Source organism: Diadema antillarum, unplaced genomic scaffold (genome assembly GCF_040938485.1).
Source record: "Diadema antillarum isolate AM-2024a unplaced genomic scaffold, OU_Dant_1.0 seq00001630_RagTag, whole genome shotgun sequence".
Lineage (NCBI taxonomy): Eukaryota > Metazoa > Echinodermata > Echinoidea > Diadematoida > Diadematidae > Diadema > Diadema antillarum.
In genome coordinates, this window is record NW_027272339.1 from 1 (window position 1) to 255,000 (window position 255,000).

The following is a 255,000-nucleotide window of genomic DNA, read 5'->3' on the forward strand; positions in this document are numbered from 1 at the left end:
AGAATATTATTCAGATAGATACATAGAAATTGCTCGTCAATTGCTTATCTTCTGATGTGCATTTTGCACTTGATAGAAATCATGCCATGTACACGTACATTTCAAAAAGACAACATCATATGTTAGAACGCCAGTTGCAATTCGCGAAAATTTCATGCCACGAAAAGGCTGTCGGCTCCAATTCGCGAAAATTTCATGCCGCGAATATCATGTTTTACAGTATATCTCACTTCCCTCTGTATCTGTCTATCCATTAGCATAGCTCTCCTTCTCTCTCTCTCTCCTCGCTAGCTGGCACGAATCTTTGTTTGACAGTTATGAATAATGAAGTTGTTTGCACCTCACTTTCCTGTTGGATCTCCACCCCCCCCCCCCTTCTCACTTTCATTCTCTATCTAACTATCTAATTCACTCTGTCTGAGCAGTCATGGATGACACATGTAATTTTGACAACCTAATTAATAAGCGAGAATGCTGCAAGCCGTGCTTCTTTGATTTCTTTTTGGCTTGATTGCTGAAACAGTACTGACTGGATGCTACCATTTTTTTCCTTTTTTTTCCCATGACAATGATTGACAGTAATTCATTTCATAATGAGCAATTTTTACTAAAAGGGAACTTACAAATCAGCAAAAGGAATTGATGGATGAGAAGGAATATCGGAGAGTGAAAATTATAGCTACTTTGATAGATTATATTGTCTTACATGATATCTGAAGTACATATTGAAATGGTGTCTAGCCATTTGTGGTTTGTTAGAGAGTCTTTAAATTATAGAAAAAAGTAGTACATTCATTACTGTAAAACACAATATTTTCACGGCATGACATTTTCGTGAATTGAAGCCAATGGCCTTTTTTTGCGGCGTGAATTTTTTGCGAGTTGCCTGTAACATTTAATGCGTATAGTGCAGACAAGAACTTTCATGTGCGTTTTAATTTCGCGAATCTTGGCTCTCGCAAAATTCATGAAATTAAAATGCACGCAAACATTCCTCGTTTTACAGTATTTCACTCAAAACAGTATGCATGTACTTATTCATCAGCAATATGTAGATGATGACGTAGGAGAGTGAACCTGCATACTGTACATGTCGAATGTTCCATCTGGATCGGGCTTGAAGTGTTATTGAAAGGGATTTTCATGTAGCGGGACTTAGCTGGGCAGTGTATTTTCACTCGATATATCATTTTAAAACCTTTATGTTAGAATATTTTGTATATTCTTCCTACAGCAAAAGTCACTATCCAGTTTATCACACGCAAGTTTGTAGTCATTGTTCTACATTGTATGAGAACACAATATCCCTTTTATACTTTCCCTGTATACATGGCATACAGTATATGTTGTATATTTCACAAATATACATGTAGTATATATTGCAAATATGGATTTGGAAGAGAGTAACAAAGTGAGATTTAGTAGTATTTTTGTGTTCAGTGAGGGATTGGGCAATATTTTCATGTGCAGGGTCAATGTTTCAAGCCACAGTGTGTCACTGTGCATATTTTAACACCAGAGAAGGTAGACATCTCGGGAATGTGATATTTGCCAGACTTGATGGGGATCTAGCTGAGATGTCATATCCCCAAACTGCCATGATGTGACGTCATACTGTAAAATTTTACAGTGCTGTTAGTTTCAGCGGAATAGTTCGGAGATGGTTCTGCCACATGCAGTCTGACATGTTGCTCTGGGTTAACTGTAAGTCATTAGGACAAGAAAGAATAATGGCTTATTGGGCACAGATTATTCTATGATGAAAAAAAAAGAACAAGCCCTTTGTTCTCCTGAGGGATAACACAAATTTCCTATCAAAAATCATCAGCAAAGAAGACATGCATGAGTATGTTTTATGTTGACATGAATTTGAGTTAAAATTTTACCCTCCATTACAGTGTCCCCTCTCCATGCAGGAGTGACAACCATTCAGCATAGCATTTTGTGATATATGAACACTTCTCTTGATTCTTTTGTTTCCCATAGTCCCTTTGAGCGTGTCTTGGTGGAAAACAAGCTCCATGGCCTGTCACCTAGCCTGTCAGATGCTATTGGGAGCATCCCGCGATGGCAGCTGATCCAAGCGGCCCTGCCCCACCTCATGCACTGCTGCGCGGCTCTTCTCAACAACAGGGCCAAGCTGGTCATGCTGACAAGTTGGGCGTGGCAGAGACCAAGCTGCTGTACACCCTTCATTGGGTACTCCTCGATGCCCCCGATGAATGTGCCCAGGAGAACAGCTCAGATGATTCCCAGAGTGACACTTCTAGCCACATGGTCCTGGAACACCCACTGACCACGCTCCAACTCTTTGTCTACCTGTTTGCTCCGCTGGTCTACAGTGTCAAGGAGTCTGATCTGACGTTTAGGTTGGAGAGTGGCCTAAAGTTATGGCGTGCCTTGTGGGATCACAAACAGCCGGACATACCGAGTATGTCAGGTTTGGTCAAACCAAGACGTATCATTCGTGTTGGGAGGCGGCATCACCAGATGAAAACGAGTCCAGTCATGAACAAGGTGGCGCCAAAGATAGAAAATAAGATAGATGAGGTGGAGGAGAAGAAAGAAGAGGAGCCCGAGCCGAAGGAAGAGAAGAAAGACCAGGAGAAGGAGCCCGAGAAAGAGGAAGATGAAAAGGAGGAGCACCGACCTATTGTACCCCTGGCGGACATATCAGAGGTCAGTAGGTTGAGCACTCCTGCAGATGTTCCTTCAGTGAGCCTGGAAATCATTTGTGAGATGTGCAACACTCCTGTCACAGGCAACCAAGCCTGCAGCTGTGGGAACCTGAAGGTGTCTTCAGGATTCAACTATGCCCAACTCCAGGATGGCCTGAAGGCAGTCCAGAAGCGGAAAGATTCCGACCCTAATGCGTCGAAGATGGCCCCTCGATCAGCACCTGTGGACTTTTCCCCTCCTCCCATTCGGAAAGTGCGTCCTCAAACATTGGAATTGTCGGGAGAGGGCAGCAACAGCAAAGATGATGTCGGAAATCATGATGACCATTCAAATACGACGTTTACTCCGCCATCTTCTCCTCCTCCTGAGATACCGGTCAGGCGATTACCTCAGCGACTGAACGATGTCTGCTCTGCAACACTGTTTGATGTGTCGGTCTTGCGTTGCCTGTTTAGCCCACACTGGGCTGAGGATGGTGTCTACTGGGCTCTGACATACATCTTAACTCGTCTCAGACAGATATCAGATGAGACCATTGCGGCAGAGCGGGTGAGGCAGAGAAGCAACTCCTCGCCCATCCCACAAATCACTGTATCACTCTTCAATCCGGCTCCTGGCCCGCCACCAAAGAAATTTTCAGTTCCGACTTCATACATGGGAACATCGCTGGACAGTGCCTTTCGCATGGCCGAGGTTCGGCAGAGAGAGGCACAGGCATTCACGGGCTCACCTAAAAAGATTAAACTGGATCAATCTCCATCCAGTTTTGCTCCACCCAAGAAGGTCCATCTGGTGGAGAGAAAGGGCTCAATTGAAAGGAGGAACAGCATTGAGCGCAAAGGCGGACCAGATGCTGTGCGCACTGCCAAGTTTCCTAGGAAGACAGGGCGAGTTTCTGGCAGAGCAAAGGTGGGAAGCTCCCTGGTACCAAAGCTCATACAGGAGGAAATTGAGGAAACCAAAGGAGTGAATTCCAGCATAGACTGCAAGCTTGATGAGCACACAGCAGACACAAATCCACTCATTCCGTCCCAAGAGGAAGCGAAGAACCCAGGCTTCGCCATTCCTAAACTAGAGCCATTCAAGTTTAAGATTGATGTGATTCAGTTGAAAACCCTACCCTCCTTGATCAAAGCTGGTGAGCAGAACCAGGATAATTCTCCTCATTGTGATGTGAATGAACATGAGCTGACACACTCCCTTATTGAACCTCACCAGTCAAACATTGCACTGACAGCCTCTGCTGCCTCACTCGACATCACCAGGCCCTTAGAGCTTCCAGCAAGGCAGACGCTGACCATCTCACCCACCAGATTGACAGCTGGTAGTGAAAAGCAGTATCCCACTCCTCTCCCTCAACTGGCTACTGCAAACAAGTTCCTCCATCCCGCTCCACAGGTGTTTTCTGCAGCAGAGTGTGTCACTGTCTCAAAGATTGTGAACAATTCGATTTCATCCGCAGCCTCTGTATCTTCCACGCCAGTGTATAAATCGTTGCCAAAGCCAGCCCTCAAGTCATCCGTGCACTTGTCTACGCCGAGGTCCATCGCAACAAAGCTGCCGTGTTCACCACCTCCGAGATTTGTAACCACAGTCACTCCAGGATCTCCATCCTCGTCACCTGTGCCACCCACCCCTGCCGGACATGGTGCTGCTCCTGCAGTTCATTCTAAGAGCATCCAGGAGAGGAAGACCATTCCCATCCACCGGGCCAAAGCCCAAGTCTTGCAGGTGCCAGAATGGAATAACAGTGACCTGGAAGCGCCAATGGCGACCATCATAGAGCCACCCAAGAGACTTTCAAACGGTACTATGGTCCAGTCGGAGGTGGAGGTCAAGACCCTGCCAAAGCTGACAATTCCTCCACTTCCACTGTCCCCCAGCGCCAAGCCACCACCCCTGCCGCTGACAGGCCCGCCTCCCATCACTCCTCCTCCTGTCACCTCTCCACCAAAGCTCTCGCCACCGAAAAGGGAGCAGCCCAGGCTTGTCAAGGCGGCAGTGATTCAGGAGGAGGAGGTCCATGATTGGCAGATGATGTCTCCACAGGAAAATCATCCCACAAACAGTGACCATCTGCCTACCTATGAGGATGATCATGAGATAGAGGAGCCTACTGAAACTTGCGCTCTCCTCGTTCCACCACCGAGGGACACCACCAAGAACCCTTTCAATCCAGCTGAGAACTGTCCGACACCGGGAAACGATTGCGTGGGTCAGAGGACTACCTTGAATATTCCTGCTTCCCTGCTGCCGAGAAGTGCGTCAGATACATTTGTCAATTACACAACACAGGAAGAGCAAGAAGTGGCAGAAGCACCTGGTTCAACATACTACATTCAGGTATGTGTGCAAGTTGAAATGTAATTTCAAGGACAATATAAAACTGTTTTTTGTATTAAAGCTAACATGGGTTTCTGTTAATTCAACAGTGTATGATATATAATTGATGTACACATATTGAAAAGTTCTCACATGATTGACATCACATGCAAAGCTTTGATCAGTCATGTTCCCCATTTCAATCAGAACTGTCTCTATTAAGCATTTCCTGTATAGCCGTAGCTTATCTTGCAAACAAACTTGATGACAGGGGATATGATGTTTGGACCATCAAATCCCATTTATAAAGCTGCATGGTACCAAGAAATGTTTGTTATTGAGGATAGAAAGTTCCTTTTGATACCATCTCACAAAAGGCAAAATTGCGAAAGCAGTTAGCCGTTCTCCATATCCGATGTTTGCTTTGGCACTGTTTCACTTGTTGGAGACTTAACGAAATCGGATGAGAGGTGCAGTTTTGTGCGAATTTGGAACTTTCCCTTTGCCGCAATGCACCTTTTCATTTGCATGCAGACAGATACTAGTCGTAGGTGACATTACCTTTGTGTGAAAAGTATGTGCTCTCTACTGGAGATTGGCAACAAAAGATAGAAAATATCTTGAATGGACATATGTCTGTGCATTCTCTCAATGCACCATACAGGAGAACGGACACCTCAACTTCTCGGTTATCGTCAAGGCCCTCCACACGATCGTCACCAAGGAGACCAGTGCCCGGGTGTGCGACGTGGCCCTCAACATCATCGACACCCTCCTCGAGTTCAGCGTCATCAAGAAAGGTGAAAGGTCGAGCCCGCAGTCCAAGATTCCCGTGATCAAGGTAGAAGGAGAGAAGGTATTACGTCGGAGGATTCACACGCATTCTGTATCATGCATGACCCAAGTGGAGCCAGAAATCACCACCCCTTTCTCCTTTGAAAAAAGAGGAAATGTGTGTATTTATATGTATAAATGTACATATATATATGTGTATATATGTATTTCATACATATATTTTCATATATATACATATATACACACACACAGAGAACAAATGACCTTCTTTCAAAGACACAATATCACCCAGGAAACCTGTATTAACTGCAATTTTAGATTTTATAATATATTTATACCTATTTTTGTGCTTTGTCACCCGTCACTCTTGTCTTGCTTTCATGCCAGATAGTCCTGCACTTTTTTCTTGTTTATATATGTTTATTTTTTTTCCTAGATTATATATTGTCAAAAGATGTCCCCAATGCTATTCCTATGTGGCCCCCTGGTGACCTTTTGGACAGATGAAGCCCCTTGAAAAGTTCTCATTTTTATTTCTTTTTTTCATATTTTTTTTCCCCCTTGGATAAGTTCCCCTGTTGAGTATCCAAAATGTATAAACAGATTTTGTCGTACCAGATATCCCTCCTGAATTGTTTGAAACATTGATTTTGTGAGACATTGTACTAATATCTGTTCCCTGCTCCTTATGTTTTTTGTTTTTGTTTTGGGGGGGGGGGATTGCACCTAATGTCCACTGTTACGTCAATTAGGCACAAAATATGTATTACACACATGTAGAATGTAGTGATGTCTTAACGATGATGTGAATATGTCCCTTACGGTGTTCACATTATCCCCACAAAAATCTTATCAATTGATCACACTTGGATATTCCCGTCATATGTCCAAATTTATATATATATTTTTTTTTTTCAAAGCCATGTCGTAACTATGAGAAGGGTTTGATGTGCAGGAATGGCTTGTGTTTGGCATCATGATTCTAAATCAGTGCATTTATAATTTTTAAACAAAAGTATATTTCTCTTCTTTTCTGTTTTTTTATTTCCTTGACTAATATCTGCTATGAAACTGCATAATGTATACAGTATATATATACTCTAAATTTTGAATTTCCTTGATGGCAGAACTATGCTTTTCTGATCAGTGCATTTTGCAGCACATATGAGGCCCCGTCTAATAAAGTTTCTTGCCACTGATAAAGACAAATCACATGCTCTTTTATTCTGCATGCCTGTCATGCGTCTCCTTAGCTTGGTGCAAGCGTAACTACAAAATGCGTGCGGATTGTTCCGTCCTCTCAATATCGGTGAAGTGTTTAATCCCACTCATGCCAAGCCAAACCAAATACTGCTCATTAGTGCAAAGACAACCAATGAACTTCGTCTCTCAATATATTGCTGTAATTGTTGATAGACCCGTTTCTTTGTCGTTGTTTTCAGACGATGTTGCCAAAATTTCGAAATGAAATTAGCTTTGGGCTTGAATTCATAGGCATAAAGTGTTCAGATACTTTTTGTGGCCCATGTTTGACAGTGGTTGAAAAGAGATTTCTGCCTGTAGGTTTTTTGGAATGGCTATATAGTGAGATTAAACGCCCAACCACAACCTGTCAAATACTGTTGAAGACCTTTATGTAAATTGTTTCCCGAATGTCTTTTCTATCCCTCGTTTTAAAAAGTTCCTTCAGTAGTCTCCTACTCATAGGCATATACCGATGTATGGCTTCTGTTTTTATGCACCGACAACCTCTACTTGTGCTAAAGAGTAGAATTTTTTGTTTTTCCTCCTCCGTCTCTGTAGTATGTAGGTGTTCGCACACCAAAACTGCTTCACCTTCTGTATAGATCTTCCTGTTTCACCACTAGAGTGTTATTACTGTATGGCACCGGCGTCTCTTTGCTGGGGGCCCCTTGAAAAAAAAAAAGAGAGAGCAAAATGTCTCCACTATTCGTTTGGATCAGAGATGCAACAAGGGGTAAGGTATGGCGTCACAAACGAATGCAGCCGTGCAGATGGGGAGAGGGTTCGTGCAGTAGCTGTTCGAGCAAAATGTGTGTAGTGTGTGTGTGTGTGTGTGTACCTCAACCCTTACAGGGAGACTGTCTGTGTTTGTATACAAGGGATATACTCACATGCATGCAGGGCAAAATGTAGTGGGGACGGCTTGAAATGCTCATGTATCATACTCTTCAGTATTTTGAAGAAACTTTGGAAATGTAGGCATAACAAGAATGCATTGGTTCCCTTTCAAAAATCAAATGAAATTTCGATAGTTAATGGCAAACTCTGTACACTGCAAATGAGTTGACTGTTATGAAATGCAAAATACTCAATATAATTTGTTCTGTGAGCACTCACATTCATCTTATTTTCAAACACATGTAATGAGGACTCAATAATATGTAACCGTATTCATCCAGTATCTAATAGGGATTCAAGTGTTTCAAACTTTTTTTCCCCTTGTTTCTCAAATATTACTGCAGTTCTCCAGTTGCATTATCTATGGTAGCATGGGGAAAAATCCAGAAATAATGTTGATGGAAAATTACTCTGTAATTGACAAAAAAAAAAGGATTTAAAGAAAGCTGAAATTAGTTCCTGCCAAACAACAGGATATCAAGGAATCACTAACAATCTTTGTATGACTCAAGCCATACAAGTTGCACCTATGATAATCCCCGTGCACACTTCCTTAAACTGCTATAATAAGATGATAACGTCTGTATCTAACGAGGTGGCAATTCTAAGACACAGTCGAAAGAAAAGTAATGAACGAAGCCACTATGCTGCTCTAGCTAATCATTCTCGTGCCTTGCTCAAGGTGCTAACATTTGATTAGATGTGAGTAACACAATTTAACCAGGTGGCATTTAAGCTTAATGGAGATTAACTGAATGCGATTTGATATTAATCAACTCTAATAAGTTTTGAATAGATTAACTGGACTAAATTTGATGAAAGTCAACTTGTTCTTGCTTTGATATAGAATACCAACTGCTGTGTGAAACTTTTGCAGTGTTGTAAATACATGGTTTTGCATTACAAGGAACTAACTCAACAATCCTTGCAACTAGCCTTCAAACTATCTCTATATATCACTTAATAGAATATATACACTGAAAGTAGTACTGTACTAGAATTCATCAATAAAGGAATGGAGTTGTCAGTGTAGAACGGTGAAGGAAGGTAAAATGAGGAAATGCAAATGGCTGGCCTTCAATTTTGCTTGTCTAGTCAAAAGCAAATTGTCAGAGAATTCAAGACATGATGAATTTCATTTTTTTGTTTTTTGTTAAGCAACGTGAAAAGAATAATGGTGCTCATATTTCTGTGTTTACGGTAGCTGCATTTTGTCTTTTTCTTAATATATCTCTGCTGCATATCTTCTTTCTTATGATTCTCTGACTTCTGGTATTTACTGCATCTTGAGGATTACATACGTCATTTCTGAGAAGGATTCATCACATGCAACTTTATGTATATTTGAATTAGATTAAATTAGATTAGATAAAGATTCAATTCAATTCAATTCAATTCAATTCAATTAATATTCTGCTTCCAATATCACATTTTTTTTTCTGATACAGTGAACATACAGGTACTTTAAATGGAGCTTTTTGTTTACGATCATTGAACTTACTGAACTTATTGAACTTACTGAAGTGCCGCACATCCATCTTGGTAGTGTACCATGTAGAATGTAGTGCGGCAAGGGTGAGGGGCCTATTTGCCCTTAGTAACCCAGAAAATAAATTGAACCTGCAAAAATGAAAAAAAAAAAATCTCCAGTTATGATGGATTTTGAATAGATAGAGATAAAGAAAGAGACAGAAAAAAAAAATGCTTGTTCTGCCATGTCGACTCTCGTAGGTTAAGACAGGTCAGAAGGACGCGGACACGGACACAGCCACGAAGAGCATGGAGGACATGACGGTCCACAACCTGGTCATGCAGACGCTGATCCAAGTCTTCAGGGCCTTCGGCTGCCAGCACGGCTGTGGAGAAGGGGTCAGGGGTCAGCAAGGTGAGAGAGAAGTACTATGTGACTTGATTTTTATTTCATTTCATTGTTTGTGGAGGCTCACTGGTTTAAAGTCTACAGACTCCTCAGTCCTGATTGTGAGGTCCCTGGTTCAAGTCCTGGCTAATACAATCAGGGTTGTTTGCCTTCTGTCTCTATGAGGGATAATCTGATATGATATATGAAATAATGTATTTAGCACATCTTGAAGACACACACACACACACACACACTCACACACACACACACACTTGAACTTATGTATGTATGTATGTATGTATGTATATATATATATATATATATATATATATATATATTATATAAAAACATGTATATATATACACACACACACACATGAAGAATTTGATTGCATGATGGATTTGGCGCAATTTTCAAACATTTTAAAGTTAATCCATCATAGAGTGAAAAAGTAAAGCTTTTCTCGTAATGCCTCACTTGTTAACGAGGAATAGTCTTGAAGTTATGATTAAAAAATCACACATTTTCTTACTATTTTATTTGTATGTTAGCAACTTAAATCACAAAAAGCTCAAATTAGCAAGAATGGAGTTAACTCATTTTGCAGTCGAACTCTTCATATACTTGTACATAAATATTGTCAGTAATCTTCACACTACCTAAACAGAACAGAAGAAGAAGACGCAAGAAATATTTTTGTTTCATTAAGAAAGAAATTTATCAATTTGGTTTGCATCTTGGCTTTGATTGTCTTGCTGATATGTTTTATAGTAGTCTGTTTTAAGTCTATTCTATCAAATTTTCATTCAGTTCAGGCAATGTCAATTCTGTCGTGATTAAGAGGAGTGTAAGTGTCCTCATCATTGCCTTTTTAGGAATAATTTGAATGTCATTATTACCATTTATAGTGATTTCTATTAATTCAATCTGTCACTCCATGCAGTGGTAGGAGTGTTAAATGATATATCCTTGTGTTAAGAGAAAATTAAATGCAGACAGATGATTAGTTCCCTGCATGATACTCATACTTGTACATCAATCAGTGGGGGTAAAAAGAAAGAAGAACTGAATCAGCATAGCGGGAAATTTTCTGAGCGTTTGACTGCATGGCATCAATCAATTTGCAACTGGGCAATTCCGTCCAAAGAAAAGGAAATGAGTTCAGATTTTGTTCCAATAACAGTAGATCAATTGTCTAAATTTTCTATCTCTTGCTGAGTACCTCATTTGTTAGGTGCTGTTTTAAAGTGAGACTTAATGATGTGATCTAATTAACAAAATCAGGAAAGCTTACTCATTTAAGCTTTGTGTAGGGTCATTAATACGTGCATTTGCAGGTGCATGTAGAAGCCATCTAAAGCAGTATCTGAATTAAAAGGCAATACCCAGTAAATTATAGTTTCACTGCAAAATCTCCCCCGTGAAGAGATGCATCAGACATGCATAGTTTGTTTGTTTGTTTTTGGTTAGAAATGGAAGTTTCTTGTGTGTTTCCTTGTTCAAATCTATTCATGAACAGGTGTTTGATATATTTGTAAACATTTTGATATTTTGTTCTGAGGTGCATGTTATCATTATCAGCCAGAAGCAACATATATTCCAGTGAAAGATTAGTGAATATGTTACCCTTCACACGCAAAAAAGGGGGGGGGGGGAGCAACTGAATAGCAGAACAGAAGAAAACATCTATCTGCGAGTAAAAAACAAATTTTGTGCCATAAACCCTATGATGATGATAAAAGGGGGATTACTTAAACACCCCTAATCAGTTTTGCGATTTGCGTCGATGAGTTTCCGGTCTGGCAGGGCGACAAAATCAGATCCCATTGTTGTCTCCGCACACGGCGTTACACGCGATGCTGTGTCCATTAGGCGGCACAGTGCACAACGAGTCATTATTTATTGCATGCATGGACGACATCATATGCACACACATACACACTCACAGAGACTCACGCGCTCACAGATTTCCTTCAGCCTCAATTACTGGTTTCAGCCGCTGATGATTTGGATCCACACATGTTGACCGTCGAGTTAGTCGAGCAGCAAACGCGGCTTGCAAATTCTGCGGTTTTCCCATCAGGCACGTATTACCCATTAGGATGGTTTTTAGTAGATCTACTTGTAGGTCTGGAATTAATTTTGGGCATCACAGCACAGCAGATTGTTGTTAGATATTTCACAAATTTATTTGGAATATTATCTGCTATGCCCAAATGTGCACTGATTTAAAGGCAATGTTATCATAAAGCAGTAATCTATGGAAGTTCTTGAACTCCAACATGGCAAATTCTTGCTTAATTTTATCTCAAGTCACTTCATAGCTTCTTTGGATTCAGCATAGAATTACAGAAGTGGAATCATCTACAGCACACTGGGGGAAAATCTTGAGTTTGTGTACAATTCATACCCATTCTTCACACCCAGAATGTTAATCTAGTTTCATTGTACAGCACACACCAGTGTAGACACGAGGTTTATGAAGTGATATTTCAGTAATTTTCTTTCCCACTTTACAACCATCAAAGAGGTCTCCTCATGCTCACATTTGATAATGGCCTGTGCAAAGTACTTAATTTTGTCATGTCATTTCATATCTCCTTTAGATGTAACAGAGTATGGAAACTGACTTGTCTTTACATCAGAGGAAAATTCTTGCAATCTCATTTTTTAACAAATTTAATGCTCAAAATATCTATCTAGTTGTCTCATGCGCAACACATACTATAAGTATGAGGCTAATTTTCAATTACTGTAGTGGTTCCTTTTCTAATCCAAGACATCCCTCATGTTCATGTGTAATAATGACCTGTACTAAAATGCCTGACATATCCTTCTGTGTTTCTGCAATTATGTAGAGCAATTTAGTAGAGATGCAACTTGTTCATTATATCAGTACCATTGAATGAAGATGTTGATGATGAGTGTTTAATAATTTTCACACACTAAGCACATACAGTGTGTCTACTGTATGCTGTTAAGATTTCCATATCATTTCTAATTGTGATATTTTCATAAATAGAACTGTAACCCTTAATTGTGTCATAACATGAACCTTGACTGTTCATGATGATATCTTTCAATCTATTCCATTAGATTTAAGTGGTCAACTTTTAAACATGTGTATGATTAATGTACTCTGCCTGTGGGGTGAGGGGAAGGAGTAATTTTGAACATGGTATAGATAATTTAGTGGTTGGAGTGTTTTCACTTGATATGCACTTCATCTATATGAATGTCAAATCACACTGATTAAAATTCCATTGTGGTAACAACTTAATATTTCATTGACCTACTTCTAAGCTGTTGAATGAAAATTTAATGGTTATTAATTAAAACTGAACTGTCAACTTCACCCTTGATAAAAAGTAGGTATGCTGTCATCTCGATGGTAGACAACAAAGCAAAACAAAACAAAACAAATCAAACCATCAAACATTCCAGGCATACACTTGTAATCTGCAGTCGAAATTAAACATTCACACATTTCAAGTTTTCAGCATGTGGATCGTAGGAATGGCTTACTGTGAAAACATCATGTAAGTCAACAATTTTCATTCCCAAAGATGTACGGGCATAATAATGAGGCACCGATAGATTTATTCGGATCATAAATGCCTGAAACGGGCTCTAGAGGCAAGAGGGTTATACGGGCACCATTTTATGGGAGTTTCATCTCATGGCAGCTGACTTTAAGAACACATCCTCCGCATCTCTTGACATGTAAATTCAGGCAAAACCTCGAGTCTGGAGGCCGGGGCATGGAGTGGAGACAGGAAAAAAGGAGATGAGGAAGAAAGTGTGTGTGTGTGTGTGTGTGTGTGTGTGTGTGTTAATGTATGTGGATATGTATGTGTGTGTGTGTGTCTGTACATGTGTGAAACACCAGTCCCTCCGTACACACAGAGACTGCATGCCTAGTGATCCTGTGTGCGAGTGTGTGTGTGTGTCTGTACTTGTGTGTGTCTGTGCATGTGTGAAACTGTCATTCCTTGCAGACAGACTACACGCCTAGTGTGTGTGTGTGTGTGTGTGTGTGTGTGCTCACAGAGTGCTGAATCTTCGCTGTCTGGTTTTCTTCTGAGATATTTGGGGGGGGGGGGGCAGGACCAGGGAAGGAAAGAATGAGAACCAAAGCAGGGCAAATGGATGGATGGATGGATGGATGGGGGAGATACCAGTATTGCATATTGCCTGGCTTCAGCAAATAGCAGCGTGGGGCATCCCGTATTGCACTGGCATTCTCTGGATAAATTAACATACAAATTGGTTGCGGGGCTGTTAGAAGGCAGGAAGAAAATCAGCAGACAGCAAAGAAGCCAAGCGTTGCTCAAGAAGCAGAATATTGGGGGTGGGGTGGGGGTGGGGGTGGGGTAGGGGGTTTGTTTGCTGGCAGTGTGTCACAAAGAGCTGTTTTCCAAGCGGCTTTATGCACCAGTGTTCAGATTTACAGCGCTCAAGTTTAGGTGATGTAATAGAGGTCACTTTAAAGTTGAATATGTTTACCCTTCTCCCTAGCTTCTCTCTCTCCTCTCCTGTTGGTATTAAAGGAGACCTCCGGACGATTTTCAGAGTTTTACATTTGAACAACTATAAATTAGTTATACTGATGACAGAGTTTCAGAATTTGTGATAATTGGGATGAAGAATAAGAATATTTTCAAAATCTAGAACAAATTGCAATGAACAAGGGTGATGACATGGCAGAGTCACCATAAGAATGCATGAGTTGGGGCTCAAGGAAGCTGAACAAAAGAAGAAGGCATGCATAGATTATACACAGGTGAACTCACCAGCAAGCGGTATTGTAATGAAATTACACTGCTACATTTCTGAAATATGTGACCTTCTATGTCATCATCCTTGTTCAGTGTAATTTGTTTGAGGTTTTTCAAAGTATTGTTTCTCTGCTCAAGAACCACAAGAAATGCCACAAATATATAGGGCCTACATGGAGTTGTTGATTTATGTAATACATGATGTGAAATTATAAAAATCGTCTGGAATGTCCCTTTAAATTCCTAACATTTTTGTTTTCATTTGTTTGCTCCGCCTTGGTACGGTGTCCGACCATAACCCCTTCTGTGCCAGGGACTTTGGACAGTGTATACAATGCTATGGGGTTTTCTGTGCCACTTGATTCTCAAAGCACGCAAAGGGTTAAACTATTAGTCTGCCAACAATGAGTTCACATAGGCTGTGTGTCTTGGACAGTTTAAAAAAAAAATGCTTCAAATAACAACAACAAAAAGTAATTCATGTAACTTAGTTTACTGTTCATTATGTGTTGTACATAGGCAACAAAATTGAATACCGGTAGAAGATAAAGTACTAATTGTCCCGTCAATAACGTGTTCTAATATAGAATGATATTGCAGAAGGGTCCTATTTGCATTATCACATGTGCTCATGAGGATTACTAAGTAATCTCTAACTTCTCGTTAATTGCTTCCTTATCTACTGCAATTTTCCCTCATTCTGCTGCAGTTGCAAAAAATAAAAATGAAATAAAAAAATCTCAATTCTAGGGAGCATTTAGCCAATTATACAGTGAGTACAATGCCCCACATTTGTCTCTGTTAATTTTGCCACAAATTCTATGACATGGCATATCCACATGCTTTGACTGCCCTGCAAATCATATAGGCTGATTTTTTACCAGTGGTTTGTGAGATACATAACAAAAGTAACCTGTAACCATTTTGCTCTGGCAAAGTTAAAGGCATTTTTTACCATTTGTAGATGAAACAAAAACCCAGCTTTAGTGCTTCAAAATAGTTCTAAAATGTGAGTTAAGGATAGAAACAACCAATGTAAAAATGTCAATCAGTATAATCAATGTTAAGTATTGTTAAATATACAAAATGTGAACAATAGTTGTAATAAAATTGTTTCTAGAATAAACTGTCTACAGTTATGGTTTATTGAGAAAAATATTGATATTTCCTTATATCCTAGGCATTATTGCAAAAATTTTTATATGGTAGGATGTTTTGTGATACAACTAACCTAAGCATATGCATCAAACATGATAACTTGAACATTTTCTAAATCTCTGCCCCAATGGTAAACAGTACCTTTAATACATATTGCTGTTGGGATGACAAAACCTCATATCTCAGATATGTCAAGTGTTCAGGAGAGCAAATAAACATGCCAGCCAAAGCATTATAACAAATGGGATAGCCTTTCCTTTGACATGCTGTGGTGGCTTCATCTTTGGGGTAACACAGCTAGGATTTGGACAGGATGTCACTGAACTGATTTTCTGACAATTTATCCAAAAAATCAATTTCACTGAAATTTGACATACAAAGTCTTGTCACCTCAGCAACAAATTAAGTAAATGTTCTCCCCCTCCAAAAAAAAAAAGCAAAATTACGTGCTTAGGTTGGAAAAAAGCCCCATATTTTGTATCTGTTCTAAAAAAAGTCAAAAGTTGAATGTATCAAACACCTACTGGCTGAATTTCAAAATCTTGGAACGTTTCCAAGATATAAAAATTGGAAGCTTTTTAATCTGGCATGGTATGGAAAATTATGGGGTACAAGACAGAGGATGTCTCTGTGTGGCTATTTCTTGCTGTGTCCCAAATTCACATAGGAAATCTGAATCAAATCCATGGTTTAGATTTTGTCCATGGACTATTCTAAACAAGTGCGAAACAGGTACACGAGTGTACAATGTATGCATTGCACGTGCATGTGTCAACATCGATGCATAATATTGGATGGCCATTACGTAGTTGTCATACATTTACGCAGTAAAATTTGTAAAACCATGAACTAGATGTAGACTGCCTTAGAGAATTCTGGCCTGTGAGGATCACAATGAAAATTATGCAGGAAAAGGGAATTGCTGTTGACATTTATGAAATATCAAAAGTCATATGACTAATAAGGGCTAGCCATTGTGGTCATTATTATTCAATTCCTTGTGGTTTTGTGTGGGTTGTTTTCTTGGGCTCATTACACCCACCCATTTTATCAAAAGATGCAAGCAAGCAAATGAGCAAACGTGGAACAGTCTTCAATTATTCAAGAAGAACAATTGAAAACAGCCATGCAGAAGGTGGTAATTTACATGTCAGTGCTGCACGAATGGCTATTGTTGATGTTGCTGAAAAGAATGCACATTCACCCGTACATTCCAATCTGCACCTGGTTCATAAAGGAATGTTTATAACACAGTTTTCATGAAGCCCTATCCAGGTTTTCAATACCTCAGTTGTGGATCAATAATTTCAAGAGAAGAGCTGTGTTCAGGGGGGTGTTTCATCAACGCTTGTCAGCGCCGACAACTGTCGCCGTGCAGTATCTACATTACAAGCCATACAAACACAGCTCAGGTTAAACCAGACTCAATAACATAAAATGGCTCTGCCTTTCAGTGTAGACTGTGTTCCTACCCCCTCCCCTCCCCCCCACCCATCTTCATATTTCCCCTTCTCAATGATGCAAGTAACATAGCAATTAATCTATCGCCTCCTTCATGGCAAGCCCGCGGCATTGCATCTGCGGCTTGTGTCACAGCTATAGGTTTGCCCGGTAAAGACAGGAGAATATCCCGAGTATGTTTCCATGGCAACAGGATGTGGTGAGGCAGGGTGTATTGTGAAGACGATTCATATTCATCGGCAGAGAGAGCCAAGATGGTTTTTGACAGGAAAAAAAAATAAGAGGGATAAAAAAAGGGGGCGAAGATGAAGGGTATACTATTGCAGTAGCAGGTCCCGTCCACAAAAGATGTCCACCGGAATATGGGCAGGTGCATTATTAACTGCACAGCTGCATTACACAAGTGAATCTGTTATTGCTATATTTCATTTTCATCTATACTGCAGTTTAGATAGTATTTAGATGACCATCTATATTCAAGTGTAACATTTACTGCAACGTATTTACATTTTGAACTGGATTATACTCTCTGGTATTTGAAGTTTGACACAAGTCTTTTTAGAAAGCATTTCTTTTTTAAAATGAAAACTTGATTTCTAAAATGATTCATTTTTTGGAACAGACTTTTTTTTTATTTTGTCTTTCAGAGAATTGCTTTATTTGTAGTTTACATTTTGTTTTGGGATGAAAAGAATTCTATTTTCTCTGGATATGTGAGAACGCTACATAAAGTTTGAAATCAGCTTTTACACAGAGCTCTACATCTTTAACTGATGTACTTCTTTTCAATACCTGTGATAATAGTCCACTGCAAGCCAGTGGTTGAGAGAGAGACTGAATACTGCACTTGATTATTCGTGATTAGATTTACGCATAGATATATGCAGTATATTTGTACTCTGACTTTATAAATACCTTGCTGTATTGGTGAATTTCATGTGAGGTCACATTTATCAAACCAAGACCAGAAATGATGACAGTTGTGGGGCCGTTTTTGAAGATGCTCAAATGTGAAAAATGCTTCAAAAGTATATATGCGACCCTGCATCACAAAACGCACAGAAAGTCGCCAGACATGAAATTTTAGTTAAGAGAATAATCTACAAGAGCAGACTTTAAGCTTTAAAATGATGTATAACTCAAATCAAATGGACTCTCCTAACCTATCTAAATATTGGAAAGAAAACACACACTCAGGAAAAGTGTGAACTAAGAAAAGAGACTCTGAAGTGCAGTGTCTATTCTCTTTTAATAAGATGCATCACATTCACCATGACATTTATGCAATTTAATAGAAAAGACAGAAGTAAATGAGAGCAAAGCAAAGTATTTTTACTCAGTAATGGAGATGTGTTTACTTTTGTGACATGGATTTGTTGCACCAAGGCGTCTGTGCTATTTTTTGGATCAATTGTTAAGTGGAGAAAGATATCCATTAGCATACAGTACAATGTACATGCCTTTCGATGCATGCAGTGCAGAAAGTAGTACACTGTATACATGTAATTACTTCTAATGTGCATGACATTGAACAAGATTTATTCCATATCCAGACACACTGTATCAGGTAACAATAGTAGAGAAAACATGAATAGAATAGAAAGTGACTGGGAGTGCAAATGCAAATGCAGTACATGTTTATAGTGTCTATTGGTGTAACATGTATGATAATTCTTATATGCAGTGTGTCTTTGTATGTTGGTCCAACATGAAAATGTATGATTTTTATGCATGTTTGTGTATGTGTGTTTGTCTGTGGATTTGTACATGTATGTGCATGTGTGCGAGTGACATCTCAGCATGCTTCGATGTGGATGGGTTAATCATTTCCTTGTGTGTGTGAGTGTGTGTGTATTCCTATGAAAATATGTACCTCAGTACCTGTAGTCTAAGAATCAAAAACTGTCTGATGATCAGGAAAGTGGATTCAGACTCTCTCTCATCTTCCTACTATGATAGGATTGGATTGGATAGGATAGGAGCAATTACAGTATTCACAAATTGCTCTGTTATTCATGAATTTACTTCCAATTTTAGTGAAGCAATACTATCTACAATAAGTAATCTTTCATAATAGTGAACATCATTACTTTTCTCAAAGTACAGCCACAATTTGTAGTTTATTATACATGTAACTTCGGCCATTACTCTGCATAATATCATTTGACACATTGTAGAGAACATTGTCAATATCATTTTGTTCTTGGCAGTTTTTGTGCCCTTCACAAATGTCTGCAATTAAATCAAATTGTTTACAAATATCAATAAATCTTTGGAACGTGTGAAATTCACAGGTCATGTGTACGTCAAGTTTGGATCAGGTAGAAGATTGCATTCATTATCAGGGATGCCAAGTTCAAAAAATCTTTATGAGTGAGATTTTCATGACTCGGCATCGTTCGACATCTCGGCGCGCGAATGTGCGTGCAGGCGAGGGTGTAGGAGGGGTTTTTCCCCCTGTGGCCTCCCACGGTAGGGAGCTTTTTCAGTTTTCAGTGCGATCAGGTGCATACTAAAGTAACCATTTTTTACTTATTTTGAAAGACGTAAGGGAAATATACCTTCAATTGCAACTATCACTTTAATCTTTTGAGCTATGCTCCTTATTATAGGCCCAAGTTGCAGACTACTTGCCCAATGCGTGAGAAAAATGGGTGCCATGCGTGAGATCGTGAGACAGACCCTAAATGCTTGAGTCTCACGCAGAATGCGTGAGACTTGGTAGCTCTGCATTATAAATAGTTATTTTTTTGGTGTGTGTTTGTCTGTGTGTGTGTGTGTGTGTGTGTGTGTGTTTGTTTTACTCTGTCAGCTCCAGATGTTATTGATGTATATACCAGTGAAATATCACAGCTCACTGATACAAAGTGGCAACTTGGGCTTGTTTAACAAATGTACAATTGTACTTGCCCAAGAGCAGACAAAGAGTCAAAGACAATGAGCCCTGATTGCTAATTGAGCCACTTTTCCAAATTCTAAGAACTATACATTTTACAGATATTTACAGATTTGTAAGCTCCTTTCAGATGCGTTGGATAGCAGCTTGATTTGGGTTTGTTTGTTGTTGTTGTTTTTGTTCAAATAGATAAGACAAGGGAACATTATGGTGTAACTGCTAAATCTGGTTGATGTAGTGATATGTGCATTAAAACTTGGGTTTTTTTTTCAGTGAAAATGCACAAAAAAGTGTGAATATTGATACTGACGGCAAAGAACAGACGCCCTAAATGCCTCGAGCCTTAATTGGTAGTGCGGTGCATTCGGGCTGGCATCTATCCCGGGAGAACATCGTTGATCAGCTCCAAATGTAAGGTGGCGACCTTGAGTCTGCCGGTGGCGAAATGGCTAATGATGATTCATATTAGATAATAGCTTGATTATTTTGTCTCATTTATTGAAATCCCCTACTGATTAGGGGGCCTGGCACGTGTACAGTACAACTCCTTTGCACTTCACATACAGAGCGTGTCATTGCCGTTCAGAAATGCACACTGTATAGATGGCTGTGTGTTGAATGTGCCATAGATGGCTCTGTGTAGTATGCGTACATATATTTGTAGCAAACACATACCTGGTAATGGTATTTGCCATCTTGTGGTGTTCTTTCCCCAATAGCCAACTTGCCAGTATTATAGATGTAATATTATTAAAGTGTTCTTATGTGATAACGATGCTGAATGACAATACATTTTTTTTTTTTTAACAACTCGGGTTAACTAAAAAAGAAATGAAAAACAAACAGAAAAAAAACCTGCCATATAAGACTTAGTGTGAACTTTGGCAAGTCTGTGGAAATTTGAGTTCACCCTCGGAATTTTAGCCCTGAATTTCACAAGCACTTGTAATTGAGTGCATTTTGAAACCATCTCTGACAAAAAAAAAGAGGAAAATCCTTTTTAAACACAGAGGGCTGTTCATGAATTTTATGTGAAACCTAATGTCTGAAATGGAAGATTAACTTAAGTTTCTGCAGTAGAATTCCTTTAGATTAGGATTAACTAAGCCAATGCAGCAGACACATTTTCATCAACCTCAAAAATGAAATCACATCGATAGTCAACGTATTATTCTTTTGACCTTTGCAAATATTGAAGTAGATCAATAGAGTGAGCAGTCTGGCACATTGACTAAGTTTGCATACCGATGATGTGCATGTTTGCTTACATAATCTCTAGTGTATACATTACATCGCTTCTGCACTGAGGACATCAGAGATAAGTTTATCTTGCTAACCAATCCAAATATTTATAATGATCCTAATGCTGTTCATCTTCTCAGAGACAATGAAAACAGAGCGCGGTTTTGATTTTGATATGGCATCAGAGAAGAGTAATCTCACAATATAACAAATTACATTCACTAACCAAGGCTCCATGGCCACTGGTTATCCCAAGGAACATTAAAGGCATGATTTACCATTTGCAGATGAAACAAAAACCCAGCTTTAGTGCTTTTGAATAGTTCTAAAATATGAGTTAGGGATAGAAACAACCACTGTAAAAATTTGAATCTGTATAATCAGTGTGAAGTATTGTTAAATACACAAAATGTGTACAATAGTTATAATAGGAATGTTTTCAGACTAAACCGTCTACAGTTTAATATGGTTTATTGAGAAAAATACAGATATCTCCTTAAATATTTTAGGTTTTATTGCAAAAATTTTATATGGAAGGATGTTTTGTGATACAACAGATCTACACATATGCATCAAATGTGATATCTTGAACATTTTTAAATCACTGCTCCCAAAGGTAAGCAGGACCTTTAATCTGTAAAAGGATGCTCATTGTGAGTATTGCTGGAGGTGAGAGTGGGGTGGAAGGGTTATTTGTTTTATGTCTGAATCTCTCATGGCAGTGGGGGATGGGTGGGGAGGGGTAGAGGGAGGGAAGACCTGAGATATTTGTTGATTGTAACAACAGTTTGACTGATTGTGATGAGTGTCAACAGAAGATAAAAACTTGGGCCAGCTTGGACTGTGGGGGGGGGGGGAGGGGGGGACTTCCGCACCAAGTCAATAAAACGATAGTCAGGGCACTCGAGGGAACTCCCAGTGCATGGCTTACTTTACCGTACATCCTGTCACTGCCAGGGAGAATGTCACTAGGAGCTCTGTGTGTAGATGGCATCCCTGTAGCTTTTATACCCCCATAAACCCTGACAGTGTAACCATAGTGAAATCGCACACTCTGTGCACTAAACAGTAGACTGCATGTCATCATGTATGTTTTCAGAAACATGCAGATTAATATTTGATAAATGTATCCGTACACACTCCCAGTGAAGCAAATGGTGAAAAGCACATTGGAAATTTCTAGCTGCAGTCGTGCGTTTAGAATTGGCAAGCAACATAGAATGCAACTGTGTCAGTGATTAGTTTTATATGACTGGTGTCTATTCCAGGATTTTATTGCTGATGGATATTCTTGTGTAAGGCTGCAGTTTGAATCAAAATAGAGTACTGTATACGCTATAATTTTCGCGTACATCAATTTTCGCGAATTGCCGCTGTCACACATTTTCGCGAGTGGTTAAATTCGCGATTGGGGGACCAGAGAAAATATGAAGTGGCAAAGAAAGTGTGAATTTTCAACCTACTAGCAAATAAGAATGATACTAGTTATACACTGCATGAAAAATACTTTACCAAACTCTGCGAACTAGTAAGTTAGAAGTCAACATTTTTGAAGTGGTTAAGTCCATCGTGCTAGATTTCTGACGAGTGGTCCCCTTGCGATAATGGATTGGCTCTCTACAGTATTCGTAAGTAGACGTGGACGTGCTATATGTACGTAAACAAGCTTAGCCAGCATGGTCTGTTCGGTAAGCCATGACATGGTATACTAGTACTGAAATGTTTGTATCATCAAGGCAAGTAATTCATTTTGGAAGGTAATATTTTCGCGTGTTGTTAATTTCGCGAATAGCTCCCGACTCGCGAAATTCGCGAAAATAAAACCCCCGCGAAATATATAGCGTATACAGTACATGATAAAGGTATCTATTTGTACATATGTACTGTATGATTACCATTATCTGTGTTTTTTATGATGAGTTGTTTTCATGTTTTACAGCAAAGAACTGTCTGCTTTAGTTAATTATAGCTAATTATAACTCTTTGGATTGACAAGCAAATAATATTTCAGCACATTCCTCATTGATTTCAAGTTTAAAAAGAATGAACCCTCCCCCCCCCCCAAAAAAAAAAGAGAAGAGGAAGAAGAAATTGACGCAAGTAGCGGTCTCCTTGTATGGCTATTAAGTTAGAAAGGCATAAAATCTGATCACCTGGGTGGTGGGTATAAGCGCATATGTGCAAACATACCTAAACTCGTGTTTGCCCACAGCTTCCATTTCTAAATCAACACGCCTCCGCTCACAAGAGTGCAAGGGCGGAATATGGTATTAACAGGAGGCGCTCTGATGTTACCTATCACCACACCATAACGCGAAAGAAACCAGAGTTGCTTGCAAGAAATCGTCTCTTTTCAGTAATTTTTTGTGCGTCCGCGTGTTATGCATTATGGAAAATTCTGTATTTGACTCGGCTCTAGGGTGCCGAGTCACGTACCGCTCGAAAGAGACCTCATTGTGATATGCTAAAGAGATTATCTCGTCCTGGTTGTCCAAACGGATTCTAATGAAATCAGACGGAGATAACCAAGTTCAGATGTGCATAATTGTCCCCGCCGAACGAGTTCGAGCAGGGGACTATGAAACGGGCTCCGTACGTGTGTGTGTCCGTCCGTGTGTCCGTGTGTCCGTCCGTGTGTCCGTCCGTGTGTGCGTCCGTGTGTGATCAAAATGTTCAAAATGCTACTCCTTCGCCATTTCTAACCCGATTTTGATTCTGTTTGCTTTATATGATAGCACTACATGGGAGCTTTGAAACTTCTATACAGAATTTCAGTTGTGACCTTTGACCTTGACCTTTGACCTATATTGTACATTTTGCTTCAAAATGCTACTCCTTCGCCATTTCTAACCCGATTTTGATTCCGTTTGCTTTATATGATGGCACTAGGTGAGGGCTTCAAAAATTCTACACAGAATTTTGACCTTTGACTTCTTTGTCCTTTGACCTTGATTTTTGACCTATATTGTACATTTTGCTACAAAATGCTACTCCTTCGCCATTTGTAACCCGATTTCAATTCCGTTTGCTTTAAGTGATGGCACTAGGTGAGGGCTTCAAAACTTCTACACAGAATTTTGACCTTTGACTTCTTTGACCTTTGACCTTGATTTTTTACCTGTATTGTACATTTTGCTACCAAATGCTACTCCTTCGCCATTTCTAACCCGATTTCGATTTCGTTTGCTTTATGTGATGGCACTAGGTGAGGGCTTCAAAACTTCTACACAGAATTTTGACCTTTGACTTCTTTGACCTTTGACCTTGATTTTTTTACCTATATTGTACATTGGCTACAAAATGCTACTCCTTCGCCATTTCTAACCCGATTTCGATTCCGTTTGCTTTATGTGATGGCACTAGGTGAGGGCTTCAAAACTTCTACATAGAATTTTGACCTTTGACTTCTCTGACCTTTGACCTTCATCTTTTTACCAATATTGTACATTTTGTTACTAAATGCTACTTCCGGCGGGGACATATATTACGCACCGCGTAATTTCTACTTTTCCTTGTTTCAACTAAGACCTTTTCCAAATTCTTCACAGATGTATTGTGTCTACTGGCATAAGGAATGATACATAGGCATGCTAAAGTGCAACGATAGTTCTAATTACATATAAAAAGACTTTTTTTCAGTGTCAGTAGCCCCTTTTTTGATTGCCTTTCCTAGCTCTACATCACTTTGGCAGAGCTTTAATGTATGTCAATCATTTTGATAAATTTCAATTTTATTTGATTTTTGTATAAAAAACATAGATTGATGAATGTAAATACATTTTGGATATAAAAACCCCCCAAATGTACAATTGTAGTCCTATATCTATCTCATATTGAATTTGAAGTAAGGGACAAAGGAATTTTTTCTGTCAGTTTTTATAACAATTAGAAGTGGATTCTGAAGACATTGAATAAAACTGAATTCTTTGTATCCCCCACCCCCGATAATACTACTTCTCTGGTGTCGGACTGTTTTTCCTGCGGTAGAGGCAGTTGTTCATTGTGTGTCCAGACGAGGCTCATGAAGTCAGCAATGTATGCGTCCCTGTTGGGTCATTAACGAGGCAGATTTTAGGCATGTCCTGGAGTGAGTCTACTGTGGACGGAGATGTGGTCTCTCATTGGTTTGACCGATCACACCACTCAAGACAATGGTATGCACAGCTAGCAGTCTTAATGATGATGATGATGACCATTGCTTGTCAAGCACATGTCGCTGCAGTGAAGGAAAGCCCTGTGCTCTTGATAAATGGTAAAAGTACCGGTACTGTATAGAGTCTGATCTACGTGATGCATTCAGCAAGTCTTATTTTTCTTTGCAAATCGTGACTTCCCGAAGATTTTGAGTGGTTGAATTTCTTATTGCGGTGTACAGCAATGAACATACAAATTTGTAGGGACCAATTTTGAAAATGTAACTGTCATGAAATGAGAATGAATTCATGTCCATGAAAAATAGGTAACACAAGAATGCTTGCCCGTGTCTGTAGACATACAATGTAGATGGGGAAAGTGCATGCATCCATTTACACAGTAGGTGCACAGAAATTTTGGCCTACTACACTGTATATCATGCACCTGCTCATGTCCTGTGTACTGCTTACCATTACATGTACATGTACATGTGCATGTAGCATTCATACTAGGATCAGAGTTGATACATGTATACTGATTTAAGAAATTTTGGAGAATGAATCTCCTGCGAAATACACATGTATGGCATATACAGTAACAAGGGAATCGGAAACGGTCATAAGTCATCATATGTGACACATATAGCATATTTTTTTTTGCAGTTACATATGTACATTTGTAGGATGCCAAGTGATATTATTGCACGTAGACATAATGTCCGTCTGTGTGTGAGAGAGGATTTGTTTCTATTGTGTTCATCATTAGTGTGCATATTATAGTTCAGTGTATTAAAGTGAAACAAACCCCTAAAACAAACTTCCATGATGCTGTCTTAATAAGACAAAGGAACCAAAGAATCCCATGGAACCATATTTGTACTGAGAAAGTTCAAAAGTTGACTTGTCAAAGGAAATGATATTCTGATATGATATTTTGTAAAGTACAATATTCAAATCGATATTTCAATTAAGTGTCAGATTATTGGTCTGATGCTGGATTCTTACAAGTATGTTGTTTGTTACATCAAAATTGTATGTATGATAAATATTGTGTAATATGTTATTTTATTTTTGTTCATACTGTTTTATGTGTTTATGTGTAAGACTTGAAACATAAGGAATTTCCAGATGGCCAATAAGGACTGAAATTGAAGGTGACATTGATGATTATGCTATTTTGTATATAAAGATAGAACCATAGGTAACAAGTGTACAATTTTGAAGATTGTTGCCACCAAAATGATGAATCATACTCAGTCATTTACATGTACCTTCTCCTGAAATGTACAAAGGCTCCCTTGTAACAAAAGGGTCTGAAAACTATCATCTTAAAGGAGCCACATTTACCCGTTATGTCTCTAGAGCAGTGTGTACATGCTTACAGCTGGGTAGCTACCCAATTTGTACATGTACTAAATGTTTGTACAGACACTCATCAGTGGTAGATGTGAACGCATTTCCATCCCTGCACACATTAGTGCGCGGGTATTAAGCCTTTGCTCATCAAAGGTGCACATTATGCAGTTGTCGCAGCACTCCAACGCATTCCCCAGAAGTTTGTCTGGCATGTCGGGAGTTAAGTCATGCCAGTGACAGGTGCAAACTGGCTTTGGTCATCTAATTTTGTATGACACCCTGTGCTGTGAGATCAGAGGGCATACAGTGTATCAGGAGTAGATATGAACTCATTATGAGGTTAATTACAACACTAGAGTAGCTGGAGCATTGCGTAGCTTACAACAGCCTTCGTGAAGATGCCAATTATATGATCTGCAGACCCCAAAGTCCTCTTTGTTTTTTTTCTGATATATATATATATATATATATATATATGTATATATATACATTTTACCTTGCTTGATTTTTTTCCCTCTGGCTGAGTGTAGGAGAGAAAAATATTTTCTTTAGAGAGGTGTTGACTTCATGTTAAAAGGTAGCTTTCAACTGAGGGGTGTGATTACCTACAATTTCTGGTCATTGTAATAAGTGAACCAGCCAATGGCAATATCATATTTAGAACATGTGCACATTTAAATCCTCATGAGGTATTTGTATGTACACTACTTAGTGTTAAACATGCTTCATCTGAGCTTATCAAATCCTCCATGGCTATGATGACTTTCATGGTATAGCTCACTATACCATGAATGGTGTCATGGAATAGCACATATTTCTGTATGAACATTTGGTTTTCAACATCAACATCATCATCAACATCAACATCAACATCAACATCATTGCAATATTATCTTTAGATCTATAATACTGTGTAGACCAATCACTATACAGGATTTCATTAATAAAGGATATAATGATTCATATACATACACATGAAGACATTTATTTCTGTTTTATTGGTATTTGTCTGCATTGTATATAACCTGCTTTTTTTTTAAGATGAAAAAAAAAATCCTCGTATAGACACTTATCACGACCACCCGGTATTTTTCAATCACCTCATATTCTAAGTGTACAGGTAGTATGCTCTTACAGCTCTTATTCTAGTATCTGATATGTAAGATGAATTTGAATAGTGAATTTTGTGAATTTAGGCTCTATTTTATGATGGTGTTTCAATTAGACTTTCCTACTTTTTTTTAATCCAAATGTATGGTTCTTGTTGCCCTGACTCCAGGGGACCGACTCCGCAACTTGGGCCAGCACTGCCTAAACCGCATGTACAAGATCGACTCGTCCCAGTTCCGGCGCTACCTGCGGTACGTCATCTCCGCCCACCCACTAGAGGGCATCCTGGACTTTCTGCACGCCCTTCTCGGGTTCTGCGAGGACCCCTCGCGGCCAACGAGCATCAGACTTGGGGAGCGTGAGTCCATTTTCCCCGATTTCGCATCCATCCTCTTCTCTCCTCCTCCAAATATTTCTTGGCCCTTTCCTTTTTCCTTATTTTCCCCCAAGCACTTGTGTCTTTTGAATACGCCAGTTCTTAATTAGCTCATGTACACATTGGTACAAATGACCTTTCTTTTTTCTCAGTTGGTTAGGCACTTCACTCGTTCTCAAAGCAATATAATGCATAAGCTTGCCCGATGTAACAATTTATGGAATTCATATTGAAACAAAGAACGAACTTGCGTTTAGACCAAATGACCCGAATGGCCAATTGACATTTCAGGAGGCATCCATTTCTTTGTTTTGTAGTGAATGCATAAACAACATTTTCTTTTGATATTGCCAAATACCATGCAGACTTGCTGTCAGGTAGATGTGCTGGCAAGCACCATCTTGTCTATATCAATATAAGGATATATGAAAAATCATCACATCACAGATGCTTATCTCAGTGAATTAACAAACCAAAGTGCCTGTTGTCACAAATGACCTTTTTCTGCTCATGCACAAAGTGGAACTACGAACTGGTCTGTTGTGTTTGTATTTAAAGGATGTTCAGATGTATTAATTTGGAGTGCATTCAACATGCATCAACTTTGAAATGACTTGCTGATGTTCAAAGTTCCAGCTGTCAGTATGTCACCACACCTCAAATCATGTCATATCTTGGATTTGGCTCTCTGAATATCCTCCAAATTCCCTCCTCCACCCCCACTCCAATGCAACTGAAGAGTAAACTTTTGGAGCAGGAGAACTTGTACAAATGCACTATACATCTAATGTCATTCCCTTGAGACATTTCCAAGAATCGAGCCAACATAAAAATCCTGGTATAGTCTGAATCAATCCAATGTATAGCATGTAAAGCATGTGTGTCTATCCATGTATAGAGAGGGTATAGCATGTGTGCTGAGATGGAAACATGGTTCACATAACAGTCAGATTCAGTATATCTTTCTTAAGATGAAGCAAAGAATGACGTCATACAGAGACCCCAACCCCAAGCACCTTCTGATCTGGAGATTCTCCCGCCCGAAACCCCTAGCAAACGGGAGACTCCAAGTTGATGTGTGCGAAGCACAAAGTTCATAGGGTTCTAGATGCTCTCTGGTGCTATCTAAAGCTTATTTTTATGCCTCCGCAACGAAGTTGCCGGAGGCATTATGTTTTCGGGTCGTCCGTCCGTCCGTCCGTACGTCCGTCCGTCCGTACGTCCGTCCGTCCCGTTTTGTTTTTGTCAATATCTCAAGAACCGTGTGGTGGTTTTACATCAAACTTGGTATGAGGGTATATCCTTGGGGGATGATACTTTGTGTGGATTTTAGGGTCACAGGGTCAAAGGTCAAAGGTCACAGGTTATTTTGTGAAAAAAAATTGAAATTTCATGTTTTTCTCCATATCTCGCAAATGGTTCAAGGTATCTTCATGGAACTTAGTATATATGCTTGTACCGATGGGCAGTGATTATCTAGGGAAGTTGGGGGTCATGGGTCAAAGGTCAGGGGGGTCAAAGGTCAAGGTCAACTCCTCAAAATATCACTACTTTCCTTAAAATGCAATATGCCTGAAGGTTTTTTTTTTTTTTAAACTTGATGTATGGCATGTATTACCCAATGTATATTTTTGGGGAAGTTTCTTGCCAAAAGGTCAAAGGTCAAAAGGTCAAAGGTCAAGTGAAAGTGCTAAATTGCACTTTTTCCTCCATATCTCGAAAGTAACTCGAGGTATCATCATGAAACTTACATATTCATGCATGTTCAACCTAACAGTGATTCTCTTTGGAACTGTGAGGTCAAAGGTGAAAGGCCAGGTTTAGATAATGCTATTTTCCTATTTGATACTGAAATTATACTTTTTCTCAATACCTTGAAAATTACTCAATGCATAAACTTATAAAAGGGTCAAAAGTCAAGTAAAAATCATCAGTTCCCCAAATACCTGCACTCTGACATTTTAATCATTCATCCAATTGAACCTAGTTCTAGGAAAGTGAACATTCAGCACATTTGTGTCAAACCTGTCATTTTAATATTTTGCCAATTGTGTAAAACTGTCATCACACATTGTCAAGACATTGTACTATAGACCAGAACCATGCATTATGGCGGAGGCATATCAGTAGCCGTAGCGATTTATCTAGTTTCAACATACGATAGCAATAAGTAAGAAATCCTTTCCACCGGGAGACGCAGAGCCAGGGCGGGAGAAATCAAATCTCAAGCGGGAGAACGGGAGATTTTGCAAAAATGGGTTTTCGGCGGGAGATCTCCCGTCGAAAACGGGAGAGTTGGAGTCTCTGCGTCATAGCACATCATAGGGAGAGAAAGTTGGTCCTCCTGTCTGCGCGGCAGACCCAGTTTGGTACATACTTCAAATATTTTCGAGTGGCGGCATTGAACATCTAGCAAACGAAATAAAATGATTTGTGACTCCATTCTCTTAAACCTCCTTGGTAATCCCCATCAAATATTACAAGTAGTCCAGGCTGTCTCAAAATCTACACCTCATATTTGGACACAATGGCAATGTTTGCTCTCATCTTGTTTGAGCTCAGACATAGGCCTACCAATTGTAGCAGCTTAACGATAATGGAGGGAGCTTTAATTTCTTGTGTAAATATCACATGGTATGGCAAGCTATGATGCATTGTCTGTGTTTACGCAAGTACTGTCTTTTTGAATGACAATTGATGGAACAATCATGTGTTTGCCATTGGTAGTCCTGATTGATCAACTTTGTGTGTACGTCAGTGGTCGGACAGCGGAAGTAGATAACTTATGTGTGTGTGTACCGATTCCTAAACACGCAATTCAATGTGATTGACTGCAAAATGTATACCAACTTACATGTACATCATGGTGTCAGTTAATGCAGCCTTAATTGTCCTTGTAAAATATTACATTATGATTGTGAAAGAGTCCATTTTTATGCCTCGGCCGACGAAGTGGCCGGAGGCATTATGTTTTCGGGTCGTCCGTCCGTCCGTACGTCCGTCCCGTTTTGTTTTTGTCGATATCTCAAGAACCGTGTGGTGGTTTTACATCAAACTTGGTATGAGGGTATATCCTGGGGGGATGGTACTTTGTTTGGATTTTAGGGTCATGGGGCAAAGGTCAAAGGTCACAGGTTATTTTGTGAAAAAAAAGGTTGAAAATTCATGTTTTTCTCCATATCTCGCAAATGGTTCAAGGTATCTTCATGGAACTTAGCATATATGCTTGTTCCAATAGGCAGTGATTATCTAGGGAAGTTGGGGGTCATGGTTCAAAGGTCAGGGGTCAAAGGTCAAGGTCAACTCCTCAAAATATCACTACTTTCCTTATATTTATGCAATGCCTGAAGGTTTTTTTTTTAACTTGATGTATGCTTGTATTACGCGATATATATTCTGTGGGAAGTTTCTTGCCAAAAGGTCAAAGGTCAAAAGGTCAAAGGTCAAGTGAAAGTGTTGAATTGCACTTTTTCCTCCATATCTCAAAAGTAACTCAAGGTATCATCATGAAACTTACATATTTATGCATGTTCTACCTAACAGTGATTCTCTTTGGAACTGTGAGGTCAAAGGTCTAAGGCCAGGTTTAGATAATGCTATTTTCCCATTTGACACTGAAATTATACGTTTTCTCAATACCTTGAAAATTACTCAATGCATAAACTTATAAAAGGGTCAAAAGTCAAGTAAAAATCATCAGTTTCCCAAATACCTGCACTCTGACATTTTAATCATTCATCCAATTGAACCTAGTTCTAGGAAAGTGAACATTCAGCACATTTGTGGCAAACCTGTCATTTCAATATTTTGCCAATTGTGTGAAACTGTCATCACACATTGTCAAGCATTGTACTATAGACCTATTAGGAGAACCATGCATTATGGCGGAGGCATATCAGTCGCCGTAGCGATATATCTAGTTTTTTATACATATGTTCTGGGGTTACAGTTTTTACCAATGAAGGAATCTTCATGCTGCTAGTAGAAGTGATCAGGACTCTCAGGCAGTGGAATAATGCTGCTTTCATTGATTTATTTGGCCTATATATAGATCAAATATGAATCTGATTTATCCTATTTTTTGGCCGACATCGTGGCCCACCTGCTTGAGAAGCAGGGCACTAGACAACAGAGCTTTTGCCTGACAGCCAGTGCTGGTTCTAATCCTTAATAGGATGTTGTTGATTTGTCATACAGTGATTTAAAGTGTACCAATACCATGAGTATTATGTTTGCTATATTTGTAGGATGATATACAGTACGAGAGACATGCCCTCTGCAAAATATTAGAAATTTTTGTTATTCCAACTTTTATTTATTGGGGTTTACATGTACAAATTTTAAAAAGCATACTAAAACAAAAGTGACTTGAAATAGACTAGTCGATCACCCGATTCTTTCAATGGAACAATCATGCTATCGGTTTTTTCCCCAAATATGTCTTGAACGATCGACATGGACTCTCATTATAATGCGTAAAAAGTTACGCATATAGCCAGAACGTGCACACATCTGTGCCGGTGCTTACAGATCAGAACTTAAATGCACGGAGCACAAGGACCAAATTGTTATACAGATATGATCTGATTAATCAAAATGTGTATACTTTGATGGGCTATCACAGGTGAATTAAGGCCGTTTTTTGTGTATTCTAGATGTATATAAATTTGATTTCCAGGGGGTATTGGTCAAAACGCTTTGATTTTTGCAAGTGAAAAAATGGAACATGCTGAAACTGAAGCTGAAACGTTATGTATTTTGTGGAGCAGGAGGCTCTTCTTCCAGTAATCCAGAGGGGATGACTAGAGGAGGGTTCGCCACCAACTTTGGGAGCGGCGTGGCGGGGACCGGTATCCGGGGCGTGGAGGGGACCATCGTGGGTTGCATCTTCAAGGCTCTCATCTCGCGGCTGGCGTCCTGCAAGGAAGAGCTCGTCACGCCTGAGAACGAGGTACAGTACACAAACCGACCTCTCGGTGTCAGGCCATGTTGAGACCAATGCCCGTCCGGATAAGAGACTTGGCTGGATGTGGGAGAAACAATGTTTATTAATATACTGTACATGTACATGTGGTTGCTGACCCAGTGGTAGCTATAAAGTTCGTGGACATTGTAGGTAGCGCACACTGTCACAGTGGTGTAATCTATGCTAGCCTACTTAAAAGTATAGTCTGTTTTTTATGGAATTCACGATATTTTATTGAAAATTTATAACATGTTTCTGTTGGGAATATTGTAGGTAAATTTGTAGAAATTTTGTAGGAATTTTAATTGAGTTTGAAATCACTTTTTTCTTTCGTCTTCACTGCATGAGCACATCCATATGATAGAGAAGTCCTTATTAGAGATGGCCGGATAATAGAGGTCGGACTGTACTTTCACTCTCCACCCCCTCTTCTGCCCCAACAAATTTGATCCCCATTGGGCTTGTCTGAACTTTCACCTTAGTGGGCTGAGATGTGTGCCCAGACCAGAAACCTTTTAGAGAATGTCATTGGGGTTTTGAACACAGGTGGACCCTTTTATTGCTACACCTCATGTTATTAACCTTTTGCATCATTCATCCAATCATAATTTGTAATCATGTTAATGACTAAACAAGAAATTATCAAAAAGTCACAGAACACCTGCACTATTATGCTGTGAAAAGGTTTGGGGTTCACATCGTGAATGTATTTGCTGTATGTGTATGAGGGTGTGTGTGTGTGTGTGTGTGTGTGTGTGTGTGTGTTTCTGTGTGTGTTTGTGTCTGCGTTGGTGTGTGTGTATGTTGGTGTGTAGAGAAAATTTCAATGCATGTGTACAGTGTGTCATCATTAATACAAGCTGAACGCCCTGCTGTGCATCAGCCGCCGCCGCTCCCTGCATGCTGGAACGTCAACGATGTAACTTACACATGTCAATCTTTGTGGCAAAGAATTGCGGGGAAAAGTGGGGGGGGGGGGAGCGGGAGAGGGGCACCAGAAATGTGACAGCTGCACATTGATGTTGCTGTAATGGCGGACCTCCCAGCAAATATTGCATGCCAATTCCTACAGCTGTGGAATCTGTGTGGTGAGAGGAACAGCTGTATTGAATTGTTAGCAGATAGATTGATAGGTGGATGGCTAGAGAGGGAGACAGAGTAGATGAATAGTAAAGATGAGGGGACAGACTGAACAAGAGAAGAGAATGGAGAAGGAGATATAGAGTTTGAAAGAAGGAAAGAGATAAGAGACATATATAGATATAGAGAGAAGAGGACAGAGCAAACATATCGCATTTTGTCTAGAGTGATAGAGAAAGAGAGAGAGAGAGAGAGATTGGGATTGAAGGAGAGGCAAAAAGAATTGGGGCAGAATGTTATAAGATAGCTAGAGAGAGAAAGAAGAACAAGAGGACAAGATAAGAGGAGGATGAAAGGAAAGTTGTATCGAAGTGTTACTGTAATTAAAGGACAAGTTCACCGTCATAGACATGTGGGTTGAGTGAATGCAGCAATATTAGTAGAACACATCAATGAGAGTTTGAGGAAAATCGGACCATCCTTTCAAAAGTTATACATTCTTGAAGTTTCTGCTCAGTCACGGCAGGATGAAAAGACTACTATAGCTTGTGATGTCACATGTGTACAACGATATAAAGAAAGAATAAAGAAAATTCAACATATTTCCATTTTTCTCGCATAACAAAAGAACACTCGACTTCTCTCTTTCAGAAGGCGGGGGGAATAATATTACCCTTAACATATGTCAGTAACAAGTTGAAGAAAAGTGCACTTCATTAAAAAAGTAAAGTTTTTGTGAAATTCTCTTTTTATTTTCCTTATATCGTTGTACGCATGTGACATCATACACTGTAGTAGTCTTCTCATCCGGCAGTGACTACGCAGATGCTTAAAAAAGTCCTAACTTTTGAACGGATTGTCCAATTATCCTCAAACTTTCAGTGATATGTTCTGTTATATTCCACATACTAAGAATGTTGCAATAGGATTGGTCCAGAGCTGATCACGTGATGAAGCGTAGTTTTGCCCATCACATCACCTGAGAAGAAAAGTTCGTTACACTCTATGTTGATAGTCCCTTTTGTTTCGCTGATCTCCACACAGTCCAAACAGTCCTAATGCAAGATGAGTACGCGCGAAATAAAAGTGCGTTGCACTGTGGACTATCATATGACCTAGGTCACTTGATAGTACACAGTGCAACGCACTTTCACTTCGGTGCCGCGCGGTGCGCGCAGGAAATTCATTGTTTTGTCATCTACGCGCACAGGTAGCCTAAGCCCTAAGGATACCTAAAGACAGCTAAAACGGTTTCAGATGTGGAATAAAATGGGAATTTCTAGGACCCTAGATGTGGAATATAAAGCAAATAATCAACTTTTAGTTTCAGACAATGAGACAAACTATCACTTCCTCGGCGATCTGAATGTGTACGCTATCTTTCCGCAGCTGTGCTTCGGAAAGATAGCTACATCCAGATCGCCTCGGAAGTGATAGTTTGTCCCATCACCTTCACCAACGTTGATTATTTGCTTACTAATATTGCTGCATTCTCTCAATCCTTACGTATATGAAGGTGGACTTGTCCTTTAAAACGAGTGAGGGAAAGAGACTGCAGGCAAAGAAGAGATGGATAGGAGAAAGGGAAGGAAAGGTATATCAAATTGTGACTAATGAGATAGTTGATTAGATGAAAAGAAAAAGAGAGATAGAATGTAAAAGAGGAGAAAGCTATTATATTAGATCTTTATATTGTAGAGAAAGAAATAGATGAAGAGGGAACAGAGGGCTATAGACTGTGATAGCAAATATTGTATACTCCATGTATTTAGCAAGTTGGGTTTTTTTTCACATTTTTTTTTAATGAATCAAGACTTTTAGACAATTTCTCAAGTGGAAACATGAGCAAAGAAAATGGGATTCCATAGGGAATCGAATTTGAGACCTCCGGATTGCTAGCCCGGTGCTTTTGTGATCGGGAGTACAATAATGAATGGAAAAATATACAATGTGTGCAAGTGGCAGTCATGTTTGTGATCAGAGTTCATATTTTTTTTATGTGTGTTGTTGAATTTGCGAATAGCACCCGACTTGCTAAATTTGCGAAAATAAAAAAGTCTGGAAATATATGGCGTATACAGTAGACTGACGCAGAAAGAGAGAGAGATAAGAAGAGAGATAAGAGGTTAGTGGATAGAGAGGAAGACCCAGAATACCACATGTAGGTGTGATTCATGGCATTGATATTTGCCATGCAGTAACCCAAAAGGTTCTAAATAAAAATGAAAGTGCTGTGCAAGTGCTTTTGCACAGCATGTGGCTGTGTAGTGAGGAATGTAAAACTGTGTCTTTTCATGTGGTGTGTCCTACTACTTGTATGTACATCGCATGCAAATGACTTCAGTATCAGTGAACACAAATCACCATTACCAGTGAGTTATGGCTGACTTAGTACTTTCATGCTCGGTGAGGTACTTGTGTGTGAGTGTGTGTTTGTGTGTGTATTGTATATGGAGTTTGTTTTCAAGTGTAAACTGCCCCATTGCAAGTACCTGCCCCCTTTTGCACCTGCAGAACCTGTACAGCGATGTCCGGCAGCTGCTGCACTATGTGCGTGAGGCTCATGGAGGCGTTTTTCGACGCGTCGCCCTGAGCGGCCTGATCGACTCGGCGGGCAAGGGGCAGAAGGACTTCTGTGAGAAGAGCAAGCTGCCAAAAACAGACAGGTTTGTGTTGCTGCCTTATGCACTTGCACCTTGAAAATGTGCCCCACCCCCTTCCCCCAAAAACAAAACAAACCCGAAACAATCCACTAATCTTATCCTTCTTCACATTGCCATGCAGTTTTATGATCTGGATACATCTATATCCAGTGCTTACGAGGAAAGATCATTAAAACATTGTAATCCTTATAATGTCCATAGTCTTTATTGTCTTGATCATTTCAGAATTTAAAAATATTTATATATTTTTCTTAAATGAGAAGACAGAAATTTAAAAGAACATGCCTTATATGGCGTGGTATTATGACTCATATACTGGAGAACCATATTCTATATACATGTACTAAAAGTCAACATCGTGTTTTTCAGGAACCCATATTAAATTGTACATTTTAGTAACTCTGGGAGAAAATGGATTGTTTCAGCACTTTGCAGTAGCTTGCTGTTGTTATTTTTGCTGTTTCAGCTGATATACAGCCATTAGCTGCATAACAGTGATTTAGTATCATTTTTTAAATTTTATTTATTTTTTTTTGGTGGTGGTGGCTTCACATGGAAGACATACTCCATAGGCCGATCCTGTCGACAGCTGATAAGCTAGTGTCATAGCGCCACAGCTATTGCTTGTGACGATAAGATTAATGGTGCAGTTATCCATAGGCGGTTGACATTGCATCTTTTTAGAATTAATTGCCTTGTTTACAGACGGGGATTTACTGTTTTGGAGGTCATAGGTACGGTCACGTGGTACACTGCAGCTGCATGCATGGCGGTGACTGTTTGACTTTTAAAACGAAATCACTGCACACCAGCACCGTGTAATACCCAGACAGTGTACAAATATTCCTGCCTATTTTGCTCCAACATTCCATTCTGATCCCTCCCAAATTAGTTTTCACTATTTTAAATTTAACATTCATTGGAACTGTGGGTCATTCCCCCCCCCCCCCCCCCCCCCAACATTGCACTTCAATTTTTATACTAATATTAGTCCATGGGCCAGGCCAGATATTGGTACCATCTGAGGTGGCAAAACCTTTTTGGTGTCATTTTGTTTGTCGGGCATAGATATGCTTATCAAGCTATGATAGCATTTCCAAATGAGTAGCTTAGTCATAGTAAATGAATTTTTAACCAATTTGGTCTCGTTGTTATATCCCTATACTTCTGAATCGAAACTAACCGCCATACAAAGAAGAGCACTGTCTTCTGTATGTTCCATAGAGCTGTAAAATGCAGCTCTATGGTATGTTCACAGGTGTTCTGTTGTAAACGCGGTGCGCTTAGTCTTTATTCAAGGCAGCGAAGGGAATATCCAAAGGTTATGATGTCCACAGCGCTTAGTCTTTATTCTAAGACGGCGAAGGGAATATCCAAAGCGTATGATACAGTGTATGTCCTTTTATCTAAAAACAACAACAACAACAAAAGCAATTCCTAGTGAATTTTACCATATTTTTCAATCATTTATAATTTTCCGGTGAAAACGCTACGGTGAAAACGCTGATACCACGCCCATGTCACTTTATTTCCCTCCAACAATAAAAGATAATGCAAAAACGATGTACCGGTACACTACGATACATTATAATGAATGATATTGTAAATGAACAGAGTGATTTTTGTTTAAAACTGATGTATTTGTTGATAGGGTTGTATAAAAACAGTATGGATAATCCCTTTTATGAGGAACTTTAGATATGATAACGGTACATTGGTCTAGATAAAGAACTAAGCGCACCGCGTGACAGCTGTGGATATCATAACCCTTTGGATATTCCCTTCGCTGCCTTGAATAAAGACTAAGCGCACCGCGTTTACAACAGAACACCTGTGGACATACAGAAGGCAGTGCTCTTCTTTGTATAGCGGTTTAGTTTCGATTCAGAAGTATAGGGATATAAATACGAGACCAAATTGGTTAAAAATTCATTTATTATGACTAAGCTACTCATTTGGAAATGCTATCATAGCTTGATAAGCATATCTATGCCCGACAAACAAAATGACACCAAAAAGGTTGTGCCACCTCAGATGGTACCAACAACCCATTTTTCGGGTCTTGGCCCATGGACTATATCAGAGGTACTGGTATAGCATGGAAGACTATGTATCTCTCTCTCTCTCTCTCTCTCTCTCCCCCTTTAAAACTAGAAATATTGTTAAACAGTTGCCATTTATAGGTCATGTCATTTTCTATCTTTCTTTCTTTTTTTTTTTGGGGGGGGGGCGGTATTTTGTCAGTAAAAGATATATATCAGCTATTTGTGTCCTACAATGTACTTTTTATGTCAGTGGTAAAAAAGGACTATATAGAAGTCAATGATGAAATTTGAAACAAGTAGAAATAGAACTCGGCTTTTATGTAGGGATGATGTTCAGGTAGGCCTATAGCCTGTAGAGTTGCACGTATATTAATTAGGAATGGTTAACCATGCTGAAAACCTTGCTAGATGTCGCAGTCTATACCAATTTGCGTCCTTCTTGCACACAGCGAGGGTAACATCTGCAAGCCTGACATGGACAAGGTCCACCCCGCGTCCATGATCGGCAAGGACAGCGGCATGGAGTCTGGGAACGTCAGTCCCGGCACCCGCCTCAGGCGCTCCCTGTTCCGCAAGAAGTTCCCGCACTCGGAGTCGACGCTGGAGGACGATCTGGGCGACGGGACCGGGAAGCGCCGGTTCAGCGTCTTCCAGTTTGGTGAGTTCCTCCTGTCCTCCCAGCTATCCTTTCTCATTTATGATAAAGCAGAATGTGGTTTGATGTCAACAGAGAGAGAGATGTAGTGGCCTAGTGGATAAAATCATGAACTCTCATTCTTGAGGTCCTTGGTTCTAGTCCCGTGGCAGCAGCAGTTGTGCCCCTGTGCAAGGCACTTGGTCCCCATTGCTTGTGAGTCCTTCATAGGAGAATTAAAGCTGTCGGCCCTGTGGTAGGTTGCTCATAAAGCGTGTACTGAAGTAGATTCTGCAGTGGTCTTGTAAGATAAGTCCAATCATAAACACAAACACAGAAATGATATGATAATGATGATAATGTAGTAATACACATATGTTCATATTTTATTTTGTATTCGCAACCAGGGTAGTCTGTTCAGTGCTAGCACACTGTTCTGGAAAATGTTTTTGTAGAAAAGCCAGGTATGCATTTATATACATAGATCAAGATGGACATTGTGGATGAAACATTTCGTCTGAGGATGTGCTGTTTTCTCCACCAAGGAGGTTATGTTTTTGCAGGCATTGGTTCATTTGTCTGTCTGTCTGTCTGTCTGTCTGTTTGCAAAATATCTATAAAAAAAGAAGAAGAAGAAGCTGTGAACGGATTTGGATGAAATTTGCAGGAAAAGTTGATGTTATGACACAAGTTACAGATGATTCAAATTTGGTAGCGATCTGGATGAACGTCTAGATCCAGGAGCTTATTTTTTTTTTGGAATTTTTTAAAGGATTCTTTATCATCGGTTGGATCCATTATGAACGATAGATGGCATGCTTGCTTTTGTGACCCTCACAGCCATTAATTGCACTGATGGCCAGAAAGTGCAGTGGAAGCAGTGATTAGCTGGGCCCCGTCTTATAAAGCCTTCAAATCAATCACAAGTCCCCAAATCAATCGCAACTTGCATTGCAGCTCTCAAAAAACTTGTGATTAATTTCTATCACAAGTCTTTATAAGACAGGCCCCTGGTCTGCAGTGAGGGTATGTTTTGATAGTCAAGGAATCAGATAATGCAGATGAAATGAATGCAGAACTTGTGATGTAGGGTGGAAATTATACAGTGGACTCCCGTTATAACGAAGTCATTTGGACCTTCAGTTTTCTTTCGCTATATCGAAATTTCGTTATAACCGGACAAATAAACAATAAAAAAACCATAGAGCGGATAATGGTGTGGCCTGAATTTTTACTTTGTTGTAACTGGTATTTTGTTATAACCGTGTTCGTTATGACAGGGGTGCACTGTAATATGATGGTAATTAGGAGCTAGGTGGAGGTCTGCGCTCTCCGAGTGCTTTTCTTGTCTCTTGTGGAAAAAAGAATGGGACTTAATTGAAGATAATTTTACCTGGCCAATGCTGATCTCAAAGCAAATGGTATCATAAACAATCATACAATATTATCATTTAAATCTATGCTAATAGAATGTCTCCACAAGGGAGCTTCTAATATTTATTGTCTAAATAGGGGAGCACATATGGGTGGCGTGACATTGTCCCAAAATTGACACAGTGTGGCAATATGAATATGGAATTTTCAACAGCCAATCAACAGCCAAAGCAAATATGATGCCTGTAGAACATTTACACGATGGCACTCAAACCACACACCAAAGCTGCACAGAGATGCAAACCTTTATTAAAGATAATATAAAGTTTTGGTACCTCAAAAGTTTCCCTGAGTTTCCTTGTCTTAGTTTGTGTTTCAGGTTAAAGTACCTCTCATATAACTAACACTGTGAGACTTACTCGCCCCAAAGTGCTCTCATGTCTTAGTAATCATGCAATAATGGTTTCGTACAATATGTGTATATTGATTGTCTTGGTACTGCGTCAAGTCAAACTAAGGGCTTGTTCGAATTTTTCAGAGCCCGCTCTGCTCTGGTACAAAACCATTATTGCATGATTACTAAGACATGAGAGCACTTTGGGGCGAGTAAGTCTCACAGTGTTAGTTATATGAGAGGTACTTTAACCTGAAACACAAACTAAGACAAGGAAACTCAGGGAAACTTTTGAGGTACCAAAACTTTATATTATCTTTAAGAAGTTTACATAGGAAGGAAACACAATAGCTACATGAAGATTTTGGCACCACTCATGAAGTTGCTTCTTGAGCCTGAGAAACTCCACCAGTGGTCATACGATGACTGAGGTTATGTAACACAGAGTAATAAGTGCAGCGCCATCTTTTTTTTTCATAATTTCTCCTTTTTTTGACAATTTGATGGTGTAGAGACATAACTATTACATCTATCGCACTTTCAAGATGGACTACAAAATATCACAGGAATTAATAGAACACACATATTTTGCCATTTTGGCAGATGTACTACTGTTTTGGAAAACCTGTGCGTGAATAGTTATTTGCACACATGGGAAGATTAAACCAGGAAATGCAAATAACGTAATAAAACAAAACAGTCCCCTCATACCTTCTGTCATACAGGGAAATAACAGTATCATTACAACATCCTCAAATGTCAATATAGAATCAAAATTGTGTTTACCACATAGGACAGCGCATACCTGTGTATACCCACGATCTAGACAGAGAATTATGACCTCATACACATTCCATTCTGTTAGAGAATGGCTTTCATATGCTTCTTATTGTTATTTCAGAATACAGCTTTGCTTGTATATATGTCTGTCCTTATTTGACAACAAAATGCAAACTGGAATTTTTGTTTGCTTGTTTTATTTTCATAAATTCTTTTTGTACCCCTGCATACACAAAGTGTATAAGGGGGTATATAGGAATCATTTTTTTTTTTTTTTTTTTTGTCAAAGGATAACACTTTTGTCTGTTAATATGTGTTTTCTTCTTTAGTGCAACAACCCCATCCAGTATTGAACCGACCTGCCTGTCTTGGTTCTGTACTACACACTACCGATTGTTTGTACTGTGTAGTCCCACCAAATGTCGTAGCTTCTGTGATACGTGCTTACATTTATTTTTTCCCCCCTCCTACAGCTGTGATGCCAGTTGAAAATGGATCTTGTGTCTATTTTAGATGTACGTTGTTGGTTCATGTCTAGCAAACCCGCTTCTTTGGTTAAAATCTTTTTAAACTTTACAGTATGTATGTGGTACTTTTTTTTGGTTCAGTTGTCAGGCATGTACTTATTGGTCAAGGTGAACCAACCTACTTTGTACGTTAATGATACATGTATGTCAAGTTCAATGTCATGTTCTAGATAAGTTGTGAATAAATTACAGTATTTTTCTCTCTTTAAATAAGATACTGGTAATTTGCTTTCTCTGTATTAATTTGCATTATTATGATGTTTTCTTTGGCTGATTTTCTCAATTGTCGAAATATGGAAGACAGGCAAAATTTATTTTGCTTAAAAATCTACAGTCATATTATGCAGTTTCCATACAATTAAATTGTATACTGTCAAGGAAATCAGTATGTTTAAGTACAACACCACCAACAACAAATATTTATTTCTTTAACCTATTGATTAACTGAACAGATATGTGCTATACCCCATCCTCGGACTAAATAAACAACATCTACTAAGGCTTCAATCTGAGCAATAGACATCTTTGTGTTTGCTGATCGAAAAATCTTTTAACTGCAAGTTGGGCTAAGAACGAATGACAGAAAAGGAGGACCAGCAGTGGTTTGAAGATGTTTTGATCAAACTCCTCTAAAGCGGCTTGATCCAATCTTCATTTTGAAGATCCTTTTGGGCTTTTGTCTAGGAGCAAGAGGAAAATTACGGTTAGAAAAAACAAATAATACTTGGAGCTTATAGTTGAAAAATGAAAGAACTATTTGAATTGGGAGCTGAAAAGAGATATAGAAGTCTCAGAGTGTGGTGATTTTGGTGTACTGAATTTGTTTTATGGCCCTTTGCAGCCCAACCTTCTGTCAAGTTCTTGCATTGATGATTCTGTTTTTGCATTCCCCCGTATGATTTCACGTATATCCAAAAGGTCAACCCATGGGTGTAAGAGCACGACCATTACCCAAAGGTAACGTTTGAACTTTGCACTTTCAGCTTTGAACTTTGACCTGAGCCAGCCAAGTTTCCTTTTCGTTTTCCACTCTGTGGGACTGTAGCCACTTCTGATAATTATTCTAATCACTCTAAAATACTCTTAATCTTTTTGTTTTTGGTTGACTTATTAACTTGCCCCCTTTTTCTTTATGAGGTAGACTATCTTTAATCAATACTGACAACCTACCCTTTTGAGAATACACCACTTTGACACATTTTTGGTTCACGTAACAAAATGTAGCATGGTTTTCGTACTGAATCCTTCTTTAATCTTAGTGACTCTCCCATCCTTAATCAGTTAAATACCCAAAGGTTCCTTTTTTATGATTAATCATAGTTCTTTTGAAGTTCCTGAATACTTGTTCTTGTTACCATTCCATTCTGACATCACCATCATGATCCATCCTTTCCTTTGATAATGATAATCGGTCTCGATCACTAAAAAGGCTTCATTAGACCATTCTGTGTCAAATCATCCATTACCCATTCTGCATGTATTTTTGATGGGCTCGTAATGGGGGGAGGGGAGGGGCTGGGGAGATTTTGGTTGATGGATAAGAGAGATCATCCAAGAGATTGGGATAATCCCTCAGATTTAATCTCTCTGCACCGACATTTCATTAAATAGCGGAAGCAGCTGGCTCGTTCATTTTTCCAGCATCCCTGTGGGGGTCATTTTCCCCAGAGAGCTGGTCATGAATAGAGTAAACGCCTTTTCATGCTAGCAGCTGCCTTCAAAGCCTGCAGATGCTGTATCTACACTTCATTTGCATGCTTTCTTGTGTTTCATATTTGATTTCGCAGCAAGTGCTTTTTCTGTTCATTTCTTTCTTTGTTTTGTTTTTATTTCACCATTTGCTTGGCCAACATTTATCACACATTTTCAGCAGATTGACTGCTTGTACATTTGATATCAGTTAATTTTGTGTCTCTCGCCTTCACCCAAGCTCTCGCAAGGAGATTGTTTCAAAATTTCATTATGTTAGCATTTCCTTTTTTTTTTGGGGGGGGGGGGGGATGGGGGGTCAGTAAGTCTTCAAATTTGTCATATTTTCATGCCGTGGTTCATCATTAATTGAAGCACATTTCATCCCAGGATACATTTTCCTTCAGATTCGATGGCCATTCCATCATAGCGCAAAAGAGGGGAGAACATAATTGCGCTTCAAAAGCATGGAGTGTCCTACAAATTATTTCAGCATGAGCTTATGCTGCATATGATTGTGGTTCATGAAATGTCCAATGTGCATGGCTGGGCTGTTCTCTGCCGAAGTGTGGGCAGAGAGTCACAGGTCCCTTGAATCACATTGACTCGTTGAGAGGACGACTTCTCTCGTTACCTTCATATACATGTGGACTGGGTGAACGCAGCAATATAAGTAGAACACATCAGTGAGAGTTTGGGTAAAATCGGACAATCCGTTCAAAAGTTATGAATTTTTTAAGTATTTGCACACTCACTGCTGGATGAGAAGACTACTACAGTGTATGATGTCACATGCGTACAACGATATAAGGAAAATATTAAGAGAATTTCACAAAATTTCACTTTTTGAAGAAAATGCACATTTCCTCAACTGGTCATTGACGTATTATGGGTAATATTATTCCCCCTGCCTTCTCAAAGAGCCAAGTCAAGTATTCTTTTATTATGCAAGAAAAGTGAAAATATCTTGAATTTTCTTTATATCGTACACATATGACATCACAAGCTGTAGTAGTCTTCTCATCCAGCAGTGACTAAGCAGAAACTTAAAAAATTCTTAACTTTTGAACGGATGATCTGATTTTCCTCAAACTCTCATTAATGTGTTCTACTAATATTGCTGCATTCACTCAACCCACATGTCTATGAAGGTGAACTTGTCCTTTAAATTCAGGGAGCAGTCTTACCTCAATATTAACACACAAGACTGATATCAACTCACAACAAAAAATTAAGATGAAATGATTGGAAAACGAAATATACAACATTAGCAATGAGACAGCAACATAGTTATGTGCAAGGAAACAAGAAAACAAAAAGCAAAAATACTGTTTGATACAAATTTTGTATATTAAGTAATATCAAGCTTTCAGACAAATGCACAGTTTTTACTTCTCTTGCCATTTTTTTTTTCTCTGTGAACAGAGAGTCATTTCTATAAGAGACTGGTTATCTTTCAAATTCTCTTCAATCCAACTTGGATGCTACCAACAAGTAACAGGGCGAAAAAAGATGGATTCTTTTTTAGTTTTTGCTCCTCATCTACTGGTATCTCATTATTTCTGGTACCTTCAGTTATCAAAAGCATAACTTACCTATACCTCCACGCATATACATTTTATGAGAAACCAAGCAAACCAACCAAAGTTCAGATGTTTTGAATGCTTGTGAACAGTGATCTTTCAGATATCAAAGTACCAGTATGTGAAATGTGCCATACGCAATACATTACCCCTCTTCATCTGCTATTTATACACTCATTAATGTATGGCTATATGTTCTCAAATCATCAACTGCATATGCAGCCAAAATGCTATGTTGATTATTTCTTTGCGGCATGAAGTATCGCTTCCTAGGAGCTTTGCATGGTTGATATACATTTCCTTATTGTATTTTTCTTTCGAATACTTTTGTTGCGCTTGTCAGCTTTCATTTCGTATGAAGTTTCATCAAATCTTTTAACCCGTTGAGGACGAGTCCCGAGTATACTTGGGCAGGGGTCTATGGGAAATGCGTGTTGTAGCAAAATCAGTCCGTCCTCAACGGGTTAAATGAATTTTAGAAGTTTTGTTGACATAGTCGTCAGCTTTTGATTTTTGTCTTTGTTTTGTAGCAGCAGAAGTAGATGCTGTTCAATTAGTCATGAAATGACAAAAGCAAAGATATGCATTGCGACCGCAAAGCTAATGAAAGATCTCTGTATTGTTGTGTACTGCAGTGCCAAGATTGATTCGCTGCTTTAGGGTGACATATCTGCTCATTTCCCTCTTAACCCATATATCACTAGAATCTGGTGGGGCCCTGTGCATAGCCTGGGGGATTTCTGATTCATGGATATGGAACAGGTTAATTCAACATAATGAATGAAGGGTATTCAGATTTCTATCGCCTGTTCTACAACATCCTTTCTTTATCTTGTAGTGGCAAATTATTATTATTATTATTTTTATTTTAAGACTGCCAAGGATGGCAAATATCTGTTTCTGGAGTTATGAGCATTGCACTTTTGTGTGATTGGATGTTCTTTAGCTTGGATTGAATGAAATTAAAGTCAATAGACTCTATTTCAAGCAGCTTAAGAGATTATAGTCTTAGCTTGCATAGAAACTTTGCAATTTGACTTTCCTATGACATAAACTGCACTTTAATTGCCTTCTTCCATTATAGAGTCTGGTATTTATAAGCAGAATAGGGAACTGTTGTGGCTCAATTTTAAACTCGCTATTCTTTAACAAGCAGGAAATTTCATGTGGACGAGCCGCTAATACATTGTATATTCGAAATTTGAGTTAACAGTCTCTTTATTACAAGTATGAAAAAGTTTGCCATGCATGCCTTGTACAACTTTACATCTACATCATTAGTGTGCAATTCCATTCCACATTAATATTCTTATTGACTTTTTGATAATTTGGTAGTATCACTCGAGCAGAATCATGAAAGTTGCAGCAAAATTGGGTGCAATAAACTGTGAATTCCAAACTTAGGTGATTGCATGGGACTCCTGTCAGTGTTTTGTGAAAATACCTGAAGCTTAAAGATTCTATAACTTTGGCAGATTTCAATGGAACGGCTACTAACTCTGTTTGAATGTACTCTGTTTATGAAGCCAGCTGTGATATGAAATGGAATTGCACCATACATTGTATGCAGTTATCATTCATCTTTATTCATACTTGCAAGTCAGCTATTGAAACGAGATTCACCTTCACCCGGAGTATGTGGAACCAAGTACTGTATACGCCAAATATTTCGAGAGGTTTTTATTCTCGCGAATTTCGCAAGTCAGGTGCTATTCACAAAATTAAAGACATGCAAAAAATATTGACTCTGATCAAGCTATGAATGTGACTTACGCATATACATTTCTCCATTCGGTACAGGACTCCATGATCGCGAATTTAATCACTCGCGAAATCGTTGGGCAGTTCCGATTCGTGAAAATTTAGACCCCCTAAATATATGGCGTATACAGTATTATTGGATCATCTGCCGTTTGTTCAAGGAATGGAAAATCACACCATCACTAACATAAATACATTCATATCATCATAATAATCTAATTCTTTTTTATGATTTTAGACATCACCATCATCACAAAGAATATTTAATCAGGATCATATATTTGCCTTTGATTTTTCTTTAGTGTTCTTTAGCAGTTTATTTTCTCTTTGTTTTATGGGTGTTCCTTCTACTAAGTATCTAATACATGTTCAGAATTATGTGTTAAACAAACCAGTCATTAGAACCATGTAATTGTTCATTTATATTTAGCGTTTGAACGGATTCTGACCCTGTTCTTCTTTCAGAGAATGTATCCATAACTTATTTTCTCTCTCTATAGACGAATTGAAGTGACTTTAAACTGTAATCATGTCTTGTACATGTGTAAAAAAGGTGTTGCTATCGTGTTTTTGGCCTATCAGTGTGCCAGCTATGTGCAGTATGTGTGCCACAATATACAGTGCACACAGTTGTAAGAAGTTGACCTTATACCAGTGACAATCTACACAATTATGTGAATGTTCTAGTGTTTTAATAGCGAATGTATATATGTATGTGTTTTGGTAATATCCAGTTTACATTTTATCCCTTTGTTAGGATAACACTTCTTTGCCATATGTGAAGTCCAGATTTTGTTTTGTTTTTCTTTCTGTTGATGCAACTGGTTATTGCTAAAGTGAACTATTACCTTAATCATATATCTGGCTGTGTATGCTGTATCATTTACCGGTATAACTAACCATTCTAAGACTGATGTCCTAGTACATAGAAATTTTATGTAGACAGTTATGATTTTGAATAACTGCACTGTTAAACTCCTCATAAATGTCAACATTTAAAGCATTAGTGCAGGTTTCCTGAGCAGTTGGTAAGTGCTGCATAACAATAAACATTGTAATATATTTGTGTGGTAATCATCTGAAGGCTTTGCAGATATGAAACTTGCAGTATACTCTCACTATGTCTTCTTATGTCTTCACAAAGACATGAAATTGTGTCTTGGAATGCAGATCCGTTTCTTTTCTTTTTTGCCATTAATGATGTGGGAGAATTTAGGAGAAAATATGCTGTACATGATAATATAATAATTAGTTTCTTCCTCTTGTTTTGAATGACACATATCATAAGCAATATGTGTCTCAAGCTGTTCTTTTTTTAATGAGGTTTAAATTGATGATATACTTTTGGGCTGAGATGGAACTTCAGTTTTCCAACTTTTGTTGTGTGTGAGATAATGAGAAACTTTGCTTGTGAAATAATGAGAAACTTTTTATGAAATATAAAAAAGAATACAAGTCTAAGAGGAATTCAAAGTTTAGTTGATGAAAATTGGTTTTGAAATGGCCGATATATCCAGAAACATAGACATAGTAATATATAAAGGTGGGACCCACCTTTTACGAGAACCACTTTGTTTCACTTTGTTTTTGATGTCTCGACCATTTAAAACCAATTTGCGTCAAATAAACTTGGATACCTCTGAGAATTGTATGCTCTTTGATATTTCATATCTGTGGTTTCTAATTATCTCACAGAAAAGTTAAAATCTAAATCCCCCATCTCAACCAAAACTATACCATTCGTTTTAATATAAAGTGTGTTTTGGTGCACCCAACTGTATCACAACATCGTTTATTTAGTGCAAAAAGGAAGGGTTCCCATTTCTCAGGCATGCCTAAGATTACATACACAAATCTTTGTCAGAGAGAGAGAGAGAGAGAGAGAGAAGGAGAGAGAGAGGTTAATTTTTCTCTATCTGTGCATGTAAACTGTACAGTGTATGTGTGTGTACAAAGGTGTATGTGCATGTTTATGTGTGTATGTACACAATGTGTGTGTGGGGGGGGGGTGGCTAGCATGTAGTGAGTAAGCAGTTCTGGTGAGAAATTGAAATTTTAAGAGCAGAGTATAAGGTATTTCAGGGTCAAAGTAATTCTTCATATTCATTATACATGTATGTGGGATGCAAAGCTGCAAAATGTATCAACTGGTATTTCATGTTATTTTATGATATATGATACATTTTTTCCTTCTTCAAAAAGAAGTGAATATATCTTGGTTTTTGTGTTGTTTTCTTTGTTTGTTTGTTTGTTTGTTATTTTTTACTGCAAATCCATTTTTTTTTTTTGCATCTGCGAAGGTTGTTAGCTCTTGGGATGTGGCGGAAGTTAAAGGACACATATTTTGATATTCACATCAAACAAGAAAGTGCTGAATTTGTTTCGGTGTCACGTCATGCGTACGCATTTCCATAAATTGCTCACAATCCCATTTGATGCATTCACATTCCAAGGAAAGGCAACAGTGATGTTGTTCAAAAGATCATTTTGGGCGGCAACTAAAAAAAAAACAAAAAACTGTAAAGGTGAGAAAATTGAGCAGTGAATAAAAAAAAAAAAATCTCAAATTTGTGAGTATCATGAAAAACAAGCAAGTTGGATGTGATTTTTTTGAGGAGCTATCCAAAATGCCACAAATTGTGATCATGGCCTTTAATTTCCATGCCATTGTTCATATGGTCCTGCTTTGCAAATGGGATACTAGTACAGAGATGAAGTGCGCAGTTGATGAAATGTGCATAGTTTTGCGAAAGCAAAATATATATCTTGCTTTAGAGAATGTGGAGGTCTTTTATACAAACTTTTTAATAAAATTATGAAGAAGACTTAAGAGATTTCGGTATTAATTTGTTTCGAATATGAACTTTGAGAAGCAGCATGAAAATGATGATAATGATAAATATGTTATAGATTATTTCAATATTAGTGATAACAATTATGATGATAGTAATTGTGGTTTTTAATCATTCAGTAGTTTATTTATAGTTTATTTATTTCAATCAAAGAAGAAAAAGAAAACATGATTCAAAGTGGTACAAGTTGTCAATTAGACTACAATTCATCTGATAAGGACAGTTCGTCGAATACAATATAAAGTGTATGCTCGAATGATATCTTTAAAAATCACACAATTATGACAGTGATAATATTGGTAATCATGAACATTTAGGAACTGCTCTATACTTGTCTTTGAGAGTAGAGCATTCTTACGATTTCTATGTCAATACAGATTTAGAAAATTTATGAAAATCAGGCAGGTAACTGAAGTCATACATTCCAACAAATTACATGTTAGAGACATGTATCCAAAACATAGTTGAAAAAAATTAGTTCAAAAGTGTACTTCCAGACATCTATGGTGTTATCTCACATGCGTAAACTACACAATTTAATAGTGCTAAGAGTCAGTCCTGCTGGTATGCTTTATTAGCTTTATCTGGTAATTTCTATGCAATTTGCAAGCACTTAATGACATTGTTTTCTTGTTTTCTTTTTTTTTTACTGAATGACATCTTTTCTTTTTCTCTGCTATTATGCCATTTCAAATGATACACTGTTTAGAGGCAATTCACCCCATATATGAAATAGAATAAGCTGAAGATGTTCTGCATGTCTCTGTTGCTAGGCTTAAGATCCTCACTTTGTTCTTTCCAGAAGTAACACACCATAGAACTGATCAAAAAGAAAGTTTAGCTCTTCAAGCAGTGTGAAAAAATGTGATATCTGATGTTTCCAGACTCGACGCGGCTCTCTCTTCAGAAACTGTGTAGAAACGCAAAGCATGCATGCATTCTTGTCCGCTCGGTAGTGCGATTTGTGAATCATTTGCTGAATTTGTGCATTTGCGTGCCAAGGGTACGCTTGTAAGTAGTCTTCATAATTGCGAGAGAAGCAGGTACGTCACATGAATTGGACTCAGACTTACGACCAGAGGCAAACTCCAGCGAGATGGCCTTGTTTGGAGACCCATCCAAATTTCTTCATGCGCACCTTTGAATTAACCAAATTTTGCTAGAGGGGTTGACATGCTCGAGTTTTCACTCACTTCTCTTGCAATTGTCAGTGCTAATAACAGCTTGAGGGTCTTTCAAAAAGACTAATACACATCTTTACAAATGTATTGGAGATCATTATTTCATTTCCTTGTTTAATTCCACAAATCAAACTGAAAGAGAAAGAGAAGACGACTTTTTAATTCTATGTAAATAAGCTTTAAACGCAAAGAAAGATAAATGACAGTTGTCGTGTATTTGAATTTAACATGGAATAGCGTTTAGTGGTAAAGTGTTCTTTGAATTAGATTTGATGTTACCTATCTAAACTTGATATATCTTCAAGATATAAACCCTCTAGCACAAGGCATTTGTGTCTATCAGTAGGGCATAAGACTTTTCATTATGATGAAATAAAAGTGGTTACTGATCACTTTAAATACCATGACAACTCTTGAAGTCTTCAACTCTTGAAATGAGTGTACGTTGCCACGACATGAAACATTTTTAAAGGTTAAAACAGCTATGATTAATGTCAAACTGACATTATGTAGCTATCCCACTGCTTTGTAAAATATCGTATCAGATGATAGTCTCATTTGAAGTAGAGTGGCACCAGAAATTGTCCTAAAATTCAAAAGATAGTTTTGACAGAAGTGGAACGATTACTTCAAATTGTGCGTGGAGACATTGCAATGCTAGAAGGTGCCATCATAAATGGTGAAAAGGAAGTACAAGCTTCTACATTTTTTTGTGTGTGTCACCCCTTTTGAAGCAAAGTGTATCTGTGATAATATCGGTACAGCATTTGACATTGTGCACCAAACAACTTGCGTTGAAAATGCACATGTTTGTCTGTGTGTGTGAGATGTGTGTGTGTGTATGAATCCCATGCGCTGTCTGTCCATTGTTGGTGCTGCCCACTAATCAGTATCACCACCGGGGTCATACGTTTTTTGTTCCGTTTGTTTTTCTTTTCTCTGAATGTGCACTCTCGCCTCCAACAGCCCAAGCCGTTACAACGTGGAGGAACAGAGCAATTCGATCTAGCATCATCCCAGACGACAGCTCGCCCGACTTGTCCACCCCGCAGCCGCAAGACACGCCCGGCAGGAACAAAAAGGTACAAATTCAAGCACCAGAAATAGTTGAGGGCGTGCTTCAGATGCTGCGTATAAAAATTACAGTTGTTGGTAATTTGTGGCATGAGTATTATTATTACTGCTAAGCCAGAAATTTTTGTGTGCATGAAACTCTTGTGACTTTTGCAAGGAGCCAATAAGATTTGCAAAAATGAAATGCGTGTGATAGTTTTGTCTTCTCAATGCACTGAATGGCAGTTGCCAATTTGCAAAAATTTCATGCCGCAAATGTTTTTGTTTGTTTAGTATATGTTATGTTAGTTTATGCTGTATGATCCCTTTACAAATACTCATTTTGTGTTGGACATCCACGTGAAGTATCCAAACAACGCATCAAGCGCAGTTGTTTCTGAGAGGTGCTTGTACATGTAATTGGGATTAAAGCAGTGTTGTTTATATACAGCATGTACTGATCTAATTCTAAAAAAGGAAGTAGAGATGCATGTATAGAGACCACTTGCCAACAATTCACTTGTATTGCATGGCTGAAACATAGTGCACTCCCATTATAATGAGCACGGTTATAAAAAATTCTCATTACAAAGAAATAAAAATTCAGGTCCCAAAATTAGCATCTATATGTAACACACTATACCATTCATTATGACAAAATTTCGATATAATGAAAGAAAACTGCCAGTCCTGAGGACTTCGTTATAATGGTACTACACTGTATAGTAAAAAAATTGTAAATTGTGTTGACAATTATTGACCTTTGACCTGTTCTTGCTACACTTTGTCCTACCAAGGAGACCCATGCCAGCATCCACATGGGGGGACGCAAAAAGATGGAGGACCATCTTTTCTTCATCAAGTTCCGCAAGAAGACCAGGCGAGATGCAGCACCCGAGGACAAAGATGGTGAGATGCTCATGTAGTCCATTGCTTCCCATCACTCAAGCACTGTTTTGAATAAACATTACTAGGATTATGAATATTCATGAGGTACGCGCATAGGAGGAGAGACTGCCTTGTAGATGTATGCATGGTAGTAAAATTTGTGGGAGGGTTGACTAATTGGGTAGAATTAAAAAAAAAAAAAATTGCTGCTCCATTATGCATTGAATGTGACGGATTTGTCTACTGTAAAAGTGGAAATTTTTGTGTGAGTAATTTTTCTTGCTCAGTTAGGTAAAAAGAATTTTGCGTGTTTTTAGTTCCTTGCAATCAAAGAGAAGAAATATTATGTGCTTCAAAAAAATAATTGCACGCTTTCATTTTTGTGCCAGTTTCTTGTCAAGTGAAATGCACAAAAATATACACTTTTACCGTACAAAGTGTATATTATGTAGGGAAATACAATCACATACCCATTTTTGTGTTCTCATGTGCAATCCTTGCTCTTCTTCGCAAGTTTTCTTTTTCTGCTTTTCTTTTGCCTCTTTTTCTGCTTTCAAATACATGTATATGTTCATATACTTTATATTACATTGATTTTTTTCTTAATGTATATTTGAAATTTGCAATATTAGAAATTAAAAATTGAATTCAATTGAATTGAAAAAGTGTCTTCCAATGTGTGGATCACCTGAATGACTGACATCTTTGCTTTTGTTTCTTCCCTGCTCACTCCCACCCCCCCCCCCCACTCCAGAATGTGAAACGCCAAAGTCCATCGAAGAGGAAGAGGATGCCTCGGACTCGGTGGACCTGACCGGGGAGCGGGAGAAGCGGCCGGTCAACAAGGCGGCCGTGGCGTCCGGCATGAAGCGGCTGACCTTCTTGATGGACTGCTGCAACCCGGGCAGCGTGCCTGACGCTGAGTTCCTGGCGGCGGCCCTAGACCTAGTGAGACTGCTTGACTCTTCCCTCTCCATAACCCCAACTCCCAAGAAGGAAAAAAAAAAGAAGGCAAACATGCTTAAATGTTGCCATTATCTTAAAAATAGAGCTGATTTTGGAAGAAACTGGTTATAGAGATGGATATTTTGTTCAAAATCTAACTTAGTAGGAATGAAACTTCAGTAAAGCTCAAATGGTTGAAAAATTATCCTCACCAGAAATTATGCCACTGTGACAGTTATAGTATCCATCATGACTTGTTTGCTATGTGTTATATGTTCCTTCCCAGCATGCTCCTGTGGTTGCGCGGGCAGCTCTCTTCCTGGAGTGCTGCCACTTCGTGCACCGCTGCAACTACGGCGACTGGCCGGACTGGATGCGCTTCAACGTGCGCGGGGCAAATAGGGGGCGGGGCCTGAGCAACGTGTTTGGCGCGAGGGCGACTTCGTCGTGCTATCGGAAACACGCCTCCCTGCAGCGGGCAGCCGCCAAGATGTTCTACATGTGGGCCGAAGTGAGTGGACGGTGTGCTTATACAGCAGCTGCCGTCTGTAGAGGCTGAATGAATGTCAGTGAATGCTATGATATTGAGACACTTTGAATTGTTGGTATATTGCTACTAATTAAAGGACAAGTTCACTCAAATATATGTGTGATTTGAGTGAATGTAGCAGTATTACTTATAGTTTGAACACATCAATGAAGTTTGAGGAAAATCAGGCTATCCGTTCAAAAGTTATGAATTTTTAAAGTTTCAGTGCCTTTTTGGCTGGATGAGAAGACTACAGCTGATTGTGACATCACTGCAAGAAAATGATACAAAGGAAATATAGAGAGAATTCCACCAAATTCAATTTTTTTAATGAGAAGTACATGTACTCTTTCCCTTGGCTTGTCACTGACATATATTAAAGGGTAATAAAGTGTCCCTGCATTTTGAAAGAAATAAGTCAAGTGCTCTTGCTGTTTGCTAGGAATATAAGAATATGATGAAATGTGTTTATATCTTTTTAATATTGTCCTGCAGTGATGTCACAAACTGTTGTAGTCTTCTCATCCAGTGATGATAGCACTGAAACTACAAAAATTCATAACTTTCGAACAAATTGTCTGATTTTCCTCAAACTTTCACTGATGTGTTTAACTAATATTGCTGCATTCACTCAATCCACACTTACTTATATTTGGGTGAATTGAAATTGTCATTCAAACTCAAAGTAGTGTAGAATGCTGAACACTAATTCTCAATGTTGCAACATCAAGCTTGACAATTAGATGGGGTGGTATGTCTTCGCATACAGAATATATGTTCTAGGATACGCTCAAATATCAACATTACTCAAGAAAATGATATTTATTTTGTCCAAACTCGAACATGTAAAACAAAAATATTAGAAAAATATATTTTTGCAATATTTTTGTAGCCCCAAATCATAAAGGCATTAAAAATAGCTAGAAAACTTGTTTTTACAGTATTTTTTTGCTGTAGCAGCACGACGTGACAAAAAACATTCAAAAATTATATTTTTAATATACAGTATTCGGCGTTCCAAAACTGTACGAAAAAGATATATTTTCAAAAATATATTTTTGAGGTATTCTTCTTATATTTTTAGTGTATTTTTAAATACAAAAATATCATATTAAAGATATATTTTTTGGGTGATTTTTGAGATATTTTTATGATATTTTTGTGATATTGTTTTTTCGAGCAGGGATATGGCGCTATTGTGATTTTACTCTTTTTATTGATATTTTTACCCCTCCCCTCCTTGCCATCAGGCCATAGGGACAAGACTGGAAGAGATAGAGAAGCAGGAATCGCAGGGCGTTATCTTCGTCGTGGGGAAAGTGAGGGACGAAGGGCTCAAGAGACGACTCCGGAGGGAAGACGATGAAGAGGATTTCCTTGATGAAGGTAGGGCCATCTCTGTCAGCTTCTCACTAACCATCAGCATTTTGTCCTTTCAAGAAGTTTTCCACTATTCCTTGGTTAACCCAAGTAGAAAATATTGCATTCCTTTGTCACCAAGTTAGTACAAACTTATCTTAACCCGTTGAGGACGGGCTGATTTTGCGACAACATGCATTTCCCATAGACAATTGCCCGCGAGTATACTCGGGACTCGTCCTCAACAGGTTAAGTGTATACACAGGTGTAAAAGAATGAAGAGAATGTTCAGAAGCAGAAGATGTGGTGTTTTACTGTTGGTAGTTGTTCTGTATAAACAACCACAAACCAAGATGCATCAAAGTTCTTACAATATACGTAACATCATAAAAGAGCATAATGATACAAGTAAAGCTTACTTGATGCACATTCTGTCTTGTACATTGTATATATTTTGTTCATCATCTTTTTTTTGTTGTGTGTGTGTGGTGTGTTTCTGTGTTTCCATAGCGACGGTGAACCCAGGAGGCACAGCTTGTCCCCATGCCCTCAAGATGGTGGCTTGCCAGTTGCTGCTGGAGATCACATCCTTCCTCCGAGAGACCCTCCAGAGCCTGCCGAAGCCACGCAAGATGGACCGGGGCGGGGGACTTAGCGGCATGAACCGCGGTGCCCGGGACAGTGAGTTCCTGGAGATACCGACGGTTACCATGGCACCCGCATCCCCCCAGCCCCTGACGAGGAACGCCAGCGGCGGTTCCAGCACCACCTCCAGTCCACCTCACCCTAGGCACAGCATCTGCATCAACCCGAGTGTAGAGAGTCCATTAGGTACAATGCGTGTATGTGTCTGTGCATTTCAGTCACTATGTATTTCTCCTTTAAAGTCTTTAAGGAGGGGGAGGGCCGGGGTTGGTGGAGGATTTGGAAGCAACTGTCCTGTGTCCCAGTATAATTATAATTATGTCAAAATTGAACAGGTCGGAGTTTGTTCGTATCATCAGTACTGTAGTCTTTTTAATGGACAGATTAGTTAATGAAGACAATCAACATGCAATATAAATAATTTTATTTACTCTCTATCATGACATGCCATGTGAGAACATCCCTGATATCACTGAATTGTAGTGTGTCAATTCAATAAATTGAAAGAAGAACAACATGTAGGAAACCATTCACAATGCTGTGGCATGGAAATGACTGTATCCATTGTGTCAACAGATTTTGCATAAAATCCTTTTTCCACAAGAAGTGGAACTATCCATGGGGAATGTCAAATCTTTTCCTGAGAAATTGGCTTATCTGTCATAAAGACTCCTTGTTAATTTGGATAGTTTTGTGCTGATATCTATACAAATTTCTTTACATGCCATCTTGTAACTCTTGTTTGCTCTACACGCTGCATTTCTCAACTGTATAATCATACTGATGCATTCGTTGCTAATCCGCTCAACAGCCTGGGGAAGTGAGCGGAAGATTAGCTTCGCCCTCGGCGGGATCGAGAAGATCGGGGAGAAAGAGAAGGAGAGGGGCGGAGGGGACGACGACTCCCAGCACAGCAGCAACACGGAACTCAACAACGTAGAGCAGGAGGAGCGCAGAAGTAAGATTCAATGATAGATGGCAGTCTATGGGTATAGATCTTACGCAAACATCCGCATGTGGATGTTTCCTTTTAACCTGTTGAGTCCCATCAGAAGCTACATTTTTGTGGTTGGTGCTAGTATCTCAGTATTACCATTTTAAATACAGTATATTCATTTCAATTGAGATCAAGGAGTAGATCAAGGATGAGAAGAAAAGGAAAAAAGAGAGACCGATTAGAAAGAATTAGAAGATTTAGGTCATCAGGTTGATAATAATAATAATAGTGGATATTTTTAGAGCACCTTTTCCACTGGATACAAAGCACTATGAGATATCATCCCTGGTCGCCATAGGAGATAAAATATATGAAATATATAAAATCTGTAAAATATATAAAATTTGTAAAATATATAAAACATAAAATATATAAATATGATAATAGTTTCTTTTTTTGTTTCACATAACTTTACACTTTGATTCTTTTCCAATTTTTGTCGGAACTGATTCTTTCTCAACATTCATATGAAGAACAAAACTTTCTGAGAAAGCACAGCTTCAGACACTTTAAGATCTGTTCACTCAGCTTACCTGCATTTGGTGGTAACAAGAGAAATGAGAGCATTCAGGAGAAAGCAAAAGATGGTGTACCGAGGGTCGTTCTTGGATTATATACATTGTAGATGTCCGGAACAGCTATAGACGAGGTTCCTTGACGTCAAATGACGCATGTTGCCAGAGAAGCAGAAACAATTCATGTGTGTATTAAGTGCGTAGCTCTAGCGCATAGTACATGTACGGGCCACATATCAGCCTGCCTGACTGGCTCAATAAAATTGCACTAGCTACATGTAGGTGATGGGACTTGGGATATAATGCTTACCCATGATGCATATTGGGGCCCCCATACACAGTTTTTGCCCATCAGTATGGCTTGGCGACGTCATTGGAGAGCCTGGTCTATATACTAGTAGCCATTCCTCATCTTTTCTCCCTGATCTCCCCTCCCAGTTGGCATGCAGCCAAGGAAGCAGAGCAGGGGCGGGCTTCTCCGTCGCCACGGCGTCACCACGTCCCCAATGGGCAGGGATGCCACGGCCAGACCACTGACCGGAAGGCACCGCAGCAGCAGCCGACCAGACACACTTCATGGTAAGGAAGGGCTCCCTCTCTTTCTCAAACCTGCACGTTGGGACATTTTGACATTGTTCATATTCAGAAAATGTGTATAGCTGTGCACTTTGTGCAATCTTCAATTAGTCATGTCTTTTCAAACAGTATTTATCTTTACGCTATCGTTCAATAATTCATTTTTAAAGCTAAAACATAGTTCTCGGAAGGGCTCAAAATTCATCTTCCACCCATTTGGAATTTGCTTGCGATATGTCAGAAGGATCCACCAAGAAACTTGTCTGGCTGCAATGACATGATTTGCCAGAATAATGAGTTACATACATTTTGGAGTATTTTGAGATCAAACGTGTAGAGTAGTAAAATTCCGTGTACCTGAATTTTATGGCTGAAGCACCCTGCCCATTCAGTAGTGGGTAGGTAGAATGCTACTAGTACATGATGATTAAAACATGCTCTTGCAGTAGTGTTGCAGTGCATACAGCTAAGAAGCTGTAAATGCCATTCACTCCGTGGATGGGTGCTGCTATGGCCTGATATATTATACATCTATGTACTGGTAATCAATTATAAAAAGCACATAGTAACAACAATTACGAATGCTCTTGAGATTGCAATACTTCAGTCATACTTTTTGGGGTAATATTTTGCTTTTCCATAGTTACCCAACTGAAATTATGTTATCACAGCGTTATTTCACACATTTCTTGATACATATTGACTCCATTTTAGAGCAAAAATCAACAGTTTCTGTAGTTGCATGAAAGCTATGTTTTTATTACCTTTAACAACTACCATTCCGAGTCTGATATGGCTGATAAAGATAAACAAATACCCTCTAGTAACTTCATATTTCATCCTAATCCCTGTCAGGCCTGGCGCGGTCTGGGTCCATCAAGGGGCGCAAGGTGTCTTCCATCTCCATTGACGAGGACTCGACGGGGGAGACGAGCAGCGTCTTCAGCGACCAGGTCAGCCCCCAGGAGCAGGATCTCTCCGAGGTGGTGTCCACGCCGGACGGGGGCGGGCTGGAGGATGTTGACCTCACCAAGAACATGCCCTGGATACCAGTGAGTGCAATGTCTGACTCCTTTTTTACCTCCGGCCAATTCTTTTTTTACATAATAATAATAAATCTCTTAAAATTCTCTCAGTAGCTACAGTCTCACTGACAAAACATTGCAAAGTTTATGTTCGCAAAGTTTAAATTCTCAAAGTTTTGCCATTGTGATCACAGCTTGTTTTCAGTCTTTAGACAGAAGCATTTTGTTGTCTGTTTTGGACAGAAGTACTTTCTCCAAAATGACAGAAGATATCAAAAGTGTTCACAAATTAGCTGATTGGATGAATTACATCAAATTGTGAGGAGCATGCCTGTCATCATAAAAGCACATTACACACCCTTTTTTATTTTTAGGTGTAAGTTGTTAAAAGTGGGTCTGTAATTTTATTGTTGTCGTTGCATGTTAAATGTTCCTTATTTTGGACACTGGTTCAAGTATTCAAGTCCATGCTTCTACCTTGTTCTCCTTCAACCAAATATGTTCATATAGTGTTTGCCAATGCAGGTGTTAAAGATGTCAGACTGAGAAGGATAATATGATTGAGCTGTTGCCTCTGGTGGGTGACTATGCAAACGCCACGTCAAGAAACTGTGATATCCGGGCTAGTCAAATGCCATTGGGCCATTGGATAAATGTCATCATGTGATAGCAGATTGCGTCATTATTCAAATTCATGAAATTCTTCCGTTGAGAAAGCACACCTATGATTTTTATTATGGCTACTACTAAGACACTGATCAATTCAGTGCTCATTTACGTCGATGTAGGGCAAGTTGTCAATCAGTTGCAATGATAGCAGACTGGTATGTAATATTTTCCCATGGCCAGAACATCCTTTGGGACTCTTACCCCATGGATAACATTTCTTTCTTAAAAGCAAAAGAATTAAGGCATGCAATTGGTTTATGAGGCACAAAGAGGATGACGCTGGGTATATATACAGGGTTCCCACAGTCATGGAAAATCCTGGAAAATCCTGGAAAAATTTGTGGTCATGGAAAGTCAGGGAAAAGTCAGGGAATTTGGAAAATTTGTGAAAAGTCATGGAAAAGTCATGGAATTGCATTTACCTCTTGGCTATGGCAGCTTTCCAGTTTGTCGTGTCTCGCAGCTCTCATACTCTGTGATCATACTCTGCTATTATAATTGGTGTTCATGATTTCCATTTTTCCCAGTTTTGTGACATCCCAAATTCTGCATAACTCCCGGGACATATACTAATGATAATAGATGTACATGTCATGAGTAAGATAGTGGGTGGAACGGATGGCTGTGAGGGGAGGTGGAGGCCGTCATTTTATAACGTGTCTCACTTTGGAAACTGTGCCTGAAAGGAAGTCATGGAAAGCAGCAATTTAGTCATGGAAAAGTCATGGAAAAGTCATGGAATTCTGTTTTCAAATTTCTGTGGGAACCCTGTATATAGTTGAATTTACGTGCAAGAAATCGAAGGGGTTTACAAAAAAATTTGTCTAGCTGATGTGATATGGCGTGGAAGTGAGATGTTTTGGGAGTGTTTTCAGATCAAAAAGTGCATCTCCCCGCTGATTTTTGGCGTGTTCAAAGGTCGTTGTCGAGATCGCCAGCAAGAGCAACTTTATCTGCCAGCACCAGCGCAGCTGCCACCCCAACTGCCTGGAGCGCCAGAAGAGGAACTGCTACCGGCTGATGAAGGCTGTGAGGGCGGTCTACGGCGAGGAAGTCTTCCCAAAGGCAAGGGATGAGGAGCTGGAGGAGAAGGTCCGACGATTCGAGGCCAAGACCAAGAGGAAGGTACGTCTGCGAGGATGACATTTTGACATCGCAAGTTATCATTTTTCCAATCCAAAATGAACTTTTTCAGTGCCTGACTAAAGGCTTGTAGGTGTTTTTTAACGCACCTGAGATCTACAACCTTTGCATCAACACACAATTACAAAGTTGTAACTGCATATATGCATGTCACATGGAATTCCTCTACATTATTTGCAAAGTTCTTGAAATAACCATCCTTCTGGAAAAGGTCTGCCTTGGAAAATCCTTCTATAACTTTGAGTCATCTGGTTGTTATGTATTCCACCTTTCTTCTTCCACTTACTTTATTCTCCCTTTCTCATTTCCCCTTCCTTGTTCCCCTTCCCCTCTTCACCTTGTCATCCACTCCAAAACCTCTACCCCTCTATGCCCCTCCTGTACCTTCTTCCCTAACCCATTCCCTTCCTCCTTATCACCCTCTTCCCCCTTTCCCCTTATTACCCCTTCCCAACCCTTTCCCTTCCCCCTCATGGCCCACTCCATCCCCTTCCTCTGTGACCACTTCCTTCCCCAACCTACTCCCCCTTCCCTCATCATTGCCCATTCCCCAAACCCATCCCCTCTTCCCCTCCCTCTTCCCCCTCCACTCTTCCCCATGACCCATCATCACTCCAGGAGAGTACCCAGGGTCACTCCACCCTCCGCAGCTTCCGGGAGCTGCGACGCGAGAGCACCTCGTCAACCCTTGACCGGCAGGTCAGCATGTTCCGCCACAACGCCACCAGCCGCACCAACTCGGCCGTGGCCAACTCGGCCATGACCCTGCCCTTTGACCTGGAGCGACCCCAGGTGGAGGACACGCCCATCATGAAGTACCTCAAGATGCAGGTGAGTTGGAGCCTGGTATATCTCTTCTATGTTCTCTATATCTCTTTTGGTATATCTCTTCTCTCCCCCCAGTAGCATATGGGAATTAATGGAGTGGGAAGGCAGACCCGGCTTGAATACATTCGAGAATCCCTGCTGCAAATTGTGTTCAGCATTATCACTGATCTCTCTATTAAAGTACACACACAACCAAAGAATCTCAAGTGGAATCAAATGTTACTGATGAGCGTACGCCTCTATGTCAATATTCACTGATGGGCGCTATTTTTCGGTTTTCAAATGTGGGCAGTGAATGAAGATTGATGTAATCAGACCACCCATGTTTCCCCATGCTGCTGGGTCTTTAAATTCTCCGGAGGATGAAGGATGCAAAGATGATATTGACTAAACCTCTTGCATGAGGCAAGCCTAATTTCATAGGCAATTTGAAACTGGTTCTATTCAATAACCTCCCTTGATTCAATCTTACCATGTACTACCTCAATAGCCAAAACATCGAGGCTCTTAACACTTTATTGGACTTGTTCACAGACACTTAACTCTGCTGACCTTATTATACATATAAATTTCTTTTCATCTACTATGCTCAAATTATAATCGTAACTTACAAAAAAAAAAATGCTATTTTCAGTGGTAGTTTCAGCTCAAGGATCTTTTGTCATTTTCTTTGTTTTCTTTCTGCCTCAATTTGTTATGACCATCCAGGCCATGGATTTGTACCATTCACCCCTGTCACTCCTGGCCAAGGCAGCTCCCATCCTGAGCGAGGACGTCTATGATAACATTCTCCCACTAGCCTGGGAACTCCTGCTGGACAGCAGCCAGCAACTGGCGGGGTCTGCAGGTGAGAACTAGCAACACATCCTAATCTATCTATTATATCTTACATCTGTATGTGTCCCTCCCCCATATCTTATTTGAAGCTATTTACAAAAATACTGAAAAACCAGAAACATTTGCAGCATAAAACTTTTGCAAATGTCTGTCATTCGGTGCCTCGTGTAGAAAAACACTGTCTTGTGCATTTTACTTTCGCAAATCTTGGCTCCTTTGTGAAATTTGAAAAAGTTTCACGCAGATCAGACAAGATCAAACTGCTCCCACCGAAAGCAAATCTAATGTCATGGCCCTATAAGTGAGTGACACAAAATTTGAACCAAATGTCTTCTGCTCAATCGATGTTATTTTTAGTGGGAGTTTCTGCTCTCATTATATTTTTTTTGCTGAGTTACTGCTTCTAGCTCTGCTACCAAATGTTATTTGCATGCAAATGCAAACATAACATAGGATGTATCTCCTATGTGTTTGCTTTCTTTCTCTTTCTTCCTCATTTCTGTCTCCTGTATTTCTTCTTTTTTTTTTCATCCTGGTCTGTCTTTTTCTCTACCTCATCTCTCATCCATTGTGTGTCTGGTTATGATGCTCTTACCTCCTTCTAAATCAATGTGTCATTGCACATTCCCCTCTTTGTCTGTGTGTATTTTTTTTTTTTTTTAATTTCTCACTGCCTGATGTTTCTCTTTGTCTTTCTTTGTGTGTACGTCTGCCAACTGAATGAGGCTTAAATATTTCTGTCTCTCTCTCTCTCTGTTTCAGCTGCAATCGTGTTGATCTGTGCTGTCAAGATCCCGGACACAGTGAACCGGCTGATAGCCGGCGAGATGCACCACAACGATGCGGGCCAGAGGGTGGAGGCGGTGCAGCGGTTTGGGGTGCTCTGGCGGTTCCGCCACCAGGTTTGGCCCCGCATGGAAGACAAGGCCTCCATGCTCTTCAAGGTCAGTTTGCCCCGCCCACTGGACTGCAGACCATGCCCACTGGACTGCAAACCTGGCCCCGTGAAATGCTGTAAACACTATAATTGAATGAAACCTTTAGTAACAACACAAACACAGCTTATCGGAAAATTTCAACCTACAGTGCCGACCGCGGGAAACGTCACGAAAACCCCTAGGGCAAATGCGGGAAGCCCTTTCGTCCGGGCGTACTAGGTAATACGCGGGCGTTTGGACGCGTACAGACGAGGGAAGTCGCCCGCACTTTCACGCTCGTCTAAACACCCGCATTTGCCCGAGCGCTCCAGCGCGGAATTAATGATATGAAAATCAAACTCTCCCGTCAACCATCGGCTACATGAAGGAAATTAGCTGAAATCGATCCGCGAAAATCTTTTGAAAAGTATCAGTAATTTGCCGGATGTTTGCTTTTACGTTCGAAAGTAAAATAATAACCATAACATTCAGCTCCCGAATATGCTAAAGCAAATGTCGAATGATCCCTTTGACGTTTGGAAATGAATAACAATAATACTCCGTACGATGATTAAATAAATGTCGGATGTTTGCTTTTACTTTCGGAAGTAAATAGCAATAACATTCATCTCCGGAAGATGCTAAAATAAATGTCGGATCTTTGCTTTGACGTTCGGAAATGAATAACAATAATATTCAACTCTGTACGATGATAAAAATAAATGCCGGATGTTTGCTTTTACGTTCAAAAGTAAATAACAATAACATTCAGCTCCGGAAGATGCTAAAATAAATGTCGGATCTTTGCTTTGACGTTCGGAAATGAATAACAATAATATTCAACTCTGTACGATGATAAAAATAAATGCCGGATGTTTGCTTTTACGTTCAAAAGTAAATAACAATAACATTCAGCTCCGGAAGATGCTAAAATAAATGTCGGATCTTTGCTTTGACGTTCGGAAATGAATAACAATAATATTCAACTCTGTACGATGATAAAAATAAATGCCGGATGTTTGCTTTTACGTTCAAAAGTAAATAACAATAACATTCAGCTCCGGAAGATGCTAAAATAAATGTCGAATGATCCCTTTGATGTTCGGAAATTAATAACACTAATATTCAACTCCGTATGATGATTAAACAGATGTCGGGTGTTTGCTTTTACTTTCGAAAGTAAATAGCAATAACATTTGGCTCCGGAAGATGCCCAGAAAATGGCAGATGATTGCTTTTTACGTTTGGAGGTGAATAGCAGTAACAGTCTGCTCCATATAATAAAATAAATGTCGGATATTTGCTATTACATTTCGAAATGAAGAACAGTAACATTCAGCTGCGTTTGATGGTAAAGTAAATGTCTGATGTCTGCCTTGACGTTCAAAATGAAAAAACAGTAACATTCGGCTCCGTACGATGCTAAAATGATTGTCGGATGTTTGCTTTTAAATTTGGAAATGAATAACGGTAATGTTCTGCTCCGAACGATGCTAAAATAAATAACAGATTGTTGCTTTTACATTTGGAACTGATTAACGGTATCAATCGGCTCAGTTAGATGCTAAAATAAATAGCGGATGTTTGCTTTCACGTTTGGAAATGAAAAAGGATAACATTCAGCTCCGTAAGATGCTAAAATGAATGTCGGTTGTTTGCTTTAACATTTGAAAATGATTAACGGTAACATTCGGCTCCGTAAGGTGTCAAAATACTAGTAAATGTTGGATGATTGCTTTTGCGATCAGAAATGAATAACGGTAACTTTAGCCTCTTTACAATGCTAAAACAAATGTCGGATAAATCAGATAATTTTGCTTAACATTCGACGTCGTGCGATACCAAGTTGATTGCATAAACCTTCGACACTTCGTTGCTGCTCAATTTTATTTGATCTCGACATTATGGACGCTATACCTATTTGATTTAATTGTCCTTATTTTATCAACTTTCGACATCAGCCGCTACTTTATAGTTTTCTCGATCACTAACGTCGGACGGTATGACCTAATCAACTTTGGACATTGGTCGCTATTTAATAATTTCATCAACCTTACACATCGGTAGCTATTATTCCGATGTTCGTTATTCCGAAGGCTCTCTAGTCCGAAGATTCGTTATTCAGAAGGTATATTGTTCCGTTAATTTCATTTTCGGATTCATGAATCTTCAGAATAACGAACCTTCGGAATAACGCCACAAACGTTCGAATTAACGAACCTGTAGGTTTAGGGAATTTGTGTGTTTCGAATTTAACGACCCTTCGGAATTACGAACCTTCGGAATATTACGAACAGCACCCATCCGATTATCAACCTTCGACATCGATCGCTGCTTACTGATTTTATCAACCTTCGACGTCGACCGTAAATAACGTATTTGATTGACACTTTCGACGTCGATCGCTGCACATTAGATTGGCAAACCGTCGAAGTGTCGATCGCTGCCTATTTATTTACTGGTTCCCCAATTTCTGACTTAGTTACTGATTTAATCTACCTTCAACATCGGTCGGTCATTATATTGTAAGTGGCCACTTATTGTCTCGAGCTTGATATTTCCCAATGGCGTCCACGTCTACACACACACACATAAAAAGAAAGAAAAAGATCTGAGTCTTAAAGGTCTAACGAGGCGTGAAAGTCCTTGTGTGATGCTTTTAATTGTGTCATTCACAATAGTGTCACGGTCCCTAAGATGGATGAAAGAGGCGCAGATCTTAAGAAGCCACTTGAGTTGAAGTTTAACACCGTCTGTCTATTCTTAAAGTACACGATTTGTAGGGGGAAAAAAAAGACAAAGAGAGGGAGAAAACAAAGAAAACGTAGGAGAGAGAGAAGGGTATGGCGAAACCACCAGAGTGGCATTATGTAATCAACAAAGCTGCGTTTAACTTCACTCGAGTCCCCGAGAAGTGGTACTACACGTGCATGCATAATGTTTATCTTGGATACATGTACTGTAGGTACCCTTCTCTCCTTTCATGATAAATTGTTTATACGTATCACATAACTATGTCAATGCATGTTTACGTCGCAATTTGTCCAATCGGGGTTTTCCCTCTTTAAGGAGTGCTTGCTTTCCAAGAAAAAAAAAGAAGGATGAAATTAATGATTATGAGCAAAACTGAATGCATTTAAGCAGCGGAATCGCGCTACATCAATAGCACTCCAAAATCTTCGAGTGATCCCGGAGGTCACTCCGAGTGAAAATGAACATTTTCACTCAAAATTCACTCCAATTTCACTCTACATTGACTCCGTTTTAAATGTATCCACCCCTTCAAGTGTGAATGTTTTCATTTTTTTTTTTTTTTTGAGAAAGAGAGAGAGAGAGAGAGAGAGAGAGTAGGCCTACTGTGCATTGGAATACGAATCTCTGCTGTGCAGCGATATTATGATCGCTATAAAAACGATCAGTTCGATGAGCAAAGCACGTGCTTGCCCTGCCAGCAGTGAGTGCGCCATGTGGTTCCAACATACTCATCTTGTGTGCCCAGCGTGTTTTTATCACAGAACTCTTGTGTGTAGAGTTCTGTCGTTTTTACGTTATGGTCAATTCATGACGTGTGAGTGCTTCGACTTGACGCCTGTGAGATTGACAGGTGCCGTTTACGAGAATAAAAACTGTCAGTAGTGACTATCAATCCCAAAATCAGTTGCTATATAATAATCAGACTAATTACTTAAATGTAGAGTTACATGTAGTTACATGTATTTCGAATGACAATGCGCACATCCCCTTTATCATCACACTTTTGATACGGCGGACAGAAGGCCGTTAAATTTCATTTCAATGATTCGATACAATCATAGCTTTTAAAAGGTCCAATTAAACAAATTGGATATGAAATCACGGTTACAGCTCGTTATTCCGAAGGTTCGTTAGTAAGGTTCTTTAGTCCGAAGGTTTGTTAATCCGAAAATGAAATAAGGTTCGTTATTCCGAAGGTTCGTTAATCCGAAAATGAAACAAAGCTCGACTTACTTCGAAGGTTCGTTACGGACCCTATATCATTTCGGATCAACGAACCTTCGAGATAACGAACCCTATTTCATTTTCGGATTAACGAACCTTCGGAATGACGAACCCTATGTCATTTTTGGATTAACGAACCTTCGAAATAACGCCGCAAATGTTCGAATTAACGAACCTTTTTTCGTTTTCGGATTAACGAACCTCTATGGTTTAGGGAATTTATGTGTTTCGGATAAACGAACCTTCGGAATAACGAACCTTCGGAATAACGAACAGCACCCGAAATCACAACGTCTTTATCTTGTTAAGATATAAGACAAAAAAAAAAAGGTCCCTCAGTTCATGAACTTGCAATGTTTCTTTATTGCGTGTGTTTCTAGCTTGTATTTGGCACTCACGGAATGAATGCGCGTACAGTATATGGTAGGCTACATACTCGTGCTCTTGTTGTTGCTGAACATTTCCCCTTCACAGTGATTGTGTGGCATGATCGTTCAGTATGTTCAGATGGTGTTAGTGCGTTGATTAAAAGGTTACCACAATAGATGCACGTGTGCTATAACAACGATCTGAGGTCTTTGCTACGCGCTGCTTTCTTGTTTACAAACATTGAATCTTGGTGAACTTAATTCACTATCGTCCCCATGCTAACATGCAAAAGAAGAAAACGCTTTTGTTCTTGTTTATGTGTACCATGCAGTGAACAGAAGGTAGACCTGTAAACTGTGCCGCTAGGCCCTAGCTGTAGTTTGCACTTTGACGGATTGTCACTGCTCGTCTACTATTCGAAGCGAAATGAAAATCAAACTAGAGATCTCGTGCTGTATACTTTCTCGTACTGTGTACTATATACCATATTTAAAATGCAATTTGTGGTAGTACTTGTCAGCGCTGTGTTTTTGGCTCAAACTTTTCTCTCTCAAACTTACTTGGTTACGCAGGGGCGGATCCAGGGAGGACCGCAACCGGCGCCCGCCCCCCCCCCCTTTATTTTTATTTTTTTTTTGAAACAAAAGAAATGTTAAAAAAAAAATGGGGGAGGGGTGCGTGCGCCCCCCTTTAATTTTGTAAACGCGCCCCCACTTTACGGAATTCCTGGATCCGCCCCTGTTACGGGATAATACCTATCAGAATTGTGATTTTGGTGCAAGCTGCATGGCAGTATTGATTTTGAGACACTTCTATGGTCCGTCAGCACCTGATTCTCTTAATGTGACGATGTGCACGTGAAAAGCATTCAAACTTTCCCATGTTTTTGCTCTTGCGTTAAAGGCGTATTAATTCACCACGTACATGAAACAAAACCCCCATAGTTCTGAAATGTGAGTTATAGGGATAGAAACAACCGCTGGAAAAAAAAAAAAAAATTGAATCCGTATGATCGAAAATACAGTACACTATGTGAACGGTTACAGTTTGCTATTCCGAAGGTTCGTTAATCCGAAAATATGAGGTTTGTAACTTGTTATTCCAAAGGTTCATTTATCAAAAAATGAAATAAGGTTCGTTATGCCGAAGGTTCGTTAATCCGAAAATGAAACAAAGGTCCTAATTCCGAAGGTTCTTTACAATCTATAAGAGAAATACTGATATCTCCTTATATTCTAGGCTTTATTACAAAAAATTATGTAGGATGCTTTGCACAACGGACCTATTATGCATCACATGTGATATCTAAAACATCTTTTAAATCACTGCTCCCAAAGGTAAACATATGACCTTGGGGGGGGGGAATAGTTTCCTCCTTCTTCTTCTTTTTTGTTAGAGTTTATCTTAGTTGATCTTGATACAGTGTACCTCTTTCGGTGCGCCCTTTCTCTTGTTATGTCACTTCATCTGTTTCTACATTTTGAAGCAAAGTAATTTGTTCAAGCATTGTGTATGTCCTCGTAACCGTAATGTGTCATTTTGCTGCGATGAGTTGGTTCTAGTAGGCCCTATTATCGCTGTGAGATGTAATTTTTGTAATAACGTGTTGAGAATAACAGATTTTTGTTTCTGAACGAAAGGAAAATGACGGAATTGTTTTGATAACCAATGTGGATGACGTGTTGAGAATTCTGATTCCTGTTTCTGAACGAAAGGAAAATGACGGAATTATTATTTTGATAACCAATGTGGATGACTACCTTCTATAAGTGATTTTGGTGTGAAAAGAGAGTTTGCTCAAAGAAACGCTTCTCATGAATGGTCAACGAAACAAAATACATCATACAATGCAACGTGACTCGCGTGCATTTAGCAAACGAAATGTCTAGACCTTTAAGTTCAAGTAAAATGCATAAAACACAGAATAAGAAAGCAGACAAACTAACAAATATGGAATTAATGACCGCAGACGTAACGTAGGAAAACCTGACACCTATGCTTGAAGAAATTCCCACAAAAGCAGAGGCGCAAGATAAAAGAATACATGTGCGTAGTCCATACAGGTCGTGATGCGCTCGGTCGAAATGCGTATGTCGCAGTAAACGAAATTTTAGGCATGTCTACACATGTATATATAAATACTTGAATTCTACATACATTGTATAGTTTTATCTTTACAATAATATATAAAACAACACCTTTCCGCATCCCTAGAAGTCATAAAAGAAAAAAAAAAAGAAAATCGCCCTTAAAGTTCAGGTTATGTTCAAGCTCACAACCCGTTCCCCCCCCCCCCTCCCCCCCCCCCATGATGCAACAGTCCTGCTTAGCGACGGCGTTAACGCTTCATCGCACACACATAAATGGCGACAGCTTGGGTGTGTGTGAGAAAATTCATTCTTAAATGGATGCACCCCCATGGCACTCAGGATTATCACTGACCCTCCTATGCCTTTTGTCTATCCACCCTCCTGCTTTAATCCCCCTCCCTTCACCTGTTGGCCTCCTTGCCCATGACCTCCCATCCTCTCCTTTTGTTTTCTTTGTTCCGTGTCCCTAGCCTGTCCCTGACTGTTCGTGTTGTGTGAACTTCTTTATAATGTGATTGCTTTCCCTGCCTGATTATCATTTTGCCTCTGACGAAGATTCTTCTGGAATCAAAAGCTCAGGCCCCTTTAGAGTATAGACTCCATTTTACTCCTTTGGCACGCCACTGATATTCGATAAGCAGTTTTCAGCATTTTTGTGATTGTTTGTTTTGTTTTTGTTTTGTTTTGTTTTGTTTTTGCTACAGATAATTAGCCAATCACAAGACAGATATAATTCGATTCTAACCAATACCAAAATACGGTTGCCTGAATGTAAACTTTGGTGTGTTTGTGTTGTGTGTCGGCTGCAGTGTAGTTTGAAACAACAGAAACAGAAAAAAAGAAAGAGGCACGCAATGTGTGCTATATACGAAAAGCCTCATTTACCGAGAAAGTTGATCGCTTCCATTCTCCTCCCATGGCATGTTGTTGTCAATGGAAGCTAAAGAGAATGCTTTTAGCAAGTATACCAGTATATACCTAAAGAGGACCTGAGGAACCCGTTGTTTTGAATGCTGTGCTCGGTACGAGTTCAAAACGCAGTCGAAGTTATCAGAATGCCATTATAATAGAACTGATAGCTCTATAGAAAACTTGTTTAGGTCAGTAAAGGTTGCTGTAATGCAATCTTTGTGGAATTGACTCATTACATCTGAGCATTTTGAAAAACGTGTAGAGTACTTTCGTTTTGCATATAAATGTTAAGAAATAGTTTGAACTATGAAAATAAAAAAGTATGGTTACTTTAACGATGTTGAATAGTTCGATTAGCCGTAAACGATGAAAACTTGGTACATGTTGTATGCTATTATAATTATTATAAAATCCTGTAGCCAGAACTGATTTTACGATCATCTTTAACCTTTCAGAAAGTTCCAGTTTTCAACTTAAATAGTAGCGATAGCTTGTAAGAGTAAATTAGCATCCCTCTGACTATTTTTGGTCAATATGCATACTCTTAACCCTATTCTAACTGGGTGGGGGGGGGGGGGGGGGTCAAATGGGGTCAAATTGACCCCCCCCCCACGTTTCGCGTCACGATTCTGCAACGCGCAAAGATTTTGCCGCGTCGTTTCACAACTTTTTTCATTGAAGTCTTCCGCATATTTGAGACCAAATTTGCGACGTCTGAGTACACCGTTCTGAAGTTACGTAATGTTATGCAAATGCATGTCAACCGGAAAACAGCTCAAATTCATGATATCGTGTGCAAATTGAATGTAAATTGTGTTTTTGGGGTTAAATTGATATAAATTATAGTATTTCATCTTTGAACCATTGAAATTAATCAATTCTATATAGTGTAGATAAGCCTGAAAAAGTGCCTGCAACAAATTTTGAAAAACAACAGAAAACACAAGGTCGAACAATCAATAAAATACATAAGAAATTAACAAAACAATAAAAAACAAAAGAAATTGGTTTTGACTGTGCTTTATTTTTAAATGAAAATTGGTTTATATGTCTTGAGGAATTTTGACACAAAAATTTAGCAATACTTCAGTCTTTTTTATGGAGTTATAGGTGAAAATATGATTTCATGCACAACTTTGCATAATCAATTTATTAAAAATAGAAAGGCAATATTTTTCTATTGTATGACCATGTAATCTTGTAGTTGACATCCAGCTCTATCTTCAGGAAAAATTTCGCAGCGATCGCGCGATCGGTGGCCGAGATCTGAAGGGGGGGGGGGGGGGGGTCACCCCCAGTAAAAACTCCTCCCAGTTAGAATAGGGTTAAGCCAGCTGGACAGAGCGATCAATGGGCGCGATTATCACCACGCGTGGTTAACCTAAACAATGCTCGGCCGGCTTGTTCGGTTTCAGTGTTGTTTATTTCCCCCTTTTAAAAACGAAGGTTCCTTAGTCCAGCCATTGTTTTCGCTTCCTGCTCAAGACATTGAACAGTTCAGCAAAGCTGAAGTTTAGATCACTAAACGGCGACATGAACTCATGATGATAATAGGACTTAGATCACAGCCGAAAGTGCGCTCCTTCATTACTCTAGAATGAGAAAGAATACCCTGTCTGTGTTCAAAGTTGGGTTACGGACGATGAAAAAAAAAAAGGTTTGAATCATGAATTGTCGGATGACGTCGGCAGATTGATGATATAAATATTAGCGTATCATGGGAAAGATTAAGTAATGATGAGCCCAATGATATCGCAGGGCTCCAAACTAATTTTTATTTTTGACCACCAAAATCATTGATTTCTATTTTTTTTTTTTTTTGGTGGCCAAAAAAATCAAGAAAAACATAGGAAAAACTAAATCGGTCCTACTAAAAACAATTATTAAGCATTACTGACGTGACAGGTACCCATGTCTAAAATAAATGAATACAAAAGTAGATCATCTCAATCACCATTATTCTGAATTCTAAGATTTAGCAAATAGGCTTATAGATAATTATAAAAGTTGATGCCTATGCTATTAGGTGGTCATAGCTTACTTTTGGGATGAGAAAGTGGGAGCATTTCCAGATTGTTTGTTTTAGCATTGTAAAGAGCCGAAAGTTACCGCTATTCATTTCTGATTGTAAAAGCAATCATCCAACATTTACTATAGTATGTTAGAACCTTACGGAGCCGAATATTACCGTTAATCTTTTCAAATACACTGTATAAAAGCAAACAACCGACATTCATTTTAGCATCTTATGGAGCTGAATGTTACCCTTATTGATTTCCGAATGTGAAGCAAACATCCTCTATTTATTTAAGCATCATACTGAGCCTATGTATACCGTTAATCATTTTCAAATGTGAAAGCAATAATCTGTTATTTATGTTAGCATTGTACCAGAGCTGCCAACCGTTCCGAAAAATTCGTATACGAAAAATCGAAGGGAATACGACAATATGAAAACGTCCTTAGAAAGTACGAATTCACAGTGGGGCAAAATAATGGGTAAAAATATAGCAAACGCACGTCGCATGTGCCATGTTATCTGTATTCAGCTGGGATATCGATGCAACGCGTACGCACCGTATGTGGAAAGCGCTGAATAGAAAAATGTGCGCACACGCATATCGCTGCTTGCGTACTGTGTACACCGAACAGAACTTCGCGCGCGTGAATCCCTGTCGCCTACGGACCCTGGATGTTTACATGGATCGCCGTGGTATCCCAATTAGCCAGCTGCCACTACAGTACCGTATGAGGCGGGGTGAAAGCGTCCCGTTGTGCAATGTCTGCTTCTTTTTCTCTTCTTTTCATCCTCTTGTCCCTTGCCTCCCAAGTACGAAATGATTTTTAGAGTGTTGTCTGTTTTTTTTTATAACGCTATTGCATCATTTTCTGCGAGGAAGTTGTAGAGGTGAGTTTCTGTTCGTGTATTGATGACTGATGTGCACTGCCCTCTGCAGTATATGTGCAGGTGAAAAGCGTTCGAACTTTCTTTCCAGAGTATCGTGGAAACTCGATTATTTCTAGGCCTATTAAAGGAGATCTCATATAACAGAATACTTATAACAAACTATTTTCCCGTCAAAATGAATCAATTTCCTTTGTTTTGTATCGTTTATTTATAGGATCTCGTCGCAATACCGAGTTTTATATGTGTGTTTATTTTCGCGTAGCTTTCGGTGCTGCAAAACTTTAGCTAGGGCCTAAGCTTACTACTAAACCTCGTTTTATTTCCGTCGTTTCTCACACCTCGTTTAGTACGATTTCTTACATTTTATATCACTTTATCTGTTCCCTTTATACTTTGAAGTATTTAAACGTAATTCTCTTAGTGTCTCGCACTGTTATTTTCGTAACGGCGATTTCTCCGCTTCGCTGCAATCGAAGCGACGGAGTTTGATCCCAGTCGCTTCGATGTGCTATTTGCTGTCTTTTCTAAATGTTTGTGTTGTTGGGAGGTGTTGATACTTTGTATTTATTATTGAGTTTCCTAGGTATTTATCTCGAGGGATTATGCGTGTTTCTTAATGTTGATCATAGGAAAAGGCTAAAATGATCTTGAGTGATGTCTGATAGTGATGATAACTATGCTGGTGACTGGTGTAAAAAGACGGCTTCCTGTGAATGCTCAGCGTACGTGACGTTTGTTTTATTTCCCTTTCCCTCTAGTCTTCTTTCCCCCTTACTCTTCTTTCCCCTCTCAAGAATGATTAAAAAAAAAGAAATTACGTACACCTCACAACAAAACGAACCATGTGCTATAGCAACTTTCGTAAAGTTAAATCTAAATGTTCAATATCAGCAAAGAATAAAGCGAAAACACGAATGACAATAAATAAAAGCGAAGAGATTGTGTATGCAGTCTCTTCGGCTCGAAGAAACTTGACACCCCACCCCTCTCCCTTGTGGAAATTTCCACAAAAGCAGGTGCCACACCCAGGTGCGTGCCAGACGAAAGAATGCGCGCATTGGAATAAACAGCGTGTAAGTATCCTGGAAATATCGATCGAAGAACCAGCTCATTAGTTGAATTAAAGGAAAAATTCCAAAGATATCATGGTTCTATGTCTATAGCCTTTCTTTTGGCGCATAGTAGGGAACATCGAAGAGTCGATTATAGTGTACTTGATCGAATATCTAATGTTCCCTGAACAATAACAAAAGGATTGATTATTTAGTCAATTAAAAATGCAATCACAGAAATACATGAAAGGTCTCGTATGCCCAGACAAATTCACTACGAGAAGGTCCAATGAGATGCAGTCATCACCTGGTTAGACAGCAAAATACAACGTGTAATGACAATTAATTTCAGTTCACGCGCATCAAAACTGCTTATTACTTTTCAAAGTTTTGGCTATCAACATTCGTTCGTGGGTGTATTTTGTTTGTTTGTTTGTTTGTTTTGTGTGTTTTTCCCTCGTGAAAGACGTAATGATTTCTTCATATCGAACGTAAATTGCATGTTTACCGTAAACAAGCCATTCAGCTCAGCTCAGCTATGGCGCATTCGATCCATCGAACTTGCAGTAACCTCTTATAGGCAGGAGCACATGGCGCATTCATTTAAACTTGAAAATGAAGCCACGTGTTTGCACCACATCGGCGCTTCCACACACAGCGCGGCATTTTGCGATCATCGTTATAGCAGACTTTCCGATTCCAGTCAGGGGAAAAGGAATTGGAATACTTCGAAAAATACTGATGTTTAAAATCCAATAAAATGAAAAAAGCCTGAAAACAACGCATGATTATGTTTTGATAGTACATAATTGGAAACACAGAACAGAGTTTTGCATCCGCTCACACAGAAGCTCTCTTGAGAAGATCAAGCATTCCCCGTCCCCTGCTAGAAAATGGAAGCTTCCATAATCAGCCCAGAAAGATTTTGGAGGTACAAACTTGCACTTGTACACATTGCGAGAAAGCAATCAATCAACGCTGAACATTGCGTAGTTTAGAATCTTTATCGTGCTGGTGACCAGCTGGATGCTTCGGCATGTGTCATAACGTTATGTTTAGAGCCTGTAGGCCTCATAGCAAAAAGAGGGAGATTGAAAAAAATACGAATTCTGGTGGAAAATACGAATTTTGGAGCTGCTGAGTACTAATTTGTGCTTCGAAAGGTTGGCAGCTCTGTCGTATACGGAGCAGAATTTAACAGTTAGTCATTTCCAAATATAAAAGCAAACATCCGACATCTATTTTATCATCGTACGGAGCCGAATGTCACTGTTGTCCACTTGCGAAAGTGAAATGAGTCATCTGACAATTATTTCATCATATCGTACGGGGCCGAATTTTGAACGTCAAGGCAGACATCAGACAGTTTTGTGTGTGTGTGTGTGTTTTGTTTTGTTTTTGTTTTGTTTTTTACCATCAAACGCAGCCAAATGTTACTATTCATTTCGAAATGTAATACACATGTAGCAAATATCCGACATTTATTTTAGCATAGTACGGAACAGAATGTAACTGCTATTCACTTCCAAACGTAAAAGCAATCATGTGACATTAATCATTTTGGCATCTTCCGGAGCCGAATGTTATTGCTATTTATTTGCGAAAGTACATAGCAATTATAAGCAAGCATCCGACATTTATTTAAACATCGTACGGAGTTGAATATTATTATCATTCATTTCCGAAAGTCGAATGGAGCTGATTGTTATTGTTATATTTCGAACGTAAAACCGAATATCAGACATTTATTTTATCATCGTATATACGGAGTTATTTTGGTTATTCATTTCCGAACGTCACAACAAACATGCGTTATTTATTTTAGCATCTTCCGGAGCTGAATGTTATTGCTATTTACTCTTGAACATAAAAGCAAACATCAGACATTTATGTTATCATATACACGGAGTTGAATATCATTGTGTTCATTTCCGAACCATCGAACGCAGCTGAATGTATACTGTTATTCATTTCGAAATTTAAAAGCGAACATCCGACAGTTATTTTAGCATCGTATGGAGCAGAACATTACTGCTATTCACTTCCGAACGCAAAATCGTATATACGGAGTTGAATATTTTTGTTATTAATTTCCGAACGTCACAGCAAACATTCGACATTTATTTTAGCATCTTCCGGAGCTGAATGTTATTGCCATTTACTCTTGAACATAAAGGCAAACATCAGACATTTATGTTATCATCGTATACACGGAGTTGAATATTATTGTGTTCATTTCCGAACCATCGAACGCAGGTGAATGTTACTGTTATTCATTTCGAAATTTAAAAGCGAACATCCGACAGTTATTTTAGCATCGTATGGAGCAGAATATTACTGCTATTCACTTCCGAACGTAAAAGCAATCATCTGACATCTATTTTGTCATCTTCCGGAGCCGAATGCTATTGCTATTTACTTTCGAAAGTACAGGCAATCATCCGTCATTCATTTTATTATCGTAAGAAGTTGAATATTTTTGTTATTTATTTCCGAACGTCAAAGGGATCATTCGACATTTACTTTAGCATCTTCGGGAGCTGAATGTTATTGCTATTTACTTCCGAACGTAAAAGCAAACATCAGATATACATTGTATATTTTATAAACGTGTATACGGAGTTGAATGTCATTGTTATTCATTTCCGAACATCAAAGCAATCATTGAACATTAATTTTACCACCGAACGCACCTGAATGTTACTGTTATTCATTTCGAAATCTAAAAGCAAACATCCAACAGTTATTTTAGCATCGTATGGAGCAGAATATTACTGCTATTCACTTCCGAACGTAAAAGCAATCATCTGACATTGATATGTTAGCATTTTCCGAAGCCGAATGTTATTGCTATTTATTTTCGAAAGTAAAAGCAAATATCCGTCTTTTATTTTATCATCGTACGGAGTTGAATATTTTTGTTATTCATTTCCGAACGTCAAAGGGATCATTCGACATATAGCCTACTCAAGCATCTTCCGGAGCTGAATGTTATTGCTATTTACTTTCGAACGTAAGAGCAAACATCCGGCATTTATCTTATCGTCTTACGGAGTTGAATATTATCATTCACTTCCGAACGCCAAAGCAAACATTCGGTATTTATTCCAGTATCATACGGAGTCAAATGTCACCGTGATTCATTTCTAAAATCAAAAGTAAACATGCGACATTCATTTTTGCGTCTTACGGAGCCGACTGTTACCGCTGTTCATTTTCAAAAGTAAAGGCAAACATCCGACTTTTTTTGTAGCCCGATTGGGCCACCGAATTTTCAGCAATGAAATTTTGGTGGCGCAGGTCGTTAAAAGTCGTGAATAGCGAGATGATCGTAACCGATGTCGATATGTTCTAATAATTATTGATACTTGAGTGATGAACGCATGTGCACAACTTCCGCAGGTGTACTTCTTTAGAAAGTAGCGAACAATCAAGGCAGTGGACATCAGAGTGTGATTAAATCGAAAAGAAGCCCCTGAAATCGGAATTTGATGAAAATGGGCAAAGTCGGAACTCCATGAAATGTATTTTGATTGAGCGGTCAAAATAAAGCTTAACGGGAATGTGCCCTTGAATACCCTCGTCCACCCTCGTCCACCCTCGTCCAACCCGCGTCAATCGAGACGCAAATTCCCGAGGATGGATTATCCGTGCGGGCGGATGGACTCGTCCACTGAACGCGTATACCCGCGGGTACCCGCGGGGATACGCGTCAGTGGCCTCGTCCAGATCTCGGAAAAGCGTGACGTTTCCCGCGGTCGGCACTGTAATACATGGCAAAACAGGAGCGAATCCAGGAATTCCATAAGGGGGGGGGGGGCGTCTTTACAAAATTAAAGGGGGCGCACATGCCCCCTCCATTTTTTCTTTTTATTTCTTCTGTTTAAACAAAAATAAAGGGGGGGGGGGCACACCCGGTGCACCTCCGCGTGGATCCGCCACTGTAAAAGAGATTGTGCATGTTCAACAGTAAGACCAGAATCGAACAGTGCATGCCATTGACTATGCCACATGATTTCATATAAAAAGAAATCTGTACCCCTTCACCAAGTCCAGACTCTCTCTGAATAGTTTAATGCCTTCCATGATTGAGAACAGGTACAGTGTCTTTGAATAACTGTACAGTCAAGAACCAAACTATATCCATCAACAACAGAATAAGGTGACGAGGAACACAAACCCTTTCGGAAAAATGCAAATCTTTCACAGCAGAAAGGAAAGATCTAGGATACCCACTCTACAATATCACACTTTCAAAAAGTAATGAGAAGCACAATGAATACAAGAATCAAGCATCCCAACATGATAAAAGAAGAAAAACCCACCAGAAATCAAGCCAATATTGTTCCATTAAGAACCAACGATGTACATGTACAGTTAACAAGCAAGCACTGACTTTCCTCAAACTGTTGTACCTTTTTTGATGTGGATTCTGTTCAAAAGAAAAATTAGCATGAATTGTTCAAGTTGAAGTTCATTTTTTTATTTTTCTCCAATGCAACATAATCAATAACATATATGCACAGTTTATGTGAAAGTAAAGAATTTCAACATACGTAATCAATAAAAAGGGGTACATTGTACTTCAGAAGGGGATCATACAAACAGACATTATAGTGATAAATTAATCACAGGATGGAGATGGGGGACCCACTGAAAAGCGCAGGTTGTACAGAACTCTCCATCCCCACCCCCCCTCCCCCCGAAAAAAAGAGAGAAAAATATAGTCTAACCTCATGATCTAAAACTATGTCTACTTCAGACCTGCTCATCTACCACATTCTCTTATCACTGTCACAGGTTCCTCCTCCCAGCATAGACTTTACCGTGCCCTCCCCGACCATCGGGGTGGCCAACGTCCCTGTTCTGGACCCGCCCTGGATGCCAGTGGTCCACTCGGAGCTGGAGGAGAAGGTCTCCACTGAAGAGGAGAGTGTGAGTAGCAGGGCAAACTCTCTCTATCCAGCTGTCGATTCATCTCTCTTTCTCTCTATTTCTGTCTGTCTGTCTATCTTTCTATCTATCTATCTATCTATCTATCTATCTATCTATCTATCTATCTATCTAACTATAATCTATCTATTTATTTATCCATCTATCTATCTACATGTATCTATCTACAATCTATCTATCCATCTGTCTATCTTTTTGTCTATCTATATATCTATTCATTTATTTATCTATTTATTCATTCATTTACCTATCTATTTATTCATTTATCTATCTATCTATCTATCAATTTATCCATCCATGTATCTATTCTTGTGTCTTATCTACGTGTATTTTTCTTAGTATTCATCAGTATTTATCTGTGTACTAATGTACAGGTATGTATATATAATGTAAAGTATAATTGAATTGAAATTGGAAAAAAAGTCTGCTTTGGTATCTACGTATCTCTCTATCTACATGTATGTTCATATGTGTCTACAGAGCATCTATCTACCTACAGATATAACTCTCAGCATTTATCATAATCTTTGAAAAAGTGTATGTATATGTCTGCCTCTTGTATCTATCTATCTGTCTGTCTGTCTGTCTATCTATCTATTTATCTATCTCTATATATTTATCAATATATCTATCTGTCCATCTATCTATCCATCTACTTTTGGTCCATCTAAATAATCTATCCATCTATCTACAGTGTATCTATCCATCTACAGGCGTATCTCATAGTATTTGTCAGTATTTATCTGTCTACCAATGTATGTATATGTGACCCTGCACCTCAAAACAAACAAAAAGTCGCCAGACATGAATTTTTAGTTAAGACCATATTTTGAAAGAGCAGACTTTAAGCTTTAAAATGATGCATAACTCAAATCAAATGGACTCTCCTAACCTATCTAAATATTGGAAAGAAAGAACCAACCTCAGGAAAAGTGTGAACTGAGAAAAGAGGCTCTGAAGTACAGTGTCTATTCAAGCGCTTAATCTTTACCAAACCGTGCTGGCTGTGCGATGAATGGGACAAAAAACAGGAAGTAAACCACCAGAGTAACAACAATAAAGGGATTATCAAATTAAACTGAAATTAAGCATGCCTCATTAACACATTCTGTCCATAATTAATGCCAACTTTCAAAGCAGAAGCACTATCCTTTCAAAAGTTATTAGAGTTGAAAGTGAAGAGTGTGGACAAGGTTTTTCAGAAATGAAAAAGGGATTCTAAAGACACACCTAATCACACTATTCTACCAAAAATGTTTGAGATAAACTGCTAAAAAAACACACTTTCCTGCCCGTTTTATGATACCAAATTTTAGCATAATGTAAAAGAAGACCTGCTCTTTCAGAAAATATGAAAAAGTCAAGTTCGGCTAGGTTGACCCATTTCACTTATTTTCAGTCCTCACGCAAAATCAGTGTGTGCGACTTTATGTTCGTTTTGAGGTGCACGGTCACATATGTCTGCTTCTGTATCTATCTGTTCATCTATCTCTTTATCTAAATTTCTCTGTGTGATAATTAATCTCTTTTTATCTCCCTCCCCCTTTCCCTCTATTACTCTTGAAATTAATTTCGCCTGCTATTTAGTTGATGAGAGTGGAAGATTTCACAGCAAAAGTTTTCACCTTTGATAATGATAGGCCTCATTCTAACATGCAGTATACAGCTTGCATTACTTTGGCACCTACATGCATCCACCTTGCTATGTCTATCTATTGTACCTGTCGTTTTACACCCTTAACCTTCAATCATCAACTTTACTTGATGAAGAGATACTTTTGTATTTTAATTGCTTATCTGGCTTTGGATCTCTTGAAGAAATATTGTAATGAACTCCACCTTGTGTTTGTTATATACAACATTTGTATCTCAAATAAGGAAAACAAAGTTCAAAGTTCCAAATTTCAAAATGTAATGCATATTCCTATAATTCAACAGCGTGATTGCTTATCTTGCTGCCGATCTCTTTACAAGAAAATGTAACGAATATTCCTGTATTCCAACAGCGTTCGTTTGCAGCCGTGGCGGTCTCGCGCACCATCCAGCACCGCGAGCACGTGCGCAAGACCCTGCTGCGAGAGCAGGAGAAGAAGCGCAAGGCCCGCGAGACGTTCCACCTCATCAACGTGCCGGTGGTCCAGCAGGCCGCGTACGAGCCCTCGCACCACGTCACGTCGGACGACGAAGGTGGGTGATTCCTCCTTTTCGTCGTCTTCCTCTCTCTCCTCTGCAGTTCAGCACATATATGTACCGTACATGTTATATACGTAGCTTTTTCTGTGTAGAGCTCTCTTTTATCCGTAGATTACACTTACAAATTTTGTGTAGAATTATTATTTTCGTTGAATCTCACACACACAAACGTGAGCACTGGCAAAGAGGCGATTACTTTGAAGCTTTTTTACGTACGTTGTATATGCCTTCTTTTTCTTGTCACGAGTACCGATCAGTTTTGTAGACTATGATTTCATTTCACACGATGTGAGAAGCTTCTTCAATGTATATATGTGTAATATAATTTTGTTAGTATGAAAAAAAAAGGCACAAAAATGCTTTGAGTGTACTGCTATATTTCACTATCCCTATGCTGAAGGCTTGTAGTACACTGGTAATAGCTTGTAAATTTCACACAATGTCTGCAGTTTGCTAATCGACACGAAAATCTGTTGAATCGTTATTTTTCGTTTTCTGGTATTTCTTTGAGTTTTATGCACAAGCAGTCCCACGCATACACACACGCGTTGTAGCAGGCACATAGAAGAGAGAATAAGCATATGGAAATTGCACATTTGAATATTCACACACACACACGCACACACATATGCCTAACATATGAACAGGTGAAAGAAAGATTACAAAAGGGAACATGAAGATTCACCTACAATCCTCTGTCAGCTAACAAATTCAGAATATACACAGAATTCATCTCCCACTATTAGTGTTTCTTAGAATCTAATTAAGTCTTCCCTAAAATATGCCCAGTAAAGCGCAAACTACAAAATCCTTTTTTTTTTCTGTGCCTTTCTTATTTTTTTTAAATGTGATTACGTGAGGAGTAAAACTGCCTTATAAAGAGACCACTCTCTTTTGACACCAAAGAGAAATGGCACCCGAATTGACTACTCTCTTTAACTAATCTATTACATGTTTGTATACTCACTCACACAGGCCTGCAATTGCACAGATATTTTCATCGTTAAACAGATATAATCATCAAAATGAAAAAAATCAAGCATATAGATGTGATCGAGATACTGAATCTATCAAATTTCAGAGAGAGATTTTCCTTGATGAACTCGATGCACACTCCAAAATAATTTGTGTTATCGATATTTGCTCCCTGTTTGAGATGTACTAAAAAGACATCAAATTAAACTTCAGCACATTTTACTCAGTCTTCATGAGATAAATGCTCCTAGCTCTGTCACTAAATGTTTCTAAATGTCAATTGTAAAGTTTAGATTGAGGGTAAATTTTCGTGACATCCCAAACGGACGTTTAGTGTTACCATGGAGCAACAAAGAAAGCTGGTTTCATAGATGTTTGAATTGTTGATACAGTCCCATGACAAAACTGTTCGCTGAGTACACAAAAGGTTTGATTGAAATTTGTTTCTTCTCTACCCTCATTCATACTTTACGTCGCATGAATTTGACACAATACATCATGCCGTGTTGGTAGCTTCTTGTCGGTATTTTCTTCATGAATCGAGAAACCAAAACATTTTCCATGACAAGCTCACTCTTGTTCTCATTTTTATGTCTGTTCATCACGGAGTCTTGATGTTGTCAGCTCTTAACATCAGCTTTGACTCTCTTTGCAGCCATTTCGCCATCGCGAAAGATTGCTTTATACATCATTAGGGTTGTGCTATCTGAATGGCTTGCTCCTTTATTCGTGTAACTCGGTTTGAAATCTGCAAAATGCCCCCCCAAAAGAAACCAACAACCTGCTCAAAAGCTTCAAAAAAAAAATAAATATCACCATCACTAACAGTCCATACTCCATCCTAACTCTACATGTACAGTGTGTACCATTCAACTGAATCTTCACTACTCACTGGCTTATGCTTTAGTCTTGGTTTTTATGTTTTCTTATTATTTCCTTTGAAAATCATTGAGATAGATTCCAGTCCTCTGCATGCCATATCTTTTGTAGAAAAAAAAATGTCTGTTATTATTTTTTTCGATAATGACTTTGGGAGAGAGAGCGAGAAAAGGAAGGATGTAAGAAGTAAAAAAAAACAAAATCACTTCACGTTTGTGTACATAGCTCACACTAACTAAACCCTTTGTTTTGTGTTGTCATTCCCTTTCCCATCTTCCGTTTTCCCCCCCTTCCTGTTTTTTTCTCCACCACCCAATCACATCACTTCCCAAGGCCACGCCTACGCCACGCCTTCACCACCACACTACATCTCCTTATGTGCCACGCAACTGTGTCCGTGCGTTGCTGCACCGCATCTGTGTGCTGGGCTGCCCTCTCTGCTTTCTTTTATTATCAAAAAAAAAAAAAAATCAAAATGAACAAAAAACTATGACATTCACTCACACTGTCACACATATACACGTATGAACCGCCTCTACGTGCCACCACCCTTCCCGTGTACCATCCTTTTCGGCGCACACCGACATCGTCTTTTCTCCCCTCGTCGACATCAAGCAGACGACACGCCCATGCCCGTGTGCGTGTCTGTTGGCCCGCGCCGAATGTCCATAGCACCGCCGTCGCAGCAGGCCGCCGCCAACCTGAACCGCGGACGAAATCTGTCCATCCGCCGGGCATCGCTTTGGTCGGGAGGGACCTTGTCGGCCAGCACAGGTAGCCTTTGATATTGTTCATGATAATGTCGCTGTTGTTTATACATCTCTGTGTGTGAGGTTCGACCCAATAATGTACGCGCAGTCTTGAATGTTGACGTGTCAGCACCACTCGAGAATTCAGTGCTCTGTATCTTTTTTTACACTGAATTTTCTTTCTGCATCAGTATACTAGTATATCAGGGGTTATTAATGTTGGGCTGTTGAAAGGGCCCTTCGTGGCAGCTGAAATCTATTTTAGGAGAAATGGCTGTTACAATTTCTTTGGTCAGTTCAAAGTATTACACTTATCCTAATTATTCCATGGTATTCACCTTGTGCAACATCCGTTTGGGGACACTTGCTGCAAATAAGCAGCGAGTAGATGAGAACAATTTTTTTTTAGCGTGTTTATTGCTGATTCTTGACAGAAATGGTTGTAGCACATGCATAGTGTGGGAGTCCCGATTTTGAGAAACTGCATTTATTGTTCTTTAAAGTCACTTGTATATTTCCATTACTGAAAAATCACATATTTTGCCAAAGTGAAAACTGGTCTGTAGAGTCCTTCATTGTGGATGTTCTTATCTTCAGCATTGTGAGACAAAACTGAGCATTTTTGTGACACTGTTTTTAATGTTAAGCACCCCCCCTCAAAAAAAAAAAAATGGATGAAAGTCACTGCTTTATAGTCACTTGGTCAGACTGTATCACTCATCAATATCAAGATGTGCACAAATGCATTTGCCGTGATAAAGCTGTGCCATAGCTGTCACACAAGGGCAGTAATTGTGATGAGTGGCCGTAACATTTTGACCAGGGTTATGCTATATGCATATTGAGGTTGTTGCACTGCACAAGGCAGGTATTCGACTGCAATGCATGTACAGTGTTTGTGGTTATAGCTGTATTGCCAACTTTTGAAAGAAAAATATATTTGAGGCAATTCTCAGAAGTTCTTATGATGTCCTTTCCATTGTAAATGGTCCGATTGTGAGTCACATTGTGTACATACAAAATTTGTATATTATGATGAATCACTGTGGGCGCATCAGCATTTGAGCATCAATTTTGATTGTTCATATGCTCATTCTCCCCAGAATCAAAATGTATGGAGATATTTTATTGAGTTTTTGGTTTATTTTTTTTTCGTGAGAAGTACACAGTTGATATCATAGCATGTACATTGTCGTCTCGATGTGATATTTCAGTCTTGAGTTGCAACTGAACATCAGTCTTACTTGACTAGTGAGGTTATTGGAGTACATAGACTTTGTTTATTTTTTCCATGTGAGTTCATGCTATGTTCCTACACTACTTCTGAGGCTACGTCAAACTAGGGTGGTGGATTTTATATGCTGTGCAAAGCATCCTTGCACACATGTTCTGGATCATTGTATCATTATAAGATAAGAATGTGTAGTTCAAATTGCAGACTGTAAATCAATGTTGCACTGGCGAGAATGTATAGATAGAAAGAGAAAGTTGTAACAGGGAACGTCAAGAAAGTACACGTAAATGGGAAATGGAGCTTAAATTTATGTGTGAAATCAGTGAGTGCAGAGATAGCAGTAAACACTGGTCGAAGTTTGAGGAAATTAGATAATCCATTCAAAAGTTATGAATATTAATGTTTTGGTTAAATCCAAATGCTGTCATTGCTACATAAGCGGGCTCTAACAATTTGTAACATCAAAGTTGTGGATCGATATAAAGAAAATATATGGAGAGTTCCTTATAATTTTCATTTTGCTGGCATCACGAAAAGCACTTGACTATGCTCCTTCAGTAAATTGGGAAATTGCGCTTTTCAGTTGCAATCAAATTTTGTGAAATGTCACTGTAATTTTGGTATTGTTGTACTAATGCTGGAGTGCATATTGTCGTAGCCATCTTATCAAACGATGATGGCACATTTAACCAAAAACATTAGAAGAGTCTAAACTTTTGAGTGGGGTTCGTCTAATTTTCTTTCAAATTTCACTGATGGTTTTCTAGTCATTGCTTGTTCTTTTGCCAATTTCACACAAATCTCGGGGATAAATTCCTGCAGAATAAAAAAAGTGATGTATTTTGTAGTTAGCGGGTAGGAAATTTGGATGTCCATGCAATGGGGACCAACAGGATATCCATCAGACACTTTGTACCAATGTTTGTATGTGTGTACGGGCGTGTAAAGTTTGTCCTGATGTCTATTTGTCTTTGTCTTTGTTCTCCCTACTCTGATCTTATTATGCAGTCACATTCTTTCACTCACACAATAATGTCTCCATCCTGTTTAACCATGATCTATATATGGATCATATGATGTAAAGATACGTCCATGTTGTTGCTCTTATCTTTTTTTCTGGTAATGTGTTTAGTGATTTTTCTTAGTAAGTGTTTTCATTCGTTATTCTGCTCAGATTCATTGCTTTGCCAGATCTTATTGTGTCGTGCTCTAATTGTCTGGGAGTGTAAAAGGGTTGCTCATGGATAATATACAAAGAATATTTAAAAAAGAAAACAACAAAAAGAAGAGATGAAGGTAAAAGAGAAAATTAAAGCAAAGGAAGGAGATGATTGCAAAGAAGGAAGGAATAAAAGGAAAAGAAGGAAGGGAAAACGAAAGAAGAGGCACAGGAGTAGAAGAAGAACATGTAGATAAGAATAGAGAAATGTAGCATAAAGTATGAATGCAAAGGAAAAAATAGTCACAGCAAACAGGTACATGTATTCAATAGTTGGACGAATAAATCAGTAATAACCTTTAGCTGATGTGGAAGTAGAAGTAGGAAAAGGAGATAAAGGGGAAGAAGAAGAAAAAAGAAAGAAAGGAAGAGGAAAAACACCAGTGAGAATGATAAGATATTAAGAAAGAAAGTAAGAAAAGTAAGTAACATCAATCAGAAAGTGAGTGGAGATTCAGCCACTGAAAGAAAAAAAAAGAATGTATATATATATATATTTGCTGCTGAAGTATAGGAATATATATCTATTTAATATGAATCATTTATTGGCCGCTGGACTCAATATCATATATGAGCTGTTTCTTGTCATATCTTGACACCCCCCGCCTTGCGTGTCTGACATTGCCATTTTATATAGTCATTTTATGTCATTTTTTTCTGTCCCTTCTGAAGTTAAACTACTTTTATACCAATTCTGTGTTCCATCTTGCATGTTCGTTCATATGCTCTGTACGTGACTCTAGTACCCAGTTTATGCATTCTCAAGAGTATGATGATGCATACACTTGAAAGATTCGAGGACTTGATGTTTCTCTTTAATAGCTCAGTTTGTTCCACACATTGCACAAACCAAAGGTTGTCTGTATTTTCACGCATTCCACAATTTTGTCATTCATAGTCTGTTGTGTCATTTCGTAAATTTTTGATGTTGCCGTGTGGGAAGGTGAGAGTTATATTGATCCCTGATGGTAAAATGGGGCCAAATTTCTTGTTTCGAAATAATTTTACAATTAAAGACTGAGGTTTGATTATATCCCTGAGCCTGCAGGGACCATCGAATCAAAATGCTGTAAACATCGTACACATCTGGGCCCCGTTTCGTAAGAGCTGTTAGGATAGCAACTCTTGCTGGAATAGCAACTTCCTGTGGCAACAGCCAGTCATTAATCTGGATTCTTGTTGTTACCTTGGCAATTTCCATTCCTGTAAGAATTGCTATCATATCAACATTTGTGCCCCGCTACAACAAAAGGATCCAAAAGTTAGGGGAGGTTGATTTTCTGAAAATGGCATGACATTTTTCCCTTACTCTTCCGCTTTAATTTCATATATAACACTACTCATAAAAGTACTCCGTTGTGGATATATCGATGATTTCATGAGAGCATGTCAAGTGGTCTAGGAAATCAGCGTTTCGAGAAAACCACCTTCAAAGTTTTCCTTTGGATCCAATCATGATTTAAAGGGAGGTGAGACAGTTTTCACCTCTTGACGATAGAAGGTATGCTCCTAGCAACCTCCACGATGTTCATTCAAGCTTAGTGCCAGCGGTCTCCGCATGACGAATAAGTAACCAGGATGCAATGCACTGACCAATAAGATCACTCCCTTGTTGCTGGGGCAGAGTCTATCTGCAGCGCTATATCCAAATCTTCGGACATGTCTCTGTTCCGTTGAAAGTCAGAAAATCATGCCCCAGAAAAAACGCTAATTTCTTGCCTTTACTTTTATCATTTAGCTCTGAAATTTGGTCAGATGATACACAAAACATTACGCTACAACATTATGCCAACAGCAGAAATTCGACGGTTTTGACCAATTTTGATGATCTGACTTCAAACTCGATTTTCTCAGCTCAGCCGTTAGTGACTTTAGGATCCTTTTGTTGTGGCAGGTCACATTTTATGAAATGCGGCCGTGGAGTGCTGCTGACATAGATGGAGTTAGAAGCATCACTGTGATTACATGTCAGTGTCTTCAGGTCACTGTGTCTGTCCATATAATACTGTTAGCAGCAGGGCACTCAATATTTGCAACTGAAGTGACTTGGGTTACAAAATAGTGAAAACAATAAAATCCATTAATTGCTTTATGTTTTATGTGTGTGTGTTTGTTTGTGTGTGTGTGTGTGTGTGTATGTGTGTGTGTGTGTGTGTGTGTGTGTGTGTGTGTGTGTGTGTGTGTGTGACTAAGAAGAAACTAAAAATTCTTTGTTTTAGTCCATGTTTATTTAATATACAAGATCTTTATGCGTCAATTTAACTGACGTGAAGTGTCATTTCCAGTGCACGTTATGGTATGTCTGTAGGTTGTACAGTGATGGGGATTATGTCTGATATTTTGGTATGGCAAAGATGTTGTGAAGACTGTATATGTTTGTGGCTTTGAAGGCCGTACCAGTGATTATGTTTTGCTATGTAAGACTAAACATATTTGAGAGTATCTTAAAGTTATGACAATATTTGTCAAAGTAGTAGATGTAAAGTTTTCAATGATGTGGTAAAATGACACTTTGTTTACAGCGTAGGCAGCTACAATATACGTACATTGTTTTTTTGTAAGCTGTGTAATGGGATTTGTGTATCATAAATTCTGAATATACAGAAAAAAAAAATCATTTTTTCAACTTATTCAGAATGATAAGAGAATGTCTATGTACACCCCCCAAAAAATGCTATGTATATTTTGTCATATTTTTCAGTCCCGCAGTGCATCCAATTGCAAAAGTAAGTGAGATCAAGTAAACTATAAATCTCTGTCATCTGGCAAAATATTGGGATTCGGTTGTAAATATATAATGCGACTGGCTAGTCGGGGGGGGGGGGCGTAGATAGCATGTCCAGCTTGTAACGAAGATGCTGATTGGTTGATTCATTACAGAAATGTATCATCTTCTATCTCTTCTATTTGATAAGCAGAGTTGATAACTCATCTGCCAACTTTCTTCATAATTCCACTATCCATGCAAAACTAGATATCTTGTATGCCTGGACTGTAGCTCCATTCTGTATTCATGCCAATTTGAGGTTGATTTTTCTATTCTTTTTTTTTTCCATCTAAATCAGCAGTAGGAAAAATAATGATAAATGATAAAAAGTATGTTTAAAATATTCATATTTTCTAAGCAAGTGTGTGTGTATACAGTGTAGCATATTGATTATGTCAGGTTACAATGTTTCAACACTGAAGTCATAATACATTGATTTTTTGAAGTGGAATATTTTGTGAAAGAGATTCATACACTTGTTCTGCAGTTAATGCTTTAATTAATCTAGTTTATATTTCTGTGTGTCTTTCACAGCTCTCTTCTTCCAAACATTTTTTTCTACAGCGTTTATTGAGCAGTGGTGCTTATTATTATAATATTTTTTTATCTTCAAACATTTTACAAAACAATCTTATACCCCCAAACTCAGCACTCTTGTATGTCTGTCGTATCACGCACATTGTGGCCTGGCTGATATAGAACAACAGCAAGTAGATTAACGCCGTAGCAAGTGCTCCGTTGCTCTGTTCCTGTGACGTCCTGCCAACACCAACACCACCACAAAATGGCTGCCAGCTCTGTGCCGTGAAAAATGTGTGGAAAGCGCCCCCTGTTGACACATTCCAGCCATCTCCTGATAAAGATAATGACTACCCTTCTAAATGCATGCTGAATCCAAAACCATAAAAATCTATAAAATAGGATATTTAATCATGTGGCACAAGCAGAAAACTACAACTTCAAGATATGAAAATGAAACATGTTGTAAAGGAAATTGCAGTGTATTACATTGTATGTCTCGATGCCATTGAGAAAATATTTCAAAAATTGATCAGAAAGTACAAAAAGTAACAAAATAATACCATAAGATGGGGAGAGAGATGGCTCACCGTGTCTTTAGGGGTCGCTGCAGAATTTGGTAGATTCGCAATTCTAGAGTCGCATGTGCATTGAGTTTGGAGAAATAACCTTGATTTTCTTTTGTGAGGGTTGCACTGAAATTGTGATGCAATATAACACTTCTGCTACATGCAGGGTCATACTACTTAAACATTATAGTGTCATATGGAGTAACATTGCATTAGACTTTGATTCTACTTACATAGAGTGTCAGATGTGAGGGAAGGGAGGGGTTGTTTGTATTTGTTTTTTAAGGTTTCATTGACGAAAGGATGACTCAAAATGACTGTATCAATGGAAGTGGACAGCAATTTGGCTGATTGCTCTTGCCAATTCAATCTACTTGGCTGTTGATTTTGAGTGATTTTCTTGGAGTTGGGATGGGCATGATATGGGTGGTGTTGCCAAATATTGACAAGGTGAACAGAGTAGATAGGTTTGCTGAGTAAAATGATATCAGGTTTTTTTTTCAGTTTTCTGGAAATACACATTGGATTATATCTTGATTATGGTCAAAATTGTCCCCGTCAAAATTGATTCACTTAACCCGTTCCATAGGGGAACCTGGTGGCCTGTGTATTAAGTCTATGGGAATTTCAGAATTCAGTATCAAAGAGGTTAAGTTTCAGTATCATAATCATCTTCTTTTTTTTCTTGAAATTAATTTGTTCAGAGTGTTGTGTGCACATTGACCTCTTTGTTATTTTATTTTTATTTTTTTGCTGGCTGCTTGCATTGCGCAGAGTTGCGACATCCACCAAATTTCTGCTACGTAAAGCTACAAAATGTATGCTACTGCCAAGTGTGTACTGCTGTCAATGCATTGAGTCTGTGGCATATTCCACGCTGTCAGCATGGCTGAAATTCGCGGTAGCATGCTATTCCTAAAGTTGCTCATCCATGCTGTGCTGTAATGACATTAAGAAAAACGAACAATAAAAACAACATCTGATGTTATTCACATGACCGACTAACAACCAAAGGTAACAAACATTGGAATCAGCAAGTTCTGTAAATTGTAATTTTACCATGAATATGTTAAAATGTTTGAGAACAAGAGCTGTAAATATAGTGCACTCCTGTTATAACAAATACGGTAATTCCGGAAATTCCGGTTACAACAAAATAAGAATTCAGGCCGCAACATTATCGGCTCTATATATTTTCATTGTTTATTTGTTCAGATATACACTAACAAAATTTCGATATAACGAAAGAAAACTGCCGGTCCCAAGGACTTCGTTAATAACAGGAATCCACTGTAATGAAATTTTTTTTCTCTACATATGTGACACAATTTGCATACTAAGTTAATGTTTTGTGGATAACCAAAATATTGTGAATATAATGTATTAAGGTACAGTTTATCAATACATTTGTCATGTTTTAATACATGTTGCTTTTTTTTTTCTATGACAGTGCTACCAGTGAGGCAAATTCTTGTATTCCATTGGTGTATATCAACAATTTATGAAATGTGCATTAACATTTATAAAAACTCCTACTGGCTTGAGAGTTCGTATCGAAGCATGATTTTTTTTTTTTTTTGGATGGTGATGAATTACTCAATGGCTTGCCAAGTTCTTGTAGCTTGTTTGTCTTTTTTTTACAAGTCTGCAAAACTGCTTAAACCTCTCTACATTTCAACTCGTAAGCAGCTGAGGACGAAACTGTCATGACAGAGCGCGCGCACCACACGCCGCCCACGTTTGGCGTCTTCTTCCCATCGTCCATCTGCTCGTCCATGGTTCACCTGACAGCCCTCCTTGACGATGGCGAGGTCAATTTGGAAGGCGTCTCGGGTCAGTATTCACACCCTCTGCTCCACAAGTCCTGTATATGCCATATATTTAGCGAGTCTCATTTTTTTTTCGTATCGGGACTTCTGGACAATTTCGTGAGTGGTTAAATTGCGATCATGGAATACAGTAATGACTGGAGAAATGTACGGGTGAACGTCACATCCATGTCAGGATCAGAGTAAATATTTTTGTGCATTGTTGAATTTGCAAATAGCACCTGACTCGCAAATTGCATGAAAATAAAAACCTCAAGAAATATATGGTGTATACAGTACTTCGGCCAGTACCAGTACAAATACTATGCACGCGAGTGCCCCGAAACCCCCCCCCCCCCCCCCCCAAAAAAAAAAAAAAAAAAAAAAAAAAAAAAAAAAAAAAAAAAAAAAAAAAAAAAAACCAAAAAACACCATTATTTCTGAAAGGGGGAAGTCAATATTTTGACAAAATTCTAGGGTGGTCTCACTTGACTTGTTTTCTTACACCATCGTTGCTTGAAAACAAGGGGGCATGTGTTGTTAGGTCTGCAATTCCCCTATTGCAGTTGCAAAAAATTTATACTGTAAAAGTGGATACTGGTATTTTTGCATGAGTAATTTTTCGCCCTATGCCGGGTAAGGTGAGTTTCATGTGTTTTTAATTCCACAGGGTCAAGACAGCAACTACTGGAAAAATAAGGCAAACAAAAATGTTTGTGTGTTTTTATTTTAGTTTCTGGCTGCGTGAAGCATGCGACAATTTCCACTTTTACCATACCAGTTAGTTCAATAGTGCCACAAAGACTAACAGCTGATTTGGGGTTTAGAACAATATACGTGATAGCAAGAGAATATTAAGCAGAGGGGTAAAGGTTGAGGGGTGAATTTTCTTCTGTTTGTCTCCCTCTAGAAATGAAATTTGTATATGTAAGATGACAACTGCTGATCTAGACATATTGAAGAAAATTCATACCTCAATATGCATGATTTTAAATAGCAGCTTAAAGGTAAATGGAAGCTTCAGCTTATTTGCATATCATCTCATGTTTTGATGAAAATGATGTTGATTAATGTTCATTGACAGCATACACTTGTATGGCATTGTATACACCTGACTAAGTTCACATCTACTGTAGATGAATAACTACAAGAGGGTTCACATGTACATGCATTTGAACTGCGCATTACAGACACTATTGGTTTAATTTATGCATGTGTAATGTTTTGATTCTTTGCACATTTCGGCGGGTGTAAGTGTGTGTGTGTGTGTGTGTGTGTGTGTGTGTGTGTGTGTGTGTGTGTGTGTAGTGTCGTGTATGTAGTGTGTACTTGTATGTGTGCGTGCAAGTGTATGTGTATGAATGGCCTTTTTATCACATACAATGTACAGTGTATTTGTGTACCAATTCCACACAGAGGTGTTAAATATGCAATTAAATTTGAAAGGACCAGATAGTAGCACATACTACATGTACATGTACATAAGATTGAATACTTATTTGAAAGGTTGTTATGGATAAATCAATTACTGTGTATTTTGTGCTACAAATAGAATGAAGTCCATAGTGTGGATCAGTGATATATAGCCAAAAAAAAAATGTAAAAAGATTGTAGAAGTCATTTTTAATAGAATTAAAGAATATGTTAAACAGATTAATCTAAGGATATGTAAAAACATTGATGTGGGCTTCGCATATGTATGAAGCATCATCAAGTATTGAGTGGCATGTGTACGTTATCAATAAATTTCTCGCAGTTGGAGAAGTTGCACATAAGATCATGTGGACCTGTCTGGTTGAGGAGCCCGCCCTCATTCTCCGTTACATCCTGGAGAAGATCACGGCCAAGGACAAACAGGTAAAACTGCTAGCTTTTATCTTCTAATACAGCCATTATATAATTATAACTACATGTATATTGTACAGTGTTAAAGATGTCCTGTATGTAAACATGAACTGAGTCATCAAGCAAACTGCAGTGTTAAAGGGGAATGAAATTCAAATGTAACCCGCTACAACAAAAGGATCCTAAAGTCCCTGACGGGTGAGCCAAGAAAATCGAGTTTGAAGTCAGATCACCAAAATCTGTCAAAACGTTTGGATTTCTGTTTTTAACATAATTTTGTAGTCTAATGTATCTTCTATCATCTGCCGAAATTTCGAAGCTAAATGATCAAAGGAAGGGCCTAAAAATAGCATTTTTCTGGGCCGTGATTGGCTCGCCCTTCAGCGAGTTTAGGATCCTTTTGTTGTAGCGGGTCACAAATATAATTGTGGATTGAGTGACTGCAGCAATATTAGGGAAACACAGCAAAAGTTTTAGGAAAATCGCACAATCAGTTCAAAAGTTACACATTCTTAAAAGGCCCATTCTCAGCAAAAGCGTTCAAATACGGAATTTTGGTGTCGCCGACATTCCATGACAGTTTGCGGTTCCCTGAAACCTATTAGATACTATTTGAATGTTTATAATATATCACGAGGACTTTATTTGTTAGAAATAAACACGATCAAATGCGGTCGTCTGCCTTTTTGTATAAAATTTTGCTGTTAAACTTCGTTAAGACCCCCAAAACGCAGTGTCGCCGGCTATTTCAGAATTATGTTTTATTGCTCCTCTCCGTCCACAAACACACTTTCCAAATATCATTTTCATGGACGATGAGCATATCATATGTGCTAATCACAATACTCAAAAAGTTCCAAAATTTTTATTGACTTCTTTTTTTATAGCCTTTTGAAACCTGTCGCCAAATTCACCGCCAGATACGTTACCAGTTTCTTTAGTGTTACAGCATTGGGAAAATAACAAGACTATGCAATGACCCTGTGTATATGAAACCCTGAGGATATACTTCATACACTGCAAGTACTTAGATTTTTTGTGCAACAGCTCTTTATTGAGAATACGGTATAATGTTTGAAATACCGGTTTTCTACACTTTTATTTGGACAGATACGTTACATACTTTTCACCCCACCCACTGCGACAGATATTGCAATGTCAGACAAATTGTATATTATGCATTACTCCTCGGAATGACGCATCGATTCAACATTAAAGTTTAGTACAAGTGAGAAATATTTGGTAGATATCGCTCTCATAATAATATGATCGACCATATACGTTACCACAGATACGTTACCCCAGATACGTGACCGAATTTTGCTCATTGGTCTTGTGCTTTCTGGGGATCAAATCTGGTCAGTATTCATCCCTACACATTACATGCTTCGTTTTGTTGGACCTCAGGATTATATTCTTACACCAAAAGGACAGAGAGGTGAAAAAGAGCAACACTTCCACATGATTTTTCTTTGTGCGTCAGTGTCTCACAACTTAATGCCAAGTTTTCCGACAGATACGTTACCACATAATCAAAATGCTGAAAAGAAATTGTAAATGTTTTTACAAACAAATTGTTGTGTGCTCATAAACTCCAAAGTTCTATTCTATAAAACCCAGCCACTTTCATATCCTATGCAACAACTTTAAACGTTTATTTTACAAGACGAAGCTAAGATTCAGCATATCATTTTTGTGCTTTTCAGATTTAGCAGATACGTTACGTATAATTCAGGGCACCCACGGTGACAAATAATGTTATGTAAAACAAAGTGTTCATAAAACAATTCTGGATAGAATGACGCTTCCATAAAAAATTAAAGTTATGTTCAAATGAAGAATATTCAGTAGAAATCGCTTTGTAACTTCACCGACAGATTCATTTACGGTACGCCAGATACGTTACCAAACTTTGAAAGAGTAAAAAGTAGTTTATGAAACGCTTCCGAGAAAAGTTTCAGTGTTCTGTTGCGTATTTATTCTAGTGTTTTTCAACATATGAAGAACTACTCAAGATTCATTGATAAGTTGAACAATTATTTATTCATTTTCATTAAAAGGGATGAGCCAAATACGTTACCATAGGTCAAACAACTGTTTAGCATATCGAGTTCATAGAGACTATACCTACTTCCTTCTAAGTGCCTGCAAAAATATATTTTTCAAACCTTGTTTGCATTATCCATCAAAACTTAATGAATATTTACAGTCAGATGGGTAAATACATTCAGACGTAAGATGAGAATATTCTGTGAATGAAGAACTCAGCTTTAACATTTATGGCTCTTTTCCACTACATTTCATAGTTTAAATATTACGTACAATGTCTAAAATGGTTAATTTTGGCTTACATCATTTATTTTTACATCAATTCATGAGGTAAATAATTAAACAGGTGATATTTATTAATTCATACACAACTAAAATTATTACTTATATTTTACCAGATACGTTACCAAAGGTGATTCGATGTTTTTCAATAGTTATTTCCCCAGGAAAGCAATTCATATTTGTTTCCTGTGGAAATTCCAGATCGGATCGTTCCCTTTGCATGATTTGTGGGATTCGAAACTTTATTTGTAAGCGAAATTTGCTAAAAATACAAAGTGAATCTTAAGGTTATATTTCATTTCAGCAAAAAGCATATTTCAACCTACCACACAGAAATAATTTCTACCAATTAGCAAGGGATGACAACATCTTTACCTCTTGAAAAACCCCAATATCTTTAGGGGGGACAGATGTCTTTTCCTGAACAGAAATTGGATCAAAACAATAAATTTAATTCAGAGTTAGGAGTCCATTACAACATGTAAATTTGCGGTAACGTATCTGATTGGTGATCAAAAATCATATATGATGCTCTATTTCAATTCATTTTTACTCAATGAATGGCCATCATTTAGAATGTTCCACTTTTTGTTTCGTATTTGACCGGTTTTGAAGTTTCCGAAAACACATCTTTGTATGTATTACTTTGTGGTTGATTTTTCGGTTTTACTCACATGGAATTGAACACTTAATCTGAGAATGGCCCAAAATTCGGTGCCGTCATCACTGGCTGAGAAGATTACAATAGTTCATGACATCACATGTTGAAAACGACCTACACACATTGTACTTCAAATTCAAAGAAAATATAAAGGAAATTCAATTTTTTTTTCACTTTTCTAGCATAATGAAAGAGCAATTGACTCGCCTCTTTCAGAATGCAAGGGGGAAATGATGTTACCCTCAACATTTATTGTCAGTAACAAGTTGAGGGAATGTGTACTTTTCATTATAAAAAAGAAATTTCTATATTTAACCACTAGTTTCTGGGATGTGGTGTGTCTCAAAACAAAATGAAGGGAATAAAGTAATCATAAGATATAATAATGTATATTTCATTAAAATGTATTGATTACCAGGTAATTAAAGTATAAAGTGCTATTCCTCATTTGTTATTGTAAAGGAGGAGCTGATTCTACTGATGAAGAAACTGTTCAGTCACACCGATGAGATACCAGCTCAGGCAGCCCACACCCTCTTTAACTACCTGGTGAGTCTTGATCGGATTGTACACTTTGACCTCTGACCTGACCAACCAGGCTCTGTTGCCTAAAAGTTGAGGTCAAAATGACACATATAGTTGTAGGTCTTCTGATTGGCTGATAATGTGACCTACATGTACATGTACAAATACCTTTGATTTTCTGAAATATGTTTGATTGCATCTTTGTAGCAACAGGGCCCTGGTATGGGAGGTTGTGGTTTGTAAAGAAACCTTCGTTCTGGTGGTGGCCACACATGTATGTGCACACATGTACTGTATACAATATACATTATACGTGTACTTACATTGTACATACATGTACATATACACATTCACACATGCACACACACACACACACACACACACACACACATACATCTGTACTTGTGTACATATACAGCATTTGTATTTAGACAGTGGAATTGGCAGAACCTATAGGATTGGTTAGAAAGTAAATTGTTCTGTGAAGAAAATCAAATCCATATAATTATTTCCATGGATTTAGTAGCATTGATTGTTGGAAGAGCACTGTGTTTGCATGCATACTAGTACATAGAATAATTCTTTGTACCATACCATCAACAATCTTCTCTATTCAGTGGAACCTATCGATTGATAATATTTGTTTTCTGTAAGAACTCTTTGATGCTAATATTCTGTATACTGACGAAGTGTATACAACCATGAACTCTGAATGTCAGTCATCATCATGCATGCATCTTTGCCATATCCAGATCGGGTTCATCATCTACCACTGCCGCGCGCCACACGAGGGCGCCAATGAGGCCATCGCCAACACCCTGACGGTCATCTGGCATATCCTGCCCTACGTGTCCGGCGTGTCCTTCAAGGACCTGAAGCAGACGCTGAAGAAGGAACAGTGTGATGTGAGTCGCTTGCCTCATTTCTTTATCCCCCCCGAGTCTTACACCTTTAAAACATGTTACGAGTCTTTTTTACAAGTTAAAGGGATAGTATAGTTTTGGTTGAGGTGGGAATTCAGCTTTTACCATTTTGCGGGATAATCACAAAACCACTTATGAAATATTTAACAGCAGACAATTCTCAGAGGAATTCAAAGTTTGCTTGACGAAAATTGGTTTTGAAATGCCTGAGATATCCAAAAAACAAAGGAAATCAAAGTGATTCTAATTGAATTGCTTTGTTTTGGATATATCAGCCATTTCAAAGCCACTTTTTATCAAGTAAACTTTGAATTCCTCTTAGAATTATAGGCTCTCTCATACTTCATAAAAGGTTTCTCATCACAGAAAAAGTTTGAAACCTGAAGCCGGCCATCTCAACCAAAACTATGTCATCCCTTTAAAGGGGAAGATCACCCTGAAAATCGGCTTATGTGAATACAAGCAGTAAAATTAGAGGAACTGGACAGTGAAGATTTGAGCAAATTCTGATCAAACTAGAGAAAATTATGATTTTTGTTAAAGTTGTGATCACTTAAACACGAACTGAATTTCTCCTCATTACTGCCATGAATTTGATTCAGCTCATTTCATTGATGGTGTGAAGTGGTAAGCAGTAGGTTCCAGGTTCAAATCCCAGGCTTGCTCCTTCACTTTCACTTAATGACCTACTACATGTATGATACAAATCAACCAATGCAAGACAACTGCACCTTGTTCTGTTTGTGTTACAGAGGTATTGCACTATGGTAAATTTCTTAGACATATGAACGTAAAAGACCATGCGTGTTAACATTGCGTTTATGGAGTGCTTCCATTTTCACTTTTTCTTTAATACATGTTGTGATATTTGTCACAAATACTGTACGAGCTGAAATTTTTGCGGTGGTTTTATTTTCGCTAATTTCGCGAATCGCTTTTGAACCGCAAAGATAACAACATGCGAACATAACAACACGCGAATAACTAAGTTCAGTTAGACCCTCGCAAGCGCGAAATTAACAACACGCGAAAATGTCCTCCAAGTAGCAATTCGCGGAAATATCTGTACGCGAAATGTTCAGCTCGTACAGTAGAAGTAGGGGACATCCTCCCAATTCCTGGAATTATTTTCAACTTGTTTTGCTGATGTAGGGATTTTTTGTTCTTTTTGCACTGAAGATGCTCAAAGCAGCCATTCACCCAATCACCAGACAATCACATAGATATCTAGAATATGTGCAAATGCTGCTATATGTAATTGTGAAATCATACATAGAAATATTCATGCTATTATTTCCTCTGCTTCTCTTATTGTATGAAGTCTTTAGCACATCCAATTAAATTTTTGTTGTGTTTTCCGCCCACAGCCGACCATCTTGATAACTGCCAATGTGCCGTGTGCAAAGGTAATTTCAACTTTATCAATTTGTGACTAATGAGGGAAAAAGAATCCAAAATGTGTTCCTTTCTCAATGGATGCATAAATAGGCTCACACACACACACACACATACACACACACACATGCTTTGATTGCCTGCATACAGAGCTAGCTACCTAGCAATGTGTTACGACCATGTCGATGGCAATAATGCAAACAAACGATATCAATGACCTTATTCGTCTATGAACTCTCCAGCGGTCAACAGAGCATTTTTCAGTGATGTCATTGGTTACTTTGATCTCAGCAATCTCAACAGCTTCTTTGAGCCACTGGGGCTTTTCCTACCCCTGCAATCAACTAGTCAAAAGAAGTCCTGCTGACACGTATATACATAAAATTGTGCATAAACATGCAAAATACTGCCTTGGTTCCTTAGAATATGAAGAGAACTTGCACAGTTACATATGTACCATTCTGATGAGGTTACTTGACATTGAATTAACATTGAAAATGTGTTTTTGCATGTCGTTTTCTTTTCTTCACCAGAAACTGATCGTCCATGGACCAAATGAGAGTGACATTCCCACACAGCTTCCAATCAGTGAGGTTAGTCACAAATTCCGCCTTTGACCTTGTCTTTTGAAAATTCTTAAAGTGTCTGGATGAAAGACTAGATTTCCAATCAAGTCAGTAATTACATGTATGTATCATCATCCCATATATGATGTGGTTGTAACTAATACTACTTTGTTCATAAAAACTTGTGACACTTATCAAAATATGTCATGTAACAGTGGTGGATCCAGGGGGAGCCCACTGGGCGCACCTTCCCCCCCCCCTCCCCCCTTGTCAAAACAAAAGAAATACAAAGAAAAAAATGGGGGGGGGGCACGTGTGATCCCTTTAATTTTGTAAAGGCGCCTCCCCTTTACAGAAATCCTGGATCCGCCCCTGTGTAACACTCTTTTCTTGAGTCAAATCCTGTTGAAACTGTAACCATTCTCTTTGTCTGATTTTGGTCTTTATATTGTAGCCCACTCAAATTTTGAGTGACCTTTCAATTCAACTCAATTCAATTCAATTCAAATCTTATTTTCACTTAATCAACAGAATATGTACAATGTAATTGTAATTTTACTTTTAATTTCCTCTCTTTCGTCCCCCTTAACATCCAGGACATGCAGTTTGAGGAGATTTTACAGGATTGTCTGGAGTTCTTCAACATTCCTCCCATTCAGCACGGATCTCACTTCCTAGTGGACAAAAAAACAAGTAGGTCCTCACCGCAAGATAATGATGATTGTCGTACATGCTCAAGAGAGGGCGGCTTACCATACGAGTGGAAATTTTGTGGGTTTGTGTGTGTGTGCGTGTGTGTGTGTGTGTGTGTGTGTGTGTGTGTGTGTGTGTGTGTGCAGGCCAATTTCAATGAATTTCACTTGTGCGATCGTTTGTCCATGAGAGTATTCCCTTACATAGTGTGATATCTCAATGAAATATGTGCATGATTCCTTACGCCAGCTCAGTAGAGAGCAAAATTTGAGGATATTTCCATGGCGCGATAGTACTTTACTCACTTCCAGCAGCATTGCCATAATTTTTCACAAAAATATTTTTTTGCAGTATTCTTATAGGTATGTGACATCAAGGATATTGATTTAGAGAAGCTGTGGATCACGGATTTGCAACTCATCCAAGGCATCTCCCGTAAAAAGTATTAGTGCGTACCCACTATGGAGAGACTACAACCATTTTCCAGTTGATACACATTTCATTTCCATTGCCAATTTGCAGATCAAATGTTGGATGTGAAATCCTATGTGAGGGACTTCTACGCCTACCGCCGCTCCCAGTGCCCAGAACTCATCCTGAAGAAAATGGACAAACAGCTCGGGCTGGAGAAACTCCAGAGACAGGTAAAAACAAAAACAAAGAACCAACAAAATACGAAAAACGCACACACTCAGGAGCGCACAGACCTCTGCCAAGCAGCTCATTTCCACCCATGTACACATATGTAATAAAAATATTATGCTAAAAGTAGCCCAATTTCCCAATAATAAGGAATCCCTATAAGTGTCTCTATCTTAGCTTCTTGCTGCGCGTCAAGTGGGCTTATGCGCACCTTAAATACACGTAGCTTGAATTATCTCATTTGTTGGCCCTATTTCCCAATGATAAAAGATCCCTTGGGAAAAAAAAAAAGAAGAAATAAAGATTCTGTTCACTACCAAAACTTAACCATTTGTCAACTTTTCCTGAAAATTTAATCCAAATCCGTTCATTACTTTTTGTACGGCCGCGCGACATCATCCTCATCATGCGTCGCTGTACTGAAGTGTGCGTTCTAGCAGTATTAATGTAGTTTGTATACATTATACAATAGCACACCAAGGACATCATCACTGTGACCCAAAGTAACATGAGATAAATCTGGGGTCACATTATTCTTAGCTTCTTTAGTGTTCCTAACTTTGACATAATAAAAGAATACAGCGAGGCAAAAGAAAAAAGCAAAGATGTTGAGATCTTGATTACAAATGTATATTTGTTGTTTGAACATTAATCAAGAATCTCTCAAAATGACACTACATTTTTGTACACATCTCATTCATTGTTTGGGTGCATGTATATGTGCATGCGTGATCAATGCATGAGTGTGTTTGTGTGTGTGTAAGGAGAATTTCATTTTGTTCCCCATTCTCGCAGGTCTTTAGCCCTAAATCTGTCAAAAAGTGGTAGAGGGTACTTAAACTTTCACTACATAAGAACATGTAATCACCAATATAAAGCAACAACTTTTAGAAGGAAATATTGAAATGAACTTGTAAACTTTTGTCGTGTATTGAATATGATGTCCTTACCTTTTCTTCAAGTTCCCTGCGGGGTTGCTTTGTAATCAGCACAGTTACAAATTTTATCTAAGATGTATGAATTTTCTTCGCAGTATTAACAGATTTTTGTTTGATTTTAATTTGTGTATTTTTGCAGGCATTCACCCTAAAGCTGTCAGAACTGGGCAGAGTCTACTTTGCTGTCACCACCCTTCAGAGTACTCCAGCTGACAACGTAGGTTGCACTAAACCATGATTTGTTGTGCCCTCTGTCATGCCTAAAGACAGGGGCTGTTGGGGGGGGGGAGGTGGGAGCTGCAACCCAGCACACTTTTGTCTTGGCTCTTATGATAAAAAGAGAAAAAAACATTCGAGAAATAATTTTTAAAAACAGTACAAAAATCTATGAATTGTCCCTCCACATTATTGGGTCTTTAAAAGAAAAATAGACTCGCTTAATGTTTGGCTTGTACAGTACTTTACTCCCTGTATCATTGAGATCTTGTCATTTTTTTTTTCTCTCTCTGCGATTCAGATGAGTATCCACATTTCATTCCTTCACGACGAACTGATCCGTCTTCCCTCGTTCCCGCGCAAGGCGCTCGACGCCGAGTTCATGCTGTATTCCATCCAGCAGATGGGCAGGGTCTGTATAACACTGTGACGATGACAGCATGGCACATGTGTAACCTCAGATCACAATTCTACACCATATTTTGTGGTCTGTCATAATTAACATTAGAGGAACAGATTAAGATTGGACCTGAAATTTAAAAAAAAAGTTGCTTAATTTTAAACTCACATATGTTTTCAAAACTTCCAATCCCAGATTCTGCCAGTGACATCATATGACAATCATTGCCAGACTACTAATATGATTACCAAAAGACATTCAAACAAAATGCACCTTCCCCTGACCTTACGTATATAACTTGCATGTTCCATGTTACTGATATGATTAACCCGTTGAAGACTGCTGTAGTCCTGAGTATACATGGGCAGGTGTCTATGGGAAATGCATGCTACAGCAAAAGCAACTCGTCTTCAATGGGTTAACAAAAGACATTCCATGACAACATGCAAGTTGTGCTTGATCTAGGGGAAGGTGCATTCCAATGTCTTTTGTCATCATATTAGTACTTCAGTAGTGATTGACAGATGATGTCCCTGGCAGAATCTTGGTTTGAAAGTTGTTGTTTTTTTGTGGGCGTATCCAAGTAATCTGAAAAAATTATAGAAATATTATTATGAAATATATGGCACATACTCTGTTGACCAGATAAGTGATGACTAGGGTATTATGAATCAATACTAGTAAAACATGCAAATGCATTGCATAGTACTTTAAACTCACTTCAATTAAAAATTGGTTTTAGATCCTTTTTGATTTGTCAATTTACAGGAGCTCTTTGGCTTGGACGTTCTACACAAACACATGTGGGTGAAGGTGAGAATTCATGACTGTTTTAAATCAATACCGATTAAAGCGTGAGAAAACGATGAGAACAGTATAAGATTTTGAATGTTGTGGGATAAAAAAAGGAGTGAATTACTCAAGGCAAAAATCAAGCAGTATCTGAGGATGTTATGTCAAGATTTGTCAGTGTAAGTGAAGCACTTGAGCAATTGCTTCACATTTCCTCATTCCAGCAGACCATACAATCTGCACTGACCAATTTTCTCCAATCTGGACTTGATTGGCAGAATCACAGCAGTCTACTAAAAGCATACATTGACAGAATATTGTGCAGTGTTTTGAACCGAAGACAATAGAGTGTGGGGTGTTTGCTGATCAGTTTAATACAGCCTCTAGAATTTAAAAAAGGAAAAAGGACTCTGACCGACAGTTTGTTTGAGAGATGAAGTATGCTTGTGTCAGGAGAGGTACACAAGTTAATCTAATCTGCACTTTTTGCATTTTAAACATGTCAAATAAACTCGAACTCATCTTTGTTTTTCCAGCCTTGGATTCACAAACAAATCCGTGATAATAAATATGACATATAAAATGATGACCGAGTCTGCTTTCAGTCTATCTTCAACTAGTTTATCAAACATAAAACAACAGAGAGCGGGTAGTCAACCCAGCCATTTAAACAAACTATCGAATTTGTGCATTGATGCTGCAGATGACGCAGACTGTGTTCAGTCACATGTCCAACGACTTCCCCTGGAGCGGTGACATCCAGCTCTTTCTCAACGTCATCAATGGCGCCCTCTTGCTGCACTGCGAGGACATCTCCGTCCTTCGCCTCTGCCTCTCCACCTACATCAACATCTCGCGTCACTTCAAGCACATCTTTGCCACCAAGGGGTGAGTTGATTTGAGGATGGTCGGGGGCTTCTCGATCCATTCTGTGGACAGATTGGCCAGCTTTTGCACTGGCCTAAATTTGGGTATCTTTTTATCCGTTTCATTTTCTGTAAATGCTTGTGGCTTGTCTTTCCCCTGGTAACAGATCTCGTGCCTCAAAGTCATACATTTTCAGGGGAGCGAAAAAGCTTTCACATTTTTTGCAACATTTTTGCTATATGATATTAAAGTTGATGTTAGATATTGTAGAAGCATTGATTTGGATTGGATTGACAAATGTAATGTTTTACAACTCCAATCAGTATTCTTTTTTTTCATATTAGAAACCAAGTTAGGAGGATATTGCGAGGTCTTGTCACCTCAAGGATGATATTTTCATTGCAGTAAAATCAAGTAAGGAATCTCACTGTTCATTAAATCTGATACAATGGTCAATCAAAAAGTATGATTTTGTTCGTCCAAACGAAAACTGCCATTTGAGGCCATGTTCAGTTTGAGACCCTGTGTGATGTTGTGATAGTGGTGAGTGCTGCTGCTGCTGTTCTCTTTAGTGTAGACAATACCTTATATGTCCTAGTGCTCAAACTGCATTGATATTTTTCTCGAATTTCATGAGCTGACCTTTATTTGCAGAATTAACTCGCGACTCTGTTGTCAGCTGAATTTTAATGTATATGTTGTCTCCAAGCTGGGAATGTGATAACTTTTATTGTGAAAAGGTGTTGATATCTACTCCTCATTCTATCCCTGTGGTTCTGGATCGCCAATTTAGTCGCTGAACTACAGAATATTATGCTAGAGAAATGCATATGTATGCAATGTTTATACATATTTCCATCATTAGTGATAGTGGTGTGTGTGGGGGCATGCTTCTTTAAAGCAGTAATGATCATTTGTTTTATGATGAATGTAATCTCGTCGTCCCAGGTTCCAGTACATCATGCCTACCATTCTACGCATCTACACCCACCATCAGTCTAATCCTCTTGTCTGCAGGAGTATCGAGGTACGCTGATAAAGAGTATTCCAGAAATTACCTCTAATGCAGTCCATCAGAGAGAAAAAAAACAACAAAACCCATACATGGTTACATGCGCAATTGGTCCCATTCAGAAAGAGATTCATTCCATGCACTCTCCTACCTCTCATCACATCTGTAGCCCAATATTTGATACATGTGTACTGGACATATATTTTATGATGGTTGCATTTCATCGTTACTGCTGTCTTGTTTTTGTTTTTGCTTTTAATTCCCAAAAGTGAATGATAATAGCTGTTGTGTTTTTGCATGTATCCTGTGTGTGCATGTGTTCACAGTGGATGTAGGGGCATGGTTCACTTGTGCCATTACACAATGACATTTGAGTCAGTAATATGAGCTGCTCTGTTTGGTTTTGCTGTTATGCATGCTGCTTTCACTCAAAATGCATGCTTTGCAGTAGTGGCAAGGTATCCCCATACTCCTCTTCAGGATATATCTCAAAATTTATCTGCAGTTAGTTCTCGGAAATGTTTGATGCTGTAGCAAACTATGCATGGAAAAGATGGGGAAAAAAGAAGAAGAAGAAGAAAAGGACTACTCACAGCATACAAATGTGTATGTCCATGAGGAGTGAGTGCAATTCCATATCATGTCCAAGTTGACCTCAAGTAAATGCACACAAATAGAATGGTACAAATTTCTTCAAAATCAAACATACATATGTGCAATAAAACTGTTAGAATTATGTTTTCTTTCGTAATATCAAAATTTCATTATAGCCAAACAGTTAAGTATATAAAATTCTATAGGTGATTATTGTGGGACCTGAATTTTTACTTTGTTGTATAGAGAATTTTGTTATAACCGTGCCATTTATAACAGGAGTGCACTGCATTACGTAAAGTTCAAGTATTCGTACATATGACTCTCACCCCCACCCAAAAGAGAAAAGAAGAAAATATGTATGCATGTGTTCAAGAGATTGAAATCTCAAAAAATCCACTTCACAAAATGTTGCATGTTGACAATGCCTGTGAGTATTACTGTGATGAGTTCTAGTTGTATTACTTCACTTTCCATGATGTTGCATGCAGTTCTTTCCTTTTTTGTTGTTTTTTTTTAGTTACCCAAATGTTCTTCTGCATCTCCCAGGTGAAGGCATGGCTGAGGTCACTCTCACAGCATTTAAAAGTGTGGAAAACTGCATGCATTGGTATGCGAACCTCAAATTATATACCCTGAATACACAGGGCTTGACATGAGTGGTGGCGTGGTGGCCCGGGGCCACTAGAAATTAATGTCGGGCCACCAAATTTCCAAAAAGGCTATTTTTGGTGGTCTGATCAGGCACCGACATTTCAATTTTAATGATTTTAGTGACCCCGAACAGACCATCAGAGTTTAAAGTCGAGCCTTGATATATAAGTATATATATATATATATATATATATATATATATATATGGTTATATTTGTCATTTTTCTTTTCTTTTATGAGTGGTGTAAATAGTTAGATTTCATCAGTGTGACTAACCACTGTGAAGGGACAGAAATTATGATGTTGGTTTGTGAATTATATCACCGCAAAAATGTCAATTTTTTTGTTACTTTCTTTTTCACATTTTACCCACCAAATGCCAGAATCCGTGCTTCTCTGGTTTCGTGCTATATTCTTTATGACTTTTTTTCTTTTTGACCACTCTTTGTGAGGGGAATAAGATGTACATATTACAAGCATTGCTTTTTAGCTTCTCCTCCACTTTCAACATTATTTAGTAAATATCATGCATCTTAGCTCGTCAGTTTATTGTGTCTATATTATTTTTCGATATATGTAGAATATGTATATTGCTCTTTTTTCATGATAAGTTTTGTACACTTATATTCTTTGTTGAAAAAGAAAGTAAAAAGATTAAATAAATGAATTTGTGAGTATTTCAGAAGGTGGAATAAAAACAATAATAACCTTTCATTTCAGTGAAAATGACTTCATCCAAATAAGAGCAATATGATCAACCAAAATTGCATGCGAATGAACACTGTGCTGTCACTTTTTAGGAGGATGAATTCATTGTTGACAGCTTCTGATCCTTAACAGAATAATTTATTGACTGAAGACATGGATCAATTTATAGATAAGGCTGTGTCTCAACAAAACATTCTTTCAATGAGATTATGTTCCTTTGCAGGTACAGTCACTGACAAATCAAACTGTACCTCATGTATCTAGCCCAGAGCTCTGCATTTGCATATCTTAGTAGAATGTTTCAGTGAAGCATACATGTCGCATCAGATATTTCTTTGCCTTTTGCTTGCAATAATGCCGAATTCATATTCTAATTCTCCTGATAGTACGTGTGTCGCCAGTTCTACATCTTACACATGAAGCCATTCATCCTGCAGCTGTTTGGGAGTGCAGCCCCCATCTTGAAGGCCGGCTCTGACGAGGCACCCAACCCCCTCAAGGTCCGTCATATGTTTGTTCTTTAACCCTTTGTATACCGCATTAATCTCCCGTCAACTGATACGTGTGCAGCGTTTGTGCACATTTGATTCATCGGCACAGAAATGGTTAAGGGGAATGAAACCCAAATAAACATGTGGATTGAGTGAATGCAGCAATATTAGTAGAACACATCAGTGAAAGTTTGAAGAAAATCGGGCAATCTGTTCAAAAGTTATGAATTCTAGTGAAAATTTTGGTGCAGCCATCACTGGATGAGAAGACTTCTGCAGTTTGTGACATCACATATGATGTAAATATGAAAAAAATCAACAAAATTCCATTTTTTTAAAAGATGAAAGGTACGCATGCCCTTAACTTGTTATTGACATATTATGTTAAGGGGAATGTTATTCCCCTGCTTTCTGAAAGAGGTAAGTTGATACTTTTTCAATATGCTAGAAAAATGAAAACGTGTTAAATTTTTCTCTATATTTTGTTAATATTTTTTGTTTTGTTTTATTGTCCATGACTCTTTATTTCATTCAATATTGAATGGGGAGGCTTAAATTGTGAGAAGTAGGTACACCTTTTCTGATGATGAGATATACAGTAATCTGTAGTAGATGTAAACATTATGTGAGAAGTGTAACGTGGATAGCTTCAAAGATGTTACATTGAATACTTTCTTGCGGTAAAGTGCTGGCATCGCAGTACTTCCCACCATCACCCACCCCCCTCACTTCTCATCTCCGTACTGCTGCTTCTGATTTCATGAATTGACTCGCACGCAGCTAACACGCTGCATCCGATTCACTCTCGCGTGATGGATACTTATAGTCTGATATACTGTAATCGAAGTACAGTTGAACCTCTCTTATCTGGCCTCCCTTTATCCGGATCTCTCTATTATATGGACGCAATCTCGCCTTGATTTTTTTTTATAATTATGGGAGGAAAGGGGGATTCCCAACTCCTTGAGAACTCCTACACAAACACACATGAATTACATAAACTTGATACATTTCTTGATAATTATTTAGGTAAATCATCCCAAGAATTTATGAAAGAAAATGATTTCATTCTTGCAAACACGAACCTCTATTTTGGGGTCTGTTACTGAGTGTAACAATGAAAAGGTTGCAGTATACACATTACTACATGTGGTACTACAACGGGCTACATCAGTACATGTGTAGTATATGTACATGTACACTGTATAAAGCATTGAGTCTCCTGTATCCGGCCAAATCCCTTATCCGGATGAGCCCCGGTCCCGACTTGTCCGGATACGAGAGGTTCAACTGTAATCAAATATAAAACATCACGTGGCAACCACAATCAGGTATCCTCTGAGGTTGCATTACTTCTGCCATACTTTTCTGGGTGCTTTGCATTTTTATCATTAACTGAAATTGTGTTTTTACCTCCGCCAAGGGGGGAGGTTATGTTTTCGTTACCTTTGGTTTGTTTGTTAGTTGGTTCGTTCGTTTGTCCGTGTGCAAAATAACTCAAAAAGTAGTGAACGGATTATGATGAAACTTGCAGGAAAGGTTGAAAATGACACAAGTAACAAACAACTAACTTTTGGTAGTGATCCGAGATTTTTGGGGGAATTTATGAAGGATTTTTGATATTTTGGCAGGTAGGGTCAATGAACTAGGGAGTTCAGGCTGCGCGTATTTGAGGTTTGCATGCGCGCACTAAAGCGCGTGCTCTAGTTTCTGCCAGGGCGAGGCGCGCTGTGCAGCTGAGGGTTTATGACGTAACAAAGGCTTCTATATTGGGAAATCAGGCGGCTATCAGCACACAATGCAGTACGTATGGGTGGAAATCACTGATCTCAAACAAGATCAGTGTGGGTGGAAATGGGCTGCATGCTTGGCGGAGGTCTGCGCTCTCAGAGTGCTTTTCTAGTTACTTGTTACAGCATTTTTTCACACATCTATTGTGCATTTGCCTCCGTTTTTAGAGTACAAATCAACAGTTTTTGCAGTCACACAGGAACTATGTTTTACCTTTAACGACCATTTGCCATTTTTTCTCTCATGCTCTAGGTCTCTGCCAAGGTCCTCTTCAAGCTCCTCCTCTCCCTGGAGAAAGACAGCAAGGATTCCCTCGATCTCCTCGAGCTGGTCACGGGGGACAAGCCAATGAAGACTCTGGTAAGGACAAAGCCGTGAAAGCTACTATTGGTATAGCAAGAAGGTAACTTAATGAAAATGGCTGATGCGTCCTTTTTTTTCCTTTATAGGACAAGAGGGAAAGATGAGGACTTCTCAAAACTCACCTAAAGGGACAAAGCAACTTGCTGAAACTCACTTTATAATTGCCTTTGTTATGTTGAGAAGGCAACTTTTCTTAACTCCCTCGAGCACTTTTTATGATGGGAGGCAAGATGGCAACTTCTCAAAACTTGCCAATAAGGTTCCTCGTTTAGGAAGAGGTGACTAACCCAGCTTGCATACTGTAAAAGTGGATATTTTCGCGTGAGTAATTTTTCGTGCTCGGCCAGGTAAGATGGATTTCATGTGTTTACTATGTGTATTAACTACTGGAACATATGGTTTCCTTTTATTTTCGTGCATGCTTTTATTTTCGAGCTAGCGTTTGGTTGCGCGAAATGCGCCAAATTTCCACACCGCAAAAATTTCCACTTTTACAGTAAGTGCCTTATTCAGGGCAAATGGACAAGATGGTGACTTGTTGAAGCATGAGAAGGTGCCTCATTTGGAACAAGGTTATTCACTAAAGCTTACATACATAAAGTAGGTACTGTACCTTATTCAGGGCGCAGAGACAAGAGGGTGACTCTTTGGAACTTGTCAAGGCGTTTGATTTAGGATGAGGGCACTTCTTGACTTGCTACAGCTCACAAAAGTGACTTGTTCAGGGTGAGAAGATGATTCTTGAAAAATTTAACTCGCTAGTCTGTAGTCTTTGTATTGTAGTCCCACAAACTACTATACGTCCTACTGCCCAACTGTGTAGACTGCAATTGACGGAACCTATCAGGGAATTTGTTGGAAAATATACATTCTGGTCACAAGATGAAATCTGTGTGATTATTTTAATGGATTTAGTTATAATTTTCAGTCATTAATTAAAACATTGGAAGTGTTTAAGCCAAAAATATGTCTCGATATAGCAGTTTGTGGTTCAATTATGCAATTGAAATAACACACCAAAAATAATGTTATAATGAATTTTGTTGTACTGAGTGGTGTTCCCACTCGAATGGTTCCTGATTATTAAGTGAGCACTGTAGTCTATGAACTATACATCCAGACAGGCTAGCTAGGAGGACCCTGTCACTAAGTTTTGGTGGGCTGTAATCTTTTCTACTCTCTGTTTTTCCTTTCATTTTGCTCGCCAGGATTTCTGTTACAACAATGACCCGCTTGCGACGTTTAACATTCCAGAAGCCATCAGGCTGTGCGTGGTGGTCGTTGCCTACGCCCCCGAGTCTGTGCGCAGTGCTCAGATGTTGGTAAGTTTAGGCGGGAGGATTCTGTTGATTACATAATTGGGTTGAGTGATGTTTATGTGTGTGTCATTGTGTGTGTATGTCTGTCTGTGCTTCTGAGTGTGTGTGTGTGTGTGTGTGTGTATGTGTGTGTCTCCATGTGTGTGTGTGTATGTGAATGTATCTAATGTACCTAAATAAATATGTTTTTGAATGAATTCAGTTGTTCCTTTGCACCAGTATTTATTTTTTTTTTTTTTGGGGGGGGGGGGGGGGGGGAGGGGATCTGCAGAGGTTGCCAATCATGCAGTATTTGTTATCTTGCATCAAAATGGAGATTTCAGTGGTAGCATTATTGAATTTTTGCATTACCCTGTTACCTGCTGACATCCAAATAATAGTAAGAATGACATTTTTATTGTGTTCCAGTGATTGTGCAGGGGGAAAATAATCACAATCATTTAGGTGATCAATCTTCTTCCTCAATCTTTTTGATGATTTTCCCCTGTTTTTTCTCCTACCCGACCCCAACCCACCCCCAGAGTGTTCTGGATGCCATCGTACCCCTCTACCTACAGCACTTGAAGGACCAAACAAAGAGGAGAGACAACCCCAGCGCTGCCAAGTCAGAGACGACGGCCATCACCACACTAGCCGTCACCATCAAGGCCCTCATCGTCGGTGCGGAGAACCTTGCGAGGTAAATTTCTTGCCCCAGTTTCTTGTCCTTTCTCTCTCTCTCTCTCTCTCTTTCTGTCACTCTGTATTCTACTGTATATGCCGCATATTTAGTGAGTCTTATTTTTCGCAAATTGGAATTTCCCAACAATTTTGCAGGTGGTTAAATTTGTGTTCGTGGAATAGAGCAATGGATGGAAAAATGTGTGTGTGCATATCACATTCGCGTCGGGATAAAATTAAAAATTTTTGTGTTTTTGAATTTTCGAAAAGCACCTGACTCACGAAAATATAACTTTGCAAAATATCAAACGTATGCAGCATCTTTCTATCTATCTATCCGCCAATCTAGTTTATGAGCTGAAATGTTCATGATGGTTTTATTTTTGCCAATATTGCGAATCACCTTTGAACCATGAAACTTACATGCAGCTATAAAAAAAAAACTTGCCAGAAACAATGCCACATAAAAATATCATTTAGCAAGAACAAAAATAAAAATAATAATCATGCTATGCATGCATGCAATCAGTTACTACTAGTACCGCATAGTGGGAGAGATATGTGAGATGCAAACACTAGTGTTGGACTGGGATGCATGGTGCGGCACTATGTACTCTGTCACTGATGCACCCACCAAGCAGTAGAAGCAGAAGTAGAACCAGTAGGTTACATACAAATATGAATGTGACAGAGTTTTCCACATTCATGTCTGGATCTGATGGTGATCATCTTTGTGTCCCCCCCCCCCCACACCATTCCTCTCCAATTCCCCCACAATTCCCCCATTCCCCTCCCATTCCCCCAACATTCCCCTCCCATTCCCCCAACCATCCCCCACCTTTCCCCCACCATCCTTCACCATTCCCCCACCATCCCCAACCATTCCCCCACCATTCCCCCACCATTCCCCCACCTTTCCCCCACCATCCCCCACCATTCCCCCACCATCCCCCACCATTCCCCCACCTTTCCCCCACCATTCCCCCACCTTTCCCCCACCATTCCCCCACCTTTCCCCCACCATTCCCCCACCATTCCCCCACCATCCCCCACCATTCCCCCACCATTCTCCACCATTCCCCACCATTCCCCACCATCCCCCACCATCCCCCATCATTCCCCCACCATCCCCCATCATTCCCCCACCATTCCCCCAACCATTCCCCCAACCATTCCCCCAACCATTCCCCCACCATTCCCCTCCCATTCCCCCAACCATTCCCCCACCATTCCCCCACCATTCCCCCAACCATTCCCCCAACCATTCCCCCACCATTCCCCCACCATCCCCCACCATTCCCCCAACCATTCCCCCAACCATTCCCCCACCATTCCCCTCCCATTCCCCCCCCCCATTCCCCCAACCATTCCCTCACCATTCCCTCACCATTCCCCCAACCATTCCCCCAACCATTCCCCCACCATTCCCCTCCCATTCCCCCAACCATTCCCCCAACCATTCCCCCACCATTCCCCCACCATTCCCCCACCATTCCCCCACCATTCCCCCACCCCTCCCCACTTGTATCCACCCCCCTTTCCACCACCTGCCATCGGTGTATAGGAGCACCAGCGGACCCAGCCGTAAGATCGAGACCTCCAACGTGGCGGCCAGCTTCAAGAGCTCCTCCAACTCGCAGCAGAGCTCCATCCGCAAACACAACTCCCGCAAGTCGGGCATCAACAACAGCAACATCGACCTCGGCGACGAGGACATGCGGGAAGACTTCAAGTTCAGGTGAGCAACCCTGGTCATCTCCCTCTTTGTGGAAACACTCCACTTGCCTGGCACGCAGAGATTCCTTGTGTGCCACTTTATGTTTATTTGTTCATATGTTTGGAATCTCTGTGATGATAACATTTTATGATTTTTTAAATGTATGTGACGGTTAAATAAAGAAAAGGCGAGTCTGAGTCAATGATTGTATACGATATGTTTTTGTTGTGGCGGAGGAAGCAAAAGTTCAACTGAAGTGTTATAACTGGAATAAGCAATTTTTTCTTCCTATTTATGACAATGCCTGCAGTGCTTTGCTACATGTATGAAAGAAAAAATAAGGCAACATCTCAATGTTGATCACAAACTTGGCTAACGGTGCAAAATCAAAACAGCTCAAGCAGAAAAAGAAACATATAGATGCTTGAATTGTCATTTGGAGTGTTTGTCATGCCGGTTTGATCCGCAGATACAATGATGACCGCGTCCAGCGCCGCTACGAGGACGATTCCGAAGAGTCGGAGACAATGAACGAGTTCTGCAAGCCGAGAGACATGCTCCTCAGCGTGGTGTCTGAGTTTTACTGCCACGGGCTGGCACGGCTCAAGGAACTGAGACCCGTCGCCGAGTCCAGGACCCACAGCCAGACGGAGATCCTGGACCAGAAATGTCACATGGTGAGGGGACTTTGTCGACTTAGTTTTTTACCATGTCTTACAACAGCGCTGCACACTGGCACTGGTCCAACGGTCCCTGACCAGTAAAAATCGCTGTCGGACCAGTAACTTTTACAAGAATGGACTCGTAAAAAATGTAAAAACTGGGTACCTACTGGTCCAACAGACAGGTCACACCAGTTGAAAAAATGGGTTAGTGTGCAGCCCTGCTTACAAAGATATATGATTACACCCTTTCATCTCCAAATGCCACTTGGTTAGTTCTTTTGAGTGGTTCTCTACATATTTTTGACCATGAATGTTATAGTCATCATCAAATATCACCATTTAAAGTTCATTTTCCCCACTCTGTGGGGTTCGATAGTTCATTTCCTTAATGGTTCTTCTCCATGCTGTCCTGTGCATTGGGTCAATGTAGGTGATATAAGATGGTGAGGGAACTTTATCAGCTTGGCTGTTATTGTTTCATTATAATGTCTTGGGGGATATGATGCCACACATTTCTCTTTTTTCAAAAAAAGCACGGTCAGTCTTCCTCCTTGATTAGCTACAAGAAGTTTTCTGAGCCAGAAATTTTACATGATGGTCAGACTTTTTCATTGTTGTGCTTATTAGCTCACCTGAGCCAAAGGCTCAAGTGAGCTATTGCGATCGCCCTTCGTCCGGCGTCCGTCGTGCGTCGTGCGTCGTGCGTCGTCCGTCGTCCGTCGTCCGTCGTCCGTCGTCCGTCGTCCGTCGTCCGTCGTGCGTCGTCCGTCGTGCGTCGTGCGTAAACTTTTTACATTTTCATCTTCTTCTTGAAAACCCCAAGACCGATTTTCATCAAACTTGGCAGGTAGCATCCCTAGGGGGTTAGGAACTCAATTTGTTAAAATGGGCACCATGCCCCACCCAGGGGGCCCCCAGGGGGGCCCAAACCCCCCAAAATTAAGGAATCTGTAAAAATCTTCTTCTCTAGAACCAGAAGTGATAGAGCTAAGTTAATACTATGAGTTAGTACATTGATGACTGTAGTTTCAAGTTTGTTCATGGCAGAATCAGGGGTGCCCCCCTTGGGACCCAGGGGAGGGGGGTTGGGAAGGGTTCTAATGGGGCCTAAATTGTACATTTTCATCTTCTTCTTGAGAACCCCATGACCCATTTTCACCAAACTTGGCAGGTAGCATCCCTAGGGGGTTAGGAACTCAATTGTTAAAATGGGCACCATGCCCCACCTAGGGGGCCCCCAGGGGGCCCAAACCCCCCAAAATTAAGGAATCCGCAAAAATCTTCTTCTCTAGAACCAGAAGTGATAGAGCTAAGTTAATACTATGAGTTAGTACATTGATGACTGTAGTTTCAAGTTTGTTCATGGCAGAATCAGGGGTGCCCCCCTTGGGACCCAGGGGAGGGGGTGAGGAGGGGTCCTAATGGGGCCTAAATTGTACATTTTTATCTTCTTCTTGAAAACCCCATGACCCATTTTCACCAAACTTGGCAGGTAGCATCCCTAGGGGGTTAGGATCTCAATTTGTTAAAATGGGCACCATGCCCAACCCAGGGGGCCCCCAGGGGTCCCAAACCCCCCAAATGAAGGAATCTTTATAAATCTCTAGAATCAGAAGTTATAGAGCTGAGATAATATCATGAGTGAGTACATTAATGACTGTAGTTTCAAGTTTGTTCATAGGAGATCCAGGGGTGCCCCTCTTGGGTAGGGGGGGGGGGGGGGGGTGGTTGGAAGGGTCCAAATGGGGGCCTGAATTGTACATTTTCATCTTCTTCCTGAAAACCTCATGATGGATTTTTGTCAAACTTGGCAGGTAGCATCCCTAGGGGGTCAGGATCTCAATTTATCAAAATGGGCACCATGCCCCACCCAGAGGGCCCCAGGGGGCCCCAATCCCCCCAAATTAAGGAATCTTAAAAAAATTGGGCCCTTATTGTACATTTTCATCTTCTACTTGAGAATGCCTGGTCAAATTTTAATTTAGATTAGTGACTGCGTGAAAGGTGAACTTGCGATACTCAGGTGAGCGCTAGACCCGCGGGTCTTGAGCCGAAGGCTCAAGTGAGCTATTGCGATCGCTCTTCGTCCGGCGTCCGTCGTGCGTCGTGCGTCGTCCGTCGTCCGTCGTCCGTCGTCCGTAAACTTTTTACATTTTCATCTTCTTCTTGAGAACCCCATGACCGATTTTCACCAAACTTGGCAGGTAGCATCCCTAGGGGGATAGGATCTCAATTTGTTCAAATGGGCACCATGGCCCACCTGGGGGGCCCCAGGGGGGCCCAAACACCCTAAAATTAAGGAATCTTTAAAAATCTTCTTCTCTAGAACCAGAAGTGATAGGGCTTAATTGATACGTTGAGTAAGTACATTGATGACTGTAGTTTCAAGTTTGTTCATGGGGGAATCAGGGGTGCCCCCCTTGGGACCCAGGGGAGGGGGTGGGGAGGGGTCCTAATGGGGCCTAAATTGTACATTTTCATCTTCACTTTGAGATCGCCATGTCTGATTTTCACCAAACTTGGTAGGTAGCATCCCTAGGGGGATAGGATCTCAATTTGTTCAAATGGGCACCATTGCCCACCTGGGGGGTCCCTAGGGGGCCAAACCCCCTAAACTTAAGGAACCTTTAAAAATCTTCTCTAGAACCAGAAGTGATAGGGCTTAGATGATACTCTGAGTAAGTACATTGATGACTGTAGTTTCAAGTTTGTTCATGGGGGAATCAGGGGTGCCCCCCTTGGGACCCAGGGGAGGGGGTGGGGAGGGGTCCTAATGTGGCCTAAATTGTACATTTTCATCTTCACTTTGAGATCGCCATGTCTGATTTTCACCAAACTTGGTAGGTAGCATCCCTAGGGGGATAGGATCTCAATTTGTTCAAATGGGCTCCATTGCCCACCTGGGGGGTCCCTAGGGGGCCAAACCTCCTAACATTAAGGAACCTTTAAAAATCTTCTCTAGAACCAGAAGTGATAGGGCTTAGATGATACTATGAGTTAGTACATTGATGACTGTAGTTTCAAGTTTGTTCATGGGGTTGGCGGAATCAGGAGTGCCCCCCCCTCCCCCTAGGACCCAGGAGAGGGCTGGGGAGAAGTCCTACAATACAGTTGTAATGGAGCCTGAATTGTACATGTTCATCTTCTTCTTGAAAACCTCAAGATGAATTTTGACCAAACTTAGCAGGTAGCATCCCTAGGGGGATAGAATCTCAATTCCTTCAAATGGGCACCATGTCCCTCTTGGGGGGGGGGGGGGGGGGGGGGGGGACTAGGGGGCCCACCCCCCCCCCCCCCACATTAAGGAATATGTAAAATCTTCTGCTCTAGAACCAGAAATGATAAAGCAAAGTTAATGCCATGAGTTTGTACATTGATGACTTTAGTTCCAAGTTTGTTAATTGCAGATTCAGATCCAGGACTGCCTGCTCCCCCCCCCCCCCGAGTTGAGGGGGGGGGGGGGAGGGATCCATATGCAGACCTAAAGTTTCCAATGTTCTCAGGTAAGAGTGTGCAAGAATGCATGAAAGGTGAAATTGCGATACTCAGGTGAGCGCGTGACCCGCGGGTCTCTTGTTAACTTAATGTACCCTTCCTTGTAAGACTAACTTTAAACTGGTCAGGAATTCCCCAGTAAAGGAGCTGGGACAACTTTGTCACTGACAATATCTTCCATAATTTGCGAAGAACTGATTTGTCTGCAGATGCAAAGAAAGGAGCAGTATTGTAAATTTGTACTATTCCTTTGCCCTTGTTAACATCAAACCAAATCCTTGATTTGAACGTACAATTGTATATTCACTGAATGCACATGTGTGTGTGTGTGTGTGTGTGTATACTTTGTTTGCAATGTATTGTTTCAAAAAAAAAATGTCATTTCTCAAAATTATGATATGATAACATGAACAGGCAAGTCTGTGCTTTTGAAAGCTTTTGATAAAAAGCTTCGTACACTTTAGATATTGATATTGACATTGAGCATCCATTATCATTGCTAATCATTTCTATCTGATTGCACTTGATTTGCTCCAACCCTTCCAGCGAGTGGCTGAAGTGGCGTTAACACTGCTGAAAGTCGCCCCTCACGATCCTGTAACAATGGGATGCAAGGGGCTCCAAAGGTAAATTTGTCTCTTTTTCTTATAACTTTAAAGGACAAGTTCACCTTCATAGACATGTGGGTTGAGTGAATGCAGCAATATTAGTAGAACACATCAGTGAGAGTTTGAGCAAAATCGGTCCGATCCGTTCAAAAGTTATGAATTTTTGAAGTTTCTGCTCAGTCACGGCTGGATGAAAAGACTACTATAGCTTTTGATGTCACATGAGTACAACGATATAAAGAAAGAATAAAGAAAATTCAACATATTTCCATTTTTCTCGCGTAACAAAAGAACACTCGACTTCTCTCTTTCAGAAGGCCGGGGGAATAATATTTCCCTTAACATACGTCAGTAGCAAGTCGAAAGAAATGTGCACTTTATTCAAAAAGTAAAGTTTTGTGAAATTCTCTTTTTATTTTCCTTATATAGTTGTACGCATGTGATATCATACACTGTAGTAGTCTTCTCTTCCAGCAGTGACTGCGCAGATACATAAGATATTCGTAACTTTTGAACGGATTGTCCAATTTTCCTCAAACTTTCACTGATGTGTTCTACTAAAAATGCTGCATTCTCTCAATCCTTATGTATATGAAGGTGAACTTGTCCTTTAAGTCATATCATCCATTTATCAAACTATATTCATCCATTCTACACATTTTCCTTGCTCAATTGTATCTACATTTAGGACTGTATACACGGAGAAGAAAACCTCTCATTCATTTTGAATCATGCCTCATTCTGAATGATAAGTGTATAAGTTTAAAGGAGTTGGGTTGAGTTTTGACAGTTTGAAAGATGCTCGCAAACTGAAAATGAAGGAGCTATGTTTTTAACAAGCACCCACATGACAGCGTCACTTACGTCTGCATCAAAGCAATGTGTGCAAGATACAATTGTAAATGCTCCCTACCAGGAGTTTCTAAATTCTTTTCTTTCTTTTTTTTTTTTTTGCCAGGAGCTGGAATAGTGTTTTCAGGCTCTTATAAATGCCTTAGTTTGTAAAACATGCAAATTGAGGAAACAAAATAGCAAACTTAGGAAATTTGGGGGATTTGGGGGAAAGAAGTGGGGAGATGGATAGATATACTACCAAAAGTACATGGATGAATATATAGAGATGGACAAGTACAAATGTTCAAGGATGTACATAGTAGGTATGTATGTACTGCGTAGATAAATTCATACATGCATACATGTGCATACATAATATTTCACTTACTGGTAGATACAAATTGTAGATGGATAGATAGACAGACAAATTGACAGATAGATGGATATTACGGAAGATAAGAGAGTGAGATGAAGAGGCAGTATGATTATTGAGCTGAAATATTTTCCAAGCAGCTATCTATTTAGAAAGTGCCATGCTCAGATGTAGACAGCTTGTTATGAGAGTTGGGTACCATGCATATGACACAACTACTTTCTCCCAATTGATGGCACACAGGTACATCACAAAGATGATTCCACTGACGGACTGGTCTAATCAGGATCTCCGCCCTGCCCTCATCACTCTCCTCAAGAGGCTGGACAAGCTCTTCCAAAAGATCCACAAGAAAACCAACCCTGATGGTAAGTCAGTCACTGATCATCACTGGTAGGATGCGGTTGCCATGGCAATCAGAGAGCAAGATGAAACAGAGGAAGTTTATCTGAATGAATAAGCGCTGTACAGCAGTGCCTCTCCATGTTTAGATTTACAAGTTCAATTACTCGCATCCTCCTACCTCAAATCAGAGTTGATCAGAGCTGTGTGATGCCCATTGGGTTCCATGTTTTTTAATTCTAGCCAAAAAAGAGAAAGGGAAGATGAACAACTGTTAATATCATCGGTTGAGAAAGATAAGGGCGTTAAGTGCCACTGTATAACCCTGTATGGCAATAGTGGCACCTTAACGTCCTTGTCTTTCTCAACTGACAATATGTTGAGAATTCAATCATTTATTGTAGACAATGCTGCTATTTCCTTGACACCTCTTTGGGGGAGTGGGGGAGGGGGCAGGGTTGAGGAAGTTATCTCAGCTCCCCTCCGTAATGCAAAACATCAAATTAAGGTGATGTCAACTCCTCTCTCTATCATTTCTCCAGCGTCACATGGACTGGGAGTCTGCTGCCAACTTTCTGAAGGGAATCTATGTCACACTGACCAGACAGAGCATCATCAGCCACCTGCCACACCTCAAGGTACGTCTGCCCATCAATGTGCACCAGCTCCCTTTTGCCATGTCAATGCTTTATGCATGTGAAGAGTTTGATTGCAAAACGACTTAACTCCATTCATTTTAATTTTGAGATATTTGCAATTAATGCTCCCAAAAAGACAGCAAATACAAAGATAACTTTATCATGGGATATCGTCAATCATATCATTGTTATTATTATCAGTATTAGTGGAAAAATGAGCAAAGAAAATGGGATTCTGTCGGAATTCGAACCCGAGACCTCCGGATGCTAGCCCGCTGCTCTATCGACTGAGCTATAAAAAGCCGTAGTTTGTGTTCATTTCAGAAACTCTAAATTCTCAGTGCTTCTGTTTGCGGTTGTTATTGTCAGTATTAATACTTTTTATTATTGTCATTGTTGTTATCATTTTTATTTTTATCTTCAATATTATGGTTATCATTATTATCATCATCATCATCATTTCAGTTACAATAAGTATCAATGGCCATATAGTACTAACATTGGAACGTGAGATGCTAATTCTATCTGATGATATTTTCCTTACCCCAGTCTCTACTCAACATCTGCCTGGCCCTGCTCCTGTGCGACGGGTCAGCACCAGGGGGCGCTGATGGTCTCCAGCTGCTCAATGTAGCGTCGTCCGGCGGCGTGCGCTTCACCCCTCCGCCAGTCTTCTGCTCGGCCGTGGTCCGACTTGTCGCAATGCAGATGCACTGTATGAAGGTCAGCACGAGGCATCCTGTGCCACATTTGGTCTCCCCTCCCAGCCCCCCACACCCCCTCTCCCCTTTTTTATGTCATGTCGCAAAGATCATTAGAGTGATCGAGAGATCAAGCCAGATGTTACACCATGGTAGACTTCAGTCAACGTAGGCGACTAAATTAGAATGTTGCGCAGTAGAGTTTGATTCTGTTTTGTGTAGACATTAGCAACTTCTCTTTTTTTTTCCCCCTCACTTCCAGCCCATACAAATATAGAATACCTAGTGGCAGTATGGCATTGCTTGCCTTCAATTTTTCAATTTTTTTTTTTAATTGAGAAAAGTTACCTTGGTCATAACATAGACAGAGATTGTTGTGCATTATAGGCTGTAATCTGACATTTTACATTAAGATATCTAAACGTTGCTTGTACAACACTTGTACTGTAGTGTGATAGTCAGTTTTCCCCATTTTTCAAATGTACAAAACAACTTGTTCATTTTTTTTCTTTTAATTGAGAAAAGTTTCCTTGGTCATGACATAGACAGAGATTGTTGTGCATTATACATGTAGGCTGTAGTCTGACTTTTTACAGTAAGATCTTTAGAGATTGCTTATACTCATACTGTAGCATGAGTCAGTTTCCCCCATTTTTCAAATGTACAAAACACAGAGACCCATAAGGTGTGTGTGTACGATATACTTAATGAAAATGCCTATTTCATGCATCCAGTGCACGAGTTTTGTGAATTTAAAAAAAAAAGCGAAGCTTGATGCTCAACAAAGTCTCTTCTCGGGCAACTGTCGACTTTTGCCTGTTATTTGAATTACTGTTACTATATCTGCTGTGATGATATCAAGGGTCTCAATATCAAGACTAGTCAAATATCAGCTCAAACTCTTTGCATTCCATGTGTGCCATATTCTGTAATTCATAAGAATTTCATGAGTCAACTGATATTTACAAAATGAACGACTCGCAAAACAATTGCCTCCTGTAACGAAAACTGCGGTTTATGTCATCTAATACAAAGTGGCAGTACTTCTTTCTCATTTCATTGTAGTTCTTGGATTGCAAATTAAACCCACCACGAAATAACTGGCATACTGTAAACGTGAAAATTTTTGTGCATTTTGCACAACCAGAAACTAGCGTTAAAATTTTTGCTTGGCATATGTTCCAGTAGTTGATGTCTTGATTCCGCGGAATCGAAAACATGCGAAACATATCTTACCCAGCCAAGCGCAAAAAAAGAAATTAGTTGTGCAAAAATATCCACTTTCACAGTATACAGAAAGTACTGGCATAAATCATGTAGTACTGCATGCATTTATGAGACAATATTTGTGTGATATATGAGGTGAGGTGCATGATATTTTAGTATGATACAATAGGCCAGTGTGATATTCTTCAAAAGTGTATAGTACACTGTACAGCAACAGGAATATTCTCATCAAGAAGAGTGCCTTGTTGGCTGTGTGTTCAATAGTGTACACATAACATGCTTGCTGTCTTTTATGATCATATTAAGAACTACTCTTTCTAAATTGCAGTGAATAGGGTTCTAAGTGTATATATACTTTTTCTTAATTAGAGTTTCTGTTTAATGCTTATGACTAGCATATATTCAAACTGTCTTCCGCCTTTCATATGTCACAGATTGCATGAAGTATTTATAGTTTCTACTGACTGAGCTTCAGCTTTTCATCAATTAAAAAAACAAAATTGTTCTACTTCATTACGCAAATGAGGGTCTCTATTTATCGATTTTCAAACGAATGGCTTTGCATCTAACATGGATTAGCCATAAAGATAGTTTGAGTAAAAGCAGTAGAAATCTTATCAGTTGTAATTTCAGATACTATTTTTTTATCTTTAAGTTCTGTTTACAGAATTTCACCTTTCTTATATACTCCACAAGCTAGCAGAAGAAGCGACTTGCATTCTGATCAAGATTGTTTTCGCGTCTGTGCCCCAATAGAGCAGTGTTTGCTAATGCCAAAGTAGTTGTAGCTGTACATTAATACTTAGTCTTAGACTTACACAATGCCAACAAGTTGCTACCATGTTGCTGGGTCAGTCAACATGGCTGTGTATAAAAGCCTGGGTCGCCACTTTTCTCCCCCCAACATCACTCTCAATAACTGCAACTTTGGAGCAAAATTGCAGTTGCTGTTGCCAACAGCCATATGCCAACGACGAGTTTGCTGTGATCACATTTTTACTTAATTGTTGCTGTGTGGTATGATGAATTATCATAAGATTTGATTGCCATCTTTGTCAGCAGAAAACAGAGCCGTGAAATGCTACTGGTAGGACCAGAAACATTTGTGGCATGAAAAATTGGAGCCGCTGGCCTTTTTTGCAGCATGAAACTTTCGCATTAAATTGGGGACTGGCGTTCAATGCATTTTGGGTACACACAAACTTTCACGTTCATTTCAATTTCATGAATCTTGGCTCCTCGCAATATTCACTAATATTTCATGCACGCGAGAATTTCTGGTTTTACAGTTTATTGGGACGAAAAGCAACCATGTTAAAAAATGCATAACATAGCGTGAAAACCAAGAGAAGGCTAACTCTTGTGCATGTGGGATTGGAGCAAGGTTAGCATTTGAGAAATACTGTCTGCAAACATTAGGGAGCTGTAGATTTTCGCGACGGGGACGTTCAGAGGGGAAAAAACCTGTTCTGAGCATGCGCAGAATCGCGTATCAAAGTTGATCTATTTATAGCACGCGTCATCTTAGTTTTCAATGCACGTTCTGCGGTATTTTTACGTCCGCTCAATTCACGACGTAGAGAGCTACTGCGTGCACCGATCATATGGGGGTGCCGTTATATTTTTTATAGGTTGCGTCTCGGCGTAATCTAAAGCTACTTTTCAACAAGACGCAAAGAAGAAGAGGAGGTCCAGCTCAAGCGCCGTCTCAAACGTCCGCGCAGCAAATCTAAAGCTCCCTAATTGTAGGTTCAGAGCAACAAGAGATATCTGTGAGCTTACAATTATATCATTGGCCATCAATATATCATCATCTCTACTTCCTTGACTCCCTTCTGCATGGACTACATCGCTTGCTTGATGTTGAGAGTCCTTAAGGCTTTGTTACATGATAGGGAAGGTGGTACACACATGGATAAAATTATGTCATCAAGAGAAGTGTGATTTGGTGTAGAAGAATACTCCTATACATACGTACTGTATATGCCAGGTGTTTTGCAAGGTTTTTATTTTCGTGAACCATCACGAGACAGATGCTGTTTGAATTTAAAAACACACAGAAATATTAACTGTGATTCTGACATGGATGTGACATGCAGGCATGATTGCAGGCATGCCAGAAGTCCCATAGTACCTGTAAGCTGTAATGATCTCTACTTGTAATTCCAAAGACACATAGAATGTGTATGCTAAAACATTTGAAATCAGGAAAATAGAGGTACAGTTGAACCTCTCGTATCCGGACAAGTCGGGACAGGGGCTCATCCGGATAAGGGATTTGGCCGGATACGGGAGACTCAATGCTTTATACATACGTACATATGCATACACATGTACTGATGTAGCCCATTGTAGTACCACATGTAGTAATGTGTATGCTGCAACCTTTTCATTGTTACACTCAGTAACAGACCCCAAAATAGAGGTTCGTGTTTGCAAGAATGAAATCATTTTCTTTTATGAATTCTTGGGATGATTTACTCAGTACCTAAATAATTATTAAGTTATTATGTATCAAGTATATGTAATTCATTGTGTTTGTGTAGGAGATCTCAAGGAGTTGGGAATCCCCCTTTCCTCCCGTAATTATTTTAAAAAAAATCACGGCGAGATTGCGTCCGTATAATAGAGAGATCCGGATAAAGGGAGGCTGGATGAGAGAGGTTCAACTGTATATCAATATGTTGGTATGTAATATATTGCCTTTCATTCAGCACTATGCAGGATGAACTGTTCGAAAAACCATAGAACTGAACATCCTTTTCAAATTTAAGTTTAAACTGCTTGGGGCCTGTCAGCTTGAGAGAATTCCCCCAGAACTTTGATCATGTAAAATAAAAGTATTAAATGATAATTAGAATATTTTAAGGTACCATATATGTATGTTTGTGGTGGTTTTTTTTCACTCAAAGAATACAAGTAGTTAATAATTCAGTGGGTTTATGTTGGTATTATCTCAGGCTTACAATGTAGCTTCAACAAGGTTCTGAACTTCATAACAGTTACATCATGGACTTCAGGTCCATGATTACTTTAATCTGTCAATTGTGGCACGGACTGGAAGACGTCGTCGAAGTATGCAGCCATTCACCTTTCAAGCATCATGTGTTATTAAAGAGATACATGTATTGACCTTGAGCTCTTGAATTGTTAACCCTAACAATTTGGCCAAGAGAGAAAGGCGTTTAAACTTTGGTTGTGATCTCCACTACACACGATCACAAATTCGAGCTCTTCACGATCTGTGAGCACAACGGCAATACCACGTTGATTTCTTTCTCTGTAGAGTAGTCACATTGAAGCCATAGGTTGCTTCACGGCCCAAAATGCCCGCGAGTGTTTCTCAGTTTCCTTGTGGTATGGACGTCATCTACACCGATTTATGTAACTTGGAGCCATCAGGGCAAAAGATGCGGTTTAGAGACTTTAGGCGCACACTTCTTGTAGTGTGTTTGAACCCGTGCATTGCGTCAAGACACAGCGATGTGTATGATTATCAAGGACGACTAATTTGAAAATAAAACTACCCTAACCCAGAGTCAACTGTTAAAGTAACAATGGCAGGCAGTGTAACGAAAAATCCTGTTATGGTCTTCTTTAGGGATCTTTCACATTGACTAAAATCTCTTACCATTGCAATCATACATTTTCTTTTCTCAGTATCTTTATGTTTACATTCTCCTCTTATTTCCCTCTCCCCTAGTCATTATTGCCAACACCGCTTTGTTGTTTCATTATTGATTTGCTCTCATTAACAAGAAAAGAGTGCAGTTCTTTGCCTTTCATGCTGTAACTGCTGACTTCACCGACACGCCAGAGAAACGCAGCATTCTTGAGACGTGGGTCAGGAATATTCAGCTCATCCCTAAGAACCAAACACACAAACGTTCAAGTTTGTGGTTGGTTCCCTTTGTGGAGTGTGCTCAAAGACCTTGGGTTTATGATGATCACAATTCAAAAGCTGTGTCATGCCTGCAAGAGAGCTAGAAAACAAAAATACAGAGCATTTTACATCAACTGGCAAATATTTTCAGCCCTTCACTGATTGTCAAATCATCTGCATTTGCAGGTTCATACCAAAAGTTGTTCACTGGCATGACATTTAGGACATTCACTGCATTAAACTTTTCATGTTTTGATATTCTTCAGACAAATTTGCCTTGTTTGAGAATTTCCACCTTTGGTCTTTCCATGGAAATTGAAAATGATTCCATGCAAAATCATCCTGTTTCAGAGATAAGTTACATGTACCTCTTTCAGTCTCAAGAATGTTGTTTTTCTGTGCATTTCTCAACCTTCCTATGAGCTAGAAATCTTGATATGTAAACAATAACTCTGTGTTTTTCATAATCTGCGACAGGGTGCGACAAGTTTTCCAAAAATGTTTTTACTTTGTTCATACATATCCCAGTGTTTGACAAGGCAGCAGAATTATCCAAATCCTCAAAGTCACTGAATCACTAATTAATCCTTAAACTGGCAACATGATATAGACGATAAAACTTTTTTCTTTCTCAAATGTGTTGGATTGGATCTTTGTTTTTTATTTTGTGTCGATTGAATGTATTTGACCGGTTACATCTAAATCTTTCTCATATATACTTGCAGGATATGTAGTGAAATACAGAGTTGCTAATTTAATGAGTTCATGATCATAAATTCTGCCACAAAATTACCCTGGGACTTCATGATCAATCCAAAAAAAAAAAGAACAGAAAAGGAGAAGAAGAAGTAATAATTGTATGTAAAAGATCCCGCAGGAATGCATCAAAGTGAAAAATAATCATGCATTTGCCAGAGGGGAGTGAACATACAATATGCTATCCTCTCCGAACTCACAGAAGTTTTCCTTTGCCGAGTGAATGAGGTGTCTGTAGTGGTGAGTTAGTCGCAGGCACTTGCATCCGTCACACGCCCCTTTTCACCGACCAAACGAAAACCCACGAAAGTCTCACACAGTTTAATTGTCGCACCCAGTCACCTTTCCACTCGCTTCTCTGCTGATCTGCTTTCATTTCACTCCATATGTTTATCAAAAAAGAAGAAAAGAAGAGAAAAAATGGACAGAAATTGAACCAACCGAGTGAAAAGATTTTTTTTTAAAAAAGCCACAAACAAACTCTTTGTCTGTCGTCACACCGTGGATGTATATTTTTTTTCAACCCACTCTCATCACATTTGCGTCACAGCATCAATATTGGATGAAGCCCAAGGCAAGTGACAATCACTTTGTTTAGTGTCTGTTTGTTTGTCCATTTGTTTGTTTGTGTGTATGTGTCTTGTTTGTCTGTAACTGTGTTGTTATGTCTATCCATCTTTTTGTCTGTTTTTCTGTATCTGATGCTTTTTTTTTCTCCTCCCTCATGATCACCTTCTGCAGATAATGACCATTCATTTGTAGAACAAGATTTGAGATTTTTTTTTTCTGTTTAATTATCTTCCCACCCTCAACTGGAGTTGATATAACTGTAAGCAATAAACCTTGATGACGGTTTGGATGGTAATGCATTGCTATTACTGCAAATAAGTTTTTGCATCAAATTTCTCATGCATATATACTTGCTTGCATGTATGATTATCTTATCCCAGTTTGAACATTTTGATCGCCTGATGTTATGAAACTGCCCCAACAGTTTACCAGTGTATTTCCCTTTTTGTATGATGATGTAAGTGTTTTTTTTTCTTCATTTTTTGATATCATTTATTTGCAGTGATTTGAGCTCAAATTTTGAATGCCTCCGTTTGCAATCAGAAGCAGTATTTAGCCTGAGAGATACCCTTGACCTCTATAATAAAGAAAAGAAGAGTTGTATAATGGCAGTATGGTTATGCTTAGTTGTCAGGTATCGGTTGCTGCATCTTGGAATGGTTGATATGGTAACAATTTGCTCTCTTGTTATATCTGCATCCTGCCGGCATGTCCATATTTATTCTTTTTTTTTTTCTCTCCAGTAGTGGCCGAAACTCTCCCTTTCTTTGGTCATGTGCATGAATGCTGATTAACGGGGAATCCAACTGTTTTCTCAGCCTCTCTCTGTTTTCTTTCAAGATTCCTTTTTTTTTTTTTAGAAGCATGTGTGAGAAAGAAAGAGAGAGAGCAAAAAATCCTCCTTAATTTTGATTAACAATATGGCATGTTAGTCAGTGGATGCAAGTACTGCCCCTACCCCCTTCCTCATTAAAAACAGAAACTCTACAAAAAAAAACACCCCCCCCCCCAAAAAAAAAAAAAAAAAAAAAAAAAAAAAAAATCACCCACCCTAAAAATGGATAGCAAGCAATTTGAAATAAACAAACAAAAACACAACTAGATTTTAAAATTACTGAACTTGAGGCGCAACTGAGATAGACCAGGAAAAAAAATAACCTAATGATAACAGATAAAAGATAATTTTGTGATCATTTGTTTGTAATTGTTCTTATTTTATGTATCCCCGCCATTTCACATGTTTTGTAATCATGAAGAAGGTGTTTTCCTTCTTTTTTTTTGTTGTTCTGTTTGAAAAACAGACATTCAAATTAGCGCCTCCCATGTGCTTGCTTACCCTGCCATATGAATGAAGCCTGTTGCATCCTTTCCTTCCACTAATATGACAATGCATCCGTGCATGCCGGTTCGAGCAAGTTGGTTATCGAATTCAGAAGTGAAAATTTAATCGGTACCCACTCATTCATCGTAGACACAAGGTCGTGTTCCCTGCAATTGATGCTCTGCATGCATAGCATTGTGTTCTGCAAGTGAACACACACACACACACAAACACACACTTGAACACTCACACATACATTCACGTAACTCGCGTGGCAACCATATTTGCCACCAAAGTAGGTGCCACTGTAAACATATTTGGCACAACGTGTACCTTTAATAATCCTTACATTGTCCTCCTAAGCTATATAAAGCCTAGGGCATGTCGTGGCTGTGCATGATTTTCAAAGCGCATGATATTTCTCCCCAGGTTTATTTCACTTTTTTTTTCCAGAAGCATACAGCATGAATATGTGGGAAGCAATGAGGTGTGGAATCTTTACTTTTTTGTTTGATTGACGCACTAAGACAAGATTTTATTTTATGACCTAATTATGAAAATCTTATGCGAATAGAATGTGGTTATTTTCATACTGTTTTACACATGACAGTCGGTCTGCTTTTATTTCAATTTTATTTTGCTCCGTACACAATCTTGACACACGTAAAATTGATTGTAAAGATTAGGTTCAGTTATTAATTACAAATGTATGAAGGCTTTCAAAAGCTGTAACATCATTAAAGTTTGCATATTGTACATGTAAAAAAGGATTTTGAATGTCTACCGTTTGGATTATGGAATTGCCCTTGTAGACTGTAACAAGAGCTCATTGTGAATTTGCTGCAAAATATACAAATCAATGGAAATGAGAGTTAAAGATTGAAGCAAATCTTTCAAAATATGAGTGATATTAACAGCGAATGGTGACAAGAATGGGATTTTTTTTTTTTTTTGGTAGGCGGGAGATGATTTTGCTTCTTTTTGTATTCTTGGAGATTTGATCAGTGCAGGATTAGATGTACAGTTTTGTAAAGTGACGCAAAATAGGTGCTCTTTGTTTTCTACTTCATGCATGAAGATATCTTTCAATCATTTAATTTTTATAATAACAATACCTATCTTACTATACTATATTTATTTTTCTTATTCAAAATGTATCTACAATTGATTTATTCATATATATGAGTGTATATTTCTTTCTTTTTTATTATTTAAGGAATGTTTTTGGAGCATGGGTGAATGCAAGCATGATGCAGTCTTTCCTTATTGGGTGATAATAAATTTTATGAATTGTTATGCAAATAAGATGAATATTCATATGTGTAAATATATATCCATATTTATATACATATATATACGTATATTTATATGTAGGTGGCGTGCATGATACCTGAATATCTTTCAGTAGCATGCTCTTTCTATGGGAATATCAAGGGAGCATTTCATAGGGCATGTCTGGTTTACTTGTCTTACGTGTGGTACATTTCCTTTGCAGAACAACTTTAAGCAGCTGGACTGAGTGGCTTCTTGGTTTATTTTCATTTTCTTTAAAGCCACTTGTTGTCATACAGCATATCATATTTCAAGAGATGATTTCTATGATCCATTTCTGAGGTTACAGTGCCATTATTTTTTTGCCCCCTTCTGAGGCAGAAAATTTCGACCTGCTGGAGTACTCTAGGGGATAATATATCCTATGCCCTACTATTGTATGTAGAAGATCCATTATATTATGTACAAGTAAATGTACCATGTGTCCCGTATGCTTATTGATAAAATGCTTGCATGCAAAACCTGATAGACAATGTTAAGAATGATACATTCATAATATAATTTACCAGATCTTATTGATATGGTGTCATATTTCTTCTTTATACACATTACATGCAAAATCAGATGCATTCTAGAAATGATGTATAGGATTCATGTATTCACTAACTTTCATTTTGTAAAACTTTGCAGATTTTTGCTGTCAATTATAATGCCTAAATACCATGACTTCATTTCATTGGTTTTGATATATTCCAAAATTTTATGAATTGCAGGAGAATTTATGAGGCAAACCCCCCAACTTTTCTGTTTTTGTCTGGGGTTGGGGAAACAGAGAAAAAATAAATCTGACACGATCAAACCAATACAGAACAAAACCAGCAAAAAAGCAAATATGCCTTTATGATGCAACACATTTTACAACTGGTGATTTTGAAGTTTTAGAATGGTTCAATATTTTGTCAAACATGCATGCAAATGTGACGATTGATTCATTCATAGCTGTGTTAAACTTGGAGAATATTTTGGAGATAAGAGTTGAGAGAAGGTAAAAAATCAGTGCAGTGGATGCATTCCCTGTAAAAGGATACTCTGACAAAATTCAAGTGGGGGAAAACCCTTGTTTAACAGACAAGATGACTTAGACATGATCAACAAATGACAATGTGGACTTTTGTGGTGCAAATCCTTTTTGAGTTTAGCCAGGAAAAGAAAACATTCAGGAAAAATAATCTTTCTCATAGAAATTATAGATATATACTTCTTGATGAATTCTGTTTGATTACAATTATGTACAACATACAATGAAAAAAAAAAGAAATTAAGAAAATCTTTGTCATTGATGAAGAATAGATATCACTTCTTGGTATACATGTATTCTGTTTGATTACGAATATATTTGGTGGTGGAGACATTAATTATTTTTTTCATTCCTGTATGACTACAGATATTTTGGGCTCTTGAACTGTACGATTGACACCAAAGTGTCTTAGCTCATATATATGAAGCAGACCGCTTCTGATAACACATTCCGTCCCATCTGATGTAGTATTTGGTGTGCAAGTGAAAATGCAGTATGACCAATCATTCCCTTTGAGCCTCATCATCATGCCCCCCCCCACACCCCTCATTCATATTCCAAATCTTTGAGATTTAGATAGGACTGTTTGATTCGAAAACCCTTTTAGGTGTAGTATTAAACTCCTGTGATACCATTAGTGCAGCCAATGTGTTACTTATTCATTTACGGTGTAAGGTGTAAACAGAAAATCCCAGTGTTGGTATATGCCCACGAATCACGAGTCATAACTCTCTTATTGTGTGTATGCATACACTGTGTTTAGGACCTCTACACTCTGGAGCAGGTGTTTGGTGGGACTCCCGTGTTCAACTCTGCCGAGAGGACAGAGACCATCTTGCTGTACTTCGTCTTGCCGCTCTGTCTTCGGGTCGGATGTGGGAGAATAGGTGAGAGGGAAGAGAGAAAAAAAATAAGAACAACAGGAAAGAGTGGTACTCCACTCTTGGTAAAAGAAAAGAAAAAAAAGCACAGAGTGGTACCCTTTTCTCAGATGGTCAGCATACATGTAGTTAAGGATGTGTTAAAAACTAGTGCAGGATTTTGTTACATTTGAGAAGTCAGGCCCTATTGCAAAACGACCTTAGAATCAGTGTCCAGTCAAGGGAAATCAATTATGAACTCATACTAATTCATTCTGTTTATGATTGATGGAGTTTTATTTCAAAAAAATTAGCTCATCTTGCTTGAGGATTGTTGAGCAGTGATTTGTGCAGGCATGGTGTGCTCGCTCAGCGTGTAAAACACTTTCAGAGATTTCTATCTTTCATAGAGTCTTTCATTTGAGTTGAGGAACTGGAGGAATACTGGTGTACAGTTGTAGGCATTCACATCTACCAAAGATCACTGTTAAACTCAACAAGTCCGAGAAACAAAAGGGGGGTTCACACGTACACCAATTAGCGGGATACAAATCTCGAGATTTGCATCGCGATCGGTATCTTGAGTTTTTTGCACGTGTGGACAGAAAAAACCCGAAAATTAGCGCGATAAGCATCGCGATGCTAATCCCAAGAAATCTTGCGCTAGTTCCTCAATTGGCGGGATAATTCGCCCCGCGCTGGTACGTGTGAACGGTCGGGATTAGAATCTCGAGTTTTTATAACCCCTCATGCAATGCGCACATCACAACAGCGAGGCCTCTGCGAAGGACAAAGGGAAGTGCGCGCAGGCAGTGATAGAGAATGGCGCTGTGTGACCCAGTCTGCAGGCTTTGCTGTTATCTCGATCGGCAATTAGCGGGATAATTCTGTACTTGTGGACGCTTGCGAAAAACTCGAGATTGCGAGTGTGATCGCTATCCCGCTAATTTGGAGCGTGTGAACGGTAGCAAAAAATCTCGAGATATGGAGCGCGATCGTCATCCCGCTATTTTGTACGTGTGAACCCAGCTAATACATTGTATGTCTGTTGTTTGGTTTTGTGCCTTTATATCAAAAGTTTGGTATTCGTCATTGACCTGTCACAAGGTAAAAAAAAAAAAAAAATTCCCCCAAGTGAAATGCCTCATTAAAAACCATGTGCATAGTGGCCACCTGTGTAATGTGACCAGCGGCCACCAATTTTACAGTTACAGGCCCTTGGGGCACTGCTGTCATCAAAGTATAATAGCTAAGAACAAGTTAACTTTAATTCCTCATGAACAACATAGTGTTCACAAGTATGGTACTGTATCAACGAAAGCACAAACATAGTAAACAAACATACAAAGAAATATCTACTGATACAGTACTATTAGTAGTCAGTAGAAGACATCCTTGAACAGTATGAAAGAGGTGCCATTTAACCTATGTCGTTATACCTGCACCTCACTGTAAAGCCTTTCTCTCATGATCTGTACTATTCTTATGTATATATGTACAAGAATATATGTATTTATGTATGTCTGTCTGTATGTATGTATGTAGCTATTCCTATGTGTACAATGTATTTGCCAACAAAAATAATTTCCTATATGGACAATAAATGAATCTGAATGTTGCTCTTGCTTCTAATAATCGCACAGATTCTCCCAAGATCCGACCTTCGGACATCTCCTTCGCCATCTCCATGATCCTCCAGGCTCTCCTGCCGCCCCAGAAGCAGCCGCGGGCCCTGGGAGGCGGGGGAGGGGGCAGCGGCGCCCCCAAGCACCAGTACTCCTCCATGACGGACCTGCCCAGCCACACCAGCCTCTCCTACCGCGACTCCACAGGATGCGTGCCAGAGTCTCTCTACGAGGCCGGTTACCTCGGTGAGTCCGCTTCCATCCAGATATGGATGATGGCAAACTTAACCCTAACTAGGCCGGGGGGGGGGGCCTCCCGAGGCCCCCCTCGACGTTCCGCGCGATGTATCGCAATCGCAAAAAGCTATTGCCGCGACATTTCATGACTTTTTTCTTTCAAGTCTCCCGCATCTTTTGACACCAAATTTGCGATGCCCGGGCGCGCGGTTCCGAAGTTACGCATAAATATGTACATGCATGTCAGACCAAAAATTGCTCAAAAACGTTAATTCGTTTACAATTTCAATGCAAACTGTGCTTACTGGCAAATTTCATAAAAGCATGATTATTTGGGTGTTTTATTGATTAAAATCAGTGAATAACATATTTTCTTGTTCCGAGCGATGTCGCGGACAAATTTCATTGAAAATACAATGAACAACACAAAGTTAAAAAAAACAAAGAAATACATAAGAAATTCAAAAAAACAATAAAATACTTAAGAATTTTTTCTGATATCACAATTTTTTTTAATTACATTTGCTAAGGACACTAAAAAGAATATTTACACAAAAAATGTGCCTGTTTTGAGCTTTTTTGTGTGATTTATACCAAATAGTCTGATTTTATGCATCATCATGCATAAATTAGCATAATTTAGCATAAATGATGATTTTTTTGAAAAATAAGATATTATAACTTCATAGTATTTTAGATTACATCATAGGCAATGTGTGTGCCAATTTTTGTCGCGATTGCGCGGTCGACGGCCGAGATCTGGAGGGGGGGGGCCTGGGAGGCCCCCCCCCCCCCCCCCCCCCCCCCCCCCGGCTCTATCAACTACCTAAATAGCCCGGCCTAGTTAGGGTTAAGTCCATCCATCATTCTAATACATCATAGAGGTTTTGCGTGTCTCTGTCATGAATTTTTAACCACATTTTTGTAAAAGAACAATCATACTGGCCGCAGCAACGTATGCAAGTTGGTAGAGGCAATGATGTGGGCTTACAACTCGCTCAAAATACAATTTACAAAATCAAATGTGTGGTTGATGACTACTTAGTGCAAACCTTTCTGCGACGGAACCCATGTATGCTATAAAAAAAAAAAGGAGAAAAATACAATATAGTTGGAATTTGTGTTGCAGGTCAAAGGAAGACTTGTCATGTGTTGTCATCCTCACAACATAAAATTTACATAACGGGGTTGCAACTTATATTACCGTTTCAATAAACAGCCGTTACGCATTGTATGAAATCACTCCTGAATGGCACATTTATTTGAGCTCTATTCCATATCCAGAGCCTCATAATTGTGTGTTTGTAACCATTTTACTCTATTTTTTTCTCCATTCAAAATCAAAGGAAATATGATTTTGTAGATTAGAAATAATTTTTCTTTTGGATAATTTGATTCAGCATGCTTAATACTGGTAGGTGCAATTTTTTAGTTCATGAATAAAAATTTCTTGTGCCAGTGGGAGAAGATGTTTCAAATTTTTTTTTTTCATCTGAATGTTAGTTGTTGTTTTTGTTGTTGTTGCTGTGCATCAATAAACCTTAATTTATTTTATTTTTAGAGTTTGCCTTGTATATATTGACATAGTGCTTGGTTTAATACATTTAAATGCATTTTTTTTCTTTTTGCTCATTTTGATTCTTCCATCTTGAATTTGATGCTTTAACTAATTTCCAACTTCTGGCAGGTCTGAAAATCATCATGGTGTGCTTTGAGCCGCAGCTCGCTAGGGAGTGGCACCGCATAGCAACCGTCGTCAAGGAGCTCGGATCACACATGCTAGGTGAAGCAATCGCAGCAGATGCTGTTAAAGGGGCATAGTCCCGGTAGTGTAGATGGCGCTGTTGATAAAACTGCCGATCACCGTTAGCATTGATACGAAGATTACCGAAGTTGAGCTGTCATCAAAAGTAAAGTGCATAGGTGTTGCTAAGTAACGTTGCCTTCGTTGTCTTCTTTGCGCATCGCGCAGTCTGTAGTAATGCCTGGATGCGTGAATATGTGCTTGTTATTATGACATCACAAAGAAGTTTGCTAAAGCTGTCATCCCCCTCAGCCGAATCATGAGCCGAACTGTGATCGGACCACTGACTACAGTGAATCGGACTTCTTCAGCCTCGGGAAATTGGGCCAAAGCGTAAGCGCCAAAGAGAAGTCGATAGCGTAGGTCTCTATAGGAAACTTGCGCCGTGCGCCCGCGTACGCATTTGACTAAAACACCGGGACCATGCACCTTTAAACCAGAAATATTCGCAGCATGAAACCTTTGCGAATTGGAGCCAACGGTCTCTTTCACGGCATGAACATTTTAGAAATTGCCACTGGCATTCAATATATTTGTTTAGACAAGAACTTTTATTTGCATTTTACTTTCAGAAATTTTGGCTCCTCGCCCAATTTGTGAAAGTTTCATGCGCTCGAAATTCTTTTTGTCTTACAGTAATCAAGCTCTGTGAACAGAATTGAAATCAATGATATACTGATATACTTCATATACCATATATTTGTTGGTGTTCTTGTTTTTCGCAAGTTTTTGAAGTCAACTGATATATGTACAATCAAGTACACAAAAATATTGCCTCTTGAGACACAATGCATTGAACATCATCTCCATTGTGCGAAATATCTTACATTTCTCTTGAAAAAGGATCAAACTTGTTTCTAATTCCATTACCAGTTTTCAGTTTCTTGGATACAAATTCAGCCACTTCCAAAATTGTCTTACAATTTCTGATTTGCCAATATACAATGTATGGCACATACAGTATACAGTGTTGCTTAAGTCTTGATCCTTTATGTGTTTTGAGTGTTGATTGGCACAGAAAACCCCATAGCATTGAACACATTATCCAAAGTCCCTGGAACAGAAAGGGTTTGAATACTTCTCGAGTGGAGTACCTAACTTGCCTTGACTAGCTGGAGCATATAACATATCAAAGAGAGATTTAATGTGAAAATTCACAAAGTGTATATCTTGCATCAGGGACATAATATTTGGGTCTTTTTTTTAATATATCTTTCTGTTTATTTAGTAGTCATTTGTGCATTCATACTGCATACAAATATATTTTGTATGCATTAAATATTCATTCACTCAATTACAACCCCATACTCCTTTATTTGGTATCAATTCTCCTTTATTTTTCATTTGTTCATTTACTGTATTCATCTGTGTTTTCAATTGTTCATTGAAAATACTGATTAAGCAATGGATTAATCAAGTAGTTATTGATTTTTCAATTAATTTTTTTTTTGTGTGTGACATCAGGTGGTGTGGCCCTGTGGAGCTTCCTAGATTTCATGATTTCTTTCAAGACTCCTCTCTATGTCATGCTGAAGCCGTTCATCGCCTTCAAGGTAAGCAGGCATGCCCAGGTCCTCTCTGAAGTTTTTGTGTCCCTTTGGCAACTCTGAAATTTCGATTCATTTCATAAGGTGGTATATTGTAAAGATAGATAATTCAGACCTTTGCTCAGAATGATAAAACTGAAAACTTCTTTATGATAGAGGGGGAAACACTAACACAGATTTTTATTTTCAGTTGATTCAATAGAATAGAAAACAAAAAGTTATTCTTGGTACAAAAGTGGAACATAATTCTATAGTGACATTGGGTTAGGTCTTTTATTTCTTTAGAAAAAAAAAACATGTATTATAGGGTTTTACCATAAGATTTCATTCACAGTGTTGGGAGACATTCTTCTTAAAATTTTTTTCAAATTTTGTGGCATTTGCAAAAGGGGTATTCTAAGAGGAATTCAATGTTTATTTGAAGAAAATTGTTTTGAAATGGCTGAGATATCCAATAACAAAGTAAAACAAAGTGATCCTCAGTAATAAAAGGTGGGTCCCACCTTTTTAAAGGATCTCTTTGTTTTGGATATCTCAGTCATTTCAAAACCAATTTTCATCAAATAAACTTGAATTCCTCTTAGAATTATACGCTTTTTCTTATTTTTCTTATTCTTATTTTTCTTATTATCTCAAAATAATCATCAGGTGGGGTGCATTTTGATATATTGGCTTTTATCCATCATTAATCGTGACTAGCCTTATTTTTTTTCTCTAGTTCGCTTTCATTGGTCGGAAACCCTCGTGGGATTTGATTGGCCTTTGTACATATGCCTCCTTTCATTTCATTGGTCGCTTTGGTCTGTCTTCAAATTTGACTGGCCTGTCAAAGACCCCCTTCCAAGTTGATTGGCCCGTCCAGTAGATCTCTTCTTCAAAATGATTGGTCTGTTTAGTCCCCCTTCTCCGAGTTGATTTCCTCATACAGGACACCCCTCAACTGATATCAGTAGCATACAAATGTATTTAGCCTCTAACATTCTTTTTTTGTTTTTTTTTACCCTCTACGTGCTTAGGCACTTTGTTGTAAATTCCCAAACTTTTGCATTAACAAAATCTGAATCCCCCAAAATTGATCTTGATTTCACTTGACACAGAAAGAGAGAAACAAAGAAAAAAAAGCATCAATAGAATAATTTGCCATCAACTTATTATCATTTTTAAAATTCTTTGCGTTGTTTTAACTTCTCAAGCCTTTGTACTTACAAAATCTGAATCCCCCTAACTTGACCTCGATTTTGCTTAAAAGAGAGAAAGAAAGAAAATAAGAAGCTATTAAACTACAACTGTGCCCTACTGACATTTTATGCCACTCTCTACAATCCCGCAATCTGCCCTCGTACAATAGATGCTGCGGATGATCTGCGAGACGGACAGCGAGGTCATGCTGCAGAGGTACATAGGTCAAAAGTTGAGAGGTCACCACTGCCAGTCCCCAAAGAGCAAGTCGGACGCCATGATCGAGCTGTGCAACGAGCTGCGCCACCTGAGGGACAACATGTATGTCCCGAGAGGTCAGTCACTGTTTCCCATTCCTTCTCATCTTCCATTTCTTGTTGATACTGTGAACTCCCCAGATTGTTCCACCATCTGTAGCTAGGGGGCGCCACAGAGTACCAAAGTGATGGTGTCACAGACACAGTCTTTTGTTATATACTGTAAAACATGATATATTCGCGGCATGAAATTTTCGCGAATTGGAGCTTACGGCCTTTTTCGCGGCATGAAATTTTCGCGAATTGCCACTGGCGTTCAATGCATATAGTGTAGACAAGAAATTTCGCGTGCAATTTAATTTTGCGAATCTTGGCGCTCGCGAAATTCGCGAAATTAAAATGCACGCGAACATTCCTCGTTTTACAGTATATTCTGGGTTGGAACCATCAGGTGCCACCGTGGTGAGCAACAGTAGTGCTCACAGATATTTGGGCCAGCTGAAGTTGTCTACAATCAGTTTCCACAGGGATGAATGGCTGTAACATCACACTTTGGTACTCTATTGCTATGATTCATCCCCCCTTGTGTAATCATGTGATACAGTGTACCAGAGATTTCAATCACATTTTTGAAGCCATCATACAGAATACAGAATGTATCTTGTCATACTTCCACTCCATCCCCATACCAACTCTACTTCTCTCCCCCTCCCCCACCCCCCCCCCTCCATTGCCACCACATCCCCCACCCTCCTCTTTTCCTCTTAATCATGAAAGCCAAAACACAGTTCTCAGAAGGGCTCAAAATTCATCTTCCACCACTTGGAATTTGCTTGCAATTTGTACATCGAAAAAGGTCTGCCAAGAAATTTGTCTGGCTGACGAGAATTACTGGGATAACGAGATGCTTTGAGGTATTTTGAGATCAGAAGTGTGAAATGATAGAAGTTGGTGTAACCGACTTCTTTTCCCTGAAACACCCTCCCCATTCAGTAGAGGAAAGGCAGGACGTTTACTCTTACATGATGATCAGAACATGCCCTAGCAGTAGTGCACCTGTATTGAAGCGTGTGCAGCTAGTACAAATGTACATTGTAAGCTGTGTATGAGATTCACTCTCGAGCAAAGGATACTGAAACATCACGTAGCAACCATGATCAGTAGGCCTACACTTGTATGCTGTAAAATCATAATACTTCTGGCGTACATTTTTGGTGAATATTTCGCATTTTCCATCATTACCCAACTGATATTATGTTATCAAAGTGTTATTATATACATTTCTTAGGTATAGGTCTTCATTGCACGGACTCGATGTATGTAACAGACAGATACATGTATGCATGACAAATACTCCGCGAGAGGCTCATTTACACTTAGGTAGAACAAATGTCGTTAGCAATATATTGCAGGGGTAGGCACCATAGAGTTACACTCGATTATGTGTCCATGATCCGTTTCACATTTCCCAGTGTTAGTTTATTCATAATCATGTGCAGTGTATGTACATTTGTACAGGTATGTATATCTATATATCATATATAATATGACTTTTTTTACTTACCTTTGTAGCACTGATAGATTCACTCATTTTAAAAATGAGGTTTTTTTTCCATATTTTCTGTGAAATTTTAGACTGAAAGAAAAAGGTCTGCAATCACTTTGCTGAAAGACATCTTTTGGTAGATTGTGTAAATTATGTCACTATGATATGCAGGAGATGTATCAGTCTTCACTGAACTAATCATACATGTTTTACACATTGTCTTTTTTTTTTGTCATTTCCCTTTCTTCCACTTACATGTGTGTCCTGTCAAAATCTGTATGCTCCTGTGGTGTGTACATCTCAAATTTTCTTGTGGACTTTATTTCTGAATCATCATGCCTGCGGAAATGAAAAAAAAAACACAACTCTGCATAAAATCTTTGGCCTGCCATAAACAATCTCCATGGTGCATGCATATTGGAATGTGCATATATATATATTTTTTTCTTCTTGTGTTCTGTTATTTGCTCATATCTGTTTTTTTATACCAATTTGTAATGCACCTCTTCATTTGCGTATTAAAACTTATACAACTTTCTGACTTTTTTTCATAAAAATTATATCCTATTCTGATTTGTTTTTCGCCTTTTTTGTGTTTGTGTGTGTGAACGCATCTCTTTGCTTCTTGATAATTGCTTTCATGATTTTGCCGTGCTTTGATTCTACCCGTGTTGATATGCCGTGTGTGCATTTTGACACTTCCTCCTCTGAATATATCTTCTTCTTTTTTTGACTAATGTTTTTTGATACTTTGCTTTGGTTGCTTGGCTTCTGATATTGCTCGGTTGGGATATCAACATGCTCGCTTCGATTTTGCATCAAATGTCTTTCGATATTTTCATGTTTCTGATACAACCCTTTTTTTGTTTTCACTAATGCTTTCTGTTTTGCACTGCCACTGTATGATAACATGCCCTGTTTTGCATCACATGCACAATTGTGACATAATCATTTTGTCTGTCTGTACCACTTTGTGTTTTTGATCGGATGTCTGCTTTCATTTATTTTCGCCATCCATCGCTAACGCGTGCTTTTTCCCCCCTTATTTATTTGGGCAAAATTTGCGGACCATCCTCGTGATTAATCAATGTGCCGGCCCATACACGCTTGCAAAATTTTATGTTGTTGTTTCAAAATTTGCAAAGTCTTCTTCTTTTTTTTTGCATTCTTTTGTCTGTCCTTCTCCTTCCCTTTATTCTTTGTTTACTTGTCTTGTGTGTTTTAACTTGTTATTCTTATCCTCTTGTCGGACGGTCTGTGTGTTTCTGAATCTGATTGTATGCACACTTCTGCACCTGTCTGTCTATCCGTCTGTCTGTCTGTTCATTCGTCCGCCCCAACACCAGACCAAGTACGCTTCACCGACGAGTTAGTTGCGTTGGCCGGTGAGAGGGTAGAGAGCATAGAAGGTATGCAGGTTATGTCGGCATTCCAGCAGCGTAGCTCCATCATCTCAAGACTAACCCGGAAAGGTCTGTTTCCACGGCAACCGACAACGGTCACCTTCCTTTCGGTTTCTTTTTTTATCCCCACATCACATTCATTATCGTCAGTTTATACCTTCAATCAGAAGAGAGCTTTTTTTTCTCTTTACTTTACTTTGTGTTAGGAGTGTATACTGTGGAATACCTTCTATTTTCACATTCTTCGTGTCAAAATGTCAGTGTACTTTTGAAAATTTGTCCATTTCAGATTCCTGTTGTCACAGTGCATGGACATGTGAAAAGTTGTTCATTTTAGGTTCTGGGGTTAAGTTGTCAAAGTCTCATTATTCTTTTATGTTGGTGTATACTGGGTGCTAAAAGGGCTGATTTTTATGCCTCTGCCACGAAGTGGTGCCGGAGGCATTATGTTTTCGGGTTGTCCGTACGTACGTCCGTCCGCTTTCGTTTACGCGATAACTTGAGTAATATTTACTGGAATTTTACCAAACTTGGTCCAAGTATGAAGTATGATGGGGCAATGATATGATTAGATTTTGGGTGAAATCGGCTAAAGGTCAAAGGTCAAAGGTCAAGGTCAAATCATGAAATTTATCCGTTTACGCGATGACTCAAGACTGTATGGAGCAAATTTCACCAAACTTTGTTGGAGGATGATTTATGATGGGACAATTACTTGATTTGTTTTTCAGTAAAATTGGACAGAGGTCAAAGGTCAAAGATCAAGGTCAAATCCTAAAATTTATCTGTTTACGTGATAACTCAAAACTGGATGAAGCAGCTTTCACCAAACTTGGTCCAAGGATGATGTATGATGGGACAATTAGTTGAGTAGATTTTAGTGACATTGACAAGAGGTCAAAGGTCAAAAGGTCAAGGTCAAGTGCTAAAAATGTTGCTATTTCCCCCATATCTATGCAATGCCCACAGTTATTTTCTTGAAACTTAGTGTAGACATGTACTACTGCATAAAGATTCTCCAGAGAGAGTTTCATGTCATAAGGTCAAAGGTTAGGTGAAAATGTTGCAATATCACTTTTCTCGCAAATGGTTCAATGTATCTTCATGGAACTTGGTACATATGCATGTACTGACTGGCAGGGATTATCTAGGGAATTTAGGGGTCATGGGTCAATAGTCAGGGGGTCAAAGGTCAAGGTCAACTCCTCAAAATGTTACTATTTCCCTCATAGTATATGCAATGATTGCATTATTAGTTTTAAAATTTAATATATGTACATGTATTACTTAATGGAGATTCTCTTGGAAATTTCCAGCCAGAAGGTCAAAGGTCAAAGGTTAGGTTTAAATGAATAAAAAAGATATATTTTGTACTGTAATTACACTCTTTCTTCATACCTTGAAAATTATACTCAATGCATAAACTTATAATAAGGTCGGTCAGAAGTCAAGTAAAAATTTTCAATCCCCCAAATATGTGTACCTGCACTCTTTAATAGACAATTATAGCAAACTCAGTTCGTGGAAAGTGAACATTCAAGATATTTCTGACAAACCTGTTATTTCGATATTTTGCCAGTTATGTGAAACTGTCATCACACATTGTGAAGACATTGTACTATACACCTATTGGGAGAATCATGCATTATGGCGGAGGCATCAGTCGCCGTAGCGACATTTCTAGTTTTGTTTTACTTTCATTGAACAGCACACTTAACATACAGTAGAAAAACAAAGACATTTTATTATCAAAAGCCATTCGGTTTTCTTTACTGTGCATATGTCATCTTCAAGTGATAAATGATGCTGTATTGCGTATAGCAGCTCTAGTCTGTCTACTTTTCAAGCATCCACAGAGCTTGGATAGGAAAAAAAGTGACTATGCCAATTATAGCCAATGCATCACGACTAAATGAATCAACTGTATCAATTTTGTTGTTTCATTGTGCAAACTCACAGTGCTAAAATTTAATCAGTCAGTTAGGGATACTTCAGGAATTTTAAAGTGAATCACTGGTAGTATGATGTTGTCTGTTTTGTGTTTCCTGCCTCAGAAAATGTGAATGAGCGATGCTGCATTAACTATCTGAGGTTACCTCCTACACGTCAGGGTTCGAAATTGGCGATGGTCCGCTGGCCTTTGGCCACCCAAAATCACGTCGGACTAGCCAAAAATCATAAAATTCTGAAGTTACTAGTCCGTCTGGCTAGCCAAAATATTGCTTCAGTGTCAAAATTGATTCTAAGTAGTCCGCCTGGCTAGTTCAAAAAAAAGTTAAGTGCGACCCCTGCGTGACGTGAACATTTTTGGAATTTTTTGTATGTTTATTCATCCTTGTTTTAATACCCTCACAATATTATAAGATATATATATATATATATATATATATATATATATATATATTTTTTTTTTTTTTTTTTTTTTTTAAATAGGGGTGGGGCTCTCATTATACTAATGTTACAAACATAGTTTGCAGCAGTTCATTTCTGAGATCTCCAAAAAGACATATTTGGGCTCATGCATCTATGCATTCATATTGCTTTTTTTTTTTTTTTTTTTTGCACATTCATCTGTACTTCAGACAGATCAATCTTGAGCAAATTTAGTTTTTCACCTTTTCTTATGCAAAAGTACAAACATCATGGAAAGGTTTGCCATAACTTAACTCTGCACAACACGTATGTATGTAAATATAACACATCCTCCATAAACTGCAGACAGAATTTGATTTGGTTGTAACATAATGCACACAGCACATACATAATGCACATGATAAGTGTAAACCACTTCCCTCAACCCACACTTTTCTGTAATATTTTCCCAAACACGAGAGGAGCTTGTACCTTAAAGCTGTCAGAAGTTACTGTAAATCCAGAAACATTCGCAGCTTGAAACTCTCACAAATTAGAGCCATTAGCCTTTTTTTTTTTTGTTCCATGAAACCTGTACAAATTGCCTCTTACATTCAATGCATTGTGTAGAGAAAAACTTTTGTGTGCATTTTACATTTGCGAATCTTGGGCTCTTCGCAAAATTTGTGAAAGTTTCGTGCACGCAAAAATATGTGATTTTACAGTAGTGTGTATAGAAATGTGTTGTTTGATCTTGACAAAGCGGTATTCAAATGATACTTGTGTAAAATGCAGAGCTATAGAAGCAACAATTATGGTCTAGCTCTGAACGTCATCGTTTAGCCATACTATAACCTGATGTTGACTTCATGCACAGCCACCATCACCTCGAGGCGCAGCTCCAGCCGGCAGAGCTCGCGCCGCTCCAGCCGCCGCAGCCAGGGCAGCCCGCAGGACCAGTCGGACCTGAACGCCAACAGCTCGACGGAGCCGTCGCGCATCGCCCGCTCCAACAGCCAGTACAACCGGCGCAGCCTGCGGCACACCGAGGAGTGCATAGCGGAGGCCGAAGCCGAGGACGAGGTGGACGAAGAGGCCGAGTGCAAGCTCGGCCGTGGCTTCACGCGGCGGCAGAACACCAAACGCATTAGGTGAGCATATGAACACTTGTGGAAATGTGTGGTATATATGACAAAACTAAGCTAGGTGTGAGAAAGCTAATTTTTTAGGGAAGGAAAATACTTCTTAAGCTGGAGTCACAACCAGAGCAGGACAAATTCAAATCAAATCAAGCAGGAGAGCAGGAGATTTTGCAAAAATAGTCCATAAATGGGAGAATTGGAGTCTCTAAATTTGATAATCCCCCCACTCTTTTTGTATATCATAAACTGTGTATATTTTCTTCCCCCAAAGATGAACATAGACAAGAAGAGTTGTACTTTGTATATAATTTTCGCACAATTCCAAAATAAATTCATTGTGTCACTGTTGTGGAATAAGTGTAAGACAACAATATATATATCCCCATCCCATCTGCAGCCGCAGCACCAGTCACCGACGCCACCCGACCCGAGGTCGTGACCCCACGGGGGAGAGTGCACTGAAGAGCGCCCCCATCCCAGGAGTCAGCGAAGATGCACCAGTCGCCCCGTCGCCGCCTTCTGTCGCACCTCCAGAGGGCGCTGGCAACAAGACGGAATCCTCGCAGCCTGCAGAGCCTTCCGAAAAGGCAGGAAGCACCAAGGATAAACCCGACACCATAGTCCACAGTAAGAGCCCATGTGTACATTTTTTGTCGGATAGTCCCATTCATATGAATCCATGTTAGCCAGTTGGTGTGATGCAAGAGGCATGCCTATACACCGTAGGTAGATCAGATTGCAGCACTACCACACAGTACATCATACACATCACTTGTATCTACAGAGCAAAAATATTTACATGTATGCTTGAATTATAAATGTTTATCTCTTCCTCCTTTTTTTTTCTTGCTGAACACATTTTGTTGCTTGTTTCATATCTAATGCTGATTGACTGTGTTCCACTACAGACCGCCTCCAAATTTGGCACTGCATTATATTGCGTACCGTCCCATTTTGTTGTATTCGCCCCATTTTACTACAGCCTACTATAGGCTTCTCATCAGCAGCATGACTGCCATACAAATTTTGTTTGACAGTTTAAAAATCTGACATGGCATCGCAGGAATGCCAAGTTCAAAAATTTTTTATGAGTGAGATTTTCATGATTCGGCATCACTCGGCAATTCGGCATGCGAATGTGCCAGAAAGCGAGGGTGTGGAAGGGGTTTTCCCCCCCTGTGGCCTCCTACGGTAGGGAGCTTTTTCAATTTGTAGCTCTTAATGGTGCGATCAGGTGCATACTTAAATGACCATTTTTTACTCATTTTGAAAGACAAAAGGGAAATGTACCTTCAATTGCAACTATCACTTTAATCTTTTGAGCTATGCTCATTATCATAGGCCCAAGTTGCAGGCTTCGCCCGATGCGTGAGAAAAATGGGTGCCATGCGTGAGATCGTGAGACGGCCCCTAAATGCTCGAGTCTCACGCAGAATGCGTGAGACTTGGTAGCTCTGGCATCGACGGCAATCATAGCCTGTCACATTTGCCTATCCCATCCCACATGTTGTCTCACGTCCATCCCATTTTGTCCACGGCGGCCTGGAACGTGATTGCCATGGCTGCCAGGATCTAGGTGTAATTGTAACATCATAAACTTTAGTTAGGAGTGGCCGATGTAAACACTACTCTCGGTGCATTCTCTCGTGACATCTGCTGCAGTTGGCGATGCCCTCATGGAGAAGTTCGACGGGGAGGAGGAGGAGACGAACGAGCAGAGCCGCCTGCTGCAGGACCCTTCCTCGCCGCCGGCCCAGCACGCCAAACCCGCCGCCTCGCACCGCTTCGTGGCACTGGGACCGCAGACGGACACGGAGGAGGAAGAGGTTGGCAGCCTGCAGGAGACCATGCGCCTCCTGGACCTGGCCAAGGTGCGCGACACCGCCACACTGAAGGACCGCCCCCTCTCCACCGAGGACACACACGTGTGAGCCCGGTGAAGACATGCAGATACAGAGAGAGAGCAAGCTAGGGAGCAAACACAAATTGGCACCAGTGGGACTACGCTACAGCTCGGTCCACACAGTGAACTGTCATCACAGGTTATAATCAAGCTAAAAACCTTTATCTTACAGGAAAAAAAAAAATCCTTTAGATCATAGATGAGGTAACAAAATCACACAAGTTCCACAATTGACCCTGCACAAAATTCTGAATCCATTGATGACAGGAACACTTTAAATATCTGAATATAAAAGCATCTGAATTGATGACAACTATTCTTTCTCAAAAAATGGCAAATGTGTATTACTCCCACTGTAGAGGTCTCTACTAGAGAGACAGTGTGAAATTGTTCTAGAGTGCAGCTGATGTCACGGGGCTTGCTGATTTATCACACTTGCGGCATTTGTTACACCGTTGTTACAAAGTGTGAATTTTCCAGTCTTCAGATGGTGCGATGTGACAGGTATTGTGTGACAAGATGTTGTAGCTTGAGATGGTGTATGATCTGAACAGATGCAGATTTTTCTTTTTTTTGTGTGTATGTGTCTGTTTTTGCAACTCACAATCCCAGTATGTAATGAGGATAGACGCAAAGTGCTCCAAATGCCGAGTACATATACCATACGTGTGAGAGTGGCCATAGTTTTTTAATTCTATTTATTTCTTGCCAGATCTTGTGATCTTTGCCAACTTCTTGATGAAAATGATAAACAGACTTGAATAGAAGCGGAACACTTGCACAAACTGCGTATATGTCCCAAGAATTTTTGTGTCATTGACACGGTAGATTATGAGGACTAGCTGATTTTGCTATGTATTTCTCAAACACACCTGGCAGAGTATATAGTACTCGGGACTAATCTTCAATGGGTTAAATACTGTGTCTAAGTGTAAGAGTAATGGTGAAATTGATGCAAATAGTGATGGAAGTGTTAGAGAAGGTATAAATTCATGCTTGAAATGTTTTCCTTGTGGAATGAAATACATTTCAGTCATGTGTAGGAGATCATGTGCAATGTTCTCGCCACATTTGGAATGGATTCTTTTTTTATTTATTTTTTGAGAGTGGAACGTACACATGATTGTCATTTTGCTAATGGCAGTATACGTGGGAGATATGAGGATTTGGGGAGCCATTTTGTAAATTTGTCTAAGTCTTGCATTATGTTGAACGCAACTACAAAAGTGTATGTAAGACCGTTTTGGCTGCAGCAGCTAAATCTTCTTCCCTTCCATAAAAAGTTTTCAAACCACTGATACCAAGCAATGAGATGAATTGTCTATAGCTCTGTGTTGTTGCCAGGTTTCAGAGAGCAGGCGTCATGTTATTTATGACAGTCGATTCGTATTCATCCGTAGAAACTTCGCTAAGTTGCAAAATGGTTGTTCATGCCTTTCTTGTTTGTTTGTTTGAACTGTACCGCAGACGCAAAATTGAATGTTCCTCATTTGCCTAACAAGAGATACTGAGACTGCCATTCCCTTTTATGTTGTACAAAGAAAGCTGCTATTTACGTGAATGGCCCTTGCTCATACAGAAATAGACTAAAGTAGATCGATTACTGTTTCTTATGTACACATAATGTGCACACACAGTATTTTCTTCTTCTTTTAGAAATAGTCATAGGGCAGGCACTAATACACAGCAGCATCTTCTGTTGCCATGGTTACAAGAATGATGTAAGTGAGATGAAGTGTGTCTGCTCTGTATGTGGCAAATTGTGCATGCTTGTATTGTGAAAGGCATGGATACTTAGTGTGCCATTTGTGTGTTTATGTGGGTTTATGTGTGTGTGATAGATATGTTGATTGCACATGCGCAAGTGAGCGGTTTTCCAATCTAGCTCGCCGAGATGTGTGACTGTGTTTACCATCGTGAAACCAAGATACCTTGTCACAGAAGAAATGAAAAAAAAAAATAGGATAAAACAGTATGGATTCTGTAGGTGCTGACATCTATATTACGTTTGTTTGATATGATCCAATAGGAATGTATGCATGCCAAATCAAAGATATATATTATATATATAGAAGTGGGATAACAGTGCACTTGTACATGAATGTGTAACAAATAGAATATATGTAAACTCTGTCCATTCTAACTTTTATCACTGTACAGAGAGGGTTTCTATGAGATCATGAATACAGGTAATATTGTCTTAGATTTGGGAAAGTGTGGGGAAAGTTTGTGAAGGAGACTACCAAGTTTTCAATTTGTATCCATGGTATGCTGGTCTTTGCCTAATAGACTAATGTGACAAATCATGAGGGAAAAAAAAAGCATGCAATGCCTGTAAGCTCGAAGACAGAATGTCTGAAGGTGATGCATGCTTTAACACAGTACAAGCAAACTATGCCCAAGAATTCTTTACATCCTTTGGGCATATGGATGTAGCCCTGTGATGCAATTAGCACACTGGTCATGAGTTAACATATCATCAAATATCAAACACAGATGTGATATGCATACGGGCATGTACATGTAGCAAATAATTTACATCGGGTGCACACTGTGGGTGCACTCTATAAGAAAAAGAAGGAATTGTTTTTCTCAAGTCTGCTGAGGCCAGAAAGGATGAAAAATATTATTTCTTATTCTGCTTACACATTGCAGCAGCTTTGAATGTAGACTACTATTAGTATCACTCGTTGAATAATGTGAGGAATGCATACAAAAAAAAAAAGAAACAACCAAAAAATTTAAAAAAGAAATCCTTCCAGATCATGAAAAAGAAAACCACTTATTTAGGACTTTGTCAGGTAGAGGTAAAATTATCATCTTTTCTTTTCAAAGTTTGGAAGAGATACAACCATATTCATACATGTAAATATATATACCTTTCCCCATTCCCGGAAGTACATATATACACAAAGGATTGCTCAAAGGAACACCAATACATGGCAAAAATGTGATCCCATGCCACGTAGTCTTGCATTGTTGTCAGTTACAGGCAATGGATTCCATGCATCTTGCAAATATTTGCCGACAACCTTAACACGATAACGAAGAGAAGCTTTCGGCTTCTATTGGGTACTACTTCCTTCTGATACGTGTGCTCCCTGTTGCCTTGTATAGTTGTATATATAAAGAATCCTAAATGCACCAGACCTTTGTTTGTTTGTTTGTTTGTTTTGGAGGGGAGCAAGTGATTTTTTAAATTGCGCTGTGCTTTGAAACGGGAATGCCATGTGCCATGTCCGCCAACAATATGTATTGAACACAAGACAGTGCATTAGTTTTTGTGCTGGCGGACTTTAAATCCCGAGTGTGTTATCTGTTTCATAAACAAGTATTAAAGGAGAGGGCAGTGTTAAAAATGTACATAGTACCAGAGGTAGGTGTGTGTACTTTTAATAGAATATTGGGGGCAGCATTGACATTGAAGTCATTTCATCATGATATTACAACTTATGACCCCCCCCCCCCTCCTGCAAAAAAAAAAAGAGAAAGAAATAAACATGAAGATAAATCTAAAGCTGTCTTAAACAGACAGACCTCATGTCAAGAACTTGATTACAAGTTTAAAGTAAATACTGTGTACTTGATCATTTTTAGCTGAGAATCAAGTATGCTACGTGATTTGTGCAGAATTATTCTGTATGTCAGGACGTCTTGTGTATTGTGAACTTTTAGGACGTTGTTTGGTTGTTAACATGGTCCTGTTTCATAACTTGTCATTGTGTATTGCAACATTTGTTTCTTTTCTTCCTTATTTGCAGTAAACGTCAAAATGTTTGTGTGAGTCAATAGTTCTCGTAGAAAGAGAAAATTTTCCAGATATGCTGATGACAAGGAGCTGGCCTTCTAATGAAGAAATGAATAATCGTAATTGATGAATGGTAAAACTAAAACAAAAATATGTAATGCATGTGGTTTTGATCGGAGTGAACTGACTTGCAGTGTATGCTCTTTGCACAATCAGTGCTAGAAGTTGGGGGATGGTAAAAGATGAGTGTGTACATGTCAGCCTGGGGTGTACTGGTGTAGGTACATGTGAGGTAGCAGTGCATATAAACATGACTCATGTAGGGCAGTGTAAAATGGGTTACTTTGGGATTCTTGTGCTGTTTTTCCTCTTTAATCTGTTTACCCCCCCCCCCCCCACCAAAAAAAAAGAAAAGAAAAAAAGAAAAGAATATGATGGAGTTCTTGCCAAATAAGGATATCTGCACCGCAAGCGTGCATAGACTCCTATATGTTTGAGCTCATTGGGATTGCTGATTGCGACGAAAGATTTGTGCAAATCAGAGTTGTTGCTTCATCGATAAGCACCATACTTTCTGTGGGGTAGAAAGTCCATTGTGATTTTTGGATGGCACAGACTGTTGTCTTATTTGGAGAGTTTCTTGGTTTTCTTGATTGAGGGAGGATAATATGTACCCAGCATCCCAACAATCAACAGAACCTTGCCAGATATGATTTTTGGGCAACAGTCTAAGTCTACAAACACACAGATTCTCAGCATTAAAGTGGCATATAATTCATCAAGACTAGACCTTCTTAACACTCAACAAAGTAAAAGCGATGGAAAAATGAAAACACATAAAAATACTACCATTAAGAAAAAGGAGCTTTGAAGAGTCTGCTAATTGCATGTGGAACTATCAAAGATGGGATTTAAAACTTTATGGTAACCACTGTGGAGGGCTTATCAGATTAGGTTACAATACAAAGTAAACTGATGAATTAAATTCTATTCACAATAACATAGAAGCTACTGCTATTTCTAAAATTTGTCTGTGGTTTCTGCTTCACTTTTTGCTGCCTCATTGATGGAAAACTGGGAAAACCAAATTAAGACAGAAAAAAAGAAAGTGGGTCGGGGAAAAACTTAACAACACAACTGATGTCCAGTTTTATGCGTCAAATCTTTGTATTATTATCATTATAAAAGTTAAGACTCCATCAGAACTAACATTAAAATCCCCATATAAGCCGAATTGACACATAGTGCACATTTTCAAGTCATTTAGAAAATAAACCCATGTGACTTTTTGTGGGTTTTGAACAGTCATCAATGCTGAATTACAAGTTTATCATGATGCAATTTTGATGTCTGTCGCTGAAAAAAAGTCACAAATTCACAATGATTAATAGTTTTTACAGTTTATTCATATTTAAATCAATTATCATCATAATGACTAAAGAGTATGAAACAAACAAAATATCTCCATGTGCCGATATTTACAGTCGTACTGTAGACAAATTTCCTTGAACCTACAAATGTACTATGTGTATGATGTATCTCTAATCCTTTTTCACGCAATGATTTTTGCAGTACACCAAACCACACATAAGAACATCAGTCTTATTAATTAGTCAATAAAAACTCAAGAAAACTATGTGTAAAAGCTCGAGGCGATATAATCACACCCACTGTAAAAATGGTACAAATCATTCTTTTTGACAATATTGCACGTTTAAAAATTGATGGGAATTAATCAGGTCCTGTGACATTTTTCAGGTAATTTTACATTTCAAACTGAAAACATGTTACCGTGCAAGACCAGTAATTTTTGTGGTACTGAAAGTACGTTGGATGTAAATAAATGTGTATTCCAAAACTGTAATACAGTGTATGTATTTCCTTATACACGCGTTGTACATGTGTGAGACTTTCATACTCACAACCTGAACAGTAACCGGTAAAAGTGAACAATGTGCACCGTAAGTTGTATTGTTTTCGTGTGAAATAAGCAGGGGGAAAACTATTATAAAGCTCACCTTTGATGAAATGACGTTTGATCACGACATTTCTGCTTTGCTGACTAAAATTGCACTTGTGACCGTACACTATAATGGCATATTCACCTATCACCTTCCTTTCGAATAAATCACCTCTGAATAACAGTAAAAACCAATCTCACTTTTTGTCTTCAGTGGCTGTGTCTTCATTGCACTTGTGCTTGTGTGGAAGCAATATGAACAGCATTCATCGTTTGTTGTTAAAATTATAATTATTATTCATTGCCATTATCATTATTGCTACTATCATTGTCCTTATAAAAACAATGTATTTATCTTGCATGTGCATGTGTGTGTGCATGTGTGTGTGTGTGTGTGTGTGTGTGTATGTGTGTGGTATTCATAAACATGGAAGAGACCAGTACACAGTCAAGAAAAAGTCAAGTCAAGAAAAAGTATCCGAGCATAGCATTTAATTGAAAAATTTACATTTTCTAAATTCTATAATAATAACAGACATGGCAACTCCATTCTCAGAAAGACAATATTTCTTGTTTCACCTTTACGGCCCAATTCCAAATTCATGACGTGATTGCACTTCTTATTGCCAGAATTAATCTTTAAGGCATCATGACTGGCTGTAGCACCATATTAAAAGATTTTTTAGAGCTCTTAATAGATAATCTCGATACACGTACTGATCATTCACAGAATTTTGATATGTGAGCAAGAATGCACGCATCCACACACAAAGCGCAGATGGGCACAAGCCCATCTACACGTACGCCATATTCACAAAAATAAAATGTCTTGGATGTTTAAAAAAAAAAACAACAACAACACGCACTGCCAGGGGTAGACGTGAGAATTCATACCTCTGATTTTTACGTTACACATAGAAAAGCAAAGTGACAAAAATTGAACCGAATAAAAATAGATAATAGATGATATGTTGATGCCCCTATTTGATATAGGGGCCTACGGACGATTGTAATATGGGCATCATTTACCGTAGATCTCGTATCCACAACAAATAATTTTTCTGTAACATATATTTGGTCACATATTTCATGTTTGCTTGGCCATAAATTCAATACTAAAATTATGCCGCCTAGATTGGAATAACAATATCGCCGTAATTTGACTAATGCACACACACACACACAAAAAAAAACACACACACACAAGTATAATGTGGGTGCCACTGAGAACACCTGAAGACACAGTGTGAAATTACATACCTTACAAAACTCTCAAGAGAGTGAAACATTTCAGGGTAACTGCAAAGACTTCTTTTCACTCAACCATCTCATTTTTGTCACTTTGTTTTTGGGTGAGGATATTCTTGTAAATTGCCCTGTGGTAATTCTTCAATAAGTGCTTGAAAGACTCCTTGTTAAATTAATGCTCCTTTTGCAATGGAATGCAAAAACATGTCTATCAGTGATTTTGCAGATACAAAACATTGAATTTCTGATGGTATTAAATGTCAGCGTGCATCGTGTGTGGTGTTCAGTGGGCAAGACATTGTTTCAAGCTACAAGCACACCCTGGTTTTTCATACATTTCCACAATCGATGCTCATTGTGCCAATCATCAAATGAATTTTCCTCTTCCTTGACCACTGATCTTTATAGGAAATGTCTGGATATCTTATCGGCCAATCACTTTGAAGCCCCAGTGCCGCCATCTTACTGCGCACATCAATCACTCCAAAGATGCTATACTTCACCTTTATACACCTATGCAACGAGCTCACGACATCATATTTTTTAGCAATAATTCTGTTTTGAAAATGCCTGCATGTCCAAATGAGAGCATGCGTGGTAACAAGGCAGCTTGTTTACAAGAGGCAACTTCGATCGTTCGTACAGCGTGAATAGGCCAATGAGATATCCAGATATTTCCAACAGCTAGAGATCAGTGATGGTTACGTGCTCATCACACAAGGACGAGAAAGCACCACAACAGAAGCAGAAGCACAGGGAGGACCACAGCTAGCGTACCGTAGTGGGCGAACCCCGTGATGGGCACCTTGCGCACCTCTGCAGTGGCCTCTGGCCACGAGTTGGGCCCCTGGAGCCGGTACTGGGCGGGGCCGCAGGTCCCAAGAAGCAGTCTGCAGTGCCAATTGAAGAGGTAAAAGAGAGGGAAAGAAATGCACCATTATAAGGTCCCAGCAATACAAATACATGTTGACTTCTATTGATGCCTTTAGTCCGCACATAACCACTCACTAACTTACTTCATGAAAATATGCGTCATATACATTGTATTTGCAAACAATTTTATCATAATTTTTTCTGCACCCTGTTACTCCCCACCTAAAAAAAACAAAACAAGGAAAAGTAGAAATTACGCGGTGCGTAATATATGTCCCCGCCGGAAGTAGCATTTTGTAACAAAATGTGCAATATAGGTAAAAAATCAAGGTCAAAGGTCAAAGAAGTCAAAGGTCAAAATTCTGTGTAGAAGTTCTGAAGCCCTCACCTAGTGCCATCACATAAAGCAAATGGAATCGAAATTGGGTTAGAAATGGCGAAGGAGTAGCATTTCGTAGCCAATGTACAATATAGGTCAAAAATCAAGGTCAAAGGTCAAAGAAGTCAAAGGTCAAAATTCTGTGTAGAAGTTTTGAAGCCCTCAACTAGTGCCATCATATAAAGCAAACGGAATCGAAATCGGGTTAGAAATGGCGAAGGAGTAGCATTTTGTAGCAAAATGTACAATATAGGTTAAAAAATCAAGGTCAAAGGTCAAAGAAGTCAAAGGTCAAAATTCTGTGTACAAGTTTTGAAGCCCTCACCTAGTGCCATCACATAAAGCAAACGGAATCGAAATCGGGTTAGAAATGGCGAAGGAGTAGCATTTTGTAGCAAATGTACAATACAGGTCAAAAAATCAAGGTCAAAGGTCAAAGAAGTCAAAGGTCAAAATTCTGTGTAGAAGTTTTGAAGCCCTCACCTAGTGCCATCACATAAAGCAAACGGAATCGAAATCGGGTTAGAAATGGCGAAGGAGAAGCATTTTGTAGCAAATGTACAATACAGGTCAAAAATCAAGGTCAAAGGTCAAAGAAGTCAAAGGTCAGTATTCTGTGTAGAAGTTTTGAAGCCCTCACCTAGTGCCATCACATAGAGCAAACGGAATCGAAATCGGGTTAGAAATGGCGAAGGAGTAGCATTTTGTAGCAAAATGTACAATATAGGTCAAAAATCAAGGTCAAAGGTCAAAGAAGTCAAAGGTCAAAATTCTGTGTAGGAGTTTTGAAGCCCTCACCTAGTGCCATCACATAAAGCAAACGGAATCGAAATCGGGTTAGAAATGGCGAAGGAGTAGCATTTTGTAGCAAAATGTACAATATAGGTAACAAAATCAAGGTCAAAGGTCAAAGAAGTCAAAGGTCAAAATTCTGTGTACAAGTTTTGAAGCCCTCACCTAGTGCCATCACATAAAGCAAACGGAATCGAAATTGGGTTAGAAATGGCGAATGAGTAGCATTTTGTAGCAAAATGTACAATATAGGTCAAAGGTCAAGGTCAAAGGTCACGACTGAAATTCTGTGTAGAAGTTTCAAAGCTCCTATGTAGTGCTATCATATAAAGCAAACAGAATCAAAATTGGCTCATAAATGACAGAGAAGTAGCAAATTGAAGATTTTGATCACACACGGACGCACACACGGACGCACACACGGACACACGGACGGACGGACGGACACACGGACACACACACGTACGGAGCCCGTTTCATAGTCCCCTGCTCGAACTCGTTCGGCAGGGACAAAAAAACCCTCCATCATCTTTACTCATATTTCAGCTATGACATCATCCTCCCATAACATTTGAGCTGAACAACAGACACAGTTATGAGCCTTAACATTCATTTCTATGTCAAATATTTCTCTAACATTTGCACGAAAGAGAACATACACTATGATGCTGTAGTGAGTAAGTGCAGGTAGTAATACAATAGCAATGATCTGAAAAGCTACAAGTGTTTGTGCTGCACAGTAGCCTATCATATTAGACTTTCCTTTCGGACTCTTGTTCAGCACTGTACAAAGTACATACACTTGTATGTTACCATCATCTTTGCACTGTAAAAAAAACCAACAAACAAACAAAAATTGCAAGCTCAGCAGAAGGGCTCTAAGGCTTGCAGGCTTGAATAATCATACTTACACACAAAATGACGATCACATTATATGGAAAACTTTCAAAACTCTGTCAAATTATGTCACAAACCGCAGAGACTTCAACCCCAAGCACCTTCTGATCTGGAGATTCTCCTGCCTGAAACCCCTCGAAAACGGGAGACTCCAACTTGATGTGCGCGAAGCGCGAAGTCCTTTAATTGGGTCATTACAGGGTTCCATAGATGCTCTCTAATGCTATGTCAGGCTTACTTTCAACATACGATGGCACTAAGTAAGTGATAATTCAATGAATCAAATCATATATATTTTCGCTTAATAAAACCTCATTTCATATACCTTGTGCAGATGCTATACATGCATGTGTATTATGAAATTGACTGGCATCTACAAAACCATACAAGCGGGAGACACAGAGCCAGGGCGGGAGAAATTAAATCTCAAGCGGGAGAACGTGAGATTTTATGAAAATGGGTTTTCGGTGGGAGATCTCCCGTCGAAAGCGGGAGAGTTGGAGTCTCTGAAACCGGAACTCAATTTTGGGTGATGTTTCATGCTAGGGCCCCTTCTTCTGCCAGGCAAGTGATGAACTGCAAATGTATACTGGAGATGGTGCACATTAATTACCTCCAAGCTAGGGTGGGGTGTCTCCAGAGCTGGGGCTTGGCGCCGAACTTCTGGCTGACATCGTCGTTGTAGAGGATGGGATCCTTCTGGATGGTGTGCCGCTCCGACTTGAAGAACCTTTCAGCACTCTCTCTCTAGTGCCGGGAGGCAAAGAATGGAACATGTATCTTCATATCATTCATTTTACTTTACCCGAGATGGATCTTGTGTCTTGTGTAAATTGCGTTCAACTTTTTTGTGTTTTTTATCTAGTTAGTTGGCTAGTATTGCTTAGTTACTATTGTAATTAAAATTGTAACTTGGGGGCTATCCGTCTATATCAAGTTTCTGGCCACTTTGGTTTTACCTCAACCCTGGCAGTCTTGTCTTGTTGTGCTTCTTAAGCCCGCCGCACACTACACGATTTTGCCCCGATTCACCGGTCTTAAGACCTTAAGACTAGAAGTGTGACGTCACAGTCTTGCCAGTTTCCAGTCGTACGACTGGGTCTTAGCGTCAGTCGTAGAGATTTGACATGTTGAATTTCTACGACCGGTCGTAGGCTTTCAGCCATTCACAATGCAGTAAAATGCAAGCGCACGCAGCGCGCTTTGCAGTCGTAAGCATACTCGTAAGGTTCGGTCGTATAGTGTGCAGTGTCCGGTCGTACGACTGGTCTTAAGACCCAGCTTGGCTTAAGACTTTAAGACCAGTCTGATCGTGTAGTGTGCGGTGGCCTTTACTGGTTCCAACATTGAATCAGAATTTGAATGTCAACCACCATAAAAGATGAGGATTGAAATTGATGTCAGGAAGTACAAAACAATCTCATCTATGAAAGCCACATGCACAATTTTTTTTTAAATGCTTGCGCCACGAATTGTCATTGGGACATAATGTTTGAGAGATGTCCGTCTGTCCATCTGTCCGTCCACAGTTGATTTTGCAGATGATGTAACTTGAGAACCATTTGAGGTACCCAAGTGAAACTTCGCATATGTATGTATGTACAATGTACGAGTGAACGAAGGTGTACCTACAAGTAAGTATCAACTTATGGATGCACATGCTGAAGGTCAAAGGCCAAATGTCAAGTGAAAATGCTAAAATTTCATGTGTTATTCATCCAAAGTTCAGAAATGGCTCCAGGCATCGTGTGAAACTGTTGCCTCACACTGGCAATATGTACCGGTACTGTAGACCTATTGGGAGAATAATGCAACGCAGCAGAGGCATACCCGTCGCCAAAGCGAAATCTTCTAGTTTCATTTGGAGGTAGTCTTAGATCTTTACCAGCTCCCTGTCAATGTCCTCTTTCATCTCTGAGACGGGGGGAAGCTGGACCTTGTCCTTGCACAGCTCGGCAAACCACCTGGCCTGGACCTCGGACATGCTCAGCACACCGCCGGACGCCGGCTGGACAAAGCCGATGAAGGCTAGGGATTTCCCTACAGACGGAGCGAAGATGTTCTTGTAGAGCTGGAGGGTGGGGAGAAATTGGAGAGCATCATCTCACTCATCAGGAGCTCACAGACTGTCTGTAGCACACACACCTCGTTTATACCCTAATTCAGCTTTATTTATCAAAAATACAGTAACTATTTAGAATAAGAACCATAAGAAAAATATTTTCTAACTGTTATTACTATTACTACCACTCCTAATATCACTATCCCCACTACTGCTATTACTTCTTCTACTACAGTGGACTCCCATTACAACGAAGTCCTCGGGACCAACAGTTTTTTTTCGTTATATTGAAATTTCATTATAACTGATCAAATAAGCAATAAAGAGCATAGAGTGGATAATGTTGCAGCCTGAATTTTTACTTCGCTGTAACTGGAATTTCATTATAACCATGTTCTTTATAACGGGAGTGCACTGTACCACTATTACTAACACTACTGCTATTACTACTACCACAGACTATTACTAACACTTCTAATCCTCCTCCTCCTACTACTACTACTACTACTACTACTACTGCTGCTGCTGCTGCTACAACTACTACTACCACTACTACTACTACTACTACTACTATTACTACCACTACTACTACTACTACTACTACTGCTGCTGCTGCTGCTACAACTACTACTACCACTACTACTACTACTACTACTACTACTACTACTACTACCACTACTACTACTACTACTACTACTACTACTACCACTACTACTACTACTACTGCTGCTGCTGCTGCTGCTACAACTACCATTACTACTACTACTACTACCACTACTACTACTACTACTACTACTACCACTACTACTACTACTACTACCACTACTACTACTACTACTACTGCTGCTGCTGCTGCTACAACTACTACTACCACTACTACTGCTACTACTACTACTACTACTACTACTACCACTACTACTACTACTACTACTACTGCTGCTGCTGCTGCTGCTACAACTACCATTACTACTACTACTACTACTACTACTACTACTACTACTACTACTACTATTACTGTGTGTTGCTAAACATCGAGTTTCGAGTTTCGAGTTTCGAGCTTCGAGTTTCGAGTTTCGAGTATCGAGTATCGAGTTTCGAGTTTCGAGTATCGAGTTTCGAGTATCGAGTTTCGAGTTTCGAGTTTGGAATCTCAACATCAAATTTTAAGTTGCAGATTTTCCTTAATTATTAATTGTAAAGCCAGCGATAAATCGGGAGCCTGTGTCTCCTTCTTTCTCATTGAATACTTCAAGCCTTACAGCAATAGCTTTGGAATCTGCGCTATTTTGTTATTGAATTACACTTTTACAGCAATTCCATATCAAATTTGTGATTAAGTTACGTAACAAGTGTACTGTACAGCCCTTAACATATGCAAGAACAAAAAATGGAATAGGGGAATGCCATTATAACGAGATCATCGGTCCGTCTAATTTACTTCATTATGTCGAGACAATTGTATCCTGACACATGGAATACAACCATAATTGTGCATTTATTAAAATGCCCTGGTGCAAACTGGTTACATGTATAGACGGATAATATGACGCGATATTGATGAACAGAAATTAAGTATGTGACGGGGAAGTGCGGACCATAGGGAATTTACTCGCGAAAAACAAAGCAAACTGTTATTTTCTAGGCTTGTTATCAAATGTTTTAGATTTGATGATGCCGTAATGATATCGCAGACGGGACCTGCCTTTCGTTACACGATTACATAGCTGCTATACCTTGACCGCCGCGTATAAAGCACCCGACTTTAAAAAGAAAAGGAAAAGAAGAGGATAAAAGAAGATGAAAAAGAATGGTGAAACTAACAGAGCTGTATCGCGCTAACCCTCCCGAAGCCGGTTGAAAGAATACTCTTTTATTTTCGGCAGTTTGCTTATGTCTTTGGAGTGCAGGTCTTTGTCAGACAGCTTCATTTATTCTGAGTATAAAATCATTATGTTTATGATCACCCTGCTCTTCCTGCTGTTATTATTGTCAGCGAGAAAGTATTTGCAATCGAGCAAGAAAGAGGTAATTAAAATTTTTCCTCATTGTCGATTCAGGAGATTCAAGCTTGGCACAAATTCGAGTTCAAACATTGTCAGCGAATTGCTGCTTTCCTAAAATAGCAATGTGACATTTTGTGATTGAATTATAAGTATGGAGCCCTTGTCTGGTGCAACATTAAATAACATGTCTCTGTGCTGTATTATAGTTTAAATAGTCTAAACTATAATCACATTGTGTAGGATAATCAGGACATCGTGACAAAGTAAAATTGGGCACTAGACCACACATTTCTGAGCACTGTGGTCACTACTGGTCATTCAAGGACTCCTCCAAGCACACGCCTGTGTTCTGACAGGTTCCGAAGTCCAGACTGTGTGGTTGTCATGACAATGCACATGATATATCATGCAAATACCAACTTCTGGTAGGAACCTACGTCATCACCCTTCTCTCTCACTCTCTACCCCTCTCTCTCTCACCTCCCCCATGCTTTATTCACTCCCGCTCTTGGTTCCAATCTCCTTCTGTCCCTGTCTCCCCTTATTCTTTTAACGTAGACCACTTTCTCTCCCTACTCCTCTCTATTGTCTTTTCTTAGAAGATATAGGGTTATTCATTTCATGCGAAATGGACTCTTCCATCTGATGAAGCAAAGTCATGCAAGTATTAACATTATGATATTTGAAAGTAATTAGTTTAAGAAAATATTTCGTGTGTTATGTGTATGAAAGTGCTTATTACACATGCGGTAAAACCAACCAAAACGAATACGCTTCAACTGAAGACTCCACAACCGCTTAAACTGCAGTATGTCGTCCCTCTAATTTAGCAAGATGGTATGTCTACCTCATCTTGCAACATTTTGGCCCAAACTTTCTCTTCTTTTGCTCCTGCTCTTCACAGAGCAAGGATGTGTAGGGCATCCCAACTTTTTACAGTCTTCACAACTTTTGATATTTCAGGTCAACCCAACTACATTGACGTGATTTAATGGCACGACGAGTACAATGTCTGCAATAAAAACTCATTTCTTGTAATGGCTCAACTAAGGCAGAGATGTACAAAACGTAGGCTTTAATAGGAATTCCTTTGGCACAAATGAACCATATTGTACATAATGTGTGATATCTTTTATCAGTACCATTATATATACCACTATATATTTCCTTTAGAGACAGTTGCCTAGGTAATTCTTTGATCAGCAGTCATAGTAGGGAAGTTATTTAACCACTCCTTGTCAGCATGCTGTGTGTGTGAATGTCGATATTACATGCATGTAGTTTCTCTGTAGACAAAACAGTTGGGATTGTGTTGAGTGTATTAATGCGTGTCTTGTATTGTAAGTTTGTCTTTGTCATTGAATTGTAGCTTTCCTACTATAATATTGCAACATTTTGTGATTGAATTGTGAATAGATTGTCCTGATCTTTATATTGACAGCGAAAAAGGATTTGATGTCGGGCAAGAAAGACTTAACTCGAATTTTGGCCACTTTCGAGTCTAGACTCGATAATGGCAAAAGTTCGAGTTTCAACTTTGTCATTGAATTGCAGCTTTCCTACTATAACAATGCAACATTTTGTGATTGAATTGTGAATAGATTGTCTTGATCTTTATATTGGCATCGAAAACGGCTTTGATATTGGGCATGAAAGACTTGACTCGAATTTTGGCCATTTTCGAGTCTAGACTCGAAAATGGCAAAAGTTCGAGTTTCAACTTTGTCATTGAATTGCAGCTTTCCTACTATAGTATTGTAACATTTTGTGATTGAATTGTGAATTGATTGTCCTGATCCTTATATTGACAGCAAAAACGGATTTGATATCGGGCAAGAAAGACTTAACTCGAATTTTGGCCATTTTCGAGTCTAGACTCGAAAATGGCAAAAGTTCGAGTTTCAACTTTGTCATTGAATCGCAGCTTTCCTACTATAGCAATATAATATTTTTTGATTGAATTGTGAATAGATTGTCCTGATCTTTATATTGACAGCAAAAAAGGATTTGATATCGGGCAAGAAGGACTTGACTCGAATTTTGGCCATTTTCGAGTCTAGACTCGAAAATGGCAAAAGTTCGAGTTTCAACTTTGTCATTGAATTGCAGCTTTCCTACTATAACAATGCAACATTATGTGATTGAATTGTAAATAGATTGTCTTGATCTTTATATTGGCAGCAAAAACGGATTTGATATCGGGCGAGAAAGACTTGACTCGAATTTTGGCCATTTTCGAGTCTAGACTCGAAAATGGTAAAAGTTCGAGTTTCAATTATGTCAAAGAATTGCAGCTTTCCTACTATAGCAATGTAACATTTTGTGATTGAATTGTGAATAGATTGCCCTGATCTTTATATTGGCATCGAAAACGGATTTGATATCGGGCAAGAAAGACTTGACTCGACTTTTGGTCATTTTCGAGTCTAGACTCGAAAATGGCCAAAATTCGAGTCAAGTCTTTCTTGCCCGATATCAAATCCGTTTTTGCTGCCAATATAAAGATCAAGACAATCTATTCACAATTCAATCACATAATGTTGCATTGTTATAGTAGGAAAGCTGCAATTCAATGACAAAGTTGAAACTCGAACTTTTGCCATTTTCGAGTCTAGACTCGAAAATGGCCAAAATTCGAGTTAAGTCTTTCTTGCCCAATTTCAAATTCTTTTTCGCTGTCAATATAAAGATCAGGACAATCTATTCACAATTCAATCACAAAATGTTACATTGGTATAGTAGGAAAGCTGCAATTCTTTGACAAAGTTGAAACTCGAACTTTTGCCATTTTCGAGTCTAGACTCGAAAATGGCCAAAATTCGAGTCAAGTCTTTCTCGCCCGATATCAAATCCGTTTTTGCTGCCAATATAAAGATCAAGACAATCTATTTACAATTCAATCACATAATGTTGCATTGTTATAGTAGGAAAGCTGCAATTCAATGACAAAGTTGAAACTCGAACTTTTGCCATTTTCGAGTCTAGACTCGAAAATGGCCAAAATTCGAGTCAAGTCCTTCTTGCCCGATATCAAATCCTTTTTCGCTGTCAATATAAAGATCAGGACAATCTATTCACAATTCAATCAAAAAATATTATATTGCTATAGTAGGAAAGCTGCGATTCAATGACAAAGTTGAAACTCGAACTTTTGCCATTTTCGAGTCTAGACTCGAAAATGGCCAAAATTCGAGTTAAGTCTTTCTAACCCAATTTCAAATCCTTTTCCGCTGTCAATATAAAGATCAGGGCAATCTATTCACAATTCAATCACAAAATGTTATATTGCTATAGTAGGAAAGCTGCAATTCTTTGACAAAATTCTTGAAACTTGAACTTTTGCCATTTTCGAGTTTAGACTCGAAAATGGCCAAAATTCGAGTTAAGTCTTTCTTGCCCAATTTCAAATCCTTTTTCGCTGTCAATATAAAGATCAGGGCAATCTATTCACAATTCAATCACAAAATGTTACGATACTATAGTAGGAAAGCTGCAATTCAATGACAAAGTTGAAACTCGAACTTTTGCCATTTTCGAGTCTAGACTCGAAAATGGCCAAAATTCGAGTCAAGTCCTTCTTGCCCGATATCAAATCCTTTTTTGCTGTCAATATAAAGATCAGGACAATCTATTCACAATTCAATCAAAAAATATTACATTGCTATAGTAGGAAAGCTGCGATTCAATGACAAAGTTGAAACTCGTCTTTCGTCTTTCTTGCCCAATTTCAAATCCTTTTTCGCTGTCAATATAAAGATCAGGGCAATCTATTTACAATTCAATCACAAAATGTTACATTGGTATAGTAGGAAAGCTGCAATTCAATGACAAAGTTGAAACTCGAACTTTTGCCATTTTCGAGTCTAGACTCGAAAATGGCCAAAATTCGAGTCAAGTCTTTCCTGCCCAATTTCAAATCTTTTTTCGCTGAGAATATAAAGACCAGGAGAATCTATTCACAATTCAATCAAAAAATGTTCCATTGCTATAGTACGAAAGCTGCAATTCAATGACAAAGACAAACTTACAATGCAAGACAGAATTAACTTTTACACCGACTTAGCACAATCCAAACCTTTCGGTCTACAGAGAAAATACATGCGTGTAACATCAACATTCACCACACAGAATGCTGGCAAGGAGTGGTTACATAACTTCCCTACCATGACTGCTGAATTACGTAGACAACTGTCTTTAAAGGAAATGTATATCTTGCTTTAATGGTACTAATAAAAAATATCATACATCATTTACAATATGGTTCAGTTTTGCCAAAGGAATTCCTAATAAAGTCGAAATTTTGTACATCCTCTGCATTAGTTGAGCCATTACAAGACATTAATTTTATTGCAGACATTTTTCTCGCCGTGCCATTGTGTCACGTCAATGTAGCTGGGTTGACCTGAAATACCAAAAGTTGTGAAGACTGTCAAAAGTTGGGATGCTCAACACATCCTCGCACCTTGAAGAGCAGAAGCAAAAGAAGAGAAAGTTTGAGCCAAAATGATGCAACATGAGGTAGACGTACCATGTTGCTAAATTAGAGGGACGGTACACTGCAGTTTGAGGGTTTTGTGGAGTCTTCAGTTGAAGCGTATTTGGTTGGTTTTACCACAATGTAATACACTTTCATACACATAATACACGAAACATTTTCTAAAACTAATTACTTTCAAATATCATACTGTTAATACTTGCATAACTTTGCTTCATCAGATGGAAGAGTCCATTTCGCATGAAATGAATAACCCTATATCTTCTAAGAAAAGACGATAGAGAGGGGTAGGGAGAGAAAGTGGTCTAAGTTAAAAGAATAAGGGGAGACAGGGACAGAGGGAGATTGGAACCAAGAGCGGGAGTGAATAAAGCATGGGGGAGGTGAGAGAGGGAGAGAGAGAGGGAGAGAGAGAGTGAGAGAGAAGGATGATGACGCAGGTTCCTACCAGAAGTTGGTATATACTAAGTACATATATCATGTGCATTGTCATGACAACCACACAGTCTGGACTTCGGAACCTGTCAGAACACAGGCGTGTGCTTGGAGGAGTCCTTGAATGACCAGTAGTGACCACAGTGCTCAGGAATGTGTGGTCTAGTGCCCACTTTCTCTTGTCACAATGTCCTGATTATCCTACACAATGTGATTATAGTTTAGACTATTTAAACTATAACACAGTACAAAGACATGTTATTTAATGTTGCTCCAGACAAGGGCTCCACAAGGTGGGATTTCACGGAGCACGCGAACAATTTGCGAAGGACGCGAATGGCAAAATCCAGCATTCGTATTTTAGTCTGCAAAAGTTCGCCAAACGGTCGTGAGCGTTCGGAAGCGTCGTCAGTTGTTCGCGAATGTCGTTTTTACTTCGGCGAGAATTTCAAAAAAGTTTGAAATTTTTTGCGAACCTTTTCCGCACACTTGGTCGTGATTTGCTCGTGAATTGTTCTCGAAATTGTCTTGAAAGCTTCGTCATATGCGCAAGACCTTCGCAAGACACGCGCGATGTTCGCAAAATGTTCGTGAAACCCCAAACAGACTCCGAAACTTTGGAGAATGTCTCGCGTATGTTACGCGAAATCTGCGAAGTTTTTCCGATCATTTTACGACGTAATCGCAAACGGTTCGCGTACCTTTTGAGACATTCCCGCGAACGTTTAGCGCACGTTTGGGTGATGCATGACTTATACGTTTTCTGCAGATAAAAATTGTAGAATACATCTAAACATCAAAGAATTATTAACAACTATAGTAACAAAAGAAATTAAAGACTAGCAAAGATAAAGAGATGTTTGATATACAAAAAAATCGCAGAATACACTTAGAATATATCTTAACTATGTAAAATTTCATTTGAACTATAGAGATTATGTGTCGGAGGAACTGAAAAAAAAAATCAAATGCTCCTTACTATAGTGGAGATAGGTATTAAGAAAAAGAATGTAGGCAAGCACACGATAGAGAAATGAGAGAAAAAGAAAGGAGAAATAGAGGAAAGAAAAAAATTCAACTCAAGACAGCTTCCACCTCTCCTTGGGTACATTTTCTCCCATGATTATTGAAAATTTTTCGTTGTTCGCATTTCCGTCGCGTGTTCTTCGTGTACGTAACATGCTGTACTTTAGCAATGATACACACGACATTCGCACATACGTCGTGGAAACTTCGCACAAATTGCGCAAGAATAGTTTTCGGCTTCATTGTCGGAAAACATTCGGAGAAAAACTTTTCCGAATGTTGGATTTTGTCATTCGCGTCCTTCGCAAATCGTTCGCGTGCTCCGTGAAATCCCACCCATACTTATAATTCAATCACAAAATGTCACATTGGTATTTTAGGAAAGCAGCAGTTCGCTGACAAAGTTTGAACTCGAATTTGTGCCATGCTTGAATCTCCTGAATCGACAATGAGGAAAAAAAATAATTACCTCTTTCTTGCTCGATTGCAAATACTTTCTCGCTGACAATAATAACAGCAGGAAGAGCAGGGCGATCATAAAATTAATGATAATATACTCAGAATAAATGAAGCTGTCTGACAAAGACCTGAACTCCACATTTAAGCGAATTGCCGAACATAAAGAGTATTCTTCCAACCGGCTTCGGGAGGGTTAGCGCGATACAGCTCTGTTAGTTTCACCATTCTTTTTCATCTTCTTTTATCCTCTTCTTTTCCTTTTCTTTTTAAAGTCGGGTGCTTTATACGCGGCGGTCAAGGTATAGCAGCTATGTAATCGTGTTACGAAAGGCAGGTCCCGTCTGCGATATCATTACGGCATCGTCAAATCTAAAACATTTGATAACAAGCCTAGAAAATAACAGTTTGTTTTGTTTTTCGCGAGTCAACACTTCCCCGTCACATGTACTTTTTCTGTTCATCAATATCGCGTCATATTATCCGTCTATACATGTAACCAGTTTGCACCAGGGCATTTTAATAAATGCACAATTGTGGTTGTATTCCATGTGTCAGGATACAATTGTCTCGACATAATGAAGTAAATTAGTCGGACCGATGATCTCGTTATAATGACATGGGCCCTATTCTTTTTTCTTTTTTTTTTTGCTGCAAATGTTAAGGGCTGTATAGTACACTTGTTACGTAACTCAATCAGACAAATTTGATATGGAATTGCAGTAAAAGTGTAATTCAGTAACAAAATAGCGCAGATTCCAAAGCTATTGCTGTAAGGCTTGAAGTATTCAATGAGAAAGAAGGAGACACAGGCTCCCGATTTATCGCTGGCTTTTCAATTACCAATTAACGAAAATCTGCAACTTGAAATTTGAAATTGAGACTCGAAACTCGAAACTCGATACGCGATACTCGAAACTCGAAACTCGAAACTCGATACTCGAAACTCGATACTCGAAACTCGAAACTCGATACTCGAAACTCGAAACTCGATACACGATACACGATACTCGAAACTCGAAACTCGAAACTCGAAACTCGATACTCGATACTCGAAACTCGAAACTCGAAACTCGAAACTCGAAACTCGAAACTCGAAACTCGAAACTCGAAACTCGAAACTCGAAACTCGAAACTCGAAACTCGAAACTCGATGTTTAGCAACACACACTATTACTACTACTACATTGTACTTCTATCTGCTACGATTTCTACAACTACTATCACCACTATTTCTTCTTATGATGATAAAAGGACAATGTGCTATGATGTAATGTAAAGGGGACCTTTCTACATCTAAACTATCTTACACAAATCATTTTCATGCTAACTCAAGAGGCCTGGTGAAAAATTACTGAGGTTGAATTGGAATGAAAACGTGGGTGGTCTACCTTGATGGTGTTCGTTCCGACTTCCATGATCTCCTTCCTGACATCGTCGCTGAGGAAGGGGAGGTCGATGTGGTAACCCGTGCACAAAACAATGTGATCCACCTGTCAATTAATCAATCAATCGATAATTTTAAAAAAAGAGAGAGGGAGGAATCAAAAGAAAAATGATGGTATTAATTGGCTGGAAGACATAAAATCTCCAGAGCTGTATGCTGTAACATAATGCACAGTGCAGAAGTGAAAACAGACAGATGAGCAGACAAATGAATGAAAATAGGCACACGAAGGCATGCTAGGGATTTACTGTATGTACATTACGATCTTTCACACTCAGCACAAATAAATCAATTGTTAATGTACCAAATTGTAGTTCAAATTTTACTCCCAAGGTTCATGTTGTTTACAGCACATTGAGTGAACTCAAACAAACTGTCTGCAGTTTCTTCAAACTTGACACAGAATTTGAATGTTGTGAGAATCCTTTCACTAAATGTCATGATAAAGGAGCAAGGGGCTGGGCTGAGGAAGGGATTGGGGGATTGGAAGGAAAGGTGTGTGTGTGTGGGGGGGGGGGGGGGGGGTGGGTGGGTGTAGAGCATACCTCTTCCGAGGACCTATCAGTTGATACTTGTTGGTCTGCTAGGGCAATCCTTTCATACCAGAAGTCACAATAAAGAGGCAAGAGTTGGGGAGGGGGTAGAGGATTGGAAGGAAAGGGGGGGGGGGGGGAGTAGGAGAGTGGGGGGTGAAGAAGCATACCTCTACCGAAGACCCATCAGTGAAGAAGACCCTCTTCTCCTCCATCCGATCGATATTGGGGTGGATGAGGACGTTCTTCCGCTGGATGTGGTGGAAGAGAACGGGGCTAACCGTGGGCTGTGTCTGGAAGACGCGCATCTTGGGAAACAGTCCCTAAAGGGAGTAGTACCTAAAGGCACGGTCAGATATAACAAAACCCTCTTTACAGCAAGGTGATTTGAAGGTGCCAACTCTTTATTATTTCTTTGTTTTTTGCATCCTCATATAGTGTGAAACCCAATATAACTAATAGGTCCTCATTTTAACAAGATTCCCCTGCACTTTTTATAACTTCTCGGTTGGCACCACTCTACCAGGTTGATACCGTTTGTTGACTATTCCTAATCACCAGGGACAAACTATGAGGGGTCTGCGGCATTCCCTAGTTTTCTTGTGTTTCTGTGTTGGGGGAGGGGGGGATTTACAACTGATCATTGAATAGCCAACACATCTTAGAGATTTAAAGTTAATTGCTTTGCATGTGCTAATTTGGCAGATTAATGTAATTGTTTGTGTAAATTTAATGAATTTATTCAGTTTCATCTAATCCTGCTCCAATACAAGATGTGCAGAGAAATTGAGAGTAGCCAATGCGATGACAACGACATTATAATAACTTCTGTTCAAAAATTTCTTGAGACTTGATGGTTTAAAGCACAAACAAATATTTCGGGATGCAAAAGTACGTGAAAAAATCAGCAGTTCAGCTTATGCATAAGGACACATGTGCATATTGTCGGCTGAGAACCAAAAGGGCTTTATCGCATTTTTTTTTTTTTTTTTGGGGGGGGGTATTGAGTTATTGGTATCATGTTTTAGAGCTCTATCTCCTTGACATCATGGTGTCAATTTTAAATAACTTTCATTTTTAGTAAAATGTTCAGCATTAAAACCACAAGGGGTGTCAATTTACCCCATATTTGGAATGATGCTTACAAATCTACTTGCTTTTAATTAATTAACCTTTTTATTTCATGAAAGTTTCTATTCATGCTCAAATCTTAGAATGAGATGATGATATACAGTGCACTCTCGTTATAACAAACATGGTTATAACGAAATTCCGGTTACAACAAAATAAAAATTCAGGCCGCAACATTACCGACTCTTTTTTTTAATAATTTGTTCGGTTACAACGAAATTTCGACATAAGGAAAGAAAACTGCCTGTCCCAAGGACTACACTGTGTACGTTGTTGTGGGAGTCCACTATATGCATGCAAGATATCTTACAACTCTCTCTGCAGGGTTCGAAATTGGCGATGGTCCACTGGCCATTGGCCACCCGAAATCACGTCGGACTAGCTAAAAGTCATAAAATTCTGAAGTTATTAGTCCGTCTGGCTAGCCAAAATATTGCTTCAGTGTCAAAATTGATTCTAAGTAGTCCACCTGGCTAGTTAAAAAAAAAAAAGTTAAGTGCGACCCCTGCTCTGGACACTCACTGATTTGGATGTCCGTGGATAACAGAGAGAAGGAATTCCGAGATGGGGTTCATGATCTTCAAGGGCAGCCACAGGAGGAGGCGGGAGCTGTAGTGGTCAATCGGTCGGCCGAAGAGGTAGTTTGGGAACACCCAGGCACCAGAGCGAGAGCTAATGTGCACCTCCTGACATCTGAGTGTGTGTTCGTGTGGGTGTAAAAGATTACATAATGTGTTACACAGGAGGGACAGGTTTGACACCAATATCACAAGACATCTAATTACACATAGCATGTGGATACACAATCAAGTGAAGACACATGTAGTGTAAGAACAGTCAGGATCATTACACCATGACAATAATACAATGGCTGCATACAATTTTGACAGTTGTGTATCGTGCTACACTTGAGGAAGAAAGTTCACCATAACAGCACAGTGTTTATTTTATACACATACATGTAGCATGGGAGTACATTATAACACCTGACAAGGGTAGTTTAAGAATTCTAAAGGATTGTTACACCATAACAACACTTTGCTACGGTGTATAGAATTCAAAAGTTGTGCACTGTGCCATACTAAAGGAAATGTTTTGACCCTTAATTGTACTGTGCCTATTTACACAAAGCACAAGGGTACACATTATAACACCTGACATGTACAGTATAAGAATCCCTAGGATTGTTTTACACCATAACACAACACTTTGTTACAGTGTATGCTTACAAAGCACAGAGGCTGAAATACTACACCATAACAACACAGCACTTTGTTACAGTGTACGCTTAAATGTAGCCGGAGGCTGAAGTTTTACACCCTAACAACACTTAACACTTTGTTACAGTGTATGCTTATGTAACACAGAGGCTGAAATACTAACATCATGCACACAGTGTAATACTTTACTGCACCTCCAGATTCTTCCTGTGTTCAAACAAGAACATATTGCCAAAACTGGCAGATACATACAAGAGATATTTTGACACTGACACCACACATGCCATGTCTATCAACACTCTAACTACATTGTATCAATACATGTGGTACAGTACAACTGAAAAAAAAAAATGCAGAGTAAAATGGGAAAGTGTGTCACCATAAGATATAGTTGTTGTTTTTTTTTTAAATCAGGTCAAGGTTGCAATGCTTGAAACTACATAGAAGCTGTTTTCAATTCGACCCATAATTTGAACCTTATAACTTGACCAAAACAAAATTCATTCATATCTGCCAAGATTATCATTCGAGGGTAAACGAATGGGTCAAATTCACACCTCACAGTTCACAGTTGTGATTTAAACCATGACCCATGTCTAATAACAACTTCGAATTCGTTCCAACTTTGACAAGGTGTGCTAGTACAACCTAATATTAAAATGAAAAAAACAAAACAAACAAACAAACAATTGGTGGCAATTACTCTGCAGTGTTAAACAGGGTGACCCATTTTTGTCCAAAGTATTCTTTGGCCTTTAATAGGATATTACATGACCAGCTCGAAATAGCTCATTCTTTCAGATGTCTGACCTTGATTGAATTTAATCATTCCTTTGAACATAAGACAAAAGAAAAAGAAAAGATGTAGCTTTCTTTTTATTGTCTTGAAAACATTCATCCCCAGAGTCTCTATCTTGATTTGAAGTGTGTGAAAACTGAAATCTTTTGAATACACTGAGCAGTTGCGAAACAAAATACTTCTGCAAATAATACACAAAAAATGGGTACCACTTCACAAAGATCAAAATTAACATAGTGTGGGTACAAGAGTTACACCTTCCACAAAACTATTCACTAAAAGTATCTCATGTTTATATGAACAATGGATATTCCAAGTGACAAAATCCACCGTGTATGCCAGACATCTGTTTTATTCACTTTTTAAAAGATAATTAAAACATGTCCATTGTTCAGGAGTTCAAGAGCAATATAACACTGGCACTATACCTGCAAAGTTTGCTGACACTTGGCTCAACTGGGGCAGCAGCCTTTTGTACCCCACATCTAATCTCCAGATAAGACCACCGATAAGGGGTCGACAATGCTGAGTTTCAAAATCAAAACAGATGGACAGAAATGCCAAAGAGCACGTCCCACAAAGTTGACGGCCATTTAAGTGACAAGGTAAAAACATGAGGATGTCGCCAAATATTTCTTTTGCTTCTATGATCATTAACAGTGGATCTTCAGTATAGGCTGCTCTGTGATATATCCAATGATTATTATGAGTGGAAACATAGGGAACTATATGTGAGATAAATGAGAAAGAGAAAATTTTTTATTAAAAGTGAAACTATTACAAGAAATATTGTTTTAGGCCTTTGTTAAGGAGTGAGCTGTGAGTGATGCCATTGTTAATTTTGTAATATTTTGTTTAAGCTTTGGTTGCTGTTGTTGCCTCTGTATCCTACTGTGAGCTTTTCAAATTTTTAAACCCTCTGGCATGATCTTTGACCAACCTTCCGACAGTCGCAAGATCGACGGCAGCGTCGACTGCGCTGTTTCCGATCCCAACGAGAAGGACTCTCTTTCCCACCATTCGGTTGGTGATGGCGTCCTTGTAGTCTACGCTGTGGATCACCTCACCTGTAATAAGAAGTACAGGAAGCGAACAAGGAGAGAAAGATGAACAAAATTTGTAAATCAGAAACAAACGAGAGATTCTTCAATGGAACAGAAGAGTAATATATAATGACATCTTTGTGCAACTGTAAATTTCAAACGCGGAAAAACAAATAACTTTGAGTCTTCTGGGAAGACATAAGTTTGTGATGAAATGAAGACATGTGAGCTAATAATCCATACTATGGCCATGACTATGCTGGGCCGGCGCTGTGTTTTTAAAAATGAAGGGACCCAGTTTATATTTCTGGTGCCACTTCCAGGTTTAATCAGCTGTCAAGCAAGAAAAAAAGAAAAGAAAAAAAGTTACATTTATCTGCTGCTGCTTCTGGTACACCTGGGTAAAAAAAAGGGGGGGGGGGGGGGGACCGAAGTGTTAAGACCGTACACACATGTATTCCTATGCATTATGCAAAAAAAGGGGCCGGCCCCACTATGAATCAATGAAAACACACGGCTGAACTTGTATACTTAACACGCATTTGCCCTGGGTGCTGTGTCAATAAACTTTGTCTCCATTTTTATGTGAAGCTCAGGCTTGCCTTTGAACCTCATGAAAGCAAAACCAAAGATAAACTTTGAAATTAACGTAAGTGTATGAATTTCTGATAACATTTATCATCACTTCCATTCCTTGCAATTTTGTCTTGCTTTTTCACAACTCCGTGCCAGCTTATCTATCTTCAACAAAGTTCGACCAATCATAATCGTTTATTCTACTCATATCAAGCAGTAAGCATTTCTGAGGTAATTGATGTAAAACTTTACGAGGGCAAAATAATCATTATCTGAAGCCAATCACATTGAGTACTGTCTTTGTTCTTCACCTTTGAATTTGTCCTGCCCGGGGAACTTTGCCCAGCTGGGCTTGGCATGGTGCCCTGTTGCTATGGCAACATGACTGGCGATGAGGACCTCTTCCTGGCCGAACTTTTCGCGTCCCTTCCCGTCATCCTCCACGGCAACAGACGTAATTCTCCACGAATCTCCTTCAAAGAGCAACAGGAACAACGGGGCATCCGTTTCATGAAAGTTGTCAGCCCTGACAAGTTGTCAGTCTCTGACGATCACAATCATGGTAATAGTGAGTGACCACATCTCATCCGATCAAAATCAAGGATTTTACTGACGTTGTCAATGCCGAGACTGACAACTTGTAAATACAAAGATGACGATTATAGATGACGACATTGATATGAAGGATCTACAGAAAAAAAAAAATTCCTGCAGGATGTGAATGGTTAAAGGGATAGATAGTATTGGTGGAGAAAAAGATTGGGCTTTCAACTTTTTGCGAGATACCGAGGGAGCACTTATGGAATGATAAGGAGTATACAAATTGTACCATTCTAAGAGGAATTCAAAGTTTATTAGATGATAACTGGTTTTGGAATTGCTGATACATTCAAAATTAATTTTCAACAAATAAACATTGAATCCCCTTTGGAATTACATTGCTGTTTCATATTTCATAAGTGGATTCTGATTATCTCACCAAAAAAATGTTGGGAACCTGAAGTTAGGTCTCAACAGAAACTATACAACCCCTTTGAAGACAACTTGAAAAAGGTGGGGCACTGCATACTGTATACGCTATAATTTTCGCGTACATAAATTTTCGCGAATTGCCGCTGTCACACATTTTCGCCAGTGGTTAAATTCGCGATTGGGGGACCAGAGAAAATATGAAGTGGCAAAGAAAGTATGAATTTTCAACTTACTAGCAAATAAGAATGATACTAGTTATACACTGCATGAAAAAAACTTACCAAACTCTGCGAACTAGTAAGTTAGAATTCAACATTTTTGAAGTGGCTAAGTCCATCGCGCTAGATTTCTGACGAGTGGTCCCCTTGCGATAATGAAATGTTCGTATCATCAAGGCAAGGGATTCATTTTGGAAGGTGATATTTTCGCGTGTTGTTAATTTCGCGAATAGCTCCCAACTCGCGAAATTCGCGAAAATAAACCCCCCGCGAAATATATAGCATATACAGTACTTGTAACTCCAAAATGCGCAACTTGGGGCATACAAGCTTTTGCTCATATCTGTCCCACTTTTAATATGGTACAACTTACCTTGTTCAAAAAAAAAAAAAGGCGAAAAATGCCCTTTATCAGATTCCATCAAAAATGATCTCAAAACCCACTTGTGCATTGTCTTTTTTTGATTATTTGTGTTTTTGGATTTCTGTACTTACTTTCTACATGTATATCTTTTATAACATTCTTTTTCCATGTTTTTTTTATTGCACCTAGAGCACTCAACAGTGTAGATTTGTCACATTATAAATCATATCAATATTATCATTATTATCATTATCATTGCACAACTCAACTGTGTAGTTTGGCCAATAATAGTACCTTCCTTTTCCACTCTCGTGACTTTGCGGTGAAATTTGATGCATTCTTGCAGCTTGAAGTTGGTTGTGTAGTCGGCAATGTACTGCGCCATCTGCCTGTTGTGTGGGAACTCGGGGACGTTGTCCGGGAAGGGGAAATCAGAGAAGCAGTAGTTCTGCTTTGACACATTTCTGTAGATTAGTAACAAATGAATAAATAAAAATCAAACTACATTAATGACAAATAAAAAAAATTACAGCAAGAAGCGCTCATACAAGCATGGAGGTTTGCACGTGCAATGTCTTCATCATGAGACTGAAAGATTTGATTCAATTATTGTCCAACCATTAATCTTTGATTTTGTGATGTTATGCATGTACTCTATATGAACTGATGTGCTATGTCATTGTTGCGTTGCTTTCTTTTGACACAAGCTTCAGCTGAAAGGATTGCAATTCAAGCCATCCACACGCGGTCCCAAAATGAGCAATTTCCATGGTATGAAAGACACTTTTGCATAGCAGAAATCTCTCCACACCAAGTTTTCCTACTATGTCAGTTTGAACTCACAAGACACAAGTTGAATGGATGAATTGATAGATTCGCAAGTAAAACTAGTTTATATCAAATACCTATAATGCACATTTATTACAAATGAATGACTAAATAAACAAGGAAAGTAGAAATTACCCGGTGCGTAATATATGTCCCCGCCGGAAGTAGCATTTTGTAGCAAAATGTACAATATAGGTCAAAAATCAAGGTCAAAGGTCCTTTGACTTCTTTGACCTTGATTTTTGACCTATACGTACATTTTGCTACAAAATGCTACTCCTTCGCCGTTTGTAACCCGATTTCAATTCCGTTTGCATTAAGTGATGGCACTAGGTGAGGGCTTCAAAACTTCTAGACAGAATTTTGACCTGTGACTTCTTTGACCTTTGACCTTGATTTTTGACCTGTATTGTACATTTTGCTACCAAATGCTACTCCTTCGCTATTTCTACCCGATTTCGATTCCGTTTGCTTTATGTGATGGCACTAGGTGAGGGCTTCAAAACTTCTACACAGAATTTTGACTTTTGACTACTTTGACCTTTGACCTTGATTTTTGACCTATATTGTACATTTTGCTACAAAATGCTACTCCTTCGCCGTTTGTTACCCGATTTCAATTCCGTTTGCATTAAGTGATGGCACTAGGTGAGGGCTTCAAAACTTCTCGCAGAGACAGAATTTTGACCTTTGACTTCTTTGACCTTTGACCTTGATTTTTGACCTGTATTGTACATTTTGCTACCAAATGCTACTCCTTCGCTATTTCTACCCGATTTCGATTCCTTTTGCTTTATGTGATGGCACTAGGTGAGGGCTTCAAAACTTCTACACAGAATTTTGACCTTTGACATCTTTGACCTTTGACCTTGATCTTTTTACCTATATTGTACATTTTGCTACTAAATGCTACTTCCAGCGGGGACATATATTACGCACCGCGTAATTTCTACTTTTCCTTGTATCATTATCATTATCATCATTTTGAGTGTTGTCTTTAATAACACCACTGTCAACTTAAGAGTTCACTGTGAGATTCTAAAATCCCTAGTGATTATTAAAAACCTCAATCATGTTTAATGTGAAGTTGAATGTAATCATTAACATTAATTCATCCTTTGAAGTTTTAAAACTTACTGATTGATTGATTGATTTATGTATTTAAGTTTACTTATGTAACAATCTATTTATTCATTTAAATTCATTTGTTTATAGTAGATAGGTCTCCCAGCTCCCAACTGGATGACCCAAGTTCAACTGCCGCCCAGTGCTTTAATAGGACCTTTGACAAGATATTTTTACCTACCAAGCCCTCTCAACCCAGGTGTATAAATGTGTACTTGGCAACGCAAGGGTAATAATAATGGCAGGGCCCTCTGGTAGAACAGTGGCAACACTGAATAGGCTACCTTGGTTGAAGGAAACATTATTGTAATAATAATGATAATAATTCAACTATTGTTGTCATTATCTTTTATCATTATAATCAATTATATAAGTATTATTTAGGTTTATGAAAAGAATGAATGGGTATACACTTTATGTCGAGAATTACTAGCAAACATTTTTACTGTACAAAGCATTGAGAGTTTGTCATCACACCTACAGTATTTATTCAAATTTCATATCAATCACAATCCATGGGGAAACATGACACATACACTAATATCAATCCAAATCAAAGAGTAATTGTCCACTTTCCTTTGTCCTTCTTGAATTACAAGGTTACCTTCACAGGGGATCACTTGTAATCAAGTGTTTGTTCTATGCTGTATTTACTTAGATAAATCTTTTGCTCAGATAAATCTTAAATGATGCATAAGATTTCAGCAAACAACTTTGAACAGCTTTATCAAAGGAGTGTTCAATTCATATAACATGCTGCCTTTCTTAACCCGTTACATGTAACTCTTTATTTGCCATGGTGGAAACCCCATGTGCCACGTTTTTCTTTAGACACGAAGGTAGTCATGCTTTAAGAAAGAATTCTGTTTTTCCAATCTATATAACATCTACAAATTTCTGTTAAGCTGGACATAATAGTGAGCAAAGTTGAAGAGGAATGCCAAGCTTTGCTTTGATATAAATTGTACGACAAATCTATTTCTATTTATTATTTGAACGACCAGTTGCTACATTACTGTAAAGACATTACTTTTGCACATGAAACCGTGAGAGAAACTTAGAAATTTACACGCAAATTTAATTGGGAACACCGCTTAATAGTCAAACACCACATAGAATGCAAACTGTATGTAAAAGGAACAAAAGCGCAAGAAAAGCTTTCATTGTACAGCAGGATTAGGTGATTTATCGATCAGTTTAAGCTGATTAGTGCGTTTGAGCGGAATATGTGAAGTTGGCACGCCGTCGACCGAGTGGGACATGCGAACATGGCACATAAAGAGTTAAAAGTCCCAATAACCACATTTGTAAAGTTTGATGCTTTTTACCTTTTTCTATTTTCAGTCTGAGTTTTGAAATGTTTAGTGCTAAAAAAAATCAACTTTTATTCAAGCCACTTGCTAATCACTCAATGGTGCATACACATTTTTTTTTTCCATTTGGTGGCCCTTTGAGGCCACTAGAATCTGTAAATCTGAAATTTTTGGTGGCTGCAAAATATATGTAGTGGCCCAAAATGAATACTATTGTCCACACATGATGTCATAAACTGAAGTAGTCTCCATATCCAGTCATTACAGCACCAAAACTTTAAAAATTCATAACTTTTGCATCGATAGTCCAATTTTCATCAAATTTTCATTGATTATATGTTCTATTAATGTTGCTGCTTTCACTCAATCCATATTTCTCTTCAATGGGTTTTGGTTTCCTTTTTAGTAAACTCATCTATTACTTGGAAAAAAATTGACTCTATGATCAAATCACACTTTTAGAAATAGAATCCAGTCAATTATGACAACAGAGCTGTTGAAGTTGATGAAAGTCAGATATGATATCATAAGAGCAGAAGAATCTTAGAATTTCACAAATTATCAACAACAGCAAAAAAAGTGACATTAGTCAGAGCTGAATCATTTGAAAATATGATGTCATTACTTCACAAGGCTCACTCTTGATCTGCAAACAAATCTCTGCTAAATTTCCAATTTTGAAGTGAATTCCAAGAAAATGTCTTTATGAATCACAGCACATTGCATGAATTGGTTTTACAATTGTAACCGAAATAGTAATGATTACTTTTTTATGGATTAAGGGGTTGCAGACTTTGCTGAATAATTGACCCCACCCCAACCCCCCGCAGAAAAAAAAAAATCAATACAAAATCGACACCGCATCACCTCATCTATTAACATTTGCATATAGGGTAATGATCTGGCATTGGCTTTTTTTTTTCATTTTACTCTTAAAAATTCAAAATGTTGCAAATTTCATATTTCATGAACAGTCTTACTGAAACTTCTACTAGTTACTACAACTCTGATTCAATTCAGTATCTTTCTTCTTCTTTTTTTTTTTTGAGTCAACTGCTTGTAAAATATGAAGCCTAATTTAATTTTAAGCCATTCCTGACTAGATACAGTGTTGTGTATCATCTCTTCACAGATTGTGAAATATCATAATGCAAGTGGTTAATCACAATCCACTTAATCCAGCTGCATCTATCTGACAGGTGTATTTACATTGTAAGATTCTGTATTCTGCATTATAGGGGTACTGAGTTTGTGTCCATTGTAAGCTTTATCATTTTCAGTCTTTCCTACACAGTCAACATCATAGCCCGACCACATCATCAGAAAAATTCAATGGGGAGATTATGCCCTTGACCTTTGGAATTAGATGCTGGACACAAAATGGGGTTTAGGTAGAATTTCATCAAGTGGCAACCAATTCTACAAATCTTGTGTATATTGAGATAACTAAAATGTAGACAATACCTTGCTATCACAACTGTGAATCAGAATTGCATTCTGTAATAAGAAATTGTATCATGGAAGCCTTGCACGACAAGATTTTTTTTTTTCATTCTATGAGTTAATTGCAAATTTACAATAGAGGGACTTTGTAAGTTTTACGGCATGCATTAGGCTAAATGGTGTGAAAGATCTAGCTTTTCCCTCAACAGTCAGGGGGGGGGGGGGGGGGGGAGTTCCACAGGAAAGACTTACATACATGTATTTGTATGTTATTTTATCAAGAAATTATAACAGCAGGTCATTTTCAACTGCCCCGAAAGATGAAAGAGGACTGCCAATTTCTTACTTTATCATAAACTACAAGTGTATAAGGCCTACATGTACATGTTTTCATTTCCATTTCCCGTGGAAACTTTCGAGGTATGTTTCATCAAAATCACTTCAAATCAACCACTACAAGCAAATGGGATGGGGGTAGGGGCAATTTGATAAATCTCTTCATCAAGGGAATCAGTGATTGTGAAGAATTGAAGAATATCAACAGGACAATGATGGAAAATCAACAGCCCATGTCAAATTTTAAATTGATAGATCCAAAATGGACTCATTTTGATACCCATGCAGGGTTGGCACTGATCTTTTAAAATATCTTATCATTTATTATATTAGCCTGACATAATCATAATGCAGAATAGGAAGTATCAGGATGAAGTTAATGATATATATATGTTGTTTTTTTTTTTTACTTTTTGGTCCATATTATGACAATTTGCTGTCAAAAATCAAAAGGAAGTCAGAAACCAATTCTATCCATTTTCCATAATTCTGCGGACAATTGTATTCTAATTTGTACATATTTATCTTCTTTACTTAAATATTTATTCCACAGTGTTTTTAATGAGCAATTCCGTGTAATTTTGAATTATTGTTAAGTTTAAACAGCGATTCAGCCTGTTGGCTGCTACGTTTTACTGTACTGTATATGTTTTCATCAATAAATCACTTTTCAGTTCAATTCAATTCAGCATTGCTGCTACTCTTTTAATTTTATACCCTTTGGTCATGACGGACATGAAGTGGGTGAAACTTCTTGCATGTCCACATATCAACTGCAGGATTCAAAAATACAACCTCATGTTTACATCCAGAAACATATCCTCTACATACCTGATACACAAGTATTCCTGTATTTAAATGTTTTCTTCTTTTTTGTGTGTGTGTATGTACATTATAAACAAAACGTTGTGCCATGCTTGAGCTAGAGTTCATACAACTCATTTGTTAAACTGTTAACGTAAGACTGCAAACTGACTGAGCTGATAACTCCACAAATTGGAGCACTGTTATTAACATTAACAAAAGCAAACACTTCACACTGCTGATGGCCAAGGTATGTGTTCCTTGAATCAAACTTCAATTTCAACATTAAAATGTTATCATGGTTCAAGTGCTGGATGAGAGTACACAATGATTACAAATGCCATAAGCAGCACCCAAAATAGCAGAAGGGGATGTTAGTGAGGCCTATTAGCAGCTCTACTGATGTCATCTCCAGCTTCAGAGGCAACAATGACTCATTTCATGTAAAAAAAAAAGTTGAAATGTATGACAGTTCTCTAAACCCTCTTGCCAAGGGCAACTAAAAACTGACAGTTGGACAAGTAACATCAAAGGGCAGCTTGACTATTAGAAATGAAGGGCAACATGCCCAAACGTCCTGGGGTCTGTGTCATGAAATTCTTATTCAATCTAGAGACTTTTCACGCATCAAACCCACAAATAAGTTATGAGAGACTTCATGAAATGGATAAGTGCGTGAAAGTCTAGCATGTGGAGGTCTAGCTGTACATATGAGCGACTTTGGCCATTCTGAGATATACGTAAAGAATTTTTTTGTCATGATTTCATGATACAGACCCCAGGCTTTACCAGGCAGGTGGGGCCGAAGCATTTGACTAGGGTGACATGTGTCTCCCTGTATGATTAACATTTACTAAAGTACCACCTAGTGGAACTAACTACTGACACACTATCATCAGCAAGAATTTAAAGAAATATGAAATTGGTTAGGGGCAATTAGGCCTACAGTAAGCAAACAAAAAAAGAAAAAAAAAGAACAAATGAACTTAACAAAAGGCTATTTGAATAGAGTAGAACTGAAAATCTTGGGCTAAATATGGCTGTTGAATACTGTATGTCCCCCCAAAAAAATTACAACGGGAGCACCGGCCGCAATGATATCTTTAAAAATATAGTGATCAGAATCAATCTAAGTACAAATTCAGGGTATGAAACTATAACTCATTGCCCACATCTTACAGAAACCCCCACTCAATTTGCTTCAGTGGTCAAAGAGAAATGAGGAATTTGTAGAGGATGTCAGGAATCTCTTCCCTCCAAGTTTTGTCTATTGTTTTCACACACCCTCACTCGTCGAGATGCTGAGTCATGAAAATCTCACTCATAAAAATGTTTTGAACTTGGCATCCCTGCTGTGACCGCTTAACCAAATTGAATGGGGTTTTCTGCAAAATACAGCTGAGATGTTTAAAGACCTTGGAGTAGCATTTAGACAGTTTAATCATATGGGTGTGATCAATGCAAAAATCTGATTGTATTTTTTTTTGGGGGGGGGGGGGGAGGGGGGACATACTGTACATTAAAAAAAAATGGTATAGGTAACTATAATCGTCTATTTATATTAATGTTAACTACCAAAGCAACACTATCTTACGCAGCCAATCAAAGCACTGATGGTTACCAATGACTGCAGGGTTTCCATTAAATGTAAGGTTACCGTACCAGTTTTTATGCAACCTAGGGCCGGGGGCGCCCAAGCTAGTCAAGGCATATAGGCGTAGAAAGCAAAGCATAAAAAGACAAAAAATAAAAAATAAAATAAAATAAAATACGTTGCATATTATACACCACGAAAATTGAAGGCTCACAGGAAACTAGTAATAAAATGCCCTACTCTAGTACGCAACAGTGCTTCAACTTTCTGACAGTAAACCAGCATGTTCTGCAAATTTGTATTTAGGCACCTATGGTTATAGGCCTATTACCTAAAACTCCTATCCATACTGGTTATACAGGTTCTACCCCCGCTATTTTATTTGTCAGAGCGACATCGAGGACTGTCAGGCACAAACTCTTTCACAAAGAGCTATAGGATGAGCAGATGCAGCTTGTATTTATCATCATTTAATAAACATCATTTAACCTACAAAATGGAAGGGGAGAAACGTCAAATATTGTCCTGGAATCAATCAACTTTCTCCTAAACAAGCTACAATATAAATACCTGCAGAAACTTTCAACAGGTTCCTGTGTATCAGCTGGTTGTGCCACATTCTAACGTTAAAGTTTATTTATTATTTTTTTTAGACATCCCCTGATATTCTTAAATCTTACATTACTGGACCTAAGTTACTACAGTACAATTTTCTATAATAACCTCAGTTTCATTATTCAGAGGCTGGGGAACAATTCAATTCATTCGTAGAGTTTAGAGGAAGATGCTCACATGTGAGTGAATCTCATGACTCCATAATCATGCTCCCTGAATACCCAAAGCCCGCCAACCTCTCCCGTCCTTTCGTAAACCACCACGTCCAAGCCGGACTCTCGAAGGCATTTCGCCGCAGCCAGCCCGGAGATGCCCGCTCCTATCACGCAGACGTCCGTGCGAGGGACCCGATCTAGCGGCATGGTTTTCCTTATCGTCAGCTGGTTAGACCTCTCTATTCTCTTACGTTCGATCTCTTCGTCCAACTCTGCTCTACTCAGGATCTTTTGCATATTGTCTGATGACATAATACGGCTTCTCGCGGCCATTTTCGGGGTTACTCATTAACGAATTCTGGACTGGCATATCGAGATATTCGGCCAACGTACAATTGATCGTAAGTGTGGTGACCTATGTTTATATGGCCTACTTCCTTTTACTGTACTGAACTATACATTTTGTATACATCACATGTACACAACCAAACTACCGTCGGTGGGGGAGGGGGGACCACGAGCCGTTTATCTTTTTTTTTTTCCACTCATTTCAGAACCCGTAGCTCTTTAAATTGTTGCCAAAATTACCGAAAAAATCCCTTGTTCCTTCCTTATTTTGTTAATTAATTCCTGGACGAGAAAGTCTCTCCAAAATTGTCATTCTTATAATGAAAGTTAGAATATTATTGAAGACACACACAGCCTACCATAACTTTTAAATTGATCTTAAAGGGACTTACAGCAATGGTTCAGGTGAAGATTCACGTTTGTAACATTTTTTTGAGAGATATGAAAAACCTCTTATGAAATATGAAAGAGCCTGTAATTACAAGAAGGATTCAACATTTATTTGATGAAAATTGGCCTTGTAATGGCTGAGATCTATCGAAAAAGGCGATTGTAATAAAATTGACAGGCCACAACTTTTATTAGGATCTCTCGTTTTTAGATATCTCGGTCATTTCAAAACCGATTATCATCAAATATAGACTTTTGATTCCCCTTAGAATTGTATGCTCTTTAACATCTATCACAGAGTGGTTTCTAAATATCTCAAAAAGTTACAAGCTGAATCCTCACCTCAACCAGCACCGCACTGAAACGTTCAGTCCCTTTAAATTTCAAGATTGACTTAAATTCTTTATGAAACATCCCCCTTAGTGTATGTATGACATTATGAGGTCGACCAACTCTAGCCACCCGAAACTTCCCCCACACCTCATACTGCATGTTGACCCCTCCCCCTCTTTCGATTGTGAGGACTTAATTAGCATTGTGTGACGGATGTCCTTGCAAAAATCAGTGTTCTAATGACCCCTCCACCACTTCATTTCCTCCCCTAGGCACCTACAACTGTATACTGTGTGGGGTGTGATAGGTGGGGGGGGGGGGGGGGGGGGGGGGGGGGGGGGGGGCAAGGGTGAGGCCCAGTAGGTGAGGCCCCTGTAAAAATAATGACAGGCCCTATAGGAGTTCTGGGGCATAGTACAGAAGTCCAGTCTTTTTCCGATATAGCGCGATATCCCTTAAACTTGAAAACTTGGCTTTCATTTCTTCATGAACAAGTTTTATCTCCATATCTGAACCTGTCCTAGATAAAGTTCTGCATTGTGTTTGATTCTTTCATCCTTTCTGCACGACCACCTTTTCTGTATCACGAACCTTGACCTACATTTGTAGCATCTGCGCGTGTAAATCCCACTTGGTAAATTCTCTCTGCGTCCTACATGTGAATTTCTGCGTGTTAATACTAGAATAAAATGAAACAGAATAAAACAGTGCACGACTGTGAGACATAAATGGTAATCTTACACTCCTAGTGTAGGATTTAAGTTTGTATCTTTGGGTGATCGGATGATTTGCAGATGTGAATAAAAGTCATATTTGTATCTATGCTCTCCGTGATTAACAAACCCCTCTCACCATAACACAAACCCACCAAAAGACACAAACACAAACACACATACTAGTTCACACTGGCACATATTGATAGGCACACACCAAATACACATGGAAAAAAAGCTTCCTGTGCTGTAAAGTTAGTACAGCTCATTGTCCCCATCTGACCTGTTATATATATGTATGTATGTATTTCTTCGATGCCTATCATACTAGTACATTGTACATGTATCTGTAAATGGTCAGGTATGTTTTACAAGACTGGATGACGAAAATAAATTGAGCCAAAATACAGAAGAAAAAAATACAGAGTATTAGATTTCAAACTACATGTACACTTTTTTCATTTTTAAAATCCTCTCATACTAAAAAAATCTCATTATATCTGTGTTGATAATAACGGTGTTCACCTTTATAATCAAACATGTTGACATTCTAATACACATAGTATAAGTGTATCCCTAATTGAAACATGTAAGTCAAAATCTTGTATGTTATTGTTTCATCTAAATACAAAGAGCTAAAGATGACAAAAGAAAAAAGAAAGAAGAACCAAAAATTTTTTAAGGAAGAAAGAAAGATGCTTCAGATGATTTGTGTTGTCATCGTATCTGTAAGAGTGGGTATTTTTCGCGCGAGTAATTTTTTGCGCTCGGCCGAGTAAGATGAATTTTACGTGTTTTTTAATTCTGCGGAATCAATACATTACATCATGGTACATATTTGTGTGCTTTTGCACATTAATAATGACATTAATAATTGATATTTTTAGAGCACCTTTTCCACTGGATACAAAGTGCTATGAGATGTTATTCCTGGTCACCATAGGAGATAAAATGTACATGTATACAAATTACCAGGCAGTGACAGTACAAATCCAGTGCATATACAACATTTATAGGGATATCAAAATAAGCAGCCTAGTAGGTCTTCAAATTTTGTTTGAGGTGATCCAGTTTTGGTGATGATTTCAGAAGAGGAGCATTTTGCGCCAATTCCTGGTTGCACTAAATGCACAAAAATTTCCACTTTTACAGTACAGTATTCTCTGCACATTCATTTTCTCATCATATCATAGATTGATGATCAGCCAATAAAGAAGAGGCAAGAACATTTTTTCTTTTGTTTTTTACTGGAAAATTTATTTACACATTATACATTGAGATTTACATGTATTTACAGCCACACCAGTATCAATAAATGATATCTACAAACTGTGCTAAAACCAGATGGATTCAACCATTCAGTTGGGGGGGGGGGGGGGGAGGGGATGGCATGAGGACAGTGCCCTAACCTTATCTCAACTTGCTTTGCCCTTTTTTTTTTAATTATCATGATTTATTCTCATTTTGTCCTGCTGTGCTCAGAGCTCTTGACAATGCATCTGTACTGATATACCCGTTTCTTGGAGGTCAGATAATCACCTTAATATTGGTAAACTACATTTACAGTACAGCTGTATTCTTATTGTTGGAGTTGCAGATGAAATAAGGTACATTGTACAAGGTACACTGTATACATTCAACCTTGCCTGGGCCTATCTCTTCTGGGCCCTGTTTCATAAAACTTATTAAAAACAAGTTACGCTAATTGTTATAAGCTACTGAAATCCTTGCATCTGATTGGCTGAGCGCAAATTTTTCATAGATATGTGGCAGGTTTATAACAGGTTTTATGAAACGGGACCCTGGTGTATTAAAAACAAAACAAAAATCACTCTGCAGATTTCCAAAACCATCCATCATCAAGAGATGAGACACATTATGTACGGGAGCAATAAAACAACACCATAAAATAACAATCAAAACACATAACTATTCAAGCTGCAACAATGAAATCACAATGTACAATGATTTGAGATATGAAGTATGCAGCTTATTAAATCTACAGCATACAATTAGCATATTTCAAACTTTTGATTGTGTAATAATGGTAGCACCACCAGGTTTCTCATTCTACAACCAACTTGCACTACCAATAATTACGAGGTTTCTCAGCAATAATGTGTCTGATTTAATAAAAGTATTAAAGGGGATGACTAGTAACTGATCAGTGGGAATACTGGGGGATGATTGTTCCAATTCTTGTGGGATTCATTTAAGAGTACATTATATATCTATTGTTGTGTGAAAATTATTTGCGTCAGAACGGTCTCATATTCAAGTAATGTGCAGTTTAATGCCCCGTCACTGTACAGGCATGCTAACCTGGAAACATTAAACCACACATTACTTGAATATGAGACCATTCTGAAGCAAATAATTTTCACATTTAACAATAGATACATAATGTACTCGAATCCCACAAGGATTTGAACAATCATCCCCAAGCATATCCACTGATTCCCTCTGATCAGTTACTAGCCATCCCCTTTAAAGTGGCAAGGCAGATTTAAAAATAAAAATAATGTTTTGTAAAGAAAACAAAATAATTGCTGTGGTGACTCTCAATTTGCTGTTTACCTCTACCCCTCACCCCATAAAAGAACCTTTGCTCCCCATCCACTCTCTCCTGCCCCCAAAAGAACCTTTTCTCATCCCTGTTCCTCAAGCGGCGCCTCCCACTTCCACTGGTCGTCAAGGAAACGAACTGCACGGACATCTCACCGCTGCAAATCATCCACTTCTGATGGGGTTGATGCGACATTGTTGACCTCGAGTCTGACGTCGACTGGAGAGGAGGAGATGAACAAGAGAGGGCGGCAGAGCAACAAATGAAGAACACTTCTAAAGCACTGTGCTCAGGAGGTAGCTACTACAAAAAAAAAAGACTAATAAAGCAAAACTACTCAAAAAGGGTTGTTGCATTAATTTTAAAAAAATGAAGAGGACGGGAGGGGAATTTACTTCAGAACAACCATCAGATGTATGTATTCATTCACATATTTTTCATTCAATATGAACATTTACAGTGTATATTTGTAATCATTGTGCATTCTCCTTTTTTTTCCATTGATTGATGGGGAGGTTGAGTGTCTTTGAGTGGCCTGGCTAACAAACAAACAAACAAACAAACAAGCTTTGATTCATTGCAAAAGAAGATTCATAGTTGTTCAGAAGGGTCTACAGTTGCTTTTGCATAGCATAAGAAAGAAAAAGTGTGTGTAAGAGAGAGAATGTGCCAAGCGCAACTGGTCATAAATACAGCTCTATTTTGCAGAAAACAAAAATGCTTTGCACGACACGAGCAAAGAAAAGAAGCATATAATGACAAGAATTCTTTTTTTTTTTAGTTGTGCATGTTTTAAAACTTGCACATATTAAGCACGCTAAATCATACACTCTGTCAAAAAGATATCAAAAGATTCTATTGTTTTTGAATGATAAAAACAAAGAATACTTTAAATAAATCTCATAAAATAGTATAGCTGGCAGTTCTGCATAAATGACCAAATTTTCTTCAATAAGGGGTGGGGGGGGGGGGGGGACAGGAATAATGTCTCAACAGGGATAAACTGGCAGCCATTCACACACATGCTAGAGCTGTTGGGATAGTTGCTTGTGGTTAACTGCAAACACACAATGAAGAAAGTGTAAGAAGAAAATTAATGCAGAGAGGTATAAAGACCAAATGAAAATAAGAAGAAAACAGCAGGCACAGCAGAACAGTAGAAGGGCATGGCATTTCAGAAAAAAAAAGTATGCTCAGCAAATGAATGAAGGTGATGGTGAAGGTCAGAGGTTAAAGGTGGATGGAGTACGGCAACAGGAAGGTGTTCAGAAAACATCGGGATGAAAGAAAGAAAGAGAGAAGAGAAGTGATTTTAATCAAACCATGTTTCATCTTTTTTTTTATTTCATTGAGGGACAAAATTCCCTGTTCTGTTATCATTATTAAACACTTATACAAACAATAATATACACTCTGTCATGTTATGATGTCATCATCAAGTGGTGCTTCACTGGCATTCTTCTCGATAATGATCAGAATTTGGAAGATGTTTCTAGACTTTTCATCACCGAAGTGAAAAAAAAAAATACCTGCAGATGACTGCGTGGCATGGCAGCTTACAATCAATGGTGAATTTGGCAATTTACAACTTACATGTAACCCTGCTATTGTAACAGAACTGCCACACTGTGCAAGATGTCAGTGGCTTTTACAGAAATGGTATCTGGGGGATTTAAGTTCAACATCACTTCATGTTCATGCTGACTTAAATGGGGTAAGATCCATCCAGATATCACATTGCCTTGCATGAAAACACATAAAATATTACTTATCTTTACTTTGTCTAAACTATTTTTGGGAACAGAGAGAACTAATCCATTGAGGAGGATATATCTTGCACATAACAATCTAATCATATACACTGTACCAAAAAGAAGTCTGAAGAAAGTTTTTCTCACAGTGAAGAATGAGAGTTGGTGAACTTTTGTGTACAAACCAAATGGAGAGCTTCTCAACAACTCAATGACAAAACTTTGCCTACTCTCTATATTTGTAAAATTCATAACTTTTTTTCATGTGTCTGATTTTTTTTCTCTAAAATTTCCCTTATTTTGACATTTCTGTTTATATACAAAGCAACGTAATATCAGAATGGAAATTCCCCTTTAACAAATAGACGAGAGGGAAATCAAACAAACGGAACTAAAGCAGTTTCACTATAGTTAGACATACATTAAGACAGTTAGTGAAATAGTACTGACTGAAACCATGTTATGCCAATTAGATGAAGCAATGGCGTGCCAGGGTAATTACCTCACAATGTGTGCATTGGTTGCACAACCACGACTACCTCAATGTGTGTATGATCTTGAATGAAACTTTCATTTTTTTTTTTACACTTCCATTGGCTTTATGTTTTTAAATCAATTCTATCAGTGGTGCCAATCTGATCATGTTGATCAAAACAAAGACCTGAACAAGTAGTGGCACTTCAATACGTGAGTAAATACATAATGCTCCACGTCCGACACATGCGGGAGAACGTAATTGTAAGTGGTATCAGATAACACAAGACATGGGGCACTAATCTGAAGCATGCTGCATGCTCATATCAGCAATCCAAGGGTACGGTTGAAAGAAGAGCACTAGCTTAGAGTGGACAAAGTGTGTTACGAAATACATACTACTATGATTTTGTGATGGCAAATGTGCCGTGCTGTCGAGTATTCCCACACAGAACAGAGAGTACACATCTAAGTTGTGTCTGCAGTTTTGTCGATGTACTATCAACAGATTTAGTCCAGTAGGTTGGGGGGGGGGGGGGGGGGGGGGGACTGACTTTCAATGTCACCTTGATGGCGTACTGTAAGCTAATTATCAGAGAGAGTAAACAAACTTGAGTGGGGACAGCAGAATACCAACTCACAGCTTCCCATTTCTTTCTTCTTTATTTATTTATCTATACATATATATATATATTTATTTATTCATTCATTTATTTATTTATTTATCTATCAATCTATCAATCTATCAATCTATTAATTAATGTATTTATTTATGTATTTATTTATCTATCTATTTATTTCCAAACTGATTGGGTCACACTCAAAAATTTCACAGAATAGCAGGTCAGTCAATCACCTCTTTTGTGAGACATCTTTCGAGTGTTATTCCACACCTATTTGTTGTCAACTTAAGTAAGCAGATTGATATACAGTGCACTCCCTTTATAACAAACACAGTTACAGTGTATATCGAAATTTCAATATAACGAAAGAAAGTAGCCGGTCCTGAGGACTTCATCATAACGGGAGTACACTGTACGATGAGAGAATACAGGATGATAAGACTTTAATCACAGCAACCCCCCCCCCCCCCCAAAAAAAAAAAAAAAAAAAAAAAAAAAAACCACACACACACAAAAACAAAAACAAACAAAAACAAAAACAAAAAGAACAAAAACAAAACAAAAACAAAAACAAAACAAAACTATAAAAAGGATATAAAAGTTTAAACTTTCATGTTTTCAATGGACAGCTATACTGATCATAACCTCACATGTGTAAATCGCAAGAGATAATAACGTCAACTAGAAAGACTCAAGCTCCATAACATCTTTTAGGAGTAATCTAAAATCCAATTTGTTTAGCAGTGCGTTTTGAAGACAGACTTTTATGTCTCCTTTTTCATCTTCTTCTATTATGGTGTATGTATTCTCAGTCTTTTTGCTTTAATGTAAAGCGCCCTGAGCATTTAATCAGAGTGGAGAATGGCGCTATAGAAATTGTATGTATTATTATCATTATCACCTCACAACTACGACCATTGGTTTGTGCACAATCATATAAGAGAAATCATGTTTTTGGTTCATAATTCTTCTTCGTCCACATTACTTACCCCAAAGAAGCTGTCACCACTGCTTGGTTATTGCGAGACAATAGTACTTTGATGCCAATGATATAACTTATAAATTCTTAAAGGGATGGCATACTTTTTTTTTTCTCATTGTCTCACAAAAAACAAAAAAAAAGTTGGAAACCTAAAGCTTCATCTCAACAAAAACTATGAATCCCTTTAATATTGATTTTTATTGATTCTTACGTCAACGAGCAGAACTTGATAATTTTTTTGGTATTTAGTCCTTGGGAGATTTGACCTTCTTCAACATGCCTATGTGGTTAAACTTGTGTTGTGCAAACACATACAACACAAAAGTCCTGGCACTCTCTTACTATCGATCTGTTACTTAGCGAATTTAACTTTGGTGAAACCTCTTAAAGGGATATTTCAGATGATTTTCATAATTTCACATCATATATTACATAAATCGACAAACTCCACGTATAGATTTGTGGAATTTATTGTGGCTCTTGAGCAGAGAAACAATACTTTGAAAAACCTCAAACAAATTACACTGAACATAGATGATGACATAGGAGGTAATATAGGTGCGTAATATATGTCCCTGCCGGAAGTAGCATTTTGTAGCAAAATGTACAATACAGGTCAAAAATCAAGGTCAAAGGTCAAAATTCTGTGTAGAAGTTTTGAAGCCCTCACCTGGTGCCATCACATAAAGCAAACGGAATCGAAATCGGGTTAGAAATGGCGAAGGAGTAGCATTTTGTAGCCATTGTACAATATGGGTAAAAAATCAGGGTCAAAGGTCAAAGAAGTCAAAGGTCAAAATTCTGTGTAGAAGTTTCAAAGCTCCCACATAGTGCCATCATATAAAGCAAACAGAATCAAAATTGGCTCATAAATGACAGAGAAGTAGCAAATTGAAGATTTTGATCACACACGGACACACACACGGACACACGGACACATGGACACACACACGTACAGAGCCCGTTTCATAGTCCCCTGCTCGAACTCGTTCGGCGGGGACAAAAATGTAGCAGTGTAATTTCATTACAATACCGCTTACTTGCAAATTCACCTGTGTATAATCTATGCATGCCTTCTCCTTTTGTTCTGATTCCTTGAGCCCTAACTCATGCATTCTTATGGTGACTCTGCCATGTCATCATCCTTGGTCATTGCAATTTGTTCTAAATTTTGAAAATATTATTATTCTTCAACTCAATTATCACAAATTCTAAAACTCTGTCCTCAGTACAACTCATTTATACATGTAGTTGTTCAAATGCAAAAATCTGAAAATCATCCGAAGGTCTCCTTTAAGTTCTCCTTGTCTGTTTCTCCTCCTATTTCATATCAAAGCCAACTTGAAAATGATTTGGACGTGCATTTCAAGTCCTGCGATACATCTACTTTGAGACTTGGCGATGGTCACTCTCCTATCAAGAGGGCCATCTGGAGAATGTCGGAGGCAGAACAAAGTGGGTCAGTTGCTTCCACCCCAATGCTGTCGCATACTTGGCTCCACTCCTCACAATTTACTGGTAGGTAGGTAGTTATAATATCGGTAGGTAGGGCATGTCCAAGGATTCATTTAAGGATCTATCAATAACAGGCACACAATCTGGTGCAGGGCTACTTTAAAGGAGACCTCCAGATGATTTTCAGACTTACATTTGAACAAGCATTTGAATTAGTTATACTGAGTACAGGGCATCACAATTCATAATGATTGGAATGAATACTAATGTTTTCAAAGTTTATAACAAATTGCAATAAACAAGGATGATGACATGGCAGCCTCACCATAAGAGTGCATGAGATGGGGCTCAAGGAAGCAGAACAAAAGAAGAAGGTATGCATAGATTATACACGGGAGAACTTATTAAGCAGGCAGTATTGTAATGGAATTACACGGCTACATTTCTGAAATATGTGAGCCTCCTATGTCATCATCGTTGTTCAGTGTAATTGGTTTCGGGTTCTTCAAACTATTGGTTTCTCTGCTGAAGAATCACAATAAATTCCACAAATCTATATATGGAACTGTAGATTTATGAACTACATGATGTGAAATGATGAAAAATCATCAGGAATTCCCCTTTAATATAGAAAACACAAACAAATTAAAATGAAACAAAGGGTGGGGGCAGAGTTACTGAAGAGGGTCACTCGATACTCTTCTGAGTTCTCAAACGGACTACCGGAAGAGTGAAGAGTATGAATGACACGGCAACCCTATCTGAGTTGGGGATTTTATTCAAGCGTCATTCACGTAATGGATATCAGAGTAAAATACAAATCATGGGGGCCAAGCTCATTTCTGCTGGTACTTCACAGATTGCAAAATAAATGCAGACCACTGGATAAAGATCTCGTCATATTGATGACTCAGAGTCCCTGAACGCTGCTGAGGTCAGCAATATCACAAAATGCAAATCACAGAGTGGCCACAAGACTTGCTATCACACAATGCCAAGATCTGAGAGTTTGTAAATGTTATACAGTATATTCAAAGACATTATCAGCCAAAAGGGCAAGGCTCAAAAAGCTTTCCATACACTATTTAGCTTTCCACACGCTATTCTGTGGTGGTGCATTGTGAAATGGAAGCATGCATCAAACTTAAGGGGTGTAAAAACTAGAAATGTCGCTATGGCGACTGGTATGCCTCCGCCATAATGCATGATTCTCCTAATAGGTCTAGATAGTACATGTGGACAATGTGTGATTACATTTTCACAAAACTGGCAAAATATTGAAATGACAAGTTTGTCAGAAATGTGTTGAATGTTCACCTTCCTTGAACTTGGTTTAATTGGATGAATAGGAGAGCATGTATTTGGGGATTTAAGGACTTTAACTTGACTTTGACCCATTCATACATTTATGCATTGAGTAATTTTCATGGTACCGGTATGGAGAAAAAGTGCAATTTCTGTACTGAATAGTAAATTGTTACCATGTTCATCTGGCCTTAGACCCTAAAATTCATAAGATAATCACTTTCAGGTAGAACATGCATAGATATGCTGTAAGTTTCACAATAAATTGAGCCACTTCCGAGATATGGAGGGAAAAGTTAGTTCAGCACTTTCACTTGATCTTTGACCTTTTGACCTTTGAGGCAATAAAAAAAGATAAAGAAAAAAAACTCTCCAGAGAATTTCTATTAGGTTACACATGCATACACCAAGTGTAAAAAAAAAAAAATACTAATCCTGCTGGCATTGCATGAACATGAGGGAAATAGTAAAATTTTGAAGTGTTGCACTTGACCTTTGACCCCTGACCTTTGACCCCATGAACCCTACATTCTCTAGATAATCACTGCCAGTCAGTACATGTATACTATGTTCCATGAAGATACCTTGAACAATTTTCCAATTTACAGAGAAAGAAAAGAAGTTTTAATACTTTTACTTGACCTTTTGACCTTTAACCTTTGACCTCATGACCTTAACTTTCACCAGAGAATCTAAAATTGGGTAATACATGTATACATTAAGTTTCAAGAAAATATCTTCAGGCATTGCATAGATATGGTGGAAATAGTGAAATTTTATGTATTTGACCTTGACCTTTTGACCTTTGACCTTGAGCACGTGCACCCAAAAGTTGATAGGCACAACTTCACCCCCTAATACACATACATGCCAAGTTTCATTAGGATACCTCAACAGCTTTTGATAGTTACCTTGTCCACAAAATTCATTACGGACGGACGGACGGAAGGACGGACGGACGGACGGACGGACGGACAACCCGAAAACATAATGCCTCCGGCACCACTTCGTGGCGGAGGCATAAAAATGATGGCTTATGATTGCTCCTTAGAAGGTGCATTGTAAATCACACAGAAAATGATTTTGTCTTATGTTTTGAGGTCGAGTGTTGGATGCATGTGTATGTGTGTGGTGTGGTAAGAGTCACAATGTATGTTCTGTTGTTGGTTTTTTTTTTTCAGTTTTGTTCAACAAAAGACACGAAAATACCTGAGGAGAATAAATGAATTACTCTATTTTCCCCCTTTCCATATCGTCGCTGGGGTGACAAGACCTTGTATCTGCAATTTTGGTGAAAATGACTTTTTTTGATTAATGGTCAAACAATGGGTTAAGTGATGTCCTGGCCAAATCCCAACTGTCTTACTCCAAAAATGAAGCCACCACTGCATGTCAAAGGAAAGGCTATCCCATTCGGTGTAGTGCTTTGGCTGCCATGTTTTTTGCCTAGAGCTCCTGAACATTTGACATTTTGTAGATGCGAGGTCTTGTTGCCCCAGCGACGATATATACTTAGTTAGCATGTGAGAAAGTCTGCATCATTTCTAAATTTAAACATACCTGGTATAATCTATGTACTTGATCAGAATACATTGTTGCCATCATTGGCATTTGTAATCATCCCCCATGGCATCCCCTGTTCCAACGGGATATTTGTCGAACAAGTGTGATGTTAGTCTGCATACAATAGTTGTTGCTATGTTGAGCAAGGTATCCAGTTGCCAAGAGCAACCATTTCCATGTACATGTACAAAAAGGCATGCACAGGTTTAGATTTTATTTTCAGGGAAGAACTTTTTGCATGCTTATGAAGAAAATAATGGCAGGCCACAGATGATTAAGTGGAACAACCACTTTTTTTTTTTTCTCAGATTGGGTTATTTGCGAATCAATGTGTGTCATAGCATATGTGTCTCCGCAGCAACAAGAAACATATGCAGAAGAAAAACAGTCATTCATATTTTACCTCCAACTGCAGTTGCTGGTTGAATGTTATCCAGGCCCAGTTTCTTGGACGGCGAGGCTGTGCTGTCCTCAATACCCTCAATGTCAACTAAGGAATCATTAGGTGTTTCTTGAGCTGGAAAATGGGAAAATGTGAAATTCAGTGAAGAACACAACTTTTCTTCCATGCAAAAGTCCCTGTGCATCTGAAATTACGAATACAACAGCACTGCTCAGACTGATCATAGCTATTGTCTGCATGAATATTGTGATACCCGCATTCTTGTATACCAATCACATACAGGTGTACACTCAGAGATTATAACTTTATCATGGCATTCAAAATTTTCTCACGACTTCAGCCATCCGATAGCTTGAGATGGGTAGTTTAGTAGACTCCTGTTATACCGAAGTCCTCAGGACCAGCAGTTTTCTTTTGTTATTTCGAAATGTGGTTACATATCATATAAACAATAACAGATATAAAGTGGATAATGTTGCAGCCTGAGTTTTACTTCGTTGCAACCGGAATTTCATTATAACCATGTTCACTGTAACAGGAGCACACTGTAATACACATGTCAAGAAAACAAATTTTTGCAAATATGGGGTGCACACTGTGAACACAGCACCTCCTTGGATTATCGTAAAAGCAGAGGTAAAGAGGGATTTGGCATGATGTAGAATAGTTGCTATGATTACTACTACATGATCAAAAATATTCTTTTTAAAAAATCTCCTTCATTCTTACATCATTATCAAGTCCTCACCATAATCATTCTTGTTTGGAGTAAAAATATTGATGATGATGGTTGTGGAATTGATTATCATATCACTGGTAATAGTCATACTACTACTACTACAGTACTACTACTTCTACTACTTCTACTACTACTACTACTACTACTACTACAGCTACTACTACTACTACTACTACTACTACTTCTACTACTACAGCTACTACTACCGCTACTACTACTACTACATATGTATCACTACAACTTCTAATACTACTACTACTACTACTACTACCACCATCACTACTATTACACAATAATAATACACCATGTATGTAAATTAAGTAAATTATCATGACTATCACTGCCCCTCACCATGCTTCTGTTTCTTGGCGGGAGGTTCATCTTTTGAAGAACGCTGGGTGGAGGGACTGGTAAGGAGCAGATCGGTGGAAGGATCTCGCTGTTTGTCACCTCCATCCGCCTTGTCTCCCGATTTCTTCCCCTGGCCGTCCAGCGACTTTCTCTTGATGGCCGCACGGATCTGAGACCTGAAAAAAAAAAAAATATATGGAGTTATGGATATCATCAAATGAGGGCAGAGGCATCAAAGACTTTTAAGATTCCTCTGAAAAAGACAATGGATATGAGGAATGAATGGCAGTAAAATATTAAAGAAAAACTGGATCCTACCTGGATTTTCCAGCACTGCTCTCACTATTCAAATTGAATGATTAATAATAATCATAATCAATGTCATTGGTGAGATGGTTACTCCATTACAGAGTGGAACACATTGCTCACGGCTTACAAGAGAAAAAAAACAAACAAACAAACACTGAGAATGTGAAACAATATTTCTGTTGAAATGTGAATTTTCTTACATTTGTTTCCCCCTGCAAATGAAATTTTTAAGATAGCAACTTGGTTTATCAGGCTCTACCTCATGTCATCATAAAATGCTTACTAAATACCGATAAATGGATGAGAAAATAGGGCACTTCATATTAAGGTAAAGTCAGAAGAAGAGTACACAAAAAAGAACCAAAGGACACCAACATCCCTTGACAGTGTACTAACAAAGTCAAATTTGCATTGTGCAAGTGCACATGCATTCTTGCACTTGCCGTATGTGTGCATGTACAAAGTATTTTGCCCAGGTGTGAGTGACAGATTTGAATTGTCCACACCCTGCACTATATCTTCGCTGTGAAGATTAGAGACACATCCATACCTTCAAGCAGTGTTCCAATTATTTTCTGTGCATCAATATTAAATATTTTGTAAAATGATTTGAATTTCAAAGCCTTACCTAAATGGAATTAAATTTGAAATAAATACTGTTGAATAAGCCAGACCTAATCCAAATGAATCACTGTGTTGTAATCAACTTAATGTTTTGTAAGTAATCTTTATAAACCTGTTGCAGTACATGAGCCAAATGTTGAAATGAGGGAAAAGAAACTGAATTGAACTTACACTGTCCTCGTCTTGATCACGTCACTGATCTTCTGAAGGTCATCCCCAAATTTTTTTATGGCTGTTCGCAGCATCTCCACTTCATCATCTGTCCATTTCCCACTAAAAGATAAAGAAAAAGAAGACACACACACACACACACACACAAAGTATAGGTAAAACAAAACATATAGGTAAAACAAAAGCATAGACTATGCACATATGCACATTGCAGAAGCATATTATTTATTGCCAAGTTTACTCACCTAATCAGTGCAATACTACTAAGGCAATACCAACCATAAATGTGGAATATGATGAAAATGAATCAATTTTTTTTTCTTCAAAATTTGATCAGAATCAAGAATCTGAACAGATTTCAAATTTTACATGATCTAATACAACTCTATATTAAGAATGCAAAATATTTATTGTGAAGGGTTTGATATCCATTTGTGTCGAAATGATGGTTATAAATGCAAAAATGTTGGCCTTTTTTTTTTTTCACTTACAGACTTGTGTCTAAAAAAAAAGGTGGAAAAGTGAGCAAAGAAAATGGGATTCCATCGGGATTCGAACCCGAGACCTCCGGATTGCTAGACCGGATTGTCTAGCAATCCCGAGGTCTCGGGTTCGAATCCCGATGGAATCCCATTTTCTTTGCTCACTTTTCCACTAATAATTTATATTCTTTCTGGTCAGTTTATTCTGTCTTTATTTGTTAAAAAAAAAGGTGGTACAAAGACAGCACAAGTGAGTCAAGTGACGTAGTGTTGGGGAGAAATAATTATGATAAGTATTGTGTATTGCCAGCACTAATCTGACCATTGGTGATGGAACTCAAGCTCCATTGTTAAATCAATATGTAAAAGAGTATGTTAGACCTACAATTGCATTAGAGGTATCAACTATTGGCATCATCGCATACACCAAGGTTCTACCTCCCACACCAAAATTTGACCTTGCACAAAAGCATAGGTTTCTACGTGTAGCAGGTGGTCAAATTTTGGATGGTGTTATGGTCAAATTATGGGCGACTTGCTATACTAGACAGCAAAGGGTAAATTGTAAAATGTAAGGTGGATGTTTGGAAGGTAATACCAGCGCAAGAATTTGCACCGAATGAACTTCTGGGGGGTGTTTCATCAACGCTTGTCAGCGCCGACAACTGTCGGCACTGACCAATTTCAGCAAAATCCTTGGTTTTGATTGGCTGAGATGCTCTGGTCACTGACTGTTACTATGGTGATTCAAGTTGTCAGCACCGACAAACGTTGATGAAACACCCCCCAGGTCACCCAATGTGTTCCCCAGCAAGCATGGGACACCAGCTGCAGGAGAACAACAGTCTAACGTTACAGTGTAAATCACATACTGTAGCTGGAAGTACCTCATTGGAGCCTGGTCAGAGGAGGGATACAGCTGCATGGTCAGTTCTCCTAGCTGGCTGAATGCTGCCCCGGCCGCCGAGAATATCTCGCCAACCTATGTACATTAGAATATCATAAAACAGCTTTGTAGAACATTAGATAGATCATATTACTATTAGATATCAGAAGACATTCTTTCCTGACGCAATTAAACTATGGAACTCTTTACCACCAAGTATAAGTCGAAGCACCTCTCTACAGTTCTTCAAACAGGGGGTAAACAGATTAGGCTTCGTTAAGCCTCTTCTGTCTTTTTTAATTGCACATATAGAATCTGTAGTGATCCTTTTACTCGCACTTTTCATCTGGGCACTTGACAAGCACAAGTACGATAATACGCCAACGGCGGTCTGTACTTTACTGGAAGAAGAAGAAGAAGAAGAAGATGATAAATCTGCAGTTATAGTATACTAACATTAGGCCCAGTATAAGGTTACACACAGAGATGCCAAGTTCAAAAAACTTTTATGAGTGAGATTTTTATGACTCGGCGTCTCGGCGTTCGCGCGCATGCGCACACGAACGAGGAGGATGTCCCCCTCCCATGGTAGGGAGCTTTTTTTTAATTATTAGTTCTTAATGATGCGATCTGGTGCATACTTTATAAGTGACTATTTTTTACTAATTTTGAAAGGCACAAGGGAAATATACCTTCAATTGCAACTATCACTTTAATCCTTTGAGCTATGCTCCTTATTTTTGGCCCAAATTGCAGACTTCACCAGATGCGTGAGAAAAATGGGTGCCATGCGTGTGATTGTGAGACAGACCCGAAATGCTTGAGTCTCACGCAGAATGCGTGAGACTTGGTAGCTCTGTTACACAGCCCAGTCGCTATAAATAGCGACCTCACACAGTGTCTGGTCAGGCTAGGCTCAGATCAGTACAAAAACTACCTGGTACTGAAGACAATGCAACAAAATCTAACATTACAATGTTTAGAAGTCTAATATGGATATTTCACTTTACAGATAATTTACCTCAGTCATATGCTGGAGTGTTGGCCTACTAACGTTAAAGATACTAACTAATGTTACGTCGTTAGTTTTAACGTTAGAAGGGTAACAACATGACAAGGTTAGGCCTATAACGTAGTTAGATAAATCCAACTTCACCCAGAGCACTTTTTATCGTGAGGGCGCTGTTCAGCAGCTGCAGACGTGTTTTCAACCTGCTTGCCTTCACTTTCTTCACATTTTTTTTTGCATTTGATGTGTGGATTCGTCTTTCAACTTGAATTGTGTAACGGTTACCTGTAAGGTAGCCTGACCAGACACTGTGCTGCGCACAGGGTCTGACATGTGTTAGTGTTTCAACGTTGTAAACGACCGTCACTATTGACGGCAAAATCACATAAAATACCTTTTATTTTGTATGATTTTAAGAGTAATATAATTTGCAACACTAACCTACAGCGTATTTTCCTGATGGTTGAGTTGAATTCGGCGTTTTGTTGGTATCCAGACCTTATTGTTGAATTTTTCGGAGTAGATCGTGCGGTGGCGCATCTTTTCCTTCGAGAACTTCACAAAAATCAACAAACTACCACGCATGCGCATTCCGAAGTGGTTGCTTTTTATGTACGCCCGTGCGCCCGTGCGTTTCATGTGTTACGTAAAGCTTGTAGTAGATCCGCGCGTGCTGCACCGGCAATGATTTGACCTTTTTTAGTCGGGGTCATCCGACTATCTCATCACTTCCGCCCCGACTATCTACGTTGTAGTATACGAGAGTGAATGCCATTCATATAACACGCAGATGAGGAGTGAAGCAGTAAGGACGTTTACAGACCTGATTTCAGCCACAGATTTCGGTAAGTTTTTGACGTAATTAAACAAAAAATCGCATACCGATTATTGAATGAAATTGATGGTCATAGATTACGATAATTCCTTATATTTTAGTTTTCCACGATTGATAAAGATATTCATGAAGGAAACAGTGAACCATAACAACGTCTGCGAAGGAATAGAGGTGCAGCCGCTGTCGCTTCGCGACAGCGGCTGCGTGTAGTTACCTCAATACCTGTAACGTTAAGGTACCTGTTCGCTGTTGTGCAAATAGACTTCTACTCTTAGTCTTAACGCTATTATTATAGTTAACATTACTTATCCCGTTTTTTTATGCTCAGCCTGAGATCTGATGAAGTGATGTACATGTCATTAGACTCCTAATAAGTAAACAACTCTAACCGCTAACTGTTTACGTTAACGCTATTCTTCTTTTTTTTTTTATCACGTATGAGAAAGATCTGTCTGTCCGGAGGAGTCCCTTTTTTCGGTGGGAAGCCCGACGCAGTCTCCGCGGAACATATCCCCAACGACCAGATAAATTACAGACTGATCTTTAAGTCAATAATGCTATTACTGTGACCGGCAACCCCGGCGCGGGGCGCTGTAACCAGTCGGTACGTGTACCGGGTCGCTGCTGCGGTTATGTGACCGGATACGCCATCGCCTTTCAACATAATACTCCTAACGCCGAACACGAAAGAAAGCTCGACACAATCACTGGATTTACTTACGCGTAAAAACAGCATAAGAATCCGATAACTAAGATAGAAACTAGTGTTAATATCATGTTACGGCCAGGTTGAACCAATAAACTACCACACGATTGTACTCTACCTTTCCAGCCGAACTCATTGTTTATCTGGTTTGTTGATCCACGGGTCTAGAAATCAGCGCGGCTTTGGATTGCGTTGAGTTGGGCACTGGAAGTATGGGATGCCGACGATGTGGTACTCAGTGGTATTATTTAACGTCAGAAGTGTTTAGGATGTTACACAACAGGCGTAGTATGCAGTCCACTGAGTCAAGTGTTCATGAGCGTTCGCACAACGAAGAATTGCATAGGCCTATTTATGTTTCTGAAAAAAAAGGACAAAACAAAGCAATCAAATAGGCACCAGCATCAGTCATTTATTGTAACGAGTAGTGAATAATGAGGTTCATATGACTACTTATTTCAATGTCGAGTATTTCAAGTCGTCCCTTTGGGCATCAACCCCCCCCCCCCCAAAAAAAAAAAACCAACAACAAACAAACAAACAAACAAACAAAAAAAAACACATGATTTATGATTTTCATTGTTTTTCATTATCTTTCCACTAATTGCCTTCCGCTTGTCATATTTGATATACCTTTAAACAGCTGGGACACTTGTTGCAGCTCTATAAGATGGGCTACTAGGCCTAGGCCTAAGTTTCTTTCTTTTTTCCTGAAAACGGTCATGTGTTTGGTACTGGCCCAAGTATCATGTATGATCTTTTCATTCTCTTTTTTTATTTTTCATTTCTTTTAATGAATTGAGCCATTATATTATCTCATTACGGTACTCAGTACTAAAATTCATTCTAACTTTAATCATAATAAAGAGACATAAAGGCCATATATGTCAGTACGGTGACCATAAAAGCCCTAATTATATTATTATGGGCATCGTACTGTTCAAAACTAAATGTTCTTCTTTCCGCGTTCCATAGGTTCGTTGATAGCCCGACCAGGCCGACTTGTGGTGGTTGTTTTGGATGAGACCGTGCTCAAACTCCAGTCAAACAAAACGACAAAAAGAAAGAAAAAAAGTAAGATGAATGAATGATGACATTGATGAAATTTTGATGAAAACAAGAGAAAAATATATCCCTGATTATAAATCTAAAATAGCTAAAATTAAATATATCAATATCACTGAACTGTGAAAATATAACGAATGACTATTTACAGCTATTTAGTATACCTTAGCTATAGCCTAGGCCTACATTAAATTTGACTATAGGTCCTACTAGGCCTATATTCGCCCTGATATTTGAAAGTATAAACATATTTCTCAATTCATGGGACTGCGTAATCTAAGTATAATATCTAACTCTGCTCCTATGCACACAAAAGGTGATGTTTGTTCGACATTCTTCGGTATAATATAGATAGGCCCCTAATAAACAAAGTGACACGAAAGGCCTACTTTACAGGTTGTTTCGACTGGATCGGTAGCACACGCTATAAAAGTCTTATAAAGTACAGATAAGTAGGGCCTACTCATGTGACGAAAATTTTTTCCTGATCTCTCCAATTAAGGCTTTCGACACAGTCGCTATTTGGATTCTATAATACAGCCGCAAACCCACTACGTGCCTGGGAAACCAGGGAAGGCCTTGGAGTGGGTCAGGATCCTATATACATACCTCACCAATAGAAAACAATAGGTCCTGTTGGGTTTTTTATGATCTTATAAGTTACATCTGCAAGGAATCTACTATGATGTACCTCGCAGTCTATCATACATGTCCACTTCTGTTTATACGTAATATAAAGTGTATTAATAAGTTTTTCCGATCATCTGATGATAATATAAATATGTCGTTCAATCTTTTCACAGACGACTCAAAATGCGTTTTGTTTTTTTCCCCATGAAGATTCATACGCTCTGTTGCGCACATTCATTTCTGAATTTTTTAAAAAGTTACCTAGTTAAAAAGGACAAATAGATCTTTGAACGTGCAGAAAACCGTGAGTACACTATTTTTGCTATTCTGATGATGTATATGTATCAGCGTACCCCAGAAACACCACCGCTTGACGTTATGTTAGATACCACACTCATCTTCTTTTTTTTTTTTAATTCAAACTAGAGTTCTTCGCTGTAACAAGAGTCTCTTGGAGAAAGGTATATGATTGCACATATTGACACAATTGGCGCAATTGACAAATTGTTATTGATATCCCTTTAGATACGAATAGACCTATCTTGTTGAGTCTATATAGTCCTCTCTTATTTGACTATCTTTATCTAAATTATGACATATAATAGAATAATACAGCTTCGGGTAATGCTCATCAAACATTAGCATGCAGGCTTTTAGAATCCACTTTTTAACAGTTTAAACAGATCAGTTACTTTTTCAATGTATCTCTCTTGTATGCTCTACAAAGAATACTAGCAATAGATCCGTTGTTATTTACCTCGCATACTGTACCCGTACGTATATATATATATAGTTGAATACTCGAGTATATGGATGTAAGGGGGTAGGGGACACAATGAGGTCATCCCACGAGACCGACACCCACGAGTCATAGAACAACCCACAAGTTCGACATTGAAAAAAGGGTTCATCATGATTGTGTCATACAGCCCTTGAGTCATAAACCCCATGAGTTCGACACTATAGGTAAAAACAGCCCAGCAAGAGTTCGACATAACAACGCGGGGCTTCCGCTATGTTCCCTTAAATATTGCCAAAAAAAGGAACTGTAAACGATGCCATACAGAGAATAAATAAATCAAAGCAAATCAAATATACCAAATCAAATCAAATTTCTCGTGGGCCTTGTTTGGTTGGTGTCGAACTCATCATGGGCTATATAACTTGTGGGCTGTATAACTCGTGGGCTATATGACTCATGGGCTAAGGGCTCGTGGGTTCCATGACCCGTGGGTGTCGGTCTCATAATGTGCACTCGACATTATATCCACAGCATGCGTTGATGTCGCAGGTTTAAGGTGAATAATCATCTATAGGGTGACTCATCTGTAGGGCCTACACAAAACCTTACATAGTCTGTCCCACATGGGATTGTCTAATATAAATCCCACGTCTGTACAATGTACTGAATTTTTAAAAAAGCTAAATAATCACATACAGTGTTGTTTGATTTTGATGATTTTTATTCCCATAATTTGCAGTAGGTTACATTTGCAAGAATTATAATTCTGTCCCTTATCATAATCACCTTAACTATATATTTCATATATGATGTTATCTTTATGCTCCGTCATAATGTCTCAGTATTTTGTTTCCATGTCAATCTATCTCTTCTTCTCATTACTTATACGAACATAACCTTTATCTTGTATAGTTGTGTTAGCTTTTCTTCTTCACCTATAGTTTTTCTCACTGTCTTCTTTTATTTCTTTTTGCCCTTGGGGTATACCTTGCCATTAAAGGGATAGTATAGTATTAGTGGAGATGAGAATTGGGCTTTTAACTTTTTGCAAGATACAAAAAAGCACCTATAAAATAGTATAGAGCATGCCATTCTAAGAAGAATTCAAAGTTTATTTGATAAAAATATGTTTTGGAATAGCTGAGACATCCAAAAACAAATAAAAACAAAGCGATCATCATAAAAGGTGGGTTCCACATTTTATTATATGATTGCTCTATTTTGGGCATCTCAGCCATTTCAAAACTCAAACATTTAATTGCTCTTGGAATTTCATGCTCTTTCATTTTTCATAAGAGTTTTTTTTTCCTTATCTCACCCAAAAATGTCATAATCCTGAAGTTAGGTCACAACCAAAACTATATTACGATCCCTTTAAGCTCCTAGATGTATAGATCGTTCTTTGTATACTCAGTTTGTGTCTCATCTCTACTGCGAACCCGTTTACAAGCTCTGCTTATGTGGTTTCTTCAGGCCTCGTTAAAAATTAGTCTTTCATAATTGTGTAGATGTCGTATACAGAAATACTTTTTTAGTTAATCCACTGTATTTTTTTTATATTGTTTCATTTTTGTTCTTTGATATTAATGATATACAGTATATACCTAAATGTAATGAAAATAAATGTGCTGGAACTGTCCACTAAGTCTCGATTGTAAGACCGGTGCAGTTTCAGTAATCAAATTACTACAACAATAATAACAACAACATTTGTATGTATGTATGTATGCATATACGTAAAAAAAAAAATAGTGTCTTGTTTCCAAAACATGCGCTTCCCTGCCAGGATGAAGCGTTTTAATGCCATTTTATGTTTTTATCACAAACACACACTCACACACACACACACACATACATAGGGTATATATATATATATATATATATATATATATATAATATATAATATATTTATATACATGCATATATATTTGAAGAGTTTGTTTGCAAAAACCGATAAGTCCATATTTGCCAAATTGAGATATTTGCGATTAAAGGCCAAGAAAAATAAAGAGAATAATAAGAATTTTTTTGCTTCTTTTGACCATAACTTAAAAAAGGTACCTTTATTTGTCGTGACCAATATATCATTTTAAAGATATCATTTTGTACTTTTTGGTAGAGACCCTACTTCAAAATCTTCAAAAATGGACTTCTCGGTTTTTGCGAACAAACTCTTCATTTATATATACATCACATTTGAATCATACTTTATCAAAACCAGCTCAGAAATGCCAAGTTGAGGTTGTAGATGCATGCGTGATGGATTCAATGGATTTCGTCGGTAGTCGTTTATATTGATAGCGCACTCGCATTCACATAAACATACGCACTGACGCGCAAGCAATGATCGAATAACTGTCATAAATGTTATTTAATAACAACAGTGCATTCCCGTTATATAACGAACATGGTTATAACGGAATTCCGGTTGCAACGAAGTACAAAAAAATGAGGTCGCAACATAACAGTGTATCCACTCTATAATATGCTCTTTATTGTTTACTAGTATTTATGCCGTTATAACGAAATTTTGATATAACGAAAGAAAACTGCCGGTCCCGAGGACTTCGTTATAGCGGGAGTCCACTGTATCATGAGAAATTAAAGTAAGTGCAGTGCATGGATTGTACATCTTCTCAGTCGGGACTAAAACTTTCGTTTTCTGACATCAGCCTGTAATTTATTGCCATATGCAACGCCTCCAAAGATAAAGGAGTGCAGTATACAGAATAACTAAAACAAGAACAAGAAAATAAGACGTATAACTCTTAATAGCCAACAAGGCCTGTGACATATTTGTATAACGTGCATTAATAATCTCATCGAATCAATGACGTAATACGACACCTGAAATATGAAACGCGCTTCTACGTGACCAAGCAATCATTATATCATAATGCACAATTGAAGATTCCTGCACAGAGGTTTTTATGCATACCGAACCAAACCTTGCTATATACTACCTTCGGTTTTCCGACTCAGTAATGAAACTATCAATTTTGTTTGTTGTTGGGTTTTTTTTTTTCAAGAGAGATACGATGAGTTGTAGGCAAACAGGTGTTTGGTCTAAGGCAGCGATGTGGAAGATTTTCACGAGCAGGAACAGCAGGAATGCATTTCATGGTTTATGTCTTATAATGCTGAAATCTATACATCTCGCACAAATTCATTTTAGTTCTGAATGTCGTCTGAATTGCAAAGAGATGCTAAAGGAAGTATCAGACGGTTAGTTTCATGTTAGGAACCAAAATGAATTATGAAGTTATCAAAAAATGGAGATGTTGCACATTGTAAAGGTTACATTTTTTTTGGGGGGGGGGGCAATTCAAGGCACCTCTTTCATGCCAACCAAACTCATACTGATCCCTGTAAAAGTCTGAACAGCAATGTAGGCATAATATTCAGTTTTGTTTACATGTTTGTTTTTTTTTAATGGCTATCTTATAGAGAAGTAACGTCTCCAACTGGTCTAAACATTATGAAGAACGCAACTGGTGAACAATTGACTGTGGCTATGGCGAGATATATCACAATGAGTATCTGTCATGATAATGAAATGTCTGGAGATCCATCGCCGATGATGTAACTCTTTCATTTCCAGGGCGAGCAGCGAATTCCTACAGGTTCTGTTGCCATTTGCAGGTTCCGTCGAAGCACTGCCCCTCAGCCGGGTACCGCTCGCAGGCCAGACTCTCGGGCCACGGGAAGCTGAAACTCGCTAGGACGTCCAAGCAACCGCCATCCCTGACGCTCTCGCAGAGGGACCGACATGGCGGGACCAGCGTTCCCGACCCCGTACAGACGGGCGCGAACACCGAGCAGAGGAGGATGGATAAATCGTCGGAACATCCGAACTGGATCAGCGGCTGGAATTCGTGAAAGTAAAGCATGGCTTCCTGCGGTGTCTCGTGCCCCAGCAAATTGGGAAGCGCCGACTCGTTGTAGATGCCGGTATCGACGCACTGAGGAATGAACAGCGGTTCGCAGGCGAGCCGCTGAAGATTGGCAGGGGTGGTACCGGGAGTGGTGACGACAGTGTCCGCGTCGCCACAAGAGCTAACTCGACTCGGGGTTATGATCAGCAGCGACCAAATCACCGTCAACTTTACTCGACGATCACCAAAGAACAGTCCTTTCTTTCTTTGAATCCGCTGCATCTTCACCCAGTTGGAAGAGACGTGTCGCCTGGTTGAAATAATATTCTTTTTCAGTAATTCGGGGGAAGCGTAATAGATTTCAAGAATCCACCAAAATTAGCAAAACAGTCTCTGTTTCACAACATTAAAGTGACTGTTGCACCTTGCAGCAGGCACTATGCTTTTATGAACATCATGGGAGAATAAAACAACTATTTCATAAGAGACACGCCCTCTTCCAGAAGCTGTTGAGAAGTGACGCCATGCACTGCCAGTGGGTGGGAGTCACATGGTAATGAGAATTAACGTGACTGGGCATGTCTTCTATATTCTATAGACAGTGTAATCTTTTATGGGAGGGGTTGGTTATCTTTACAAGTATTCTTTACTATAGACTAAAGACAAACAAAGTAATAAATAAAAAGACTGTTATGATGTCTCAAAGAGTAATGTGTAATTAAGCCCCTGGTGATGATTATTCGATGAGACTTAATGCGTGGTGACCCCAGCGACTGGAATAGGTGGGTGGAGTCAAAATGCAACTGAAGATGAGAGAACGTGACCGGGCATGCCCTTCTATTCAAGACATAGTCTAGTCCACGTGAGGAGAAATTTGTTACCTGCAAATATTACTTTTTAGGAAAGATATATCTGAAAATGTTGTGCTACATTTGTGTCATGAATCATGGCATATGAAGGAGTCCCTTAAAAGTCAGATGTACATCTCATCCCACCCAAAATGAATATTTCACTTTTCTTGTTTCATCATCGAGAGCGTGCATGCACAATATTTAGATTCTATAGTTTTAGATGATGCCATTCACTGAATAAATTCAAGTGTTATCCATTGATCAAAAGATCGAGTCTTGAGAGATAACGTTGGATTACTCTCATGTTTTTTTTAACATTCTTCTCTCGTTTTTATATTATGCGTTTTCCCTCCCGCTTATACGTCACTCTTTTTTGAATAATGATCATTTGATCACCAATTTTCCCTGTAATCATTGCAAAGATTATGATGACATCATTACAAAAAATAACAAATAAATGTTACAGTTTTGAAAATGATGATCATCATGCAATGCATTTATGTGATAATGGTGATGATCATGATAATTTGATTTGATTTAATGCGAGTTATTTATTCTCTGTATGACATATCATTTACAACTCCTTTTTTTTTTCTAGCAATATCATCAAACATAATACATTATGGTAGTACACAGCCTACGGCTATTTTCTGCAATTTCAGTGATATTCATTAGGGCTGATATTGTGACATCATAATTACATGCGTTATTATGACAGTATGTATCGAACAGTGACATGATATCATTTTTTGTGATAACAGTTTCGTGTTACGAGTTAAACGATTATAAAGAAATCAGCGACTGTGTAATGTTCTGAAACAGAAATTGTTTCCTCTTTCCATTAATGCCCGTATTGGTGAATCATATTGTGAAGGTTTCAAGTTTATAGGCCTACACTGTACTTCCATGTTGATCTATGTAAAGTCGTTTTCTGTTTTGTGTATAAAGATATCAAGAGCAAATGCAGGAGAATTGTAGCCTTCAACCCTTGCCTCAACAGTGTATCACATGTGGCATTTTTGCATTTGTTACCATCTTACTCTGTGAAATGTTATGTAATTTCATTTTATTTCATTTTATTTTATTTCATTTTATTTTACTTTATTTTATTTATTTTATTTTATCTTGATCTTATCTTATTTTGTTTTTCGTGTTTTTCTTCGAGAAGTGTGTTATTGCGCGTTATACAAAATGGCAGATTGCACTGCGTGTGTCTTTCGTCCATGAACCTCTTGTTTTGCTCTATATAGGTCAGTCTTTCCACCAGATGAGACCATTCTTTTCCCACGCTCAGTCATAATGTGATATCACTTTATCCAGAGATTTCCCCCTTATGTCCAATGCAAATATAAATCCCTCACAACGACTTCCGTTTCCATTACTCCCAACGGACGAGTGATTGTCTGTTTACGCCTCAATAGCACTTACCGTTTACAGTGTGTTGAGACTTGAAACCCTGAAGCATAGCTTGCTAGACGAGCAGCACCGTCACTCTTGTTGCATGCAACTGACTGACAAGTGCGGCGCCAACACTCCACACATTCTCTGATTCTTGAGTAATAGCCATGGCAAAAATCATGGGTATACAAAACAAGAATAAACAAAACATCCATGTACAAAAAAAAAAATCTGCATCTTTTCCCTCAGAGGTAGATTATTTCATGTTCTTGACATAGAGATTCCGTCTGAACGGTTTCATCACACACACACACACACACACACACACACACACACACACACACACGCAAGCACACAAGCATGCACACATATACACACACATTCCAACCATGCACTGACGGCGCACAAACGCACACTTCGGTTTGAGAGTTTTGCAACGTGGTGCTAAATGGAATCGATGTGAGATTGTTCATTTCGTACTATATCGCTATACCAGTGTACCTAAACAGGGCCAGTCTTCTGTTTGATGATGGAAAGTGAATTAGCCATTATCCACAAAATCCCCCCCCCCCCAAAAAAAAGAAGAAAAAACCCCACTAAAGATAACAAAAACGAACACTTAAGAAACATAAAAGAGAACGTTTCTAAAAATAGATGAAGCCACCATAATTGAAACATTTTGAGATTTTCATCACTAGCCAAGCATGTACACAGGATCAATCGAAATCAGAAGTGTTAACGTGAATATGGTTTGCACATTGAGATTCAAGCTAAAATAGGTCCACAACATTAAAAAACACAACAACACGCATTAATTGGAATAGTTGTATTTCAATGATTTATTGGAGAGCTTGCAATGTTTTGTTAATCACTCATTCATGAACCGTCTTTGTGATCAATTACCGATACAGATATTCAATCCTCTATCTATAGATTATGATATCCATTAAGTCAATTAACTAAGAACAGGGATTGACAAAAACACATCATGTTTTAGAGGGGAAGAAAAAGAAGAGAAATAACGACACGCTCTTACTAAATAATTTCCTTTGCAAGGAGAATCTCTTATGATAATAATTAACAACTTTTTACATTTTAGTAATGCCACCACTTATACGGTACTTTATCGCAAGGCGTAAATCCACTCTAGTATCCAGCAGACATTGGTGATATCAGTCTGTCAAAAAGCAGCAGCGCAAGTTTCTTTAAATTCGGGTAAGAATTAACATAATTACTATTATAGTCAGACAATGATTGAGAGTTGGATTGTGATAACTTCATATAGGTTTTTTTTTTTGTTTTTGTATTTTCTTAAAGAGAAGGACTGATATTGGTCGAAGTCCCATACGAATGTAGACCAGATGAGTGCTGATGACTTACTTATGGACTTACGAGCCTTAAAGCGATTGCAAAACAAACATTTTCCTTATTTAGTGTCTTTCTTTTACAACAGATATTCCAGAGAAGACGCTACATACCAAGTTACATATGGTTGTACTGACTTGAAATAACGACTTTATGAAGTGGAGGGGTCATGATGCTTAATTCTTGACTCAAAGAATGATCTTGAGATATTTGCATGAATAGAATAATCGGGCACTTGTGAGGAGATAGCAATATTATCTTACTTGCTTGTTATGCTTGCGGCAGATGACAATAATAATATAGACCATATTTCTATAGCAATATCATATCACAAAAAAATAGATTAATGTCTGTGTGGAGATTGACGGTAACAATTAAGAAATAATGAAAAAGGACGTCCTGTTCTTAGAAAACAACACACACGTTTGTTTCTTTCTTAAGCTAAATCATGGTGACAATTTACTCTTCGTATCACTAGTATTCAACAATATACACTTGTTCTCTCCAACTACATTACATTGTATTATGATGGCACACATTGTGCGGTATACGAGCACAACACAAATATATGATAGCCCCATTTGTACACTGTCCAAATACTTTTATCCGTGAATTGCGATGTATTGACCACTTTCAAAACAATTTCTTTCGTCTGGTTCAGATTTTGGTGGTACGACCGACCGACTTTGGATCCGAAATAAATCACACCAGCCTCAGAATAAACACGCTTGTTTATTTCAGATCCAAAGTCTGTCAGTCGTGCGACTGAGAGTCGTAGAGTTTGCGGTGGCCTTTTCAGTCATTTAAGTTCTGACAAAAATGATAACATGTAAGGAACCGAGGAAAGAGTTGAAACTATTTTTCAGTTCTGCACTAAGTTTAGCCAAATACAGAGTTACACACTTTGTAGGCTATTCCTACTCTTACGACACCGCTAGAACAGCGAGGAGATGGATTGTATCTCACAAGTTATAATTATTGTTTCCTTCGATCGCTCCCGGTCTATGATAGTGTACGTCCCTCATCATGTACTGTCGACTTCCGGAAAGTTGAGAGTCCTTGGTCCGATTTATGACTTCAGATCTGGGGTATAGTGGTCCCATCATCACCATTAACTTCCTACATGCGCGGAGCTGAGATGGAAAATGAAACGGAGCCAATGAAACAGTACCAACACTTGACACCAAGACGCTGTGTCGCTCCTTTCTTGTGATTAATTTTGTACACATGGTGACAAGTTTGCATGCGATCAAACTTATTCTGTCTATTCGAGACACAATCCGCCACTGGGAAACGAATCGCAGTCGAGCGAAGTGGGCCAAGGGAAGCCGAAACGGTTCATCAGCTCCTCGCAGGGCCCTCGGACTTTCTCGCATAGCGACTTGCACGGGGGGATCGGCTCTTCCAAGATGGTGCAAGGAGGCGCGTACACGAGGCACAGAAACTGGGCGATATACTCAGAACATTGTACTTTCACGAGGGGGTAGAACTGGTGCACCTCAAGCGCAGCATCTTCCTGTCTTTCGTGACCCAACAGGTTGGGGTAAACGACCTCGGTGTAGGAGACCTTTCCAGCACAAAGGGGGGTAGTCAGCGGTTGACAGGAATAGTCAGGTCCCTGGGTACTAGTTGCCGGCGTTGTAACCGTTGGTGTCGTGGAGCTGGTAGTAGGAGGATTCTGATCCCCGCCATTACAGCTAGATCGAACTCGACCTGCAGATGCAATCAACAACCAGATCACAAACAACGACCCACCTCTTGGTGACATCTTGTTTTTCTCCTTACGTTTTGCCTTTTTCTTAATGGATGAGGGAGTAGGTTTTCGATCGCCGAACTGACGTGGTTAAAGCTTTTACACAACAAAATCAGAAGGCCTACGACGAAAACGAAGAACAAGTTGATGAAGAAGAGATGAAAGTTTCGCCCTCACGTTTGCAGCAAAAGTGAGCTCCGCAGCGAATGCGCGTGCTGTTTTATATCTAATAGGCTGTCATACACAGCAGATAGGATATCCGTTACAGGTGCACGGATTTTGACCTTCTGACCACTGATATGGAACGTGGGGAGGAAGAAGGAATATAATAGACTATAGATTATTCATATTCACTATTGTGTTCTGGTTTTTATTTTTGTTTTTATTCGATCGATAAAACGAAGGAAAAAAGGGAGAGTGATAGCAGACTGCGAAGCCTGCTATAAATAGGTAAAAATAATTATAGTAATACAAGTATATATTCCTCTCTCACGAAGTTTCACACACTACCTTTTTTTGTCGCGCCGTATGTATACATGGGGCCTATTTACATACATACATACATACATACATACATACATACATAATTATACATATATATATATATATATATATATATATATGTATACATATATATGTGTATATGTATATTCTGTGTTTGTGTATGTGTATGTATGTTGTAAGTTGTTATGCTTGCATGTAGGCTAGTTTGTCTCAATTTCAAAACGCAAAATCCGCTTGTACATGCCAAAGGTTCTGATCCTCCCCGCCCCTTTCTTAAATGCTGTGTGATGTCCACCTTTGGGTAGGAATCGGTATACAGTACAGACAGTACAGATCAAAATTAGTTTACGAATAAGAATGAGGATGTTTGGTTGACTGAGACCGAAATCCAGTCCAAGTTTTTCTGATTAAAAAAAGTAAAATCTTATGAGTTCAACGGGAAAAAATTTGAATGGAATCAGATGAAAAATAGGGAAGTTATGACATTTTGGTGTTTTGCTAATTTCTGCAAAATATTTCTTGTATATAGTGGATATGAATATGCAAATGAGTGAGATAACCATGCCGCACTCTCACAATTTCCATTGATCGTGTACAAAAAGTGACGAAAATTCAATGTTTCTCTCATTGAAGTTTGAGACATGATGTTATTCCCGGTTGAATAACTTCAGAATAGTGATCAGTTAGATATACCAGGATTTTAGCCTCGCGGGCATAATTGCGTTTGAATGAAAAACTGCAAAGTTCAAAACTTTATGTACAAACTATATGGTAAGTTGTGAAGGAAAGGCATGCTCACTTTGCCATTTGCATATTCATATTGACTGCTCAAGAACTGTTTCCCCCCAAAATAGCGAAACTTTAAAATGTCATGACCCCCTTATTTTTCATCCGATTTCGATCAAAATTATACCGTTGAACTCGAAATATTTTACTTATCAAACTAACTTATATTTGGACTGGATTTCCCCTTTAAAAGGGTATGGCTGACCCCAATACTAGTACTCCATAATTGTGACTCATCCCTCCAGTTGAATATCAACCCTTCCACCTCTCGAATTTGAGGCGTGATTTGAAGTACCGTATTGTATGAAACATAATATACCACCCACTCTTTAATTGGCCTCTTATATATCATGACGTCACAATGGGGGAACATACAGAATCTGGCATTACACGCAGTGATATATCTTGTTGAACTTCCAACCTCGCCCTTTCACTTTTGATGGGAGAGGTGCCATGAATTGACTTTTATAAATATACATTTCTGGCTTTTTCTGTTCTCTCTCTCCTTCGTCCCCGCTACCTTTTCTCTCTCTCACTCCCTGTTTTCATGCACTTGCATGAAAAAAAAAAAAAATTAAAAAATCAAAAAAAAAAATCAAAAAAGAAAGAAAATTAAAGTGGGTATCTCATTGGCGATACGTGTCGACCTGGTGGCGACTCGTTTCACTGGTCTCATGGAAATCTCTGAGACGTCTCTTTAGAGTCTGCCCGGTCTCTGGGGAGTCGCGAGAGAATCCAACATGCTCGACTTTTGTTTCCTTTCGGAGACTTTTTCCAGTCTCCAACTGGTCTCGGAGACGTCTCCGCGACCTTGCGGAGACCTAATGGCAACCTGCCGGCGACGATATAGTCTGGTTTCCAGACCCTTTGCCTACTATACTCCTACTCAGCCTCCGCGTTGCCTCTCCCGAGCCGAAGGCAAGCCATCCAGACAAACCTGGCGTACATACTCAATTCTGAGTGATACACGCCATTAAAAACAAAAAACAGCAACAACAACCTTCTTTGTCGTTAGAGGGTGCTGATATTCTGGAAAGGAAGATAATTACGAGCTTGAAGCCAGACTAGCGACGATGTGGAGACGTCGCAGAAACGTCTCCAGTGACTAAGACGTTTTGGAGACGTCGCGGTGACGTCTTTGCGAATTCCGAGCGAATAAGTTCTCATCTTTTATTTGGAGACGTCTCGGATCTCGCCCTGGAGTCGCCTTCTTGGTGAGATGGTAAGCAATTTTTATAGACTGATTAGTCGTGGCAACGTCTCTTCCATTTAGGCAAACTCTTGACTTTAGCAAACGGCGAAATAGAATAAACTTTGTGAAACCAGGATTAGAATAGGAGGTAATGAACTTTAAATAAGTTCCATATACGTTGCTACACGATTCTGAAATTGTTACGTAATTATGTATAGGCCTACACATGTCAACTGAATTGAAGAAAATTACATTTGTTGTCGCTTCACTGGTTTCCTATTGGCTTGCATTAAAATATCGCATTTTTTTTTATTAGTGAGAATAGAAATGACATAGTCATTGCATCATATTGTTTTCAGATCGCAGTTATGCCTTGTGCGGCGAGACTTTTTTTTTTTGTCTTGGTTCAAATTTAACACCAATTTCAGAAATAATAATTTCAGCAAATTTTCAATGAACAAGCGATGGAAGAGGGGTGTTTCTTATCATTAGTTGTTTTATTCTTAAAGTAAATTTACACATCTTTCCGAATCATAACTGAATAGGATCGAACGCTGTATTTTCAGTATGAGCAAAAAATAATAGATAAATAAGTACTAGGAGATGAAACAGATGAATAAGTTCACATGAAAATAACAACAGAAAAAAATGATTTCAATATTGACAGTCAAATAATTCATGATAAGCATATGAATCACTCATTCCAGTACTGTGAAAATAAAACTAAAATAACATAATCATAGATGACTAGAAATCTCTAACATGTTACAGAAAGTCAATGGGCATTATAGCAACAACATTTTATACAGGTCTTGGACGTTATCCTGTAGACAATGATGCTTAGACTGACCCATTATGAGTTAAGTCCAGTTTGCTTCGTGGTTTTCATCCACAGAGCAGAGAGTAGCAGATTTGCTACATACAATAGTTTTTATTATTATCATTATTGTCATTCGATATTATAAGGAACGATGTTAAAGATGCTTCTGCATTAATCTTATGCACAGAACAGTCTGCAAATTCCGTCTCAAAAAATGTCTGACAATATACTGTACAGCAAAATTAATGTATTTCTTCAGCTCTTTCTTGTTCACAGAGCAGACGGTAACAGAATTGACATACGCTGCCGAAGATTGTGTACGAATTGAAAACATACTACTACTACTACTACTACTACTACTACTATATGATTATAATGATGATAATAATAATAATAATAATAATAATAATAATAATAATAATAATGTCTTCTTTATCCAGGGGAGTCTCTGCAGTGTTGACATTATTCTAATCAGAGGGCCCTGCCATTATTATTACCCTTACGTTGGTTAGGTGCCCATTTCTACACCTGGGTCGAGAGGGACATAGTGAATAAAAACATCTTGTCCAAGGACGTAAGCACTGAGTAAGTATATAATGAGCGGGAATCGAACTTGGGTCCTCCGATTGGGAGTCGGGAGTCTTATTCACTGTGCCAACATAAAGACTGACTTATGAATATTCATTGTAACGAACATCCTATAGACTGCAATTAATGATAATGACAACAATGCGCAGAAGTATGACAATGGTATATAAATCATGGCAAAAACGAGGATAATTCCGACTATGTTGAGAGTACATGAAAATGACTATAAAATTGAAGGGGTCGGTGCAATATAGTGCTAACCCACACAATAGTCATTTTGAGATAATCGCTATTGAATGTTTGGAAAGTCCATGTACATTAATAAAACATGAATGCATGCATTTTTAACCATCTTATTGATTGAATTCAAATATGATATTTTCACGGAGGTTAGAGTGAAGGATAAGGATTATGAAAATGCATGTAACTCAATTTTGACAAAAGTGTGGGTTAGCACTTTATTGCACCGACCCCTTCAATTACAACAATGAGAACAGTCACCCTCTACCAAATCGACCTCGCTTAAGTCGAAATATTTGCCAAGTCAAAAAAAAAAAAAAAAATCATCCCGGATTGATACAAATATGATTGTGTTTTCTGTTGGGCAAGTTGAGTAATTATTTCCCGGTTCCTTTGGGATTCGACTTTTATGTTAACTTTTCAGACTTCGACCTAATGCACAAATTATTAATTTGTTTTATGGAAAAAATGTATTTTGATTTATGACTATTTTCTTCTTTCAAAAGAATTGAATCTAACCAACATTCAGACGTTTATAGTACTGGTCAATAAAATTCTTTCATCTCAAATTGCACAGGTATACATTTCAAACCAATTAAAGCGCCATTGTAGATATAGAAATGTTTGCTATACAAACTGAAAAAAACCCCGATTTACTATCGCATTCATATCCCTGGATTCATATTCATGATTACCTACGAACAAGTTATTCCATTGGCCTATTATATTTTAATGCATTCTCAATGCACTTCCTATGTGTTTAATCGTTGCTATGACATACGGTAAGAGTTCTGGTTGTCTAGAAAAACCACTGTTATAGAAATGTGCGCATAAAATTTGAATGTTGAGTACTTAAAAATACACAACTAGCAGACATTGGGATGCGGGGTGGAAGTTGTATTTTAAAGGGCGCCCTTGGTTTTTGTAGCCAATCTACATCTATCTCTCTTCCAACATTCTCTTCCTTTCAAGCGTACAAGCTGTTAACAGCCTTCACGAGCACAGTGCGGGGGCACAGTGATACGAAAACCCGGAAGCCGCTTAAACTTTGGACAAAACCCCTTACAGGGCTCACACCTGTAAAGAAAATGGAATGTTCCAGACCCCTTCACAAATTCGTACCAAAGATACCGAAATAAATGAAGAAAAAATTAATTAAAAATCAGTGATGCAGTTTGGCAAAATACTGAATAGCTGTAGATATTGAGTATGAATTCCTCTACAAACTGCATTTTGGTTGGAAGATGAAAGCTTTTCTGATGGAATTTGAGGGGACTATATTTCATTGGCTGCATGTACAGAAAATAGGGGATTTTTTGAGTGAAAAGAACTCGTAGTCTCGCTTTGCGGACCCTTGAACAGAGTTTGAGCCGAAGAACCTGCCTTGGAAATTTGATGGATGAAAGGGTATATCTCACTTATTCAGGTTAGTGAAGATGAAACACCTCATTTCTCCCAGCTATTTGGCAGAATTTTTTGAAATTTGAATTTTAACACACGTCTCTATGGGGAATTATTTACCCGTGTGAGCCCTACAGGTTCCCACAGGCAAGAAGTTACATTCTGCGCATGAGCACATAAAAGTCATCTAAGAAAAAAAATGAAATAATGAGAACACAGAGTTGTAATGAGAAATGCACATCACATAAACAATGGTTACGTCAGATTTATTGGTGTTCTAATTCGAAGGTAGCAGACACAGGATTATAATCAGTGAACACTGATGAAGAAACTTCCATCTCATCGTATTCTGTGACGCAAATAGAAAAAAAACAAAGCAAAACAAAGCAAAGAGAGTTGTGAAATTGCTATCAAAGGAACAAGGGTGCGTTGGTATTGGTGTTTTTTTTTAAGCCCCCGTCGAAGAATTTGGATAGTGAACCGGCATCAAAGACCGAAGCATAGTCCCGCCTGTGGAAATTGCTCGCAGGAAAACGCGTCCGGCCAGGGAAAGCCGTAGTAAGACATCATTTCCGAACAGTCATCCCTGGCGCTCTCACACAGCGGCCTGCACGGTGGGATGGGCTCTCCGACCACGTTGCAGACGGGCGCGTACACGGAGCAGACGAAGAGGCGGAGATCGGGCGAGCACTGCAGCAGCACGAAGGGGTAAAACTTGCCCGCCTCGCCGGCCGCTTCTTCCTGCGTCTGGTGGCCCAGCACATTCGGCATGATCGTCGAGTTGTAGGGAATTCCCTCCATACAAACAGGGATGACGATGTCCTGACACAGCCCCAGGTCGTACGGGCTCGATGAGAACGACGACGATGAGGAGGGGTAACTTTGGCACCGAACTAGATCGAAACCCGACATCGTTAGCAGTGTCAATGAGATCAAACCTGCGACGACTTTTGCCATGTAACGAAGTCCACTTCCATCACGATTCCGTATCATCTTTCCTTATTTTGGCTAGTCACAAAAAGTCACTTATTCAAGATAAGACAAAAGGCATAGGTCAAACAATTTATCTATAAGAATGTCGATTTCGTCGCAGTCTATTCAAGAGTAACTTTAACGCTGAATTCCCTTTCTTTTAGAAAAGGATGTTATAGTCCTCTATGTAAGTGGCTCACACTATATAAGTCCTATTACTAGATTTAGTCAGCTCACGACAGACTTAACATATTAAGTATAGTGTTTAAGACCCGGCCACAGTGGATCATGTTTATACCTCTCTGAACTAGTCAAGTGGCACCCTCATATATTTGTGATCTCCCGGATCTATGATAGAATAACTCTTGGAAAAAAAACCCATAACTAATAAACAGACAAACAAATCAGATATATTATATATATAGGGGGGGGGGGGAGAAAGAACAAAAACCAAGCTGCGGTTAAAGGCACAGAAAAATGACGTCTAATTTTACCTATTGAGTTCTTATGGACAAAAACCACACAAAACTTTTTTTTAAAGATAATCATTTCTTGTCATAATTGCCACGATATCTACGAACAAAATTAAATTGTTTTTGAATTGTTTACTCTAACACTGCTGTTTGAGTCTAAGGGATGTTGTAAGAAAGTTGGGATTAATTGCAAATCCCCCGAATCAATCGCAAGTCTTGCGATTGATTGCAAGTTGCAATTGATCTATCAATTGCAAAGTTTGCAATACATATTTGCAGTTGATTGCAACCAGAGTTTGAGACTGAGTGTCGCCCAAATCTGGGAAATGCACAGACTATTCACTTTTTTTCCTTGTCGATCAACATTCAACGATCAAGTGAGCTCACGTGTCTTAATGCCTTTATTGCTACACAACATCATACCGTCCTTGCAGGTAAGAGTTGTCAAATTGGAAATTTAGGGTTTTAATGCAAAGACAAAAATAGGAATGATGAATGCCATTTTCAAAGTTTTTAAATAGGGCTATCATCAAAATAAAAAAAAGAAAAAATTCAATATAATATGTTTCACTCGTTAAACAAGGAATAATTTGAAGATAGGCCTACATCTTTTAAAGTTAAAAACATGATTTTCATAATTTCCTGTGTTTTTCAGCAGCTGTGATCCCTAATATATGAAGGTGGTAAAATGGATGTAATTATCATGTTGTTGTTGGTTTTTTTTTTCATTTAAGCTGTTGAAACAGTGTTTGAAAATGTCTTCATTAGGACGCCATATCTACACGACAATAAAGTCGGTCGTTAATTGCTACACACAGTCACTGTGATATTATGAACTGATTTTATTTTGTTTTCTTTTTCTTTAATTAATTTATTTGTTTATTTGCATTAATTAATTAATGTATTTATTTATTTATTTATCTATTTATTTATTTATTTATTGTTTCTTCTTCTTCTTCTTCTTCTTTTTTTTTTTGGGGGGGGGGGGGAGACTCAAACCCTTTAATAACGAGGAGATGCATTAACATATAAACATCGGTAATCGGTATCGGTAAGAGGTAATGAAATCAAACTCTCCGACACTATACGCATGGATTCGCAAGCCCCCAAACGCATACACACAGCACACACTGCGGGAGTGGTTGTGCTATATCGCCCCCTGGCGGTAGTATCATAGTTTATACAAAAATTATCATAGCCTGCAAATTATTTGAAATGGTGGCAATCTTGCCACCGACAGAACTTTCTGGTCAAACTCATGAGAGCGACATGAATTCAGGGAGGGAAAGTGTGTCTGTCTGTTTGTCAGTCTGTCTGTGTGTGGGGGGGGGGGGGGGGGGGGGTTGATGTAGAAGTTCGTCATCATAGGATACCTGGGCCCGAGAAATGGGCCCGCTTGTATGGAACGTTTGCTCCAGTTGAATTGCAGATAGAAGACTTTGATCACAAATTCTGGATTCCAGATCACTGAAAATCACATCAAGTTACGTTCAGTATTTAATCTATATGCAATTTCTTAAACCTATGTTATTTGAAATCTGAGGAGATGCATTAAGAAGTCACTAACGCCTCACTTTATCATGCAGTAATAATAGACTTTGGTATGGTGATGACAGGCGTAAGATAAACTAGACTTATGCAAATACAATGCACTTCCGATATGCCATGTCATCATCCTTGTTCATTGCAATTTGTCACAAATTTTGAAAATATTCATATTCCTCATCCCTATCACAATAAATTCTGAAACTGTACTCAGTATAACTAATTTGTAGTTGTTCAAAATAAATGCAAAAGTCTGAAAATTATCAAAGGGTCTCCTTTAAACCTGTGCATTACGCCTATTTGTTTTTATAAAATTGGCAAACTGGAATGTGCATTAGGCCTACTAAATAAACCTGTCCGTAAGGCCTATATGTTTTATAAAATTGATATAGATGAACTATGATATCGGCTGGTAAAACTTTGTATTGCCATACACATGGAGGCCTCTCTTCGATCAGCCGTGCGAATCAAAACGTTTGTTTCGGTTCGTGCCGCGCGCACGGATAACTGCGCACAGCAATCGGCTGCCATAACACGTAATGCAGTTTTGCTTTCTTTACTGCATTTTTTTTTTCATTCCCGTGCGTTAGCAAAATAATAATAATAATAATAATAATAATAATAATAATAATAATAATAATAATAATAATAATGATAATAATACCGAAAATAAATAAAGACAGCACACGTGATTCCATCAGTTCAGCTCTTCTGATTGGTTATGTTGATATTCCTTAAACCCAATATACAAACAAGAGAGTTGACTTGAAAAAAAGAAAGGTCCTTTTGCATGACGACATTAAATATCTATTCAAATGCAGTAAGCCAATCCATTTGATTTTCATTTCGAGTAGGATCTGTGACCTTCCTTACCCCAGCAAAACCACACATTTTTCTCCCTTTTTTTAAAAAGAGAAATCGGATCAGCTCTCAACGCCGCCATCTAGTGACAATTCTTGGTAAAATGCATATCCAGCGGCGCGCTTTCTGAATGGCAGACCCCGTAAGTGCAATCAGCCGCGTGACTGTGGCGATTACTTCCAGCCTTCGTCCCGCGACGTTGTGGAGACGTCACAGAGACGTCGCGGCAACGTCCCCGTTTATAGCCGTCTTGTTTGTCACCTTGTTTTGAAACGTTTCACACGTCGCCCTGCATGGAGTCGTCTTTCTGGTGAGAGCGTATACTGTTATTTTATGGTCTTTCGAGTTGCGCGGTACCGGTGACTGATCAATTGCGGCAGTCTCGACGACTTTTTCTCCATTTTGAGATAGGCCCTTTAAATTCTGGAAAGTGAGAAAGCATTCGACAAAGGCTAGCAAGCTGCTGCTCCTCAATTATTATCTATATACGTGTAATATGATGTTCCCTGCAAATTAGTCGCACTTTCTACAGCTGAGGTATGTTGAATAAGACTTGGTTTTTGCAACTGATTGACAAATTGCCCTACATCGACGTAAATAAGCACTGAATTGATCAGTGTTTTAGTAGTAGCCATGATAAAAATCATGGACGTACATACTCGAGCAGGATTCGAACCTGACCTCCTGATCACCGGACAGGCGTCATCTCCACTAGACCACCGAGCTTTCGCCCGAAAGCAAGTGCTGGTTCTAATCCTTATAGCATGCAGCGTGTACTGCTTTGTTATTCAAATTCATGAATTTCTTCCGTCGAGATGTTTTCTTTGCAACTGATTGACAAATTGCCCTACATCGACGTAAATAAGCATTGAATTGATCAGTGTTTTAGTAGTAGCCATGATAAAAATCATGGACGTACATACTCGAGCAGGATTCGAACCTACGACCTCCTGATCACCGGACAGGCGTCATCTCCACTAGACCACCGAGCTTTCGCCCGAAAGCAAGTGCTGGTTCTAATCCTTATAGCATGCAGCGTGTACTGCTTTGTTATTCAAATTCATGAATTTCTTCCGTCGAGATGGTCGTAGGTCGAGGAGGTCGTAGGTTCGAATCCTGCTCGAGTATGTACGTCCATGATTTTTATCATGGCTACTACTAAAATACTGATCAATTCAGTGCTTATTTACGTCGATGTAGGGCAAATTGTCAATCAGTTGCAAAGAAAACATCTCGACGGAAGAAATTCATGAATTTGAAAGACTTGGTTTGTTTGTGTGGTAATAACCATGCGGAGAGTGATCTCGAGTCAACGATGGACAAACGATTAAAGGAAACTTCGTCTCTTATCGATATTCTCTTTAACTATTAGCAAATTGAACACACATAGTCATCGGAGGTATATAGGAGATTCTTGTGTGTTAACCTGTATAGCTTCAAAATATTGCATCTGCCCAGTGACGTTTATGCATTACTCACTCAGTTTCTTTAACAAATACATGTAGGTCCTATATCTATCCTATAGAGCTGGCAAATGGCGCTTGACAGATGAACATTAACTGTCGTATCATGAATTACATTTCTTTTTTAAAATCTGAAGATTATCTACATTAGTGAAGTATTTTAACATTTAGATGAGGCAGAGTCGAGTTTGGTCTTCACAAACATGACAAAATAACTTTGAAGTCATAACTCGCATCTATGTCATCACCTCGCAAATTTCCCATTGCCGTGTACACACACACACATACACACACATAATAAACACTCACACAATTCAAAACAATCGTATCTCGGCTGACAATGTAGTGACTGCAACCTCTTCACCCCGTACAAAAGCCTAATGAGGCAAACCATGAAAAGTGATGAATCATCCTCATTAGTCACTCTGTATCCAGACATTGCCAACAAGCCATAGCTCTGTGCGATGTTTATTGGTTGGGTCTCAGAACGTATACGTCATAATATAAGTCGATGATGTCAATAAATAAACACCACAGAATACCAGAGAGTGATGTCATAACCACCTATCGCCATAGAAACTGTTTCTAAACAACATTACCTGGCTCAATCGAATGTTTATACGCGCACCTGGTTCCAACCAAATCTATAACAAAAGCCTGTGACATCATCACTTCGCTATTTAATTGAGAAAAAAAATGATAACAAAAGAGACGTGATGCTTTACAGGTTGACTCATTATCATAACATCTAGATATGTTTATATATCTGTAGTCAAAGTTAATCAAATAAGACGAAACATAGAATAAAAAAATTGAAAGAAAATGTAATCATTGCAATCCACACCATTGAAATCACTGTTGCCTTGAAATAGTCACGAGTCAATAAGAGGGGAAAATAGAGCAGTCATTTCGCAGCGGGTGATACTATAAGTTGACAAGGAACAAGCGCCTTCATGCCTGTTTTGCTGTCATGCGTTAAAAAAAAAAAAAACAAACTTACCATGGAAAACATTTTACAAGGGGGAACCGTCGAAACCGATTGCGAAATAGGACTTACAGTATTTACAATTTCCACCGACAACTTTTGATCAGACACACGTGATTGTAACCATAGAAATATTCTACGGATAGTGTCATTCGCGATGATCAAACAACAACAAAAACAAAACGTAAAAACAAACTCAATATTCCCAGAACAATTGGGACTGTGAGAAATCCCCTCCCCCCTTTTTTTTTTGTTATTCTTTAAATTATAGCCAGGACTCCGGGTACATACTGAAAATGTTTGATAGGCCTATTGTGCTCGCCATGCAAAGTTGGCTTCAATAATGTGGTAATATTATTAGACAAACGTAGCAGTAGAGGTTCTACCAATTAATACCTAACGGACAAAAATGATAAAGTTATGAATCTTGAAATTTTCCACATGTTTTGACGGGACGAGGATATCTGGATCAATCCCGTGATACGAGGCGATGACATCATCACACCACTATTATTGTGTAAATAATGCGGTTGCGACTACAGTATCTCGCTGTGCATGTGGAAACGTTTGATATTGAGCTCGCTATTCAAACTTGGCATCAAAAATGGAGTACTATTAATGACTGACATAACGGTAACAATAACGAAAATACGGTCTTATGTATCCAGGGTGTAGCTTCTTCAGTGTTAGCGCTGTTCTTCAGAAGACTCTGCCATTATCCTCATACCACAGCCCAGCATTTCCAGCAGTGCCACTTTAGATTACACCTGGCTCGAGAGAGACATAGTGGGTAAAGACGCCTTGTCCTAGGATCCACGCACTCAGTAGGACTCGAACTCGGACTCTCCGTTTTGAAGTCAGGAGTCTTACCCACCATACCACCGTTCCCTCAGAAACGGTGAAGGTTTTCTAATCAAATGGGATTTTTTTTAATCACATAGTTCCCTTAAAAATTATACAATAAAAATTTTCCAATCAAATGGGACCCATTTTAATCAAATATGTCCTAAAAAGTACATAAAAGTTTTCGAACTTTAGAATGTTTACATATTTTTACGAAACGATATTTGGGTAAGCCACGTGGTACGCAATTTGGTGGAGATGATGATGCAATCACCTTCATAAGTTTCCAATCGACATGTTTAGACAAACTTCACTGAATTTCCCCCTTTTTTTTACATGAAGTGAAAAATACATAAGTATATATAGTAATCTTCGGATCAAATTACTGTATTCTTTCATAACATAATAATATAGCAATGATGACCCCAGGGGAAAGGAATTTAAGTTGCCCAATAACACCTGCATCATGGACTACCTTGTTATCCTATTCTGGAATACATCTGCGTACAAACCGGTACGAGCATTGTGACGTGATGGTGACGTCATCACTGTTGGTCATGCTGATTTTGCTTGTGTGGTTTGGACTACGATCAATATTCCATGAAAACGTGTGAAACTTCACCACAAGTCCATGCTTTCAAAATTTGATGTCCGTATTTTGCTTTTCCCATTTTGCTCGTCTGGGATTACTCTCTTCATGCAAGGCAGCTTGATCAGGATGTGCATGGAACTATCACTTTTTAGTCTGATGAAACTTTGGTGAAACTTGTAACCTTCTGTTTGTTTTGATATTGCTTGAACTTAGAGCGGACTTGCCTTTTTAACAATTTGTTCCTATACAGTCGTGGACACTGCGTGTGCTCCTTTAAAGAGAATGTGCTTCGAGCTTTGAGTTTTCCAGGTGAAATAGGTTGTTTTTTTTCTATGTCCATCTTTCTCTCCACGCCTTCCATTCTTCTCTGGCAAAAATATGAGGATTATATTTGCTCATTGTAAACCCACAAAACAAGACAAAACGAACTAAAACCGACGAAATGCACACCGTTGCTCAATCTTATAATCACTTTGATGCAATCGCAATCCAACCTAAATCAAATTCAGGTTTTTGCTTGTGAATGACTCATAACTTTAGAATGTTTAATATGTATATGCAGAGGACAGAAGGTAGACCAAAATGCGCTATTGATACTGACACGAACAGAATTTGGAGGGTACTGCATAAGTAAATGACACGGGAGGAGCACAAATATCGTATTTACTTTCAGAACAAGACGCTATTTTTAGTTTTTGACGATTCTGGCAGTGTACCTATAGGTGTGTGACTGTGCTTTGATGTGGTTAAGGGGATGGTATAATTTTGGTTGACAAGGAGTATTCAGATTTTATATATTTTTTTTAGAGAGAGAGATAATTCGAAACCACATATGAAATATTAAAGAGCGTTCAATTTCAAGCGGAATTCAAAGTTTATTTGATGAAAAACAGTTTTGAAAGGATGGAGATATCCAAAACCAAAGTAAAACAAATTGTTCCTGATAAAGATGGGTCCTAACTTTTTATTAGGACCTGTTTGTGGGTATATCTGCCATTTTTCATCAAATAAACTTTGAGTTCCTCTTGGAATTAAATGCTTTTTAAATATTTCATGAAATGTTTCTAACTATCTCATAAAAAGTTAGAATTCGGAAGCCCCATCTCAACCATGTCAACCAAAACTATAATAGATTATTATCATTTCCTTTAATGGGAAAGACGAATCGGGTCCTGTTCTCACTACGTAATGGTTATAGCGTTGATCGATTCAATTCCTGCCTCGAAATCTCGTTGATTATTGCTGGACAGGATAGGCATATATACCAGCTTCTAATCCTGTATATCATAATAAAATGATAGTATTCAATTTGGTCAATATTCGTGGAGTGATATCTATTGTATTCGTATTGGTGACCACACATTTTTTTTTTCTTGTATGAATGTTGTAACTGGCGGGACCCAAAGTCTACAAGCTTCGCTTGGTGGGTTTCTCCGTCTTCATTCTTCAACCCATTGACCCCTCAAAAAAAAAAATACACTTCTAGAATTCACATCGAAAGTATAATATACCCTGCTTGTTCATAACTTATGTTGACGTCTCCTTCCCTTTATTGACACTATACGTATGTGCTATTGGTTATGTTAGAGATTACGAAAAGAATTGGAATTCTCGGTATCGCCAACACATAATGATATAGGTGCCGTGCGCAGACAAATGAGTCCATTGAATCGTATGGGAACTGCGACGCCATGACACAAGCGAAAGCGACAATGGCCATCTTGCACCGAGAAATCCCACAGTGCATCTGTGACAGGGCTCTTCAGCGTGCGCAGAAGTTTTCTGCGCATTGGCGATACCGAGAATTGAACTGATATCAGGTGTCACATTTGTAAATAATTTTCCACAGACACGCGTGTTAAAATAAGAAATAAAAGAAAATAAACACCAGTATAGCAGGACCATCAGAAGGAGCAGTACAAACACGTTTATGGAGTTGAAGGCTTTTTACTGATGGTGATTATGATCCAAATGGCTATAATTATGACAACAATGGTGAAAGTACCGATTAACAATAATGATAGGTATAGGCCTAACCATGATCACATTCACAACAATTATATCAATGATGATATTAATGATGATAATCGTGATGAATGGGGGATAGGTGAGAGAGAGAGAGAGAGAGGGGGGAGGGGAGAGAGAAAACTACGCCTTCCTGCTGAATTTGCCAAATTCATACAACACGTTTATTGAAAAATGCCGGAACTACCCTGTATTTTGTGGTTTCAAGCTATTGCAAGTCGGAACAAAATAAAAAGCAAATATTAGTCACTTTCTCGAGGGCATGTAAGACGACGATTTAAAACTTGCGGAACGCTTTAACTATAACTTTAATACCCAGTTATTTGCAAGAGAATATATTATATATTGATAAACCCTATCATTTTCGATATAATAATCTTCCTTTATCATAACTTCGAACAAATAGTTGTAAACGCACATTCTTTTATAGAGGTATAAAGTTGCATATAAATAGTCTCCCTTTTGTATTCGCAACTGCCCAACAATTGTTATATCTAAGCGATCATTTTTAAATAATTAGAATGAATAAGATTCAATGGTGTTTTATTTCCATGAATAATTCAAAGATTTTTATGTATGATGTTTGTGTTATTAATGATTACTATGATTTGTATGAGGACCTTTAACTATATAGAATAAGAAGATAATGTTGAAAATTATCATTATTGTTACAAGACGATACGACCCCCCCCCCTTCCTCCCCCTCTTTTCTATCTTGTTTTTTTTTCTTTTGGTCCCCATGGAAGACCAGTGATTCTATAATAGTGTCGCTGAATATGGGTTTTCCAGCCGTTTTTACTCTATCTCATCTATTACCCTGTCTTTGTTATTATTGTTTATGTTCTCTGTCTGTAAACTCTTACTTTTCAATGATATTAATTTTCTCTTATTTGCATATGCTTGTAAAACATTGCATTTCTATAAACTCTGTATATTTGTAAAGTCATTTCATTTGTATGTCTTTTTTTATGACGAAAACCAAACCAAACCAAACAACCTATCGCGAAAGTGCTTTGACCTACTTAATCGATCCCCGTGCACAATATCTAACTCAAAGAATAAAGTTAAGAAAAGGAAGATGATATTGATTGGATCATCCCCACACGGTTGATATACCGTAGGTAAGTTCATATCCATGCTGTAAACAAGGACTGTATGATTCTTTGAACGGGGACGTTATTCACGTGACCCGGATGCCTAATAAGTCGACTCGTTCATGTCCAATGACCCATTGTTGAAACTGACGTCAAAAGTCTCATGGAAGCCTAATTAGAAATGCCCCGTTGCTCAATCTTAATCCCGTTGACGCAATCACGATCCAACGTAATTCAAATCCAGTTTTTGTTTACAGTATGACTGGCAACTTTGGAATGTGAAATAGAATGTGTAAACGACATCCAGAACGTAGACCAATTTAAGTATACCTCTCTGACACGAGCAGAATTTTAACACACTGACAAATTGCACGTGAGGAACATTAGTCAAGCTCATTTCTATTTTCGACAATAACTTTGATATACATCTTACATTCTTTAGTTGCCCAAATAATGTAAACAAGACAACATGGATTGAAAAAGAATAAACAACTTTTAGAGTGTGGGCCCCTCTTATAGAAAAAAAGATCAATGAAAAATTTCTTGAAACGGCAGCAACAACAACAAAGTTTGATATCCACTAAAAGAAAGGGACAAACACACACACACACATACATACACACGCAAACATAAACAACAAACGATCATACGAACAGACACAAAACAAGACTGGGACAACATCAAGACTACTTATAGGAAGGACTGACTTTCAATTTAAACACATTTATTCAATTTATATCAGATCAATCACAAAGATACATTTACATGGAACACGATAGCTATACAAAGATCAGGGCCCCGTTTCATAAAACTTATCAGTAATAACCGTCACATTTCTATGACAAATTCGCTCTCAGCCAATCAGACGTAAGGATTTCAGTAGCTTGTAACAACTATTGTAACTTGTTATTGATAACAACTTTTATGATACGGGGCCCTGATGATGATATGTCCCGAGAAGTATAACACACACACACACACACACACACACACACACACACACTCACATGCACACGCACACACGTACACACACAAGTACACAAAAGAAGAAAAAAGAAAGAAAGCAAGGTACGTACAGATCCATAGACACCACAACGAAAAAAAAATATTGTACATGTATGCTCGTCTATCAACCCTAGGGGGTGTTTCATAAAGCTGTTCGTAAAGTTACGAACGACTTATGAGCGACTGGTGATCACTTCTTGTGGTGAATTATTGAAATTCTGATAAAATAGCACATCAGAACTGATCACCAGTCGCTCGTAAGTTGTTCGTAACTTTACAAACAGCTTTATGAAACACGCCCCTGGATCGAATATTGTGACCAGTCTTACTTTTCACAGTGCATGATTTCTTAAATCTGCTGTGAAATGAATTCATACACGTCATGTAGATGAGGCACTGGTCAATGTGAAGGGGGAGTGAATTCCACAGTTTTGGTTCAGTTTTGGTTCTGGGACACGCGATGCCATAATTATTTACTATGCGCATCATTACGGAGAAGTGCTTGGAAAAGGGAAAAGACCTCTATATGCTTCATTGATTATGCCAAGGCATTTGAGTCCAGCACCAGAAAGTTTTCGAGTGTCTCCGCAATACCGGGATGGACAGTAAGGATCTGAGAGTGATTGCAAACCAGTACTGAAACCAAAGGGCATGCGTCAGGATTGACAATGAATTTTCCGATTATGCAGAAATCAAACGAGGTGTTCGTCAAGGATGCATCATGTCACCTACAGTAGTTTGTTTAATCTATACACAGAATGCATTTTTAAAAGCATTGAAAACATGGCTGGGATTAACGTTAGTGGAGTAATGATGAATAATCTGAGATATGCGGATGATACTGTGTTGCTATAGCTGATAATGAACAAGACCTGCGAACAATTGTTGATGTCATATACCGCCAAAGTAAGGCATTTGGCTTGGACATGAATGTGAAAAAAGACCAAAACGATGGTAATATCTCGAAAGGTGGAAATACCAAGGGTAAACATCTCTATCAGTAACACTCTCCTGGAACAAGTCAGTGAATTATTCACATATTTAGGAAAAATGTTTATGAAGACGGGAAGAATGGTGGAGTAATTAGGAGAAGAATTGGAATGGCTAAAACTAAGTTTACCCAAATGAGTGAAGTGTTAACATCAAGGAAGATATCTACTGCAACCAAGCTCAGACTAGTAAAATGTTACGTGTATTCAACTCTCCTTTACTGTTGTGAATCATGGACATTGTACTTGAATGATATGAAAAGGCTGGCTGCATTCGAGATGTGGATATTCAGACGCCTGGGCCGTTTGGTATCATGGTCAGACAGGAAAACAAATCAGTATGTTCTAGATCATCTGAATGTCACCAAAATCTTGATGAAAGACATTAAATCAAGAAAACTCAAATATTTTGGCCATGTTCTAATTCAAGAACATCCAAAAAAGTGTACTGGTTAAGGGATTATTGAAGGCAGGAGATGCAGAGGACGCCAGCGCAGTGTGTGGTGTAACAACATAAAGGAGTGGACAGGAAAGAGTGTGGCCGCATGTAGTAAGGCGGACATGAACAGAACACAGTGGAGGTCCATAGTCGCCAACCTTCGGACTGAAGATGGCACTTACGAAGAAGAAGGTTCAGTAAAACGAATGATATACAGGTAAAACATAGGCGAGATGATAGGAAACAAGACAAACATAACAACGAGAAAACAAAATAAAAAGAAAAATACAACGGAGGTAACGATCCCATGAGAGGATTGACAACGTACACACACACACACACACACACACACACACACACACACACACACACACACACACACACACCATATTTTCTTTTATCTGTAGTGGATCTGATACTTCTTAGAGAGAAATCCTACTGCAGAACTAGCTTTAACTCTAATCCTAAGCCTTACTGCATTCGAGAAATAGCGGTGATAATAAAGACAAAATGCAGTGTTTTTTTTTTTTTTTTTGGGGGGGGGGGGTGAAAGTACAAGTGAAATGTACAAAATGCGTACATCATTGATATAGATGAGAATGCATGCCATTTTAGAGCATAGTTTGGAGGCAAGAACTTTACCACGGGAAAATATATGTTAGTAGTCTATTTTCAAGGCCTTCACGCTGACAGTCGTGAACGAAGAGAGCCAAAGCCTAGCGCGACATGCCGTCTCTCACTGCTTAACTGGCTTGCCCCTAGCGATGACTAGGCACCTACAGCTATGAGGTCATTGACAGAGGCTAATAAGAATGTTTGAATACATACAAATACAATATGTCTTCAGTTTAGCAATAGTCAGTATAAACGGCATAAAGCGGGCTCAGTGTGTCATTTATAAAGGGGATCAGCATTTTTGTTATCTTTTTTGGTGTTTTTCAAATTTGTAGCAAACTTTTGGTCTTCTCTACTTTCTTAATCCTTCATTTAGAGAAGGCACTTATTTCCGTCTTAACATTATTTTAATATCTTTCAATCAGAAGAATTCAATAGTGAACCAAATGTTCTGTGTTTGCTCTATATGGAAGTACTTAACTACCTCGACCAGGAAGAAACAACATCATGCAGTGCACTGAAGAACAAAAACAAAACCCCAAATCAATCAAATGATTTCTTTCCGTGAACTCGGCCATAGAGAAAAATATGAATTCTGTAGAGAAATCGGTAAAAGTCTATCCAGAGTCTAAAGGAAGGCACTGCCATAACAATACCTTCTTTCGATACGGAACTTCCGCAAGTTAATGACTTTAATCATAAGGATACACGACTCTATCACGCCACTGAGGAGCAAGAATGAATTTAATTGAATGAATTCCCTTCCCGTGACCCCGGCAAGAGAAAAAGTAGTTATTTTGTTGAGGAATGGATGAGAATTTATTCAGTGCCAAGAGGGAAACGGCACGACAACCACATCTTTCGATACGGAACTTCCCCTAAAAGTTAATTTCTTTAATTGGGAAATATAATATTGTAAAATTATGATGTGAAATTCCTGTAGACATTCGAAGAAAAGGGCTCCGAGGGGGCTCGAGGAGGTATATCACTGGAAAATATAAGATCTCACATGACCATGCTTGTAATCTGTGTGAAGTCATGGAAGTACGATTAAAAACGGTATCATAACAGCAGTGGCGTTCTACCATTATTGTGTTCCACCAGATATTAATCTAATGAAGGAGAAATGCAATGTGTATACTTTTAGGAAACCTTTCTCTACTATACTTTTCGTGATTGCAGTACGATTTCACCTGCAATGTTTTTATATTTTTTGTTCATAATTACATGATTATTTCTAACAGATATAATAGTGCACTCAGCATACATCCCGCCTTTAATGATAAGGATCAAAGTATAGGGGTATATCTTTTTAAGGTATGATTAAGGTTTCATAAGGCATTTTGTCATTTACATAACTTGCCAACCTCACATCCAAAATGAATGAATGAATAAATGAATAAAAAAAAAAAATAGACCTACAATTCTGATTTCAACGTAGGCCCGTGACCTCCAGTGCACATTTTGACCTCCACATTAATTAATTAATCTATCTATTCATTCATTCTTTCATTGCGTCACCTGATATACATACTCGATAGACAAATTTCAATCCATGTTTATTGAATAGCCTTATGTCTCAGGTCTAACCACCTCTGAAACTGTACCTTCTTCTTCTCTCTTTCTTTCTTTCTTTCTTTCTTTCTTTCTTTCTTTCTTTCTTTCTTTTTTCTTCTTCTTCCTTTTTCCTCTATAGCGCTTAGAGACATTTCATTTGATAATTTCCTAACAATATACATGCATTACAAATGCAAAATAGTATATTCCATGAGCACCACTACAGAAACGCATCTTATTTCAATTAAAGGGACATTCCAGGCGATTTTCATAATTTCCCATCACGTAGTACATAAATCGTCCGAATTGAAATTTAAACCATACCGTAATAAACTAATTGCAGTTTTGCGAGCCGCTCGAAAACAATATTTTGGTGATTTATTTCAGATGAATAGGAATAATTTAGTTAGAGTTTGGTCAATAATTAATAGTCTCATTGGTAAGAAAAATAAAGATGCTTTCCCTTCTTTTTTTGTAAAGAATAATGAAAAAATTACTAATGACCAGCACATTGTAAATGAATTCAATGAATATTTTTCAAATATTGCATCAATTGCACTTGAAAAATTGAATAACACTTCCATGACTCACTTTTCTTCTTATCTTAAACATTCTTGTGAAACAACTTTGTACTTTGCTCCAACTAATGAATCCGAAATTATTAATATTGTAAAAAGTTTCACGAACAGTAACAGCACAGGATTCGATGAACTAAGTACTTCCCTTCTAAAAATGTTAATTTATTCAGTTGTTTCCCCCCTAGTACATATATTTAATTCATCTTTATGTTGTGGAAGGGTTCCAAAAAATCAAAAATTGCTAAAATAATACCTGTTTTTGAAAGGGGAGATAAACCTTTATTTTCTAATTACAGACCCATAGCTTTGTTGCCTTGTATTTCGATAATTCTAGGAAAAAAAATTGTTTAAAATAGATTAATTTCTCATTTGGACAAACACCAATTATTAAATAATTCCCAATATGATTTCAGGGCACGTCATTCATGCGAGTATGCGTTAATAGACCTTCATGATAGACTTTTAAATAATATTAATAACAATAAGCACTCTTTCGGAATTTTTCTTGATTTAACCAAAGCTTTCGATCTGATTAATCATGATATTCTTTTGTACAAATTATCTTACTTTGGCATTAGGGGGTACAGTGTGGGACTGGTTCCACAGCTATCTATAGATGAAAGATACCAATTTACTTTCTACAATAACTGTAGTTCATTATATTCTAGGGTCCAGTGTGGAGTCCCCCAGGGATCCATATACTGGGCCCTCTCCTGTTTCTTTTATATATCGATGATTTATGTTATGCAACCTCCTTCTTTAAAGGACAAGTTCACCTTCATAGACATGTGGGTTGAGTGAATGCAGCAATATGAGTAGAACACATCAGTGAGAGTTTGAGCAAAATCGGACAATCTGTTCAAAAGTTATGAATTTTTGAAGTTTCTGCTCAGTCACGGCTGGATGAGAAGACTACGATAACTTTTGATTTCATATGAGTACAACTATATAAAGAAAGTATAAAGAAAATTCAAGATATTCTCACTTTTCTCACATAATAAAAGAACACTCGACTTCTCTCTTTCAGAAGTCAGGGGGGAATAATAATTACCCCCAACATATGTCAGTAACAAGTCGAGGAAATGTGCACTTTATTCAAAAAGTCAAGTTTTGTTAAATTCTCTTTTTATTTTCTTTATATCGTTGTACGCATGTGACATCATACACTGTAGTAGTCTTCTCCTCCAGCAGTGAGTGCACAGATATTTTAAATTTCATAACTTTTGAACGGATTGTCGGATTTTCCCCAAACTTTTACTGATGTGTTCTACTAACATTGTTGCCTTCACTAAATCCACATGTTTATGAAGGTGAACTTGTCCTTTGATTTTGAATTATTTGCCGATGATACCAATATTATTTCCTCGCACAGTGATTTTAAGTACCTTGTTTCTAAAACAAATACTGAGCTCGATAAAGTGTCTGAGTGGTTTGATGCTAATGAATTAATTGCTAATTATGTAAAGACAAGTGTTATGTATTGTCGTAAACCCACAATATCTCATGTTTTAGATGAAGTTAAAATTAAGATGAATAATGTTCAATTATATATATCAACATCGATTAAATTTCTAGGTATTATATTTGACGAAAAATTAAGATTTAATGAACACCGCTCTTTGATTTGTAATAAAATTTCGAAACATATTGGTATATTATGCAAGTTACGTAATACGCTCCCTGAAAAGCAGCTATTTATGTTGTATAATTCTCTTGTCCTCCCATATTTACAGTATTGCACCATTACATGGGCAAATGTTGGTGTTACTAAGTTCTAATGGGGAACCTGCCATGTCATCATCCTTGTTCATTGCAATTTGTTATAAATTTCGAAAATATTCTTACTTTTCATCCCAATTATCATTAATACTGAAACTCTGTCCTTAATATAACTAATTTATAGTGGTTCAAATGTAAAAAATATGAAAATCATTCGGAGGTCTCTTTTAAGTAATGAAATGGAAATTAGATTGGGAGACTGCTAAAAGCAAAGTTTTATGAAGCATTCCCTAATACTATATAATGCATTCATATACAAAACTTGTAAAATAAGCAAGCGCAAAGCAAATGAACAAGTGCAAAAATACACTTGTCATTCATGTCATTATCTGCGGTAGCGCGACGCACATACACGCACATACACGCGGACACACAAACACATACACACATACATACACACACATACACGCACACACACGCACACACACACATACACGCACACACACGCACACACACACACACACACACACACACACAGTCACACACGCATGCTCACACACTTAGTGCAGAACAAGTCAAACAAAAGAAAGTCATAACGGAGCGCCTAAATACGCCAAAACTGAATCCTATAGCTATTGCAGTGATTATTTTGATTAGCAGCTTATTCAAAGTGATCAAATCATTATCACATTCTTATAGAAAAAGTGTTCATGACCAACTGAATGACTTTAAATGGGCTCTGTGCGTATGTTTGCTAACTTAGTGCCATAATATTCTTCCATGTCATACACGTTCAAATTAGAATATTTCAAGGACACCAAGAGCTGACCAAACATTCTATGCTGCTTCGGATAGACTCAACCAATGTCAAGTACCTCGCCGGAAAAGGAATTAAACAAAACTGTCACCGAAACTGAACACTCTATTCAGAGAAAAGACTCTCTTTCTCGAGAATTCGGCGATTAATAAATTCGTAAATTAGTTGAGGAATCGATGAAAATTAGTTGAGAGTTTAGAGGGCAATAACATCTTCCGATGCGAACTTCCGTAAGTTAATTACCTCAATCAAGAAAAAAACATCAAAATTGAAAGTTATAACATCCTCTGGTGGAAGCCCTGTACACTGTGACATGATAAGAGGGGTTTCCAGGAAGCAGGGTTTTAAAAAATAAAAATTCTCACGCGACCTTGTCGAAATCTGCCGGAAAGGAGCTAGGAAAACGGACGCATAAAACAAGCCAACAGCTATAGTGTTCTTCATGATAATGGATTATTGAAGGTGGAATTGTAGCATATTTTTATTTATACATTCATTTATTCATTTGGAATGCAGGCTCTTTGAATATATTGCAAATGTTCATGTTCCCTATTACTAGACCACTGTAAACTGACTTTTACTCATCACACTTGTAAAATTGTAAACTTGGAAAATTTTTATTCGACATAGATACTGGTTTATAAGCTATACGAATATGGTATAGGAGGCATAAATCTTACACTTTACTGCTTCAGTGAATTTGATATAAGTTTTAAGATTTATGCTGGCATTGATGTTTTATGAACTTTCCTATAACCCCGAATAAAAAGAAAAAGGTATAGGATCTTCATAAATATAGAATATTCTCATGATTGTAAAGTGATTTGATTTGATTGATTTACTCCCATATTTCAGATCTGCCTTAATTTCTGCGATATCAGTAAAGTATACAGTTGCTTTCGATTTAATCTATTATTGTTCGCTCTAAGAACATCCGAGTCAGTCTGACCCGGAAAAGGGTCTGTTGGGGCCACACTTCGTTCCGGATCAGAAATGACAAGGAATGGGGTCAGACATGACCCATTCAGAGTCATAGCTTTGGTCAGGGTGACACCATTCCGGGTCTTCATGACCATATTCCAAATCATTTTTGACCTGGAACGTAGTGTGACTCCAACGGACCCTTTTCCGGGTCAGTTCTGACCCGGACGTTTTAAGAGTGTTCCACATCTCAAAAATAGATAAAATAATACAACCGATAATACATAACACAATACATAATATAATACAATTAACGTCGTAATCAAGAGAAAAGACAATTTTATAATCATAAAATGTTAGTAACTTATTAAAAAGTAATTACAGTAATTGAAATTTCACAACATTTGACAACATAAATTTAATTAGTGCAGAAAGAAACAGATGTAATATGGCACAAAAAAAGACAAACCAAATCTCCAAATAAAGATGTAAAATAAATATGTAAGGAACATGGATATCGATGAAAATAGCCGCAGAAAGCGCTTTGTTATAGAAAGCACAAAGATTGCTATGGGACTGAAGAAGAAAAATAAATCTCAAACAAACATTTCTTTCCCGTGAATTCAACGATAAAAACAGGAGAAAAAAAAATGTAAATCAGTTGAGGAATCGGTTAGAATTTCTCCATAGTCTTTAAGAAAACTTCTGGGTAATAATGCCTTTCAATGCATACTTTCGTAAGTTAATTACTTTAATCAGGAAATAACCTCTAAACTGAAAGTTGTAGCATCCTCTACACCCTCTACACTATTCAAGGAAAAGGCCACGAGAGGATTCGAAGAAATGGAACTAAAAAGTACAATTTTCACATGACCGTGTACAGTAATCTGCCTGACGTAAGTTAGGACAACGGAAACATGAAAGCTATTATGGTGTTCTACTGCAATTCATTTTGTATTGTGATCTCTGTGACTTTACGCTAATGTGGTAAATATCCTCTCATAATCGGAGAGAAAGCGATATATGGAAAATGAACTGGGAGTAACTCTTTGAATATAGAGAGAATGTTAAATAACGAATTCATAAAATGTTTAGGTGAAAGTAAAGTGAAAGGTATAATCAAACTATTCTAGTCCAGTAATAGCCTCGAAAAAACTACTGATAAGGGCAAAGGGTTTGTAAACCACTAAATTATATAGCAACTACAAGTAATCTCTGAAATCAATCTTCTTCTTGTTTCTTTTACCTTATTTACAAACGGAGTGGAAACATTGTCAGGTGTGCTTATGACCAAAATCGACTGATAGAGGAAAACATTTTGAACTTTGACAAAACCTCTGCTATTCTCTTTACCCGTATTTTACTCTCAACTCGATCATGCGAAATTGCGCTTCAACGTTCGATAACGTTATCATTACTATAAGTAATCTTAGCAAGATTTTATAATAATTGCGTGACAAGGCCCGGAATATTCCATTTCTTGTTTACACGATTGCCGCTTGTGAGCACAGTGTAATTGACTGAGCCTTACATCCGCTTCTGATAAAATTCATGGTCGAAGTATACCTCGTAACGCCACGCGCATGCTCTTGTCTAACTTCCGTTTCCGACCGGGTTTACGACTCGACTCGCATGCCCGCGGATGTGTCCAAGTTGACCTTTTCCCCGTCCGGACTTCCGGGAAACACCGACCCCGACGGTGAGAAAAGAAATTTTACACCAATTATAACTGTAATCTTCCATCACGTGTCTTATATTGGTGAGGACTTTCTCTCGTTTTGACACGTACACAATTAACAGTTTTTTCAACTTTGTTCTGTAACGCAATATCACAATAGAATTGCTTGTATTCATTTATAATTCTCTCACTCTGGTTCGACTTTACACCATGTTGAAGTTGACTTTAATGTAGAGTTACATAAAACGAGCAGAAATGAAGAGGTTTTTATCAAACTCGGATGGAAAAAAGGCGCAAAATGACTTTAAAAAGTTACGATGTCTCTAAACTTGGTTTCACAAAGCAGTGATACATGGAACTAATCACATAAAACAAAGTAGAAACGGTGACGATAGTATCAACCTTAAAACTCTTCCAAAAATATGTCATAAAGACATACTTTTCCGTGGATGATTTGCAGCTATACAAACCCTTCCTCATATAAAAAGTATTTGGTTAAGATAGGCTATCACATGTCTATGAAATTTGCTGCCCAGGACAAAACCCTGAGAACGGGGAATTTTGTGATGATGCTAATGCAGTCGAGTTAACCTGTCTAAAGCGGCCACTCAAGGGAGACAAAAAGAGCGGTCGCTATATAGACAGGTGGCCGCTGGGGCAGGTTTGGCCGTTCAGGTCAATTAGAGACTTCTGACATAGTGACATCCTCACCTACTCCACTTTAAAGGGTGTGTACAGTTCTGTTCGAGGTGAGGATTTAGCTTTTATTGTTTTGCGAAATATTCAGAAACCACTCTATGAGATGTCAAAGAGCATGCAATTCTAAGGGGTATCAAAAGTTTATTTGATGAAAACCGGTTTTGAAATGGCTGAGATATCCAAAAACAAGGTGAAACAAAGAGATCCTAATAAAAAGCGTGGCCTGTCGCCTTTTATTATTATCACTTTTTTTGATATCTCAGCCAGTTGAAAACCAATTTTCTTTAATAAACGTTGAATCCTCCTTGAAATTACATGCTCTTTCATATTTCATCAGAGGTTTCTCATTAGGAATGTTCAAAACATGAATCCCCACCTCAACCAGTAGGCTCCTACTGTACAATCCCTTTAATTGTAATAATGGTTACTCCTTGCATCACTGCTTCCGTAGAGCATCTATACCGAACCTTGGAGTTCAATTTCTTTCATTTTCGGTCCGCTTTTGACGGATTCTGTTTCAGTTTCACTCGAACTCTTTATCTATCAAAGGTATATGTACTGAAGTATACGTTGAACATGGGTATGAATCTTGCGTATTAATCAGCTGGTAGACTCACAAAGTAAATGGGCATCAATATTAACAACACTTTATACCGGAAACACGAGTGGGCAGAAAATAGACATACGTACATTTGAATAATTATTGGGTAAGTGTTAACGGAAGCAGACGACCGTTCTCCAACTTCGTCTTTCTTCTTCTTCCTGTTCTTCTCATTCTTCCTCTTCATCTTCTAATTATTCATCATCATCTTCTTCCTCCTCCTCCTCCTCCTCCTCCTCCTCTGCTTCTACTTCTTCATCATCATCATCATCTTCTTCTTCTATTCCTCTTCATTTCGCTCACTATAGTTTCTTCGTCTCATTCTTTGAAGTACTCCTTATTCAGTCTTTCAAGATTACACACTGGTTGGTATATTGTGTAAGATGTGCTTCCTAATGGGTCTGAAACAGACCACTCTTCGGTGGGTGTCCATGATCCTGCTTGTCGTAAAAAGTGAGGCGGGGTCATCTATATGCATTTAATAGTCATGTCTCACCTATGGGCACACGTTTCATGAGCTGTCGTATGACTGGGCATATATAGGGACAGAGTGTGTTTGCTAATTAAAAAAAACAACAACAAAACAAGAATACACCCACAAAAACAGAGGAAAAAACACAATGGTACACAAGACTGGTTGTGCTCACTACGCAGGAAACGATGCTATTTCGGATTATGGGGCTCGAACAGGTAACCCATTGAATGTGTGAGGCAACGCCTGGGTTAGTGTAGGTTTCTGTTTGATTACTGCTGTGGAAATCCGTAAAGAATTGACGTCTTCGTATCAATAGTTAAAAAGGTTAAAAAGTCATCTTTTTGAAATAATGTATTTTCTGTTTGAATTTCTTGTATGTATGTCATTGTGTAATGCGCAGTAGAGTATATTATTATAGTAGCTGCGCAATATGAATATCCTTTATTATTATTATTATTATAGTTATCCGTATATGATGAATTAAATCAGGCAATTCTTAAATATATCACTGCTCTGATTTTGCTGCTTTTCGAAATCTATGATAATTATTGCCATACCACCATGGTTGATTCGAACGATCAAGGTTGAAACAACTTTGGATACACTATATCATAACAAAACGTCACTACCGGAAAGCTCGAGACCAATAGACCAAGAGGGCAATATCCGGAGCTTACTACGCTTTTTAGTTGGCAGATAGAAAATTAGGTGTGTCTTTTAATGGCGGAGAGCCGATTTAAGTTCCCTTGATATTGAAGTTATGCTGACTTCTGCTGATGCAAATACTGGTATATAGGTCTACAAATCAAAAATTAAAGAACTGTACTTGATCTCAAAATGTGTATCCAACATTATCTAATCTAACTTTTGATATTCTGCATCCACTATATGCTCCGCCCCAACCCCTCCCCCATAAACTGAAAAAAAAATCAGAGGAAGAAACACCGAAAGTCGCAACTGTCTTGTCTTTTGTGATGCTAAGTGGAGTAAAGTCAGCTGAAATAAGCATCACAATGGGTATAAAAGTGTCATATACAAGTGCCGTATATACCTTGCCTATTGCACAAACTCAGGTCTGCCAACATTCCCTAAATCAGGGAGATTCCACACAGCAATCAGGGAGATATCTGTGTGTCACATGCATTTCAGTGGACAAAAATAATTCCCAAATCAGGGAGATTTTGATATTCTCTTATTTAGACATGAACAGATTTTGACATTTTCAGGGAGACTCATGCAGAATCATCAAGACCTTGCAGCTCTGCAAACTCATAATAATAAGCAAGAAAAGGTTTGGAATTACTGATGTTAACAAAACCTGTCTTGCCACTATGAGCTGGGGCACGTACAATGGTGATGGGAAAGTTCATACCATCAGGTGATAGGTTTATCGCTGCTGACTTTACAATTGATGTTATCACGGTAGTCAAGAAAGATATTTTCCTCCCCTGCAGGATGGAGTCTATAGTTAGCCCATAATACAAAATTAAACTTAGGCCTAAATGATGCCAAACTTCGGATACATACAGTATTTTGATGATAAAAAATCCAGACTTTGTGATGTGAACACCTGGGCCCTTTTAGCAAAAACAAAAGTTACCATGAAAAGGGATTTATTCATACTGGACGGAATCGGATGCAGCAGGGGGCACATAGGGTGCAGGCCTATAGTACAAACACCTTATTTCTCTGTCTTCTGGAGCCTGACTGCATGTACATGTATTATACAAATGCAAAGCTCAACCGATGAGCCTCAGTGCACACAAACCATACCATTAACAAATACTGTTCACCATTACACATGCATATTGGTGTATGCTGTGAAGCGTGCATTGAGCTAGCAAGGGAAGAAGAAAGGGATGAAATGAGGTGAAACAGTATATACATAGAAATGCATTCCACTTCAGTTTCGTTTTCAAACATCCGCACTTCAAACACACGGATACGCACGGATATTGGCATCGACGGAAGAAGTCGTGGGAAAGGGTGGTGAAAGGGCGTGGAAACTGAGGAAGTAGTGCCGGCATACATTGTCGTTGATCATCATTATTATATTTTTATAACTCATCTGAATTAGAAGAATTTCGATATCAATAAATGAAACACCTTGATTTCTTTTCCTTCGTGTAGTTGAATAATGATATCCTTTGGATAAAATCTGGCTATAACCAGCTGTCGCACCTTCTGGACAACGGAAGTGGTTTTCGGTTTTCCGGCTTGTTACATGCATGTACCTTAACTATATTAAGATGACGTGAATAGGCTGTAATTATGTATTCATTTGTAAATGATAGAATCCGGTTTCTTGTTATCTGTAAGTTTGTTTACTGGCAAAATTCAGTTACCTCGATCAGTCCTGTATCATTTCATTTCATTTCCTTTTTTTAAATTTTTTGTTGTTTTTCCGTTTCCGAAAGTAATATACACTGATGATAATTATGCTTATATAACATGGACAACAAGGTAGACATTCCATATCAATTTCAAGCCGTTCCAAATAAATTTCCCAATTCCATTTCGTTCGAGACACGATCGTGGTAAAACAACAACAACAACAACAACAACAACATAAATAAATAAATAAATGAATAACAAACATAACACAAACAAACAAAGAAAGTAACAACGACAGCAACAACAACATTTAAAGTGAGTTTTGGCCGCTCAAAATCTACATCTCAGCGATCAAGTTACAAATACTGCGCCCGTCAATCATGACAGAATATTAAAGCATAAGTAACAGTTCGGTCAGTGTACATTAAATTTTGTCAATGAGGGTGCAAATTAATGTTGATAAAATTGCAGTCAAAGTAAAAAAGTAGAGTTGGTAGCCTATTCAGTATAGAAAATCTTAGTGACAAGGGGCTAGGGAAGATATATTTATTTATGTCAAAACTTGGTCTTGTCGTTGTTATGAACATTTGCACAAAAATATAGTGAGAAACGCTCTCCTTCCTTCATGTCAGAGCTGGCTAAAAATTGGATTTCTTTTATGGAAATGATGATTTGATTTCGAAACATTATATAAGAAGAATATAACAATGAAAATAAGGAAAACGAAAGTGGTAAAGAGAAAAAAGAAAAGGAAAGAAAAATCAAGACAATGCGAGGTCACAATATACGTTTGTGTATATACGCAAAATGTCTATTGTGTCCAATCGCGTATATCATAGATTACAATGGAAGTTCATTGAATAAAGTTAAAAAAAAAAAAGCTTTCCAAATAAGAATTTTGATGTTTGAAACACGCTCAACAGCTCTGATCTCTAGTGTTGATTACAGAAATGTCAAATTAATTACTTCGACAAATATGTTGCCCTATCAAAGCTAAAAGACAATGTATTGCTTGCTATGAAACAAAAATTACCTTGTCATGTTGGTGTTTGTGTTAATTCGAGTGACCGATAGACACAATATAATAATATTTCTTTTTAAAGGAGGCCTCTCTTCTCCAAATTAGATTATTCTGACAATGAAGTTCAAGTACATGTACAGTCAAACATATACTCATAGTTGTTCCTTTTTATCTTACAGTATTCGATTAAAGTTGGAGTCAAGACAAATGTAGCCTTTCGTCAAGATCCTCTCGCTGTATGGTGAAGAGAGCCCAGCCGAGTGGGGTTGCCGCGCTCCGCTGGGCTTGCTTCGCAGCTGAGCGAGGGGGCCTGGACAAATGGCTATCACAAATATTGCTCGCTAGCAAGGGCACCATGGAGCTCTGCCAATTTAGTTCAAACAAAATTAAGTTTGTTTGCAAAGTGGGACAGGTATTATTGTGCAAACCTTGCACCACTAGCTATGTTCACTGGCCTTCATAGTGATACGCACATTGTGAGAACGCAGAAATGGCTTATTTTCGAAGCACAGAATTTCTGCCCAAATTCTTGCTTTTCTCCCTCCCCCCCCCCCCCTCGTTGTGCTGAGTCACCCTGTGGTGTGTTTTTGGTTTTTTCCAACACGTGTTGGCAGGATGGATTTTTTTTTAGCTACTTTCTAACCTTGAATACACCATTGGCTTTGTTCACTCAGCAAGGCCACGACTTATGTATTAAGACAATAGTTGTCAGTAATCCCGCTTCTAACCACCCCTCCCGTTTCTCCCTCTCTTACTCGTCGTGATGAATCGCCAAATACATGGGAAATCCCTACCATCTCCGTAGTTTCTTTATTCGGATACAAAATCCCGAACTCCTAAATTGATATGCATGCATGTGCCGACTGCATGTCCCGCCCGAAGGACAGAGGCGTAGATCAATGTTGACTTTTTGTGCCGTTCGAGATTCCGAGGAGACCAACACTATAGGCAGGGCTCCACACTAACTTTTATTTCTGGTGGCCCAAAGGCAAACATCCGACCTTTTTTGGTGACCCGATCAGGCCACCAAATGCTTCATTTCTGAAATTTTGGTGGCCCGACGTGCGTTTTTGGTGGCCCCGGGCCACCGGGCCACCGTTCGTGTCGAGCCCTGCTATAGGTGTAACACAAGCACTCGATCTGTGTGTCGCACATGTTGTATAGTTTGGGCATGCCTGGGACGTTTTGATTATATGATTATTTCAAATGACTGAAAAGGGTTTACCAACTTTATAACTGCAACTATGATGCATGGTTAAGTGGGATGAGTTTTACCACGACGAAAAACTGAAGGCAAGGGTACTTGTTATGTTACTAATAATTATAAGTGAAAAAAAATCCAACAAATAATAAATCAAAACAAGATGCAAAAACACTTCAAATGTTTTTAAATGTTTCAGTGGTTTCTGCTGATCGGATCCTCAGTGGAAGAGCATTCCAGAGAGATGGGGCTGCAGAAATAAAAGCTTTTTTTTTATCCGAGAGCTGAGACGATTATTTAGGCTGTTAGATGTTTACTATAGATTCTGAGATCAGGTTTTGCAAAATATTTGGAGCCGAAGAATGCACTGCTTTCCATGTGTGGAGCAGTATTTTAAACTCCATCAATCCTTTTGGACACTGGTTGCCAGTGAAGACTTTAAAGAACTGGAGTAACTTTGGAGAAGCAAAAACATTCCACTGAAGACCCGAGCAGTGGTATTTTGAGCACATTGTAATTTAGCAAGTTGTATAATATATAAGCATTGGACCACAACGCATTTCTCTTCCATAGTCAATATACGAGGCAAACATAATATGCTATGAATAGATAACGGAGGGACTACGGACTCGCACATAATGCACAGCTAATAAAGCATGCACTGAGAGGCTCTAGCTGAAATTTTGGATTCTGAGGTGCCTGTACATAGCAAGGCACTGTTTTCTGAGGGGAAGAAGAAAATAAAAACTGTCACCAGTCACCGAAGTATCCATGATTTCAGCTGGTACCTAGAAAATTGTGCATGGTATAAACTGTATTTGATTTAAATAAAAGTGTAAAATTTCAGACGTAGGCCTATATAACATAATAATAGTGATAATAAAAGTAAATTGCATCTACTTACCACGTCTGCTCATTTTTCCTATTCACACAAGGCCATTTGCTTTAATCCAATGATGTAACAATAACCATCAAAACTTGACGTTGAATTAAAGTATAACTATAGAAACGATGAAAACTGGTAAACTCGAGCACATTTGCAATGCCTATAAATTTCATTTAAATGTAAATATTTACCACACATCCATGGGAATCTAATGTGTGCAGTATAGTGTAGCGCAAACACATGCCACCTCTCCAAACTCATGCCACCAAAACAAAACAACATCAAAAACTCGCAAACACAAACACACACACACACACACACACACAAACAAACAAACATACACACATACACGCACAAACAAACAACGATCAACGAATCAGTTGTGAAGAACTGCTCACTGTTGAGTGGAGATGCCAAAACCCATAATCTGTAACTTGTACAGGTGCATTTGAACTTGAACACAGGGACAGGCATGTTTTTATTTCTCAACACAATGAATTCGCCGTACTAATAAAATGTAGGTCTAGAACATAACGCTAGACGTCAAAATGATATTGCTACAGTGTTGCTTGTTACCAAAGTAAAAGAAAAAGAGAAAAAAAAAATACAAGCCAGAGTATTGAAGCGTTTTGCTTTAGAGCACGGGCGTGCTGCCCTAGACATTACTATGGAAACAAAACAAACACAAACGCATGGGGGTAAAACGCACACACACACACACACACACACACACACACAAACAAAAAAAACAAAAAAACACACATGCAAGTGAACAATGGATTTCTTACACATAGTGCTCTTTTTTTTTCTTTTTCTTCTTCTTCTTCTTCTTCTTCTTCTTCTTCTTCTTCTTCTTCTTCTTCTTCTGTACTGGCTGGTCCATCAACCATTTGAATCTACACACTCGTATTGCGAAAGGGCAAGGAAACGGGGCGATCCGGGGAAGTCCCTGCTTTCCTGGTTGCGTCATGCTCACTGTGTTGGCTTTGACGATGATTTGATCATGTACAGTATTACACGTAAGATGCGCGCGCCCACGCGTTCAAACGTTGTTAGGAACAGGGAAGTCCCCAAATGCTAGTCCGCAGGCACATGTTCACGCAAAAACATAAAAGGTCTCTTCCCAGCAGAATCTCATCATTCAACAGTCAACTACTGAGAACGGCACAAGATATCAAGGGAGTGCGCGCATACCAGAAAATCCTCTCGTAGAAAACTCTCAAGAGTCTGCTCTGATTTCAAAATAATATCATATTCCAAAGCGTGCCGTTCACTCTTCACGAGGTGCATCAACGCTATAAGTGTCAGATCCCCAGAATTCTGAGCAACAACAAAAAGCCAAGATGCTTTCCACCGATTCTTTTAAAATCACTACAGTAAACGTTATTGATTGTACGATGGGCGGCGGCGACGAACGCGGCTTGGGCATGGCAGCCCATGGGCAAGAGGAGACGGACGGCGTCGGATCTATTTTGGGGAGAGTCGCCGAGAACATTGGCGACATCGTCGAGAACATTAGCGACATCGTCGATACGGGGGAGAATGGAGCGAGGCGCTTCTTGCAGCCGTTCACCTTTCCGTTGTCATCATTATCAGAGGTAAGATACTCCTTGACAGGATAGTATGCATGCCTGTATCAAAATATAAAATATATTACGATAGGCCAATATAAACCACCTTGTGAGACGTTTAGCATACGCAAGATGTGGTAACTTTATGATGTAGGTAGGGCCCTACTTATCTTTTCGTTCCTTTCCTACAAAATATAGCTCCCGACGCGTAACTTGAGATTTCAGTATCTTTTCAATTTTGCCTCTATATACCGTTTGTTGAAATTTGGCCTGTTTATTAGGGTTTAATCAAATAATTAATGATTAGAATTGCACTTAAACATCAGCAGCCACGAAGCTTACATGTGATATATGTACTACGTTTGATGTATTTTGTCTGTTCGGAAAAAAACGGCGTGCATTATTCCACTCACCCCGTCACCCTGCAAGTGCTACTGAATACGAACCAATCTTACGACTAAAATGGGCAGAACAGGCGATGTCCCGTGCTAAAAACAAACAAAGGAAGTTGATGACGTACCGATGTTGGCCCTATATACACGATAGTTTCTCTTTATCAAATGCCTATATTATTTGTTGTGTGTTTGTTAGTGTGTTGGGAGTGTGTGTCTGTGGTGTATGTGGGAACCATATATGCCATACACAATAAAAAAAAAGTATGCAAAGCAAATAAGCGAAAAAGAAAGATGACCAGTAAAAATATCTAAAATATCACGTCATGTGACAAGTTAGTGTCAGCTGCACTAAAAAAAAAGTTATAATTCAACGGAACAGTGAAAATAACCACATGATAAGCTTGCATTTTCCATTATAGACGTAATAGCCAGGCATATGTTTCAGCTTCATGCATTGGTTGCGGTTTTTGCACAAAAGAATAATGGAACCATTTTCAGAAGGGTGAATGCAAAGCCCGCCCACATCAGCTGACACTCTCAGCACATACCGTGTGAAAATAACGCCGTTTACGTTCGAACAGCAGCGAGCTCGTGTTGAAGTTGGTTCGTAAGTGTCAGAAATGGGTATAAAATACAAACGGAAATCTGAATGCTGAACAAGAAAGAGGATTTCTTATGTGAGGTGTGTGGACCGGCAGATTCTTAATTCAACAGCGGTAATCGAGGCTTCGCATCCTAATCGTCCTTGTCCTCTTTCAAGTGCTTTTACAGAAAGATGATAATTATTACAATAAATCATCTGAGTTCACTTTAGAACAACTTGCATTAATTTAAGGTAAAGCTAGCCATTTCTAACCATGGTTTTCAATGAAATTGTTCCTCTTTCAAATACATATAATATTTTCTATACACTGCAAAAAGTCCGGTGTTAAATAGTGAACACCGAGCTGGTGTTGAATTTTCGGTGCTCATTTATGGTGTTAAATTAACACCTACGGGTGTCATTTCCAAATTTTAAACTGTTTTTTGAAGAGTTTCTTAGTAACTGCACTTCTTGTTGATTTTTAATTTAAACAAGACGATCAAGAATTTTACATTAAAATACTAGATTTTTGAAAAAATGTGAAAATAAATTTACACCAAAGTAACACCAGCTGGTGTGGTCCCTTATTGAAGCTGGACGGGTGTTAAACCATTGATATTAACACCAGCAAATATCAAATCAACACCATGTGGTGTCATTTTTGAATTAACACCAGTAGTGTCAAAATAACACCAGGTACAGTGTCAAATTAACACCACGAAGTGTCAGGTGAACACTTTTCAACACCATCACAGTGCATTTTTAACACCTGTGGGTGTGGTCCTTTATTGAAGTTTGATCGGTGTTAGATTTAACACCAGTGGTGTTAAATCTAACACCGATGTTTTTACAGTGTACTATTGTGTACATCATGTATGATATCTACACTGCAAAAGCATCGGTGTTAGATTTAAACCATGGGTGTTAAATCGAACACCGATCAAAATGCCAATAGAGGACAACACCGACAGGTGTAGAAAGTGTTCACCTGGCACTTCGTGGTGTTAATTTGACACTGTAGCTGGTGATATTTTTGACACTATGCTGGTGTTAATTCAAGAATGACACCGCATGGTGTAATGTTGATTTGACATTGCTGGTGTTAATGGTATAACACCCGCCCAGTGTCACTAGGAGAACACACCAACTGGTGTTACTATGGTGTAAATGTGTTTACACATTTTTTTTCCTTCAAAAATCAAGTACTTTGTCGGAAAATTCTTCATCGTCTTGTCGAAGTTCAAAATCAACAAGAATTGCAGTATTTCAAAAACTTTTCAAAAACA

At 38.6% G+C, this 255,000-nt stretch overlaps 3 protein-coding genes and 2 pseudogenes across 3 annotated transcripts in view; 2 read left to right on the plus strand and 3 right to left on the minus strand.

The window, feature by feature from the left end:
- Positions 1-1,986: 1,986 nt before the first annotated feature.
- Positions 1,987-150,177, plus strand: LOC139711254 (protein unc-80 homolog; annotated as a pseudogene).
- A 7,082-nt stretch (positions 150,178-157,259) lies between these two features.
- LOC139711252 (flavin-containing monooxygenase 5-like) lies at positions 157,260-186,931 on the minus strand (annotated as a pseudogene).
- A 3,884-nt stretch (positions 186,932-190,815) lies between these two features.
- On the minus strand, positions 190,816-205,769 carry LOC139711269 (BPTF-associated chromatin complex component 1-like). Its single transcript, XM_071623179.1, has 6 exons — positions 205,686-205,769; positions 203,019-203,113; positions 201,650-201,751; positions 200,546-200,721; positions 199,456-199,569; positions 190,816-191,118 (listed from the first exon to the last, which is right to left on the minus strand). The coding sequence occupies exons 1-6, from the start codon at positions 205,701-205,703 to the stop codon at positions 191,051-191,053; spliced, it is 573 nt and encodes a 190-aa protein (XP_071479280.1). The 5' UTR covers positions 205,704-205,769; the 3' UTR covers positions 190,816-191,050.
- Positions 205,770-223,263: 17,494 nt separating this feature from the next.
- On the minus strand, positions 223,264-223,689 carry LOC139711255 (frizzled-7-like). The gene has a single exon (XM_071623167.1). It carries the CDS (start codon positions 223,687-223,689, stop codon positions 223,264-223,266), a length of 426 nt encoding a protein of 141 aa, XP_071479268.1.
- A 28,873-nt stretch (positions 223,690-252,562) lies between these two features.
- LOC139711257 (uncharacterized) overlaps positions 252,563-255,000 on the plus strand; it is an 8,706-nt gene continuing 6,268 nt past the window's right edge. The window contains exon 1 of the mRNA XM_071623168.1: positions 252,563-252,763. Coding sequence (XP_071479269.1) covers positions 252,563-252,763 — 201 coding nt within the window. The remainder of the gene's footprint in view (positions 252,764-255,000) is intronic.

Bases quoted from the DNA above. Each gene is read 5' to 3' on its own strand.
- LOC139711269 (XM_071623179.1), bottom strand. The intron at 199,570-200,545 runs GTGAGGGGCAGT...CCCATTTTCCAG, and splicing joins CGCCAAGAAACAGAAGCATG to CTCAAGAAACACCTAATGAT. The intron at 191,119-199,455 runs GTAAAATATGAA...CCTCCTCTCCAG, and splicing joins ACCAGCAACTGCAGTTGGAG to TCGACGTCAGACTCGAGGTC.
- LOC139711255 (XM_071623167.1), bottom strand. From the start codon at position 223,689: ATGTCGGGTTTCGATCTAGTTCGGTGCCAAAGTTACCCCTCCTCATCG.